The sequence below is a fragment of the Triturus cristatus genome, chromosome 4_1, assembly GCF_964204655.1.
Source record: "Triturus cristatus chromosome 4_1, aTriCri1.1, whole genome shotgun sequence".
NCBI classification, from domain to species: domain Eukaryota; kingdom Metazoa; phylum Chordata; class Amphibia; order Caudata; family Salamandridae; genus Triturus; species Triturus cristatus.
In genome coordinates this window covers 482,684,760-482,973,117 of record NC_140585.1, presented here as the reverse complement: position 1 = coordinate 482,973,117, position 288,358 = coordinate 482,684,760, and positions in this window count along the sequence as shown.

Here is a 288,358-nt window from a genome sequence, read left to right as displayed (position 1 = left end):
CATACGTGTCCTGGATGCATTGCACAGTACAGACTCTGTATGTAGCATATGTGTATTAGCTGTTGAACATGTGCTCAGTTAATTGACAGTGGTGTAGTGCTGTACTCAATCTTCGTTATTCCTTCCAAATTTCTGCAGGGCACCGCCTCTCCCCCGACCAATGCCAGACTTGGCTGCCATGAGGGGACGTGACTGTATACGCCGCTACCGCTTCTCCCAACCGTTGATTGACAACTTGACCACAAGGCTGGAACCACACCTCCAACCGCTACACAGGTATCCTACTGCACTGACAGCCAAGATGAAGGTGATGGCAGCCCTACATTTCTTTGCCACGGGTACGTTTCAATTGACCCTAGCTGATGTAGGTGGCATGTCCCAGACCATGTTCAGCCGTGTCCTGCATGATGTGTTAGAGGCCATGTTGTTACACCTGGATGAATTCATACATTTTCCAACTCGTGAGCAGTTGACAGGTGTCAAGGGTGAGTTCTATGCCCTGTGAGGGATGCCCCATGTCATTGGGGCCATTGATGGGACACATGTGGCTTTGGTACCACCACACGCACAGGAGGTAGCCTTCCGTAACCGCAAACATTACCACTTCATCAATGCCCTAGTGGTATGTCTTGCTAACATGATGATATCCCATGTCTGTGCCCGTTTTCCAGGATCAGCACACGATGCCTACATTATGAGGCATAGCAGGGTGCCTGAAATGATGCTGCAGCTGCACAACGAACGTATATGTCTTGTTGGTGGGTATACTCTGTTAGTCCTGTATTTAGCGGTATCTTAATATCTTACTGCTTCTCCTGACCCACTTCTGTCCATGATGTTTCCATGTAGGGGACGCTGGCTATCCCAACATGCCATGGCTGATGACGCCTCTCTGCAACCCCAGAACAGCCGCTGAACACCGGTACAACGACAACCATGGGCAGACGAGGCGTGTGATTGAGAGGACGTTTGGACTCCTGAAGAGCAGATTCCGGTGCCTCCACAAGTCCGGCGGCGCACTCCCATATGCCCCGGTGAAGGTCTGCAAAATCTTCCTTGTGTGCGGCATGCTGCACAACATGGCAGTGGAGAAGGCCGTGCCACTCATCCTGGATCCAGATGAGCAGGATAATCCACCCGTGGAGGATGAAGGGCTCGGGCATGGGGCAAGTGAGGATGAGGATGAGGAAGAGGATGAGGACATCCGGAGTCAGCTTATCCGCAACTTCTTCTCATGATGATGAGTCCCTGTGTCTGAGTGTGCACGCTTAGAGCCTTGTGTGGCATGTGTTGCAATGTGTGTGTTGAGCTGACTGTGTGCTAAGTGACTTGGAGGTGTGTTCTGATGTGTCATTCAAGTGATGATGTCATTCCCCAAATTTTTGCGGGTACACAAAATTCATTATTAGCATGGTGACAACATCAATCCTGTAGAGTGCATGTACATGTCTGCGGATTACTAGCTCTTCGCTGACTTGTTGTGTGTCTGTCCTCCCCAGGTTCCTGCAGCTGTCGTCTGCTCATGTCATCATTGCAGTCCTGCTATTCCTCATGAGTATTGCAACGTGTGCTGGATCAGAGTTACATGCACAGACATGGTGAAAAGTCATTTTGGGTAAGGAGTGCAGCAAGGCGTTTTGTGGGTGGTACGTGTTTGTGATATGTGGGGACTGCTCCTGTGCATGTTGTGTTACCATGCATACATGTCGACTCACCATGGGCCACGTGACGTGTTGCATGGCTCCCATGAATTGATAGTCACCCTTCCTGACAGTCATCTGTCATGGATTGTGGATTCTGATGAAGGCATCAATGTGTGTATAACGTCCCTCAGGAACATACGGGATGCTAATGGTGGACATGGTGTGGGACATTCCCATATGAGGCTCAATGGGGAATTGTAGACTCTCCGTCTGCAGCAAGGGGTGTGAGGCTCAACCCCTTCACTTTTGTGCCAGCTCAGTAGGATTTACCACATCTGTGTGTTGCAGGGGGTGTCCAGTGTAGGTGACACATGGTCAGCCGAATGACCTGTGATTCTGTTCCAATGGATGCCATTCCATTAGTGTGAGGCTGAGTAATAAAGGTGTTCGTCACACTCCAAGGTGCCTCATCTCTGTCAATGCAGGTCTCTTGCCACTTGGCATGCGGCATCTCTGGCATACTTGCTGTAGATAATGCATAGGAGTCCATGTGTAGTTTAGCGACATGCATGCAGTTGCTCATGGATTAGGCTCTCTATTGGGCATGAAGTACATGGTCGTGTATGTTTTTTAGCAAGGTCGACCACACAATGGGCCATCACCAGCTGCTGAGGGTGTGTCTCCTGTGCGCAGGTCGCCCTTCAGTTTCCTGATCCGGTGTACTGGCTCTTTGGTGATTGTGCATGCATTGTCTCTGGGTGTGCCATGTGACACTGGACACTCCTTACTTTACAGACGTGCCTGTTGCAGTTGTCCTTCTGACATCCTAGTCTTTGTGTGCAAAATGGGGCATTTTTCAGGGAGATGGCGCCTGCTGCTGCGGGCCAAGCACAAGCACCCAGTGGCCACACACACAAGATGGTGTACATCATGTTTGGCTCGCTCACATATGCCATGCTAGTCCACAGCATCTGTACCTCATGCTGCAACGCCCTCTGCATTATGCACATGATCCACAGATAGATCCACTCCAAGTTACGACAGACCATTCCCCAGGTCCATGACAACATCCGTGTCAAATACTGCCCTGCCCTCTACGGAGCAAGTACATCCAAACTCCCAGGAAACTGGTCCACTTCCAGGGGGCATCTGCACACCTCAGCTTCTACACCCTGCGCCCCAGCCACCTCACCGTCCACCATAGATAGCTGCAATGGATCACTGTCTGCTGCAGGATGACCCCCACACTTCCCACCCACACTCAGGAGGCAGTCCACAACCCCGACCCCAAACCAACCTTGTACGTCTGTCATCCTAGATCCCGTTGGTCCATCTCCGTGCATCCAACCTTGCCCTGGGCACCGTTCTTCACATCCACCGTACTCCAGCATACAGGACATTGTTCTCCCACCTGGCCACACATACCTGGGACTCCCTCCCCGGGTACCTCCACATGGGCCATGACCTCTACGCCTTGATGATGATCTCCCAAATAGGTCTGTCCGCACAGTTTAGCAAGCACCCCTCAGCAGCCAGACGCCATCACAGGTGAGTGTTGTGCTCCATGCCTACTTTGAATGATACCTTGTGACCCATGTGTGTCCTGTACCAGACTCTGTTCCCAGGGTATGGATGGCTGGAGTTGCTTCAACACTCAGGCATAGTTAGACATTTCCACACACATATGTTGTTGAATAATGCAAAATGACAGCAACATCTCATGTGCAGAACAATATGAATTTATTTTTGGTGGGGTGAGTCTTTTGGTAGATGTGCTAAGGTGCTCTACCGGGGGAATTGAATCCAAAATTCACACGGGGAGATGGCATCCTTGTCAGTTGGAGTCATCAGAGTCCAGACCACAGTGTTGGTCATCATTGGTCAGACTGTGACCAGCAAGTCCATGTGGCAGAGAATGTCATTGGGTGAGGTGATGCTGTTGCGCCAGAGGGCCAGGTGCCAGGCCAGGTGACCTGGGAGATGGGGATGGTCCGCTGACTCTCAAGGTCTTTTCCGTGGACGACCCAACTTCCTCCGGGGACCCTCAGCTGCAGGCCTTGACGATGCTAGGGACGCTCCGTCAGATGAATCCTCCTCCTCCTCCTCCCTCCCTGTGTCTGGTGCTGGTCTACGCCTGGTGGCACAGGGAGGGTTTGCCAGACTTTTGGCGATCTGACGGAGTGATTGGCTCACGTCCCTGTGCACCGCCAGGAGCTCAGCCAGTCTTGCCTCCATCCGTCCTTGGTGTTATTGATGACTGGCATGATGCTCGACCTGCAAGTTCTTTATCTCATCGAGGGTCCCCTGCATTCCGGAAAGTCTGGACACGACCTGGTCCATGCCTCTGGTGTCACGCCAGTATGAGTCCAGGATGTTGCGAATGTGTGACATACCGGGATCCTGAGCTGGCTGGTCAGGTTCGCGCCTCCGCCTGCCTCCACTCCCACCACCCCTGCCCACACTAGCCTGGCCTGCCATTGTGGGCACATCGGATCTACGGGACCCCTGAGGGATGGCATTTGCAGGGTTGTCTGCCTCCTCCTGGGTGCCCGCAGAACCTTGTCCCTCCTGGTCAGACTGGCTGTGTTGTTCAGTGCGAGCAGGGCTCCTGGGTGTCTCCTGGGATGTGGCAGGAATGGGGGTGGGGATTGGCACAGGTATACCTGATGCAGGTGCTGCAGGGGCCTGAACACCAGAGGGGCCAGGTTGGTCGGGGTCATCCACGGAGTGGTGAGAGTCATCGCTGCCGGTGGGATCGTCTTCACGCGGTGCCTGGGACTGTGATTCTTCCCCCCCAGTGTTGGGGGGAGATCTTCGACGTTGCCCTGTGTGAGAGAGAGACAATGTTAATGCTGTTTCATGCCACATCCATGTTTCATACATATTCAAGTTGACACAGTTCCCCCAGGTAGTTGGATGTCCCTAGCACTCCTCTCAGTGTCCACTTGGGGATGGGTATGTTGCGGGGGACAGATTGGGATGTTCTCCTGAGTGTGTGACCTGTAGATAGTTGGCTCTGATGCTTACTTGGCTCTGGATTGGTCTTGTTGTGTCACATGTCCATTGTGGGAGTGTGTGTATCCGTTGCCTGCCCCAGGGGTGTGTGCTTGTGTTAGGGGGAGGGTGTGACCAGGCGTGCTGTTGTGTGTAGTGTGTAGTGTGAGTTGTAATTGGGTCTCCCAGGTGATGTGTGTGTCCCCTCATGGTGCATGCTGGCATGACAGTGTGTGTGAGTTCCTGTGCTAGATACCTGTGCTTGTGGAGTTGGTGTTTGAGTGTACAGTGGTCCCAGGAGGGCCTTGTGCTGCATACAGCAGGGTCCAGTGTCAGCTACCTTGTCAGTACTTTGCCAGTCCCTGTGCATTGTGCATGGGTATGTACCTATGCCATATGGGCTGAGGACATTGTTGTCTGCGTCTCATTTTCACAATGTGTTGTGTGGGGCCCACCCTCCCAGCCTCCCGGACATCCAGTCTTGTGTTTGTGGTTGATGTAGCCTTGGACATGGCCTTGCCTTGATTTGTGAAGGGTGAATGGTGACGTTAGTGGCATGGGCGTGGTTTTTGAGTGTGGTTGTGTGCGGTGAGTGCTTAGGGGTAGGTGCGTGCATTTGTTGTGGTTTGGGTGTGGATGCCATTCCCCCCATGTTACGTGAGTTGTTTGTGTACTCACCAGGCTCTGCGACTCCTTCGACTCCGTGTAGTCCCACCGGCGGTAGCATGGCCATCACCTTCTCCTCCCAGGGATGGTAGTGTACAGGTCAGCGGGGCGGCCCACCTCCAGTGATGTTGGTCTGGGCATGTTCTTCATTCATCTTCCTCTTGACCGCCCTGCGCAGATCGTACCACCTGGCTTGGCATTCATGCCTGGTCCTTCGGATGGGCGCAATAGCATTCACCTTATCGACAATCCTCTGCCACATGGCAAATTTTTGAGCTATGCTGGTCTGTCTGACCAATGTTCCAAACAGCTGTGGCTCGACTCTGATGACTTTGTTGACAAGGAGATCCAGCTCCGCCGTTGTGAACTTTGGATTCTTGTCTGTGGGCATGGTGTGGGGTGTGGGTGTGGATGGTTGTGGGTGTGTGGGTGTGAATGTGAGTGTGTGTGTGTGAATGTGAAGAGGGGGATGTTTGTGGAGGTGGTTGTGTGAAGGTGTGTGAGTGAAGGTATAGCAAAGGTATGAGCAGCAGTAGGTCTGTTGCAAAGGCTCATGGTTTGTATGTGTGGGCCCTTTTTATTGGTCAATTTTTGGGTGTGGCTGTGTTTGAATTTTGGTGGGTGTGTTATAAGAGGTGGTTGTGTTTGGGGCCTCTATTGGCCTGTTTGGATGTGGCAGGTCAGTCATTGAGATGTATTTTGTCGTGTAGACATGTTTTGTGTTGTTGTGCGAGTCGATTTGACCCTCCTTGTGCTGTTTTACAGTGTCCTGGTTCTGTATGAGTCTTTTTCGCGTAGGTACGATCCGTACATACGCGATGCTGGGTGAGGGTGCTGGGGTACGGTGTTGGTGTGCGGCGCGTACATGCGGTGCAGGGGTACGGTGCGTACATGCGGTGGGGGCTGGGGGTACAGTGTGTACATGCGGTGCTGGGGTACGGTGCGTACATGCGGTGGGGGGCTGGGGGTACTGTGCGTACATGCGGCCCTGGGGAACGGTGCGTACATGCGGTGGTACGGCGCATACATGAGGGGGTGCTGCATGTACATGGGGGGTACGGCGCTTACAGTTGCGGGCCTGGGGTGCAGTGCGGACAGGGTGGTGTACGGTGCTGACATATTTGGGGGTGGGGGGGCTGTACAGCTCGTACACGGGCATGAGTTTACCCGTGTACATGTGTGCGACTGCGTTGCCTCCGTACGGGCCTTTTTACGTGCGATTGTGTATTCGGACGGGCAGTCGGGATCGTACTTGCGCGCTCGGACTTGTGTTTTACGATTTGTAAGTGAAACTGTCCGGCTCACTTTCGTACAATTTTCCCGACGATATTCGGACGTGGACACTTTCCGATGCACTCTCGTAGACTTTTCCCGACACTATTCGTAGTTATTTTTCACGTACGAATCGTACTTTGCAGTTTGTACGGTACTTGTGCGACTCGTACGTAAAAAAATACGGATACGGGTCATACGCAAATTATTTTTACCGGATCAGAATCGCCACCCAAATTTTTTTTCAAAAAATCGCGGGGTGCGCGCATGGTGCGCGCACCCCCCAGCCGCCATTTTGAGTTTTAGAGGCAGAAGAGAGCTAAAAACACAAGTGGAGAACGTGAAAAGGGGGCAGGGTAGAGAGTCCCTGACCCCCTAGGCCTTCTCAGGGGGACCATGAAAGGTCCCAAAAAAAAAAAATTGTAAATATTGCGCGGTGCGCGTACCGTAAAAAACCCTTAAAAAAACCAACATTTTAAACTGTTTGTAAGTTTATAGAAGGTATTAACTATGCTCTTCAACTTTATCCAAATTCCAAAAAAAAGAGCTGAGCCAATCCATATTACAGGATACAGTCAATCTATAACTATATACATTGGTAGTTTATTGTAAAATAAATATATAAAAAATATAATAATACATACATAAATTAGCATTTAAAAAACCTTACAAATTCACTTACAAAACCATAGGTTTCACAGACGTTATAGTTAGAAATTAGCATTTAAAAAACCTTGCAAATTCACTTAAAAAACCATAGGTTTCACACACGTTATAGTTAGGAATTAGCATTTAAAAAACCTTGCAAATTCACTGAAAAAACCATTGGTTTCACACACGTTATAGTTAGGAATTAGCTTTTAAAAAAACCTTGCAAATTCACTGAAAAAAACATAGGTTTCACACACGTTATAGTTAGGAATTAGCATTTAAAAAACCTTGCAAATTCACTGAAAAAACCATAGGTTTCACACATGTTATAGTTAGCTGGACATTTCACTCGTACAAAACTATTGACATTCCCCCATTATAGTTAGTTCAGCTAACTATAACTCGCGCGACCGCAATCCACTGCTGATGACGTCACATATTACATCACTCATGACATGGTCAGTGACATCACTCATGACATCACTGATGACATCTCAAATGACATCACTGATGACATCTTTGATGACATCATCCAGTGAATATGTGTCTTTCTGAAAAATAAATATTTTTTATATATGTATATCTAAAGGTTAATGGAAGAATAAATGGGTAAATAAGTGTCTAAATGGATGTTTTTTTTGTAAAATTAATTGTATAACTGACTTATTAACAGTATCTTAGTGAATACAAGTATTAGTGAGTAATGTTTAAATATTTAAATATCTGTATCAGTGTCTCACTTTGTGTATAAGTGGCTGCATGGGTTGGTGAGTAGCTACATGAGTGTGTATATGGGTTATTAGTTTGTTTTTAGAGTATCAGTATGAGTGTCTGTATGGTTCAGTGGTGGATGTTACTTAGCGTTTAGATGCATGAATGAGTGACTCACTGTTTGTATGTGTTTTGAAGACAGTATGTGAGCAGGACAGTATGGGTGGATGAGTGTGTGTATGGGTGAGTAAGAGAGTGAATGACTGTCTCAATAGTGTCTTTATGAGTAAGTCCATATGTTTTAAACTAGTATATGTGAGTATTGATGTATATAAGTGAGGATAAATGAGAGTGAGAGATTGGAAGAGTTCCTGTATAAATAAGTATGTGTTTCTATAAGTGATTGTTTAAGAGAGTAAGTATGTGTACGTTTCTGTATAAGTAAGTGTAGTGGTGTGTGTATAGCTGTATATGCAAGTAAATGTATGTTTATTTGCATGTGTGAGTATGTGTGTGAGTAACTCTATGTATGAGTGTAGGTGTGTAACAGGATGTATAGGTGTATGAGTACATATGATGACTGAGTACATGTATGAGTGTCTATATAGAAGTGTTGATGAATGAGTGGATGCGTATGTAGATTTTGGAATTACTGCATAGGTTGTTCTAACTGGTATTGGTATCTCTATAGTTTTCAAAACTTTAGTTTGTATTTTTCAATGTGTGTATCAAAGTTTATATTAGGATAAGAGGAGGTCTGCCACTCTTACACAAGGATGATGTCATCAGTGGTGTCATCAGTGATGTCATTTGAGATGTCATCAGTGATGTCATGAGTGATGTCACTGACCATGTCATGAGTGATGTAATATGTGACGTCATCAGCAGTGGATTGCGGTCGCGCGGGTTATAGTTAGCTGAACTAACTATAACTGGGGAATTTCAATGGTTTCGTACGAGTGAAATGTCCAGCTAACTATAACATGTGTGAAACCTATGGTTTTTTCAGTGAATTTGCAAGGTTTTTTAAATGCTAATTCCTAACTATAACGTGTGTGAAACCTATGGTTTTTTCAGTGAATAAATATATATATATGTATATATATGTATATATATATATAGAGAGAGAGAGAGTGTGTGTGTGTGTGTGTGTGTGCGGGGGCGTGTGTGTGTATATATACATACATACATTGCAGTCCTAGTGACTGGCGACATTAGAGATTTGTGGCTCCTTTCGGCATTTGCAGTCACACCAGCCTGCGGACCTGGATGACCTCGCCCTCCCCGGGTTGGCGTGAGAGTCCTGCTTTTTCATAATGGGATAAGGACACCCTGGTAGAAAATACTCGGGCGGTTGTGCTTGGTTGGATGAAGGCCTTGGGGTGGGACCTTGGACCCTTGCTGCGCACTAGCGGGGGCAGATCCTGCAGCCATTGACTATTGCAGGCAGAGGAATGTAACGCACAGGGTTGCTTGCAATGGGAAAAGTAAACAAAATGCAGTCCAAGCTGCAGTTTGAACAACACAAGTCAAGGAACAAGAAGACGAGTGACGCCCGGTCTCCTGAACAACGATCAATGGAAAATCTTATCACATGACTAGCATGTCAGAGCGACTTGACAAGCATGCAGAAAGACTAGATATGGCCGAACGACGCGTGAATGAGATAGAGGCAGCCCAAACGGAAACAGATTCTGTGCAGAAACAATTTGGCAAGCTTCTCACTGCCTTGCAGCATAAGGCTAGGTCCAGGAGAAGTATCATTCGAATAATTAGATTGGCGGAATCCACGGCCACTCTCAATATGGAAACATTAATCGAGAAGCTGCTAGTCACTCTACTGGGCTGCAACACTTTTTCGCCGATGTTTGTGGTTGAGCGGGCACACCGCTCACTTGTCCAAGGCCTCCGCTGGAGGCGCAGTCGTATCCAGTGATCGCAAAGCTTTTGAATTACAGAGACAGGGGCGCTGCCCTAAAGCCAGCCAGAGAAAAGAGGGGTCTGCAGTATGAGGGTTCATTGATTTCTTTATTTCCGGACTTCACTATGAAGGTCCAAGAAGCGCAATGACAGTTTGCTCCCTTGAAACGTAAATTACGTGACTACAATCTAAATTATGTGATACTTTATCCGGCCAGGCTGCGGCTAAACATGAACGGCAAATCAAAGATTTATTTAGACCCCAAGTCTCTACAAAAGGCACTTAAACAATATCAAAGACCGGATGAGCGGAGCAGAGACTCAGAGAAGCAGCCAGAGGCAACAGGCGGGGATCTGGAGGAGTAAGATTTATTAGACAGTCTGGTAACATGTTCACGTAGTTGTGTATGGGTGATCCCTGAAAGGATCCAGCTTTGGAATAATTGCAAAGGCTAAGTAGGGTCACTAGAAGTTAGACATTTGAGGCATTACTGTTGTTCTAATGCTGTTAACTGCAATGGAGGGGGGGATGTTTTATACCTAGTTCGAATACAAGTCCATTCGCCCAATAGAGTGATAAAGTTGCTGTACTTTGAAAAACATGCTGGTAGACTTATCAACGCTTTAGAATCTGGTCTCAAATTCCCAGGAAAAAGTTGTTCACTCAGTTGCTGGATGTACTTTATGGTTAATGGTGGTGGGGACATAGCTCTGCTAGGCGGAGTATAGAATAGTGGAGAGGCAACATCCGCCCCTGTGTGTAGCGCACCACAAGGCAGTATGCCTGCTCATGGTTTATTTGGTGGGGGGTGGGGAATTTATCCATGGCAAGTTGGGGGTGCCAAGGCATGGGAGGTGGGGAAGTAACAACTGATAGTTATTGTGAACACAGTGTACCTAATTTTGACTATTTTGGTGCATGGGTGGAATATATGGCGACAAGGCATTAAGAGATCTGACAGACAGAGATAATTTAGGATCACTTCTGAAAGACAAGGATGGCACAGGTTAAGAGAAATGTGACGCGGTTCCTGACATGGAATGTCAGGGGCCTCAATGATTTCCGTAAGGTGCGTAGAATGCTGGCCTATCTCACGAGACATGGTATTGATATAACCTTTTTACTGAAAACTCATCTTCCCTTGGACAGCAAAATGTTGACACATAAAAGGTTGCACGGCACCTTTCATGCTGCTGGCTTCTCCACACATGCCGGGGGGGTGCTTACTTAGGTCAATCCAAAATCTGGGCTCAACTTCGAAGCGATTGAAACAGACGTGGGGGGGATATACTATTTATAGGTGCAAAGGGAGGGGTCTGGACCTCCTGCTTGTCAAAATATACTGTCCTAATTTTGACAGCCCTCAATTTTATCGTGATCTACAGGATTGACTGAGAGATAACAACCCACTGGTGCAATTATGGGGCGACGACCTCAATTGTGTGCTAGACCTGGCGCTTGAACGCTCTGGGGGACCGAACCGGCGTCCAACCGCTGCAGCCAAAACTATAATAGAATGTATCACACAATTAGACATGATAGATGTCTGGCGCACGTGTTTCCCTGGAAAGGGAGACTTTACCCACTACTCTGCGCCACACAATCTACACACCAGAATAGATTACTGGTTAACATCCAGAGCCCTTTACTCCTAGGTCATGGAATGTTCGATATATCACTGGTCTTTCTCAGACCACTCGCCCATACTACTGGATACAGAAAATTCGCAAAAAAGACCAGCCCCTGTCACTTGGCAATTTCCGCCATACCCGTTACTGGACAATGCCTTTAAACTGATATTTCAGAGGCCATAGAATCATTCTTTTATAAAAATATAGGGTCAGTATCCCGGTTTGTCACAGTTTGGGAGACTTTCAAAATTTTTATCCGAGGAATTGCCATCTCAAAATATTAAGGGGTTCTTGGATCTCTAAGAGGACAGCTTGAGATGCTGGATAAGCAACTGGCTAAACTAGAACCGGCGCCCGGGGGGGAGGGGTGATTATCTTACCACGGAAGAGATTAAAAAGACATTGGAAGAATATCATGAAATAGCAGATACCGAAGTCAAACATGCAGTTGTGAACACGTATGGGGAGGGAGAGCGACCTGGTGCCACCTTAGCTAGGAGGGAAAGGGCTGATATCGCAGAGATACGAACTGAGTCCGGGGCGATATTAAGTAACCCATCTAGTATAGCGGACCGATTCTGTCGGTACACTCAGACCTTTACCAATCTAGAACGACAGTGGAGGAGCCGGAAATTTTTGAATACCTAGAGCACATTAAATTACCTTGGTTGGCAGGCGAACATAGGGAATATCTCATGAGGCCATTAGAATCCTGGGAGATCCACACTGCATTGAAAACCATGCAATCGGGTAGTGCCCCAGGGCAGGATGGCCTCACTGTTACTTTCTACAAAGAGTTTAAAGACCTTTTAGTCCCACATTTAATGACTCTATTCGAGGAGATGAGTGAGAACGGGGAGATGCCCCCTTCCATGAGGGAAGCCATGACAGTCACGCTTTTGAAGCCTGATAAACCCCCAGATGAGTGCTCCTTGTTTAGGCCGTTATAACTACTTAATGTGAACACTAAAATATTCGCCAAGGAACTCGCCAACCGCCTGGCAGCGTTGGTGCGACAGCTGGTCTGCGTGGAGCAGGCGGGATTTGTTCCGGGTCGCAATCTAACCCACAACTTGCGCACAGTGTTTGGTCCTATACACACACTAACCCAGAGATAAGGGCTACTCCGGTTTATCTCGATGCAGAGAAAGCTTTCGATTCGTTGAGTGGTCGTTCATGAACTCCGTACTAAGGAGGATGGGCTTGGGCAGGATATTCCTACAGTTGGTCTCAGTTCTCCACAATTCCCCAACACCTCGGATCAGAGTGGGTAACGCAGTGACAGCTCCGATTAAAATCTCGAGGGGCAAGCAACAGGGGTGCATCATTATTGCCCCTACCATATGCACTTGAGGCAGGGCCACTCGCGTGTGCCCTTAGGGAATATCATGGACAGAGAGGGATTTGATTCCCGGGATACAATTTGTTAATATCCGCCTATGCAGATGACATGCTACTTTACATCAGAAACCCCGAGACCAACCTGTCCCCGGTACTAAGAGAGGTGGTGTGCTTTGGGGAATTCTCTGGCCTTAAAATTAATTGGTCCAAATCTGTAATATTCCTGTTGACCCCTGCCACTAAGCAAACAGAGTGGGACTTTCCCCTCACTCAGTCACAAGATCCAGTACGATACCTGGGAATCAGAGTCCATATGAACGCTGACTTGGTATGCAGCGAGAACAATGGCAGGGCCATTACTAAATTGGAGGAAGGCGTGGAACGGTGGATATAATCTACCGTTGTCTCTTTTGGGATGCATCTCCCTGATGAATATGGTGGTACTACCCAGATTTTTATTCCTATTTCTTAATATACCGATGGTTTTGCCTGCACATTTTTTTTAAGTTATCAGAGCATTACTGGTGAGACTGGCTTGGGCAGGTAAGCAGCCACGTGTTTAATGGAGATGCAATGGTCCCGTGGTCCGGTGCCCACCATGACAGAATGGTCAAAAGATATGATATTTTGTAATACCCAAACCGAATTATACAGTGAACTGCTCTCCCCTCAGAATCGCCCTAAAAGGTTCTGGGGCCTATACCAGAACTACTTAGCTGGAAGGGCGCCAAATGTAAATGAGTGAAATGTGTCTTTTAGATTTAGATTTCATAAGCCCATTGGAGGTTATATGTGCCACATGGAATGCCTATTGTGATGAGGGGCCATTTGTATGTGAAAATTCGTTATTCAATATCTCATAATACTGTCGCAAATCTTGGTCATGTAATATGTGCCGATCTCCCCATAGCTGCCCAGTATTAAGGTTCCACAAAAGAGATCAATGTCTCATTCAGCAGGACATGCAACTATGTTGTCATGATCTGTATGTTGCAATGTGCTCCTAACTATGTACCCAGACAATTACTATGACGCCAAGATGTACACTGTGGTTTATGTCTCGGTATGCTATTATTTGCTACTTATCGTTTACAATTGATTTGCTTTTACTGTGTTGTTTGTTTTGTTATTGTAAGCAGAAAACTAAAAAAAAAAAACTCACTCAAGTTCACTCATTTTGCTGCATTTATTTGCATCACTTGACACCGTACAACATCTTGTCTTGCTTAAAAGGCTGCACCCAGTAGCTGATGTTGGTCACAATTCCATCAAATGTTTTAATTCTGTCCTTCCCACAGAATGATTTCTCAGTGTATTGCAAAAGGGAGACCTGACCAGCCCCATATTGTGGGGCCATAATATGAATGCACTTTACAGGTAACCATTCCAGCTGTCAAGTGCTTTGTACTTTCCAGTGTCTGTTTTGTCCCTTGGGCAACCTGCTGCTTTGCTTACTTACCCATTATGCAACAACAGATGTTATGTTACAAGTATTTATAGAGTGCACATACACCAATTGGTTTATTGGGGCTGGTTACTGGAACATAACTTGCAGTTCGTAATCTTATTTATATGCTTGTGTAAACAACCATGTTTTTAGGAGTTGTCTAAATCTGGAATAGTAGGGCATTGATCTGATATTAGGTGGGAGGGAGTTCCAGAATCGAGGGGCAATACAGATTGCTTATGTTCCTAGTCTGGGTTTCGTAATTGTATATGGCCATTCCGGTCACTTCTGTACGCTGAGAGGAGTTTGAGCGAGTTTGTGGAATTTGAATTGATGTTTGAGCCACTGCTTTAATAGCTGCATGACAAACAAAAAGCAGAAAGAATATTAGAGGGGAGGCTAGCACAGGTCTGAGAGAGCAGGATGTGAGGAAAAATATGTTTTATCTAAAGGAGGGGTGATCTTAAGAAAAGTGATGACTGTTGGGTTGAGAGACGTAGGTAAAGATCTTGAAAAAGGATGTTAAGTTATGTTACAGTATTTGCTGTGTTATGTTATGCGATAGCATGTTATGTTACTGTCGTGGGAGGATAAGTTGTGGTGAAGTAAGGTGTGTTGTTTTATGCTATGCTTTGTTATGCTATGCAATATTAGCCGTTCTTCAAATACCTGAGCCAATCATTTAACACCATGCTCACCTCACTTTAAAAAAACGAATAGATATCCGCTACAATGTGTTCATTACGTCCTTGAACTGCCAAAATTACTCACTGAAGTATCTATGTGGACACCTTTTTGTTTACTGGCCCACAGAGTTGCTTTATCATGATCACATGGAGCACATCCCGGATCTTCACACACAACACACCACTGTCACGTTATGGGCAGGGAACTGAAATTATGCAAATTAGCAGCTGTGGCGTGTTTTGTATATTTGTGAATTTGACACACATTTAGCATAGTTCACTATCTGCTACTTGATTTGCAAATATTTTGTAACAAAAGTTGTTTGTCTCACAAACACATAAAAAGTTATCTAATTAGCACAGTACATGATGTAATTGAGTGGCAAACGTTTTGCCTAAGCTAGCTGGTCATCATTCAGCTATTTATTGCTGCAGTCATTCATTCAGGCGCTAAAGTGATTAAAATGTTGTCCAGAAGGTGCAAATGTCTGCAGCATTCAAAATATCATTTCTTAATAAAAATTTCATTCAAACAGGGTAAGGGGTCTCCAACCTTTTCTGTAATGAGAGCTACTTCTGATCAGTGAAAATTATTGCGAGGCTAAAACACTGGCACAATGTTATCAGCCACCCCCACACCTAATTTCATTAAATCTAAGTCTAATGTCCATAGAGCCAAAGACTAGGTTTTGAACAAAATACTTTTACTAGGGACATTATGACAGGGCTGCCATGTGTGTCAGTGAGAGCATGGTCTTTGGCATATATATGAACATGTGTGTGTATGATTGGGATAGATGTGTATGGGTGAATGAGAGTCTGTGTTGTATGTATTTGTGGCATAGGACATACTTTTCACCATATGTAGCACTGTTACATGTATAACACAAGCATTTAACCATTTTTTTAAATGGGAGAAATTTAAAGTGCCGAAAAATGTTCTGCAAAAAATGTCATTATATGATACATTTGTCTGCACTTCACATTTCTCCCACTTAAAAAATGGCTGTATTTTTCAATTTTAAATATGACACGATGTCTACCAACCATTGGGAGCAAGATGCCTGGTGTGTGTAAATCCAACACTTTGAAATGGGAGAAAATTAAACTAAAGAGTTAACTTTATGTTTATATGGATTCCCTAAAACTCATCATTTAAATTTTCGTCCGTTTCAAAATATTGCATTTACAAACATCAGCCATCTTGCACCCAGTGGCCTGTAGACACAATGCCATATTTATAACAGAAAAATGCAGCCAATTGTTTAAATAGAAGGAATTTAAAGTGAAGGAACATGCATCACAACATATTAAGACATAATTGGCTAAATTGATGGTAGAGAAAAACAGTGACTCAATGTTTCATAGAAATAGTTTTAGCCACTTTAAATTTCTCCCATTTGCAGAATTCTTCAGTTATACATACGCCACAGAGACTACTGTCCACTATGAACAAGAGGCCTGCTGTTTGTAAACACAACACTTTGAGGTGGGACAACATTAAAATAAAGAGTTAACTTCTCCCATTTAGAAGCATTGAGAAACATAATTTTGTTCTAATTCTCCAATATTGAGTTGAAAAGGACTTTTTTTAAAAAAAAAGATTTAAATACCACAGTGCTTCATTTCTTCACCTCTGTACCCTGGGGAGTAAATCTGACTCTATCCAGACTGATTATCAGACCCTGCTATCTGCCGCCTGAGAAAATAAAGTAAAATAAACAGAGCGTTCCCTTAACTTTAAAACGAAAATGTGACCCTGTGGTTATTTAAAAATGTACTCAAGGCTGTGAGCTACTCTGAAGTGTCTTTGAGCTAGTGGTAGCTCGTGATCGAATGGTTGGAGACACTGTGTGTGGTAAATATAATGATTCCTAATTTGTGCACAAAAATGTTTTGCTTTATTATTTCTGCAAACCCTATAACACCACAGACACTGTCCCGAATCAGTCGTTATTTCAAGAGAACTCGAAGAGAATAGAATGATCTGAAAAAGTGTACTTCCCCTTGTAGGGCCTGAGATTGTGAAATACTCTACACCTCTTACTTACATTATACATATATATTTTACAATTCTGTTACTAGACAGAGGTGCTTCTAGAGCCCATGGTGTGGACAGAGATTATGTCCAAAATCATCGATAAGTTTTAAAAGATATCTTGGATGCACAGGATAAAAGACACACCATTTATTTTATCGAGTGTGTACATTAAGGCTTGCTTTCTGGTGAATGTGTCAAAAACGAAAGGTTGTTTCTGTCCTTCATCGAAAGACAATAACATGATTTAATGGTGAATAACATTTTAATAGATTCTGGTAAACATGTGTAATTTTATGTGCAATTGTCTTTCTTACGAAACAGATGTATTTCTGTCTTGTTGGGATATATTTTGCTTCAATATCTGTTAAAATGTCAAAATGTAACGTTGAGGGAACATGGCGGCCAGTTAGTAGCTGGTCGCGAGTCGGCTGTTCTCCCGTCTGTCCGAACGCTAGCTGTTACATCAAAGCCACATTAAGCTGATTAAAACCGACACCGATGCCGATGCCTGCCTGCCTGCAAGGCACCGGGAACCTCCGGGGGAGAAACCTAGGGATTACGCCGGTCTAACACTGGGAAATGTAAAACAAGTTGCATTTCTATTACCGCGTTTGGTGTGCTTGTTTCCCCCGCGGCCGGCGGTGTCTGCAGGAGTTTTTGGCGCTTGCGCTGTCTCCACTGGAGGAGCTGAGTTGTTTGGCCTGGCCCTGCATCACCCTGCGGGAGCTCGGTTGCTTGTCCCCCGTCGGTGTAGTTACGGTGGGGAGACTGGTGATCAGATGATGAGGCGCGGGGGTGAGTTTCCCCTCCCCAGTTGAGGGGACTGATTGGGATTTGTTTGTTTTTTGACCTGGAAGGAACGGGTGGAGGGTTTGTTTTTTTTTGGCTGCCTTTGATTGCCCCCTGTGTTCTTTTTCTTTTTTCTTTTTAGAGCTCTAGTGCGTTCTGCCTCTTCAGTGTTCCCCAGTGTGCTTGTGGGCATTATCAGCCCGAATGTGTGGGGGGGTTGTATTATTCTTCCCAAGGGCAGTAGGGGCACTGTCAGAAAGCAGGCGGGTTCAGAAATTTCAATATCCTCAGAACCTTGGGCATAGGTTGGCATGTCTTAGTGGGCGTTTAACTAGTACGATTACGGATAACCCTATTACTTTCTCACCCTCTAGCCCTACCTGCTTCCGCGAATACAGTATTGAGTCAAAAACAGTTATAACTATCCTGGGCTTATTTAAATCTGGAGGAGAGTCGGCTAAAAGTTGGGATCAGTTGGACACTACAGATAGCCTAGGGAATGACTCTTCCTATTACTATATGGAGGCAGAAAAATCGCTCACAGGGCAACAGTGTGATCAGCCTGGAAGAATAAAAGGGCAGTCAAGGGGAATCATACATAAGGGGCCTCTGTTAGGTATAGACACTACTGATTTGTCTCTAGAAGGGCCTCCCATTGAGTCCGCACAAGGTAGAAGGTACAAACTGAGAGCTAGAACCCTTCTGGGCAAAGAGCTCCCTTTACACCCTTCTGCACAATTAACTCAGTCTGCACAGACCCCCCAGACTGCAGAGCCCGTAGTAAATCTCTATAAAAAACAAAATAAATCAGGGTAAATAACCCCCGTGAAAAGCAGAAAAAGGGACAAAAATCAATCCCTTCCAAAGATAACACCCTCACTGAGGTCTTATTTTTCGGCAAAATCTCTGACAAATAGGGACCAAGACAAACAGGCTATGCCACAGGGTGATAAATTGTTGACCTCAAGACCTGCTGTCCCACTCTCAAATAGATTTTCCATACTAGGTAAAAAGACTTCCGATACCTGCGGGATGGAGGGGGTAGAGGGGTCGCAGAGGAGCAATCAGACCGAGGGGGGAGAGATGAGGGGTGCCTCTCTAGATGGAGGGATGCTCACCTCTGAGGATGTAGAGCAGAGCCCCGCAACGATTCAAGGAATGTTAAAACACCTTTCGGCAGAGATTAGCGTCCGCTTTTCTACCTCAGAGCTTAACCAGAGGAAGATACAAGAGACCTGCTCAAACTTAGAGGAAAATTTGATAGCTCTAACAAACCGGATGGAAATGTTGGAAACAAAGTGGAAGAAATGGACCTGGTGGTTAAGGATACCTCTCAGGAAGTCGTGAGGCTCAGAGAGAGGGAGCGGGACCTCTCCGATAGATTGGAAAGATTGGAAAATACTTCGGGAAGGAACAATATAAGGATTTTGGATCTGAAAGAAGGCCTGGAAGGTGATAATCTCAAAGCCTACGTAATAGACATTCTAATGAAAGCATTCCCTCAGATTGCTTCAGCACCAGTCTGGGAAACTGAAATTCAACGGGTCCACAGAGATCCTTTTAAGTTGAACCCTGCACGAAAGAAACCAAGAAAGATCCTAGTCTTTATTCAAACCTATCTCCTGAAAGAGCAACTTCTAGGGGCTGCCCTTAAACTTAAAACCATACAAGCTGGAGATGCCTCTTTCAGGATTCGGTCCGATATATCAAAGGTAACAGAGGACAGAAGATGGGAATTAGGGAAGCGGATGGAGGCTCTAAGAGAGCAGGGCGCACAGGTGCAGTTGAGGTTCCCTGCTTTCTTGAAAGTTCTCTGGGCTAACAAAATGTACAAGTTTAGGTCTCCAGAGGAAGTAGATGGCTTTTTGACACAAACTAAAAATACTTGCAGCTCCTAGGTGTGGATATAGGCTTAAGAAAGCCTGGCTTTGATGGTATAGATTTTCTTTCTTTATTTTTTTAGGACGGGAGAACTCCGACTCATAAGGCAACAGATGTTGCCAATGGTCAGACAGGGAGGGTTCCCATGGGGAAGTTGGAGGGGGGTAGGTGGGATGACGTTTTTTATTTTACACGTTTGTTGGTGGGGAGCATTGGGAAAAAAAATGAAAAAAATACACAGCTTAACAAAATACTCATGTGACATAACGACCTCCAGTAGCAGTCAGAGCAGTGGGTGGAATCAGGCAGAAAATGGTGGGTAGTCCTCAGTATGGAAGAAAACAGACCTTGGGATTTTTAACCTGGAATGTTAACGGTTTGAGGGTTCGAAGAAGGCAACGTTTAGTTCTTCAGTACCTGAAAAACAGTTCAGCTAGTATCATCCTGATTCAGGAAACCCATTTAATGCTGTCAGAGTGCAAAGCACTATTTGGAAAGCTGGGATGGGAGGATAAGATTATAGCTTCAGATCAGCTATGTTGTTCGAAAGGGGTAGCAATTATACTTAAATCTAACTCAGCGATAGATCTTATTAAGTCTCAAGTGGACGATCGAGGACGCTGGGCTATTGCCGAGATTAAGACGCAGGGTTGCAAATACACCTTAGTATCCTTTTATGGCCCTAATGAGGACGACGTGGGACCTTTAAATAATCTGTGCATTGCGCTGGCAGACTTTGAGTCCCCCCTGATAATGGGAGGAGATTTTAATGTACTGTTAGATAATAATTTAGATAGATCTTCCCCACGGGTACAGGTCTCCGCACCTCGTGTTAAAGCCCACCTTGTGTCTACTCTAAAGAATTTAAATCTGAGTGATGTATGGCGGGTAATAAGGGGCCAGAATAGGGAATATTCTTTTTATAGTAAAAAAAATTCACATTACTCCAGGCTCGACTATATATTCCTGGATCACTCAGAAATCGATAAAGTTACCCTAATAGAATATCAGCCTATCCTTATATCAGACCATGGAGCCATAGCCCTTATTTTAGATCTCCCACAAGAACTCCCTTTGAGGAGGTGGACCCTAAATAGGAGATTTCTTATGCAGTCATCTACTCCAGGTTTTTTGAAGCTTACAACAGCCTGTTTTCTAAAAGATAATGTGGGGTCGACATCTCTGAACAATGTCTGGGATACATTGAAGGCTTGGTTAAGGGGTACATTAAAGGGGGCAATTTCGGGTTGGAGCAAGGCAGAGAGGAAAGATCTGTCGGATTTAGAAGCTCAAATAAAAAAAGCTGAAGCTGATTTAAAGTTTAGCACCCCTCCTGGTATAGTTTATGAAAATTTAGAGAAGAGACTGGAAGATCTGCAGCTACAATTTAGACTTAAGTCGGAGGAGATCCTGATTCAAAAATGGGAGGTTAGCAAGATGAGGGAATTTGAACAAGGGGAGAATTGTGGGAAAATATTAGCCATGAAGACTAGAATTGATAGGTCTCACAATTATATAAAAAAGATCAGAGTAAATGACCAAGTAATTGATGCCAAAGAGAAAATAGAACAGGCTTTTGCGCAGTTCTTCCAAGAGTTATATCAAGAGGAAGAAGCTGCCGCCAAATCAGACATTGATAAATGGCTTATGGCTAAACAACTGCCAAAACTCTGCAAGGAAAATCAAATGTCTTTAAAAGCAGTAATTACAGGGAGTGAGATACTGTCAGTACTGGAAAAAGCTAAGAATGGTAAAGCTCCTGGTCCAGACTCAATTCCGACTGAGGTTTTCTCCCTGCTCAAGGAAGAGCTTGTCCCTGTATGGTTGGAGCTATTCAATGACATTTTGGCAGGGAGGTCTCCCATGCCGCCTTCTTGGAGCGGAGCTGTCATAACCCTGATATTAAAACCCGGGAAAGACCCAATGCAATGCCAATCGTACCGTCCAATCTCGTTATTAAATGCCTATTATAAGATCTTTGCAGGGGTACTAAACACCCGATTGTCCAAGATAGTAGGTACTATCATACACCAAGATCAGAAAGGTTTTCTCCCGAGCAGGCAAATGTCAGAACTAGTTTACACCTTAATAGGGGCAACAGAGTTAGCAGTTTCACACGGCCACCCACTTTCCATAATTACAGTTGATGCTGCCAAAGCCTTTGACCGTGTGAGCTGGGTCTTTCTAGATAGAGCTCTGAAGGTTTTCGGGTTTGATCCAGGTTTCAGAGTAGTTCTTAAAAATATATACAAGTCATCTACTGCTCAGATTTTGGTGAATGGCAGTTTATCTTCCATGGTCAGAATTGGTCGAGGAACTAGGCAGGGCTGCCCACTATCTCCTATTCTTTTTGATTTATATATTGAACCCTTTGCACAAAGCCTTTGGCAGAATATAAAGATAGCCCCTTTTGTAACAAACGGGTTCGAAAGGAAGGTAGCTCTTTATGCAGATGACCTGGTCTTATTTTCTTCAAATGTTGAGGTCACTCTCTCAGAGCTTCTGGTCGAGGCCCAGCTTTTTGGGAATCTCTCAGGATATGAGATTAATGCGGAAAAAAACGAGATTATGGCCTGGAATATCCCTGATCACAGGAACACTTTTGCAAAACAGCTCAGATATCTCGGAGTCATAATTACTCAAAATCCTGATAATATTCCAAAAGTGAACCTAGACAGGGTTTCTAAAGATGTGGACGTCTTATTAAAGAAATGGTAGAGTATTCCACTCTCCCATTTTGGTAGAGTCAATCTTGTTAAAATGTGCATTCTCCCTAAATTTACCTACTTATTTAATAACATACAGCTGGAATTTGCAAGGGCAGACCTGCTTAAAATTCAGGGTAAGATCTCTTCCTTCATTTGGGCAAGTAAGGGAATTCGCCTCTCTTGGAAAAAACTTAGACGAAAACTTCAGAGTGGAGGTATGGGTTTGCCGGATTTACAATAATATTCATGGGCTTATCAACTAAAAAACTGTAGGATGCTCTTGCAAACGCCAGATGACACATTGATTGGGAGTATGTTTAAAGCTATGCTAGTAGGCCTAGCGGAAACTGGGTTTATGTACAAATTTGGGTCCTTCAAATTTTTTAAGAAAGTACGTCTGAAGACTCTGCGTGCGGCGGCCAAGCTCTGGTTGTTTTGTCGAGGATGTTTTGGACTTTCTTACTATAGTGACTGGGCCCCGGTGTGGGATTCCCCTGGTACTCCAGTTTGTCTATTAGATGTCCTAGCTCGTCCTTTGATCGACGCGGGAGTCACGCATTGGAAAGACATTATACAGGCTGATGAATGTCACCCCTGGGAATACTGGAACGCCATCACCGGAGGAGCCCTTTCAAGGTTTACATTTTATCAGATCTCCTCGTGGAGTAAGGCACAAAGCTGGCCCTCTCCGGTTGAACATTCAATAGAAAATGACTTACAAATCCCCACACTGAGGAAAAAAGAAGTGGCATTATGTTACAACTATTTCCTCTCTGCAGCAGATGTTAAAATGAAGAAGCTAAATCATGTCTGGGATAATTACTTGCCGAGCGAGGAGTTGGATGAGATATGGCAATTATCTATTGACACTCTTTACCCACTAGTAAAATCTGCTGCACTCAGGAAGAACCACTTTTTTACAATCCACAGGTTATACTGGTCCCCGCTTAAGATCTCAAGAATAAAAGGTGGTGGAGAAGCAAGATGTCCTAGATGTGGCACTTTGAATGCGGATGACATCCACATATTTGCTACCTGCCCCAGGCTCCATGACTTTTGGGGAAGAGTGGGTAAGACCATCACCAGGGTGCTGGGTCCGGCTGTGGAGGTAAGTCCAACATTAATACTATTCGGGGTAGCACCCAAAGTTGAGGGTCTATATTCCCTAAAGGGGGCACAACAGAAGTTATTATTTTACTTGATACTTTTGGCTAGGAGAGAGATATGTAAGTTGTGGCGCCAGGAGACTCCTCCTTTACGCTGTTAAATACTTTAGAGCTTTAGACCAGAGAGTAAATGCATACAGAGAAAGAATGGATATTGGGTTATTGTGGAATCTGCTAGACACCGCATTCTCTGCTTAGATAGGAGTTATTAAGGATCTCGTTTGATTTGATTCCAATGATTCCAATGATTAAACCTTTGGGTCAGCTCAGGTTGAGTATTTCGGGAGATCCCCGAAAAAGTAAATACCGGCTGAGACTGTAATCCACCAAGCTATTAGTAACTGAGGCGGATCAGGTCGAGAGATTGCTATTGCTATGGAGGTCATACGAGGGGAAAAAAAACAATTTAAAAAAACCAAAAAAACGAAAGGTTGTTTCTGTCTTTCATCGAAAGACAATCACATGATTTAATGGTGAATAACATTTTAATAGATTCTGGTAACCATGTATAATTTTATGTGCAATTGTCTTTCTTAAGAAACAGATATATTTCTGTCTTGTTGGGATATATTTTGCTTCAATATCTGTTAAAATGTCAAAATGTAATGCTGATTGTGCTGCATATTTACTGTACAGTTTGCTTTTCCCTGTTTATATAAGATAGTCACACTGCCACATAATGTGATCCACCATTGCTGCACAATTCTAGTGACCTTGCTTTAAGACACACCCTGCCCATGTTGTGTGCAAACACGTACAAGATCCGGCTTGTTATCTCAAAACAAAAAACACTGCAGCCTTCCTGCAACACACCCTACGTGGTTTAGACTTTGCTATGGGTAAGTGATTCAGCGCCTCACATCAGATTAATATTAGTGTGAACATGATACATTACAATAAAATACAATATTCCAGGTGTTGCAAAAGTGCTACAGAGCCAAATAATCAGCCTCATGCGGTACAAATGACAGTGACAAAGACAACGACTCATAGCAATTAAGTGACAAGTATTTTTGACACACTCATTTAACAGTCACTTCAAAATATTTTTTTCCAATAACTTGTCACTGACTTTCCCATTCTAGCGTCTGCCACATCCTCCTTCTCGTCACATATACCGTTGGTTCATCTGTGGAACCCTGCATAGCTGCAGTTACCAAACTATGTTTATCTGTGTAAACATATGCATTCTTAATATACAGTTTGCACATTTTAGTTTTTCGTACTGCTTTCACTGGTTGATCGTCTGAACGGTTTTAACCCCAGAAACTTACCTCGCAGGAACAGTTTTCCTGCCTTTAATTTATTTTGTATTTGTAATGTGCAACTACAATTGCGGAAGAAAAACAGTGTTAAAAAACGAAAACAAATGAAAAAGAAAACGACATCAGTATAAACTGCTATGAAACAAACACTACTGCTAATCAAAGCATCACACCTATTACAGTAACAGAAAACAGAAGTATTAGAGCAAAAGTTCAACAGAAAGTATAGCAAAACCATTTTGAAGCAGATTTTCTTATGGCCCACGTGGATATGCAACTATTTTCTGGACCTGGGCTGATAAGTAACATTCTGAGACGTTTTGAAGGGAATTCCAGAAATTAGCTCCGGCTATTTTCAGAGTCTTATCACCAGCCTTGTACTATTTAGTCTTAATTTGCTTGTAGGTCTTCATGATTGCATGGGTTAATTGCTCAATAGCTACGTTATTCTATAATTCTGTGCAAAGGCAGGGTAGTGTTCACCCATCCATCCGCCTAAATTGTGCAGCCATGAGAATGTGTTTGGACAATCTATCTGGTTTGGACATTCATTTACTGCGTGGATCGAATTTTCATTTCATTACATAGTTTGCGTTTTTGTGTTCTGGTCCCATTGAGCTAAGCACAGCCTTCCAGTATTTTTTGTGTGTATGTATGTGATAGCTGTACAGCGCCAACATAGCCGAAAGGCAGGAGAGTGTTGTCTTACTCTCCCATCGGTTTTTATCTCCAGCTGCTATAGAATATCTCAGTGGATTTGTGGAGTATCTTTTTCACTTTTTACAGAGGTGGCATGCCAGTTAATTTCGCATTGAACCTTTATGTTTGAACACATGATATTTCTTCAGGTGTCTTCTCAAAGGTCTGTGGTCAATCTCCTCAACTATTGTGTCTTGTCATCCCTGATTGAGTTAGAATTCTACAGAGATATGAGGTAAAATGTTTTGAACCATTGTGATGGCTACTTCTTGGTTCATCATATGCAATGCCTAGTGTCTCAGCAGAAGGCATCTTATTTTTTCTGCATCTTTATTTCCTAAGTTCCATTTGCATCTTTCAAAGGGTTTTATTAGTCATACTGGCCTGTGTGCGACAGTTCCTCTTACTTGATTGCTTGGATGAATTTTAGGTTGAAGTACCTGTTACCCCGTACCTTCTGTAGAGTGCTTAAACAGCAGAGTTTTTCTTCAACTCTGTGGTAGATCTCCATGCTTTGCCAAGCTGTTACAGGGAATTAACATACATTTAGGGCCTTATTTAGAATGTAGTGGACAGGGTACTCCGTCACAAAAGTGACAGAGTACCATGTCTATCAAAATCATGATCCGCCCACCTTATTGTAAGTTGAGCAGACCATCAGCTTGCTGTCAGTGGTACCCCCATGGAGTCTGTCGACAGAAGGCTTACTCTGATGCTGTCAGTTGGAGTAAGGGCATCACACTGTCTGCTCTATTTAGGGCAGGTGATCTATTGTCTTTTTTTGCGTCCGTCACTGCTAGAGAAAACCTGGTAGTGATGACAGAAACATTCTATAAATCTCCCTCGGTGTGGTGGTCATTAATTATTTGTTTGTGAAAAACAAACTCTAATTTTGGGAGTTTGTTTTTAAAAACAAAAACGTTCGGTAGACATCCCTCTAAACCAAAGGTAGATGTCCACCAAGTTTTTGGTACTTTCAGAGGAACCACAGTGGCAGCAATTCATCTGAAGATACAAAGAAAGATCACAGCTGGGCTGAAGGTGATCTCTAAATATGACGTTCCTTTGTCTGTCATGGTAGTGGATGATGTCATCCACTGCCATGACGAACAGAGGTAAAGCCATGAAACTCTAAATCAGGCCCTTAGTATTATCTTCAAAGGTGGTGGAAATTTCTCTTCCAACCTGCTCGTATCTGCTATGACAGAAACACTATGGTAGAAAATCATTTAGTGTTCATTACTGATGACACGTTTCGGCGGAAGCCTTTCTCAAATGCCTCTGGTGCTATGCATTATCCATCATGCAGTTTGTTTGTGGCATTTTGGTGACGTACTATCAGCCTAAATTTTGATTGCTCATAGTTAAGAGGCTGATGTCGAGCGTGGTAGGACTGGAACCGGCACTGTGCTGGACAATGAGCTGTCTTGAAACCCTCACTTCCTACCGCCCGTCTCCCCGTACACAGTGTGCCTGGAGACGTCAATGAAGTAATGGCGTCTCTCCATTGGTATGGGCTGTCATCGGACAGCAGTTCCACTGCTTCCAGGGAAGGGTGGCGGTCCAGGTAAGTGCCAATGGTCCTGTGATTCTTTAAGGAAGGGTCCCCATTGCGTGCCAGTGGCTGCACGCTAAACATTCCCAATAAATCTTCCTCCATAAGGTCGACAAGGGGACATGGCGGGGCTAAAAACACAGTTCATTCAGAGCCTGGCAAGACGCGTTTTGGCGGAAGCCTTTCTCAAATGCCTCTGGCGCTATAGTTCCGTTCAGTTCAGGGGTGTTGGCCCATCCTCCTAAAGAATCGTGGGACCCACCTGACCATATATATAGGAGATGTATAGGAATTGTTCATTTTTGTGTTCCTAATAACTTTGGCACTATTTGATGAATCCCTACAAAATTCCCCAAAAAGTGCTCTTTTTTGCCTAGTTTGTGCACGGTAAGTTTCGAGGTGATCTGTCAAGCAGGGGCAGAGAAAAGAGTAGTGGCCCAAAATGTAAAATCCCCATGCATGGGGGTGTGGCCCAGCGGTCCAACATTGCAGACATGCTTTAGGCGAGCTCCCGTACCTCTAACATTATCCGTCATTATCCGGCCAGCATAACGCCATAAAACAAACCCCAGCATTCGGACAGGTATCCAGTGTACAGAGGCAGCTGTTCGATCCCTGCTGACCATGAGCTGCTGGCCCTGGATGACACCTGTGTAGTCACCAGGATCTCTCCGAACCACGAGGCCTGCATCTTTAGCCGAAGTGATGAGCTGCCGTGGTGCCGGACCAGTGAAGAGCTGCAGCGCCCGTGACCCCCGATCGGTGAAATCTGGCACATAGCCCTAGGTCCGATAGGGATAGTGGACGAAGCGATGCATGCTGAGCTGGCTAGAGTCCATGTGGCCCCAAACGGCCCACGTCTCTCCAGTGGCACCGCGAGGGGTGCAGTGGTGCAAGCCCAGATTCAAGGGCCATCAAGTGAGGAGACCAGGACACAGTTATATGGTGAGAGCCCGCCTACCGCGGGGTTAATCTTCCAGACACCGGGAGATGGCAGAGACCACAGACACCCAGTGCGGCGGAGACCAGAGACCTGTAGCGGCAGATCATTCATCGAGGACACCGCAACAGAGGAGGTGAGGCACCAGACCCTCCTGCTTGTCCTATTCCAGGGACCCATTGCAGGTCTGGCAACGCAGGGGTGGAGCAGACAGGGGCAGGGTGGTGCAGCTCATACTGCACGAGGGAGGGGTGTGACGCCTGTTAAAGGTGGGGGTGCTTCCCCAGCCACGGAGGTGGCCGGGCCAGGTCTGGGTGCGGCCTGTGGCTGGGAGAGGCCCCCTGAGTGCCCAACAAGGCAACACCTAGACCTCGACCCTCGCTGAAAGAGTGAGTATCAAGAACCTAGGCACCCCCCATAACCGCCTTTCCACTGGGAGCAGTATGCTGTGATTTACTGGTGTGAGGGGGTTCTCCTAAAGCCGGATACAACTGCCCATGATGGAAGTCCACCATGTCGAAAGATAAGTCCATGGGCCCCACTCAAAAGCAAAGCACAATGGACAAATACACAGGGTCAGGTGCAGGGACCACAGCAGCAACAAGAGGCCAGAGTAGTATCGCAGATAATGCTGTGCTACTGGCTGCGATAACCCAATCCATGGATAAATTAGATGCCAAAATGAGAGTGGTGGGGTCCGATGTGACGCAACGCTGTGGAGCGGCTCACGCAGGCCGAGAACAGAATATCAGGGGTGGGAGACACAGTCTCTACCTTCCAAGGAAAGGTGGACAACCTAAAAAACTTACACATGGCTAGTTCTCGTGTGGAAGATGCTGAAGGAAGAGCCCGCAGTAACAGCCTTCCCTTTATAGGTTTTCCCGGGGGCTGCGAGGGCACAGATGTCGGTGCATTTCTTGCTCAATGACTCAAATCCTGGATCCCAAAGGAATCTCTTTCCACCTGTTTTATTATAGAACACACCCATGGGACCCTATCTGCAAAACACCCCCCTGGGTGCCAGACCACAGCCAGTTATCACCCGCATACTTAATTTCCATGAAAGAGACACCATTCTCCGACAGGCCAGGATACAAAAGTCCCTTACATTTGACTCCCACCGCATAATGATTTTCCCTGATTGCGCCTACGAGATCTAGAGATTTCTTATATGCTGCTTTGTCTGGCCCATCTGAGAGTCAGCTATTAGGACCGCACCATGTTTTTTGATACACCTGAGGAGGTGTTCACGTGGACTGGCCAGATTCGACAGTTGAAGCCTCATACACTCCCACCTTGGGACTCGGACTCATCATCTGATGACCCTCAACACAGTCAGACCATCAAGAAAGACAAGCGAAGACATCGATCACGGTCATCCTGGTGCTCTAGATCATGCAGCAATGTTCGAAATGAGACCCATGGCAATTGATTACCTATCTTTGAAACCACGGCACCAGTCAAAAAGAATAGAAAGGGGCAGGATGCTCCATACTAGTAGCAGTACTAACTATGCTGGCATGTTCTTGGGCAACTTCACCCAAGCGGACCATTTTGAACTTCAAGGGACACTAGCGAAAGTTGAGGTGTTTGGGGACCCATTGGACGTATCCTATACACAATCCCAATGGGGACGGGTGCAGAATCTCCTACCTGACAGATGCTTCAAAGTTTCTTGAGGTATTGGGGTGGTAATGGGTGGGAGAGTGGCTTGGAGGGGAGGTTTGGTTATTGGTTCTGCTTTACATAATTGTTATGTTAGCGCATTTGGTGCACCGACACAGTGGTCCTCCCATGGGTTACACCCCTGATCATACATGTCCCGTATCCCGATGCCAACTCAGAATGAGTGGACTTCAGCTGAGAAAATCCACATTGTCACATGGAATGCCCAGGGTCTATTAGACAAGGTGAAGTGAGGCGCTGTTCTTAGACAAGCGAAGCACATGGGGCCGATATCTGCTGTTGCAAGAAAACCATTTACTGGGAACCAAAACACTGTGTCTTGCCCGCCACGGCTTCACTCATATATTCCACGCTGGATTTACCAGAGAATCCAGAAGGGGTAGCCATATTGCTTCAACATAAAGTCCCATTTACACACACCGGCACATGGGTAGATACACAAGGCAGATATGTCTTTGTGCAGGGCACAGTGGGCAGTGAATCCATGGTGCTGGGCAGTGTTTATGCCCTCCCATCCATGACCCAAACATTAGTTGAACATTTTACAGACATTTGGGGGATCAATACCTGAAGGCCTTGCGATCATTGGTGGAGAATGGAATGATGTGATACACCCAGAGCGTGACAGATGGAGACAAACGGAATCACATAGGGTACCACGGGAGTCCAGGCTGGGACCAACAGCAGGGCTGTTGGGATGGACAGATACATGCAGGGCCCTACACTCAACAGCTGTGGGATACACGTACTTCTCCACTGTCCACGGTTCATTTTCCAGGCTCAGTTATATTTTTATTGCTAGCAAATGCGCCCACAGAATACCCGAAGTTGGGATTATGCCCAGAGGCCTTTTGGATCATTTCTTGGTGGGATTGCGACTGTTGGTGGGCCCTAGGAAGCCTTCCTTTCGCTGGTGACAATCGCCATGGCAAATGCACAATTTACCCTACAGAACACATATACACAAAGCACTGCTCGATTACTTCTCATTCCATGAGGAGACAACCCTCTCCTCCATAGTCCTTTAGGAAGCTATGACACCAACTATACAGGGGTTCAACATTAGACACTGCACTGCAAAGAGGCGATGGAGACAACAGAAATTATTACTAATGGAAGCAAGGATCTTAGAATAAGAGAGACGGGGTAGGGAGAGAGATGGGGGGGCGCCCGCAGACAATTAGGCTTACTGCAACAACAATATCAAGGGGGAGGAGGCCAGATGTGCTTGGCTGGCCTTGCAAAGCAGGATATAGCAGTGGGGTGACAAATCAGGAAAGCTCCTACATAGGCTGTGCCAATATACCTTGAAACCACTTCAAATACCAGTGATTCGAACCTGTGACGGCAGAACACTCACAGACATGGTAGAGGTTGCCCATCATTTTGCCGACTTCTATCAAACACTGTATACTCAACTCGAAGCCCTGATGGAATCCCAGATTGACGGCTTCTTTTGGGACATACAACTTAAGGCACTATCCATGGATGCACAATAGTCTTTAAAAGCCCCTATCACGTTGAAGGAACTGACTATGACCATATCCAAAATGAAATCCGTAAAGCTCCAGGGCCCAATGATTTTCCCTGCAAATTCTTTAAAGTGTTCTTGCCCCTTCTGGCCCCCATTATTTAGCTACAGAACATCTTGCCCTGGAAGAAAACTGTATGCCTCCTGACTGGAGGCAAGCAGAAATTGTAGTTTTCCTGAAACCAGGTCACCCAACCGAACACTGTACATCATATCGACCAATTTCACTTCTAAACATAGAAGTCAAATTGCTGGCAAAAGTGCTAGGGAATATATTACTACCACACCTGCCTGACCTGATACACACAGATCAGGCAGGCTTTATGCTCCAATGTGCAACACATCATAATATACGCAGGGCCCAGAACGCGATAGCTGAGGTGGATCGCCTAGGCTGTCTTAAGGGATGCTTTTGGCCGATATAAGCAAGGCCTTTGATTCAGTCATTTGGACGTTTATGTTTATATTCTTGAAACATTTGAATAAGGGTGCCCATTTTACAACTTACGAGCGAGTATTGTACACTGCCATTACTGCATCCGTCTGAGTTGCAGGTTCAGTATCTGCCCTGTTTCCGATAGGACGTGGCACCAGACAGGGCTGCCCTATATCCCCTCTCCTATTTGCTCTTGCCATTAAGCCCCTAACCGCGTAGGTGTGACGAAAGGATGCTTTGAGTGGACACCCGAGATCTCATACTGAATCGCATTTTATGCAGATGATGTCCTCTTCTTCTTTACTGACCCCCATTGATCAGGCCCCAGGATCCTTACAATTATGCGTTTCTTTGGGGGAACGTCGGGCCTATATCTGAATATGTGGAAACACACTGTACGGTCGCTGAGGGGGACTCTAGGTGGCGGGCATTGGACAGAAGAACTCACACCAGCAACAAGCTGCCTACACTATATCGGGGTCTTTCTGTCGGGTTCCCAAACCATTTCTAGGGAGCGTAATTTGGGCAACTTGACAGATCGCGTGAAAGTGGAGATTCGGTCTTGGTCAATCCTCCCCCTATCTCTGTACGGTAGAATGGCCGTCTTTAAGATGGTATCCCTACCTCAATTATTTTATCAACTGCAATCCCATCCCAACAAATAAACACAGTGTTGAGTCATTTCCTATGGGGAGGGAGCACCTCGCATGTAGCCCTTCGCACCTCCTTCCAATCCACATACTGTGGTGGCATAGGAGCCACAGATGTACAATCATACCATGCGGCAGCACACTTGCAAGTACTGATTGAACGGTGGTACGGCTCTAGGAGCGTCCCCAGGCGTATAGAGTGGAACAATGAATTATGGGAGACCCGTCTTGATACTTATTTCTCTACAACACATCAGACTCGAGAGATCTACCCCTGGCAACGAGGGTGGTGATCCTAACCTGGTGTCAATCCCTTCGTCGACTGGGATGGTGGGACCGCATCACCTGAGAAGCCACGCTGTGGCAGAACAGACTCCTCCCTCATGGGGCAGACCTTCAGGGAATCACAGGATGGGACCACACTGGGAAATTTTTCATAGGAGATGTAATGCAAAGTCTTGTCCCCAAATCATTTCAAAACTTCCAAAAGGAATGTTCTATGTCCCACAGTCAATTCTATAAATATTTACAACTAAGACGCTTTGCATCCCTACATCCAGGACCTCACCACCCTCCCAGAATTTAGCCCGCTAGATATTAACCTCCTGATGGGCAATCTAGGAGTCTACCAGTCAAGAATTACGAACAGCCCCACTACCTTAGATACCCTGAGGGTGGCCTGGGAGACTGATTTAGGCTCAGTTGATGATGATGATTGGACAGAAGGACTGGAGTCTCCAAGGGGGGCGGCGATATTAGCACTCCTGAGGCTCTTACAATTTAACTATTTTCACAGGGTATATTATACTAGACATCAACTTTGGAGGATGGATCTGATGTCCTCCCCGAGGTGTTTGCGCTGCCAACAGGAAGAGGGTACGTTCATACATACAATTTGTTCTTGCTCTGCCTTAGATGGCTTCTGGCCGGGGGTGGGGAATTGCGTGGTGAAGGTATTGGCATGGGATCTTTCCCGATCTCCGAAGATCCTACTCCTTCAGTGCACGGAGGGAGTGGGATGCAATAGATACAAATGACATTTACTGTTTCTGGGCCTCACCCTTGCCAAACGGGACATTGCCAGACAATGGAAAGCCGAGAACCCAACCTGTCTGAGAGTTTTGAAAAGAGGTATGGATTTCAGTATGAGTTTGGAACTCCCGGTTTTCACGGCAAGGGATGCCCACAAAGATGCTCAAAAATATGGCACAGATGGGCAGAATATAAAGGCCTCTCACTGGAACCACACGCCACAATGGGACAAAAATTAAAGGTTGAGATCATCTAGTTTGGGCAGGAATTGAATAATACTGAGCTATCAAATGTTTTCAACTAAGAGGGGTGTCTGGAGGGGGTACAGACGGGGACCCAATGAGTTGATGGGTATTGTTTTATACTGTTTAGTTGAGTTTTTCCTTTTTTGTTACTGTCATAGATGGTTTGTGATCCGGAATTGTTACTGTATACTACTATATGGAAATATGCACCTTATTCTGTCTTGGTCCTCCCGATTCATATGATATTAAACTCCAATAAAGTATGTTTTGGAAAAAAAATCATCATGCATTTTCCATAGATGTCTTGAAGGAGAACTACTGCAAAAACTGCTTTATTGAATGACATCAAATTTCTCAGGAAGCTAGATCTTAGTCCGCAGCTTGTGATTTAGTGTAAAACCGTTCAGTAGTTTTTGAGAAAATTAGGTTTCAAAATATTTTTATATCTGGACTGTTGGGTCCGCAGAGGCTCCCGGGAGCCACCATTTAAAAAACGTATAGATGGGGAGGGGGAGTCATTTGGCCCATTTAGGGCCATGGGAGCTGAGTAGATTTAAGGGGCCCCCTCCCGAGCCCTAGTTCCCAATATATTTATTAAGGGGAGGGGGTGCGCGGCTCCCCTCCTTGAGCCATTTTCGGTCCCGGGAACCCCATCCCCGTGACCCAATATATTTAATAAAGGGAGGGGGGTCTGCATGGCCCCCTGCCTGACCTTAAGTAGGCCCTGGGGACACCATCTGTCAGGTCTGTCACTTACCTTAAAAGGGAGGAGGGCCACGCGGCTACCCTCCTTGAATGTTTAATGGCCCCAGGGACCACAACCCCTGGGGAAGGCTCACTTGCTGTGTTCTGGGGAGCCCCGCCGGGACATAGTAGTTTCCCTACCTGCACCGACGCAATCAGGCAAACATGTGTTTGCTACTATCTGGTGGGAACATTTTCTCCAGCCAAACGTGAGCAAACACAAAGTCTACTTTAAAGATGCTCCTTCTGGCTGGAGGCAGACCAGTAGTTTTTTTCCCTGCTTGAGAGCAACATATTGCTCCCGCCTGGAGGGAGCAGCATAAAAAGCTGCTCCCTCCGGGTGAGAGCAATGCTGACTCCAGCACCATGCAGGTAGTCGGCTGGGGCCACGGGGGCCCTGGAGATTCCCCCGCAGCCTCTAACATTGTGCTTGGTAGGTGCCCCAGGTGGGCATTGGGGCACCCACTTTTAAATGATGCGGGCCGTGGAGGATGGGGCCAGTGGGGCCAAAATAGGCTTGCGAGGGGGCAGCATGGCCCCTTTTAAAAAAGTTCAGCCCCTGGGGATGGGGTCCCCGATGCCAAAATAAGCTTGGGGAGGGGGGCAGCGCGGCCCTCTCCACTTTTTTGTTATGTTTGGCTCCTCGCGGCTTAATAAGGCTTGGGGAGTAAGGGTCACACGGCCTCTGCCCTTTTATTTAAAATTTGGCCCCAGGGGATGGGGTCCACAGGGCCTCATTAGGTTCATGGTGGGGAGGCATACGCCCCCTCCTTTTATTAATTACTTAGCCCGTGGTGGGGGATCCCCAGGGCTTAACAAGACTTGAGGAGGGGGCCGCATGCTCCCTCACCTTTTTAATTAGCTTTTGTCCCGAGGATGGGGTTCCCGGGGCCCGATAAGGCTTGGGGACGAGGGCAGTACAGCCCCCCTCCCCTTTTAAAGAAAAAATGGCCCAAGGAGATGGGGTCTCTGGGGCCTATGAAGGCTTGAGGAGAGGGGCAACTCAGCCTAATAAGGCTCGGGAGGGGGCTTATGACCCTTCCCCTTAGATTTTGGCCCGGGGATGGGCTCTCTGGGGCCCAAGAAGGCTTGGGGAGGAGGACCACATGGCAGTGGGGGGTTTTCTATATTGAAGGTAATAAAACTTTCATTTACATTAACAGACTAAAAAATTACAGAAAAAAAGGTTAATGTAAAGTTAGGTGTGATGAAAAGATCTGTTTTAGAAATTCACTGAATCATAGGTTAAAGGAACGTTATATTTAGGTCAATATGTCACTGACAACATTTACGTTTTGAATTAAAAAGCACAGGAATTCAGCAGTTATGGTGAATTGTCAGTGATGTCATAAATTATGTCATGGAACATGTCATGAGTGTTGTAATATGTGAGGTCATAAGCAGTGCATGGCTGGGTGCAAGCTATAGTTAGCTCTGCTTAACTCTGAACTCTCCAATACGGCCCAAATGACTAATTCCTCACCCTACAACCTTCCTAAAACAGAAAAGAGGGAAGTTGGGCTGTCTGCTTTTCTTCCTCTTTCTCATGAACAGACTGATCAACTCCTAGGGGAAATTACTTCTGGGTCCCCATTGGAACCCTGCCCCCTGAAGTATATGATACTGGGAAGGGAGATTATTGTGCCCCACTTAACTTTAACTCTCAATTTGGCCATTTCCTAAGGATACTATCCTCTTAGCTGGAAAACAGCGGTTGTCAAGCCCCTACTGAAGAAAAACAACCTGTACCCATCAGAGCCTAAAAACTATCAGCCCATCTACTTGTTACCTGTTCCCGCTAAGATCTTAAAGAAACATATCAATGCCCAATTAAGCACTTACTTGGAGCAACAACACCTTCTTGACTGCTCACAATATGGGTTCAGGAGCGGCCACAGCACTGAGACTGCCTTAATAGATGCAGTAAATAAAATTCTGGCCCAAGCAGATGCCGGGCATACTTCTTTGGTAATACTACTGGACCTATCTGTGGCATTTGATACCATCTCATCAACAAGACTGATCAGCCATCTTCAGGCTTCAGGAAATTGGGGTGTCCGACTCTGCTTTGGAACTTCTGTTCTAATTTCTGACAGATAGGTCACAGAAAGTAAAGATGGACCAATTTTATTCTGACTCTATTCCCATCTTCTGTGGAGTTCCTCAAGGTTCCTGTTGAAGTTAAACAATGGAACAACAGATGCCAAGAGATAAAGATGGTAAGTTTATTTGAGCTCTCCAACAGACAGGGCTCCCAGCCTGCTTGATCCATCAACCGTCTCCGAGATTGTCGTGTCTTATACCATTCCCATGCAAAAAACTCTGCATAGCATGTGAAATAAGTTGCATGCCATTATCAGTCACCAACACACCCGGACACGTTCCCTCTTAAATGTGGCATCTAAGTTCCTGATCAAATTACCAGTGGTGAAGTTTCTCAGAAACTCCACAATGACCCAACGCGAGTAAACATCCACCAATACCAAGCAAATCCCTTGTCTCCGGATAGGAAATTAATGGGCCCAAAGAAATCCAGACACACTTTCTCCCACGCCACTCCACTTTGGCTTCCACCAGTAGAACTCATGCCCTGTGCACTGATCTTGAGCCTTTTCTCACTATCCGTGCACAAACTACAACTTTCTACCCACTATTTGACCTCCTCATCTAACCCTGGCCATGAAAATCTGTCCTTGAGACGTTTCTTAGTAATCGTTTGTCCCAAGTGACCTTTATGTGCCAACAAACACAATTTCTTTCTGAGCCCTCTAGGGGGTACAAATCTCTCACCCCTCAATACTAAATCGTCCGTCACACCGATACTGAACTCCTCCTGCAATTTGACAAAACTTCTCAAGGCTGGCTTGAGATCACCCTCTAGGTTTCCACCCTGACCTGATGAAATTAACTAGTTCTCTATATTCGTCATTATTCCTAACCGCTGCCTGCCACTCATCCTTAATCACCTATTTAAATTCATTTTCGAACACATCCTCTACACTAGCTACGATACACACCACTTCCTCATCATCCTCTTCATCACCTTCCACACCAAGCAGCAATCTTGATAGACATTCTGCCTGAACATTTTTCCAGCCTGCTACATATTCCACTTTATAGATAGATTATTGCAGTCTGGCTGCGAACTGCATTAACCGAGAAGATTCATTACTGGCCCCACCAGGGCTCAACATTCTGACAAGAGGCTTGTAGGCTGTTCTTGGAGTAAAGTGTGCACCCCACAGATAGGTGTGAAACTACTGAACTCCCCATGCAGCAGCTAACGCCTCCTTCTCAATGACAGCGTATTTGCATTCCAATTTATTAAGGGTGTGTGAAACAAACGCCACTGCTTTTTCTACACCCCCTTTGACTCGCGATAAAACAGCACCAATACCATGGGCACTGGCATCAACAGTAATAAGGGTCTCCTTACCAGGTTCAAATGGAGTCAGAGTACCAGCACTCACTATTTCATCCTTAATGTTTTGAAAAGCCTTTCCCTGAGTGACACCCCATTCAAATGGTGCGCCCTTCCTCAATAATTCCCTCAGTGACTCAGTTTTGTGTGTGAAATTGAGAACAACTTTGGAATAGTACTCAATCAATCCCATAAAAGATTTGAGTTGATCTTTGCTAGTAGGACTGGCAGCCAGCTTAATAGCCTTCAGCAAATTAGGTTGTACACCGCTCTCAGAAGTAGTATACCCCAAATAGTCCACTTCCTTCAATAAGAACTTGCGTTTGTCCTTCCTTAAAGTCAGACCTGCTCTGTCTAGTATCTCCAAAACCTTTGCAAATGTTCTGATATGCTCTGGGTCATCTTTCCAAGTAATAAGAATGTAATCCTGAAAATAATGGGTATTCCTTACCCCTTTAAGCAAACTGTGCATCATACGTTGAAAGACACTAGCGGCTGACCCAGGCCAAAAGGAAGCCTCTTGAATTGGAAGGCTCCCTCCATGGTGACAAAAGCTGGTAATTTTCTAGAATCAGGATGCAACATAACCTGATGATATGCTGACCTTAAATCCAAGTTTGTGAAAAACGTAGCTTTGTCCATTAATAACACCATCTCAGATATGTTTGGCAAAGGAAAGCTATCCACAATTATGTTATGTTCTGATTCAACGACCTGAGATCAACACAGAAACAAAGTTTACCATCCTTCTTCTTAGTGACGACCACAGGAGAAAGCCGCTATGACACCTCTACCAGCACAATAACATCTTGCTTCTGCATATCACTCAACATCTCCTTAACTTCATCCCAAATCACAATAGGAATTTTCCTCAACCCATGTCTCACTGGTTGAGCAGCGTCCTTAAGCTTGTTCTCATGCACATACCCGACCAATTTTCCTAAATCCACACGAAAAATCCTTTGTACTTGGTTAGGATAGTTTCAAGCATATCTTCATCACCCACCACCAACACTTGTTCTGCCTATCTGGGATCAATGACCACATGCAAATCATGTCATGGTAGCCAGCCTAGGATAGTAGGGTCATCATTCGACACATACACCCTACCCATTGCACTCTTTCTCTTATGCTTAAACTTAGTTTCCATACAACGTTTGACAGAAATAGCTTCACCCCTTAGGCAAGATGTCACTGTTAATGAGTGACACATTTGGCCAATGCTCATTAAGATACGAAAGGGTAGCATGGCAAACAGGGAACCCGGGTCTACCATCAACTCTACAGCCACCCAATTGACCAAGAAAGTTGCTTTGGGCCTTTGTAATCTGTTTTTGCATTCATCTTCCACACATAGGAAAATGACAGGTACAACAGATCCCTCCTCAACAAAGGCAACTCTATTTCTTGAAAGATCTTTGCAAACTCTACTTAAATTACCTTTTTGTCCATATTTTCTGCGAATTTTGTCTCTAGCGTAACACCACACAAAATCAGCAGCATGACATACTCCCACGCCTATAACAGCAATTAAATTTGCTTCTGTTATCTCCCACAGGTTTTGCTTTATATTTGTTTGAACTAGGTCTACAATCATTCTTTTGCTTTCTTTTGTGATCACTGTTCATTAGATTATCCTTCTTGCTAACAACATTTACTGTATCTTCTTTTTTAATATCTAAATTGGGCATTTCTCTCAAACACTTATGTGATTCCTCCACGATTTTCGCAATAGAAATGGCTTCTTGTAGTGAAGCATGCAAAATCAAGACAATCATCATTTGTTTAATTGCAAATGCAAATCCAGAACCCCATGTGACAGTATTACACCTTCAGGAAAACAGTGCCCATGCATCATCAGCAAAACTGTTTTTTACAATGTAAGACACAAAAGGAGCAATGATATTGCAGCAAAGATCCAAATGCAGGACCATGGTATGTGAATAAACCTGCCACGGTTCCAGCAACAGGTTAGAATATATCTGTAACTTCGACTGATTACCGAAGTGGATGTTTCTTGAAGAGACGAAAGGAAAACAGCTTCTATTTCAGGATCTGTATCAAGTTTGTTTCCAGATAGCACAATTTCTTGCTTCCACATTATATCAATCGATTACATTCTTTAGGAGGTGCAGATAAGATTGTAGTTGTAGAAATCGTTAAAGCTAGTTAGTTTGTTGAAGATGCTGCTTGCACCACATCCTGAAGGAGACTTGATGGTGAGTGTAAAGCTGGAGACACAGAGGCTTGTCAGGTGGCAGAATGAGGCCAATGAGTTCAACTGCAGATACACTGTATCAATCAGTGAGCGGTTGGACTCATACATGTAGAGATATGAACGAGCCACCCCTTTGACTCAATATTATTACACATCATTGTTGGTGATAGTCTGTTCTGGAGACAGGTGCCATTTCCCTCTTGATTATTTTGGCTCAGAAATGAGGTTGACAGACAGATGGCTCGTGTCCTGATGAGACCCACAAATTGACACTACCAGGTCAAAATGTCAACAATATATCTTGGGTTGTTAATTACCCGTCTCCAGCTTTGTCTTCAGTGGTGGAGTCTTTTTAAGGAAGAGAGTTTTAGTGAATCATTGGCTTGCTCGGCCACACTGTTTGATTAGAGACACAATGGAAGAGAGTATAGCAATCATACTGCCAAAGGAGACATACCATTCAAAAACTCCTTAGTGGAGAATGCAGGGCCATTTAATAAAACATATGAACTTCTTCGTTCGATACTAGGCACTGCAGGCATTTTAGGAAGCAGTTGTAGACTTGTTTGGCCACATCCAAAATAATCCATTGCAGGAAGAGACCACAACCAATATATCGGAGGAAAAAGAGGGGAAAACAAGGTCCCAATCCCTAAGTAGCCGTATTATTGAGTCTAATATAGGTAACGTATTTGTCCTTAACAGTGGGGAATCCCCATCCCAGTGGCAATAAGAGAGTTCCAAAGGAGTGTCAGGACAAATCTTGATTTTAGTGACTTTTGCGGAAATAATTCCAGACTGCAGTTTTCTATTGTACAAACGTGTTTAATGCGGTTATTGGGAAACTGCAACCTTTTCTTGGGTGAACAACAGCAAATTACAGCCAACACGTGTTTCGCCCCCTAACATAGCCATCCAGCCTGGGGTTTCCTCAGGGCGTTTAACGAAAGTGCGGGCACACGAAAAATGTCCCGGGTTGTCTGGTTGGAAGTCCTGTTATCTGGTGAAAAGCAATCTAGGGCGCATTGCCCGCGTGCGGAACAGTTTCAGGACTGTTTTAATTAAATATAACCTAGTTCACTCATTACGTATGTGCCTGTCCCCAGTCCCAGGTATTAAAACGATATGTACATTGCCTTTGGTAAGGCCAAAAGAGATATGGAAGGGAAACCATCAGGAGGCTTATCAACTTTCAATGGTGCTTGTATTGCCACCAGTGTGTCTACATGAATCTTTGTCTGAGATTGAGTCCCAGCAGCCACCTTACAGGTTTCCAGCACTGTCTTTGTGGCTAAATCAGTCACACAGTTCCCTTTACCATGAATTCCTTTGCTTTTATGGACCACGTGTGTTGTACATAGATCAAAGGAAGTAGAACAGCTACCTTTAACAAAAACTGCTTTGTGTTTATCAATTTACCTTTTGGATCTCTGAATACACATTGTAACCCTATGAACAGAATGCTGAATCTGGCTGAGTAGTGTGGGAACTGATGGATCAGCCCTCTGAATGGCAAGTGAGAGGGCATTTGTAGGAAATAACAATCTTTTGCCACATGTCCCCCCAATTGTTGCCCTATCTGCTTTGCTGGATTTAGAACTGTGTGCACTTTAACCCTGCTAACCAAGAGTAAAGTGCCTGTGCTCTCCTTTTAAACATGGTTAAATTGGCTTACCCATGATTTACATATTTAACTTTCCTATAAGTTCTTAGTATATTGTGTAGGAAATGCACCCAGGGCCTGGAAGTTTTTTGCCACCAGAATACTGCAGCACCTATTGTGCCACCCACAAAGTGGACCTACAAAACATGGATTTGGGTGTATAATTTTAGCCTGACTGCCACAGTGTGAAACCTATTTAGGCCTTGTAGCCCATCTTGATTTAGGACAGGTTAGAGAAATACTTCAATCACTATTTTTTCATATTAAAAATTCAATTCAGTGGAGAATGTAGATTTTGTAATAAATATTTAGGAACAGTAGCTTTTAGAAAATTACCGTTTTCCTGCTTGAAGCTCCTGGAGACTAATATACATAAGCTCTCCAGCAGCTGTCAATCAAATATTAGACTTTAATGAGGTGTTAAAACTGCTCCCTGAGCAAGGAAAGTTGACTAGGAGTGGAGAAGTGTTTTTTTTTCCCTGGCACGAAGGCTACTTGGGATGGGCAGGTAACATCTGAAAAGGCCTAGCCTTTGCCCCTGCAGTCAGGCGGAAACGGAACCCAGGGGGGAAAAAAGCAACTGCCTGAACCAGTTCTTAATGACCTCAGAGGAGGAGACTGCTGATTATTATGACCACACTTCTGGGTGGTAACACAGGCTCTGCACAAGGGAAGAAGGGTTTTCCCATCTTGGATTTTAGAAATAAGGTGAACTGTGGGATTGTTTGCTAGAGGGCAAACAATAACTGGTACAAAAGTAGGTAGGATTGCCCCAGAGAACTTTTGCTGTTGGTTAAAGAAGCGCCAGGAGTCATCACCACCCTCTAGCTAGTGCCTGGCAAAAATGTGGCACCATCCTCAGAAAACATTCTTTAGCTGCAGAAGATCAGTAGGAGGCAAGTTCTGCTGCCTGTGACCTGAGAGGAACTCTGAAGGACTGGGCTTTCTCCGTCTTGTACCAGGGAAGACAATTGGTCTCAAATGGTCAATTTGCTGACCTGTGTGGCTACAGGCACACAACAAGCTGCAAGAGGCCTTTCTATGAAGTATACAGCTGACCAGTGGCAGCTAGACCTGGACTGGACTTTGATGTTGGCCTCTGCTTGGCACCCTTAGAGTCTCAGAGTACCTTTCTCTGAGGTCCTGGGTGCCTTAGAAGTATACTCCTGTGGTTGTTTGGTCATCAGAAGAATGTTTGGAAACACTTGAAAGCTTTATCTCAGAGCTTCAGCTGGAGCCGTTGGGAAAAGTATCTGACCCAGAGTTCCACAGCATTGAATTCAATTTCAGCTTTGTCTCGCATGGACACCTCTGCCCCTACAAAAGAATGACAAAGTCCTTATCTGCATTGTTAATGGAAAATCTCCAAAGCTCAAGAGCTCCAGTGGGACCTACATTTGTCAGGTATTTGGCCTTTGTTTCCACATCTATATTTTACTCTGTTTTCTAATTTGGATTGGGATTCTCAATGTTTGATGTTGTTGGTGCCCTAAGTTAAGCCTGTCTGCTCTATGCGAAAGCTTTGAGGGGGTTGAGTTCAGGTTAATTTAGTGGCTCTAGGGGTTCACCTACCCCAAATAATAATTTGTTTTCTCATAGAATTAATTTCTGCTACTTGTGCAGTGGAATCACCTAAAACCTTGATGTGTGTACATGTTGCCTTGAAGTTGGTGTGTTCAAAAATTCCCTGCACTATGCTGTGAGAATTGTCATAGTAAAAAAAAAGGCAAGGCACTTTTGCAATCTGAATCTGTAGTTGATCTGAGGTGGCACTTATTTTGTGCTTTGCTTTTGGCTGTTATGGATACTAACAGTGAATAAGTGACACATTCATAAGGAAATCACATGTGGTACAGACTCGTTGTCCCACCCTGCTTGTTTTCTTTACAGTATTGGAGCCTGTTTTAAAGGCCACTCACACATATTTAACCATGCATTTCTTGGGTTCTAAGGAAGAAAATGCCTGCATTATTACTTACTCCCCTTAAGGTGTATCTCTTATAAAGGAAGGACTCAAATTAACTGCTGTGAAAATGTAAGAATGATGTCTGATTAACGTGACCAAATAAGGGTTGTATTTTGCACAATGTATCTCCTTCAATTCGAATTTCTACATCATTAACGCTATCAGTAGAGTTTACATGCTCATTTGGTTTTTAACCTGTATGTATCCCTCAGTTGGAGTTACCACCAGATGCTCTTTGAGATTCTGGTAATTTATAGTTACTGCCGCTGTACTGTTCAGAAGTGTTACTGCCAAGGAACCGTTCTACAGATGTATTTGCAGTTTGTGGGGCATGTTTTTTCTTTGTCAGTCCAATACTTAATTATTCTTAAAATGAGCTTTTGAATGAGAGACCTTTTACTAGACAAGCACCTGAAAAACCTTTCAGGAGAAATGGGGCTCCTGTCTGAAATGAGGGAGTAAAGAAATATTACAACAGTTGTCTCCACTATTATTAATTATTGTTAAAGCCTTCAGTGTGCCGTCCATGGGGCTGTCAAATTTCCACACTACTGCTGTGCTCCATGACACATGTTTTGCAGTTTTGCACAATATGGCCCCAAGTTTGACCCCCTATACTTTCTGGCCAAAACACAGGTCTCAAAGCCAATTTACCAATTCTAGACAGGAATCTGGTGGAAGGTAACTTATGAACAAACTGGCCATTACATGAGGATAGTGTGTTCTTGCCAACAATCAGTCCTGTGAGATTACAAGATTAATTGTTTATAAGTGAGTTATGAAACACCGTTCACCACGTATGAACACACACAAGAAATCCACACTATGTATTTTGAAGACTTTATAACAATCAGTGCCCTAATCTAGTGCAGATAATATGTCTAGACATAGCTATAAAATAGTGGTAAAGAAAACAATTAATAAGCAAAATAGTAAAAGGAATTGCAGCATTATGATGGTTTTTCAGTAATTCATTGCATTGAGTGAATCAGTCTTTGTTAACCAATCCTTTCCTTTTGCTCTTAAATGAGCTTTCTTAGCACTGAAAGGGACTGTCTGAGTTTCCTGAGAGAGCCTCTGACCCATATATCTTAGCTGGACAACAAGCCTGTTCTTCTGTTCTTCAAGAGGGTCACTCTCTGTCTCTCTCTTTTGACATCCCTTGAGCTCATAAGGCCAAGCTGGCTCAGAGGAACCCAAGCTCAGCTAGGCAGCACAAACCAATCTCCCGGAATTTGAAGATTTGTTTGTCTAATACATGTCTAAACCAGGCTTAGATACACTTTGCTGGTTATTTTGAAAAGGGCAAAACTCATAATGAATCATGTAAAATGCAAGAATGTGCATATTGATCATACAGCATCTTTACTAAATTCTATAATACATAATAAATAGCATTAATGCAAATAGATGAATAACTGATGCACTATAAAACTAAAATAAAGCAAATGTTATATGTTGCATATGTGCAATCAATATAAGTGCAGTACGTATTTATAAACCAAGAATGTGCAACAGACACATGACCATACAAATATAAGAATGCAATGGGGGTACAAGAGCATAAAAATGCAAATATTATGTCAGCACCACTTTCATGTGATATCTCTCTTGGCTACGATGAGGCAGATGGAGAGGAGGCATGTGCATATCTGTTTATGTCCATGTCTGTTAAGATGTTGAAAGAGGCCATCTTAGGCATGAGCTCTTTGTGCTACATCAGCATATTTGAGAAAGCCCACTCAACCCCACATAAAACGTCTGTTTCACTTGACATGCCAGGTGGTGTGAATGAAGCCACATTTCATATCTACATATCTCAGACATATTGGGGCAGAGTCCTGCGGATTTTCCACAGCCTTTTATGCATCCAATATTTATGATGGGGATATCTGAAATAAATAATTCAAAATTGGACCAAGACACTTGCGTCTCTCTGAGCCTTCAGGATGTCACTCCATTTGCCTACCTCTAGAAGGCCAAGATCTCTCCCTTGCTCCAGTGTACAGCATGGATGGAGGCTGGAGTATAGATCACCAATGATGGATAAAGAGATGAGATTTTATGTGTACTCAACTCTCCTGTCAGGAGCTTGACTTGGAGTAGAATAAAGTCTGGAATCGCATCCATGTCTTTTGTCTTTCAGATGAGGGGATATGGCATGGCGGAACTGTGAGTTTCTAAAGATTTGGCGACACATTTACAACGTAAGGCAGCAAGCAAAGTTGCTTCTCTGTATTGTGTGAATGGGAAAGGGCAGAAATGCTCCATATTTACAAAGATATGGGGCAATTCTGTTCTCTCCTTCCACTGGCGCACTATGTGCAGTCTAACGCCAACGAAGGCACCCTTGAACTATAGTGAAAGGTGCCTGTGTTACAGGCAGGATTGTTTTCGTGCAGAAAGAGACGCCTTCTGGCTCAAAAACAATGCGTAGAGGCATTTTACTCTTTCTACGTGTACTGCAGAATGCGGCGCACGTGAAAAGAGGAAATAACGTGGAGAAATTTCTCTTCTTTATGCCTCACTCAGGAAGGATGCAGTATTTTGATGGATTCCCAGGTTTACAAGTCTTTGTAAATTTTGGGAATGTGCTAAAATCCATAGGTGGATGCATAGGAACACGCATGCTCCACCCAAGGAATGTCTCCCAAATTAAAATGTAACATAATTCAACATCAGCAGCTGCCTTGCATTACATATCTTTAAAAAGCCACAAAAGGCCACGAAAATCAGGCAGTGCGTGACTTTTTACATATTACTGAAGCCTTTATGCTGTCCTTGCAACGCCTTGCGTGATGTAAGAACAACGCAAAGGCTTCATAAATATGAGTCTTGTTGTTTATGAAGGCTGACTTGCAGCTGGAAGTCTGTGAATGAGCAGATAGTGTTTTGTGTCACCATGTCTCCCAGGATGGAGATCCAATAGAATTCCACCCCTTTCAAGCCTTGGAGGACTTGAACATGTTCTAATTTGCGCCAACCTGTGGTAGAGTCAATTGAGTGAGATTGCTGTGCTGGTTGAAAGCTTTCAGGGTTTTCTTCCATAACCTGATTAATGGGCCCGTAGAGGGGAAAGGTCAATCAGAGTAGCCACACCATATAGAAAATGAAACAGATGTGTACTACGCATGGTACAACTGTCAGCTGCATAAGCGGGCCCATATCAAGTGATGTGATTTCATAGCTGCGAATCAGGTGCTGCGTCAATTCCTCATCCACCAAGCTGGTGCTGCATCCAAGTCAGTGTGGGTGCCATGGATGTCGGTAACAGGGTGTGAAGAACCAGAACCTTTTGGACCTGGCGGCGCAGGGTACGCCCTCCGTCTTCTGGGTTCACCTGCTTCGTTACACAGAGACACGGGACACTCTGTCGGCGTTAGAAGATTGGATTTATTTAGCTGCAGCTAGTATAGTTATCCTAGAAGTACACAAAGTAGGTTCTCAGGAGACTGCCACTTCACTCTGTGGCGCATCAGATTAAATATCATACAATAGAGAATTATTAACAAAATACACGCCCCAAGCAAAGAAGAAAAGAGCCAATAGGGTAAGTGGAAAACAAAGCGGAACCAGTAAGAAGGGTTCGAAAACAGAAAGATCAGATGACTCGAAGAGACCTCTCCTCCAACTGTGTTTGTCATCCCACCCCCGAACTTAATTTATTAACAGATTACAACTGACTTGCAGGTGGTGAGATACGTTTGTGTGTATTGGAGGACAGGCATGACACAAGAGAATGCTGGCAGGAGACAGTGAAGGCCAGTCGATAAGATATGATCGGGGAAGAATAGTGTCAGCCTACAGATAGTTGAAACAGGGATTAGAAAAGCCAGACACGGATTAGTGTACTCGGCTAGTCCAAACATCAGCTTCACAAACAAGGCCGAGGACCTATTACGACACCAAACTACGGGAAAAGCAGAATAGACTTCGTTCGCCGTGCTGCCTGAGTGATGGCAACAGAAAATGGCAGCGGGTTACAAAATGGCGGGTCGATTCGATCGTGATCGAAAATCGAAGTTCCTCAGACCCTCCTTTTGCCAGAACTCAGGCAAGATAGACTCACGTTAATCTGAGTCCACATCAATAGCCATGAGATCCTCAAGCTGTTGTTGTAACATCATCCTTATGTTTTCTGTTACTTGAGGTTTGGGTCTTGAAATGCACATGGTAGCACAAAGATCACAGATAGCGGGACCACAGTGCATACAAAGGCAACAGGAAAATACGATTGTTAAGATTATTCCAAGGAATGTCAATGCTTTCCAACCCCATTTGGACAGTAGTCCCCAAAACCATTCCGTTAAGGACCAATCTCCTTCGTCCTGATGAATAGACTCGGAGATTATATGCAACTTGGAAATAGCTTGGTATACTGTCGGAGCGTCATTAGGAATGAAAATACAACAGCTTGACCCGATCAATTTACATACTCCACCACGATCGGCAAGAATAAAGTCTAAGGCAACTCGGTTTTGCAAGGTCATAAGACGATCCGCCTGTAGTTCCGCCGTGATATTACTCAAGGCTCCTACAGTGATGTCTATTGTAGTTTCTACCACACGGACCAGTTGCCTTATATTTCTGCTATTGGCCATTGGACCCCAGAAGGGAAGAAAACCTTTAAGGAAATCTCCTCCTTCTTGTCCCGCGGTGTCTTTTGAGTCAATAATTCCTCGACTGAGACGGGTTCGGTGATAATTGGCAGAAGCAGTGTAAGTAGGAGGGAGAAGGAAAGCTATGTAGCAGGTACCAGAGAAACCCGTTGGCAACCAGGTATAAGCTCTGTCATGACAAATGAAATAGGTGCCTTGAGACGGTACTAGAGGAGGTGAGTTCAGAGAGGAATAAATGTATGTGTAGGAACAGTTACTCTTTGGTGCAGTGTCAGAAGAGCGATCGTTTATTTTTAAACAGAAGTTACCTTGATGCGGTACAGTCCAGATTGGTGAGGATTTCTCCTTTCCCATTTTATTATTAAGACTCGACATGTATTGGGTGACGTTCTAATTGGTGTATGCTTTTCTTTCATTGATAGAAATCTTGCTATTCTCCATGATTTTAGCCATAACCACCATACCCTTAATCAAAGAACTATGACTAAAATCCGGATAATTTACTTTGATATGCATTTGAGAAAATAACAAAGAATGCCCAAGCAGAACCCTCGTAGGAGAAAGGAAGAACTAGAAATGGTATTCCCTTCTCAGTAGTATGCGGCATAAGACCACATACCCAACAATCAGTTGTGTAAACCACTAATTGATGCTGGTGTAATAGTTGGACAAAGGAATTGTTGTAATACTCGGTTCTTCTGACAAGTTCATGTGAAGGAAAAGTATGAAAGAGGTGTGGAGAGATAGTAGAAGAAGGGAAAGAGGAGGAAGGGGAGGTGTTTCTTGGCTGCAAAACATAAACTATCCAAGCAATAATCGCCAAAGCAATACATAATGATATCAAAACACATAGAGTTACATTGTAACGACTGTACATTATTTTACAAGATGCTTTCTTCATTTCATTTCTTCTCTCTTTATTACTTGGTGTAGTTTCCATTTTTACTAGTGGATGCTCATGGCAATCTTCCTCAATCACTGAAGTCACGATGCTCAACCGTCCTATGACACTGAAAATCCTGCAGACCTATTGTCACTACTCAGGTCGTGACCTAGACTCCTACCGTGACCCTGCAACCTAAACAGAACACTACAGAAGGGAGAAGAAGAAAGTTCAATTGTTCTTTGGTCTGGGCCTGAGGTTATAGTGCTCCTTCCCTAGAACACTCTGATCTTGAAACAATGTTCTTGGTTCAGTCGTATTCAAGCGACGATACAATGGAATTGCTTCTTGTAAAATGTCGTCGTCCTTTTTTTCAGACAATGTCCCATTCAGGTGTGCATCGCTAAAGGGTACAAATCGTGGAACTGTTTCGCCTTCACAGTCACCAACCCCTCTACGAACCCACTGATCAAAAGGCAAGGGCAAAGGTACTTTCTTGCAATGCACACCGTGAATCCAATTTTTCTTTCCTTCAACTTTCACCGATGTCCTTGTCGTTAATAGGACCATTCAGGGCTCCCGCCATCTGGGCTCCAAATTCTTTTTCTTCTGAAAGTTTCGGGTGCAGACCCAGTCACCTGGTCGGATGGAGTGACCTGGATCTGTGGAAGCCTCTGGCAAAGCACTCTGAACCTGTCGATGAAGGACATGCAATTTAGTTGTAAGGTCATGCAAATAGTCAATCAACATTGGGTAGGGCAAATCTGAGAACTTTTTAGGACGAGGTAATCCCCATGCGTTGGCCGGACGGCCAAGCACCACTTCGTAAGGGCTAATTCCCAGACGAGAGTGTACTGCAGTTCTGGTGGATAGCAGAGCTAACGGCAAAGCATCAGGCCAATTAAGTCCCGTACTTGCTTGAATCTTCGCTAATTTTAACTTCAAGGTCCCATTGTAGCATTCTACTAAACCCGCTGATTGGGGATGATTTGCCACATGGAACTTTTGCTTGATTCCAAGACCTGCACAAACTTTCTGCATGACTTGGCCAACAAATTCGCTCCCATTGTCACTCCAGACAATGCGCGGCAATCCAAACCTGGGAAAGAACTCTTTCAGAAGGATTTTGGCTGTGGATAAAGCTGTGTTGTCTTTCAAAGGGTATGCTTCTATCCATCTTGAAAAGGCACATACTACCACCAGAACATATTTGAGGTTGTTGCATCGATCCATGTGAATGTAATCGATTTGCAACACTTCAAATGGGTATGTCGGAGGAGCAAAGGGACCTGCTAGAGTGGGGGTTTCCTTTCCTGGATTATACATCAGACAAACAATACAATGCTTTACTACGTTGTCCGCACATTTCGGGATATTTTCATTCTGCCAAACTGGAGCTAGAAGTTTACAAATGCCTTTTGCACTAAGGTGAGCTGGACCATGAGCCATAGTAACCACTGGGAGTACATAAGCATCTGGTAACAACCAACGTTGATGTTCGGATAATTCTACCCAACAACCCATCTCATCTAACATTCCCGTACTTTCTCTCCACTTGCTTATCTCTCTTTCTGTAGCCTCTTTCTGAATCGTTTTCACGCTTTTCACTGTATTCTCACACATTCCTCTCTCTCTGACCCAATTCGCAGGACCTGCCATATACATTCGACTCGTTGAATCTTTCGCTGTTTTCTTTGCTGTTTCATCAGCAAATGCATTTCCTCATCAAACATCATCCGTAATCCTCTTGTGAGCACTACACTTCACTATCGCTATTTGGACAGGTAAAGCAAGTGACTCAAGGAGATCAGTCACTAACTGACCATGCTGTATCTTAGTGCCATGTGAAGTTAGGAAACCCCTCTCTCTCCAGAGAACGCCCAAAATTGAACGCGACACCAGAGGCATACTGACTGTCAGTGTACACGTTCACTCTTTTCCCTTTTGATAATACACAAGCTCTCGTCAGTGCTATCAACTCTGCTGCTTGCGCTGAATTGTGTCTAACACGTGCAGTTACCACAATCGTATGTAAGGTAGTTACAGCATAGGCTGAAACCGTATCTCCATTAGGCATCTTAAAACAAGAACCATCTACCCATAGAGTCCCATCTGGATTCTCTAACGGTGTGTCTCTCAAATCAATTCTTCCTTTTGTCTCTTCCTCAGTACGGAAGAAACAATCATGCTGATTCTCAACACTCTCCTCATTTAGAAGGGGCAATAAAGGAGCTGGATTCAGAGTATTGCATCGTTTGATGTGTACGTGACTAGCCAATAGCGTCAGCTCATAACCAGTTAAACGTGCCCTCGTGAGATGCTGTGTCTTCGTTCTGTTTAGTAAGGTATCCACTGCATGTGGCACCATGACAATGAGAATGTTATCTAACACTATCCCAGCGGACTGTCGGATAGAAATCGCTGCGGCTGCTGTGGCTTTGAGACAACTAGGCAATGCTTTAGCTACGGGATCTAACGTAGCCAATAAATAAGCACATGGCCGCTGTCTATCTCCAAATTGCTGTGTCAAAACTGATAATGCACAACCTTCTTTCTCGTGAACATACAGCGTAAAAGGCTTAGTGTAATCTGGGGTACCAAGTACAGGAGCAGAACACAGAGCAGTGCGTAAATCAGTGAAACTCTTTTGGCACTCTTCAGTCCAAGGAAGGGACTGAGGCGTATCTTTTAAAGTGAGTGCCAACAAAGGTTTAGCAATCAAAGAGAAGTTAGGGATCCACTGTCTACAATAAGAAGTGATTCCCAGAAAAGCACGTACTTCCCTTTGTGTGGATGGTACAGACATTCGAGCAATCGCCTGAATTCGCTCTGGTGTCAATCGTCGTCCCTCCTTTGATAGGAGATGACCCAAGTAGGTAACCTCTCGACAAACATACTGTAGTTTGGAAGGTGAAACCTTGTGATTCAGCTTAAACAAGTGACGTAACAGTGCAACAGTGACATCCTTACAGATATCTTCTGAATCGGCAGCGACTAGCAAGTTGTCCATGTATTGGATAAGAGCAGCACCAGACGGCAAATGAAAAGTATCAAGATGACATTTCAAAGCTTGGCTGTAAATGGGTTGACTTTCACAGTACCCTTGGGGTGCGCGCTTAAACCGGAAGCTTCGGCCTCCAAGAGAAAAACCAAAAATATCCCTACTCTCTTCTGCAATTGGAATACTGAATAAGGCATTCTTTAGATCAATAACAGAAAACCAAGTCGCTGTGGAAGGTATCATAGTCAACAAGGCAGTGATATCTGGAACAACAGGAAATTGTGGAATCACAATTTTGTTTACTTCTCGTAGATCAATCACAAACCGGTACACAGGAGGCTGAGAAGGATCAGTACGTTTAAGAACAGGAATAATAGGACTATTGCATGTGTTGCCTCTCGTTTCTTCAACCACACCCTTCCGAATGAGATCATGAATGATTTCTAAAAGCGCCTTTTCACCTTCAGCAGAAATTCGATATTGTGGAATACGTGGTATTTCAACATTGGGCTTGAGAGTAACAACATAAGGCGGTATCTCAAGACAACCCACATCGTTCGGACCAGTGGGCCAAAGTGCTGTCAGAAGAGAAAGCAACTCAGGAGGAAACTGATCTTTAGACAGATACATTGGGGAGATCAACTTCTGACCTAGAGTGAGACGTACGCCTGAAGGAGAACAATATATTGTAGCATGCATTCTTTTCAATAGGTCTAGACCCAACAGATTCTCACCACAACCATTCGTTAACAGAAGTGAAGCTTCCAAGTCATAAGGACCAACGGAAATAGGCAAAGGACAAGAAACCGGATTGCGAACAGGGGCGCCAGAGAATCCTACAGAAACATTCGTTAAGCCAGACAAAGGTGCCCCAGGGAGTTTAGAATGAATAACAGAACTTCTCATTACTCCAGTATCTAGAAGAAATGGCTCTGATACACCCATAGTAGTGACGTTGACATAAGGGCCATTTTGATCTACTGGGATTGGCACAACTCCTCTACTTTGTCCATGGCTGTCCTAGTTAGCATGAAGACTCTCATTTTCGCCTTCAACATAATGGTCCTCATTCTAATATTGAGTGGATCTCACATTCTGCTGATCAAAGTAGTTCATGGAATTAGGAGAAGGAAGGGCACGCTGTTCTTGAGTCAACATGCCTCGACCTCTACCTCTGTTTGCTGACTGGAGGCCAGCACAACCTCGTGGAGCAGTTAACGCTCCATTGCGCTGCAATAAAACCGGACAACTATTCTTAAAATGATCTTCCTCTCTACAATAGGCACATTGATTAGGACCTAACAAAGGTCGCGGAATGTATGGCTCAGGTTTCTGATACAATCTCTGAAACTGTGGGGGTTGCTTAATTTGAGGTTGAGCATAACGTGGCGGATAGGCTTGTTGCAAGAGAACCTTCGTTTTTAATTATTTCGTCTTTTTCTCTTGCTTTTCTTTTTCTTCCTTATCTCTATTCTCATAATATTGCGCAGTAGCCAATATCTGGGCCGAAGAAGAAATAGCCCATGAACTTTCTGAATCCTTTAATTTGTGTGACAGCTCGGGAAGCAAATTGAATACAAATTTGTCCACGAATAGTCGCTGTCCACCTTCGGTAGCCATGTCCTGATCACTATGATCAATAAATGTCTCCTCGAAATCAGAGACACTTTCATCTTTCTTTTGTTTACATGCTGCTAGCTTATCCCAATTCACTCTCAATGCAGGCATCATAGTTTTCATTAACGTAATGATTCTACCAGGAAGCTCCGAGATCAAGGCGTCAGGCTTTGCACCACCCACTTGGTCTCTATCTGTATTAGCTATGACATCCCAAGTAGCACCCAGTTCCTGTGCATGATCCTCTCTACGAATCTTAGCCCATATTGTCTGTGGGACTACATTACCCATTAACATATCAATATCTGCCAGATTCCTAATACAAGCATCGATTGTCTGCGATAATTCTTTGTAATAACCTGCAGGGTTCTTACGAGGATCTGGTAGAGTCTGTTTAAGGGCCAAAACTTCAGATCTCTTCCATGGTACATGTACCCATATACGCTGAAAGTGAGCTGGAATAGCTGGATTAGCACCTGCTGCCGCAACCTCTTCCTTCCATACTGGAGGAACCTCTCTCATAGGGTAATTTTTCAATGTCAATTTAACCGACGGATCAGAATCAAGAAAAATCTGAGAGAACAATAAGGTTCTATAAGAGATGAGTGTCCTTACAGCTTCCTCAACTTTGGAACCTACAATGAGTCCTTTTTCAAAATTGGCTTGGACATCTAACAAATCTTGTGAGATCGGACTCGAACTCACATCTTCCCATTCTTTGATGAGAATATCGCACATTATATTAAAAACATACCTTTGCGTAGGTGCATTCCATTGCAAAAAGGTAGGCATAATATCGGACATACTATATTGTGGACCCTTCTTGATCCATCTTCGTGCCAGAGAATCTAGCTTCTCTCGTTCCTCGAAATCTGGGAACTGACTACGAGATTGTCTTCGAACAAAAGCCGGAGACGCATTAAGAGCTCCAAAGAAAGGAGATAAAATACTAGTGACAGAATCTGTGAGACGCTTACGCATAGATGGTGAATTAGACATCAGAACTGGAGACAGAATATTAGGAGAATTATCAAGAGGAGAACTAGAATTCACAGGAGGAGCAGAAGGCAAAGGAGAGCTAAGATCAGGAGATAAAGGCTGAGAAGCTGAATATAATTGTAAAACCGGCAAGGGCGGTAGTACTGGAGGAGGCGCAGGTACTACCAGCAACTGAGCAGGCTGTAACGGCTGAGACACATTAGCATTTTGTGCATAGGGTGGAGGCAACCTCAATAAACGGGACATTAGGGGATCTTCTTCTATATCTTTCTTATTATCAGAAGGAGAAACAGGCAACACCGGATAGCATTTATCTATCGCCATACGATGTTGTCTTTCTGAAATTTCAGTCGCATTGTCAATTTCATCATTCTTGAACTGTTGGGCAGCCTGTATAATCGTCATACCCTGTGCTTTCCGAGCTCGTTTTGCTTGTTTAATTTCTTTCTGTTTGGCTTCCTTACGCCAAAGGCGAAGAGAGTCAAACATTGCCGGCCGGGCTTTTCTTTTGAACAAAACTGTTTCTAAATTATCTAACACATTAGGGTCAAAACTACCGTTTTCTGGCCATTTAAGAACACCATCCTTCTTCGTGTATCGAGTCCATGTCTCGTTAAAGGAAATGGGGCCGATACCATGTTTTGAGTAGAGCTCATATGTGGGAGTTCCAACCGAAGGAATCGGACAAGAGTCCTCAAGTCGGGAGTCCCTATTACAACCAAGACAACAAATTCTTCCAAACTTAGTCAGACCAGGCATTTCACAATGTCTTTGGACTGTTCACAAACTTCAAGGGTGTAAAACTCAGTTTACGCAGCACAAATGCACTTACCCTCGGCTTTAGTCTTTGCAAGGACTAAATCTAAATAACCTAAGGACATCAAACAAAGAACCAAAATTTGTGGGCGCGACCCACGAAGATACTTAACTTAACTAAGGACGTCTTCTTCCACCAACAGAGGCCCGTCTATCGTCTCGCTTTACCATACATCACCAAAGGAATGGGCCAAAGCAGGGCAGCAGTCAGGGCAGCGGTCGCCAGTAGCCGCCAGGAAGGAGTAACCGCGCTGCAAAAGACCTTCGGACCACTTTCAACATACAGGGGCCGCTTAGTGTGGCTCGCGAACCCTCCGGAAATTTCTTGCGAGGTTCCTCACGAACTTCGAGCAGAACCGGTACCACTGAAGCCGCCCCACGCTGGGCGCCAATTGAAGAACCAGAACCTTTTGGACCTGGCGGTGCAGGGTACGCCCTCCGTCTTCTGGGTTCACCTGCTTCGTTACACAGAGACACAGGACACTCTGTCGGCGTTAGAAGATTGGATTTATTTAGCTGCAGCTAGTACAGTTATCCTAGAAGTACACAAAGTAGGTTCTCAGGAGACTGCCACTTCACTCTGTGGTGCATCAGATTAAATATAATACAATACAGAATTATTAACAAAACACACGCCCCAAGCAAAGAAGAAAAGAGCCAATAGGGTAAGTGGAAAACAAAGCGGAACCAGTAAGAAGGGTTCGAAAACAGAAAGATCAGATGACTCGAAGAGACCTCTCCTCCAACTGTGTTTGTCATCCCACCCCCGAACTTAATTTATTAACAGATTACAACTGACTTGCAGGTGGTGAGATACGTTTGTGTGTATTGGAGGACAGGCATGACACAAGAGAATGCTAGCAGGAGACAGTGAAGGCCAGTCGATAAGATATGATCGGGGAAGAATAGTGTGAGCCTACAGATAGTTGAAACAGGGATTAGAAAAGCCAGACACGGATTAGTGTACTCGGCTAGTCCAAACATCAGCTGCACAAACAAGGCCGAGGACGTATTTCGACACCAAACTACGGGAAAAGCAGAATAGACTTCGTTCGCCGTGCTGCCTGAGTGATGGCAACACAAAATGGCGGCGGGTTACAAAATGGCGGGTCGATTCGATCGTGATCGAAAATCGAAGTTCCTCAGGTGCTCGGGACTCAAGCTGTGGTGATTCTTCTGACGCACTGCGAAGGTGAGCTGGGGCCTGTGGTGAAAGCTGTGGTCGATACTTTAAGCAGAAACCACGCTTCAGAACAGGCAGCGAAGATGCATTGATCTTTTGTAGTGGTGCATCGAGAAAACAAGCAGTAGGAGTCAATGCGTGGATTTTCTCCTTAAGATCACCAGATTACACTTGCAAGGGCCCAGGGACTAGATTTGGCACCACTTGGCAAATAAGGACTCTCAGCTTAAGAGTCCAGTCTTAGATGGCTCTGATACTTGGTAACAGGAGGCAAACACACACAAAATCCCTTGGGGGAGCTTAGAACCAGGAAACCAAAAGTAAAGTCCAGTCCTTTCACTCCCAGGACAGAAGCAGCAAGCAGCAGGCCAGTACAACAAGGCAACCAGCAGACTGGCACTCCCTCCTACAGCATCCAGCTCTTTTTCCTGGCAGAATATCCTCAATCCAGAATTGTTCTAAATTTGGTGTATCAGAGGTCCAATACTTATACCCCTTTCTGCCTTTGAAGTAGGCAAACTTCAATGGAGAGTCTTTGTAGTGCACAAGACCCAGCCTTTTCCTGACCTTGCTCCAGACATACTAAGGAGCGGAGACCGCTTTGTGTGAGTACAGGCACAGCCCTATTCAGATCTCAGTGACAACTCCTCCCACCACTTCAGCTCAGGAAGGTTCATCAGCCTGGTGATGGGCCATCAAGATATGCAAGGCACACCTCAGCTCCCTTTATGTGGCTGTCTAGAGTAAATGCACAGGAGACCAACTGTCAGCTAACCCAGATGTGTATTTTACAGACAGGCAGAGACACAGAATGGTTAAGTAAGAAAATGCCCACTTTCTAAAAGTGCAAAAGAAACAATTGATGGACGGAATGCTGGACAATGCAAACATTCACCCCCAGTCACAAGAATCTGGGTTAAATCCATCATTCTTTTGCTCACCATACCACCCCAGTTTGGACCAAGCTATATGCAAATCAGTCTTGACCCTGTTCCTTGTGGGAACAGCCCAGCCAGAACTGCCAAGCCAGGTCCTCCCTGGACCGGAAACAAGAACCTGGGACTGGTTTCAGGGAATCACCTTTCATCAGCCAGGCTAGCTTGAATCCAGTGGTGTAGTGAGCAGGGAACCCACGTCTGGGCATACTCTTCCCACTTAGGGCAACATATGCAAAAGAAACAATTGATGGATGGAATGCTGGACAATGCAAACATTCACCCCCAGTCACAAGGACCTAGGTTAGATCCATCATTCTTTTGCTCACCACACCACCCCAGTTTGGACCCAGCTATATGCAAATCAGTCTTGACCCTGTTCCTTGTGGGAACAGCCCAGCCAGAACTGCCAAGCCAGGTCCTCCCTGGACCGGAAACAAGAACCTGGGACTGGTATCAGGGCATCACCTTTCATCAGCCAGGCTAGCTTGAATCCAGTGGTGTAGTGAACAGGGAATCCACGTCTGGGCATACCCTTCCCACTTAGGGAGACATATGCAAAAGAAACAATTGATGGACAATGCAAACATTCACCCCCGTCATAAGGATCTGGGTTAAATCCATCATTCTTTTGCTCACCACACCACCCCAGTTTGGATCCAGCCATGTGCAAATCAGTCTTGACCCTGATCCTTCTTGCAGAGGAGAGAGAAGGATTAGACGTGTAAGTGTGGAGAACAGAGATTACACTAAAATATTAAATCTCTTACATGTCTGTTCCCCTGTTTACACTTCCACTATTTATTTATTGTATGAAATTAGGCAAAGGAGGATGATCTCCATTGTCACGTTAACTTATAGCAAAAGGAAAAAAGAAATAGATTGTGAAGAACTGCTGCCCTCTTCCCCCCTGTCCCCGGATACTGCCACAGGTAACTACCCCCCTTACCTGACCCTGTGTCCTCTCTGTTCACAGACTGTGACGCCAAGGAACATGGACTATCCCTTTAAGGGAACCGCGTCTGCAGAGTCTTTTCCGGATCCCGTGACTTGGTCAGGTGACCTAGTCACGTACAAAGCGGAAGACGGAGCATTGTGTGGGCGTTCGGATGGAAGAAACCAATCCTGGAAGGAGCTGTGCAGAAAGCAGGAGAGCGTCCAGACCTTTTTCGTCAGACCGGGACTCCTGGAACCAGTGGGAAGAGATCCTGGAGAAGAGACGACGTCGACCCAGGAGCAGCAGAACATCGGACCTGTAGACGACCGTGAACAGGAGCCAGACCCTCTTCGGTGCCGGTCTGAGACCAGTCACGTCCCTGGAAGGGCATGGCTTTACAAGGTATGGGTAAGACTGGAAGCTGTGTGGGGAAGGGGGTCTAGAGCCGAGAAGGATCAGGCGGATGGAGGGAGCTGAGAGTCCTGCCTCGCTCGCTCGGCCTGCGATTGTCGTGTCTCTGCGCTGTGGCTGTTATGCACTGCTTCCCCAGGCCTTATAGCTGAGACCGGCGCTTCTAATACACTGGTGATGGCAATTGGTGACACCTTCCTTCACTCCCTGACCCTAAGCACCTGAAACCATATTAAAAACAAAACCATTTCTCATGAGGTATATTTCTTTCTTTTTTGGGTAACCGGCTGACCTGCCATTGAGACTTCACCTGACAAGCTCAAAGAGAAGCCGAAAGGAGTAAAAACACCACAAGATCCCCCCCTCTTTTGACAGAAGAGTGGAGAAGATGGTGTCTGTCCCTCTGTGACCCTCAAGAGACTTTTCCTTATTTTTGTGTTACTGTGCTCTAAATGGACAATCCAGCCTGACATATTGTTTTGCTTTAATAAAACCCCGCATCACAGTATTTCAGAGTCCTACCTTGCTTCTCCATCACGCCACATAGATGCTCAGAGACCATGCTCCAATAATGATCTCATTCGGAATCCTGGTGATGCGACAAAGTACCTTGTGGACATTACATTCTGATGTATTTTAATAATAATTGAATGTCTCCACAATTAGGATCTGTTTGGCTATACAATAATGCATCCTGCCCAATGTCACTTTTTAAGTCCCTTTGCCTTCATTATGAGGAGCCTTCTACTCGAGTGGGTCCAGTAACAGGAGTTACAATAATTGTAATTATACACTGTGGTGTTTCACAGAGAGATTCAATCTCTGTTTTAAACAATAGGGAAACATGCAGAAATTGGCATGGACGCAACATCCATTTGCTCACATTGTCCCCCCCAATCTTGCAACCCCCATTATTTCTCCACCTCTTGATTTAGTTCCTCATCCCTTTCCCCAGTAATGGTCATTCTAAAAGTGGGGTTTGAGTGGGTAGGGAACTGCAAGAATTATAACAGGCCACTCGTAATGAGCACCTTACCATTTTAAGGTGCTAGGTTAGGCACCATCAGAAAATACAATTATGTTGAGTTATCACTGATGAGGAATGATTTAGGAGTCCAATGTGGCCAACTGTCTCTCACCTCAGGGTGGGATGGAGAAAATTTTAGCAGATCCTAATGTCAATTTCTTAAAATTGATGGAAGTTTGATAGAGAATACTGACATATTTTGAAATGATGTATGGCATATGTCAAACTTTGGAGGTGTGCCATGTTATTGGCATTCGTATTTCCATGCAGCGCTGCCAACAGACCACTGACTTTCCAGTAGGCTACTTAGTTGATGTCAGATTGGGGCCTCTATAGGTGCTTGTGGGGCTTGGGCAAAGTAAGTCACATGTGATGGCTTTTGCCAGATGTGACAAAGTGAGCTCCAGTCTTACTGGCCAGCCTGTTGTGAGAAACCTATGGGTTTCAATTTCAGTTAGACCCTACCTGCTGAAAGTGCTCTATAGAGCACACAGGGCTGGGGCATGATGGATTAGATTAGAATACATTTATAAAGTGCAACTATTGCCCAAAGGGCGCCTTGGCACTAGCAGCAGAACTGCAAGACTCAGCAAAGCAAAACAAAAATAGAAAAGGAAAGAAAAAAAAGATTAGCAAGGATAATATTAGCAACCTTACTCTTGTCCTTTAATTATATTTAATTACACTGCATTTACGCAACGTGGACTAATGGCCTAATTTCAGGAATTTCAAGAAAGAACCCTATAGGAAACAGCTGAAATTATGTGAATTACAACTAAATAATTTAATTTTTCGCCAGGCCTACACAAAACTTTCCCATATTTCTCCCATATACAACTCTCTCCATACCTACAGTTGTAGTCAGCGTATAAAGAGCCTCACGATGTACAGTAAATGCTTCTCCTGCCTTATCCAGCAGACCTTTAGCAAAACAGCATTCCATGCAAGGTACAGCTGTCCCAGCCGTTGACAAAAGAAGGCAGCAGTTGGGGAAAGGGTCATTCCAGCAGGGGACCCAATTTCCTACCTGTAACCCACCACAAGGGCTTTTTTAACACCTTGTCCAATCTGCTCTTCAAAGTCGACATTCCAACTAAATTGTGTCCCCTTCCAAAGTGTCCAACCGGCCACTTCACTTCCACTGCCCCTCATGTAGCCTCCTGGCAGTTTTTTTTTCACAAGTATTTAAATGTCCCTGCAAATACAAAAATTTGGAAAAGTATTTAACGCTGATATATTTTCCCCTTATCAGTAAGTACTTTGAACAGTATATATAAACCTACACAATCCCAATGCGTTAAAAAACTGCTTTAATGATCACTGGTTGACAGTTAAAGAAAACAAAGAGACAAATGTCATGTCAATAATGAAGAAAGGCTCGTTCATATAAAGGCCTGGCCCCACATCTGGTATTGCGGATGCGTCGGGGATGTCACAGGAGTTTCCGCTGGATCTAAGACTCTGAGCCAGGGGCGTAAAACAGGCCCCCGCATCCCCTGCGGTGCGGTGCCCCCCCAGCTCCAGGGGGCCCCCTCAAAACATAACTACGGTCTGAGGCCTCCGGATAAAATGCGGAGTGGGGGCCCCTCTGTGTACATTGCAGGGGGGCCCCTTAAACTTTCGTTACGCCACTGCTCTGAGCAGGGGCATACCACTGCAGTTTGTCCCGCAGATAAAGAGGTCCACTTCAATGAAACGATTTATGGACAAACAGAGGGGTTTAAACACGGAGCGCTTTTTTATAGGCAGACAATGAGGGTTTCGGAGAATGGGTTCGGAGGGCGATCGAGGCGGAAGATGACAAATTACTCGGGCCACGGTATTCTGTACCACCTGGAGTTTGGAGAACAGTCCGTCATTCATGCCGCCCATTAGCACATTGCCATAGTCCAAGCGGCTGATTATGAGGGTCTGGACTAGGGATTTTCTTGACTGAAGTGGTAGCCTCTAAAATGCTTCCCTGAGAACGCTCCTGATTCCAAATCAAGAGCCTGATATGGCATTCATGTGTTAGTTCATGGAGAGGTTGTCATCTACCATGACAGAGACATCTTAAGGATTTTGGGGTCCCCTGTTCAGAACAGATTTGAATTTATGATCAAATTTCAGATCTTTCATGTCCTCTTTGGCTAAGTCACTGACAACAAGCAGGCATATTGGTCCAAATTCTAAATGTGTTTACATCTAGTATTCAGCGATAGTGATGTGTGCTTTTAATATTGTAGCACAGCAGCAACTCACTAATATTATTGCAAATAATCTCTGTGACCCCCTCCCATTTGTCCTATGTGAGGTCCTGTTTTGCTCTAAAAAACCTTTTTCTATGAATGTTGCATGAAACATAAACACTACATTACTCTGTAAAATGTCTGCAATAGACTCTCACACATCACCCACACTGAAAATAAATTAAAGGAAAACAGCATTTAAAACAATTTGTTGAAGAATTATTCAAGGTCATCAGGGAAAGACTGCAGAGCAGAGCTGGCTCTATCAGGGGGCCCCTGAAAGGCTGGGGCCCTGGGCCAGAGACCCCTTTGCCCATGCATTAAAACCTCTCTTTACCATAATTGGCAAGTTTCTCAGTATCGTTTTCAGGATGGGAACTGGACCCAGACTCTGAGGCCACCAGTCCTCAGACCACACAAAGTTGGCCTTCCCAAAAAGCACAAGCTCTGTATTGCTTGTATTCAGATGAAGACAGTTAAGCCATATCACGAAGCAATTTTTCTCATTCAGTCATGAAATCTTTCTTTAGTAGAGTCCGGGTTAGGAACCATAGTGATGACAAGTTGAGGATCTGCATAAGAGACAACCTCGAAACCAAAGGATTTTGTCACTTGCGCCAGTGGGGCCTCATAGCTATTAAAAAGAGTGGGGCTTAATGAGGATCCCTGTGGCACTCCCCTGTCCAAGGCTATGGTTCGAGAGCAGAAGGACTCTAACTGCACCGTCTGAGTGTGCTCCCTCAGAAAGTTCTTGAGCCAACCCAGAGCTTTCCCACTGGCACCTATCTCCCCAAGTCTTTTAATTAAGACTGAGTGGGAGATGGTGTTGAATGCTGCTGAGAAATTTAGTAGTACTAGCATTGCTGGGTGCCCATCATCCAAAGAAAGCCTAATGTTGTCTAAGACCTCACCAATGCTGTTTCCGTGCCAAAAGAAATCCAAAAACGTGACTGGTAGGGGTCTAGCAAAGACTGGCCTACCAGAAAAGCTGTTAGTTGGGTATTTACCAGGGTCTCCATACATTTCCCAAGGAAATGGGGTAGTGAGATAGGTTTAAAGTTTGCCAAATTTATGGGATCTGCTGTGGGCTTTTTAAGAATGGGTTTGACCCTGCTGATTGCCACTTGACCGGGAATGTTTCCAGGCTCAGGAAAAGATTGAATAACATAGTGAGAGAAGGGAGAAGTACTGGGGCCAGAGTTGCCATGATGTACGGTGGTGCAGGGTAGTCTGGGAATGTAGACTTAACTTGATTTATCTGTGAATTGTCTTGGTCCAGAGTCATCCTATTAAACTCCTTCAGAAGAAGAGGGCAGGCAGTTTCCAAAGGGATGAATACTTTTGCGAAAGTATTATAAATTCTGATTATTTTTCCCCCAAAATAGTTGGCAATATTATTTGCCAAGGCATGGGAAGCTAAGACGAGTTGCGCGTAAGCCATGGGATTAGTGAAGTCCTTGAAAATCTTATACAGTTCTTTTGCAGAGTTGCCCACATTGTTGATTCTATATACAATATGGAAGTTCCTTGCTGCTTCAAGATTGTTATGATAGGTTCTTAAATCCCTTTTATAGGTTGATCTATCTTCAAGGGTTTTTAAAGTCCTCCATTTGCTTTCCAATTTTCTACATGCAGTTTTTTCCTTCTTTAAGAAATCCGTTAACCATGGGCCAAAGTTGTCTTTGGTTTAGGATAGCTTAATTTAGCAGGGGAGATCTTATCCAGTGTTTGCATGAGAGACAAATTCCTTGATGGGGACACAGGAAACAACCTCCCTGTCAATAATAAGTCTTACAGGTTGTCTGATAAGGTGAGTGCCAGCATTAATAGTGGATCCCTCCAGTAGCCCCATGTCCAATCCTGTGGTTCTCGTACCAAAGCTGCCCCACCGAGCACCACACCTGACCTCAGATTCTGTGTGGATTAATGAGGGCTCAACTCAGTCACAAAGACAGATGCTCATCCCATCCCCGGGCTGATGAGCTGATTGGCTGGTTAGGGGCTGCCCAGTACTTAAGTACCTTTGACCTTACGCCAGGATAATAGCAGATCAACCTAACAGAAGAAGCCAAGGAGAGGTCAGCCTTCTCCACTCCAGAAGGCCACTACCAGTAGGGTGATGCCCTTTGGACTCAAAAATGCCCCTGCTACTTCTCAGAAGTTGGTGAACCAGGTCCTTGCTGGTATAGAGATCTTCTCAGCTGCCTATCTGGATTACATAGTTGTCTACAGCAGCAGCTGGAAGGACCACCTTTTTCACCTCCAGGATCATGCATGTCGCCAACTTTTTCAAGTTATGCAGAATCATTTTCATGTCTGCCATTTGACGCAGATGTCATCTGACTGTATCTTTCTTAAGAATTATGAAAGTGTCAGTTCGTTCAACTGATGACATAGATATAACACCTGATGCAGCCTGTATCAAGTGTCTACTTATCACCGTGTCTCGGTCAAATAAGAAGAACAGACATACTGTCAAAAGAGTCTAATCTGCATTGACTTTCTCTTATGTCAGAAATATCAATTCTTGATAAGATTTATTATATAAGGACTGACATCTGACCACTTAATTGAGAGGTCCTTCATCAAGATTATTGCCAGAGACTCTGCTAGAAGACAGTCTCATCTACTGCTGGAGCACTGCTAATGTTCTACATCTAGCTCAGTGCTGATAAAGCTGAGTCCCAGAGGAGGGCTGCTATTTCAGCACGTGTATGCCCTTCGCAGGTATGCAGTGTGTCATTTTCCCTAAGAAACTCTAGACTGCAATTTGCTCTGCTTTCCATGCTCTCTCAGTGTAGTGTATAGAAGTTGGTTTTAGGGTGTTTTATTTTAGATGACATGTTAACCTTGTTTGAAATGTTCATTTTCTGCTCGTGGCTCACAATCTGCCTTCTTGTTGTTTTTATGATACCCTATGTAGTTTTTTTATAGATGTACTGAGAAGCTGGTTATTCCGGTCATAATACATTTCTTTTTATTTATTAAGTGTTGCGTGCGTGATACTGTGAATACCGAAAGAGATTTATTGCTATTACCACGGGGCCCCTGATCCCTTTATAGGGATTGTTAGTAACCTAAAAACAGTAACTCTATTACAACTATGTATTGGATAGGGTTCTGCAGGGCTATTGTAAACTGTCTTTCACATTCAGCACTGGTGCACTGAATTGAGTTCACTTGTGTCACCTGTGTGTGGAAAAACAAACCGTGTAAAAGTATGTCAAAATTGTAGTTTACACAACAAAGCAAGCCAATTCCACCCTGGTGAAAGTACTGCCCCAGATAAGCAATATAGCATTCAACCAGATAAATGAACTCTTGTCAAATAATCTGCAGATTTTCAGCACGTTGTGGGCTGCCATTCAAATAACTGCAAGGGAATCATCATTCTGTAAATCATATTTGCACCCTCAATACAGTGCAGCAGGTCTTCTCCTATTCTCAGAACATCTGTGTTTTCACTGTCATATTGGTACACTTGTGAAAAGTAATGAAAGTTGATGAGTGTTCAATTATAAATCCAGGCAGTGCAAGTGGAGTCACCATGTCATTATCACGTGTAATTTAGAAGTTTTCAAGTAAGGTTTATTCTCAGTCTAAACTAACTGCTTTGCTTTACCCAACTGTCAATTTTCATCATAATGGAGCAGGAGACACTAAGGGGTAACATTCCAATAGCATGATCAAACCCATGTGCAATAGCCACTTTGAAAGTCTGAATCATGCCCCTTAGTGTCAATTTAACTTTAGACAATTGTAGGAAGTCAGCAGCCAACTTCTCTAATAGTTGGTTAATATTGTCTCAGTCCATATGGATTAATAGGAATACTCAGATGTTTAAGATTCCTGAAGACCAATGTAGATGTTTGCTAGCCCACAAGAATTCCTTGTAGTTATGTTATGTTATAAATATTTCTAAAGAGCAACGGTTACCCAAGGGTGTCCTGTTACTAGTTACTTGTCCTTTGAGCAATGAACGTTAAGGATACATTTTACTTGTCAAAAAAACAGGTTTTTAGTCCCTTCCTGAATGCCAAGAGGTCGGTGCCATTTCTAAAGTGGAAGGGGAGGTCATTCCATGCTTTTGCCGCACAGGCAACAAAGCTTCTCCCACCCCACCTAGCTTTGTTTGTGGGTGGTACTGACACCAATTTGGCTCCAAGAGAGCGAAGAGTTCTTTTGGGTGTATGCCATTTATTTATTTATTTATAAAGTTTTATATAGCGCGAACGTGACCCATGAGGGTATCAGAGCTCTTTACAGTCACAAACATAAATGGATGAGGTGGTATGCACACATTCAAAAGTGTCAATTCGTACATAAGAAATATAAAAATATATGAATAACAAACATAGAGGACCGTGAAACTGCAGGATGTTGTACAATAGAGAGTTAGTGAACATTAGGTGATTGTGCTAGCAAACATACATATTAAGACCTCAATCGATTCACAATAGATATAAAGTATATAGAAAAAAACCAAGAGGGACCCACCGCCGGCTAAGCGTTACATTACAAACAGTTGATGAGCAGTAAGAGCTGTTATAGTAGTCTTACAAAGAAAATAGACTTGTCCATTCCACCTGAGAGAGGTAGAGGCATTCGGGTCATAAAGATGACTCAGTGACATCCTAGCGTTGAAAGTTAAGGCATGTATTTGTTCATTAGATGTATTTTTACTTCTTTTTTAAAGGCGGTAAGGGAAGTGATTCCACACACTACTGGAGGTAAGGAGTTCCAAATCTTAGATGCAATCCCTGAGAAGGCTCTACAACCGGTTATCTTCTTGTGGAAGGATTGAGGTTTCAGAAGGAAAGTGCTCGCACTTCTCAGTTGTCTACAGCCTCCAGACCTTTCTAACTTTAGAGCCAAGTAGCTGGGTGTATTGTTGTGAACTGCTTAGTGTGTCATGCAGACCACTTTAAGGTGTATTCTTGCCTCGTAAGGTAACCAATTCAGGGCTTTCAAGGTTGGCAAGATGTGAGTATTTCTTTTTGTTCCTGATACCAGTCTGGCTGCGGCATTGAGTGCTGCTCTCAGCAGAGCCAGCTTGTATTTAGGGAGGCCACAGAGGGTGGTGCTTCCGTAATCTAATCTTGGTAACACTAAGGCTTGAACTGCCATTTTTAGATCAGCCTGGGGGAGGAAGGGTTTGAGTTTCCTTAATATACTCAACTTGTGATTAGCACCCTTGGTGGCGATAGAGATGTGCGACTGCATATTCAGATGTTTGTCTATAGTGATTCCAAGTGATTTTGCTGAGTCAGTGATGAGGGGGACACAATCAAAGGAGGTTAGGTGTTTTAGCCATAGGTCTAGCTTTGGAGTGTGGCTCGGTGGCGAGATGAGAATTAATTCCGTTTAGTATTCAGCATGAGGTGGTTGTTTGTGAGCCAGTTTTGCGTGTTCAGTAGAGTAGTGTTGAGGGCAATGAAATCTTCTGGAGAGGTGATTTTCAGATACAGCTGGGTGTCATCCGCGTACAGGTGATATAGGATGTTCGCTGATTTCAGAGCGTTCGCCAAAGGCACCATTAAGAGGTTGAAAAGAATGGGTGATAGGGCAGATCCTTGAGGAACACCAAGGGTGACCATAGAGGGTTGCGAGACTGAATTCTTCATCTTGATTCTTTGAGTTCTGTTATTCAAGAAGGAGGAGAACCATTGCAACGCTGTGCCTGAGAGACACATCCTTTGTTCCAATAGGGACAGAAGGTTGTCATGCTTGACTGTATCGAAGGCGGAGGATAGATCAAGAAGTATCAATAAGCATGATTCATTGCGGTCAAGCATTTTTAGTATGTCATCCATAATATGTGTGAGAGCAGATTCTGTGCTGTGCCCTTGGCGGAAGCCCGATTGGTGACTGTCTAAGAGGTTGTAATGCTCAATGTGGTTGCAAAGTTGAATTTGTACACATTTCTCCAAAAGTTTCACCAAGTGGGGATGTTGGTTATTGGGCGGTAGTTGTTTAGATCAGATGGAGTGGCGTCTGCTTTCTTTAGGATGGGTGTGACCTGCCCTATTTTAAGGCAGTCCGGAATGACACCTTGACTCAGGGAAGTATTTACAATTTTAGCCCATAGTGGTAGGATAGATGTTTTTAAAGTTTTGAACAGAGAAGGAGGCAGGGGGTCAGAGAAATGATTGGAAGGGTTGATTGCTTGAAGCGTGTTGTCGATGCTTTGTTGAGAGATTGGCGAAAAGGTGGGCCACGAGGCATTGTTTTTAGTGACTTCCCCTGGATTATTAAATTGAGTTTTGAATAGATCGCCACAGTTAGGATCTTGGACCATAGTTTGCGGTAGCGCCATCCTCGAATGTAAGTCAAGCTCGATGTTCTTAGTCTTTTTGTGGAAGAAATGGGCAAGCACGTCACAGGTAGGTGTGGCCAGGTCATTTAATTCCCTAGAGTTAGTTGTATTGCATGACTGAAGCTTGACGATTTCAAAGAGTTTTTTGGGACGGTTGATAGCTTGATTCAGCTGAGTTCTGAAAAAGTCTGCCTTTGCCTTAAGAATCTTTCTATTGTAAGACTTCCTTAGCTTTCTAAGGTGCTCAAGGTTGTCAGTGGTAGGAGCCGATTTCCAAAGACGCTCTGCAACTCTTAGATGTCTACGCTCCGAGTTCAGGCCCTCGTTGAACCAAGGTTTGGAAATCTTAGAGGAGATGTTTTTTTCCTGGAGTGGTGCTGTAGAGCCCAGGATTTCGAGTAATGAAGAATTGTAGAAGGTTGTGAGGTCATGTACATCAGTCATGTCCCCCATGCGGGTCAGAGCGGAGTTACAGCGGTTTACCAAGGTGATGGGGTTGATATTTTGTAAGTTCCTTTTCCATTGCCTAATTTTTGAGAGTTGGCCACTTTTTTGAGTAGCTTCGCTGTTGATGTAGAAGAGGATGCAATAGTGATCAGACCAATCGCATGGGGTGATGGATTCAAGTAGGACGATGTTTGATTTTGCAATAATGAGGTCCAAAGTCTCTCCCTTGATATGAGTTGGGCTGTCACAGAATTGATATAGCTCCTGTTCTGACAGAAACTCTTTAAGACAGCCTACAATATGATCGTTTGCGTTGGTCCAGTGGAGGTTAAAGTCACCCAAGAAAATATGAGGAACTTGTGAATTGACATTGGATGCAATGATCTCCATTATCTCATCAATGCAGGTCAAGTTATCGCCTGGGGGGTGGTAGAATATGTGTAGCTTGCTGGTGATGCGCTTAGCATCAGCGATATTAATGCAAAGGTAATCACAAGAGGATAGCCAGATTGTGTCCGCTTGCTTGACTGAAATTGAGTTCCGATAAATGCAGGCTACCCCTCCCCCTAGTTTCCCAATTCTATCTAGTCGGATTAGGTCAGGGGAAGGAGGAACCAGTAAGTCGAGGATGGGTGAGGAGGAGCAATTTAACCAAGTTTCTGTGAGGATCACAATGTCTAAATCATTCTCTAATATGAGATTGAATATATCAGTAGCATGTTTGCTAGCAGATCTGCAGTTAATAAGCCCACACTTCAACTTGTTAATAGAGTGGTTTAGGGCAATCTGTTCTACGTTGATATTTGTGAGGTTATCTCTATTTACAGATCTGTTGTTGCTAGTTGGTTCTCTGAGGGGATTGGTTACAATGGTTTGAATAGTGTCATATTGGGACTTACAATTGTCAGTTTCCCGGTCATAAGATGTAAGGAGGTCGTCAACGTCTCTGTCAGATAGTTCATCACATGACCTCCTAGGCCACAAAGGTGAAGGTAAACAACCCGAGTTAGTGTTTTTGGGGAGTGTGAACTTGGATATGTGTCTAGTGGGTTGGACATTGATTTGGTTATACTGAGTAGAGTTCTCAGTGTGAGCCTTCGTGTGGATGGAGTTACTCATTTGGAGACTGATTTGATTCACGGTGTCATTGGTGGCTCTGTGTAAGATAAGAAGTTTTTTAGTGATAGTGGAAAGGTTATGCATTTTGTCCTTGAGATGGGATAGGCCATTGGTTAACTCCTTAAGTTGCGTGTTCCAGGCTGAATTGGAAAAGTAGGTAGTAGGTGTGGATGAGTGATCACTTATGGAGGGTGAACCACCCGTGTAGTCATAGTGCATGGACTTCAAATGCTTGGGTATAGCTATATTAGGTAAATGTGTATGATCTGTTATAGAGGGCGATCTGTCCGTATGTTCTGAATGCAAAGCCACTTTCTCCATTTGCTTTGGGAAAGCATCAATAGGGGTCAATGCGGGCGGTTGAACCAGGAAGTTTAATGTGGGATCCACATCCGCGAGAGGAGTAGTATAAGGGCTAGACAGCCGGCTGGGGGCTTCCTCATGAAGTTGGGGAGAAGTCACTGTGTTCTGTGAATGGATGGGTGGGGTGAGAGTAGCAGATGTAAGTGTTCCCTCAGATATCGAAGAGGACAGTGGGTGAAGGGGGTCTAAGCGATCTGCATTGAATGGGGGGGAAAGGGGAGCGATGTTGGTGGCATCCCGTTTGGTGCCATCCCGCGAGGAAGGCAGGGATGGCAGTGGTGCGTCAGATATGATGGGATCGGTAGCACAGCCTAACCTTGTCTCTTCTGGTCTGAGGGATCCAGGAGTGGACTCGCCCAAACGGACTAGGTGGTATGGATTACTGGTGGTTTCTGCAGTGTTGAGGATAGAGGCTAAGTGCAGCACAGTCGCACCTGGGCAAGGGGGCCCAGGCATATTTGGATCGGGCATGTCTGGATGGCTGGACATAATGACAGGGACAACATATGTCAGATTGTGCGAGTTTGATGTGGAGTTTTGGAGAGGAGTAAGGGAGGCCTCTAAATCCTGAGGATGCGAGGATGCAGTAACTGTGCTATTCTTATTATTTACGGATTTCTTGATGGCAGGGAAGAGCCTGTCAATGATATCCAGATTATCTTTAGAGGCTTGTATGAGAATATTACCATTGTTGTAGATAGTAATGGTGGCATTCGCTGGGAAAAGGTCCGAGGCAGTAACCATCAATTTGAGGGCATACTGGGATTTCTTCGTTGTGGAAATTCGGAGCATAGCGTAGAAGGTATTTCTCCATCGGGCATGTTTTTTCGTGCGGAAGATAAGGTCGTTGGAAATAATGCCTTTGTTAGTGCAGAAGTATGTGTCTAACACAAGAGTCTCAGGATGATTTAACAAAAGCCTGTGCTTGAACTTCTTTGTAGCGTTTTTAGAGAGGTTGGGTGGGTAGATAATAGTGTAGGCATTGTGGCCAGCAGGTTCAAGATCTATGGCCATATTAATTTTTGTAAAAAATTTTTATTTACTTTATTTCCTTTTTCCCTTACTCTCCCTTTCTATAAGTCTCACACTCAATCACACTAGCCCCCGACTGTTGGGGGTAGATTTAAGCTAACATATGATCAAAAACACTGAGCTACATAGGAATCCCTCACTCAAGCTCTGCAGTGTAGTCCCCCTTATTACCTTTCGCTTAAGATATCATTGTCCTAGACCAGAATCATTGACTTATACCAGGCATTCCAATTGTAAGTCACATTTTTACAAACTCGGTAGCTTGTACCTCCTTGAGTGTAGACCTGCTTTAGGAATAATAGCATTGTGGATGAGAGACCCAGTTTATAAAATGTCTCAAGCAGGCGCCATATTAGAGACAGTCAGGTTGAGTGTAGTCCTGTTTCACTGTTTACTAACAGTGTGGACGAGGGGCACGTTTTTTTCCCCAAACTAAATGTGTCACAGGCAGGCGCCCGAAGATCACGATATATAAAGTCTACACAATGTCACGAAGGAGGGGCAGGCAAGAGGAGAGATGTGCTAGATGGAAAAATGGAGCTCAGACCATAAAACCACAGGAGGAGATCCCCTCTGCCGCACACATGATGCACCAACTCCGCAGTCTGCCGTCTGATAATGGAAGAGCGATATGCGTGATCCGCCCTCCAGTTGCACCCGCCTCCTGCAAGATCCCAGGGCAAACTCGATGAAGTGCGCAGTGTCCCCCGGCACCCCTCAGTCACGTGTGGAGTGCGACAGATAGCGGGTGGAGAATCGTCCAAGCAACGGCCGGCTGAGAGATAGGTGGTAACTGCCCACCGTTCCACTCTCAGAGAACTGCAAGTGTTGAATGCCTGAAGCGCAGACTGTCGGCCGCCATTTTTGTTGGTCCGAGACTGACCCTCTCACCATGGCAGCAATCAAACCGATGTCACGGGACCCGCTTTCAATCTCGCACCCACTTTCGGTCTCCATGTAGAAGCGCATTAAGATCCAGCGTTGCACCAACACTGTTGAAGCCGGCTCTCAAGATTCCACTGCACCGTGATGAGCAGTCTTCAAACAGCGCTGACCAGGTCAAGTGGATGTAGGTCAGGATCGCCACAGGGGTCAGTTCAGCAGATCAGGTAAGGTGCCGTCCAAACCTTCTTTGTTGTACATCCGTGGTGTTGCCAATAACATACCCGACGTGTAGGGAGTTGGCAGGCCAGTGTCGATGAGGTTTATGTAGGGATATCAGCCTCAAGGTGTTCCCAGAAACCTGGAGCTCCTGCCGGAGGCTCCTACACGGCTAACTTAAACTGTTGCTTCAAATGGTCAGGTCCTGTACCTTGAAGGGCTTTGTAAATGGTGCAGAGGGATTTAAAATGCACCCGCTTCCTCACAGTGAGCCAGTGCAGTCTTTTGATTTCTCAGGAAATTGAAGAAAACATAGGCGTGCCAGTAAGCAATCTGGCGGCCGCATATTGTAACATTTGGAGTTTGTTCATGAAACGATCTTGAATGTTTAAATAAAGACTATTACAGTAATCCAGCTTTGACAGGATAAGTGCTGTAACCACTGTTTGTTGACTATCAGGTGGTAGAAACTGCAGTATTTTCTTGTTCGTTCTGAGAACGAACGCAGTGGATGATGCCACTGGATTTACTTGGTCACCAAGGTTAAGTTTATCATCCACTATTACTCCTAAGTTTTTTACTTTTTTGGTGGGTGTAGAAGGAGAAATTAGGATCGTTTCCAGATAGGATGACCTCCATTTTGCCTGAATTGAGCTTTAGGCAATTTTCCGATATCCACCTCCCGACTGCTTCAATACAATCTTGGAAGCTTTTGTCTATTCTCACTTCCTGTCCTGGTAGCAGAGACACTGAAATTTGTGTATCATCTGCATATGAGGTGAGACCAAAACCAAAGGAGCTAATGAGGGGGGCCAACGATGAAACATACACATTAAAAAGTGTAGGGCTTAGAGATGACCCCTGTGGGACTCCACTGGGCAGAACAAAAGGTTTAGAATCATATTCGCCCAGAGACACAATTTGTAATCTGTCTGTTCAGAAGGATTTCAAAATCTACCATGCTTTAGCCTGGATCCCGCATGCCTTCAAACGATCCATCAACAGGTCATGATGGACTGTATCAAAGGCCGCAGACAGATCCAGTAGGATTAGGGCAACCTTGCCACCCCGATCTGCCGAATCCCCAATCTCTTCTGTGGCTTTATGAGAGCGGACTCTGTACTATATCCTTCTCTGAAGCTATATTAGGTAGGATCCAAGGCTTGAGTTTCGCATAGTAAGGCACTAAATTGTAGATTCAATGTTTTCTCACTAAGTTTAGCTGGGAGAGGAAGGCGTGAAATTGGGCGAAAATTATTAGGGTCCTTAGGGTCCAAGCTGGGCTTCTTAAGTAGTTGCAGTATCGAGGCAACCTTCCAGAGTTTAGGAAACTGCCCTGTTTCAAACATAGCATTATAGATGGATGTAAGTGAAAGAGCAACCGGGCCTGGGGCCAGTTTGGCCACGGCGACTGGAAAGGGACATATGAAGAGCCTGATTTCGCTGCCATGAGGTGCCTATAAGTCTCGCTCGTAGCTAATGGCGCAAACTTGTCAAAGGTATGGGGAGAACCCTCAACTGACTTATGTTCCTCCGTTGCGATGGCCATCCCTGCTGCACTTTGGCCGAGAAGATGATCTCCACTTTATTCAGAAAGAACTTGGCGATATCTTCGCATAGTTCCTGGCTCGACTGAATTTTAGCTAGGCATGGGGAGGCCAGGCTATATACCGTTCTAAAAAGTTCGGATTGCGAAGAACTTTTGTTTTGTAGTAAAAAGGAGTTGTTTATAGATCCAGAAATTGTTTTTGTATAACTTTTTCTCTGTTTCTTTGTAGTCTTTACTCCAACTCTGTTCAATGTGCTTACATATAAGTTTTTGCTTCCTGAGTTCCTCCGTAAACCATGGGGCGGAGGGTTGTGATCTTTTAGGAAAGATAGTTTTTACTGGGACTAGTTTGTTACAGGCTATCTCCACCCAGTTTGTGTATGCAGTGGTAGTCTCCTCCCCTCCAGATGGCCTTTGGCCCACCGTTATGGTGAGGAGTTCTTCTAAAGCTGTGCCCTCAACTTTGTTCCAGGCTCTAATTTCTGTCTGCCTCTTAGGGTGTTCTCCACCCGCGTAATGGTCCGTAAGTGCCCACTCGAATTGAACAGCAACATGGTCTGTCCAAATGAGAGGCAGTAGACCAGTGAACAGGAGGCAGGGGTGGTTAGAAAAAATACCATCCAGGGTAAACCCTGCCACGTGGGTAGGGCCTATTACTTGCTGCCTGAGTTGGCACAATTCATCATGTCAATGAGGGATGCTGTATCTGGTTCGGTAAGTGCCTCCAGATAGTAGTTGAAATCTTCCATAATTGTATAGGCATCAGTGCAGAGACCTTCTTCCAGCAAGTTTCCAATAGATGCTAAGAAGGGGCTCCTGGATCCCGGCGGTCTACACAATAGGATGCCTTTAGAAGTGTGATGATAGGATAGGCTAAGGTTAAAAGACAGCGCTTCACAGGCTAAGTTGGAGGCTGAGAGAAAGACTGCCTTGATTGAGTTATGGTAAATAACTGCCAGCCACCCCCCCTTTCCTGTTAGGCCTATTTAAACTATGGCATAGGAACCCTGGTGGGGTAGCTTTCACTAAGTCAGGGCCTTATGCTTCATCAGTCCATGCTTCTGTGATAAATGCCATCTTTATATCCCTTTCCTCAATTAGCATCGCACACTCAGTACTATGCTTAACCAAAGATCTTGCATTAAGCAGTATGCATTTGAACACTGTTTTTTCATGTTCAGCTATGACTATCCTTTTGCTATAGGCTTGATGGTCCGGTATAGGATATTGGGCAGTGTCATATTGCAATTGAGACAGGCTATGAAAAGAGGTGAGGGTCTTGAATTGAAAGTGAGACACAGACAGCCAGCGACCTTGCCAGCTGTGTTTAGTACCAACAAGGATATTCTGGAATACTTTTGGATCGTGGGCTTACCTGATATAAAAAGGCCAGGGGTGCTGGCACTGAGCGCGAGCTGGGCATAGACGGGCTTGCCTTTGGCACACCTTCGGCACGCCAGCGGCGTGATGGCTGCGCGCTTGGGCCAGCTTCTCTAATTATAGAGTCAGGGAATAGCTTGGTCCGCTGACCACAATACCCCCAAAAGGGTGGCCCGCCTAAATAACTGCAGTCCCCCAGTGTGTGCTCGCCTTCTAGAAGCAATTTTCGGCAACACAAAATCAATTAGCAGTGACAAGCATAAAAACACGAGGTAAAGTAAAAACTGCTGATTTTAAAAGACATTAGCTTCCAAGTGCCATAAAATATGAGTTGTGCAAGTAAAGCAAAGTGCATAAATGTCTCCCGGCTCAAGCCTCAGGATAAGTAGTGAACCTTTTCTTGGGCAGGAGTTCACTCTTCACCCAGTGGATTTCATTGCTTAAAATGGAACTAAACCCAGATATCAATTCATGCAGGTTGAGAATTGTAGTGTCTGAAAGTGATAATGTTAGCAATACATCATCTGTGTGGAGCAGTAATTTCAGTCCCCTTCCACCATAGTGGGCCCTCCCATTCTTGGGCACTGTCCCATGTCTGTAACCATCTTTTCCAGCACCATTATAAAAAGTAGAGGGGACAATAGGCAACCTTGATTAATGCCCCTCTTGTTCGAAAAAGGTCTTCAGGGAAGCTACTTAAATTCACCAGAGCAGAATGTTTTGTGGACAGTTGTTTTACTTCCCCAGCATTCTGAATAAGTAACCAGACTCCATACAAGCATCCAGGGATCAACAGTTTCTTCATGATGGTTGCTATCCTGCCAAACGAAGTGGAGTAGAGTGCGTGTGCTATTCCTAGAGGAGCATCTTGGTGCAAAGCCAACCAGGTTACTATGTATGAGAAATTGGATAAATGCAAATAGCCTTTAAGCAAGCATTTTGTCCAGAAACGTAACCTTAGAGTTGATCAAAGTAATTGATGAGTAGATCCAGCATTTTCAAAGGGTTTTCGCTATATCTGGAGAGGAGGGAAATGGCTTCTGTACTAAAATCAGGACAGAGTTATTCAGCATCTAGGAGGAGAGCCTGTATGGATCTGATGATGTTCTGATGGGATGCTATTTTCTCTGGGGGCCTTTCCAGATGAAATGCCTTATGTTACTCAATCAATTTCATTGGAGGGAATGCAGATTTCCAAGAATTGACTAGTCTGAGGTAATAAGCAAGGCAAGGAAATGCCAGCTAGGAATCTGGGTTCTGATTCAGATGTCTCGGCATGAGCTGCATTGGGAGTGTCATAGGCAAAGAGCATCCTTTCGATCCAGTCGCTCCTGAACTTCCCAATTCAATCAGAGAAAAGTGAATTTCACATGAGGACAATATCTGGTTATTTGGTGGCTATGCATGGCAAGGCTTTTATGTATTTATTGTTGTGGGGGGTCGACATTAACATTCTGTGAGATGTTCAAGAATGATTTGGATCTGAGCGTTTGTTTCAGCATAGCACCACTGAGGTAGGGGGGGATCAGACATCAGGCAGCACGTTGCTCTGCACATCAAAGTTTAGTTGTTAATCCAATTGTTATTGCTTGTTGTTGTTTATTGGGATTAGCCTAGTGCTCTCAAGGAAACCATTCTATGCATTTGCTCCAGTTTCTTTCTGTAGTTTGTATTAACCTTTTGCTCACTGCATTAATTAGTATGAAAACCGGGGTCCCAACATGGCCCTTAGATGCTAGAGACAGTTTGGTGTAGCAATTGCATGAGTCAGCTAAACTATCATGCAGCCATGCATGCAGCTTTTGGCTGAGGGATTTCTTTAACAAAATAGGATGGAGAGAGCAACAGTGGAGCTGCAATGGTTAACCTGACAACAGTCAACAATCTTAACCCCGGGGAGAGAGTCCAACGATTCTATAACAAAGAAAACAAGAAAGGATCACATAAGGTATACTGCGATGTTTTGGGTGTGATATGAAACAGTGTTAACCATTGGGAAGAGCGAACTTTGCAGCGCTAACATGCTGCTACCCAGTGAGAAAGGAAGGATGGGCATAGAGAAGATGAAAGGAGAGAAAAAAAGAAGCTAACAGGCTGACCCTTCTCTTCTGGACTCTATATGTGAGAGAAACACACGCAGCAGTTTTAGAAAAAATCATTCTCAGGATCCCATCGCCTGTTACTCAACTCTGCCGCTTGCCTACACCTTGTAATTGAGGGCAAATCACTAAATTATTTCTCATTTATGGCACGTGGGAGAATTTTCTGTTGTCAAACGTTCAGCGAATTAAGCCATCATTTTGGTTATGTAGCGAAGTAAAAGTTGCCCATAGCAATCACTGGAGTGGCGGTATTAACACCAGGCCCCCCCTATGCCCCCAATATTGTCTGAATGCGTCTTATTCTTTCTACCCCATCAAAATGTACGATGCATGGTTTCAGGGAGGTATCACGCCCTTGATCACCCCTAGTCTTCACTCAGAAGAGTAGATTGGTCGGTGAGATTCGGGGTGTGTGAACCTCATATTTCCCAACTAAAAAAGCATTGGAGTGCAGGATGGAGGGATGAGATGACCAAGGTTCAGGATGGACTGTTTATACAAGGAACAAGGTCAGTATTGATTTGCATTTGGTGAGCTTCTGTCTTGAGTGGTGCCGGGGGTGAGAAACGATGGGTTGGAAAGCTACCCTCAGCGACTACCACTGGTTAAACTATTTTCAAGCATTCTTGCCATCACCTTTTGGTTGTTTGATTGCCAGTAGTATGCCTGGACACCTGAGACTGACACAGCTTTCCAAGCCTACTCCTGCCAATGTTTGTGAATTCCAAAAAGGAATACTTTGATGGGTGCAGATTTGCAACTTTTCTGGTATACTAGTCACTATGTAATTTAAATTTCCGCTCCCAAAAATTAACAATTTGAAAGCTTTTAGTAAAATGAGAATGACAAGAAATACCGACACAGACATAGCATACCTGAGTCATAGCTCACATACACAACTAACAAGCAAAAAATGCATTTGGGGGGTTTTACATCCCAAACACACCCCTAAAGCTATACCTCTGTTCGTCCCACCTAGGCCTAGTAGTTCTCCCTGAGAACCCATGACTATGGTCACATACAACACAACGGCCTGGCTGGCTCACCATGTACTAAGCCTGAGTTGCAGATAGAGATGGGGACACCAGCAAATTAATACGAGGAACCAAGCCAGAGCTGAGCCTAGGGGTCGGTTGGGCTGTAAGAGTCCATGCACGAGCAAAGCAATGAAAACCTTTGGCATTTATATTGTGAAATAAATATTGCTTAAAAATATGATACGTTCTCTGCAAAATTAAAAAAGTCTATTTCTTTAACATGCGCAAGTGTTTTACCTTAGTACACCTTAGTACATCAGATTATATCACTGCATAGATAAACATTTTATAAAAGTGCTAAGGTTTTAAACGTGAACTTAGAAACATTACTCGCTCCCCTCCCAATGACAATGCTATTAGTGAACTATGAGGCAAGTCAGTAGTCATGTAAACAGCAAACGTGGACTAGATTCTTACCACATATGGAGCAATGTCACAGTGTAGAGGTGCATCCTTAACTCAGATAATACAGTAACAAACAAAAAAGAGGTTCTGTGAGATAAAATGCCTAGGATTACACAATTTGGACAAGCAGGGAAGCTGGTATTGAGTCCAGGTTATGTGTTTTCACATTTTGAAATTGAGCCATCAGTGTATTTCTCCATCTTTCACTCTCTCCTGTTGTACATCAAAGGTCACTGTTTTGTCTTTCATTCTTGTCAGAAAAACCGTCACAGACATAGCAGACTCGACTCAGGGCCCCCAAACCCAACTACCAAGCCAAGAATACGTTTATTGGGGGGGGGGGGCGGGGGCGGGGGGGGGGTTGAGGGGGGTCACACGCAAACACTCCCACGAAGCTACCTACGCCCCCGTCTTCACTCTCGGATTCCTCCTTCATTCGAACTTTGCCGCGTCGAGGACTCCTGTCGATGACACTCGGCCGTCTGTTTTCATGTTCCTCATCCTCTGAAGGTACTGATAAAGCATTTCATGTGAGGATTGAAAGGAATCCCCGGGCTTCTGAGGGAAAATGAAGTTATTAAGCAGCGCACAGCACTGAGTGATCTTCCGAGGGGAAGGAAAGAAGGGAGGCTTTGGGGACAAGGACAGCTCAAACGTACTTTCCGTATGTCTGAGTTTAATGCGTCAGACTGATGGAATCTTTGTCTGGGATGAAAAATGAAAAAAAGCAAAATAACCGCGGAATCTGCTTCATTGTGGGCCCTAATCTTCAGGGTTGCTTAAAACAACGACGCTGTAAAGCCTTTGCATGGCTCACTTTTATTCTGCAGAACTGTTGCCTTGGTTGCAAATGGCAGCAAAGTCTTTCATCTCCAAGCTATTTTTAGAAGTCTTCGGGTTACATAAAGGTCTGTTCTTTCACATAATATATTATCTTCAGCACATAAGAGCAGGGCCAGCGTAACATCATGTGAGTATGCAATAATTATGTATCACAGAAATGCTGAGATCTTTAAAGAGGGGATGAAACCTCATGTCGCTGTGCTGGATGTGACACGACAAACAACTGAAAAGAAGGAAAGAATGTGCAGAAAATGGCTTATTTTATGTAAATCATGAAAATAGGGGTATGGTACTCAGTACATTAATTACATTGACTCCTATACGTAATGTAGTAAGTAAATTATTCATGGGGTAAAATATTTCATTTACTTACCAAAAATCTCCATCATGCTTCATCCTCATAGATCTTTACTTCTTTCAGGCATTCTTGCACCTTAAAGACAGGGGCACTGCTTGCTTCTCATAAGTATGCCTTTTTCTAAGTACTTCTCCTGCTAGTTTGTTCTACAAAGAGAGCATCTCTTCACCACTACCGTATTTTATGCCAGGCAGTATCCATCAAGAAAGTTGAATGACTGAGCTGCTGAGCAGAAGGAGATGTGTAAAGACTGAGGATGCAGAGTAGGAGTAGGAGTGGAAGCAATGGAGCCTGTTTGCAGGTACCCGGAGCAGTGTACCTGTATCCCGTTCCTTCTTCACAGACCTCCACATATTGGAGAAGTTCCTATATCCCTGATAGGCTGGGCGCATTGGAATAACATACACTATAGATTTGACATAGGACTAAGGTCAGTATGTGTCTATTGAGTATATTAAACTTAATTACTTGGTGTTCCAGCTAACTCGGAGGTCACTAGAAACTTATCGAATATACAAGAAGGGATTAGTCTCTGACAACCGCATAAACATGACAACTTTGTTTCCCTTTAGAATCGGAACAGTCTCAGAATCGTGGAAACAATAGATAACAGTTTCACTCAGTCAATCGTGCATGCTTCGTTTCTGCAGAGTTTGCACAGAAATAGAGAGACAGGCGTTTCAATAAAAGGGTTTATTGAACAGTCTTATTTCTCATGCAAGAGATATATGAATTGCTACAAGACAGACTGCGAAGTACAATATGTACGAGGTTAGCAGTAAGATAAAATAATACTGCAATAGCTGTGGAGAAGTGTGGCTCAATGGTTAGAGCGGCAGACCCTGATGCAGAGGTCTGGCCTGGGACCAGGGTTCAATTCCCACCTCGGCGGCTCTTGGATTCAATTTCCCTGTACCTGATATTTCTTGCCGTGGTGCCTATTCTAATCATTGGTCCCACTCTGCAACTCTGGGCAATAGCTTGCTTAATCTCCACAACAGCCCCCACAGTGCTAGGATGCCTGGCTTCACCTTGGGGGTGCCCAGAAGTGGACATCTCACAGGAAAACCAGGAAGGGTTCCCCAGCGGTATGAATACAGCGCTACGAGACCCCTGGGTAGAAGTGCGCTATATAAGTATAAACACATTTACATGGTTTGTATTTATGACATACATTAATCAGAATACATACATAAATAACATAAGGTAAAATGTGATACTCATCTGATGCTTCTAAATTGTTCGACCCCAGTGTACCTAACCTAAGTGCAGTACGAGGTTTGAAGTAGGTGCTGTTTCTAAAGTGTAACTAGCTATATTTTAGTTTAGCCAAGAGTTGCCAAAAGTTTCTCTAAGTTCTAGTCAGCTCCATACCTTTGAATGAGAGAGGTTGGAATCTCTTTTCTGGACTCGATAGTCTAACCCCCGCAAGGGAAGTCAGAGAGCACTGGAGCTGGATTCTCTGCGAGGAGGATGACAGCGTCAGTGCATCAGGCTGGAACTCGATCTCCTTCCGAACTTGCCGTGGCGAACCGCGTAGTCTATGTTGGATCAAATCCTCCGGGAACCGCAATTTGCCAGGGCAAGTGCTGGTATATTTATACATTGAAGGTGTCTAGAAATGCCAGTATTGACGTAAAAGTCGGGCAGAGGAACGTCATGAATTAACCCCTAAGGAATAGATTCCTATGCATACTGAATGAGTTCTTGGAGAAATCAATATTCAAGCTGAGGGAAATTCCTAAAGGCTTAAGGGTCTGGTTTTCCAAGAATTCATTTTGACGTGGATGGATGGATGTAAGTGGCCATGCCTGTATTTGGTTTGTACGGACAATGTCTAATTAAGGGCCGGATTTCTATGTCCAAATAAGGGCAATGGGAATTGTACCTATATGAGGGCATAAATTGGGAAACCTATATACGGAATCTAAATCTGCACACACCACCCACTCTAGTTTCAGATGAACGACGTTACTAAATCCTAAACGTTCTAAACATATCTTAAAACAGAGTATCGCATGGTTTTGTTAAAATAAGCTAACAACATATCTAAAACATATGTCCCTAAAAATACATTACAACACCATTGCTATGCATAAAGTGTTGTACATATTATAGACAATGTTCCATTCTAAGCATAGGATCACATTGGAAAGCTAAATGAATGAAACAAAATATATACATGTGATGAAATGGTTCGTAAATACAGAAGAAAAAAGGGGCCGAAACCATTTCATATCAGGTTACACAAGTCAAATTTGTATTCATGACAAGGTGGCATACTGTCCCTGGAAGTGATATCAAAGAATTCTGTTCTATATGAATAGGTCTACTATAAGCAGATTACTGTGCCAAAAAATGAAAAATACAATTTTAGGACGGGAAGAGAAAAAAATATATAAAGTTCCAAAGTCAGTATTACGTTTAAAAAAGAATGAAGTCCAAATTCAGAGTCTCTTCGGAACACTGTGTGCTCGAATCAAAAGTCCGTGTGTGGGGATGGAGAAAACATAAAATGTTCTAATCCTGTAGACAACAAGTCGTCTACCGTTGTGATTGAGAGTTGGAATACCTCGTGTAGAAGATCAACAGCACATAGATGCAAACAATCGCCTTCAGCATGGGAAGCATCAGCAATGTCCGGATTGGATGTTACCTGCGCGCCTGGTGTTTCCTCTTGTACCTCAGCAGTAGCATGTTGCGTCTGTGAGATCTCAATGAATTCCGCCATCAGGATTAGTAGCCGCTGGGGACAACACATAGCATGGGCCGTTATCGGGTCCAGCAGAGTATCGATATCCGTAGGCATGACTGATGGGAGTGTCAGACAAATGTCCAGCACGCATTCTTCACCGCATAGCAGGCAGCGTAGAACAGGTAAGATGCAATCTTGCCAGATTGGTCTGGATGACAGAAACCAAGTGCTGTTTAATTCTCGTAGACGAGGTAAACCCAGAATTTGGACGATGTGCTCTAGACACTTCAGCTCCAATAGAGTTCTATGCATGGTGAACTGGGTGTCGCTGGTGATTAGGCTTGCCATATCGTAGCAGTAGGAGTAAAAATAGTATCCCTGCAACGAGTGCTAAAAGGAGCGGCAGTCCGCCAAATACAGAGTGCACGAAGTTTGGAAAAATTCCGAGGACTGCTTGAAAAGGTGCTAACAGTCCTGCACACACGATCTTAAATACATGTATCAGACATGTTTAAGATACGACCTAACATTTCTGAGAAATGCACAGGGCAGTTTGTATACAAAAGCGTATGTATCTCTGCAGAAGTCCTTGCGACTTGGAGATCATAGGTTTCTTTGGCAGAGGTCAAAGGCACAGTTTTTTGTAAAAGAATGGCTTTCATCCTGCTTAGAGTATCAACTCATATCGAAGAGATATTCAGTGAAGACCATAAAGGCAACTCCCTGACTATGTCTATTTGTGGAAACAAGACTTGCATACAGCAAGTGACCCTGGATGTAACCGTTACTAGATATGGGATACCTGGCAGCATGCCGCAGCAGCTGTGATCTTTCAACATAATGTAACTCCCATTTGAAAGTTGACCAAAGATTGGATGAATCACTACTGCCAGTGAACCGTGCAGGTGGCAGGATAAGTTTGTAGTGGAACCGTCACAGGCCCCGTGTAAGTTAATACCCTGACAAAGGAAAGAACCGCTTAGTGCGTGTTCACAGTTTTCACCGCTAATAAACACTTCACGTCCCCCACTCCAACATCTGTGTGTGTAAGGTAAATCCCAGGATGTCTTGATGTATTCTTTACCCAACCTTTCATATTTGCCTGCTGGTATATTTTTTAGGCAATACTGAAAAATGGAAAGTCGTAACAGGCAGAGTAATCTTACCATGTATGATCCACTCAGTAGCTGGTTTTTCTGCCACTGTCAATGGTAATTTCTCCAGTTTTTCAATGCTCAGCACCATATAGTCTGCTCACCTTTGTGCCAGTTTGATCTGTCTATCAGTGAGATTGAATTCTGCAAACAGTTACGTAGTATTGATTAAACGCCAAGGCACATAGCCAGAACGCAGGTTTTGAAGCCTCCAGCCTAATAGCATGATAGAACGTAGCTGTGACTGACCATGTTGCAACATGACCAAGTCTTGTTCCATGATGTCTATGACAGAGGATACAATGCTGTCCAAAGAATATATCCCGGTCGACAGAGTCGTTAACCCTTTGTCTAATACAAAGAGAGATTTTTCTAAATTAATATGATCAATTTCTCATGTTCGTTCTGCAGTCTCTGCTTGGGTGACTTTCCATGCTTCATTATAAGCAGCGTAGATACCGGCATATATGAAACGTTTCTGACGTGGTTTTCTTGGTCCTAGCGAGAATTCCCTAAGGTCTGCGCCTTCTTGAAGTAAAGTTAAGTGTTGTTTTACATCCTCTAGTGTAGCTTTCTGTAGCCAATCAAGGCAAAGTTTCCCTACACTGTAAGTTGTTACTACCCCCGGATGCTGTCTTTGGACATAACGTGGGTCTGGCCTATGAAAGGTAAAACCTTGTTTTGTTCAGGAATCTATCTTGACAATTGTTTGTGTCTAAGGGCCAGAGCAACCATTTTTTCCATTCAGGATCTGATCTGTTATTATTCAAAATAGTATGTACGTCGACCTCTCCCTGTGTAGTGCTTTCACTTGTAGGTGCAGGTATGGACGGAGTGTTCATATCTTTTATCTTGGCTATTCCAAGGCATGATGTTTGTTGGACAGTGTCGTTCAAAAACATAATTTGCTCAGGGATGATATAGGTTCTAAACAAAGCTTCTATTCCCTTTACTTGCCACTCTTTAGTACCCCAGACAGTTTTCGTCTCAATTTTGTCGTTCCAAAAGTCGTAACCCTGTCTAGACAGTTGGGCAATAAAGGCTGTAGAATAAATCTGTTTGGTATTCGTTAACATATTTCTCATTCCTGTCTTGTTGACATTCTTAAAGTAAAATGTCTCTGCATTCGAGATATTAAACACTGAAAAATATGGAAATTTCATTGCAAATGTTTTCGAGCAACCCTTTGGTGGCGTAGTACAATGTTCCCATTGGTTATACATAAATACATTTCTAGGTGTTGCAGTTCTATGCAAGAAATGATGACCATAGTGGTTATAACATTACAGTTGTTCATAGTCTTATGAACCTTGTAAATATTCATTATTAGTAAATGCAGTTGACATCTCTAGATCAGACATCATATTATTAACAGTCACGAAATCCCAATCATCAGAAAAGGTACTGGAGGTAATAAAGTCACTTAATGACATTTTAAATAAATGTGGAACCTTCAAAAGCTCCGATGGGCCAAAAATGTCATATTTGGTTTTGTCCCAAACTATACCATCAGGTATAGGAATCGCTGTGATGTTCACTGCTGACAAGTCTCTTGCTTCACGATGGAATGATTTGTGTGGCTGGAGAAGTAAGTTCACTCTTTTACTTGCTGTGTCCATTTGAATATATCTTCCATTAATCAGCATACCCAGAGTTATTACCAGAGCTAACCAAAGTAGAATATTCCCAAAACAATCCATACTTCAATCCATGGTGAAACCAGATAAGTTTTTTCCAGTAGATGAAAAAAGTCTGTTGCTTGTGCTCGCTGGGATCCTCAGAAAACATATCAAAGTTCATGAAATAGCCAGAAGCAGTTCTGTCAATGGTTGGAATTGCATCCGTATTTGATGAAATTGCTGGAACCAGTTGATCACTTGTTACTTTGTTGTAAACAGGTGTATCTGGACGAACTGTTATTTGGGTCTCAAGAGGTACAAGGTCCATAGCATTGTTGCTTAGTCCTCTATTGCGTACTGTCGAATCTTCAAAGGTGATGAGTCTTTCAGTTTGAACCTCTTGGATTGTAGCTAGAGGAGTGCGTCTGCTACATTGGCGGAGTCCACTAGACCTTCTGTTCAGTATCCGCCACATAGTGTGGTTTGATCAGGTCGATGGACACAAATCTTTTCTCCTTTTTACCAGCAAGGGGCGGCAAAGGTACTGTTCTTGATCCGTGGATTGCTAGGACAGGTACTGGTTGTCTGTATGAAGGCCCAAATTCCTTCTTATCTGCGATCTTTTCTCTGACTAGATCCCCAAGCTTTGGGATCCAGACAGGCCTTGCTGGGACGGCTGTATTTTTCTCAGTGGTGGTTGGTTTGAGGAGCACGTTGCTTTGTTGCTTTCTTAGTTCATTTAAGTCCTGTAAAACAGCCAAACGATCTTTGATATCAAATTGTTTGTTTTCCACCAATGTGCCTTTCATATCTAAGTCCGGAACCAAAATTCTAGTCCCAAACAGGACCTCATATGGAGTGACACCCCCTAAAGAACTTCTTGGCAAGTTGTTTATTGCGCGCTGGACCCCATATAAATGTTTGACCCACCCATCACCCGAACCTAATACCCTAGCTGTTATAGACTGCTTTATGTCCCGGTTTTTTCTTTTCACAACAGAATTTCCCTCAGGATGGAATGGAGAAGAATACCGCAATGCTATGCCCAGACTGGCAATGGCTTCTTTGTAAGCCCTAGAGCAAAACGCAGGACCCTGGTCAGAATGTAGTGTGCCTATTGAGTATGTGCCGATAAAGACTCGTAAATCTTTTATAACCGTTCGAGCGTCAGCCGAGCGCTGAGGCCACATCCATAGGAACCTAGAGCATGAATCCACTGCGACCATGATATATTTATAGTTCCCATCACTTTGTAATGGACCACAGTGGTCCAGATAAACACAAGCTAATGGTTTATCTGAAATTAACAGGGGCGTCTACGCAGGACGTTTCACAGTAGAGACTTTCATCTTTTGGCATATCTCACAGTCCAAAACATAATATCTAGTCTGTTTCCTAATGCTGGGCCAGCAGTACCTTTGTTTTAACAAATCCACTGTGGCTGAAACACCTGCATGGGCAGTGGCGAGCCCTTCATGTGCTGCTAGGATTATCCCTAGTCTATGTTCCATGTTTGGAATTACTCTATCCCCCACTCCAGGGAGTCGAGCAAATGGAACGCCATTCGCATCAATTATATATGAGTATTTGAGTTGAAACCTTTTAGGTAATGCTGCACCGCTGCCTTTGCTTGATGCATTGACAGCCAGCATTATTTTGCTGTCACTTTTCGTTTTTGAACGAGTGATTGCAGCTACGAAAGCCGTTTGCACAGCTCCTTTTGCGGCTTCATCAGCCAATGAATTCCCTTCAACGTGAACACCATCACGTTGGTGACTCAGTGTGTGTATCACGTGAGTGTTCTGTAGTCCGTTTCGCACCTGAACTACTTGTTCCCAAAGCAATTTGTGTTTGATTGTGCCACCTTTTGCATCTTTGAAACCATTTTGAATCCAATTCTGTAAATATTCATTGTAAGATTGAACACAGTAAAAAGAATCGCACACTATCAGTGTGGGGAATTCGCGATCTGTATTTTCAAGTGCCATCTTAAATGCTTGTAGTTCAGCTCGTTGAGCTGTACAATATCCTAGAGATTGGGTTTTTGTGACCATTGGTCTGAATTTGCCATCTCGCATGCGACCTTTAACGATAGCAAACACGCTGCACTGTATGCTTGTTTACTCCCCATAGCGGGCTGTGCAGATCCGTCAGTATAAATTTTAAATTCGTACTAGTCAAGAGGGAGAATTTCAGTAAGCAGAGGACATTCGTGTACATATTTCAGGAATGCTTGTGTTTTTAAATATGGATCAAAAACGTATTCAACATCAGTTGCAGCAAGAGAATTATACCATTGTATCCATCTCGGATGTAAAGCTTTTGCATTTGGAATGCTATCCTTTGTAACTGCCTCTAGGGCTGGTACAGGAGTCACAACCATAATGCGTTTCCCCTGTGCTAGGGCTCTTTCTTTTGCTACAGCGATTTGAACTGCTGTCAGAATTTTTTCGGTAGAAGTGAATTTCATTTCTGCTTGAGTATACAAGTGGGATTTGTATGCAATTGGTACTTTTTCACCTTCGTTAAAAGTTAAGTAGGTGAATCCACATTGACTCGGAATTATTCGGATCACTAAGTTGTGTACATTTACGCGTGTTTGCAAGTGTTTAGTTGCTAACATGTCTGTTTGCAGTGAACGCAAAACTTCTGTGCGTTTTTGTGTCCAATGTGTGATTTTAAAATCAGGTTTGATAAATTCGTAGAGAGGTTTAACCCTTTCTGCGTAATTTAAAATGTAAGTTCTTTCAGAATTCAGGAAACATAGAATCAACTGTAAATTTCTCAGCGTTTTTGGCGGTTGGAGTAACTCTGTTACCCTTGCTGAGAACAACCCCGGGCTGTTTTTGAATCCCTGGGGCAGGCGACAAAATTGACGCTGGGTCCCCATTATTGAGAAAGCAGTCAATATTTTGACAAAAGAAACCATTTGAAATGTCTAATGTGGTTTTATATTTTTTACGCACAATGTTATTCATTAATGCTGTACTGTGTGCATTTTGCACTGCAAATGTTTTGCAACATGAATTTAAGTGTCTGTAATCCAAAACTAGACGATATGTATTGTCTGGTTTGGAAACAGGAAACAAAGGATTGTTCATTGATGAGGTGCATGTTTCAATCACCCCCTTATATTCAAGTTGATCTAAAATCTCCCTTACCTGTTTTTTAGCTTCTTGCTTAACTGGGTACTGCCTTTGTGCAGTCGGCAAGGCACTGTTCAAATCTGACAGTACATACATACAGTACATTTCAAATAATAAACATTCCTGCGACATTTTGCCTATTGACATTATTGATGCCATAACAGTTGACAAATGCAAAAACAGTTGACAGCATTCCACATATTAATCTTACGTTACCCCACCATTCTCTTCCTCCGAGACCTCCTCCGATTGAATCCTGGGTGGCTCATAGATGTATCCCCTGAATTTATTCCAGTCCCTCCATACTTTATTCCACTTTCGTGGACAGCCTCGGTTAATGTAAACTGCTTTTTTGGTCACCATTGCTGTGTCCATGTCTTTACACCATGCTTTGAGTGTCGGTATCTCCTCCAAACCCCACTTTTGTGCGATATTACGCTTCGCAACCATTATTCCCAGTGTAGCCCAGTCCTGTGCTGGATGTGTAAGGTCATTTGGTTCCCAAACATTTAACAAACAAAGCTTGGGTTCCGGCACCAGTGATACTTCCTCTACTTGTGATATTGTCCTCATTACCTTAACCCAATATTCTGCGATCCTCGAACATTGCCATATGGTATGATAAAATGTACCCTCTTCCCCACAACGCCTCAAGCAGTACGGGTGTGATGCTTTCCCTATCCTACAGAGGGTAAGTCTGGTATAATAGGTACGGTGTAACATTTTGAGATGCACCAACCTGAGCCTTGAAGGTATTCCCACCTCCCGCGGGGATGCCGTTGCTTCCTGCCACTCGGTGTCATCAAGTTCCCCCACATTTCGGGAAAATTTTTCCCTGAGTGCCTTAGTAGGGTCCGGCAAGTTGTTAACTAACTTTCGATAGGTGAGCGAAGTGGCTCGCTTATGCATATAGTCTGTCCGTAATCTATCGTCTGGGGGGTGGCTTCCGGAGCCTCGGTACCAGATGGTAAGGCTGCTTGTAGTGCATGTTTTACCTGCATATAGCGAAATATTTCCGAGGGTGACAGCTCATATTGTTCCTTAAGACGATCAAACGTGATTATCTTCCCTTTGCGCCACATGTCACCCACCGTGGAGATGCCGATTGCGTCCCATTGGGCAAACCCCTTACTATTCTTGAGTCGTCCTTACCTTTGGGTATCCCAGAGTGGAGTAAGTTGGGTTATAACTCCCTGCCAGCCCAATTTAGCGTGTGACTTATGCCATATGATGATTGTGTGTTTTGTGGGCCCAAGTAATGAGGTGGGTCGCTTCTTGTTCTAAAGCGCTGACATCATGCCTTCTGCCCCCAACCTATGTCTATCTGCCTTAAGTGCGGGGTCCGTTTGTGGGGCGTGTATCCACTGATTAATTATTTTTAATTGAGCTGCCCAATAATATAACTGTATGTTTGGAAGCGCTATTCCTCCGTCATACCATCCTCTAACCAATTTGCCCTGCGAAATACGTGCTGGTTTATTCCCCCATAACAGACTGGAAGCACGAGAGCAAATAGCAGCGGTGACAGCAGGCAGCCTTGGCGCATGCCACGTGTTAGTGGAAAGTCTTTGGATATGTGACCGTTGGCCGTAACATGTGCCACTGGGTTAGTATACAGTAGACGTATCCATGCGCAAAATTTAGGACCAAAGCCCAAGTGAGTAAGCACAGCGAATAGGAAGGGCCATTCAACCATAACGAACACCATTCGAGCGTCCAAGGAAAGTATAACAGCTGGTTCTTGCATCTATGGTATACGGGCCATCACACCATGCAAGCGTCTTAAATTTAAGGCTGTGTTTCTGCCCGGCATGAAACCGGACTGGTCCGGGTGTATCAGGGTCACCAGGTGTGGTGTCAGTCTGAGCGCTAGGAGTTTCGCAAGGATTTTTGCCTCTGCATTGATTAAAGATATGGGGCGATATGAGGTACACTCCTCGGGGGGCTTTCCAGGTTTTGGGATCGTCACTATGGTGACCAATCGCTGATCCAGTGGGAGTTCACCAGCCTGTAGACTATCACATTACATATGTAGCAGGTGCGGGGCAATTGTTCCAGCTGTCTTTTTATAAAGTTCAACGGGTATACCATTAGGTCCCACCGCCTTCCCAGATTGCAGTGAACCGATCGCCACTTGCAGCTCTTCGATCGTAAGATCGGCCTCGAGCGTAAGGACCGCCTCCGGTGTGAGTTTGGGCATAGCATTATCTTTAATATAGGACTGCGCCTCCTCTATGGTCATGGTGGATGGTGACGTGTAGACCTGTTGAAAGTGTTGCGCTAATGTGTGCACTATTGTACGTGGGTCAGCTACCACTTGACCATCATGTGTTCGGAGCCGTGCTATTCATTTCTTCCCTTGCTCCCGTTTATCGAGCGATGCCAGGAGCTTCCCGGCCTTATCGCCGGTTTCGTAAATCTTATGCTGTGTGGCCGTCATGCGCGACCTAACCACTTCTCTGAGATATTCCCTGTGCTCTTGCTGTTTATGGCGCAGGCATTGGGCTGTAGCTGAAGATGGGTTGCGAGTGCATTGGGCTTCGACCTCGTGTAACTCTGATTCTATATTATTTAGCTCCTGCTGTTTTTCGTGCTTATGACCTGTGATAGAGGCAATAGCCTGTCCTCTGAGTACAGTTTTGTAGGCTTCCCGTACAGTGGTCGGAGAGCGTACCGATGAGACATTTTCCTTAAAGTAGTGTTGTGTTGTAGTGGTGATAGCTTTCATGATCTTGGGGACATGTAAGTATCCAGGGTATATAGGGTAGATACGCTGCCGTATCTTGTGGTGGCATGTGTATGTTTAAAGCACTGGGGAGTGGTCAGAGATGCCTCTTGGTTTGATTTCAACGTTCGCTACATTTCTAAAACAATCAGCTGAGGTAAAGAAATAGTCTATCCTGGAGAGACTATTATGAACCCCTGAATGAAAAGTTAATTGATGTACTTCGGGGTGATGGTACCTCCATGTGTCAGTGAGCCCTAATGCGTCCACAAAGCTCCCAAGATGAGAGACGCCAGTTGCGTGTAGCCTGGCAGGGTATCGGTCTAGGGCCCCATTGATAGTGTCATTAAAGTCTCCCCCAATCAATAGTTCTCCCTCTGGAAGATCAATTAAAAAGTCACTAAGTGCTGGGAGCGTTATCGCATGAAGGGCTGGAGGAATGTAAACCGACACTATATTGATAGGTCTTCCCTCCCCTTGACCAGCCATAGCCACGAAGCGGCCGTAGTTGTCTGTCTTCGTTTGATGTATTATTAGCGGTGACTGTTTTCTAACTAAGATTCCGACACCTCTTGAGCCCGAGGTAAACTCAGAGTGTGCAATCATTTTAAACCCCCATCTATCTAACGCTTTGCAAGTGGTACCGGTTAGATGCGTCTCCTGTAGTAGAGCCACCGTCAGAGAGCACCGCTTTAAACATTGCAGGACTAAGCCTCGTTTTATTTTGTCCCCCAGGCTGTGCACATTCCATGTGACCAACGTTAAGGGAGCCACTTGTGACATAGGGTGCGTCTGCGGCTCAGGTTCGGGTGGGTCTTGTGTTATTGTTACTGGCATAATATATAAGCATTGTCATGGTGTCATATCTGCAATGCGCTTTGCGGCTAATGTCTAAGAACGTTTCAGATGTAAGTGCCTTTCTGGGAACTGCAAACAAGAAAAAACATAACCATATGAACAATCCTACTCCCTCCACCCCCTCCCTGCCTCCCTGCTAGACGGAATCAAAACTGTCCGCCACCCCAACTGTGCAGAGCGTTTATTACCCTTCCCTGTTACCATAACTTAGGGGTGTGAGAGGGCTTCCGTCGTCCAATAGAAGCCCACCACAGCGTCTTTAGTAAGTGCGGCACCTCCTGTCTGTCTGTTGCACAGAGTAGATCACAATGTCAAGGAGGGTGTGGTGTTACAGTGACTTCCAATAGATTTTGCAATATCGACATAGTCCTTCTGCGGTGTATGATTAGTACATGGGTTCATAACAAAGTTCCAGTCAGTAGACACCAGGGCGGCCTTCAATTGTGAAGGGTCAATAGGGTCCGTTTAGGTGTCTGTCTTGAAAGCACCGCGTCGCTGCTTCACTGCAATGCCAGACTCAGTCCAACAGGGTCTCTCACTCTTGTTCTTCTCTCCTCATTTGTTCTCAACGGTGCGCGTCATGTCCTCCTGATCTTCCGGACCGTGTGGCCTTGCGCCATCCTTCCAGCCATTCCTGCACGTTGTCTGGCGACTGAAGAAAACACGTTTTCCCTTCTGCTTCCACCCATAATCTTGCCAGAAACATCATGGAGTATTTGATTCCACAATCACGTAGGGTTGTCTTCGAGTCGAGAAATCCGCAACGCTGCTTTGCTACTGCCGCCGTGTAATCCGGGAAAATGGTGATGGTAGCATTTTCGATTCATATCGGGGGAGCAGCACGTGCAGTCTGCAGTATGACGTCCCTGTCTCTAAAGTTAAATATGCGGGCTAGAATGGGGGGCGGGGGTGCTCCCGGTTTCGGTCTGCCTCCAGGGACACGGTGTGCTCTCTCAACTCAGAAGTCGTTGGAGAGACCTCGTGGTTGAAGGTGAGTGCTGATGAGATCCTCAACAAAGAGAAGGAGGGATGGGCCACCCGTTCGTTCCGGCACACCAATAAGGCGTATATTATTCCTCCGCAAACGCCCTTCTTGATCTTCCAGCTTCGCTGCCATCTGCTTATTGTCTGCCATGAGTTGACTTACTTGTTTTTTAAGAGCGGTCATGTCGCTCACCAAAGTTGTTGTAGTTCTTTCCACCTACATTATTCTGGTAGTCAGTTTATTAAAATTAGCTCGGATCAGGGAGACCTCCACCGACATTGCCCCGATGCGTGTGTGCACCTTTGTCAGTGCTGCCATAATGTCTTTTAGGGTTATTTCTTGCGGTGCTGCATTTTGCTCACTTGACGCCGGCTGTGCCACCTTCTCTTCAGGGTCTGTCGGTAGTTTAGTTTATGCGCACTTGTCCAGCTTCGCCTGGTTCATGCCTTTTGGATTCCTGTTACTCATACTGACTGTTTGAGTGGGTGCGTATCCGCCGTGGGATCAGGGGCAGTAATTGCCGCTGCCAGCCAGAGGAATAGCTAGATTCTCGCGGCCTGTCGACTGTCCCACCCTTTCTCCGCTCCGCCAGGGACCGCACAACCACTCCTGGAGTGCTGGTAACCGTGCAGATGTAGCCCCGAAGCAGGTTTGGCACGATTTTGAGAAGAACAAGCACTGTGATGGAGGAGCTCCCCTCTTCTTTACCGGATGGCTATGATCCAGGCACTTTCTCCCCACCGCCTTCTACATTTGGTGCCTCAATATTGGGATTGCGTTGCGGTGGTACCTATGCCACTACTGGTCCCTACGCACAATACCACCATTACCACTGTTCTGGGCGGTGATGGGAGATCCTGTTAGGCGGATTCCCTCTAAGCACTGTGTAGAGATAGCCGATCGTGGCTGCTCAAGAGCACTGTGTTACACTTCAAAATGGCACCCGCCAGAGTGATTTACTTCTAGATCGTGCTGGGCCAAAGCTGACACCAGAAAATTTCACGGTGCCCGTGTAGCCGCTGTTCCTTTATGCCGCATGCTCCGCCATACTGAGCGGAGGGGGGGGGCGAATCCTTATACCCGTGCCCCCGTCCACCCGCAACTATGAATGGGATTGGGCCCCAGCCTCGCTCCAGCCCAGAGTGGTATGCGCTTTATAACGAGCTGCGTTTGCCGGATTCCTGCAGCTATGCGGGCTATGTAGCGTTGCTGACCTTGCTATATTAGGGCAGTGTGCACTTGTCCGAGTGTTGGCGTTCGCAGCTGCTGCGGTGCCTCAACCGTCACTCTCGCCGATTCCCGTCTGTTCCGGAGCTCCAAAGCGGTTGGTTGCTCTTTCACTGTGGCCCCCGGCTTGACACGCCAGTGTAGACCGCCGGCGAGGTGTCTGCCGTTGCCGCCGCGGGGAACCAGATCGGCACCTCAGAAGTGGATCGCTTGGTAGCCTGGATATGCTGCTACCTCATCCTCCAGCCTGGAGCACTTTTGCCGCTGGATAATTAGACAGATTGACGGGGTCAGTTTCGGGACCCTCGGAGCCTCTCTAGGCTGCGGCCATTTTCATCGGCAGCTAGCCACGCCCCTCAGTTGATTTTGTAACTGGATTTTATGGTGAGGTGAGTCCTCTTCCCATCCTACATGATTTTTATACAGTGCTGGGGCATGGGCATCTGCCCATTTCCTGGCTAATGTATATTTTAATTGAATTGGAACATGGTTGGAGAAGGCAGGCATAATGTTGGCCTCGCCATGTGGGCACTCCCTGACAAATTCTGGTGGCCTATCCTGTTCTGCCAGAAGTATATCATAACCCCTTGAAAGATGCTCTAAAAGAGTGATTTCACTTTTCTTGGTATGTCTCCCTCCATCCGGAGTGTTATTTCATATAACCTATGTGGAGAACTAACCCTGATGTCTACAGTCTTAACTTGTATGTCTTCATTTAAGTCCACTGTCTCCAGAAGTCCCTTCAGGTTCTGGTGAGCTATTGTAACTTCTGCTGCACTGTCCAGCATGGTCTGGGTCCATTCTCCATTCCTGAGTTGGGTTCCCAGTATTCTCGGCATTCTGACCTGCTACCTTTTTCTTGGAGTATTGAGGTTTTGCTTTATTTTTCTGAACGTGTTGATCGTCTTTGGACTTCACGTGTTCTTCCTTGTTTTCTGACCGTCCTCTTCTTTCGGATGTCTGTGACAATATCTGAAAGGTACGAGAGGAACGTGTATCATTATCTTGATATCTGTCAGGTTTTCTCAAATTATCCCTATTCCTGAGGTTGTACCTCCTTTCAGAGGGCTCCTTCTGTGGAGGAGACCTGCCTCGGGAATGAGAATGCTTCTCTTTGGAATCCTGTTTACTATTTTCCCACATCTTTTTAGAAGAGGTAGGAGTGTTTTTAGGAAAGACCTTATCAGGACTTTCAGACAGTTGTGGTTTAACTGTATATTTCTATTAGCTTTTGTATGTTATTAAGTAATTCCTCGTCCGACATTGATTCAATGTCAGGGTCAGGTGTGTAGCCGGCTAAAATTGTCCATGTTGCTCCTGGTCTACCTAGTGGACCGAGCCTGGTAATGTGATTGTAATCTGTTATGGCGCCTTTAAACCAGAGCTCATGCTCCTGGTATGTGAGTGGTATTTCAATATCCTTGAAAGGAATATATTCCTCAGGTGGTTCATCTTCTTTGTAGAAGTGAAACATATGTGTTACTGGATTTGATTCTGGGAATACTATCCATGAATAGAATACCTCTGTCTGGTGAGATTCATGTGCCTCTATCACAAAAACTGCTCTACCACCTCTTGGTGTCAGACCATGTTTTATATGTTTTAGAGTGATGGCTCTTCTTAAATTTAGTGGGATGTATATAACACCCACCTCGTCTTCATTAAGACCTGTAAGGCCAGCCGCAGCTGTACTGTTGTCGACGACAACATCTCCGTTGTCGGACATTGTTTAATGAAAAATTGCAGAGCAAGTTTCAAGGAAACAAAGATAAGGTGCACAATATTTAGCAACACTGTATCCTTCAACGTTGAACAAAACCAAACAGCTAATAAATAGGACTTTCGTCCTACTCAGCTATGGCGGATATTATCCCTACCAACTCCAGACGTCTTATGGAGTATTATGAGTAGGGGTCTCTGAGAAAAGCACGACTGAGTTACTCCAGTATCTAGCGTTAAATTAGTGCCTTACCAAACCGTTGGGCGCCATGTAGTGTAGTTCCTATATCCCTGATAGGCTCTGTGCATTAGAATAACATACACTATAGATTTGACATAGAACTAAGGTCAGTATGTCTCTATCGAGTATATTAAACTTAATTACTTGTGTGTACCAGCTAACTCAGAGGTCACTAGAAACTTCTCGAATATACAAGAAGGGATTAGTCTCTGACAACCACATAAACATGACAACTTTGTTTCCCTTTAGAATTGGAACAGTCTCAGAATCGTGGAAACAATAGATAACAGTTCCACTCAGTCAATCGTGCATGCTTCGTTTCTACAGAGTTTGCACAGAAATAGAGAGACAGGCGTTTCAATAAAAGGGTTTATTGAACAGTCTTATTTCTCATGCAAGAGATATGAATTGCTACAATCGTAAGACAGACTGCGAAGTACAATATGTAGGAGGTTAGCAGTAAGAGAAAATAATACTGCAATAGCATGGTTTGTAGCTATGACATATATTAATCAAAATACATACATAAATTTGATACTCATCTGATGCTTCTAAATTGTTCTACCCCAGTGTACCTAACCTAAGTGCAGTACGAGGTTTATTAGGTGCTATTTCTAAAGTATAGCTAGCTATATTTTACTTTAGCCAAGAGTTGCCAAACGTTTCTCTAAGTTCTAGTCAGCTCCATCCCTTAGAACAGAGGTCTTCAAACTGTGGGGCGCGCTCCCCTGGGGGGGCGTGGAAGTGTTCGCAAGGGGGCGCAAATGGGTCTGCTATTACATCTAAATCAAGACAGCTTGAAAGCGCAAAAGGCTCTTTCTAGGTTGTCTTTATTCACATGCAGTAGATAAAGCCCATAAAAACGGGCCAGGACAGTAATTCTGACAGTAATTCTGAGTGACATGGAGCAGGGTCAGTGAGTGGGAATTCGGCGTCCAAGCCAGGCGCCAACCGACCATTGTGCTGAGAGGGATTTAGCTCCCCCTCCCTTGTCAAGTTCTGTGGCGTGGGCTGGCAGGGCTGAGGGCTTGACCTTCAATTACATCTAAAGTGTTCCCTACAATGATGGTTTAGAGTCCAGACAAGCCACTAGGTGTTTTTATTACTTTTCAAAAACGCAGCAGCCTTCCTGTCTCATATTGTATACATGAGTGTTTCAATGCCATAACAAACAAGCATTTGCAATGCAATAGGTCTTGTATTTGCGAGAGTTTAAGCTATTGGCATTGTAAATGACAATGCCTTTTATTTACCTGTTTTGATAATTAACACATAAATAAAAGGCATTGTCATTTACAATGTCAATCGCTCAAACCCTTGTAAATACGAGACCTATTGCTTAGAAAGTGAAAGCGTGCATGGTGCCCTGAATGTTACAGGAAACTATGTCGTGCCTGCAGTCGTAGAAACTCATTAAAGAAAATAGTGCTTACAGACCAGGTGCTTTTACATTTCTTTGTTAAGATAAAGCTATATAAAGGTTTATATGATCAGCCACAGATCAGGTAAGTATGAGTCATTACCAGCCTGTGTTCAGTTTTGTGTTAAATGCCAGGTGGGTTATTGGTGACTGAGGGCCAGACAGAAAAGTGGGGAGAACTCCACCCTCAAATGCATGCGTGAGTAAATTCAACGTAAATGGGTTGGACGTTGGTCCAGGGTTAGAGGGTATACATGAAGAGTTCCAATTTGAGGACGTCTGCCACCTAAAAGCCTTTCCAGAGGGAGCATTTTGAGCAAGAACCAGATAAGGGTGGGGTGAATGAGTGTGTGGCCGTGGAGTGAGGTGCACACTGGAACCAAGTGGACTGGATGGTTGTGCATGTCAGGCAGGGCTTTAAGTGGGACAGGTCCTACTGGTGCTCAGCACTGCCAGTTCTAAAAAGTAGGTGCTGAGATGGGTCTCCATCGGACTTTCCGTTTTTGCCCCCTCTCTCAGGGTGAAAAACAAATCTGAATTCTGCAACAGTACCACCCTTCCCTTCCTTTGATGTAACTTCAACAGGACTTTTTCTAGTTCTTTCACAGTCTCTCCATTTCAGAACTGAAGTATTTTCAATAATATATACAAGGAAGCTATAGTTCTTGCTTATTTATCTTATGCAACCGACAACTACTGACAAAACCAATAGTCCTGGCTTGTTAAAGGTGTAATGTTACTTGTATCTTAGATCTGGATGCAATGACAGAAGCATCAAAATACCATTTGGGAGGCACACTATGCTCAGTACAGGTTTTTAGCATAGGTGTTTTTAAGCCACACCCTTAATTACATCAGACACGCCCCTTTGAAAGATCCTGCAGTTTTAACATCCCACTTAAAGCTCTGATGTCAGAAGTGTAGCAGTCCCCAGCTGACCGCAACCCCTCCACAAACTGTTTGTCAGAAAAGACTGAAACCGGTCTTGTTGAGAGAACAAAAAACACACCTTGCCTCTATTAAGGCGGATGCCTGCCATTTGTGAGAGAGCCCCAAGCCTGAGGGTGGTGATTGCTAACGTTTTGTGTAGCCCTCAAGCCAGGTGAGCATTCACTCCTGATGTTGAAGATAGCAGCCACTGTGGTGAGAGTGGTGGTCGGAGGTAGATGCTGCCTCCAAGTAGGTTCACTACTGAGGCCACATGGGGATTACAAATGATAGTGTGTAAAGTTGCTAGCGGCCACCGGTGACGTGTTGGAGTCTCCAGAAAAAGGCAGTAGGTGCTAGCCAGAGGTGGATGCCACGTCCAAGCAGAGAGGCTGGTAAGCCCACACAAGCTTTACAAATAGTCTTGCGTTAGGGTGCCAGTGCCCAACTGTGATGTGTGGGAGTTGCCACACAAGGCGGAAGGTGCTGGTCGCAAATGGGTGCTAGCCTCAGTTTGGGTGCTGGCTGGGACTGCTTGACCAGGGTGATGATTGCAGGTAGGCTGGCTGTTACCTCTAGCTGGGTACTGGTCCCTGGTGAGATGGTTTCACTGGTCACAGGTGGGCGCTGTTCTCTGGTTGGGTGGTGCTGATTCAAACGTAGATTGCTGCTGGTCTCACGTGGGGTGGGTGCTGATGACTAATATGTTCCTAGATGGAGTGGATGTTGTTCTTTTGTGGGTGATAGCACCAAGGAGTGGGGTGACAGACCCAGGTGAGTGCTGTGCAAGGATAAGCTGCCCGCTGGACATGAGAGCTGGCCTCACGTGAGGTGGATGGAATGAAGCGAATATGGAACCAGATATGTCTGGGTAAAGGTAGCCTGTCCGCTGGTCCAGTCCTATGCTGTGAGGTGTGCTGGTACCACATGAAGTGGTGGATGCTACTCAAAGATGAGCATCGGGACAATATGAGGTGATTGTCCCAGGTGGCTGGAGGAGAGGTGATTGCCCCAGGTGGTTGGGTGTGAGGTGATTGTCTCAGGCGGTTGAGTGTCAGTCTCTGGTGAGGTGCGTGCTCTGTAGGGGTGAATGTCTCAGTAGGTTGTATTTGAGGTGATTGTCTCAGGGGCTGGCTGTGAGGTGATTTTCTTAGGGGTTGGGTGTGAGGGGTTGGATGTGAGGTGATGGAGTTGGGTGTAAGGCGATTGTGGTCAGGTGTCAGTCTCAGGTGAGGTGTGGAACCTGTGAGCCTCATGTCAGGTGGGTTTTAGTTTCAGGTGGCGCTGGCCCTAGTAGGGGAAGGTGTCTGATGGAAGTGGTCAGTACCTGGCACAGGTGCGTCTCCTTAGGTCTCCAGGTGCACAGATGCCGCTCGGGCTCAGCACTCCTCCACACTTCCAGATCCTGCCGCACCGTGCCAGACACGCGCTCCTGCCTCCCGGAGCCGGCGACGCATTGACTGATCTGCTCCCCTGGGAACCGGGCAGAAGTTATCGGCAGCCACGTGACTTCCTGGAACGTCACCGCCAGTCCCAGTGCTGTCCTGTCACTCCCTCAGAGACTACTTGTCTTAAAGGGTGATATACCCAAGGGAATGAGGTGTCAGGAGAGCGAGCACTGGGCAAAGGGATAGCACCCGTACGAGTCTGTAGAGACGAGAAACGGGCTCCTCTCCTTACTTTGTATACGTGGTGTTGTCCTTTAAGATGTGGATCCTCTTTCCACACAACTTGCCCTTTTCGGCTCGTGCCCCTTTAAGCGCTGGAGGCATAGCTGCCAAGTATCTCCATGTCCTCAGTGACATTTAGCGACTCCTGGTGCTTAGCCAACCACCAGTTGCATTTTGGGAGTTGTGGTTTTGCTATTATCGCTATATTAGCAAAGAAGTGTGTGTCTGCCTTGTATAGTTGCAGCGCGCAGTGGGAGCGTGTGAGCACGCGGTGAGAGCGTGTGAGCGCACGGTGGGAGCATGTGAGGCAGAGAGGAGATGCTATGCACGTTCACTTCGCCTGTCCGTGCGCGCAAATGGTTTCTCTTCCTTCGCGGACCAAACCGACAACAATAGTCTCGCCAAGGCGAAGCAGCGCATGCGCTGCGTTCACTAGGCGAGACCTAAAAACAATGACCTACCACATCTAATGTTGATTGGTGGAAATCTGCAGGGGTAAAAAATGCCATTATCACACCCCACACCCATCAACATATGGTTAGGAGGAGTATCCAGCAACACTTCCACTTCAACATGTAAGCCACAATAAATACCCATCACATGGCGGTTAAAAGGCTGTGCTATACCAAAAGAATTTCGCTTTCTACAGAAAAGTCCAAACATTTAGACCAGTGTTGAATTATAACATACATCTTAATAGAGTTTTATTCATTTCTTGGTGCTGTTAAGCCAGTGATATCGGGCAGCACTATTAGAAGTAAAATGCACAAAAGAAAGATTACGTTTTGACATCAAATAAAAAAATGAACCTTCATTATATAAACCTGCTTACTGCTCATTATATACAGCTGGGTGTATGTAGGTAGGTATATATGCCATGTTGTGCTATCTACAGATATCTACGAGCAACCTGAAGAGATTAGGGATTCAAGCAGGGCTGCCCAACATTTCACCTTTCACAGGCTGTGGGATACCACTGAGTTAAAGTTAGAACATGTTATTCACAATGATGAAAAATTGGAGCATGGTTGGATCCTGTCAGAGATGGCATGGTGAGCAAAAAAAATATGGACTGGAATGCAGCCTCAAGCAGTTACCAGTGGTAGAGAGAAATTCAAGGTTTTCACCCATTCCTTTTGTGCTTTCTTCAGCTCCACGCTGTAAGAGCCTAGACCTGGGTCCTGTGCTCACTCCATCATAGGACTCAATCAACCCGACTGACCAAGGCAAATGGCCCAAAACAGGTTAGGGCTGCTTGTGCTCTTGTTCTGAGGGGCTCTGGCTCTCAGTCTCAGCAAGACTATTCCTACTGAAGCAGGGCCGAGGTTAATTTGCTCGTTTCTGTCTGGGGTGGTATGGTGGACAAAACAATCATGCACTGGAATGGGGTCCTGAATAATTACCACTGGTTGAGATTAACTCAAACATTCCGCGCAGTACTTTTCTACTTTTTGATAAATCTGCTGTAGCACTCACTACGTAGAACACAACATTTTAAATGTGCTAAATGACAAAAAAGGGTTCCATGGATTATGCTGGAGTTTGTACCCTGGCCTTCCAGGTGCATGTGGGACCATCATGACATCCTGGCCTTTTACATGTTTTGGCCTTTTCTTCAATCCTAACACACAGTGAGAAATTTGTGCTGATGGTAGAGTATTTACCATCTGCTATAGGCTGAGTGTTTTAGCTCCTACCTTGTTGCTTTCTCTGGGCCTTGTAACCTTCACACCTTGACTGCCTTTACCAGCTTCTAGAGCCTCCTTTTGTTTTCCGCTGATGGGATTTACCACCACACCTCCCAGGTGGCTGATGGTCTCCTAGTGTCCCGAAAAAAATGTTTGGGCTGGGTGGTTTGCAGATCAGCACTGAGGGAAGACAGGAGTTCTGGGGATGACAGAGGCATCAGCAGTTGCGTTAGAGAGCCAGGGCATACTTGCTGTGCCAGTGCTTCTTTGAAACCTTGGCACAATGACCTAAGGGAGAGGAAAAGTGAGTGCAGAGGAGACACCTTGATTTGGACATCAGAGAGATGAGAGGGATGCAGAGAGACGGGAGGGAGAGAGAGATGATGAGAGATGGGATTGAGAGGGATGGTGTGAGATGAGAGCCTATGTTGTTAAAAAACGTCTATACCTATTATTCGTGAAATAGGTGCAGTGACACATCTGTCCAGAGGTCTACTGCATCACAAGTTTGAATGTTTTACAATTAAAAGGGTGCATGGGGGCTCATTTTCCTTGCTAGCATTAGGACAGGTGGTGCCCTTGGCGCAAAAAAGGTGGGCAGCATGCAGAAGCTCATTTTCTTTAAGAAAGAGACCGGGCTTGTTGCGAGATTGAAGTGATGGTCAGAATTTGTGGGGAAGGAGTGAAAGAAGAGGAGATAGACTGCTTCTAAGGGCTACAGCCATCATTAATGTGGCAGATGGAATGCATTGAGGCTCACAGCACCCCAATTATGGGCAGTAGTGTTTTGGATCAATTCTATTCTTGTTTGATGCTGTTGCATTTTTATACGTCCCACATTCAGTGTGGATTATGAGCTACAGAAAAGCAATCCTGAAATGATAACAGGATCCCCACCCCCATTGATCATCCCTCCCCCTCCGCAAATTTTTGCCATATAGTTTTGGAGGGGGGCCCAACTTCAAAACATTGTGCTTAGAGGAGGCCCAGAGCAAAAACGTTTGAAGACCTCTGCCTTAGAATGAGAGAGGTTGGAATCTCTTTTCTGGACTCAATAGTCTAACCCCCCGCAAGGGAAGTCAGAGAGCACTGGAGCTGGATTCTTTGCGAGGAGGATGGCAGCGTCAGTGCATCAGGCTGGAACTCGATGTCCTTCCGAACTTGCCGTGGCGAACCGCGTAGTCTAGGTTGGATCGAATTAGCCGGGAACGGCAATTTGCCAGGGCAAGTGCTGGTATATTTATACCTTAAAGGTGTCTAGGAATGCCAGTATTGACGTAAAAGTCTGGCAGAGGAACGTCATGAACGAACCCCTAAGGCATAGATGTTCATGCATACTTCATGAGTTCTTGGAGAAATCAATATTCAAGCTGAGGGAAATTCCTAAAGGCTTAAGGGTCTTCAAGAATTTGTTGTGACGTGGATGGACGGATGTAGGTGGCCATGCCTGTATTTGGTTTGTACGGACAATGTCTAATTAAGGGCCGGATTTCTATGTCTAAATAAGGGCAAAGAGAATTGTACCTATATAAGGGCATAAATCGGGAAACCTATATACGGAATCTAAATCTGCACACAAAACTGTCATGCTCTCGAAAGTGACTGCAAAATATCAACCAAAAAGTAAGTGATGTGACTTTTTAGTGTATTGAAGCTGAAGAACAGCTCATGCAGCACATTCAACTGAAAAGAGTAATGATCTTAAGTCACTGGAGGCCCTTCTATTCAATCACTCTGACAACTATATGTAAAAATTATGGACATAGAGGAGCCTAAATGGTACACACACCAAATATTGTCATGTTGGTACGAAGTCATCAACTGAGAATGTTCACGTAACAGAAACACTCCTCTCCACTTCAGTGATCTATCAAGAGGGATAGAGGGAGCATTCTGAGGGGTGATAGAAATTGCTTTAATGCGTATCTCTAGTCCTGAGCCCTGTCTTTGATCCAGCAAAATCCTTGATCTTGAAGGTCCAACACTGTTTTGTGGTTGTGGTGATTAGGGGTCGGCGGAATTTGCGAAATTCACTTTCGCAAATTATCGCGAAAATTTTAAAAATCTCCGCAAACACGCAGAAATATCGCGAAGATGCGGAAGTTTTTTTCCCGCCCGTTCGCGGTATTTTCTGCATGGTCGCGGCTCGCCAACTTACCCATCTTGTTTTCACTTGTCTCGCGGTGCATGATCGCGAGAAGAAAGACGTGATCGCGCGACGAATGATGTTACTGCGGGCGCGAACTGTCGCGAGACAGGGCAAAAGGCTACCAACAATCCAACATCTCGTGGAGAACGCGACCGGATCGGGAAAACTTGTCGGCGAACGCGGGGATTCAGGTAAGGCGATCGTGCGCACGCGAGAATGTATTATTTTACAGCGCGAGCAAGCAAAAAATTTCCGGTAAAATGCGGATTGCGGAAATTTTGACATTTTAGCGCTCTTCGCGAAACGCGAAAATGTCAAATTATCGTAATTTACTCAAGCGGAACGGAATTTTAGCCCAGGCCTAGTGATGATGCAGTGTCACTATTTTTCATTTGCATTTAATGACACTCTAATACAGTGATACTCAAAGTACGGCCCGGGGGACGCTTGCACACCTCATGACCTTTGCATGTCGCCCCCCTGGTGAGCAGGAGCTGCTGTTTACTTGCTGAACACTAATTTTCAGAAAGAAGTGTTAAATAAACAGGCAAGCATTTATATTCAGGTCAATTGAAGTAACTACTGTGGTGTCTTGCACCACTTAACTTTAGTTAATCTGCAAATAAATACTTGCCAGTTTATTTAACATGGGTAGGCCTTACACAATCCCTGGCCTACCCAGGACGCCTTACAGCGACAGTGCGGCCCTCAGTCACACCACAGACGATATGGTGTGTCCCCTCGGGAAATGTTTAGGAGTACCCATGCTCTAATACATAAAACGTATAATCATTGCTTACACATATTCACGTGTAATTTCTTATTTAGATTGATCATGATGAGTGATTTTGACATTAACATTTAACTTTAGTTTCCTACTCCTGAGACATGATGCTCCTTTATTTTCTTCTCATAGAGTTAATCTTTCGAGCAAGCACGTTTCTACTTTTCCTAATCAGAACCTTCATTTTTATTTCAGATACAATATTTGCTGACACCTATGTATTTTCCATACTTCACCAGCAACTTTAGTTTAGCATTAGGGAGCTTGCAGTCAGAGGAACTTGGTTCTTAATGATTTGCCTACTTTACCCTTAAATAAATTGACTTCACACTTGCTGTTTGGCTTCTTTGGATTATATTACTTCATGATGTAATCAGGTGATTATTGATTTATGACTAAACTGATCGATTTGAGGTGTAACTTCACTAAATTGTTAATGAAACTTTCATGGTTTGCAAATTCACTACTCTCTTTAGTTACTGTGGGGCAAAATAAGCTTTATTGTCTTTGATACGTCATTAACTTGATGATGAAAAACAGTGGCTCAGCGAGAAGTGAAATAAAAAAAAAATGATAATAACAAGAGTTATCATCATTTTACTTTTCTTTGCAGGACTCGGAGCCAGGTCGGGTGGGGCGGGCCTGAGCTCGCTGCCGTCAGAGAAGAGTGAGGAATGGTTTGCCCTCACTAACTGCGCATGACGGTTTGCCAAACCGTCATGCACACTTAGCATGTTCTTCACTGGTCTCTGTAGCACAGCCCGGTGGAGAACATGCCCAGCCTCCCAGGCACTGCCTGAGCGGCCAGTTTGGCCACTCAGATCAATCACAACGCTGCTGATGACGCGTTGTGATTGGCTGGGAGAGGCAGGAAGACTGGATGCTTCCGGTTCTATAGACGGAGGAGAGTCAGCGGCGGCTGCGACGGCGACAGGCAAGTTTATTTTTTATTACTTTTTCAGCAGAGGAGCCACCACTGAACCAAAGTCCATTCGCTCCAAAAATGCCTGTAGGTATGGCCACTCTACTGAGCCGAATGTTTTTTCAGCATACAGTGCCAAAAGCACAGCCGGTTCTCTCAGTGGTCCCTCATTGCTCAACGTCTGAACAAATATTGACGGTTGTATCTAGTGGACCTGTAGGGCATAAAACCCAACTGTTGCAGGGTTATCACCTGATGCATTACCTTTATTAGGCAGTTCGCCAGAAACTTCACTAGTAGTTTCCCTTCTACATTAAGGAAGGAGATCGAGCGGTATGAGGAGTACTAATTTGGGGCTTTCCCTTCCTTGTGGATGAGGACTATTGTCACCTGTCGCATATGCCACTGCAGTTCCCCCGACTGTTTGGACTCATAGCGCATGGCTCGGATCAGCTTCACTACCTGACTTTTAATGCATTAAATAAATTCCTGAGGCAAGCCATTGGATCCAGGTGCCATCTTACTTTTCATTTGGGTAAGTGTCTTCACTACCTCTCCCTCCTGAATCTCCATCTCCAGATGTTTCACCACCTCCTCTCCCAGTGCTGGTATTGGAATGCTCATAAGCAAGCCACCCTTTACCTGCCAGCACTGCTACTTCTCCTGTGATACAACCTATGAAAGAGACCTCACCACACCCAACCACAAGACCAAGAACACCCCGCAACTGCTCCATTGTATCCTGCTAAATTCCCGCTTACTCAGGAAACACGCCATGGAACTCTCGGACACCATCACCACCCTCTCCACAGAGGTTGCTTTCATCACCGAAATGTGGCTCAACTCCTCCTCGAAACCTGACATCACCACTGCCACTCCTGAAGGCTACAAGATGAGACACCGAGACAGCACCAACAAACGAGTCGGATGCATGGCCATCATCTTCAAGGAAACCTTCAGATGCACCATTGCCAATGATGACCTCAGGCCTCTCATGGAACACCTCAACTTACTACTTCAAACTGACGTGAAGACCACGATAAGAGGGACCGTCGCCTACAGACCCCCTCAGACCACCCAGACCCCTAGCAACATTCTATGATGCCATCCCCAACCATATCGCCCCCCAGCAATCGCTCCCAACACTGCATCCTACTTGACGACCTAAACTTTCAAAACTACAAACCCAACTATGCCAATTTTATCGTCCTACTGGATAACATGCACATCATTGGTCCCACCCAAGTAGTCACCGAACCCACGCACAAAGCCGGACACAAATTTGACCCCATTTTCACCTCCTGCGACAGAATCAAATTCAGCCACACCACAGACCTTACCTGGACTGTCCACACTATTGTGCACTTCACCATCATCGATACCCAGCACACCATCACCAGGCGTCAGATCTCACTAAAACCACGATACTCACCACATATACAAGCTACAATATAATAGGGTGCTTATCAAAAGGTTGGCCTATTGACTTTGTCAGAGTGTCACTAAATTAATAACATCATAAATATGTCATAATAAACCAATGGGGCACCATTACAAACCACTGAGCATGACGCTAATTATTAATACCTATAATGATTCACTATACGGGAAAAGTTGCGCTTTACTGGCCTCTGAATTTTGTAATTCTTGGGGCGTTAGCCTGATTTTTACTGTTCTCCCCTCTCGCAATGAACCTGGAAGTTCTCCTGGGCCCAGGGCCTTCCTCAGCAGCACTAACAGGCCCCCAAGCCAGAGTGCCCTCCCTGCCTGCACCCTTCAGGTCACCGGGTCAATGGACATCAGTGTCCCCCTCTCTTTGGAGGTCACACTCTTGCAAGACCAGTCCACAGAAGTTTCAAGTAAACCTTTCAGGGTCTACTACTGTCCCTCAGAGGGTGTACGGGTGCCTGTCAGCTGGATTCCAAAAGTCCTGGAGTCTGTCTCTGCAGGAATAAAGGGCCAATCGTAGGGTGACACATCATAACCTCTCCCATCTGCCAAATCGTAGGGTGACACAACACCATTCCACTCTTCCTCAAGCCTCTAGCACAGCATTTTGGGAATTTCTAAGATGGTGCTGTCAATTAGTGTGTTGAAAGACTTTCTTTGAGAGCTTAAACCCTGCCCTCCCAAACTTCAAAGGGTAGCCTTCAGAGGTCTGGATAAACTGCTTCATTTTTGTGGGGGTTGAGCCTTTCCAGGGGGCGTGCAATGTGAAAAGTACCATGATATAGGTTCATCAAATGAGTCTCTAGGCCTAGCCATGGCAAAACGGTAGTTTTGTGCATAAATCACCCATAGTGTATAACACAGAAAAGTACCCTACATAATTCAGTGAATTACTACAGATGTACATACTCACACAATAATACCCACTCATTTAATAAAGCCGACACTAATCTATGAAAGGCCCCCTCTGTGATACGTTACTTGTGAAGATGGGATGAGTTAGACGGTAGTCTCACATAATAAGCCCATACAAGTGTGCACACACTTGTGTGTACATGTTCATGTGGAACCAACGTACAGCCACTTGGGAGAAGCAATTGACATTATCATAAATGGCAGACACTGTTGGGTAGCACTCTCATCCCATTTCAACAGGACCTAAAATTAGCGAGACTCAGGTAGTAAGATTCACTCACAGCATAAATCAGGTAGAGATGCCTAGCCCCATCCATCTATATGTCATATGCTCTGCCATCACGGCGCTCTGTCAATGTTTCTTGAGGGCCCCCTGAGCCTTTTACCGCAAACTAGCCCCCAGGGGCGCGGTATTCTGTCTGACCATGTCAAGCCCAGGTTCAACAAGTTTTGTTGGGGATCTTGCCAGGCCATGCTCCCATGTGAAGTCTTTTTTAAATTATTTCTTATTTAGTAAAGTATTTTTATCTCTCACCTCTCCACTTAGACACATTGCTCACCAGTGGCAGAGTCTGAGTTTCTTGTGCCCTAATACAAGCAAAGAAAATTGGCCCTCTTCCCCCCCATCTTCTCCTCGGGGTTGGTATTAAAATACAGAGACATTCGTAGTGCAATGCCTCATGCATCTGGACCCTAGAGTCACTGGACCTGCTGTACTGATACTAGCTGGACCCTCATTATACCTGTCTGTACTCCCAATCCCTTTTCCTATGTCCACTCATCTAATACTTCTACCCCCCATTCCCTTTCCTAAGTCTATCCCCTTCCTCTGACTCGTTATTCCTCTTTTCTGCCACTCACGTGTCCTTATCTGCTTTCCCGCTTCTCTCCCTGACATCCTATTTTGGCCCCTTTCTCTTCCTCTTTCCTTACCTCTTTTGGTCGGTTTTATCTCCATTATCTTTTAGTCAGATCTTCCCCCATTCTGTAATTTTTACATCTCCTTTCCCCTTTCCTCTAACATTTCCTTCTGATTTAGAGCCACATAAACAACACGTTTAGCAGTTGCAAACGGAGAATTGGTCCGTTTGCATCTGCTAAAGAGCCATTTGGCATGTACTAACCCTATTTTGCTAGTTGGTAACTTATTACCGACAAAATAGGGTTTGTGAGTCAGTATTAGGAAGGGGCATGTCAAGGGTGTCCTTCCTAATGGTGAGTTACAGGGGAACGTAAGAATGTTTTGCGACCAGAATGCGGTCGCAAAACATTAGCAGTTTACTGCCTACTTCAAGTAGGTGGTAAGCCAGTCACAAACAGGAAGGGTCCCTATTCCACCGCTTTACCTTTGTGAATGGCAGCGAAAACGTTTTTTTAAGAGCAGACAATGTTCCCATGGACCACTGCCTAACCTTAAAAAATGGAACTGAACCGCTTCATTTTTCTTTTTGAAACGCATCCCGTTTTCCTCTAAGGAAAATGAGCTGCATTTAAAAAAAAGAAAATTGTTTTGTTTAAAAGCAAACACAGACATGGTGGTCTGCTGTCCCTAGCAGGCCACCATCCCTGTGTGTTTCATGATTCCCTATTGGCCTCATGAATATTGATGAGGTAGGTCAACTGTTACCCCTTCAGGAATCTCTAAATTTGTCTGAGACATATTTATACATCACATTTTTTGCGAGTTCCTTATTGCAAGGCGCAAACATTTGCAATTAGTGACTCGCAAAATGATTTGTTTCTACATGTGCCCTGTAGTCATTTCTTCACTCCTTTCTATTTCCCCCTCAGTCTCTATGCCATTATTATTTTCCACTGAAGAGTACATACATAACCAGGCCCATTCAAGCTTTAAAGGAGCGGACCCAAAAATAACCGAATAAATGAGAATTGGAAGACAGACGAAACTGTTCTTTGCCAAGGAATTGTAAGTGAATATTTATTTATTTTGTTTCCTAATATTTTATACGTGGCAATCCTGATAACAAAGAACAGCATCAAATTAAATACCACCCATAAAAAATAAAATTAATTTACAATTTTAAAAAGCAATTGCATCACTTAATAACAACTGATTAACTAAACAGCCAAGATAAAGTACACATCTGTAAATTAGAGTTAAGTGGGGGAGACAAATTGATGACATGCTTCTGAAGCTTTAAAAAGGTTTATGAAAAAGAGATGGATTCAAAAGGCAGGAATTTCTAGGCTGTGAGCAATGAGCTGGATATAGCCATGTCAACACGACTGGATGTCGGAATCAACAGGAAGCGTCAATCTGCGCACATTCAGCAGAGGTGACCTTTGACATCCTGCGATCCATAGCTTTCTATGTGGGTGCAATGGTTGTCCAAGGCAAGCACCTTGTAGCTGCTGCGGTGAATCTTCAACAGAATGCGAAGGTATGAATACAAATAGGGCAAATGGGGCCATATTACACATAACTGCGCTGGCGCTGGTTGTCGCTGTGCGCCAGAATATGTTTGTGTTTATGTGCGTTTGCGAATGTGATCTAATACAATATGCTCACAGACGCTAACGCACATAAACACAGAGCTCAAAGACTGTGCCAACATCACAGCACATTACAAACCAATTCTCTGTAATGCCATCGGGTGCATAATCTGGCGCACAGCGACAACAAGAGCCGGTGCAGTCATGTGTAATATGGCCCCTGATGCGCTAACATTTTGAGTGCCAGCAGTAAGTTGTCCTTGTGTTGTTATAAGGGAGCATTGCAATACAGTAGCCTAGATCTAGTTATACTTTGCAGAAAACTGCCGCTAAAGCGGCGATAATGAGCTTGATAATATGCCCTTGAGAATTCCCATAGAAGCCCATGTTCTGGTGTCAACATGGGCTTCTATTGGAATTCTCTGCGGCATATTATCAAGCCCATTATCGCCGCTTTAGCGGCAGTTTTCTGCCGCTAAAGCGGCGATAATTTTAACGCCGTGCTCGATAATATGCCACTTTATTGGCAACGTTTAATTCCAATGCATGATATTCATCCGTAACTCTTTGCACGTCTCTTGAGGATACTAGCGATTAGGTAATCGCTATTCCCAATATACATCTGGCCCCAAGGTCTTAGGGCAGATTACTCAGGGCCTTGTCTGGTTCACATTGTCATAAAATGAAGCCAGTATTCATTATGTTTTCAGAACTCTTTTGGCTGTCGGGCTCTTCAGATGACCCGTATCACATAAACCACATAAACCATCTGATAATATGGCCTTTATGTGGCATAGAGGAAGGTTAGGTGAAATAGACAGGACCACATAAAGATTGCAGTCTAGCAGATAAAGTTAAAGTCTCTATACCTCTACAGAAAAGACATTAGGTCTTTTTTATTAGGACTCTCACCTGCAGTCACTTTGTGGATTGCTTCGTCATTGAGTTCCCTCCTGGAATGTAAATATTTCCATACACATCATGAACAGCCACGGCCGCTGCAGGTAATAGTGGTGGAGCATGGTGGGGAGGATTTCGACGAACGATGTTGAGGGAAAATTAAATTTATAATTCATTTTCCGTCGTCCTCTTCCATCGAAATTCCCCCCACTGGGCCCCACCGCTCTTACCTGCAGTGGCCGCGCCTGATCATAAATACCCTCAGACCCAGTCATCTTACAACTGAGAATGCTCATTACCAAACATACAAAGGATGTAACATCATAGTTCTACATCAGTTATATGTCAAAATATCATTTTCCAAATATCCTCTAACATAATTTTTGTTTCCTAATTATCAATTACAAAAATATTGTTCCATTTGTTGTAATTTTTTTATTATTAACTCCAAAGGGATGATATTTTTGTAAATAAAGTTTAGGACACTGTATTGCTGTCAACCGATATAATCATTCTACGTAATTTGGTACCATCCCTCCACATCTGAGCATTACGTTGTGTGCGGTAGTTATGGAATGGCTCATACGGAGTGGTAAGACAATAGATCCTAGTTTATGATTCGTGTGATGATAGCTGTGGTTTAATATAAGGCCAATTCAAGCTCAGAATGCAATTTGTTTATAAATTCTATCTCCCACTTGGTGAACATTCCTATGTAAGTTGGTCTATTTGAGGGCATTAAATTTGAAAGGCGAAACAAAGGTTTGTTCTATTGAGTACTAGTGACTTGCTATAGACCTGACTCTAGTGACAATGCCAGTAGCGGCTCGCACAGATCGGCGGTGGCGAGTCGGGGGGAGATTAAAAAAGAAAACTTACCTCCTCGTGTTTCTCTGTGTCGTCCATAGTTGTCCTCCCTCTGCTCCAGCCCGAAGAGGAAGCAGACATGCTCCCCTGACCAATCACAATGCTGCAGTGCAGCGTTGTGATTGGTCTGAGTGCCGTGGTTCGGCGCTCAGATGGGGAATGGGGGCCTGGGCTTGTTCTCCATGCAGGCTGTAATGCAGCCTGCATGGAGAACATGCAAAGTGCTCATGAGTGTTTGGCCGGCCCGAGAGGGACGGTCAAACATTCATGCACACATTACAGAATGCCACCACTCCTTCCCCTGCTCTGAGGGCAGTGCAGCCCCACCCCACAAAGACACAGGAACAAATAAAATGATGATAATGTTCGGTTATTATTATTTTATTTTTCCTTCATTTCCATTGCTAAAAGCAGTAGGGCGACATTCCTCCTCCTCCGCAGAGGAGCCGCCACTGAACAACGCTCATTGTCATGAAAGAAATAGAGGGCTCTAAAGTCAGTGCTCTGAGGACAGTATGACTTAGCTTGAGAGACTCACGGTAGAGAATATAGAGCCCCGAACCGCCTCACATTACGAGCAAACACAATGGAGTGTTAGCATCAAATATAACAGGAATTGCAAAGTCATTTCATCCACCCAGGTACTAATCTAGAATTGGGATTCCTACTCTTGAACAACTCGAAGGGAGTCCTACCTGTAGATTGATGAGAAGGTAAGCAAAAACCTCTATTCGCCTCTACATCTCCTCTTTCCAGATCAACCCATTAGCTCTAGCCAGCCGAATGCCTTCATTATGTGTTTTGTTAAATCTTTCTATTGCCCCGTTGATTTGTGGGTGACACAGGGGACTACGTTTGTGTTTTATTCCATCACATTCCGTATATACCTTAATTTCTCAGGAGCAAAACTGAACACCATGGCCAGTTAAAAGGGTGTTGGGTAGTCCCTCTTATAAGACGAAACCTACCAGGAAGTTTATAACTGAGGTCAAGCTGACATCATAGACAAATGAGATTTCTGGCCACCTTGAATACAAGTTGACTAAAACTAGAATGGTTGGGGAATTCCTCATTCATTTCAGTGGCCCAATGATATCCATTGCTACATCTGTCTAAGGACCTGCAGGTACGGTGCGACAATGCATGGGTGGAGTGTGCAAGTTTGCTACCTTATCACTGATGGAGCAGGATTTGAAATTCCTTATCTCTCTTTGCACCAGTACATCCATCCCAGGCCACCAAAAGTCTAACCTCAAACTTTGCTTAGTTTTGGTGCTCACCACATGGCGTTCATTTGCTATGACAATCAGTTTTCTCCTGAGGGTTTCAGGAGTTATCAATTTTGGGTCTCTGAAGATGCATCCATCTACCTCTGATAATTCTTCTCTGACCATTTGTTGGACCTGGCCCTTTCTGCAGGGTTATCTCCAAATTGTTTTCTTTCTTAATCCCTTTTTTCTGACCATCTTTTTGTTGGCATTATGACTCTGCCCACTTTACCACTGCTAACTTGTGTTAACGTGCATGTGCTATCTTCCCTAAACATGGTATATTTGGTTTACACCTATTTGGCATATTTTATTTAGTTGTAAGTCCCTTGTAAAGTGGTATACAATATACCCAGGGCCTTAAATTCATTGCTACTTAGTGGGACTGCAGCACTGATTGTGCCACACACAGAAGAAGTCTTTCAAACCTGTCTCAGGCCTGCCACTGCAGGGCATGTGGGTAAAGTTTACTGCTGCTTCGACTTGACATTCAAAACTACTTGCCAAGCCTTAAACTCCCCTTTTAATACACATAGGCCAGTCATACGGTAGGCCATAGGTAGCTCTATGGGCAGGGTGCTGTGTAAGTAAAGGGTAGGACATGTACTTTTATATTTTGCATGTCCTGGTAGTGACAAACAGCCTATTTCGTTTTTCACTGATGTGAGGCCTACTTTTCTCATAGGCTAGCAATGGGAATTCCCTTATATATTTTTAAGTGGTAATTCCTGATCAGAAAATAGTAGCTTTGCCATGTTTGGTATGTTTCGAATGGTAGTGATAAATAGTCCTTATTGGTGAAGTTGGTTTTCACATTACTATTTTAGAAATCCCTCTTTCAGAAAGTAGGCACTTCTCTGTGCTTATAACTCTTTGTGCATGACAGCTTGTTTCCAATACACGTCTGGGCTTAGTGACTGCTAGACTTTGTGCATTCCCTCTAGACACCCACAACATTCGAAGTGCATTGTGTGACAGGGAATACATGTGCATTCATCTGCATACTGATAGTCTTACTGGTCAGGAAGAGGTAGAGGTGGTTCACACTAACATCTGAATATGTTGTGTCTTGCCGTCATGCAAAGGGCTGATCTACCCCCTACTTGTAGTCTGGAGCCAGGGCTCGTCTGAAAGGGACCTTTGTAAACTTCAGAAGGATCCTTTGAAGTCACCCTCTACATCAAAGGCACTTTTGGGGTACAAGTACAGGGGCTCTGACTTCATCTATCCAGACACTGCGTGGGACTTGTAACCACACGCTCTACATCTGCACATTGCCAGGAGGACTGATGTGCTGCCAGGAGGGACTGCCACTTTGCCAACTGCTTTGCTGTGTTGGCCTGCTGAGTGTTGAGCTGCAGGTGGGACTGCCACTCTGCAACTTGCCTTGATGTGCTTGCCTGCTGTCTGCTACCTTCTCCTGTGCCCCTAAAAGTGTTCTCCAAAGGCTTGTTGGATTGCCCCCTGTTCTTTGGGATCTGAGGGCCATCAAAGATCCCCCAGATCATTTATTGCAGAAAATGGTGCCCCAATTGGGTAAGCGAAGTAAGTGGACATGTGGAACTCATGCACAGAAATAACCACGGTCTCACAAGGACATCAAACAGTGACATGTGTGTGCTAAAAAACACCCAGGTCAAATACGTGAAAAACTGTTAGCTAGCAGTATATCTGGCGATCAATAAAGGTCCATGAGAGACGTAAGTACGCGGGAGTCCAGAGTAGTGGCCACACCTACTCTGATAGCAATAGGGCAAAAGAATCAAAATCGCAAAACCTTTTGCGGAAAGGATACAGAAAGGCAGATGATAGTAACGGCATCTGTATCCAATCGTGTAATCCCCGAACTGTGAAAAAGCCACAGTGGCCCAAATCAAGAATATCAGAAAAACTTTTTTCCCCAACAAAGAGAAATGGAGAAAATAGGGGAACAAGCAGTGCTTGAAATGGAAAAATAGAAGTGCAGGTACTCTGTCACAGAGTACCTGCTTGTTTCTGAGAAGTGCCGGTACTCTCCAATTAAAAGTATCACCTCACGCTTGAGAAGTGCAGGTACTCTCCCTCTCAAAATAAACAAGCCTTGGCATAGCCAATAGGTCTCGCTTTTGGGGCCTTCTAAGTATTTAGTTATGCAGCACAATATCCTTGGTGCAACCACATCAACTGTTGCGTGGCTAAACACTTATAAGGTCCCAAAGGCGAGACCTATTGGCTATGCCAATGCTTGGTGTGGTTGTGTGTGTAGTTGGGTGTGGTTGTGTGTGTGTGTGGTTGTGTGTGTGGTTGTGTGTGTGTATGTGGTTGTGTGTGTGGTTGTGTATGTGTGTGGTTGTGTGTGTGGTTGTGTGTGTGTGGTTGTGTGGTTGTGTGTGTGTGTAGTTGTGTGTGTGTGGTTGTGTGTGTGTGGTTGTGTGTGTGGTTGTGTGTGTGTGGTTGTGTGTGTGTCGTTGCGTGTGTGGTTGTGTAGGTGTGGTTGTGGGTGTGGTTGTGGTTGTGGTTGTGGGTGTGGGTGTGGTTGTGGGTGTGGGTGGGTGGTTGTGTGGGTGTTTGTGTGTGTGGTTGTGTGTGTGGTTGTATGTGTGTGGTTGTGTGTGTGTGCTTGTATGTGTGGTTTTGTGTGTGGTTGTGTGTGTGGTTGTGTGTGTAGTTGTGTGTGGTTGTGTGTGTGGTTGTGTGTGTGTGATTGTGTGTGTGGTTGTGTGTGGTTGTGTGTGGTTGTGGTTGTGTGTGGTTGTGGTTGTGTGTGTGGTTGTGTGTGTGTGGTTGTGGTTGTGTGTGTGTGGTTATGTGTGAGTTTGTGGTTGTGCGTGTTTGTGGTTGTGGGTGTGGTTGGGTGTGATTGTGGTAGTGTGTGTGTGGTTGTGGGTGTGGTTGTGTGTGTGGTTGTTTGTATGGTTGTGTGTGTGTGGTTGTGTGTGTGGTTGTGTGTGTGTGTGTGTGGTTGTGTGTGCTTGTGTGTGTTTGTGTGTGTGGTTGTGTGTGTGGTTGTGTGTGTGTGTGGTTGTGTGTGGTTGTGGTTGTGTGTGTGGTTGGGGTTGTGTGTATGTGCAGTTGTGGGTGTGGTTGTGTGGTTGTATGTGTGTGTGTGGTTGTGTGTGTGTAGTTGTGTGTGTGGTTGTGTGTGTGGTTGTTGCCATCAAAGATCCCCCTGCTTGGCCCTGCTGCAGCTGGTGAATCCATCAGTGGGGCTTTGGCATGATCAGTACGTGGCTGGTCCACTGTTCACCTAAGGGTTACTGCAGCGCTGGTGTTTTCATCAGGATCAAGAATCCTGGGTTGCCAAACTGATGCCACAGCACCAAAGAGTGACTTTTGCCTGATCCCCCATGCATTTGGGAGGATCACTGAAGTGTTGGTGTCTCTTTTCTTGCACATGCCACACAGGCAGAGCATGCCGTGCCAACAGCACTTCCCTTCTGTCTTGGGCTGCACCCCTGACGCACGCTGCATGTGCGGTGTGAGCCACCGCAGGTGTGAAGAGAAATCGCTGCCGTGAGTGACAGCCACTGCAGCACCTCTCAGTGCGGGTCCTCTATGACGCATTGGCCAGCAGTCAGAGGCGGACCAGCCACACGAGGTCCCCCAGCCCGGCTCCGCCCCTGGAGCTGCTCTATGTGTAACCAGCCAGGGATGGCTGGAATTTGACGATGTGGGCCCTGTTTCCGAGGCATGCTGATACTCCTGCAGCAGTCCTCCCCCAGAACCATTCGAGGGTGCCCTCTGGCCAGTGAATCCCTTAGGGCTAGCCTGTCCCAAAAGAAGTACTGTTGGTGAGTAGGGCCCAGGGGAGCAGTAAAGCCATCCCTCGCTCCTTCGTGGGCAGCTCCATGTTGTTGTCAAAGAAGTTGCATCCCGAGTGGCCCTGAAGGGCTCAGGATTCTCCAGAACTTGGGGGCGTTATTCATAGTCTGCATTCTGGAGTGTGACCTCCGTGGAGGACCCTGAGAAACCGCCTCCAGAGACTGGAACTATTTAAGAGAAACCAATGCCTTTTGGTGATCATGATGTTTCTGTTTTTCATTATATGTGATAACTGACAAAGTACTTACGTAAGATTTCATACTGTAAAGTATCTAATAGGAGCGCAGAAGTTTTGGTGCCCAATGTTTCCATGATGCAATCATTGTGATTTTTCTTCTAAACCTACATTACTTGCAAAGTACTTTTTGATTCATGTTGTTTTGGTCTTGTTTTGGTAATGATGTAGCTATCTATTTTTATAACCCTGTGTGGAGTCCTTTTTTGTGGTGGATTCATTGTGTTACTGTGTCTGTATGTTGCACAAATGCTTTACACATTGCCTCTTTAGCTAATCCTGCCTGCTCTGCGCCAAGCTACCTGAGGGTGAGCACAGGTTATCGTTGGTGTGTATCTAGCTTAATAACACACTAAAGAGAGCCTGAGGAGATTTAAAGACCAGCAGGGCCACCTCCCCAAAACTAGAAATGAAACACAACAAGGCCCCTGGGTCTGCACAGAAAATGAAGTAAAAAAGTTGGATAGTGCTGGAGTATTCCTTTTATAGGATGGTTCTCCTCACCCACCTATTGGTGGCATGCTTCATCATCGGGAAACCTCCTCGCATTGCAAACCTAGTTGCAATGCGGGATACAACCGCCTCTCTGAGAGGGGGTAGCTCAGGGGTGTTTTCAGTGCAGCAGAAGGGATCTCCTAAAACCTGTGAGAGAAAAGGGTGTGGTGAGGGATATCAAACAAGATGAGTAGTGTTAGAGACATAAAATTAACTCTATGTTTCTGCCTCATACCCTCAGTAGAGGTATGGTGGCTTTCATCAGGACCAAGAAAAAAGATAGTTGAAAAGTAAAAGTCCAAAGGTTGCTATGTGTATGTCTCAAACAGCTTAATCAACCCCATAAATAAATTGAATGCTAAACCAAAGGTTGGAGTGATTTCGACTCAGATTGATGTGCACTGGTAGTGATGTTTTCCTTGTAAAGAGATAAGAAAATGGGAAACATACATCACTTAATGCATTTCCGCACTGAAAAGGGTAAATAAATAAATGAACACAAGTGTGATTGATAGCTCATCTTCATAATAGACTACTTCGATTACCACGTAGACTCGAGGGAGCATATTTGTCCTGTAATGAAGGAAGCACATGGGCAATCTATTTTGAGAGCTCAATATCTCAGTGAGCAAACAAACAAATAAACACAGTGCAGACCAGTTGACTCCTAAATTATGTGGACAATTGTTGACTCCAAGTTAAAAAGTAAGCTATAAGGCATATTATTGGTAAACTCTCAAGGGAAATGTGATAGGATGTAAACAGTAATACCTAGTGGTATAAGGTAAGCCTCAAGTAAATATTATATACAAAATTCTGACACTAATTAGTGATAGATCGACAATACCGCCAGATGACAGCCAGGATCACATATTGAAAATAGATACAACAGATCATTTATTGAAGAAAATGGTGCCCCATTTGGGTAAGCGAAGTAAGTGGCCATGTGGAACTCATGCACAGAAATAACCACGGTCTCACAAGGACATCAAACAGTGACGTGTGTGTGCTAAAAAACACCCAGGTCAAATACGTGAAAAACTGTTAGCTAGCACTATATCTGGCGATCAATAAAGGTCCATGAGAGACGTAAGGACGCGGGAGTCCAGAGTAATGGCCACACCTACTCTGATAGCAATAGGGCAAAAGAATCAAAATCGCAAAACCTTTTGCGGAAAGGATACAGAAAGGCAGATGATAGTAACGGCATCTGTATTCAATCGTGTAATCTCCGAACTGTGAAAAAGCCACAGTGGCCCAAATCAAGAATATCAGAAAAACTTTTTTCACCAACAAAGAGAAATGGAGAAAATAGGGGACCAAGCAGTGCTTGAAATGGAAAAATAGAAGTGCAGGTACTCTGTCACAGAGTACCTGCTTGTTTCTGAGAAGTGCCGGTACTCTCCAATTAAAAGTATCACCTCACGCTTGAGAAGTGCAGGTACTCTCCCTCTCAAAATAAACAAGCCTTGGCATAGCCAATAGGTCTCGCTTTTGGGGCCTTCTAAGTATTTAGTTATGCAGCACAATATCCTTGGTGCAACCACATCAACTGTTGCGTGGCTAAACACTTATAAGGTCCCAAAGGCGAGACCTATTGGCTATGCCAATGCTTGGTGTGGTTGTGTGTGTAGTTGGGTGTGGTTGTGTGTGTGTGTGGTTGTGTGTGTGTGGTTGTGTGTGTGTATGTGGTTGTGTGTGTGGTTGTGTGTGTGTGGTTGTGTGTGTGGTTGTGTGTGTGTGGTTGTGTGGTTGTGTGTGTGTGTGTAGTTGTGTGTGTGTGGTTGTGTGTGTGTGGTTGTGTGTGTGGTTGTGTGTGTGTGGTTGCGTGTGTGGTTGTGTGGGTGTGGTTGTGGGTGTGGTTGTGGTTGTGGTTGTGGGTGTGGGTGTGGGTGTGGTTGTGGGTGTGGGTGGGTGGTTGTGTGGGTGTTTGTGTGTGTGGTTGTGTGTGTGGTTGTATGTGTGTGGTTGTGTGTGTGTGCTTGTATGTGTGGTTTTGTGTGTGGTTGTGTGTGTGGTTGTGTGTGTAGTTGTGTGTGGTTGTGTGTGTGGTTGTGTGTGTGTGATTGTGTGTGTGATTGTGTGTGTGGTTGTGTGTGTGGTTGTGTGTGGTTGTGGTTGTGTGTGTGTGGTTGTGCATGTGGTTGTGTGTGTGGTTGTGTGTGGTTGTGGTTGTGTGTGTGGTTGTGTGTGTGTGGTTGTGGTTGTGTGTGTGTGGTTATGTGTGAGTTTGTGGTTGTGTGTGTGTGTGGTTGTGGGTGTGGTTGGGTGTGATTGTGGTAGTGTGTGTGTGGTTGTGGGTGTGGTTGTGTGTGTGTGGTTGTTTGTATGGTTGTGTGTGTGTGGTTGTGTGTGTGGTTGTGTGTGTGTGTGTGTGGTTGTGTGTGGTTGTGTGTGTTTGTGTGTGTGTGTGGTTGTGTGTGTGTGTGGTTGTGTGTGGTTGTGGTTGTCTGTGTGGTTGGGGTTGTGTGTATGTGCAGTTGTGGGTGTGGTTGTGTGGTTGTATGTGTGTGTGTGGTTGTGTGTGTGTGGTTGTGTGTCTGGTTGTGTGTGTGGTTGTTGTGTGTGTGTGGTTGTGTGTGTGTGTGTTTGTGTGTGTGTGTGTGTGTGTGTGTGTGTGTTTGTATGTATGTGTGTGGTTGTGTGTGTGTGGTTGTGGTTGTGTGTGTGGTTGTGTGTGTGGTTGGGGTTGTGTGTATGTGTGGTTGTGGGTGTGGTTGTGTGGTTGTATGTGTGTGTGTGTGGTTGTGTGTGGTTGTGTGTGTGTGGTTGTGTGTGTGGTTGTGTGTGTGGTTGTATGTGTGGTTGTGTGTGTTGTGTGTGTGTGGTTGTGGTTGTGTGTGTGTGTGGTTTTGTGGTTGTGTGTGTGGTTGTGCGTGTGGTTGTGGTTGTGTGTGTGGTTGTGTGTGTGACAGTAATACTAAAAGCATCTCAAAATACAAAAATCGAGTTTGTGGAATGAGAAAGCACGTTGTAAGTCAAACGGGAGCAGCAAAGCATTAACACAACAACGAAAGCAAACAAGATCACTTAGGGAAGACTGAGTGCTGATAATGGATACACACAGCCCATCTTCTTAAGAGTTCGATTGCAGCCAATGTGCACTCAAACCTGCCCCCTCCTTGTGAGTTGCACCCCATATGTCATGAGTTGTAACTGCTACACCCACCATAGCGCTTTGAGATCTAAAGCACTACATAGGTCTAATCGATTAACCAGTCGCCAAAATGCTGTGCTTTAAAGAGAATGTGCCAAAAGTTTCCAGCTTCCTCATCATGTCCTCATGAAAGCGCCAATGAAAGGACTCCCTGAATGGTGCAACGGACAAGATGCAGCCGCTGCGATCAGAAATAAACACTGTGAACGTTGTCCAGTTTCACAGTAACATTTCCTTAATGTTCTTTAAGTCACAAAACAGTAATACTAAAAGCATCTTAAAATAAAGGAACACAAACATCGAGTTTGTGGAAAGAGAAAGCACATTGTAAGTCAAATGGGCGCAGCAAAGCATTAACACTACATGTTCTTTGATGTTCTTTGAACGAGAACATCAAAGGGGCGCCGCGAAAGTGATCGCGGGCGAAAGTGAAAGTGATCACTGGCGCTTAATGAGCATGACGAGGTTTGCCAGCCTCTGCTCCTAAGCGCGCGCCCGCGCACATGCACTGTATCTCTAGGCTGGCCATGGTAGCATTTTTTTTTAGCCCTCACAAAAAGTCTCGTCAGACCAGCGCATGCGCTGGGTCAGGCGAGACCTAAAAAGTGCTGGTACTGAGTGCCGGACAGTACCGGCCCATTTAAAGCACTGGGAGCAAGTAAATACAAACAGCGAGGGAGGTGCCTCGGGAGGTTGTTTACGCTTAGGGATTACAGGGACGAAGTCTGTATTCCGGTCTTATAACGACCGGAATCACTCCATTAACCTGATGCACCCCCTCTCCTCAGCCAATAATATTACGGAGGGTGAAATAACTACTCTGGTAGATGGACTTTGTAGTTCTTTCATACCACTCCACCAGCGTAATCAAGTCAAAACGTGGCTTGGTAAAAATCCATCCCCAGATCACAGTTTTTTGACCTGCCCATTCTCGGTTATGGGGCGTACTTTAGTATGGGAAGAAAGACAAAAAGTAAGAGAGTCAAAAAAGAGAAAATACCAAAATACGCATAAATAAAGGGGCCTAATGATTTTTACATTAATAATGCCATGTATATATCAATAAAATGAAATGATCAGAAAATGTGTGAGGAAATGTTTGAATTTAAGATTACAAATTTATAAATTCTAAACTGCTAACGGACCACTGAATACTGACAGTCATTGTGCGCTTGTGATTCTGTGTTAGGTTGTGTCCTTGTGTGACTGAAGTTACACAGCATTCCAGAATCAATGCCAATACATTTGTCAAAGTAGAGAAGGCAATGATGAATGTTCCACACAAAATCCTTGCCAAGAGCGATGTGATAGACATGTCTCCTGAGAACCCTCAGGGAAAGAAGAGAGAAAAACGTGGGAATGATGTGATCATGAAAACGTACAAAAAATTCTTGTAACCTGATAGAGGGATCATATGAGACCTAGGGAGGTGTCAGACTAAACCAAGGAATGCCGTTATTAAGACCTTGCTTGCACTACGTAATCTGAAAGCCCAATGTTGTTCTATTTAAAGAGATACTGAGTTATATTCACAGTTTGTGGGCTTACTGGTTTGTCTAAGACCACCCAATGCAGTCCCTCTGCAGCATGACCCATTTCAAGAGAATGTGCAGTTAGCTTAGTAGCTTGTTTTTTTTTAACGTTGCATGGTACTTTTATGTTCCATGATCTGAGTTTTGGTTTTTCGAGTAGTCATGCTCACATATTTCAGATCCCGCGGGCATGTGATTAGGTAGAACAAACGATCTGAGTTGCAGTTCGTATGGTGTCTTAATTTCAATGGTGTTCCTGTGCCTATATCAAATCAAAAGTAGGAGCGAATGTACACTCCAACCGGACGCACAGCTGACTCTATGCATCTTGCCACAAAATCTTCAACATATTGGGTTGACCCGGAGGGTGGAGCCATAAATTCATTTTTGAAGAGGGAAACAGTGGGAACGAGTGAGATATTGTTTGGTGGAAGGAGGAACACATCGGAGAGGAGATTCCGATGTTAGTTGGATGGAGTGAACCCCTGAGGAAGGGCGATTAAATGCCCGAAATGCATTGGGTTAAAGAGTTCTATCATTGAGGATGATTTATGTACATATCATGCTACAAAGACAGGCCTGGATTGGCAGATTTGCAGCAGAAGAAACGTCTGTATATATTAAGTGCTCTACATGTGACGGAAAAAAGGTTTTGAAGAACAAAAAGGAGTACAAGGAATAAAAATGTGAAAAAAATGGATAATGTGTTGAAGATTTTGTGGCAAGATGCATAGAGTCAGCTGTGCGTCCGGCTGGAGTGTATATTTGCTCCTACTTTCGATTTGTTTAAATTCTATGTGGCATTTGGGCAAACCACATAACCGGGCTGCACGCTAAGGAAATAAGAACGGATAAACTTTGATAAAGAAACAAGTGGAATGGAAACAGGTGTGCACTTGGGCTTTTCAATGAATGCATTCCTGTGCCTATGTCGGCATAAGAAGTCTGGATGTTTGGGGGCACATGTTACACGATCCACATGGGAACTGACCCTTGATGGGTGGGAGATTCCAGACAGTGTCTTATATGCTTTTATCTGTGGACTTGATCCTAGTGTGTACCAATGTCTCACAGAGATTTGTACTTCGTTTAAAAGCAAACATGGGTTTCGGCAAAGTCAAAGTACTTTTGTTCAGAATGTCCCAGTTTTTGTTGATGCATTTCTGAATGAGGTACGACTTGTTGCTGAAGGTGTTTATGCAATCCAATCTGCCATTGGGTGCTTTAACTGGTGTAGTTTCTAAAAGAGCCTCACAATGATTATTTGTGGCTCTCTTAGCTGCTTTCCGAACCAGCGATACTGGCGATCAAGCAGTTGTTTTCTAAGTTCAGATGCATGGCTCTGATATTTCTTAATATCAAAACAATTCCGCCGCAACCTCAGATATTGTCCGAATGGGAGATTATCTCTAAGAAATTTGGGATGATAGTTAGAGTAGCCTAGTAATACATTTGTAACCATGGGTTTTCTGTATAGCTCTGTTGGTACTGTACCAGCCGACATATATATCATAAGATCCAGAAATGGAAGGCGCTCCTGACTAAATTGAGTATTTGAGGAAAGCGTTACAGGTGTTCAGCCATGGATGGAAAAGGCCTATGGTTTTGGCCAGACCTCTCCAAATCACAAGAATGTCGTCAATGTAATGCTTCCAGAGGAGAATATGACCGATGAAAGGGTAGACAAAGGTCAGGATACTTGTAGACTCAACCGAGTGCATGTACAAATTTGTCCAACTATGAGCAAGTGTACTGCCCATCGAAGTCCCAGAAATCTGTAGGTACAAAGATTCATCAAATTGAAGAGGTTATCTTTCATCGCAAGTCTGACACACCACATGATGAAATGTATCATGATGGTGTCAAGTTCTTGCGACCTGAGTAGCATTTCTACAGTCGAGAGGGTTTTATCTTGTGGAATACAGGTGTACAAAGACTCCACATTACACTAAGAAATCTGTTTCAGTATTGAATTCCAAATTTGCCAGGATGCGGAGAACATCTCTGGTGTTCTGCAAATAGGAAAGCATTTCTTGTACCAAGGGTCTTAGAAAAAAGTCAACAAATTGTGAGAGTGGTACCAACAGTTAGCCTATTCCAGAGATGATAGGCCGGCCAGGTGGCGGCCTTTGTATCTTGTGAATCTTTGGTAGTATGTAAAAATGTGGTATTGTTGGTTCCGTAGTGACCAGGAAGTCAACCTCCTTGGTAGTTATCCAATCATTTAACCTCTTCTGTGCCCATGACGAGATAGTCTCGTCATGGAGCACGGTCGCGCTGTGCCCATGACGAGACTATCTCGTCATGATCCCCACCCACTAATGAAATGCCCGGCACAGGAGGGGGAAAGGGCGTGGCACTGAAGGGGTTAATTTTTGCCTCATCTACCTGCATGGTAATCAGGCCCAAAAGCCTCTTCGTGGGTCCATTTTGAGTGGTTGATATGCTGTAGACACCACCAGATGGAATGGAATGGAATGGAATGAGATTTTTAAAGCGCATGGCTGCCTGAGAGCGTCCCAGCGCTGACAGAAAGTCTGGATAGATCAGGCGGAAGCGTGAAGGTGGTTAAGGGAACAGCCAAGTCTTTAAAGACTTTCGAAAGGGCAGAAGGTTAGGTTGGGCACGGAGGTCCAGTGGAAGGGCATTCCACATCTTGGACGCCTGATAGGAAAACCGCTGGCCTCCGGAGCGTGCTTTCTTAATCCTGGGTATTTGGGTAAGGTGGGCATTAGAGGATCGGAGGGATCTAGTCGTGGTATGAGGGACCACGAGGTCTTTAAGGATGGGCGGGGCTTTTCCATGAAGGATTTTATGGGTTAGGCACAGGGCCTTGAACTGCACCCTTTGCTCCACGGGCAGCCAGTGGAGTGCTCTGATTGCCGGTTTGGCAGAGCAGCGGTTTTTTGTGCCCGTGAGAATCCGAGCGGCAGCATTTTGCACCACCTGCAGCCTGGCTGTGACTTTTTTTGGTGCACCGAGATATAGGGCATTTCCGTAGTCCAGTCTGGACAGGATGAGGCCCTGTAGGAGTAGCTTTCTTGACTGGAAAGGAAGCAGGTGGAGGATCTTGCGGGTGGTACGTAGTAAGCCAAAGCAGGTTCCAGCCGTTTTCCTTGCCTGGGTGTTTAGGGTCAGGTTATGGTCCAACCAAATCCCCAAGCTTTTGATGTCAGTTTTGGGGGTTGGGGGAGGACCCATGCACGGGGGCCATAGAGACTCCGGTCGGAAGTGGGACTGATTGCCCATCACCATTATCTCCGTTTTATCCCCATTGAGTTTTAGATGGGAGGCGTTCATCCAGCTGACTATGTTCCCCAGGCAGGAGTGCAGGTCGATGGTGAGATTATCTGGCCGACTGAGGGAGACAACCAGCTGAGTGTCGTCCGCGTAGGTCAGGGGTTTAATACCATACGGGACGACAATTTTTTCCAGGGGCGACATATACCCGTTGAAGAGCGTCGGGCTCAATGACAAGCCCTGAGGCACTCCGCAACGTATAGGGGTCTCCCTGGAGATAAAGTCGCCTTCCGCCACCTGGAAAGAGCGATTGTGGAGATAAGATTTGAGCCAAGAGAGGGCCGGCCCTGAAATACCAAGGTTTTCAAGCCGCTTTGCCAGGATGATGTGGTTGACGGTGTCGAATGCCGCGCTGAGATCCAGAAGGATCACTGCCACTGATCCTCCTGCATCAATGATCTTCCTAGCCTCTTCGACAACCGCCACCATCGCTGTTTCCGTGCCCTGGCCCGGGCGGAAGCCAGTCTGTGATGTTTTTAGCAAATCGTTGGATTCCAAATAGTTTGATAGCTGACCATTGATGAATTTTTCAGCCATCTTGCTAATGCCAGGGAGAAGAGAAATCGGCCTGAAGTTGGCCAGATTGCCAGGGTCAAGGTTGGGTTTTTTGATTAAGGCTTTTACCACAGCCTTCTTCCAGCTTGCGGGAACCGTTCCACTTTCTATAGAAGAGTTTATCAGGTTCACCATTGGTGCTAGGATGGTAGGGGCGACCTGTTTTAGATGTCTGACTGGCGCTGGGTCATGCGGGGACCCGCTTTTGAGGGATTGAAGGATGGGCCCTAAGGTTGCCTCACTGATGGAAAAAAACCTAATTAGTTCTGTATCCCTGTTCTGGCACTGCGGCGAGTGAAGAGGAGGGGGGTCCACAGGGAGAAGAGGGGGGAGGTGTTGAAGGATATTTTGTATTTTCAGGTCAAAGAACGTGGCTAACTCATTACAATGATTGTCCGAGAGATTATACTGATGGTACTGGGGTCTTTAAAAGTTTTTTCACAATTTGGAACGTTTCTCTGGACGAACAGGATGCCTCACTAATTTTTTCATCAAAAAAGGATATTTGAGCGTTTTTTAGAGCCTTTTTGTAGTTGAGGACAGTCCGTTTGTAGTCATTTTTAGGTCTCGCGAGCCAAAGGCTCGAAGAGACATTTTATATGTGGGATTTTCAAAGTGCTACCCAGTCTTTTGGCTGGCCTAAACCTTGAGTGCACGATCATCACATGCACGTGCACAGCTGCTCCTCTGCTCATTGCATTCCCCCCTCCCTTCTCACCCAGCCCTTTGATGCTCTGCTCGATTACTTTCACTTTCGCCGCTTTGACCCTTGCATTCCCCCCTCCCTTCTCACCCAGCCCTTTGATGCTCTGCTCGCATCTCCCTCCTCCCTGGGCGTGAAGGGAGACAGAGCCATCCTGATGGCTTTTTAGGACGAGGACCACCGGTCTGCCGAAGGCAGAACCGGAAGTCGGAGATTTAATGACTTGGAGAAGAGGGGCTTGAACCCGCCCCTCTTCTCCCCCGTTCTCCATTGGCTGGCCTCTTCAATGCTGGCCAGCCATTGGAGAAGAGGTCCCGTCACTCCGATCAGGCCCCGTCCTTTTCGGATCCGGGGGCGTGTTTTTTGCAGAAAGTCTAATTATCTCCTCCAGCCAATGGCTGGAGTAGATAACAGCAAAACACGCCCCCGAATCCGAAAACGACGCTGCGTTTCTCCGAGGCATTTCTGCTTTGCCTCGGAGAAAGGCGGTGGTGTCCCGGCGTCTGACGCATTTTTTAATACACAATGTACACCCCTCACAGACCTGTGTGTGCTGTGTTTTCTCCATGCACACAATGTGTGCCCATCACAGTCCTGCCTGTGTGCTGTGTTTTCTCCATGCACACAATGTTTGCCCCTCATAGACCTGTGTGTGTGCTGTGTTCCCTCCTCATACACACTCTGTGTGCCCCTCACAGTCCTTGCTGTGTCCTCTCCATGCACAGTCCTGCCTGTGTGCACTGCTCTTCCGTGCACACTGTGTGCCCCTCACAAGTCTGCCTGTGTGCTATCTCCACGCACACACTGTGTGTCCCTCACAGTCCTGCCTGAATGCTGTGCTCCCTCCTCATGCACTCACGGTGTGCCCCTCACGGACCTGCCTGCGTGCTGTGTTCCCTCCTCATGCACACAGTGTGCCCCTCACAGTCCTGCCAGTGTGCACTGCTCTTCCATGCACACTGTGTGCCCCTCACAAGTCTGCCTGTGTGCTGTGTTCTCTCTCCATGGGGGGGGGGGGCTGGTGTCTGGCTGCATCCAATGCCTCTCTCCGTGCATTGACACACACTGTGCCATGTAGATGAGAGGGCACTGCTACATATGTGCCCCTTGGGCGCTCAGTACATGCACACTCTGCCCCCCCCCCCCCTCCCCGGTTTATAAATAAGCCAGGCTCCCCGTTTTGACATCCTTCGAATCCTTAGATTGCATTTTCCTCCTCTGCCTTTTTGTGAAGACATGTAATGTTGTAATGATTGGGGGGGGGGGCTCCGATTAGAGAACTGTGAGCAGCGGGGACAGAGATCCGTGCCTTGTGCAGTCTGCAGGTTACAACACGTGTGAGTGTCGCGGGACATGCAGAGCTGGTGGGGGTGCTGCAATGGGTTATGGTTGGGGTGCCCCCTCCCCCTTAGAATCCGTGGACAGCGGGGGGTGGGAGGGGTTGAATCGTTTGAAGGAAGGTTTTCATTTTCGTCGGTTTCTTTGGCGCAGGCTCTGGAGGGAGATTGCATTCAGCCTGTCTTCGGGACATATTCCCTCAGGAGGATGATGGATGACACAGCCCTGCAGCCCCCTCCTCCCCCCGCCCCCACCCCTGCTCTCTCAGAGCGACTTTACAGGCAGAGCCGGGAGGAGCAGAGTGTGTGTGTGTGTGTGTGTGTGGGGGTGGGTTTAAAATAAACACACCAAACGACGGCCCCTGAGCCCCGGACATCGACTGAGCCGCTATCAGAAATTAACCAGCATATCAATGTATCCAATATCGCCTAAAAACAATATCTGTGGGCTGGTGGGCGCTAAACTGCTCACTTCCTACAAACATGAATTAAAAATCCCCACCACCCGTTTTCCAAGTGGTGCTTGTTTAAATAAACAACACACAAACACTTCATCTGCTCTTCAAGTATTGTGTAAGTACAAGAGCAGCGTGAAGTGACGCAGAAAAAACTGTTTCATACAGCGCTTAAGAAAGGCACTGTGAGATGATTTGATGCTATGTTGCTATGGATTCATAAGCACACGGTCACCCTTTGGCCTCCAGGCGCTACTGTTGTTGACATCTGAACTTCTCCTACTCAGGAACAGCACATCCACGACTGCTTGAAAAGCGCTTCAGCGCTGGAAACAGCGCTATCCTCAGACACGGGCTGCCGGCCGGGTCCACGACATATTTAGATCGCTCTAAAGGACCATATGTAACAAGGCCATAGCGCTATCTTAACAACGGAGTGCAGCAGCGACCATTCGGCGCTGTAACCTTCGCATTGCTAGCGCAGGCCCCGGTTTAGAAAAATCGCTTTCTGAGAAGTTCTGTTATGAAAGCAAAATTATTTCAGTGCTCGTGCGAACGCCAAGAACGGAACTGCTTTTCGGCTCGACTGTTACACCACCTATAATACTATATTTATAATTCGTATTTCGTGTTTTACAGCACCTAAGCCTCGAGAGCAGGCGCTGAACTGCCGAATGTCATTTATACGTGTTTCACATATTTTATTTTGATTGAGTTTGGGTAGGAGTTTGTCTGCTGCCTCTGGGGACAAAACTCGCCCTGTACCCCGTTTATTGCCCACTTTTTGCGAGAATTTCAACATGGTGTGGTAAACACCAGCACGTGTCCTGGGTCCCCACTGCGGAGTCCGTCCCCCAATAATGGAACCGTCTATGATGGGCCGGATTCAGCGCTGAGCGGTTTGTGTGAGACGACGCGCGAGTCATTACTCGCGAACCTGCGGACCCCGCGGGGGTTCATAAATAAAAGCTTTGGAGCCTTGGAACCCCGATATTCCATGTGGTACTGGTGCCTTTCGATCACAAATACTGATTTTACAACGTGCAACTATAAAGTTCGCATTTGTGAGGGAACCCGGACGCGTTACTATTGTTTTTTTTAAAATGAGAAATATTATTTATTGCCAAATATTGAAATCATTGTTATAATCGTAACTATCCCGAGTCTTCGCCCTCTCTTTGTTCTAGTGCCATTTGAGTAATATCTAATATAAACTAAAAATTACATTTTTTGTATTTTATTTTTGTTCACATGACAGCTGTTATTTTTTTGTACATGTATTAGTAGTTCTTTTTCTCGTTGATTTATTATTATCATTATCATGTTATTAAAAACCCATAATAATAGCACTAATAGTAAAGCAATTATTTCTAGCCAGGTACGGTCTGTTTCTAGACCGATGTCGTCACGTCCGGTGTTTACATGGGTAAACTTTGCCTGCTAGCCTGGATTCGGCTGCTCCATTTTCTGAATGTGTCCTGGGGTGCAGGGACCGGGTGCCTGGGAGACCAGCCCCTCCCGCACCCCTCTTTCTGCAGCAGTGTTGAAGGGTCCGGAGGTGTTTCTATGGCTACCTCCCGGGCTGGGGGTCAGACGGGGGCCCTCTGCGCAGCTCGTTTATCACTGTCACCCTCTAATGACGCCCTCGGCAGAGCTCTATTGGCGACAATAATTACATTACTGCAGGACCGGGCGCTCAATGCAAGAGCTAAGCACAAAACTTCTCCCCGGCCGGGCTGGCCACAAAAAGGGCGGAGGGGGGCACATGCCCAGCAGCTAAAGAAGAGCTTGATTTTTAGGTCTCGGCTCGAAGGCTGCGCTTGCGCAGTCTCGATCCGAGATTTAATGACTTGGAGAAGAGGGGCTTGAACCCGCCCATCTTCTCCCCTGTTCTTCATTGGCTGGCCTCTTCAATGCTGGCCGGCCATTGGAGAAGAGGTCCCGTCACTCCGATCAGGCCCCGTCCTTTTCGGATCGGGGGCGTGTTTTTTGCAGAAAGTCTAATTATCTCCTCCAGCCAATGGCAAGAGGAGATAACAGCAAAACACGCCCCCGAATCCGAAACAGCCGCTGCCTTTCTCCGAGGCATTTCTGCTTTGCCTCGGAGAAAGGCGGTGGTGTCCCGGCGTCTGACGCATTTTTTAATAATCTTTCTGTACACACGCGCAAACACAGGCACTCTTGTTAGACCAGAGACAGTTAATTCGTTTTCGAAACGCCATTCGGGTAAGTGTCGGTACCACTATTGTATTTTCTACTTCAATTGTCGGTTTTCGCGAGTGTAATACACCGTTGTATTTTTCAGTATTACCGTCTTTTATCTCCAATGAGCGTCCGGTTCACCTAAAACTCATTGCCTCGTGAGTTTCTTCACTGTTAGCTCCTTTTAACCTCTACTCCTTCCGCCTCCAAGTCCCAGTTCACTATCTACACTCAGCCCGCCCCCGACCCCCGCGTCCTCCGCCACCAGCTTCCCCAGAATGTCTTCTTCCCGGCGCGCGCACACTACATATATATTGCTCCAGGAACTGACGTAGCGCAGCTCCGCATCTTGAGCGTCCGGTTCACCTAAAACTCATTGCCTCGTGAGTTTCTTCACTGTTAGCTCCTTTTAACCTCTACTCCTTCCGCCTCCAAGTCCCAGTTCACTATCTACACTCAGCCCGCCCCCGACCCCCGCGTCCTCCGCCACCAGCTTCCCCAGAATGTCTTCTTCCCGGCGCACGCACACTACATATATATTGCTCCAGGAACTGACGTAGCGCAGCTCCGCATCTTCAACCCAAACAGGGGACGGTGGGGGCGGTCTGTGTGTTTTATTTTTCAGGGCTCAATGTCGCTGCCTGTAGCACCTAAGACGTCGACATTGCGCGGTAGCATTTTAGCGCTATTAAATTGCCGACAATAGATGGGCTAATTGAAGCTGGTGCCAAAGGGACATCGCGGAGCTAGTAACAGCGCCTCCCTAGCTAAGGTTACATTGTCCTGTGACATCATTTAAACCTATGTATTAGTGCTGGAAGCACAAACCTCTTTGTGCAAATAACATTTGTGACAAGCAGCTTTGTTGTTGTGTTAGATTAAAACGCTTGAGTTAAACAATAGTGAATGTTGCCCGTTTTGCATGCATTATTGCTCCATTGGTAACATACTGCAACGCCTAGTTATTTCAAGATAAAAGCTAGTGTTTTGTGCCTGGGCTAAGAGGAGTAAGTCTCTAACGAGGGTCCAGATGAATGTTTTCTATCGGTTTCACTTTCTTTCTAACGCTCTTCTCCGAGCACCCCTAGGAGACTCTCTCTGACGTCATTCTCCTGCCATCTAGTTGACCTTCAACCGCACACTTCCAAAACCTCATTAAGGCTCTGAGCAGCAACCAATAGGAAAAGTCATGGTTAATTTTTAGTGATAAATGCAAAGATCTAGAAACAACGGTGCCACTTCTGCTTTGGCTCCCAAGATTAATGTGTATGTGTCTATATCTATGTGTGTGTGTGGTTCTGTATGTGTGTGCGTGTGGCTGTGTGTGTATGTGTATGCGGCTCTGTGTATGTATGTGTGGCTCTGTGTGTGTGTGGGAGGCTCTATGTGTGTGTGTGTGTATGTGTGTGCCTCTGTGTGTTGCTCTGTGTGGGTGGCTTTTTTTTAAGGTGGCTCTATGCGTGGGTGGCTCTGTTTGTGTGTGGGTGGCTCTGTGTGGGTGGCTCTATTTGTGTGTGGGTTGCTCTATGTGAATAGCTCTGTGTAGGTGGCTCTGTGTGGGTGGCTCTGTGTTTGTGGGTGGCTTTGTGTGTGTGGCTCTGTGTGTGGGTGCAAATGCAATAGGTCTCGCATTTGAGATAGATTAAGCTATTGACATTGTAAATAACAATGGCGTTTCTTTAAATGTTTACAAAACAAAAACATTAACAAAAAAAATGTCATGAGCAGTGACAATAGCTCTAACTTTAACAATGCCGAGACCATTGCATTGTAAATGCTTGTTGCTATTGGGATCGAAATCTTTCCTCCATACTCTTTCCGCTCTCTTGCAAATTTTCTTTAAGAGGCGTACCTCATGGGTGAACCACGGGGAGGTGGCTTTTTTCCTAAGTTTCCGATGTGGTTTTTTGGAAAGGACTGTATCTAAAGATTTAGCAATCCAGGACGTGAACTCCACGTCTGCTAAGTAAGGGTTCATTTCGGGATGTGGCCTGGTGTCCTCTAGTGCTTGTTTCCATTTGTCGATGTCAAGTTTCGCCCATGGACGGGAAGGTCTGCTAGGTGCTTGGGTGGAAGGAGGAGTGGACTGAATTCGCCAACTAAAAGGGATGAGCAGATGGTCGGACCATGGTACAGGGATCGGTGTTCCCACCACAAGGTCAGGAAATTTGCAAAAGATGGGATCAAGCAGGTGTCCACGATTATGTGTGGGAAGATCGTTTTGTAAGTAGAGTTGATGGGCTGCCAGGTCTAAAATCAGTTCTGTGGCTATTTCGTCTTTACTATTGTCAAAGTGGACATTGAGGTCCCCTAAAATTAGGAGATTGGGCCGTGTACTGGCCATGGCCAAGGAGCATTCCAGAAGTGAATTGTGGAATTGCCCCATGGCTCCTGGTGGACGGTAAATGAGGACTCCTGAGAGGGAGATACAGGGGGACATTTGGATAGTGAAGTGTGTATTTTCACAGTCCGTCAGGGGGCTGTCAAGGATTCTGCAAGAGAAAGACTCTTTAAAGATAACGGCAATTCCTCCTCCCCTGCCCTTGGGACGGTTCAGGTGTTGAATCAGGAATCCGTGGGGTAGTGCTTGTACTATATCGGCGTCTGAATCAGGCGCAAGCCATGTTTCTGTAAGAAACAGGATCTCTAGATGGTGTTCCTCGATAAGTAAGTGTATTTCATGGGCGTGTTTGGGCAGAGACCTGCAGTTGATCAGAGCCATATTAATGATCGTCTGAGGGTGGTGCTTGTTTATAGAGGGAGTGCGTTTGAAAGGACAGTGGGGACAGTGGGTGAAGCATGAATCTCCTCTCAGTGAACGGGAACATGGCGGTAGAACAGGCAGATTGAGGTGGCATAAGGAATCTCTGGAGTATGGAATCCTCGCTCGAGCCCCCGTGCCTGGCTCCTGGCTCGTTCTGGCGTGGACGGGCGCAGACGGGCTTGCCTTAGGCGCGCCATCGTCGCGCCCCTGCGCTCGTCCGCTGCGCGTCCTTGGAATGCACATGTTTTATAGAAGGGAACTTCTGGCGGGGGGCGTGGCCTCACGGTAGTGGGCGTGTCCTGGTATGCTCAGCAATGGCGGCAATCTTTTCACGGAGCGCGTGACAGCGCTAATATCCGCTGTTTGGGGTGCTCGAGTGAGTCTAAGTTCCAATGGTATTATGCTCAGGGGGAGAACGTGCCAATAAAAACACAGTAAGTTACTTCAGTTTGAAAAAGTTGTGGCGAGTGGTCTCCCGGCTTCCGCCTCAGGAGATGGTGGAGATTTTCAAGGTTGCGCTTGTATTCAGCGCCCTTTATTTATACTTCTGGCGGGGGGCATGGCCTCACGGTAGTGGGCGTGTCCTGGTATGCTCGGCAATGGCGGCAATCTTTTCACGGAGCCCGTGACAGCGCTAATATCCACTGTTTGGGGTGCTCGAGTGAGTCTAAGTTCCAATGGTATTATGCTCAGGGGGAGAACGTGCCAATAAAAACACAGTAAGTTACTACAATTTTAAAAAGTTGTGGCGAGTGGTCTCCCGGCATCCGCCTCAGGAAATGGTGGAGATTTTCAAGGAAAAGATGTCGTAAGCATTCACTCCTATATGAGGTAGTATCTAAAATAACAATAGCACCACCTTTATCAGCTGGTTTAATAGTGATACGGTCATCATTCTTTAGGGCTGCCAGTGCTTTATATTCCTCATTAGAGAGATTTTGAAAAGTAGATTGTTCGGTCTCCATCCCAGTGTTAGTGTCCTTTAACACCGCCTTCTCGAAAGTGAGCCCTTCTGGAGGGTTCATATGTGGAGGTGGCAACAATGTAGATTTTCTACATAGATACATGTTTGTATTCATAGTTTGATCCATCGTATCAAATGCATCTCTAGAGAAGAAGAAAAAGCGTAAACTTTTTTTTCATAAGAATTGGGAAAGTTCTTGATTGATTTAGAATAGGTCGCCTAGGTCGTATCTAGCTTACCCTGACTATGGTGGTGGGGTCTGACTAGCTTGGGTGCATACCTTATCCAACCAGAAACCCCATTTCTAACACCATTCAATATGGCATCAGCCGCTATTTATTCTTTTCTACACCATCCCACCCTTGGATTAACAAATCTTGTACTTTACTTAGGGCCCGATTCTGATGCGGTTAGGAATGGCTCCGACCCTTGGTCTCAGCCATCCTAACTGCATCGAACCTGCCCGTTCAGATTCCTTTCCGACCGAGCCATTCCGATGTATTAGTATTTGAATAGATATTTAATTATGTAAAATGTGTAAATATTATAAATTTAAATATACATTTTAGATATGTGGTGTGTAGCTTGTAGAGGTATAGGGTAGAATGGTATGTAAATAATAACAAAATTAAAATTTGTATTTTTAAATGTAAAATCATTATTGTATGTGTTAATTATGTTCTGCTTTTTAATTGTAAATAATATTGTATTTATTAGTTGTTATTATTTTGACAATATTTTTTGATATTTTTATAAAAATAATATTGTATTAATTTATAATATGTATTAACCCCTTCCCCGCTCATGACAGAACCACTCCGTCATGAGGCACGGGTGCGCTGTGCTCATGACGGAGTGGTTCCGTCATGCTGCGGCCGTTGGCGGCCGCTCCGCCCACGCGGCGCTAATTCCCCGCCTGTGCGGGCGATTAGCGCAGTGGGCAGAGACGTGACGGAACCACTCCGTCATGAGCACAGCTCACCCGTGACTCGTGACGGAGTGGTTCCGTCACAAGCACAGCGCCACCGCAACTGCCCCCAAACCCCCCCAGCGCCGCGGCGGAATTCCTGCCGCGGCGAAGGGGTTAAACATTGTAATAAATCTGTATATTGTTGATTAAAAAATAGTTATTTTTCTTTTTTGTTTTTTACTATAGTTTTGAAATTATTTATTTTATTTGAAGAGAAATAGTCTGTTTCTAATGCCGCATAGAGCACAGTGAGAGTAGTGAATTTTACCCCTCTGCCATTCAACATTTTCCCTACTGTTATACTGACTGAAGTGGGAATAGTAAATATCACCCCTCCGCAATCCAACACTTTCCCTACTGTTTCACTAATTGGAGTGGGAACAGTACATGTTACCCCTCTGTAATCCAACTCTTTCCCTACTGTAGTACTGACTGGAATGGGAATGATCAATTTTACCCCTCCAACATCCAACACTTTCCTTACTGTTGCACTGACTGGAGTGGGAATAGTAAATTTTAGCCCTCCACAATCCAATACTTTCCCTAATGTTGCATTCATTGGCATGAGAATAGGAAATTTTACCCCTCCGCAATCCAACACTTTCCCTTCTGCAGTACTGACTGGAGTAGAAATAGTAATTTTTACCCCTCCAACATCCAACACTTTCCCGACTGTTATATTGAATGGAGTGGGAATAGTACATTTTACCCCTCCAACATCCAACACTTCCCTACTGTTGAATTGACTGTAGTGGGACTTGTAAATTTTACACCTCCTGGGCTTCATTACGATTTTGCACTGACTCATATCCGCCCAACATCGTTGCTGAATCAGGGCCGACCAACCTTCGGTCGGCGGTCCTGAACGCAGTATCGGAAAACGTTTGCAGCACTTGCTCCCATAGAGAAATGGGAGTTTTTGTTAATCCCCAAACTGTGTGGCAGGCATCACACGGTGCTTGCCACTCAGTGCTGGGATTGACAGGGGTGCACCATATGTGCTCCCCAGGTCCCCAACCGGAGTGCGCTGTTGCAAGGGGGCCCTGCTCGGGTCCCCCAAAGTCGCTTCCCAACAGGCTTTTCATGTTGGAAAGACCGACATGAAAAGCCTGTGGGGAACCAACATTGTAATCTTGATGGCGGGAACGCCGTCCTTAAGGGATTACATGCCGGTACCGACTGGCGGAAGCCAGTCAGAATGACTGGCCGGTTTCAATTTTGACAGCTGTATTCGTAATATGGCGGTCAGAATTAAAACCGAAGATGGCGGTCGTAAAGCATCCGACCACAGGTTTGATGCTTTTTGACCGACATAAAAATCAAGGCCTTTGTGTACTATTTATAAGTTGTAGTGGGAACAGTATGTGTATGTATTTGAAAATGTTGTTGTTTACTTTATATTCTTTACATTTATATTCATATGTTTCTGGTTGTTTAAAATTATAATACTTATAATTATTAATGTTTTTAATATTTTATTTATTTGTAGTAAATTCTAAATTGTTATTTTGTTTGAGTTTTCATTTGTAATTAAAATGGTTGGTTTTTTAAATATTTTATGTCATTGGATATATGTACATATATTTATTTTCTATATTATTACATTAAAAAAGTATTACAAAATAATATAAATTAAAAATATACATTTTATATTTTTAAATTAGATATATGTAAATAAATATAGATATCTATTAATATACATGTTTATTTAAATTTTTTAATCAATAATAGTTGTTATATTTTTCAAAAAAGTATTAAATATGTTTCATTTGGAATATATTAGTATTGATATTTAATTTAATTAATGTTTAATATTTAAATTTATACATATTTAAAAATTGACATTTTAGACAACTATATTAATGAAAACTATATTTCCCCCCGATTTTTTTGTATTTTTAATTATAAGTTTAGGGAGTCATATTTGTTAAATCAATATTTTCGACTTGATATTCTTGTTAGTAGATATTTTGTACTCAATATTTTGTCAGTAAACCTTCGTGACCGCAAGGTTCCGCTGCTCTAGTCTATTCTTCAATGTTGTGGTATTTTCAACAGTGCAAGTGACATGGGTGACGGATAGACACCACACATTGCTTTATGATAGATGTTCCTTGATCAGCTCACAGCATTCTTTGTCAGCATTGTTTGTGTCCTGTGCACATAAAAGTCATATTGTTAAGTGCAACCCAATTTTATTCAATCTATTCTGTTTATTTGCTTGTAAAAATGTTCACAATAATAAAAGGGTGAATATGTTTTTATCTATTTTCACTAGTGGACGATGGTGCATTAGTTAAAAACATGGTTTAAATACGAATGTAGAAGCTGTGCAACAACATATCTAGAGTTCCTTCTCACTAGCTTTGTGCCCCAACAAAGGCTTTGATTAAATCAGATGAAATCCTTTTGGTAATTCTAGCGTATTCATGAGTTTATGCTCTAGCTAAGGGTCCTATGATGACAACATAGCAATACCAGCCATTATTAGACCTCTGCCAGACCAATTGTCTTCAATGGCAATTTCAGCATTTCAGTTTTTAATAGAGCTAACAAAAATCTTTCATCGAGCTCAGTAAGATGTGCTGATGGCCCCTTTCTCTCACCTCTTGTTCAGCTGTAAAGAGGACGAATGAATACGAATTAGCGGAAGAAAACGGTGTTATTCACCTGGCCGTGTTTAGGCAAACAAAAATCATATCTGTTTAAATACACATGGATCTTTCATGTTACAAGGTTGGGTGTTGTGAGTTATATATATGGAGTTCTCGTGTGCTCTGCATGCTGACAATTCTAATGTTGAGGGTGCTGCCAGCCATGGGGATCCTGCACTGGGCAGTTATCCTGAGGCTGGTGTGGGAGCTCTGTGTTAAGCTGTGCTTTGTTCCTGAATAAAACCATATCTTCATACTTGAAAGTGGCAGAATCTTCATTACAAAATTGGGGATGATCACCATCACTCGATGAGTAGAACCCAGTGGCGTAACGAGACTTGAGAGGGCCCCCTGCAAAGTACATGGATGGGCCCCCCTGCGGAGTCAGTCAGGAGCTCTCAGGCCAAGATATGTGCTGAGGGGGTTCCCTAGAGCTCTGCCCCCTTCCACCGTGGGGGCTGCGGGGTCCTATGTTACGCCACTGGTAGAACCCAGCATGATAAACAGTCCAGGGAAAGTTTCTATTGGAGGGGAAAAAAACTCTCCAAAGCTGTTGGAGGAGTGGCTGTTTCACCGACTAATGAAAAGCGAGGACATAATTGGAAAGCGCCAGTAAGCCAAACTTACGGCACACAAATCACTCCGGGCAATGTTTATTATAAAATTGGCAGTTGAAACAGTGCTGCACAGGACGTTAGCATATGCCTCCAACCTCTCGTGCATGACCTTCATGTGCTCAAACCCAAGCTGTGGTTTATACGGCCGCCTCACCATTTAAGCCGACACTCTCAGGCCAGCGCTCACATTTTGCACTTTACGGCTGCTGCCTCCCATGCCATATAATAAATAAACATAAAGGGCACTACATAGGGCCACTCACGGTCTGCATGACTCGCGGCTTCGTGCGGGTGGTGGGGGGGTCGCATGGGGAGGGGGTTGCGCGGGGAGGGTTAATTTAAATAAATGTTTTTTTAAACTTAAACTTACCTTTGCCTCCGGTCCCGCGTTGCGTCTCCTTCTCTCTGCTCGGACTGCTCCTCGCAGGAAGCAGGCAGCAGACAACCTCCCTCTCCTCCTCTAAGCCCATTGCAATGTTGCAATGACAGCGTTGTGATTGGTTGGGATGCCGGCCCCACAGGCGTCTATGGGGAGGCTGTTTTCTCCATGCAGGCTGCATGCAGCCTGCATGGAGAAAATGGAGAGTGTGCATGACTGGTTTGGTCGGCCCTGGGGCCGACCAAACAGTCAGCGCCCACAACAGTGGGCAAGCCACTCCTCCCCTGCCTGGAGCAGGACCAAACACCCGCCCGCCCCCAACCAAACCCTGCCTTCTGCTTTCATAATACCATTTTATGTTTCTGCCTCTCGCACTGCGAAAAAGCAGTGGGGCGACGCTCCTCCGCTCACGTGGAGGAGCCGTCCCTGCATAGGCACTTACTGTGATAATCAAATGCTACATTTTCTCTACCACTGCCTTCAACACGCTTCCTGGCGCCAAATGTGGGTTGAAAGTTTTAGCTTTTTGGTCTGTAGTGCATGCAAATGCAGATAAACTTTATCCTAATGTTATATTACTTTAAAGGTGTTTTCAATAGCACATTACTACCAAAAACCTGCTGAAGAATGCAGAAAATATTGTTCTCCCGTTCAGGATATTGGCAAGAAGCAGCTTTGGAGTTGACATATTGGATTTGTGAGATACCAGAATGCTACCAAAGGTGACTTTATGGTACAGTTGGGGAGAACAGCTGTGGAAGAGAAACAGAAGGTTATTTGAGTGAAGGTTATAGGAGTTTCCAATACTTTCTGTTACTATTTCCAATATTTGTACAGCTCTGTTATTAATGAGCAGCATCATTCTCTGAAAATGTACCATTATGAATATAAGAAGTAACAGTGCAAGATTTCCATGTCGCACATTGTGTTAGTGCCATTACTTCACCTTCCTCTGAGGTGCCTGCATTGCTTTACTTAGTCGACCACTCTAAGCCAGTGGTTAATAGCAATTTGACTTCTGAAGATCCTCACTGGATCAGTACTGGAACCCAGTACTATCATTGTTGGAATCCAGTGACCCCCACTGAGTCATTACTGGAAGCCAGGGATCCAGGCTTAAGCATTTTTGAACAGCAAAACAATACACAAAAAATGCCGTAACAAGCATTCATCAAATACACAAACAATGAAATATTATATTTAATACACTAACAAATATTAAAAAATAATCTTAATAGGACGGTTGGAGTGTTTCTAAATTCGGATGAGGCCACTCATCGTCCACCCTATGTTCTGTTTTTTGCACTGCACTGCTCCCATGAATCAATCTGAGGATACTAAATACATTTTTAGCCTCCAATTTCAAATGTCTTTGTCAGAACCCCTCTCACAGGGCCACAGGGCATGTAGGTGCAACTGAGCCAAACCATGGTGGTTGAGGCCTTTTACTCCTGATGTCCCGGGGCCTGATATAATATGAATCCTGAACAACTGGGCCAAGTACCCCTTCTGCACTTAACTCTCAGTGGCAGCTGTAGTCGAGCAGTCAAGGCTTCCTCGTGAGGAGATGTAGTTACAGGTCAGTGAACAAGACTCATAACTTAAAAGTGTAAATAGTACGAACAGTAAATCAATGTCCAGTCAAATACTTGCCTTTATAAGAAAAAGCAGCATTTTTTTTAAAGATGTTTTTATTTCAAGTTTTCAAAATAAAGACATATACAACATTAATATGTAGCATTTTATTTCCAACTCTACACATACAAAGGATATGACATTCAGAAGCAACAACCCAACAGCCCAATCACCTTGAGGTCAGAGATCTAGTAGTTGTCAGGCAAATCACTGTACCACCCTTCTTCGTGTAACCTGTTTGTGGTTTTTCCCCATTCACTGGTGACCGCATCCAAGGAATGCTCACTATAGGCTGTACTAACGAGTTCCCCTCTGACTCTTCAGGTTTTAGTCAAAAGTGTCTTTGGTGCCATAGCAACGAGTCCCCCAGGGCTCACCCAGCCAAGTTCAAGTCTTATCTGATCTCTTAGCACGGAAGAGTTCAGTGGTGCAGTGGGTTCCCTCAGCACAAGAACCTGTGAGTCCTGCTCTGAAAAGCTGGGCTGCCCACAGCCTATGCAACAGCACCCGGCAGTGCAGGTTCTCTCTTCTGAGCTGTATTGCCGGAGTATTCTCAGTTGTTGAAAGCTCCCAGCTCACAAAGACGTGGTAATTTGGCTTTATCCAGCGTGTTTAGGGGAATCCTTTCTTCAGATCCCAACTGTAGCCTGTGAGGGTGCAACATCATCCACGCAGTCCTCGGCAGTCCCCTCCCCCCGTTTAGTCAGCGGCAGTTCCCTATCAGTGCGGGCCGTCCAACCCGCTTAAAGTTGCCTCAATCTCTCCTTTGGGCGGCGGCCTGAATCTATCTGCAACATTGGTACCGCAGCACCTCATTCCAGGGTATGGGATAATATGGGTGCAAGCTACTCCAGCACAGACGCTCTCGCCAAGATGATTGCATGTCTGGCCACTCCCCAAAGTAGCGACTTTACCAATGGCCCCCTCTGGCACACGGGGTCACTGCAGCCAGGTCGATATGGGCTTAGCAAGAACCGCATGGCGCTCAACACACAGCTCAGTCCACGATGGCCCTCTCCTGCCATTTGGGGCTTGCTGAGCCAACACTGCACACAGGCATTGACCTGATCAGTGCACAGCCGAATCCTCACACCTTGCACAGGGAGACCTCACAGTGGGGCTTCTCACTGGACCTCACTGTCTCCAAGACTCTCCTCTTCCTCATAGAGCACAAAGGTTGTGGCTAGCAGGCAGGCACTAGTTCTCCAGGGCAGGTGGTATTGGTTTTCCTGTGTGATGTCCTCTCACACAGTAGCCAAACTAGCAGGCTTTTGCCCCAACTCCTGGTCACAAGCAGAAGTCTTGCAGAGTTTCCCCTTCTGACCCAGCCCGCTTGACTGCTTGGCAGATGACAGCATTTCGGGTCTCAACCTCTCCTTCTTATAGTCCATTTACAGAAACAAAAATGTAATTCAGAGTCTGAGTCTTTTATGTTTTATGATGGGGTTCTACTACTATTGAAGTGGACATTTCTCTTTTTCTTCCATTCTCATGAAAAACGATCTGTCACAGCGGAGCCAGTCCGTCTGCCATCATAATAAGCTCGCTAGTGTCCTCCATGTAATGTACCATTGCATGCACACCTAGGGCCTCATTACGATGTTGGTCGGAAAGAAATCCGACTGACTCCTGGTCAGAATCTTTTCTGACCGACTCTGGTTCGGCGATGTTTCTGGACACCTCTCGGTCGGACTTCCATAGACTTCTATGGGAGCCTGTGTTACGTCCGATAACACAGGCTCTCATTTAAAAAAATGGTTGCTGCGGAAAACGTTACGCCCTGTAGTGGGCACCCCATGGTGTCTGCCACACTGTGCATGGTTGTAAAGAGGGGTCCTATGGGTACCCCCAAGGGCCTCAACCGGAGGCATTTGGGTGAAGGGGGGCCGGCTACGGGCCCCCAAAGACAGTTAACGACAGCCGTTCTGTGTCGGACAGACCGATTCCGAAAGGCAGTGCAAATCCGACATAGTAATAAGTCGGTCGGAAAAGCGGTCCGTAGAGCTGTACGATTCGGCTCTGACCAACTCAGAGTCTCTAAATACTGGTCGGAACCGGGTCAGAAAGACCGAACTTCTATTGTAATCGGTAAGAAATGTTTCTCGAGTCGGTCGGAAACATGGGTTCTGACACAGGTTGGGAAAATCCAAATGCTGTTCGGAGCCTTTCCGACCCACATTGTAATGAAGCCCATGGTGTACATTCACAGCACACTTACTGTTCAGCATTGGTACCTCCATGCATTGTACCATTACAAGTACACATCCATTCAGCACATGCACTGTTTGCTTGCACTGTTAAGCACTGAAGCTTTCTATATTTAACCAGGGTGTGCTATTTACAAACACACACACTGCCAGCACACACACTCACCATGTGCAGGCTGCATACCACTTAACCTTTCATGTATTGTACTTCACACAAGAACACAAACACCGAGCACATGCTTTCATTGCGCACTCACTGTACACCATTACATCTTTCATGTAATGTATTTCTTACAGGCTTACATACACCAAGTACATGCACTAACCACACACGCACTGTATAGTACTGGTCTTTCACTGTACTCTACCCTTCACAGGAACACATATATCCAGCAGAGAGTCACTACTCCTGCACTACACAGCACTCCACATCTACCTGATGTAGGCCAGGGGGTGAATTAAGCACACAGCAGTGGACCTTTTAAAAAGGTCTGTGAGCCTGTAGGCCTCACAGCAGTACACAGAGTAAAAAGGTCGTGTTCACTGTTACTGGTTACTACACGGTAGGCTGCCAGCACCGTGCTCATACCGCTTAACTTCTGGTGAAGGTGGGGGCCTTTCACCCCTAGGAGGATAGTGCTTTGGGCACCCCTCCTTGTCCACCAAGAAAGCAATCCATGAGAGAGTCCTATGTCACAGCACGCACATGGCTCGCGTTTGTCTATGACAAAAAAATGCTTTAGGCATCCAGACAACAGTACAGTTGTGCACTCTGTCCTGGGATACATGACCCTTACCATGCAGAGAGCTTTTTCATCCCAACATCCTTCAAATGTACTGAATGTTTTCAAATTTTAATTTGTAAATTTTGCTTTATTATTTATATACACTGTATTCATCTTTTAATATTATTTAACTTTCTGAGTAGTCCCCTGAGTAGGCTTTGTAAATGCCCCTCAGGCGACCCTGGACCACACGTTGAGAACCCTGCACTAATCCATAACAGAGAGGTACTTTTGGGGTCATGAACGCCCCCGCAGGATAAACAGGCGAGTTCCCCTGTCTTGAATTCCTGACTGCATGTATCTTCCATCCTGACCTTTTATTTTTTGCTCAGATTTCACTCTAATCTAGTGTGTGCACAAAGGCCTACGCCTGTCCCTGACTATGAGCAGTCCTAGACTTGTCCTATGAAATAGAGGGGACATCAATTATGCTCTCATTTATGGGAGAGGCCTACTCTACCTGTCATTGAGTGTAGCATATAGAGCAGTGGTGGCAGTGGTGCAGCATACCGTGTTTTAAGGGTCGGTAGTGTGTTTAGACCTTTTTATCTGCATCAATGGACTGGAGGCCTACTGAGCTATTCATGTAAAGTTCCACTTCTATGCCCTTCCTTGCACTAACAGCTGGGGCTCATGTTTTGTGTGTTGGTATGTGTGGCCTATGTGGCACATGCATATTATATGTGAGTTAACCAGAATAATTGAGGCCAGTAGCATCCATTTTGGATGTCCTGGTGAGTCAACTGGAGTGATGGACACCAGTGGTATCTATGCCCTTTTTCTGACCTTGCACAAGATGTAGTGTGAGTACTGTGCTCAGTGAAAGTGTATTGCTCACATTTCGGTAGTTAGAGAGGCGACACCGAGACAGAGCAATGGAAATAGAGATGGAGCCCTTTTAGATGTTGTATAAGTCCTTTTGGTTAGCAAGGTGATACTAATTTGTCTTCTTAAACACTGCCATTTGGTAGATGGTAGTGGTGAGGGGGTGGGACTGCAGTCTCTGTTGTGAAAGAGGGAGAAGCTTTTAGGTGAGGCCTGCCCTTTTATCTTTCCCATCCAGGTGCAAAATCTAATGCCAATTTATGCCTCTGTTATTGAGATGGAGCTGACGCTGCTGTGAGAAACAGTTTGAGACAGTGGATCCACATCTTCGGTCTGCCAGTTGTGTATAAATGTGGAACCACAACTACTCCACTTTGTTTGATTTCCAAATCGTCTATGACTACAGGAGGGAGAACTCTACCAAGTACTCGGAAGGTGGTTGTGCAACCAGTTCTGGTATTTGCCTGGCAGCATATCGGCCAAAAGTGCGGGGACATCCCCTGAAGCATGAATCTCTTGCTGGGGATACTGTGTACCTGTTCTGAAGTGCTTGTCTGCCTGCAGAGAGAGTGTGAGGGAACCTACCCATCAGGCAGGAGGAGAGACTGTTCAGGAAAGAGTTAGGTTTTGTAAGTCCCAAGTAACTGAAGGGCTTTTGAAAATGCAGACTGCTAGAGATTGATCCTGGAGGACCTGGGTGTCAGAAGCCCCCTCCCCTCCCCTCTCCCCCAGATTCCCCCAATGACTCGGAAAACAACATGGTGGTAATCCTGGTGGGGACTGTGATTGTATGTTGCTAATAGGCCTGTGCAGGCCTGTCCAGGACTGCATCTACTGAGTTTCTGATGGGCCGGTGTGTGGCTGCACCATCAAAATCCACTGCTGGCTCATGTGGACTTCATCTGCCAAATTTGTTACTGGCCCATGCAGGGCAGCAACTATCCAAGTGTCAAAGACCCTGCTGGGGGCTACACCTTTGGCCCACCTTGCCCCGTCGTGGCCCAAAACAGTTGACTGTGACAACCCTAAGGAACTGCACTTCCAAATCGTCAAGGCAGGACCGCAACATCTCAGGTCTGCTGATCTTCAGGGGACAATGAAGAAGAAGCTGAGCAGATGCACCACTGAACATGGCCTTGTCTCCTCGTCAAAGAAAGTACCCAAAAGCCTGCTTGTGAGCCGCTGCTCTCATGAGGGTGTGGGCACACCTTCTGGGCACTGGGTGGCCTGACAGGGACCCTTATAGTACTGACTGTTCTCATGAAGAGGTAAGGGACTTGAGATTGAGTGCCCATAAACATTGAGGATGATTGAACTACTGTGCTAAGTTCACGTTACTCCTGTTTAAACCTGGGGAGCATAGGAACCCAGAACCTGGGGACAGTGGTGACAGGGAGGGAGCAGGGTGGGTGCAGCACCTGCCAACGTAGTGCCCAGAGACACTAAATTGTTTTAATAATTGTTAGAGTGTAGTATTGATTGCAATGGTGTAATTAAAGTACTTTCTTGCAAGATAAGCACTTGCCTAGACTTTCACATTATTAAGCCTGTTGATTGATGGTTGATCTCTGAGTCAAGCTCCTTACACTACCTTCGTGGGAAGCCGGTGACTGCTTGCCCTCACTACCCTAAGAGAGAAGTACCGCAGGGATTGAACTCGGACCAGTTTGCATTGCTGGAGTCAGATGGGCCAAAGTACATCAGCGGCAAACAACCTCAGTACCAATCGTGGGGTCCAGGTGCCCCTGCTTTTCCCATGCCCCCATCCCCGAATGTGGTATGACAAGTACTGAATGCTTTTGGTAGAGTGGACACACCTACTTCATTTTCATCCAGCTATACCAATGACTAGTTCTTGTTATAAGGAAGAGGGTTGTGATATGGATTGAAAGAAACCAGCTGCATTTTGTGTGTACCGTATTTGACATTAGTAAACGTTTAAAAGACTTGTGTCATAATGCTAATATAAAGGATGTATCCTCAGGTCATGAGGCCATCAGGCACTTATAGTTGGCTGTTGCCCTTAAATATCACATGATTCCCAGTGCCATAGATCTTTAACTGTATTGTGATGATAGGGTGCTGTCGGAGATTGGTTATATCATTCAAATAAAAAGGTAGTGCTGAAAACAACAGGAATGAATACAAATGATTTTGTCAAAAAGATGAAGTAGAAACTGCAATCACAATGGTGTGAACATTTAACAACAGACACATATTCAACAAAACCTCAGCCATACTTGAGATAAAGAAATGTATCGAGTGTTGGGGTCCTAAATGTTTACCTTGGTAGTTCAAATAGAATCGATTAAAAGGATTATGTTTAATATCTTCACTATTGGCATATATTTAGATCAGATGCTAACTATTTGAATATTGGAACCTTTATTTTAACTCAGAGGAAAAGTTATTTCTGAGTTAATATACTGTTTTAAAACACTGTGATTGCCTGGAAAGAAAGTGCTGCTATTTAAATTATCTAGTGGAATTAGCTTATGACCACCATAAATATCAAACTGCCTTTCCTGACGTGGTTGGGGGTCATACTGGTTTCTCTATCAGACTTTTCAGAACTCTTACTTACCCTGATTAGATCTATGTTGGACTTTGCCTTCTCTGTCAGGTCCTCCCCAAACTTTTTGCCTTTATCTTCCAGTTTTCTGAACCCGTTTTTCTTGGCTTTTAGCATTGCACACATTACTATTGAACCAGTGCTTGTCCTATAATGCTGAAATTGTCTTACACCCAGTTAGCACATTTAATTTACTTTTAAGTCCCTAGTAAAGTGGTACTACATGTATGCAGAGCCTGTAAATTAAATGGTACTAGTGGGTCTGCAGCACCGATTGTATCACCCACTTAGGTAGCCTTTAAACATGTTCCAAGCCGTTGAAGCCTGTGTGTGCAGTTTTGAACTGCCATTTTGGCCTTGCAAAATAAACCTTTCGCCAGGCCTAAATCTTCATTTTTAATACATACAAGCCACCCCTAGGGTGGGCGTTAAACTACCCATTTGGCAGGGTATTTAAAAAGCTGGCATGTACTTTTAACTTTTACATATCCTAGCAGTGAAAAACTCTTAAATTAATGTTTCACTACTGTAAGCCCTACCTCTCCTACTGGACAACATTGGATTACCTTATTACATTTAATAAGTGACAACATTTAATTGGAAGGAGGAAGGACTGTCAAGTTTGGTGTCTAAAGAATTGTAATTTAAAACCCCTTTTAACTGTAAAGTCGGATTTTAAGTGCAGTTCTGAAAATGTCTCTTTCAAAAAGTTGTTATCTTCCTGTCCCAACCATTTGGTGCCTGCATCCTGTGGTACATGGCCAGGTGTAGCTGGCAGTTGGACTTTGCGTATTACTCCCAAACAGTGAGACAAAGAAGGAATAGGTGTTGGCAGTATGGACCATCTCTGACTTGATAAGGTGACTAAGCCGTTACCTACTACACTTGTACATCACAAAGACTCTGCCTCAGCACAGTTACAAGGGTTTCAGATTAGTCTTTTGTGTCCCCAGGCAAGCTGGGACCAAGGCAGGGTGGAAAGAAATTCCAAACACCTCTGGGGTGGAACCCTGCAGAAACTTCTCCTACTTCAAAGCTGGCACCAAGTATAAATAATGGCCACTCAGACCCAACTCTTCAGTACATCTCTTGACCTGTAGTAGACTCTTAAGGACTGATGTGCTGCTGTGCTGCAAGAAGGACTGCTAGTATATGCTGCCCTACTACTCTGCAGCCCTGCTGCCTGCCTGAAACGGACTGGACCTGCATCTTGAGTCCAGCACCTCCAGAGAGATTCCAAGGACTTGTTGACTGGACTCCTGATCAGAGCATCAGGAACAGAGAACACTTTAGTCACCTTGAACGCAGCACCTGGATTCCGTTTGCTTTGAGTCTTGCTCCCCAAATGGTGCTACCCAAGTCCTGGGCCTTTGGAAGTGGGCCTGAAAGTGCTCTGCCAGCCCAGCTGTGGTCCAAGCATAACCGACGCAGCATGACGGTTTGTCTCAGAACAACCGCTGCGTGACACACCCCCGAAGCAGGACCTCACAGCTGCTCAGAACCATCGCTGTGGTAGGCATCCTTAACGAAGGACCTCACATCGCAGCCCCGAAGCTCCTTGCAATAGCCACTGTGCGATGCATCCTTGACGCATGACCTGCCATCGCAGCCCCAAAGCACCCCTGTGCTAATTTTATTTATATTATTTCTTTTTGACATCTTTCAAGTTTTATGGATGATAGAAAAGTTGTTACTTAAACATATTACTTATCCTAGATACATTGCATTATATCAACATTAAAGATTAAAAAGGAATGGTAAGAATATTCTACAGAAAAATTGGATCTGCATCCTGATTAAAGACACTTATTATGGTCACTATCCATTATAATTTGTCCTAATTCATTTTAAAGATAAATTGGATATTTACAGATTTTTATGGCTTTAGGTAGTCATTAAAAATAGGGAATTATTCCAGAGATCCTGTATACGGGACCGTCTTTTGTTAGACTTTGGTAAAGAGATCACTTGTTTTCTAAGTGGTATAAATGTCTACAACCTTTCAAGAAATATGATGGAGCTTGGACAACAGACTTTAAAATAAATTCTTCTGTTCCACTTACTGGACAAAGATATGGCCTTTCTCTTTCCTTTCAACCCAAAAATCATGCAGGCAGTAGCCCAATCCATATGTATGATTCAACGAAGAAAGAATAGAAATCGAGCTAAAATTCACTCACTGGACCTACTCCCTTTCACTAAGGAGAACCCGCTGTACAAAATGGCTAGGACATATTTAACATCCATATCATAATATTTCACAGCGGTCTCTTGCCTATTATTTGGATGACCACTCAAATTATAGTTTAGAGGTCTCTTTTGTTATAGAGAAAATTTTGGCTGTGGCTAATACATCAGTACTTGCTCACTGGAAGAAAGCTAAAAGAATATCAATTCATACTTGTGGCTATGTGCAATTATATTCTTAGATATGAGAATTTAAGTGATAGTAACAAGGTTCATATCATTGTTAATCAAATGTTTTGGAAAACAACTGTTAACCTATTTATCGAACATACAACCTCCTGAAGTTTACACTTCCTCAATATATATTACTGTCCAATTTTATGTCACTTGCGGACCAATGTACTCATAAACAGGTCACAAAAAGTGCTTGCTAATTGTGCACTGACATTTTGTGACCCTTCTCTGATTTTGCGGTGAAACCTATGTCCTGTTAGGTCGTACAGCAAAATCTGTTGCAGGGAGTTGCAGAAGGACCCACCCAATGAATATTAATTTGGCAGCTCACTGTTTGCAACCCCCTGTGATTGACTACAAACACTGGGATAGTGGCCAGTGAGGAACAGCAGATCACCATCCCAGTGTCTACACTCCCAAATTGGAACTTTTTTTAAAGCAGTCCTTGTTCCTTAAAGGAAGCAGTGTCATCTTTAAAACCATTCTTTCCTGTTTGGCACTACATCGGGAAGAGAAGGCAGTGTTCTGCTAATCCCTCCAAGGTTGCCCAACACAATTCACATAGAAGAAAGTGTCCCATTGGTACCCCGTTCTCTTTGTGAATCAGTTACCGTCTCCTTTGAGGTGTCACTGACCGATCAATGAGGCGACCTTCGATGCATACCACTGGGACTCATAACGAGGCAGGTGTTAGCCGTTCACGCCCCCCTCGTAACTGCAATTTGGAATGGCTAGCAAAACCCATTTTGCATGCCGGAAAGGCTTTTCCGACTCGCATATTGGTTTCAGTACATTGCACATAAGTCTTTTGTGTTTCCTAACTCTGCGATTGTGGTAATCGCAGGGTGTGCCAACTCAAATGTTTCCAGTATATCAGGCACAAACTCTGTACCTTGAAAGGCCTTATTTTGCCATTTTCTGTGTGTATGTGTTGCTTATAATTCCTACTGTACATTAAGACTCCACTACTCACTCCCTCTTTTACTGTGGAGTACAATTTATTTTCACTCACTCCTCTATCGGACTTTTGTGGAAAGAATATTACTCTTTTCATTGCCATTTGCTGACTTCAACATCTCTGATTATTTAAATTGACATAAATAAAATAAATCCATTTGAAAATTACCTATAGTTTTGAGTAACTATTTTGGCACTTGGGAATGAGGAATAATGTGCACTGTTGTGTATTAACCACCATTTGGAGGGGCTCAATGCGAAAGTCATAAACATACTAAAAAATAACCCTGAACCTGAAAAATGTAATTCTATTTTGTGAAAAACGTAGTGTTACTTGTTGTAATTCGAACAAAACAAAGTATAACATTAATTCAGCTTCCCATAATACATATTTTGTTTAATGATGAGAGACTTGATTGTAGTTTATTTTTTGTTCGTCCTTTATTATATATCAATTACTTCCTTAAAAACATTCTACAATTGCTCTGCCGCCAACGCGTTTCATCCCTCTTGGACTTCTTCAGGGCTTATCAACGTACTATTTCTGTATTTGGAAAATATATTGCAACAGGCGACTCCCTAATCGTAATATGGACAGATCCCTGTGTATTAGTAAAATCGAACGCACTTCGTATCTTACTATTTCCGTGCTATTATTTGAAAAAAAAAAAATTTCAGTGTAGATTCAAAATTCTCCCCCAGTGTCAATATTGCAATGTTGCCATCCTCATGCACATGCCGCACGTCCGTATCTCTATCACACGAAGATATTTTGAATCCTCACGAATTAGAGTGGAATCTACACTGAAAAAAACCCGGAAATAGTAAGATACGAAGTGCGTTCGATTTTACTAATACACAGGGATCTGTCCATATTACGATTAGAGAGTCGCCTGTTGCAATATATTTTCCAAATACAGAAACAGTACGTTGATAAGCCCTGAAGAAGTCCCAAGAGGGATGAAACGCGTTGGTGGCAGAGCAATTTTAGAATGTTTTTAAGGAAGTAATTGTTATATAATAAAGGACGAATAAAAAATAAACTACAATCAAGTCTCTCATCATTAAACGAAATATGTATTATGGGAAGCTTAATTAATATCATACTTTGTTTTGTTCGAATTATAACAAGTAACACTACGTTTTTCACAAAATAGAATTACATTTATCGGGTGCGGGGTTATTTTTTAGTATGTTTATGATGGTTCTGTAACTGTCTTTGAGATGCATATGGGTCACATCCCAGACCTGCTGCACCGAGGGTTATTTTGAATATAAGAGGCAAAATAATTAGTGACGTCTGGTGCTATTTCTGTCAGAAGCTCTGACCCTGATTGTTGTTTAAGTCAATGCGAAAGTAACCAACCCGTAATGATCAAACCCTGTAGAATCGGAATTTAAGGGGTGTCAAACTCGTGGGCCTCCTATTCCCCCGTCCAAAGTCTAATGTTCCATATTCACACAACAATGAGCCGTCTTTGTATACTGTTTACTTTTACATTATATGTTGTCGATTTCAAGTAAGAAGAGTGGAAAATAAAAAAGAGACGTGTTTTCTGCAATATGTGTACCTATAAAATATGGATGGTATAGATTTACCCTTTACGCCTCTTTGCTTTTTTTCATTCGATAGTTTCACGAAAAAAACGCGCAAGTTGTTGCACCGCGACCCAAGACGTTTGTTTCGCCCCTTTTGTCGACCAGCAAAACACCTCTATTTTTCGAACTGCAGGTGCGACAAATGTGAAGCCTTTCTGGGAGCAGCCCGGGGAGTAACCCCCCTGGGCGCACACGCGCTTTAGCGTGAAAGCAGGAACCATAATCTAGCGGTAGGAAACTCACACATTCATTATTCGAGGGTCTCTTTCCCTATGCTGCCAGGTTAATAACATGTATCTGTTTGCTGTCTTTGACTGTATCATTTCTTGCCAGTAAATATATTAATAAGCTGTTTGTTATTCACCTGTTGGATACATAGCTTTTGCCAGCGAATACACTTGTGCTGAAAAACAGATTCATTCATGCAGCAGCAGCAGTAAAATTGCTTCGGAAACAAAGAGAAAGCAAATCTGTTCTCTGTCTGTGTACCACAAAATATATACTTTCAGCAGTCTCTTCACGAGATACTTTAGTAACGCTGCAATTCTCTTCTGATCAGTTATCTCTGGAAATGGTGATGTGTTTTTTATTACCTTGGCAAAATATTTTTTCTGAGAGATTGTTTTAGATCAAAGGAACTTCTTTTTTCTTTTTAGAAGCTGCTTTTTACAAACTGCTCTCAAAAGAAGCATATTAAGATGTAAGTGTACCTATGCATACCCAGCTTTTTGAAGGTGTAATATGTGTTTTACCTATTATGAAGATGTTTAAAAGGATTAGGTAAACAATGTATTGTAACAACTCCTTCAAGTAGTGTGCCATGTGCAGCATACAGCACAACAGGACACACTAATGGCAAAAGGTCACACTGTACTGTGCGGCAGATTTCCTTTCACTTTTCGGACACCCTACTTTCGAAACAGAATATTCTATCCAGAGTAGAACTTTGCTACGGAATACTTAGAAAATATAGAAGCGTGAAGCAGGAATAGAACTAATGAGGGACTACATTGGCATGTTTACATTTCTAAAATCTTGCAAACTGAAAGTAATGCACAAACTTCATGGGACCAAGTGGCCAGAAGACACAAGGCTAACCCCAGACAATGCGACCTGGCCTAAAGTGGCGGGGAGTAGGTTGATACTTTCCTGGTTAGTGAGGCTCGACGTGACTTCTGCTTCCAATGCTGACGCAGGCATATTACTGGTAATATCGTCACAATGGGAAGGCAGTTTGGGGCCAAGTGCTCAGGAATCAGCAAAGCTAGCATGAGACATGGTGACCAGCCTTAAAGTAGTAAGAGATAGTTTGATTATCCAATGTGCCTTAAGGGCCTTACTCCAGAGTTCTTGGATGAATAAGAAAGGCAAAGTTACTGATGTTAGAGGGAAGATTTGAGCTGCAGTATTCTACTGACTCAATCAACACACTCTGCTGGCTGCAGCCGGCATTCAAAGACCTTAAACAAGAAGTTCTCTAGGATAGGAAATGATACCTCTCGGCCACTATTGTTTTCGAACAAAGGCCTCTTGCTGGTGATGAGAGCAGAGTTAATACAGTGGGGGTGTGCAGGGGGGTGGAGAGTGGGGAAAGACCATACAGTGGAGATGTTATGTTACTTATATTTAATATAGTGCAATATAATACAAATCACCCGGGGGCATCTCGGCGCTGTCATGGAAACAAGTATCAGTGGAAGGGGAGAGGATTCAGAATAGATCAGATTTGAGTACTTTTCTGAATTTGCAGTAGCTAGAACAAGAACGAACGTGAAGTGGAAGCTTATTCCAGTAAAAGGGAGCGAGGTAATAAAAAGCCTTTCCACCGCTGCGAGTCAGGCGAATGCGAGCAATGCACAATAAGGCTTTATCGCAAGATCTTAGGTTTCGACCAGGTGTGTATGATTTTATTTATTTTTTGGCAGATATAGTGGGCCTTTCCCTTTTAGGGCATTATAGGTAAGGCAGTAGATCTTAAAACAAGATCGTTTCTTCACTGGCAGCCAATTCAGTTCCTTCAGCAGAGGGGCCGAAACAGTACCAGAAGGGCAATTGAGAACGATCCTGGCTGCAGTATTTTGAAAAACCTGGAGTTTGGCAACTAAAGTCTCATTAGCATCAGCCAAAAGGGTGTTGCCATAGTCTAGCCTGCCTTTACTAAGGCTTGGACAAGAATTCTTCAGGCAGAGGTTGGAAAGTAGGGGAATATTCTGTGCAGAAGGCGCATGTTATGGTAGCATATTCCAATGTTAGACAAGATGTGCTCTTTCATCGTTAAGGCTTGGTCTATTTTCATACCAAGATTCTTTACAGCTTGTTTGGGCACAGGAGTGGAACACAGTTGGTGAGGCCACCAATCGTCAGTCCAGATAGAGAAGGCTTTTCCAAACAGCATGATCTCTGTCTTATCTGCGTTCAATTGGAGACAGTTCTTATTCATCCAATCGGAGATTGCTAACATGCCTAGGGCAAAACGCTTTTTTGTCGTTGTCAGATCAGGGCCAAAAGTAAACATCAACTGGGGGTCATCTGCGTATGAGATTATTTCAAAGCCAAAGCAATCTGCGATCCTGGCAAGGGGAGCCATGTAAATATTAAACAAAGTGGGGCTCAGACAAGAGCCCTGCGGAACACCCTTGTCTAGGATTGTGTTGCGAGAGGAGTGTGGGCCCAGGATAACAGTTTGATGTCTATCTGTCAAAAAATGGTGGAGCCATTTGAGTGCAGGGCCTTGTAAGCCGATCTCTTGCAGCCTTTCCAGCATACTTGTGTGAGAGATTGTATCAAAGGCTGCAGAGAGGTCTAATAGCATAAGAATGACTGGGTTACCTGCATCCAACCCCAGGCACAGGGAGTCTGTCACGGCCAGGAGTGCCGTTTCCCTGCTATGGCCAGGGCGAAAGCCAGATTGAGAGGAATCAAGAATTTGGTTGTATTCGAGGTAGGCAACTAGTTGTTTATAAATCAGACTTTCTAGCTGTTTGCCCAGGAGAGGTAGCAAAGGTATAGGGTGATAATTGGCCAGAGATTTGTGGTCCAGGGTAGGATTTTTAAAAATAGGACGTACACATGCCGCCTTCCACTCAGGCGAGATGGTGCCTGTTTTGACCGAGCAGTTAAAAATCTCTAGAATCGCCGGGGCACAGTAGTTGGCCATCAACAACATTGTTTTGGGAGGGCAGATGTCCAAAGGGGAACCTGACTTAGCTGTCGCCAGGGACCTACGGATTTTCCTCCAAAGTGAAGGGCGCAAAGCTATCTAAGGCATAAGGAATATCCTTTAACTGATCTATATTGAAAGTAGTAATCCCTGCTCCAGGAGAGGGGGGGATGTTAAATTTTGTGTAGATGTGGGAGATTATCTCCTGAAACAAACTGGCCAGTGAATCTCAGAGTTTCTGGTATTGAGAGGGAAACTGAGTACATGCCTGAGGGGTGGTAAAGTCATGGTCTATATTAAAGAGAGCTTTTGGGGAGTTGGCAGCTAGTTCAATTTGATTGATAATAAAGCTACACCCGGCAATTTTGATATTATGATGGTGGCAGGATAAGGCTTGTTTGTACAGATCCTTATCTTGAGACTCTTTGCTTCTGCACCAGCACCTCTCTAGGTTCTTGCACCTTGATTTTTCTAGTTTTAGCTTGGAAGAGAACCAGAGGTCCGAAGGTCGGAGTTTAGTGGAACTGTAGTTTTTATAGGGGACTGTTGCTTCCAACGCTACAGTTAGGGCAGTGTTAAAGGACTCCAGAAGGTCGAAGACCTCAGGATTACTTTGTGACAAGCTGAAGTGAAAAGCTTCACTATAAACTTTCGGAGTAAGTCTATGCCAAGGTCTATAGATGTTTAGTGGCGGTCTGCTATTCCTTTTTGTGGTGGAAGGATGGAGAGACTCAACGTGAAAAGTAATTAAGAAATGGTCTGTCCATGTGAGGGGAATTGGTGCCTCACATTCAAGAAGTTCTGTGTTAGAGAACAGCAGGTCAAGTGAGTGTCCTACTATATGCGTGGGGCCTCTGACTCGTTGGGAGAGTCCTAGTGTTTCCAGGTCCGTTAATAGCTTCATCACTTCGGAATTAGTGTGATCTTCCCCGTAGTAGTTAAAGTCACCTAGGAGAAGAAATTGGTCATAGATCCTGGGGGGCGATAGATTAGGGCTCAGTTCCAACTGTTGGTCACGGAGAGATTTATCTTAAAGATACCTAACTCCATTGAGTCAGAAATGGTGGTCGTGATCCATGTTATATTGATTGTATTTTTAAGAAACTATGGCGATGCCTCCGCCTATTTTTAATCCTCTGTCAAGTTTAATTAATTTATAGTTGTCCGTAATGGCTAGCTTAATGGCTAGAAGGTTGGAGGGATTCAGTCATGTTTCCGTCAGGAAACAAATATCCGGTGACTGATAGGAGATTAAATCTCATATCTCAGTTGCATGCTTAGCTAGTGACCTTACATTGCAGAAGAGGCTTTTTAGGTCGTTCTTAATGAGTATGGGGCTGGAGTCGTTCCCCGTAAGGTTCCCTGATACAATGTTGTTTTGAAGATGGCAATTATACCATGCCACCAGGCCCTTTAGGGTGTGGGAGAAACTATTTGTGCATAGGAGTTGTTGTGGGGCACTAGCGTTATTTGATACAAGGTAGCCGATGAGTAATAATAACGGTGGGGACTGTTATTTCTTACCCTAGAAGAGCTAGGGGTCCTGGCGACGTCCAGGCATGGACGAGCTTGCCTTTGGCACGCCTTTGGTGCTCTAGCAGCACGCCCACTGTGCGCGTCCGGCCCGGCATCGGTTTTTATGGACAAGTGCACTAGATCGCTACTCGCTGCCCCGCCGGAAGTGGGTCCAAAAGCTTTCTCCGCAGAAACAGCTACAGAGCTGCGGCAGACTGGAAAGTGATGGCTCCATGGGTACAGCAAGGCAAGAAGGAGTCGCTGAGCGGTTTTAAAAACAGTAAGTGCAAGAAATAAAATCAGTAAATGTAAAACGTTTTTAAAAGCAGGGAGTGTCAGCGCGTAATAGGGCAAATAATTAAAAGGAGATTTTCAGATTGGCCTGGATTTCGTGCACATCATAGACAGGTAAAAGCATCCAGCAGCTAAGTGTGACCTGGAAAATGGCAGCATTTACACATGTGCGAATCCTGATCTTGAGATAAGAAGTAACGTTTTAGGAGACATATATAAAAGTAGTTTTTTGCAAGGCTCACAGGTCAGAGGGAAACTGAGCTAAGAGTGAACAAAGTAAGTGCTGCTAGATCTATGGCATGATGATGTAATAGCTGAAACAATGAATGCAGGGTAAGTCTACTTTCAACACATCGTCTCTTTTTTACCTCAAAATGTCTTTCACTACTACTAGTGAAAGTAGAAGTTGTGTGAGAGGGAGCTGTGGCCCGTGCAGGTAAGAGCGGTGAAGCATGGGGGATTTCGACAGACGATGATGAGGGAAAATTAAATAAATAATTAATTTCCCCTCATCTGTCGAAATCCTCACCACTGGGCCCCACCGCTCTTACCTGCATGGGCCGCGGCTGCTGAGAGGAAATTCCAAAAGGTCAGGATGGTGGGAGAGGATGTGGCATTACGGCCAGAGCTACCAACTTTGAAGTTTGGGAACCAGGTTTGAGTCCTGGCGTCAACTCAGCATCCTGTAATTCTAGGCAAAGCGCTTATCATTCATGGCATATTTATTTATCAGCACTAGGCAGCATCCTTCCATTGAAAATAGATACATAGGTGCTCATGTTACTAATTCACATTCTTGCCTTTTTAGCATCTTTTTACTGATTCAACAACATCTCGGCTGGAGCATGATGCCATATGGAATATTGGGCCTTCTTTGATTACCCCCATTTTAGGTATACACACACACCAACACACAGCATCCCACTACTTCTATTACAAGACTGATGCATTGTACCTGCCTACCTGTTTTAGTCTTTCTTACAATTAGAAATGTGCATGTCTATCTCTCACATACCATCAACTATTACACTTCAAGGCGCTGCGTCCCACATCATGATAACTGCACCTCATTTGTCATCACACATAACACCAAAACACTTCCCATGCAGGGGTAAAACAAAAACAACACCCTTCTAATGACACACCCTACATAATGTAGCTTGCTATCCTTGTGACAGTGCCTAATTTGTAAACAAATAAATTCTTGTACCCAAAGCTCTGCTCCGAAGACCACAGATGGTGCAATTAAATGTTGATGCACTGAATACCAGGGCTACATAGTCTTGAATCACCTCATGCCTCTTTAATCCACTACCAAACACTCCCAGCCACTTTATCTCACGCTTGCTGGTTTCTTCTTTTTCCCATTGTGAAGTTTTTTTCAGTCTTTCTATATCTCCATCTTTACTCATTGTCGGCCTCATTATCAAGAACTGATGCAGTGTCGCATTGTGTCAGCCATGAGTCACAATCACTTACGATTCGCTACATCAGTTTTAAATTTCATGGATGCGTCATATTTACAGTATGGCACACCATGGCATAAGTATAAGATAGTGCAAAAAAAAAACATTATTCTGCCTCAGGCGTATTGCTGCAGCGGAAACTGACGCATCAGAAGAAAAACTGATGTAAGGCTGTTTTGGCACACGTAACATGATGATGAACACCGAGCGCCTTTTTTCATTAATGTGAAACGTCAATATAAAAACTGAAAATTCCGCGGTGTGAAAAAATAACTTTAGCACACTTCAAAAGAGGTAACCATACAGCAGGGAGAAGAGAGCAGCAGCCAGGACAACAACCCCAACAACTCCACCACTAGCGAGGATGACCAGACAGACTCCCAGGGGAAATGGAAGAGGAAGTCCAACTTCAGTGAGGAGGAGAATTAAATCTTGATCACTGAGGTGACACAGCACCAACAGCAGCATTTTGTCACCTCAAAATTGCCATTAGAGAAGAACGAGACCATTTAGCAGTCCACAGTGGAGAAGAAAAAATAGTGTGGGACAAGCCAGGAGGACAGTGACTGTAAACATTGCTGGCATTACTGTAAGTGCAGGACGAAGGCAAAACTGGCCAACAAGCTGAAGGCAGCTATGCAGACTGGAGATGGTAGTCTGGCACCACAAGAGGAGCTGGAATCCTTGAAGGAGCTCATGGCAGCTGTCATCTCAGAGACGTTGCTGGCAGGAGTTTCAGGACAAGACAGTGCAGCCCATAAGAAACAACAAGACCTACAGGGTAAGTCGCTACAAGGGCAATGTGGGCAAAAATAACATGTTGTGCAGCGCAGTGAGCTAGGTACCAGCGCTCCACCACGCTGTGTATAGGTCAAAGGGCAGGAATCTGGGTCATGTATTGTTAAACATCAAATAAGTGCAAGTCACACTGCCCAGTTACACGTGGCACAGCTCAGTCCAGCTCCCTCACATTTATCCCTGTCATGTGTCAAGTGCAGCATCAGTCCAGTTTCAACTTTATATACTGGCACTTGTAGTGGTATGTATAACATGAGTTGCCAGAACTACAATTCCCAGAATACAAAGCTAAAAATATGGAGCATTATTTACAACTTTGTGGCATTGCGTAGTGCTGCAAGCTTTCATGCTGTACTGAACTGCGTCAAATGGAAAGGGCAGAAATGTGCCGTATTAAAGAAATAAGGTGCATTCCTGTCCATTCTGCCTGTACTGCCACACTAATTTGTGCCTAGTGCCAACGTAGGCACCCTTGCACCATGGTGCAAGGGCGTCTGTATTGTTGGCATGATTGATTTTGTGCAGGAAGGGATACCTTCCTGTGCAAAAACAATCAATGGAGGTGTTTTCCTCTTTCTATGTGTGCTGCAGAATGCAAAACTCATAGAAAGATGAGAAAATGAGGAGAAATAAACATATTTTCCATGTTAAGCCTTCCTTGTAAATCTGGCGATGTGTCAAAACCCATGGGTGTTGCGTGGGAAATCCCACAGCACTACCCATGTAGCGCCTCCTGGATGTAGAGTAAAGCAACACAGTGCCTTGCGCTGCCTTGCCTTACTCCATATTTATGAGGCCATGCAAAGCCATGCAGGTTAGCTTTGTGTTGCCTCATATATATGATTGAGGGGCCTGTGCCAAGGGATCTGCATAAAAAGTGACACTACGGTGGCGCACACCTTATGTAAATGAGGACAACTGTGTTGAACTTGGGACCCTGCCCACAAATCTGGATTCAAAGAAATGAAATGGAGTGAGGTAAAAATGCACACCTGTGTGTGGGGGTGGTAAAGTGTGGGACATGTGAAGGATTAACACATATGAAACTGCCCAGAGTCGTGTGTATAGTAATCTGCATGAAACTACATTGCACGCAGCTTGCCCTGATGTGAGTGATGAGAGCACACAGGTGTCAGCTCCCATGGTGGGGACCAGCTAAACTCCTGTCATGATCCAAATCAGACTGGGCGTGGGGGTAAATGCAAGTGATGCACACCAGAGGACCATGTGTATTGAAACAAAAGATGGTGTGTGGGCCTTGTGGGACCCCCTAGAGCAGTGCATTGTAAGCACTGGCTCAGCATGTTCAACTACCACTGTGTTTGGATGGGGAGACATAGCATAGCAAGGAGGTGAGAAGGGATATGTGTACTGCTGTTCACTGACAAAACATCGATGTAAAAATATCGCTGTTAATATTGAGTAAAAAATATAGACAACAAAAATACTTAAACAGGTCAGTACAAAAATATTGACAAAAAAAAATTGATGTAAACAATATGGATTTATAAAATATCAACTTTTATACAAATATAAAATAAAATAATCTATATTAATTATATTAAATATGAAATATAATTTTAACATAATAAAATACATTTAATATGCATTTTAATAAAACATACCCAAAAACGTCATAAAAAAGATAAACACACAAACATAATAATTTCTACACATATATGTACTTTAAAGCAATTAATAAACCATTATTTTTAATTTATGTTAAAAGTTTAAAGTAATATAAAAAAATCTATATATTAATGATTTAAAATATTAAAAACAAAAGTCGATAATAAATTAAAACATTAAACTATTAAAAAATATTTAAACTTAAATGTCAAAATACAATCAATGCAACAGTAGGGAAAATGTTGGATAGCAAAAGGGTAAAGAAAAAAACCCAGCAGATTTGAATCTACTGGAGCACTTGCGCCCTATCTCACTCCTACCTTATTTCTCCAAAATAGCAGAAAAGGTAGTGAATACACAAATGGTTGCACATATTAATCAGCACAATCTACTTCACCCTACGCAATCAGGCTTCAGAGCTACGTATCCTACGGAGTCAGGATTGCTGCTTGCCATGGAGACAATACATAGGCGTGTGGACGAAGGCCTGACGGTTGCACTGGTCCTGATGGACCTCAGTGCAGCCTTTGATACGGTATCCAACAAACTACTCCTACAACGCGTTAGATTAGGTGGACTGGATTGAGTCGCTTTAAAATGGATGACCGCCTTCCTGCAGGATCGTAGCTTCCAAGTTACACAACATCCACATATCTCAAAAAACATTGCACTGCCACAGGGGGTTCCACAGGGCTCAACCTTGAGTACAACTCTTTTTAATCTTTACATCGCACCCTTGGCGGAGATTGTGAAAAAGCATGGTGTCACCATTGTGTCCTATGCGGACAACATGCAGCTTGTTATCACCCTGTCCCAGAACTCAGTGGAAGCAGCCAGTAAGTTTCGTCCTGGCTGAAGGACCTGGCTTTTTGGATGGCAAATAACTGCATCAAACTGTATGGCAGTCAAACAAAGATCCTGGTGGTGGGGAAATCCCCAACCATCTGGTCCTCAGCATGGTGGCCACAGAACTTGGTTCCTGCTCCTAACCCAAAAAAGGAGGTTAAAAACTTAGGAGTGTGGCTGGATCCCACTCTCTCCTTTGAGGCACACACCAGGAAGGTTGCAAGAAAGTGTTTTGGAACTCTTAAAATGTTAAGGAAAACTTTGGATATCCTCCCTACTTCAGCCAGGAAAATCCTGGTCTACGCCCTTGTAACATCCCAATTGGACTACGGAAATGTCCTATATCTAGGAGCAACGAAAACATTTCTTCATTGGCTGCAATGTATCCAGAATGCGGCAGCCCGCTTAGTTCTGAATGTACCCAGGAATGCTTCCTCCAGGAAAGCTCTTGATTTCTTACATTGGCTGCCTATGAACAAAAGGATTAATTTAAGGCCCTGTGCATCTGCTACCATAGCCTGCTGTGCAAAGGTCCTACTTACCTCCGGGATTTACTTGTCCCTTATAACCCAGTACGATATCTCAGATCGACCGGAACTTACCTGGTAAAAATTCCCAAAGTCCAAAAAGCAAGAATGGGTGTGCGCTCATTCTGCTATTTGGCAGCTAAAAACTGGAATGCACTGCCTCTTTTTCTCCACACTGAGTAATCGGAGAACCTTTTCCGGATAAGATTAAAAACCTGGCTTTTCCAGCTTTGAGTTTATCTGTTGCTCCTTCTTCCCTTGTATCCCAGGCCCAGCACCTTATCCCTTTTCGGACCAGTGATCTCAGCGCGGGTACACATCAGTTGGTGTAACCAGGCGCTTTATAAGTGATATTATTAATATTCAAAATAACTATTCCTACTCCAGTGAGTGCAACAGTGAGTGCAACAGTAGGGTAAGGGTTGGATAGCGGAGGAATTAAATTTACTATTCCAACTCCAGTGAGGGCAACAGTAAGGAAATTGTTGGATTGGGGCAATAATTACTGGGGCTGATTCACAGAACTAATCTGAGACAACACCCTAAACATACTACTTCTGGTATTCACAGAAGGAACTTACAATTTTTGGTATTCACAGAAATCACTTACGACTCCTAACTTTACGTCCGCAGTCGGATTTGAATCTCCACACCCTGGCCGTGCTCTTCGCACCCGGACCGTACTCTTCAGCTAGGGCCGTACTCTCCGGCTTGAGCCGGAATCTCCTGCTCGGGCCGGATAAAGTGTAATCAATGGGCTGGAATGCAATTTTTATAAAAGGAACATTAGGAATGTGAGATAAGTGGTAGAGGAGGTCATGAAAAATAATCTGTGCAGGGAAAAGGGTATGGTCAGACAGTACATCATAACACAGAAAAGTTTGTTCCTTTGTATCATGGTACAATTTGCTCTCCCTGCAGTGTTGACTGTAGTGCCAACATCACAGTCAACACTAAGGGTGCTCCCCTTAGTGTTGACTGTAGTGTTGACACCGCAGTCAACACTGAGAGGAGCGCAAATTGTGCGCTGCATTTACCATGATACAAAGGAGCAAACTTTTCTGGGTTATGATGTAGTGTCTGGCCATACCCTTTTCCCTGCCCAGACTATTTTTCATGACCTCCTCTGTCAGAAACGAATAGAAAGAGGCAAGATAAAGGTTAGAAATGAGCAGAAAGAGTCAGAATAAAGGTCAGCAATAGCAGAAAGAGGCAAGATAATTGTGAGCAATGAGCAGAAAGAGGCAGAAGAGGCAAAACAGAGGCCAAAAATGAGCAGCAAGAGGAAGAATAAAGGTGAGAAAAGAGCAGCTTAGTGCCACTGAGATGATATATATTATCACTCATTAGTAGTACAAAAATAATAGTAATTTAACTTATGCAATACCTTAGTATATATCTTTAACTCTCAGAAACATTTCCGAAACACTTACACTTACTGGGTGATTTCATCAGTGATGTCTTTTGAGATGTCACCAATGATTTCATCAGTGATGTCATTGCGGGGGAGTGAAATGTGATCCTAACTATAATGTCCCTGTAACCTTTGTTTTTTTCAGTGAATTTCTAAAGTTTTTTTTAATTCTATATCCTAACTATACCATCCCTGTAACCTTTGGCTTTTTCTGTGAATTTCAAAGTTTTTTTAAACTCTATTTCCTAACTATAAAGTCCCTGTATACTTTGGTTGTTTTAGTGAGTTTTTAAGATTTTTTAAATTCTATTTCCTAATTATAACATTCCTATAACCTCTGTTTTTTCCAGTGAATTTAAATTGTATTTTCAAATTCTATTTCTAAAGTATTATGTCCCAGTAATGTTTTGTTTTTTTAGTTAATTTCTAGGGTTTATTTTTAATACTAAGGTGCCGATTCCGATACGGGAAAAAAAATTTGCGTACGACTCGTATCCGTATATTTTCACGTACGAATCATACAAGTATTGTAAAAACTGCGAAGTACGATTCGTATGTGAAAAATACATACGAATTACGTCGGGAAAATGGTCCGAGAGGGAGCCGGAAATTTTTACGTCCGAATAGCGTCGGGAAAAGTGTACGATAGGGAGCTGGACATTTTTACGTGCAAATCGTAAAACAGAAGTCCGAGCGCGAAAGTACAATCCGTACCGCCCGTCGGAATACACAACCGCATGTAAAAGGCCCCGTACGGAGCGAACGCTGTAGCACACAGTTACACGGTGTTCTTTTACACAAACAGTTGTGAATGCCCTCCAGTACCCTTTGCATCATTTCTTGGAAGACAGCAGCCGCCGATGCAAGGCCAAACGGCATCCTGCGAAACATATATGTGCCAAAGGGTGTAGAAAATGCTGTCAGAGGTCTAGAATCCGGGTGGAGATCTACTTGGTAATATGCCATTGAAAGATCTATGACAGAAAAAAACTTGGCCTTACCCATGGTGCTCAGCATTTCATTGATGTTAGGAAGAGGAAAACGTTCAACCCAAATATTTTCATTAAGGCTGCGTAAATCAATACAAAGGCGAATACCCTGCCCATTGGCTTTGGACGCAATAACGATGGGAGACACCCACTCCGAAGCGTCAATAGGGAGGATAACACCTAACTGGCAAAGTTTGTCAAGTTCCTCTTTGAGAGGCTGTCTTAACAGTAATGGAACTTGGCGAGTCTTATGTACAACAGGTTTTGCCCCTTGTCTGATCTTTATCTTATGCTGATAGTGTTTTAACATCCCCAGATCATTAGAGAAAAGGTGAGGGAATGCGTCACATAGGGGTGACTCCCCCTCGTTTTCTTTTACCAAATTGACCTGTTCCTTGCCATTGGGATCAAGAATTATGCCCAGCTCTCTCTGGTGGCGCCACCCTAGGAGGTTAGAACCCGAGCTGACAATATAAACTTTACCCACCGTGGATCTCCCCTTGAAATTAATTTCTGTCTCCACCATGCCCACCAACGGAATGGGGTCTTTGGTATACCCATGGGGTGTGATGTCAGGTTTAAAGATCATCATACCTGGATCCCCTACAATTCTCTTGTAATCCTCCATGTTTAACAAGGTGAAAGGAGAGCAGGAATCCGCAAACATTTCAATACATTTGTTGTTGATAGAAATACTGCATTTAGGGTATTCATAAGACTCGCTGCCACATGAACTTTTTACTTGAAACACATATCTAATTTGCTCATCGCTATTTTCATTGATGACTTTAACCTGGCTGCTCTCGCTGTCCCTGCACACTCTAGCTAGATGTCCTCTTCTGTTACACTTCTTACAGTGAGCATTGCGAGCTGTGCAGATAGGATTGTTGGCTAAGTGGTTGCTGCTCCCACATCTATAGCACTTGAGGTCAGAGTGTTCTCTTGGAAACTTACTGGACTCCCCCTTGCTTCTGATTTTAGAGACAATCCTATTAGGAGCATCTACCTGAACTGCTGCAACCACTTCTTCCGACACTTTTATTTCCTTCATACACTTTGCCGTATGTTCAATAGACTGAGCAATAGAAACAGCTTCTTCCAGCGAGGGTTTTTTTGACAGTAACTTCTCTTGGATCTTGCTATTGCTTGTGCATCTGACCAATTGGTCACGAATTAAGGAGTCATTGAGATCCCCAAAATCGCACCTTTGAGTAAGTCCTCTCAAATTAGCAATGTAGTTTTTTACTGATTCATTCTTCCCTTGTGATCTACTGAAAAACTTATGTCGTTCCAAAACTACATTTATCTTATCCCCAAAGTGATTACCTAACTTTAGCATAGTAATCTCATACACATCCAGGTCATCTTCCTCATCCAACTCAGGTTCTGGGAGAGTCTCATGTACCTTGCGACCATGTACCCCAATGTTGTGTAAAAGAATATGCTGCTTCCTTAAGGCGGAAAATCTCTCTCCGCCCATGGCTATCAAATAGGACTCAAAAAGCTTTGTCCATTCCTTCCAATGGATATCTGGATCGCCACATTCATTTAGGAACGAAGGAGGTTGACATATTCCCGGAGTACCCATAGTGGAGAATTAAGAAAATGCAGATCTCGCAGCAAGGTATAGAAGAAGGAGAAGTAATGACTTGTAAAACTGGTAACTGATGCTTGGGGCGGAATATACCTTGGAAGATAGAACAGTGGCAAGATAGGTGAAGAAGAAAACAATATTCCCTCAATACAAAATTTGAGGTAAATAGGAACTGTGGCCAGATGCAGACACAATTCAGTTTTAAAAAAGAAAAAACTACCAGGATCTTGCCCTCACACTCCTGGGATGTCTTTCTATAATGTACTGACCTAAAGTCCAGTTCCAAAGACTCTGTAGTGCCCAACTAGTACTGTAGGCAAGGTAATGTATATACCCGTAGTAAATAAGTACAGCGTGGCAAAGCAGATCAACTGTACCTAATTCTGTCACTTCCTGACTGGAACCATGCCACAAACGAAGGAGACTTGGACGAAACCAACAGCTGGACGTACCTCACAAAACCAGGTCAGGTAACGGACAGGTTTCCCCACTGCCGCTAACAGGTTTCCCAAGACTGTTGCCGTAGCGCTGCTCCGATGATGGCAAAGGCCGACGTCTGCAACAAAGCTGATAGAAAATGCCTCACCGAACTATGCAAAAGGCCGCAGGACCTTGCGGAGCACAGCACCAGCTCTCCAGCCGCTTGTGGGCGGTGTTACATGGACAGAACGTCGTCAGATGAGGGCTGTCAGCCGGAACCACACAGAGGGCATCAGGACCCCGCAATGCACTCCACAAGCTTCCCGCCCGCCAGTGGAGGTACCAGTCATTCGCTGGACTAAACTGGCCATGGACATAATTGGTCCCATGGATGCCTTAGGTCCACAGAAAAGGTTCATGTTTGTGCTGGTGGACTACACCTCCCATTGGGTTAATGTCAAATTCACCCCTTCCACTACGACCAAGAACCTCATTGGTTTTCTGAAATCTGTATTCTCATTCGAAGGAATTCCATCTATTTTAGTAACTGACAATGGGGTGCAGTTCACATCTGATGAAATGATAACTTTCTTAAAGAACCATAACATCAAACACGAGAAAACGGCTCTTTACTGCCCCAAAGCAAACGGGTTAGTAGAGAGGATGAACCGCATGATTAAGGAACATATTCAACTGGCAATGTCTAATGGGTTCAATTTAGACGAATCACTGAAAGACTGTCTGTGGGCTTACCACACCGCACCCAACCTTGTAACTGGTATCTCTCCTTTTGTAATTTTAAGAGGGAGGGAACCGGGCACCAAGATGTACCCTCCCTGGCTAGAAGGGGGTAAGACTGTAGTCTATGACAGGTCAGAACATCAGATTAATGTGCAGCAACATCAACACCGCTACAAGGGCTGGTACGATAAGAGACATGGTGTGAAGGATTTAAACCCTATGGTTAATGATACTGTAGGGTAAAAGTGGGACAGAGTAAATTTTTCCTTCCTCAGAAAGTCAAAAGTATGGGGAAAAATGTGGTGGAGTTAGAGGATGGTCAAGTTTGGAGTGGGGACAGAGTAGCTAGATAATGCTCCTTCTGTTCTTCGCATTTTGTTAGGTTGGGTAAGGAGATGTGTTGTATTCTTCCCTTTTCTCTCACCTTGGTACCTTCCGTCCACCCCCACCTTCCCTCTTACCTTGGTAGCTTCCGGAGCTCACCTGTAGAATGTTGACAACCTGCTCGCCAGAGAGCGGATGAATTTGAATAAAGTGACAGTTGGATTATTACACAAGGGTAAACTTGTGCCCGGATACGAGTCGTACAGCCCCCCCCTCACCCCGCATATGTCAGAACCATACCCCCGTATGTCAGCCCCGTACCCCCCCTCCGCACCGTACCCCAGGACCGTACCCCAGCCCGCACCTGTACGCGCCGCACCCCAGGACCGTCTCCCAGCCCCGCTCCTGTATGCACCGTACCCCAGGACTGTACCCCAGCCCCCCACCTGTACGCGCTGCACCCCAGGCCCGTCTCCCAGCCCCGTACCTGTACGCACCGTACCCCAATACTGTAGCCCAGCCCCGTACCTGTACGCACCGTACCCCAACAACGTAGCCCAGACCCGTACCTGTACGCACCGTACCCCAACACTGTAGCACAGCCCCGCACCTGTACGCACCGTACCCCAACACCGTAGCACAGCCCCGCACCTGTACACACCGTACCCCAACGCCGTAGCACAGCCCCGCACCTGTACACACCATAGCACAGCCCCCCACCTGTACGCGCCGCACCCCAGGCTCGTACCCCAGCCCCGTCCCTGTACGCACCATACCCCAACAACGTACTCCAGCACCCTCACCCAGCATCGCGTATGTACGGACCTTACCTACGCAAAAAATACTCGTACAGAACCAGGACACTGTAAAACAGCACAAGGAGGGTCAATTCGACTCGCACAACACCACAAAACACGTCTATATGACAAAATACATCTCTATGACTGACCTGGCACATCCAAACAGGCAAACAGAGGACCTAAATCACAACCACCTCTTATAACACACCCACCACAAATTCAAACCCAGCCACACCCACAAATTGACCAATAAAAAGGGCCCACACACACAACCCATGAGCCTTTGCAACAGACCCACTGCTGACAGACCCCACAGACAAACAACTGCACCTTACTTACACCTTAACTACACCTTAACTTACACACCTTCACACAACCTCCTTCACAAACACCCCCTCTTCACATTCCCACACACACCGTCACATTCACACCCACACACCCACAACCATCCACACCCACACCCCACACCATGCCCACAGACAAGAATCCAAAGTTCACAAGGGCGGAGCTGGACCTCCTTGTCAATGAAGTCATCAGAGTCGAGCCACAGCTGTTTGGAACATTTGTCAGACAGACCAGCATAGCCCAAAAAACCAGCCTGTGGCAGAGGATCGTCGATAAGGTGAATGCTGTTGCGCCCATCCGAAGGACCAGGCATCAATGCCAAGCCAGGTGGTACGATCTGCGCAGGGCAGTCAAGAGGAAAATGAATGAGGAATACGCCCAGAGTAACATCACTGGAGGTGGGCTGCCCCGCAGACCCGTACATTACCATCCCTGGGAGGAGAAGGTGATGGCCATGCTTCCGCCGGTGGGAGTACACGGAGTCGAAAGAGTCGCAGAGCCTGGTGAGTACACAAACAACTCACGTAGCATGGGGGGAATGGCATCCACACCCCAACTACGACAAATGCACTCACCTACCCCCAAGCCCTCACCGCCCACAACCACACTCAAAAACCACGCTCATGCCACTAACGTCGCCATGCCCCATTCACAAATAAAGGCAATGCCATGTCCCAGGCCACACCAACCACAAACCCAAGACTGGATGTCCGGGATGCTGGGAGGGTGGGGCTCACACAACACATTGTGCAACGCAGAAGCAGACACCAATGCCCTCAGCCCATATGGCCTAGGTACATCCCCATGCACCATGCCCAATGCACAGGGACTGGCAAAGTACTGACAAGGTATCTGACACTTGGCCCTGCTGTATGCAGCACAAGGCCCTCCTGTGACCACTGTACACTCAAACACCAACTCCACAAGCTCAGATATCTAGCATAGGAACTCAAACTCACTGTCATGCCAGCATGCACCATGAGGGGACAGACACATCACCTGGGAGACCCAATGACAAATCACACTACACCCAACAGCAGGCCCGGTCACACACCCCCTCACACAAGCACACCCCCCGGGGCAGGCAACGGATTTATCCACTCTCACAATGGACATGTGACACAACAAGACCAATCCATCGCCAAATAAGCATCCGACCCAAAATTCTACTGGTCAAACACTCAGGAGAACATACCAATTTGTCCCCCGCAACATACCCATCCCCAAGTGTACATTGAGAGGAATGCTAGGTACATCCAACTACCTGGAGGAACTGTGACAACTTGAATATGTATGAAACATGGATGTGGCATGAAACAGCATTAACAATCAATCAATCAGCTTTATTCGGCAATTAAGTCATAAAAGCACATTTACAAACATTACATAATTTTTTTTTATAAATTACCTAAAAAAGGATAAAATTGCAATTAAATTTACAAACAACCGTCAAGCTAAGTGTTTATAAAAGGATAAAAGTCAGAGGCATACGAGTGAGTCCAGAAACAGCATTAACATTGTCTCTCTCTCACACACAGGGCAATGTCATCGACCTCCCCCCAACAATGGGGGGGAACAATCACAGTCCCAGGCTCAGCGTGAAGATGATCCCACCGGCAGCGACGACTCTCACCACTCCGTGGATGACCCCGACCAACCTGGCCCCTCTGGTGCCCAAGCCCCTGCAGCACCTGCGTCAGGTACATCTGTGCCAACCACCACCCCCATTCCTGCCACATCCCAGGAGACACCCATGAGCCCTGCTCGCACTGAACAACACAGCCAGTCTGACCAGGAGGGACAAGGTTCTCCGGGCACCCAGGAGGAGGCAGACAACCCCGATAATGCCATCCCTCAGGGGTCTCGTAGACCCGATGTGCTCACAACGGTAGGCCAGGCTCGTGTTGACAGGGGTGGTGGGAGTGGAGGCAGGCGGAGGCAAGAACCTGACCAGCCAGCTGAGGGAACCGGTATGTCACACATATGCCACATCCTGGACACATACCGGCGTGACACCAGGGGCATCAGCCAGGTAGTATCGAGCCTTACAGAGATGAAGGGGACCCTCGACGAGATGAAGAACCTGCAGGCCGAGCAACATGCCAGTCAACAACAACACCAAGGACGGATGGAGGCAAGACTGGCTGAGCTCCTGGCGGTGCAAACGGACAAAAGCCGTTCACTCCGTTGGATCACCGACAACATGGGCAACCCTCCCTGTGCCACCAGGCGAAGACCACCACCAGCCACAGGGAGGGAGGAGGAGGAGGATTCGTCCGACGGAGCATCACAGACATCGTCAAGGCCTGCATCTGAGGGTCCCCCCAGGAAGGTGGGTCGTCCACAGAAAAGACCGTGAGAGTCAGCGGACCATCCACATCTCCCAGGTCACCTGGCCTGGCACCTGGCCCACTGGCGCAACAGCAGCACCTCACCCAATGACATTCTCTGCCACATGGACTTGCTGGTCACAGTCTGACCAATGATGACCAACACTGTGGTCTGGACTCTGATGACTCCAACTGACAAGGATGCCATCTCCCCCTGTGAACTTTGGATTCTATGCACCCGGTAGAGCACCTTAGTACATCTACCAAAAGACTTACTCCACCAAAAATAAAATCTGTTTTTTGTCATGAGATGTTGCTGTCATTTGGCAATGGTCCACAACATATGAGTGTGTAAATGTCAAACTGTTCCTGAGTGTTGAACTAGCTCCAGCCATCCATACCCTGGGATCTGAGTCTGGAACAGGACACACATGGGTCCCAATTTATCAGTCAATGCAGACATGGAGCACAATACTCACCTGTGATGGCCTCAAGCTGCTGAGGGGGTGCTTGCAATACTGTGCGGACAGACCTATTTTGAAGAGTATCATCAAGGCATAGAGATCATGCCTCATTTGGAGGTTCCCGGGGAGGGAGTCCCAGGTATGTGTTCCCAGGTGGAAGAACTATGTCCTGCATGCTGGAGTACGGTGGATCTGAAGAATGGTGGCCAGGTCAAGGTTGGATACATGGAGATGGCATTACGGGGTCTCGGATGACAGTGGTGCAAGGTTGGTTTTGGGTCGGGGTTGTGGCCTGCCTCCTGAGTGTGTGTGGGGAGTCTGAAGGTCATCCTGCAGCACACAGTGATCTATTGCAGCTATCTCTGCTGGACAGTGATGTGGCTGGGGCGCGGGATGTTGCAGCTGAGGTGTGCAGATGCAGCCTGGATGTGGACAAGTGTCCCGGGAGTTTGGATGTGGCTGCCCCGTAGAGGGCAGGGCAGTATTTGACACGGATGTTGTCGTGGACCTGGGGATGGTCCGTCTTTCCTTGGAGTGGATCTATCTGGAGATCATGTGCATAATGCAGAGGGTGTTGCAGTCTGAGGTACAGATGCTGGTGATTACCATGGCAAATGTGAGCAAGCAATCCATGATGCACACCATCTTGTGTGCGTGGACACTGGGTGCTTGTGCGGGGCTTCTGCGGGTGGGACACAAGCAGTTGACCCAGCTGTAAGGGGACAATCCTCAGATGTTGACCTCAGTTCTGTACAAGTCCAGCCTCAGGTGGCTGCTGTTCTGCCATTCATCAATGGATCTCATGCAATCTTGAATACTGGAACTGGCAATGTCTGCGTCCTTGGTGAGGGTGAGGAGCCCCTGGCTGTCAATGGCATATGAGTTGATGATGAGGTTGTGTGCGTATGTGATGGTGGAGAGGGGGGTCCTGGACACATTGTAGATTGACACGCTGAGAGATGATACCTGTGCCATGTGCCTCACGACGACAGTATACTACATGCAGAAGCCTTGAGTCCCACTCCCATGGCCTTGCCGGGGTACAGAGCCGGTGGGGAGTAGGAGGGACATGACCTGGTGGGTGTGACAGGGCCTGGAAGGCGTGGCAGCACTGTGTAGGCAGTCGGAGTTGCACACTCATCATACAAAGGTGTTGTGTGTGCGCTTAGTGTATGCCTGAGAGCAGGCGGGAGATGTGTGGATGGACATTGCTTGGAGGGTGGCTGCAACATCAGACTGTAGTGTGATGTGGGTCATGCAAGGACCTGAGGGTCGTGCAATGTGCACGTTGCATGTGCAGACGGTCCAGCCTTTGGCACCACGTGGCCGCAACTGTGGCACAGACAAGCTGATGACAGCCAAATGAATGGGTCGAGGGAGGAAGGGAGGAGCATCTTTGATGTGTGTGTGTTGCCAAATCAGGAAACTTCGTGTGCCCTTGCTGCAGTGGCTGCAACAGCAGGCGGCATGTCCTGGGAACTATGCCACAATTGCCACACAAAGACTAGGATGTCAGAAAGGACTACTGCAACAGGTGTATGTCAAGGAAGGAGTGACCGGTTTTCAATGGCACACCCAGAGAAAAGGGATGCACAATCACCAAAGATGACTGACACCGGATCATGAAACTGAAGGCCGAGCTGCGCACAGGAAACACACCCCAGAAGGTGTTGATGGCCCGTTGTGGGGACCAACATACCAAAACACATACACAGCCATGGACTTCATGCACAATAGAGAATCAAATACATGAAGAACAGCATGCAGGTTGCTAATCTACACAGAGACTCATATGCACAATCCTTGACAACCATGCCAGAGATGGCGCATGCACAGTGGCAAGAGACCTGCATTGACAGAGATGAGGCACCTTGGAGGCTGAGGAACACCTTTATTACTCAGGCTTACACCTATGGAAATGCATCAATATTAACAGACTCACAGGTCTTTTGGATTAACATGTGGGACCTACACTGGACACCCCCTTCGCACCACAGATGCTGTAAATCCATTGGAGTGGCACACAAGTGAAGGGGGTGAGCCAAACATCCCCTGCTGCACACAGAGAGGCTGCAATTCCCCATTGAGCCTCTTATGGGGATGTCCCGCAATATGTCCACCCGTAGCCTCCCGTATGTTTCCGAGGAAAGTTGTACACACATTGATGCCTTCATCAAAATCCACAATCCCATAACAGATGACTGTCACGAAGTGTGACTATCAAGTCATGTGAGTCATGCTACATGTCATGTGCCCCATGGTGAGTCGACATGTATGCATAGTAACAAAACCTGCACAGGAGCAGTGCCCACACATTACAAACAACTACCACACCCAAAATGCCTTGCTGCAATCCTTACCCAAAGGAGACTTTTCACCATGTGCGTGCATGTAACGCTGATTCAGCACACATTGCATTACTCATGAGGAATAGCATGAGCACAACGATGCCACGAGCAGACAGCATGCACAACTACCTGGGGATGAGAGACACACAAGAAGTCAGGAAAAACATAGTCATCCGCATGCATGGTCATGTACTCTACATGACTAAGGTTGATACCATGCTAGTTGTCAATTGAGTGTGTCAGCTAAAATGTGGGCATCAGGGGACAGTTGCGGGTGTTGGTGACTGTGCCATGCCAGTGATGCAGTGCTTGACAAGTTTGTCCTACATGCACACATGTAAAAGGTGTGAAGGGGAAGTGTGCCACATAGTGCCCCATCACACATGACATGTGTACACAGGTCATCACACAACTATTGGGTTAAAACATGAGGAGACATGTGCCACATCACTGCCTGACACACCTAGGCCCTACACATGAAGGACTGCACTGACAATGACTTGATGTCCAATCCTGTGCAAGTCTGACACCTCCATTTCTTTCCTGTGCGCCGCCTATCACCAGTGTAAGCTGTGAAACGCACCGTACACACGCTCTCAGGGCGTGTGTATGTTCGTATCACTATATAGGGGTTGGGCAGGAGTACGCGTGTGTGTACGGACCGTAAACACGTACGTGTACGCACTGGTCCTATCCCTATGGTAGTGTTGCCGTAGGCGTACGCCATAGAGATATGGCCCGTACACGCGTGTGTAGGGGTCGTATCCCTATGGTAGTGTTGCCGTAGGCGTACGCCATAGAGATTAGGCCTGGGCGAAAATTTCGTTCCGTTCGCGGAAATTGCGATAATTTGACATTTTCGCGTTCCGCGGAGAGCGTGAAAATGTAAAAATTTCCGGTTTCCGCTGCTTGGCGATAATTTGTTTCTTGCTCGCGCTGTAAAATAATACATTCTCGCGCGCGCGCGATCGCCTTACCTGAATCCCTGCGTTCGCCGACAAGTTTTCTTGATCCGGTCGCGTTCTCCATGAGATGTTGTATTGTTTTTAGCCATTTGCGCTGTCTCGCGACAGTTCGCGCCCGCAGTGACGTCATGCGCCGCGCGATCACGTCTTTCTTCTCGCGATCATGCACCGCGAGACAACTCAAAACAAGATGGCCGCGCCCGCAAGCAACCACATGGGTAAGTTGGCGACCCGCAACCATGCAGAAAATCTCGCGAACATGCGGGAAAAAAACTTCTGCATCTTCGCGATATTTCCGCTTGTTTGCGATAATTTTAAACATTTTCGCGATAATTTGTGAAAGTTAATTTCGCAAATTCCGCCCACCCCTAATAGAGATACGGCCCGTACACAAGCGTGTACGGGCCATATCTCTATGGCGTATGCCTACGGCAACACTACCATAGGGATACGACCCCTACACACGCGTGTACGGGCCGTATCTCTATGGCGTACACCTACGGCAACACTACCATAGGGATACGACCCCTACACACGCGTGTACGGCCTGTATCACTAGAGTAGTGGTGCCCTAGGGGTACGTGTGAAACGCACCGTACCGGTGTGGGTATTTGAAAATCACAATGGGGACACATAAGGGACAAGTATTAGGGCCTAAATGCATGCTGGTTGTCATGGATACCCAGTTTCAAGATCAAATTTTTCCATCATGTGGCCTGGAAAAAGCAGTTGGCCAGCTTATACATTGTTGCAAAGTGGTTGTTGACTTGACATGATGCATCAAATTTGAAAAAATGCTAATGCTGTCACTAGTGTATATTCAAAGGGATTGGAGGAAATGTAGGATGCTAATGAGTCTGACCAATCACTCGGTACTCCTGTAAAGGAAATAGCCCAGCAAGGCAGATATAAGTCAGCCAGAACCCATGATAGGGCACTTGCCTGCACAACCTTTCATCGACACCACTGCTGCTGTTTGGCTTCCCCTGGCACCATGTCAAGGACTGTGGAGAGGGCCCAGCCTTTCACCCAGGAGGAGAATGAGGCGTTGCTGGACGTCATCCTCCCACAGTTCCCCAGCCTATATGGTAGACCAGGGCAGCAGGTGAGTGCTACTCCGCTCCCTTTGACTGTGACCCTTCTTTTTGTGACTGGCACTTCTGGCATTGTGTTCAGGTGTGACAGACATGCAATGTTGTTTAGAGTGGGTCCCGGGGGGGTGGGGGGGAATGGCTTAGGTGCATCATGCAGAGCATGATGTGGTTCATGTGTGCACTCCTCACTTGCATTGTGCTTACTGTGACATTCACTGCATGGTGCATGGCACATTCTGCATGGCTAATCCACTTGGCCATTCTTGTTCTATAGTCCTGAGGAGATTCAGTGTTCCCCCTGGTGTGACAGGTGACTGTACCCACAGATGTGTGTGAGTTTAGTGGAACTGTGGTGAGAGTGACCAAATGATGTGTACGCCCCCTGGACATTGATGTGTGTGAATGTTCCTTGTCATGTGGGTGAGTGTCTATGTGGAGTGTTGCACCACAGCTGCATGGAGGAGGCAACTGCTCAACCCATCTGATGTAAGTAGTAAGCCGTGCTGTGTGTCTGACTAGCTGGGCTAGCCCCACGCCTGTGACACCTCCCAGGCAAGTGCCACATGTGCAGAGTGAGGTTTGTATCCGCTGTTGCCACTGGCAGGTGATTTATCTGTGCCTGTGTGTGTCTGTGTACTCTGCTGAGGTTGGGTGAGTGGCCTGGGGCATGTGACTGCTTGGAGGTGCTGTCCATCAGCCTTGTGTTGCTTGTGATGTACAGTGTGTGCCATGATCACGGAGTGTGTTGCACCCCTCATGCTACCTGTGTACTTTCAATGCCATGTAGTGCATTGGGGCTTACACAGAGGTGAAATTCAATATGACGAAGGTGCTATTAGTTTGCAGCATGCTATGCCCTGTTCAACAAATCAAAGATGTTCTAATGTGTGTCTCTGTGACATGGAGCAGGTGTAGTGATCTATTCTCACTTTTTCATCTTCACAGGTAACCGCCTACGAGAAGGGGAAGATATGGAAGTGGGCCATGATCTCCGTGGAGGGTCGCAGTCTGCGCCTGGCCCAGGTGAGGAAACGCTGGCAGGACATCCGGTGCTGGACCGGGAGGATCGCCCGGGTCCTGCTGGGGGACTCACCAGCACGAAAACACGGCGGGCGCCGGCGCCTGACCCATCAAATGAAGCGTGTCCTGGCGGTGGTCTTCCCTGACATGGATAGGCGGTTACTGGAGAAGCAGCAGCAGCAAGGGGGTAGGTACATGTGTATCTGTTGTGTGTCACAAGCTTTTGGAAGTGCTCAGTTGCATGGATACACTGCCAGGGTTTATATGTGCAGTGCATCTCCTGTTCCCCCTAGTCAACCGCTGCTGTTCTTCCTCCCTTCCCCTCCTTGACATGTGTTCCCTGGTCTGTGTGTAATCACTATTGCACATGGTCATCTAGGCTGCAAGTTCATCATGGTGCACAATGCTTTCTGCATCATGTGTGGGGGTGGTCTGTGACATGTGTTGGTACCTTGCCTGTGCCCTGTCCTGTCCACTCATTTGGGGGTCCATAATTGTTGGCACTGTCCTGAGGCTCCACATAGGAGTGTGTGGTTTTAAATACACACCCTTGCAGCATGCATGACCAATGTAGTGGCCTCAGACATGATGTGCATGAGTGGGAGATATGCATAGGGCCGGGACGGTTGCTCCAGTTACAGTCAGATCATTGTGAAGGGCAATAATGTGCCTGCATGACAGATGTCTCCCAAGGAAGTGCACAAGAAACCACCTTTACACTTTGGGGGAACAAGCTGGCACATTTCATACAAAGGCACAGTTCTGTCCTAATTTTGTTCTGGAATTATACATGTCCATGTTCCCACAGTGTGTTTGCATTAGGGTTAGTCCTTGATTGTTGCCAACTTACCGGTGTCCAGTCATCCGGACCACCGTGGTGCCATGTATATGAACTTCCTGATACCACATTTCTTCTTAACAATGGCTTCTTGGCATTAGGCTGGCAGCTCATACAATGACTGTGTAAATGTAGTTTTGTGTGCACCTCCTTGTGTGACTTCTGATATTCATGCACATGTGTGTTCAGTTCCACAAGTGGAACATTCACACATTCCAAACTTGTCAATTGTGTGAAGTTTTGTGATTCCCAATGAATGAGAATGTATTTCTTTGGATTTTCTAAAGTACTCACAGGTCTATGAGTGTTGGTACACCTTCAGCATTGGCGAATGTAATTTGGCATTGGGTGCACCAATACTGTTTCGTTCACAGTGAGCAAGGGTTGGCATGCCTTCATAGTCTGGCTGTGCCCCACTGTTCACAGACACTAGCTTCTCTGTATAATTTGATCTCCAGTTATTTGCTGTTGTGTCCTGATTTTCATTATTTAAGGTGGCATGGTGGGTGAACCAACTGGGGAGTGCAGGGCTTACATATGTGCAGAGTCATCTAGATGTTACTCATGATGCATTTCATGATATGCACTGTGACCTATTATGTTTGGACTCATGTGTCAATTGTACACAGGTTACTGATTATTTCCTGTCTCTTCACCGTGCCCACAGCATCATCGGGGGACACCGAGGGAGACACCTGCACGGACGTGGAGGAGGGATCCAGCACCAGTGCCACCACTCCTGGCGAGTCGGCAGCATCAAGTCGCAGGGAGGGCGAGGGGCGTGCGGCGGAGGACCTGGGTAGTACCAACACAGACTACGACGCTGACGGGTCCGAGGCTGAACTCCCTGAGGGGGCGGAGGCAGCTCCAACAGCTGGCAGCAGCACTACAACTGTCACCGCCCCCTCCATTCCCATCACCGCCCTCCCAGTTGCTCCGGTCCCTTCTGTCCGTGTACGGCAACAACGTGTCTCCTTCGTGCCAGGCACCGCACCCCCTGCCCCTGTCTCCCCTGCTGCCCTCACTTCCGAGTCTGTGGACATTCAGCGGCAGTTGCAGGTTTGGCAGACATCGATCCTGACTGTCCTCCATGGCCACACCACACTGCTGACACAGATGGTGTCGTACATGGAGGGCATGTCATCAGTGATGTCTGACCAACGGATGTTGCTGAGGTCCATGGACTCGTCACTGACGGCAGCAGTGGGTCTCCTGCAGCGCTTGGTCCCCCCACCTACCCCTGCACCATCCACACTTCCCACTCCCATGCCTGTCCCAAGCACACACACACATTCCCAGGCAGGCACCACACCAGACACAGCCAGCACACCAAAAGGGAAGGGCAAGCGCACACCTCCAGTCACGCACACTCAGGGGGTAGAAGGCACACCCACTGGGTCTAGGGAACACAGGCAGACACGCAGCCACAGTCGGAGTCCGCATGCCTCACTCCCCAGTCCCTCCAATGTCACTCCCCTTGGCTCCCCTGCCCCACAGTCTGAGAAGGAGGCCTACTTGGCAGTGCTGGGCCTCAGTCCCACAGCTTCACAATCGCGCAAACGGGCACGGCACTCCACGGGTAGGGGAGTTGAGTCCCCCCCCTGTCCACCACCTCCCCCAGTAGCGCTGCAACCCATCCCTCCGCCCACCCCTCCTTGGGGCCTGTGGTTCATTCGGGTGCAGGGGAGATGCTGGCAGAGCTTGTGGACGTGTGCAGCGCCATACTAACCTCCACCTTTGCCGCTGCCCCACCCCCTGTGGTGGAGTCGTCCGTCCCTGCACCCACAACACCTACCCTTCCCCCTCCTGTCCCTGCGGTGCCTGGTCCTTCCCCACATGATGCCCCCACCCCAGTCGATGAACCAGAGGTTTCAAATGTGCAGGCAAGCTAGGGGAGATGTATGGACATGTGTCCCCCCCAGGACATCACATCTGGACTGGCCTGTGGCCTTTGTACATAGTGTCCTTTCATACATTTTATTTTACTGCTGAATAAAGCAATTTTTTTTCCCCTTTGAACACGATTTCAGGTATTGATGTTGGTGCTGATGCTCCATGAGTTGAGGTGGTGATCATCTGTTAGGTGTCTGGGAAATGTTGTAGTATGGTGCTCATGGGGTGGACCCTGGTATCTGCGTGTCATCACAATGTCTCTGCAAAGATTCTTTGCTCGTGTATGCTCTTTGTGATTGGAGACATTGTCCCAAGGAGTGTTCCTTCCTCTGTGGCACCTGACATCTTCCCTGCAGGGAGTTGCACAATTGTTGTGCTGACCTGTGTCTACATTTCCTTGGTGGCAGACGGATCACTTCAACTAGGCCCATGCCTGCTCAGCAATGTCTCCGGCTGCATCGTCTGTGCCATCCTTGGTAGTCACTGTACTTGTGTATAGAGTATGTTGCCATGCCTCCATGTGGAAATTGTCACTTTTCCGCACTATGCATGTGTGTACTCCCAGCCTAGCACACAATTGGTACTTGTTCTGCAGGGTATTTGGTCACCTGACTGACAATTGTGGTCATTGTATCTGTGGGAAGTCCACCCTATTCCTTCCATGGGAGACAACTACTTGGTGGCTGTGCCAGCACCTGTACATTCCTATCAGTCCTGGAATGTGCGTGACAGTGTGTATTCCCTTTGGCTCTCTTAGTTTAGTAGGCTTTCACATAACTATGCAGTCTTGTGACATGTTCTCAGTGTGTGTATTGTGCTGCATCCGCCAGGGGTGGGTATGCATGTGTCATTTGTCCTCACACCCACATGTGGTGTGTCATGCCGTGGGGGAAAGACGTCCATCCTCATGGGAGTGGGACAGTGCTGTCAGTGATGTGTTGATATGGCACTCTCAACATTTTCACACATTGGGGATGCGTTAATGAACCCATGGAGGTGTGGTCATCTGAGGATGATGCACCCACCACTCATATGTCAGGGCTATGCTGGGAATCCTCTGCACCCACCCCCATGTCTCTGTCCACTACTGGTGTTCCTCTGCACCCACCCCTCATATGTCTGGGCACTGCTGGGAGTGATAGGCACCCACCCCTCACATGTCTCTGTCCACTACTGGGTGTTCCTCTGCACCCACCCCCATATGTCTGGGCACTGCTGGGAGTAATAGGCACCCACCCCTCACATGTCTCTGTCCACTGCAGGGAGTCCTGAGCACCCACCCCTCATATGTCTGGGCACTGCTGGGAGTGATAGGCACCCACCCCTCACATGTCTCTGTCCACTACTGGGTGTTCCTCTGCACCCACCCCTCATATGTCTGGGCACTGCTGGGAGTGATAGGCACCCACCCCTCACATGGCTCTGTCCACTGCTGGGAGTCCTGGGCACCCACCCCTCATATGTCTGGGCACTGCTGGGAGTGATAGGCACCCACCCCTCACATGTCTCTGTCCACTACTGGGTGTTCCTCTGCACCCACCCCTCATATGTCTGGGCACTGCTGGGAGTGATAGGCACCCACCCCTCACATGTCTCTGTCCACTACTGGGTGTTCCTCTGCACCCACCCCTCATATGTCTGGGCACTGCTGGGAGTGATAGGCACCCACCCCTCACATGTCTCTGTCCACTGCTGGGAGTCCTGGGCACCCACCACCATGTCTCTGTCCACTGCTGGGAGTGATAGGCACCCACCCCTCACATGTCTCTGTCCACTACTGGGTGTTCCCCTGCACCCACCCCTCATATGTCTGGGCACTGCTGGGAGTGATAGGCACCCACCCCTCACATGGCTCTGTCCACTGCTCGGAGTCCTGGGCACCCACCCCATGTCTCTGTCCAGTGCTGGGAGTGATTGGCACCCACCCCTCACATGTCTCTGTCCACTGCTGGGAGTCCTCTGCAGCCACCCAGCCACCCACCCACCCACCCGCCCCCTTGGTGCAGTACACTGCTGTCCTGTGCATACACACACACCAATATACTGCTTATATGCTGCACCAGGCCCTAAGCCAACATTCGTGGCGTGTGTACGCTTTGTATCCATACTGTACTAGTGCCGTAGGGGTATGGGTGGGACAGACCGTACCCCCACATTCATGGTGTGTACGAGCCGTACCCACGCTCTGGGGGCGTGTGTACGGTCCGTACCACGCGTACCCCTACATCCCCACTCCAATGGTGGTACGGGCCGTACCCACGCTCCTGGGGCGTGGGTACGACGCGTACCCCTACATCGCCACTTCAATGGTGGTACGGACCGTACCCACGCCCCCAGAGCCGGCCCTCTTGCGGTCTGTAGGTACGGCATGGGAGTGGAGGCGTTGCGGTATCCCTTGCTTGCAGGTCCGGGTCTACGTGGGCAGAGTCAGCACCTGTGACTTTGTTTCTTTGAAGAACGGGGACTGGATCCTGGAAAGTGGGGTAGGACGTCGGAGTGAGGTAGCACGTTCTACCCTTTCCCCCTTTGAATACTCCTTTGCCACTCGTGACGAAGGTAGGACATTTGATCATTGTTACACTGAGGACCCTGTGAATTCATTTTTAACCACAAATGTGTTTAGTGGGGTTTCTTGTGAGCAGGCGGGCCCAGCAGGGTCTGCGCAGCAGGTGGGGCCTCAGTATTGTGTGGAGAGCGGCGATGTTCAGGACCTTCGTAATGACAATATAATTCCTAATGTTTGTAGATACACTTTGCGCACTAGAGCCCTTCAGCTAGAATTAAGCACAGATACTGTAATACCGACTCGTGTTTCTCCCCCGGTTGCGGAGGCCAGGGCTACTGCCAGGCAGGGCAAGGGGAAAGCTACTACGGAGTCCGCCCCTGCAGTAATTAGAAAAGGGAGAGGTAGGGTGAAGAAAGTCCTCTCCTCCAAAGTGAAAATCACACCCTCCCTAAAGACGTTTTATAAGGTATTGTCTACCCCTGCGAATAGGGGGTCTAATAAAAGCAACTCCTCAGTGTCTAACAGTCCACAGCCTGCCTCGCTATCAAATTCTCTTCCGTCTAAAAACAGTATGCAGTCTCCTGTTCCATCTAGATCAACGAATAAAGCTGCAGGAGTGGTGGCTGAAACAGCTGAAACAACTGAAACAACTGAAGAATCCGAAGAGCAGTGTTTGGTTATTCATTCCTCTGTTGGAACCTCAAACAGATTTTCGACTTTGGAGGTTCAAGAGGATCCATTGGGCTCCCCCCGCATCTGAGAAGGTAGATGTAACATCTCTAACACCTGTAACATTCCCAGTGGTAGTCTCTGCTGGCTCTGGGACTGGGATTGGGTCATTAGCAGATATCCTACTGGCCCTAAAGGAGGATATAGGAAAAAGATTCTATGTCTCAGAGTCTAATCAAGCAGCAATTCAAGCATCCTGTGAGGTATTAGCCCAGAAACTAGAAGCAGTTTCCCAGAGAACAGATGTTCTAGAATCTGAAATTCCTAAAATCAAGGAAACACTACATTCATCTTCAATGGAAATGGATAAACTAGCCCTTCAAAACAGAGAACTAAAAGATGATGTGGAGCGTCTTGAGAATAATGTGAGAAAAACAATCTAAGACTGCTAAATGTACCTGGAGATTTGGAAGGAGCAGATGTCAAAAGTTTTGTGATTTCTCTTTTAAAAGATACTATACTGAAAGACTTTCCGGAGTTAGACCTGGCTCATGATATCCAACGGGTCCATCGGGATCCGTTTAAGAGAAATCTTGCAAAACAGAAGCCAAGGAAAATCTTAGTAAACTTTCTTACGTATACTATAAAAGAAAAGATTTTATCCTTGGCTCTGAAAGAAGGTCTGATAAAAAGTAACTCCCCCTCCAATCCTTTTTCATTTATCATCAGATCGGACATCTCTCATATTACAGCAGCAAAACAATGGGAGCTTGGTAAAAGAATGGTAATCTTAAACTCATTGGGGGCTAAGGCACAACTGAGATTTCTAGCATCTCTGCGTATCACGTGGAACAACCACATGTACAACCTACACCTAATTGAGGATGTAGATGCCCTTATTGGCAAAATAAGGAATGGGAGTGGGGTGTAGGCTGCGGGGGGGGGGGGTATTCAATGTTATGAGGGGCTTCCCGGGGTGGGGGGTTGGCCTAAATCACAAAACAAAATGTTCCTAATGTCACGCCGAAGGGACTGAGACCATAAGGGCTCATGCCCAGAGAAGGGGGGTTCCCCAGGGGGATGTGGGGGTTGAGGGGGTCACGAGGGCAGGGTGGGAGAGGTATGGGGGGAGCACGGGTGGGCCTGCAGCGGGAAAAAAACAAAAAAATATCCTCAATCTCAACTTTATTCATAATTTTAACTCACTATTAAAACGTCTGTGTAAAGTTTTGACATCAGGTGGACGTAGTAGTGAAATAAAGTTTATCTCGTGGAATATCAATGGGTTGAGATGTCCACGTAGACAAAGATTGGTCATGAAATACCTTGAACAATCACCTGCTTAAGTCTGTCTCCTACAGGAAACACATTTAAGCAACTCAGAATGTCGGGCCATCTTTGCTAAGTATCATTGGATGGAATATTTCTGTTCCTCTGAACAGGTGGCGCATAATAAAGGGGTGGCTATTTTAATGAAATCAGGAGCTAGATGTAACATAAAATCAACATCAACAGATCAGACAGGGAGATGGATCATTGCACGGTTGGAGATAAGAGGGATCGAGCTAACTGTAGCCTCATTCTATGGCCCCAATGTTGATGATCCGACACATATTTGTAAAATGCAGTCTAAACTAATAGAAGCCACTTCCCCTATATTAATTGCTGGCAATTTCAACGTCCTTTTCGACCCATTAAGGGATAGATCAAACCAGAGCCATCATGTCGGAGCCCCATGTATCCGTCGGGCAATGACTAATTTGATCCATGACCTAGGGCTTGCCGATGTTTGGAGGGCAAAGATGGGAGATAAATCAGGTTTCACCTTTTTCAGCGAAAAACATGGTCATTCATCTAGAATTGACTATGTTTTAGCTGATAGGTTGAGTTTAGAAAACCTACCCGATATTTCTATTTTGTCTAGCCTTTTATCAGACCATGCCCCTATCTCTTTTATCTATCTTGGGTGGAGGCATAGCCTTAGGCCTAGATGGACGTTGAAAAGGGTAATGTTGTCAAATGTGGAAATAATCAGGGTAATTAAATCCTCTACCTTAGATTATTTTTCCCTTAATATAGGTTCAACATCTTTAGACCATGTCAGGGCCGCCTTTAAAGCTCATATGCGAGGCCAGCTACATAGTCTGATCTGTTCTAAAAATAGGGAGAAGGCTTAAGAACTCCAGAACTTGGAAGGAGAAATTCTTAAGTTAGAAGATGACAGGACAAGATGCTCTCAGGAGCACCCTGAAAGACTGACACAAGTTCTTAGTGCTTTGGATCGTCTTCATCAGGAATATAGGGGCAAATTAGATCAAAAGGTGAAGGCCCAGTGGGCATCACATAACATGCAAAATTATGAATACGGAGAAAAGGCTGGTGCCCTCCTGGCCTGGAAGGCAAGAGTAGATTGAGTTAAAAATAATATTAATGAATTAATAATAGATGAGAGTGGGGCTAATTCCTGCAAATTAGAGGACATGCAAACTCGCCTCCTCTCCCTGTTTTCAGAACTGTATAGAGAGGAGATCATACCTAGTTCAGAAAGTATTCAAAAATGGTTGCGGAATAAAGATCTACCTGAATTAACAGAGGGCAGCCGAGATAGTCTTGATGCTCCTATAACAGAGAGAGAGATAAGACTATATATAAATAAAACCAAGAAGAATAAAGCTGCAGGAACTGATGCGCTTCCTAGTGAGGTTTACAAACTCCTCCAAGATGAGCTAGTTCCAAGACTGTGTGAACTATTTAATTATATCTACAGTCTGGAAGGCAAAGTTCCCAAGTCCTGGAAGGAGGCTACGATCGTACTTATTTTGAAGCCAGGGAAAGACCCTCTTAAAGCAGATCCGTATAGACCAGTCTCCCTGCTAAATGCCGATTATAAGATCTTCATGAGTGTTTTGGCAGGGAGATTGGTCAAGTTAGTACAGCAGTTGATCAATATGAACCAAAAGGGCTTCATCCCAGGAAGGTATATTCAGGAGCAGACGCTCCAATTAATTGGTAGTATAGACCTGGCATAGGCCCGGTCGAGACCCTTGGCTGTAGCGGCATTTGACGCAGCCAAGGCTTTCAACAGGGTATGCTGGGTTTTCCTCTGGGAAGTACTAAAGATAATGGGCTTCGGGCCTATTTTTATTCAGACCTTGACCGATTGTTACCAGGGAGGTTCTGCAGTAATTCTGTCAAATGGTATGTTAACAGCAAGTTTTAGCATATACAGGGGAACAAGGCAGGGCTGTCCCATCTCGCCCTTGCTGTTCGATCTATATATAGAGCCCCTTGCCCAAGCGCTAAGATTGGATGAACTAATCACCCCTTTTAGCTCCCAAAAATATAGCAGTAAATTAGCTCTATATGCAGATGGTCTGCTATTATATACCAACAATCCGGTGGAGGTAATACTAAGGGCGGAAGCCCTTTTTAGAGGAATTTGGTTCGTATTCCGGATATTTAGCTAACCCCTGTAAAACAGAGGTGATGTGCTGGAACATCAACAATTGGGAGGGCAGACTGAGCAAAGAATTTAGATATCTGGGAATCATTATAGTTAATGACTTAGATAATATACCTCTGATCAATCTAAAAAAGGTGTCTAAAGAGGTAGACCACTGTCGGAGGGACGGTCGGAAACAGAAGCGAGGAGGCCGTAGGGGTTGAATGATGTGATATTTATTTGGATGGGCAAAGTAACGTACAGAAAGTAATGACGGTCTTCAAAGGGGTGAAAACAAAGAAATTTGAAACAACTGTTCCAGCACAGGGTGACAGCATATTTCTTCTCAGGGCGTCCGGTCCTTATTCGAGGTCCAGGGGTCAGATAGTTCGGTGGCACGTAGACAGGGTCCCAGAGTAAACTCGAGAGAAAGTGAGAGAGCAGCGGTCAGTATGATACTCTAGGTTGTTTATAAGCCGTCACCGAACCACGTGTGGTCAGGAAAAGAAAATAAAGTAAGCAGGCTCTAATAAAGGGTGAGAACAGACGTAACTGTGGTGGTGACACTTTTCTGTTTACATGCTATGTTCTTAATACTAGGGACTTGGAATGAGGAAAGGGGTAGAGAGGCCGTGGTCAGGAGTTGTGGTCGTGAAACAAAGGCGAAAACAATCAAGAAACAAAACAACCATCACCAAAAAGTTTTCCTCCGCTTTCCCCCCCTCACCCCCCCTTTGTCCCATCACGTACCGCTAAAAGCCACAACTCTCCATAGTTGTGGCGGCTCGTACGTCCTCCGGGATCCACCAGTCTTCCGTCCACACTTCAGGAGCCTCGCAGTCCTCTGTGTTTCCGACTTCGGTGTCTTGGGCCATGATAGGCGGTGTCTCGGCGTCTCTCCAGTCATCCACGTCTTCTTCTTCCGGATGCCTCTTCCTGGTTGCTCTCTCGAAGGTGTCCACACGTCCGCTTTTCTGCCACCCGTGACCTGGGTGCCAGGCTGTTGATTGGTCGAGCGGAATATCCGGTCCGCCTCCTCTGGGGAATCCCTTTTCCGCTTCCGGGTTGCTGATCTCATCCTGCGGAAGGGAGAAGTGTTTATTTAGTTCTGGCAGAGACTCGTCAGCTTCGGGACGGTAAGGTATCCATACTGCTCCGGATGGGGGTTGGGGAATATGCGGGGGTTCAATCGCGGGACCTTCCTCACATCCCCCTTCCCTAACTTTCTTGTTTACAAGAAAAGGGGCTCTAGGATACCTAGATAAAAAGTCTACATTAGCTTGTTCTTTCCCTTTCCTGTGGTGTACTGTATAACGAAACGGTTGACGGGCGAGGAACCAACGTAAGATCCTAGGGTTATGTCCTTTGTTCCGGGTCAGCCACTCAAGTGGAGCGTGATCAGTATAGAGTAGGAATACCCTCCCCTCAAGGTAATACTGCAGGGCTTCGACAGCCCATTTGATGGCTAGGGCTTCTTTTTCAATGACTACGTACCGGGTTTCTCGGGGGAACAGTTTGCGGCTGATATAGAGAATAGGTTGTTCTTGTTGGTTCTCGTCTAGTTGGGATAGTACTGCTCCTAGACCTTGGTCGGAGGCATCCGTTTGTAGTATGATGGGTTTTTCGTAATTGGGATTGGTGAGAAGAGGTTTGGACGTGATGATTCGTTTTAGTTTTTGGAACGCTTGTAGGGCCGAAGGAGTGGGATTTCTTAAACAGTTGTCTGTGTGAACAGGTTTCTTTAGAAGATCTGTGAAAGGGGTGGCTATGTGGGAAAAACAAGGGATGAAGCGTCTATAGTATTCCAGCAACCCCAAAAAGGCTCTGAGGTCTTTCTTGGTTATTGGGAAAGGTACCTGTGCGATTGCTGCAACCTTCTCCTCTTGTGGCCTGATACACCCATTTCCCAACAGAAATCCCAAATATTTTACTGACCTAGCAGCTAAGTGGCTTTTTGCTGGATTGATGGTCAGACCAGCTTTTTGTAAGGCTTGGATTACTTGGGTTAGGTGATGGAGATGTTCTTCCCAGGAATTGCTGTGTATGATTATATCATCTAAGTAGGCTGCTGCATAACTGTGGTGCGGTTGCAATACAATATTCATGAGCCTTTGAAATGTTGCAGGTGCCCCGTGTAATCCAAAGGGTAAGACCTTAAAGTGGAACAGACCCTTGGGTGTACAGAAAGCAGTTTTTTCTCGGTCTTGGGGTCTTAGCGGTACCTGCCAATAGCCTGTGCATAAGTCAAGTGTGCTAATGTACTGTGCCTTCCTGAGTCTTTCTACCATTTCGTCGACTCTAGGGAGGGGATAAGCGTTGAATTGTGATATCTTATTCACCTCCCTAAAGTCGATACAGAAACGTATGGACCCGTCAGGTTTAGGCACGAGGACAATAGGAAAACACCACTCACTTTTAGAGGGTTCAATGATGTCCAATTTCAACATTTGTAATATTTCTTGGTCTATGGCTTCCCTTCGTGCTTCAGGGATCCGGTAAGGTCTTAACCGGACGGTTTTCCCTGGCCGGGTATGTATCTCATGTTCTATTAATGGGGTTTTTCCTGGAGTCAAAGAGAACACTTTCTGGAGCGGAGCCAAGGTACCTCGTAGCTCTTGTTTGAGGGGTTCTAGTAATTGTCTATGCTTTGCTCAACCACGGGAGTCTGGGAAGCTGAGAGCAAGGCAGGAGTGGGGCCTACCCATTTCTTTAGTAGATTGATATGGAAAATTTGGGTGGAAGTGCTTGTGGGATCCATTTCTAGTTTATAGGTGACTGGTGTTACTCTTTCAACTACTTTAAAGGGACTTTGCCATTGACTTAGAAGTTTGTGTTCTGAGGTTGGGCGTAAGAGGAGAACCTGGTCACCTGGTTGCAAGGATCGTTCTTTAGTAGCCTTATCGTATTGTCTCTTTTGTGCTACCTGGGAATGTTATAGATTGTTTCGCACTATTTCTCTTATCTGATTCAAATGGGATTTTAATCCGGACACATAATCCAGTAGAGGCTTTGTGGTATTAGCTTCCTCTTCCCACTCTTCTCTGGCCATGTCCATAAGGGTACGTGGAGGTCTCCCATGGAGTAATTCAAAGGGGGAGTATCCCAAACTTTTCTGTTGTGTACACCTTATGGCGAAGAGAGCCAAGGGAAGCATGTCTTCCCACTTCCGGGACTCTAAGTTTAAAAGCTTACGTAAGGTGTTCTTTAGGGTGGCATTATACCGCTCCACCAGACCGTCTGTCTGAGGGTGGTAGGCGGCGGTACGTATCTGTTTAATGTGTAACTGCTGACACACTTGTTTCATCAGCCGGGAAGTGAAGGGAGTGCCCTGATCTGTAAGTATCTCTTTTGGAAAACCTACGCGTGTGAATACATTAATCATGGCTTTAGCCACTTGAGAGGTATTGGGTTGTCTCAGAGCCACAGCTTCGGGGAATCTGATAGCATAGTCTACTAGGACTAGAACATAACGATACCCGTTCCGGGAGGGTAAAAGGGGACCTATAAGAGCTTGAAAAAGGGACAACAATTATAGGCAACGGTCTCAGGGGAGCTCTAGGGGGAATATAGTGGGTGGTTTTTTGACAGATGGCACACTCTCTACAGTATTTCCTAACTTGCTGGAAAATGCCGGGCCAGTAAAATCTTTCCAGTATGGATTTCTCGGTTTTCTCCCCACTAAAGTGACCTCCCAACAAATGACTATGGGCCAGATATAAGACTTTCTCTCTAAAAGGAATGGGTACTAAAAGCTGGGTAGGTAGATTATTACCCCCTTTTCTGTATAGTAAACCCTTATGGGTAAAGAACTGGGGACCTACTTGTAGAGGATCTTCTTCTTCCTTTGCTTGTTTCCAGGCCTCTTGGATTGTGCTGTCTTCCCTCTGAGCAGTACGAAAGTTCACATTGTGATCCTAAAGAGGAGTAGCGGTCAGAAAGGCAGGAGTTCCGTTTCTCTTTTCCCGCCTTTTCTGTTGTCTGCTCTTCCTATCCTTCCCAGGGACCCACCCGGGATCTAACTCATTAAAGAAGGGTGCTTCTTCTCTCCACTCCACCTCTTCATTTTCCTTTTTATTCAGTAGGGTATGAATATGAGGATAATCAGTACCGAGGACTACTGGTTCCGGTAGGTGAGGGAGAAGTCCAACTTTCATATTTACAGGGGGTTGGGTTGGTTGGTGTTGTATCTCTACATTAGTCATGGGATACATCTGGCTATCACCATGAATACACTGAATATTCACTACCCCTGTGGGGATTGGGGACCCGCCTGGGATAACCTGTGGTCTCATAAGGGTTTGACGGCTTCCTGTATCTATAAGGGCTTCTCGGTGTTCTCCATTTATGGCTATTTGGTGGTGGAAGGGATGGGGATCCCCTTCCAGGGAACACAACAGTGCACGAGAGTAGCCGACTTCCATAGGTTCCTCTTTTTGTGGGCAGGAATGAGCGATGTGACCGAATGTTCCACAATGGAAACATTGTGGTCCTGCAGGGATGGGCGGTCTTGGAACCGGGGTTAGAGGACTAGGTACTATAGTTACAGTTTCAGGTTTGTGGAGATTGTGGACTGGTCGGGGAACCCTCACAGGAAGGCTACTGGGTTGTTTCCATGTTAATTCCTCTTTACCCTTCTGTAACTCTTGTGCTCTAAAATAGGCTGCTGCAATCTCTACTGCTTTGTCCAGGGACAGATCCGTATGTTGACGAACCCACCTCTGTATAGGGGGGTGTAAAGAGGAGAGGAATTGTTCTAATTTTTTCCAATATGGCTTCCTTAGAGGCAGTAAGAGGTTTCATCCAACGATCTGCCATATAGCGTATACGGTAACACAGTGCTCTGGGATTTTCTTGGGGTCCTTCACGTATGTTACGGAGGCGCATTTGGTATGTTTCCTCGTCAACACCCATGCGCTCCACGATACACCGTTTGATATCTAGATAAGGAGTGGTTCCAAGGGGATTGGCGGTTTGGTAGGCTGCTTGGAGATCCCCACTGAGAAAAGGACCGAGATATTGGCCCCATCGATCTTTTGGCCATTGGGCAGCCCTTGCCATCCTTTCAAAGTTAGCCAGGAAGAAATCTGGATCTTCTCCCTAAACGTACTTTTTTACTACTACTGAGGGAGGGGCAGCGTACCCCCGAGGCTGTCCCAGTTCTTCCGCTAGTTTCCCCATAGCGCTCTCTTGACTTTGTCCCTGACTTGCAAGAGTCTTGTGGAGAGCCTCCCTTTCTCCCTACGCTGTCTCTAGGAAGCGCTCCATGATTTTTTCAAGACGGTCCTGTCCTTCTGCCATCTTTTTTACTACGGCCTCCATTTCCTCCGATCCCACTTCTGACACCAAAGGTCAGAGGGACGGTCGGAAACAGAAGCGAGGAGTCCGTAGGGGTTGAATGATGTGATATTTATTTGGATGGGCAAAGTAACGTACAGAAAGTAATGACGGTCTTCAAAGGGGTCAAAACAAAGAAATTTGAAACGTCTGTTCCAGCACAGGGTGACAGCGTATTTCTTCTCAGGGCGTCCGGTCCTTATTCGAGGTCCAGGGGTCAGATAGTTCGGTGGCACGTAGACAGGGTCCTGGAGTAAACTCGAGAGAAAGTGAGAGAGCAGCAGTCAGTATGATACTCTAGGTTGTTTATAAGCCGTCACCGAACCACGTGTGGTCAGGAAAATAAAATAAAGTAAGCAGGCTCTAATAAAGGGTGAGAACAGACGTAACTGTGGTGGTGACACTTTTCTGTTTACATGCTACGTTCTTAATACTAGGGACTTGGAATGAGGAAAGGGGTAGAGAGGCCGTGGTCAGGAGGTGTGGTCGTGAAACAAAGGCAAAAACAACCAAGAAACAAAACAACCATCACCAAAAAGTCTTCCTCCGCTTTTTCCCCCAAACCCCTTTGTCCCGTCACGTACTGCTAAAAGCCACAACTCTCCAGGGTTGTGGCGGCTCGTACGTCTTCCGGGATCCACCAGTCTTCCATCCACACTTCAGGAGCCTCGCAGTCCTCGGCGTTTCCGACTTCGGTGTCTTGGGCGATGATAGGCGGTATCTCAGCATCTCTCCAGTCGTCCCCGTCTTCTTCTTCTGGATGCCTCTTACTGGTTGCTCTCTCGAAGGTGTCCACACGTCCGCTTTTCTGCTGCCCGTGACCTGGGTGCCAGGCTGTTGATTGGTCGAGCGGAATATCCGGTCTGCCTCCTCTGGGGAATCCCTTTTCCGCATCCGGGTTGCTGATCTCGTCCTGCGGAAGGGAGAAGTGTTTATTTAGTTCTGGCAGAGACTCATCAGCTTCGGGACGGTAAGGTATCCATACTGCTCCGGATGTGGGTTGGGGTATATGCGGGGGTTCAATCGCGGGACCTTCCTCACAACCACCTTTTGACAAGATGGAAAAACCTCCCCCTGACTATCTATGGTAGGGTCAACCTAGTTAGGATGCTTATCCTACCTAAGCTGACATACTTGTTCAGTACTATTCCCCTCGACTTTCCTAGTAAGGATATCAGTAAAATCCAGAGCAAAATAGGTAGCTTTATTTGGTCCTATAAGAGTGCTAGACTCGCTTGGAAGAAGTTAAGACGTAAACTATTGAAAGGGGGTCTCGCTCTTCCGGACATAGCCTGGTACTCTTTCGCCTTTCAATTTAAAAACATACGGATGCTCTTGACCACAACTGAGGAAACTAACTGGAGAAAGATATTGAGAGAAATGGCCATAGTCGAGGGTGGGGGAGAATGTTTTCTATATAAATTTGGGGCACCAAGGTTTTTCAGAAAAGTTCGCTTTAAAGTTCTAAGAGCAGCCCTCAATGTGTGGTACAGGGTCAGATGCAGATGAGGGATTGGTTACCGTTCCAATTTTGCCCGCATTTGGGATTCCCCTGGGATGCCTGCCTGCTTAGATGATAGTCTTGCGTTACCAATTAAAAGGGCTGGTATCTCAATATGGTCGGACCTTGCATCTTCAGATGGAGTTCATCCGTGGGAACTATTAAGATCTAAAATAGGAAGCTCTTTTTCTAAATTTAAATACCTACAATTGGTTTCTTGGTATACAGCAGAAAAAGAGTCCATTTGTGGTGATTGGGAAACCGAGTTTATTCTTCAAAATTCAAATCCCAAAAAGAAGGAGGTTGCATATTGGTATAAGAAACTCCTTGATGCAGATGACGCAGAACACGCCCCACAGTATGAGGCCTGGAACCAGTCACTCTTGCACTCTAAAGCTGAAGATCTATTTGATTTATCACTGCAAACCCTATACAAGTTTGTTAAACCGGCATCTTTAAAAAAGAATCATTTTTACGTTATTAATAGATTATACTATACCCCCGTGAAAATAGCTAGATTTGCTCCTCAAGTCTCTTCTAAATGTCCAAGATGTGACTTTTCTGAAGCAGATGACATTCACATATTTAATGAGTGCTCTAAACTAAGTGTGTTCTGGTTGAGTGTGGAGCGTGTTCTAGGTGCCATCTTTAAAGTCAAGATTAATCTGAACCTTTCTATAGTGATTTTTGGTATGGATTTTGACTTGATGAATCTTCTGTGGCCAATACAAAGAGGTTTGTTACTATATTTAATTCTTATTGCCCGAATGGAGATATGTAAACTCTGGAAAAACCCACGGCCCCCACTCCATGAAGATTGGTTGAAAGCTGCATTTGCTCTGGCACGTTTAGATCAGGGGAATTTAAATGATAACAACTCTAATATTTGGTCACATTTTGTATCATGGGGTAGAGAGATGAGACTGGTTGAATGTCCCCGGGTCCTACGATTACACCAAGCTTTATACGAAGAAGCTGGCCTGGTAAGGCCTAAAGCTAATGCAGTTGCAGAAGCCTCAGGTGCCCAGGTTGGAAGGAAGGTTTCTTGTCAGATTTGCAGACGCTGAATTGTGAGACGAGGACTAAAAAAGAAAAAAAAGAAAAAAACATATAAACAGCACATAACTTATTTAACTATTATAAATACAGAAACACACCCAACCCTGAACTACACTAGGCCCCACCCATGTACTTGCAGTGCTGTTGTCTATTTACTTTACCTCTCCAAATTTGTTAAATTTGATGGTATGCCAACGTGGGACCAATGAGTACTGGAATCCCTTACCTGGATCTCACTGGAGAGCAAGAATTGTGCATGGATTGTTTGTTATGATGGCGGAACCCACCGAAGGGAATAATTTGAGAATGGGAAAACTACGAGTCCCAGAATTCTGTTGTTACTGAATATATCCACCAGAGGGTGATAAAAGAACCAATTAAGAGACTCGTTTCCCACTCTTTCCTCTGCCTAATGACATTGCATGGAGCCCGTGAACAAGGAGCAGGAGCTCCGAAACGCGTAGGGCTTGAAACAAAATTGGGCAAGTGATGTCCGGTTTTTCTTAATAAAGAATGCTGCTTCAAATCGCAGGATTCGCCTGTTTTTGAGTGCGTCCTTGCAGGGGGACACCTTGTTTGATGAATATATACATGTATATGTACATAAATATGTGTATAGATATTCACAGAAAAAAACATAGGTTTTAAGGGTGTTATCGTTAGCTGAACATTTCACTCGTACAAAACCATTGAAATTCCTCCGATACAGTTAGTTGTACTAACTACATCTCACACGCCTGCAATCCACTGCTGATGATGTCACATATTACATCATTCATGACATGGTCAGTGACATCACTGATGACATCTCAAATGACATCACTGATGACATCACAGATGACATCATCCAGTGAATGTGGTTGGGTTCATTATTTAAATATGTATTATATATATAGCAATTTGCATTGAAGAATGAGTGGATATATCAATATAAATATCTGGATGGATGATTTAGTAGCAGTGTGATTGACTGTTTACTTGACTAATTTATAGTGTCTCACTAAATATATTGGATAGTGACTAAACTGTGTGAATATCTGTATCACTTTGTCAGTTGTTGTGTTAACTGCTTCTCCAGTTGGTTACTAGCTATGTGAAAGTCTACATTAGTTATTGATTAGTTAACTGAGTATTTGTATGGGAGAGTGACTGTGTGTGTGGTTTGGTGGGGGTGGTGTGACAGCCCAAAGATGAGTGAATAGTTGATTCAGTAGGTATATGAAGTTAAAACTACATGTTATAACAGTTGTTTGGGTGAGTAAATATCTTTATGGGTGTGGTGATGAGCAAATATATGTCTCAATGGTACATGTCCAACAAACTAGAAAAATAAAAGACAGTGTATGTGTCAGTTGTTGTATATAAATAAGTATGCATAAGACTCAGTGATTGTATGAGTGACTGTATGGATAACTGTATAAGCTGAAGATCTATTTGATTTATCACTGCAAACCCTATATAAGTTTGTTAAACCGGCATCTTTAAAAAAGAATCATTTTTACGTTATTAATAGATTATACTATACCCCCGTGAAAATAGCTAGATTTGCTCCTCAAGTCTCTTCTAAATGTCCAAGATGTGACTTTTCTGAAGCAGATGACATTCACATATTTTATGAGTGCTCTAAACTAAGTGTGTTCTGGTTGAGTGTGGAGCATGTTCTAGGTGCCATCTTTAAAGTCAAGATTAATCTGAACCTTTCTATAGTGATTTTTGGTATGGATTTTGACTTGATGAATCTTCTGTGGCCAATACAAAGAGGTTTGTTACTATATTTAATTCTTATTGCCCGAATGGAGATATGTAAACTCTGGAAAAACCCACGGCCCCCACTCCATGAAGATTGGTTGAAAGCTGCATTTGCTCTGGCACGTTTAGATCAGGGGAATTTAAATGATAACAACTCTAATATTTGGTCACATTTTGTATCATGGGGTAGAGAGATGAGACTGGTTGAATGTCCCCGGGTCCTACGATTACACCAAGCTTTATACGAAGAAGCTGGCCTGGTAAGGCCTAAAGCTAATGCAGTTGCAGAAGCCTCGGGTGCCCAGGTTGGAAGGAAGGTTTCTTGTCAGATTTGCAGACGCTGAATTGTGAGACGAGGACTAAAAAAGAAAAAAAACAAAAAAACATATAAACTGCACATAACTTATTTAACTATTATAAATACAGAAACACACCCAACCCTGAACTACACTAGGCCCCACCCATGTACTTGCAGTGCTGTTGTCTATTTACTTTACCTCTCCAAATTTGTTACATTTGATGGTATGCCAACGTGGGACCAATGAGTACTGGAATCCCTTACCTGGATCTCACTGGAGAGCAAGAATTGTGCATGGATTGTTTTTTATGATGGCGGAACCCACCGAAGGGAATAATTTGAGAATGGGAAAACTACGAGTTCCAGAATTCTGTTGTTACTGAATATATCCACCAGAGGGTGATAAAAGAACCAATTAAGAGACTCGTTTCCCACTTTTTCCTCTGCCTAATGACATTGCATGGAGCCCGTGAACAAGAAGCAGGAGCTCTGAAACGCGTAGGGCTTGAAACAAAATTGGGCAAGTGATGTCCGGTTTTTCTTAATAAAGAGTGCGTCCTTGCAGGGGGACACCTTGTTTGATGAATATATACATGTATATGTACATAAATATGTGTATATATATTCACAGAAAAAAACATAGGTTTTAGGGGTGTTATCGTTAGCTGGACATTTCACTCGTACAAAACCATTGAAATTCCTCCGATATAGTTAGTTGTACTAACTACATCTCACACGCCCGCAATCCACTGCTGATGATGTCACATATTACATCATTCATGACATGGTCAGTGACATCACTGATGACATCTCAAATGACATCACTGATGACATCACAGATGACATCATCCAGTGAATGTGGTTGGGTCATTATTTAAATATGTATTATATAAATAGCAATTTGCATTGAAGAATGAGTGGATATATAAATATAAATATCTGGATGGATGATTTAGTAGCAGTGTGATTGACTGTTTACTTGACTAATTTATAATGTCTCACTAAATATATTGGATAGTGACTAAACTGTGTGAATATCTGTATCACTTTGTCAGTTGTTGTGTTAACTGCTTCTCCAGTTGGTCACTAGCTATGTGAAAGTCTACATTAGTTATTGATTAGTTAACTGAGTATTTGTATGGGAGAGTGACTGTGTGTGTGGTTTGGTGGGGGGGGGGGTGACAGCCCAAAGATGTGTGAATAGTTGATTCAGTAGGTATATGAAGTTAAAACTACATGTTATAACAGTTGTTTGGGTGAGTAAATATCTTTATGGGTGTGGTGATGAGCAAATATATGTCTCAATGGTACATGTCCAACAAAGTAGAAAAATAAAAGACAGTGTATGTGTCAGTTGTTGTATATAAATAAGTATGCATAAGACTCAGTGATTGTATGAGTGACTGTATGGATAACTGTATACTTGTAATAGTGATTTTATAACACGCTAAGTATGAGTTGCTATCTGTATGAATAGATGAAGTGGTGTTTGTATAAGTGTGTAGCTAAGTAAAAGTAAGTATGATCCATTGTTTGCATAAGTGAGTAGGATGACTTCATAAGTGATTAGGATCTGTGCTGGTGTGTAATGTCGATATAGGTGTTTAAGTATATTTGATAGTGTTCTATTGATCATTGACAGCATGTATGAGTGAATATATAGATAAGTGATTAGATGTGTGTAGAGATTCAGGAATCACTGAGTGGGTGTTTAGAAACTTGTATTGTGTGTCAATGGTTTCAAATATGGCACTCTGTATTTTATAGTGAGTGATGAAAGGTTATACTAGTGTATGATGAGGTGCATCTGATTGTCACATGGATGATGTCATCAGTGATGTCATTTGAGATGTCATCAGTGATGTCATGAATGATGTAATATGTGACATCATCAGCAGTGGATTGCGGGCGCGCCAGATGTAGTTAGTACAACTAACTATATGGGAGGAGTTTCAATGGTTTTGTATGAGTGAAATGTCCAGCTAACTATAACACCCCTAAAACCTATGTTTTTTTTCAGTAAATGTCTAAGGTGTTTTAAATGCTAATTCCTAACTATATCAGGCCTGAAACCTATGTTTTTTTCAGTGAATTTCAAAGGCTTTTTAAATGCTAATTCCTAACTATATCAGGCCTGAAACCTATGGTTTTTTCAGTGAATTTCAAAGGTTTTTTAAATGCTAATTCCTAACTATAACATGTCTTAAACCTATGTTTTATTCAGTGAATTTCAAATGTTTTATAAATGACAATTTTGAATGTATTAATTGTTATACTGATTTTTTTTATACCGATTTACTACATTTTTTAAACTATTTATTTTTAGATATTTAATTTGTTTTAATTACATTGTAATTACATTATACATTACAATACAAAATACACTTTCTCAGAATGAATTACTTTAGTTTAAATACTTTGCAAATAGGCAATAGACTTTTAAATACAGTAGTTACAGTTGTTGCAATGGGCAACACAATTTCAACACAATGCAACATTGAGCTCAATGTGAATTTCTAGTCAAATGCAATTAGTTACTTTATGGATTACTTTTCTAACCACAGGACTGGATCCTAGATTCAGTCCTTGGACATCTCCTGTAAACAGTTGAGTAAAAGCGTTTTGATTACAGTAGTTATTTTTAAGGAATATTATTGTATTTTAAAAGTAGACACTTTTTTTTTTCACATAGAATCACCAATGTTATCCTATGGCAGAAAATTCACTTAGCAGGTAAGTAGTGTTATTGTCACTTTTTCTTACTCAGTGGTGTATCCTGGATCCAGCACTGGTGCATCTGCTGTAAACAGTTGAAAGAATGTGTTTAAGTCATATAGACAATTTTTGGGGAATATTTTTCGTTTGTGAAAATAGACACTTAAAAACTTTTCTGCTGAAAACCCCACAATGGATTCCTATGGAAGGAAATACAAGTTACTGGTAAGTACGGTTAGAATTACTTTTCAGGATCAGTACTGGGCTCAAAGAAGCAGCACTGAGGTCTCTCCTGATAACAGGTGAGTAAGTTGGAATTCGTAGTTCGGCTGATTTTAGAGGAATATTTGTAAATTCCAAAACTCCACACTTGGAAGAATTTCCAAGTGAAAGCAGTCAATGTTAGCCTGTGTAAGGAAATTCAAGTAACTGGTAAGTACGGTTAAAATTACTTTTCAGGATCAGTACTGGGCTCAAAGTTGCAGCACTGAGGTCACTCCTGATAACAGGTGAGTAAATCGGAATTCGTAGTTCGGATGATTTTAGAGGAATATTTTTACGTTTCAAAAATCGACACTTAGAAACTTTTTCCACAAAAAGCAGCCAATGATATCCTATGGAAGAAAATTCAAGTTACTGGTAAGTACGGTTAGAATTACTTTTAAGGATCAGTACTAGGCTCAAATATGCAGCACTGAGGTCTCTCGTGATAACAGGTGAGTAAATCGGAATTCGTAGTTCGGCTGATTTTAGAGGAATATTTGCACAATGGTGAAGGAAGGGGGCGGGGCCGGAGGTGAAGTGTGCAAACACGCCCTGTGGCGCGTTTTAAGTTGGGGAATTAATTCCTCTTCAATCCTGAGGTCCCCTGGGGGCCAACTAGTCCACGAGGTACCTCCAGTATGCGCCAGGGAGCTGCGTTGCAGAGAAGTGTTCAGAGGCCACGCCCCCTTTTTACAACATTCTGCAACGCAGCTCCGTGGTGCTTACTGGAGGTATCTGGTGGGCTAGTTGGCCCCCAGGGGACCTCAGGATTGAAGAGGAATTAATTCACTAACGCGCCACAGGGTGTGTTTGCACACATATCACCTCAGGCCCTGCCCCCTACCTTCACCACTGTGCAAACGCGCCGCGTGGCGGATTTTAAGTTGGGGGATTTTTGAATCCAGAGGGTCCCTGGGGTCCAACTAGCCCACCAGGTACCTCCAGTAAGTGCCACAAGGCTGCGTTGCAGATAGGTGTAAAAAGGGGTGTGGCCTGGAGCACCTCTCTGCAACACAGCCCTGTGGCGCTTACTGGAGGTACCTGGTGGGCTAGTTGGCCCCCAGGTACCCCCAGTATTGAAGGGGAATTAATTCCCTAATTTAAAACGCGCCACAGGGCGTGTTTGCAGAGTGTGCTTGTGAGGGGGTGGGGCCTTGGGACGATTGCTTCTTTTTTGACATTTTATTTTTTGAAAGGGGGGCTGTGTGGCCCCCCTTCCTTTTACTCTTTGTGGCCCTGGGGACCCCATCCCCAGGGCCTCACCCCCAAATTAAAATTTTAAAAAACAATTTACAGGAAGGGGGCCGCGTGGCCCCCCTCCCATGGCCAATTTCATGGCCTGGGGACCCCATCCCCCGGGGCATGGCCAACTTTTAAAATATTTTTATGGAGGGGGCTGCGTAGCCCCCCTTCTCTGGCCACTTAAGGCCCCAGGGACCCCATCCCCTGGGGCCGGCCATTGATTTTTTTTTCTTAATGGGGTGGGGGGGCTGCGTGGCCCCCGTCCCGGGCACTTATGGCCCCGGGGACCCCATCCCCCGGGGCCTGGCTTCTCGTTGGGGACCGTGGGGGGGTCCCCAATCTCCCCACAGTCCCAGCTGGCTCCCGGCATCCTGCGGGAGCCAGCATTGCTCTTCCACATGGGGAGCAGCTAACATGCTGCTCCCCATATGGAAAAGCAATCTGCTTTGCTTCAATGAAGTGAGTGCAGGTTTCCCTGCTCTTGCTTCAATGAAGCAAAGCAGTTTGCAATGGCAGGGTGGGAGCCGCCATTGCAAACAGTAGTGTCCCGGGGTGAGCACCCCGGGACACTGCAGTAGGGTGGTGGTCCCCAAGGCCTGTACAGGGCTCCAGGAGGGGGGCCGCGTGGCCCACCTCCCAGATCTGTTAAAAGCCCCGGGGGGAGGTGCTCCCTGGGGCTTGCGGGGCCTCAGAGCCCCCCACCCAATTTGTAATAAGCCCCCGGGGGGTGTCGGTCCCCGGGGCTGGGGGGGCCTGAGAGCCCCCCGTACATAATTTAATAAAGCCCCGGGGGCTGGGGGCCCCTCTGGACCCCCCTGTACATATAATCCATTGCCCCCGGGGGCCAAATACCAATTAAGCGTGGGAGGCCGCGCTTAACTTTTTTTTTATCAGCAGGATGCGTGCATCCTGCGCGCATCCTCCCTTTTAAAAAAAAAAAAAATTACAAAAAAATTTGGCCTTGGGGGTCCTATGAAAATCATTAAAAATCATAGGTTAAAGATAAGTTATAGATAGGAATTAGCATTTAAAAAACCTTTGAAATTCACAGAAAAAACCATAGGTTTTAGGCACGTTATAGTTAGGAATTAGCATTTAAAAAACCTTTGAAATTCACTAAAAAACCATAGGTTTCAGGGACGTTATAGTTAGTTGGACATTTGACTCATATAAAACCATAGAAATTCCCCCGTTATAGTTAGTCACATATTACATCACTGATGACATGGTCAGTGACATCACTGATGACATCACTGATGACATCTCAAATGACATCACTGATGACATCACTGATGACATCATCCACGTGATAATCTGATGCACATACTGATGCCCTAATATAAACTTTGAAACACCCACTCTAAAATACAGACTACTATTTTTGAAACCATACACACAACAATGTCAGATACTACATACCACCGACTATTTCCTATGTCTACACACACACATCCAGTCACTTATACATGCAGTTACTCATCAATACAGTACTATAATATGCACTCATACACCAATACATACAGTCACACTCTGCCACTCATCCATAGAGTTACTCACACACCTAGTCAGTCATGCAAAGAATCAATCACATACTCATTTACTTATGTATACAGTTATACACACCAACTCCGTTATTTATACACACACCACATCACTTATTTATGCAGATACTAACACATACTTACTGTCTTATACAATCACTGATACAAGCAGACACTCATTTATACACCCACTCTTCAAATAACTTACTCTCACGTATAGTCATTTATATACTCCAACACTCACATATACTGCCTTAAAACATATGTAGTTAGTGACACATATACCACTGAGACATTCATTCACTCGCCAACACACCCATACACATACTAACTCACCCATACAGCCCTTCCCAGATGCACTTTTGAATCCATACAACCAATGAATCACCCACTCAGACATCTATGCACAGTCACACCCCCCCACCCAACCACACAGATACTCAGGCACCCATACAGATACTCAGGCAACAAATCAATAACCCATATAGACACTCATGTAGCTACTCACCAAACCATGCAGTTGCTTACACACCAACTGAGAGACTAATACAAACTTTCACACAGTTTAGTCACTAACCCATGCATTCAGGAACACACGTTCAATCACTCACTTATACAGTCAGTCACACACCTACTAAATAATCCCTTCAGGCACTTGTCAATCCATTCATTCTTCAATACACCTTGGCATAGATATAAATGAAAAATATTTAAACTTTACAGTAACACACATTCACTGGATGATGTCATCAGTGATGTCATTTGAGATGTCATTTGAGATGTCATCAGTGATGTCACTGACCATGTCATGAGTGATGTAATATGTGACGTCATCAGCAGTGCATTGCGGGCGCGCGAGTTATAGTTAGCTCAACTAACTATAATGGGGGAATTTCTATGGTTTTATGAGTCAAATGTCCAACTAACTATAACGTCTCCATTATTACTATCCGGATCCACTTTATTGAAGCGATACGAGGTTTTAAATGCAGACTATAACGTCTGTAAAACCTATGGTTTTTTCAGTGAATTTTGAAGGTTTTTTAAATGTTAACTTCATATTTTAATATTTATAAAACCTATATTTTTTCTATATTTTGGAACTCTATTATACTTTTTTTTTACTTTAAAAATTATGTAATGTTTTATATCTTCAAAAAAAACCTTATATATATATTTTTTTTTTAGACAAGTGGAGTCCCATACCGGTAGTGTACCAAGCTCCATCAGCACGCGTATCTTATCCGTCATATTGCTAAACTCGTAAATGATGGGCATTTCGTATCCGACGGGTTCGTGGCACTGCATACCGCGTAACATCATATACTACTTTGGTATGCGACGGGTACACAGTGCCAAGCCGCACGTTACGTCATGTACGTACGGGGTCGCGCCCGCTGCGCGTTGCGTATGTGACGAGTGCACACTGCCAGGCCCTGTGTTACGTCATAGACGTATGGTGTCGCGCCGGGTACGCCATTCCCTCATTTTTTTTATGTCTCAAAACTATATCTAAATAATTTTAAAGTGTATATGAGAGCAAGCGACAATCTAAAATATTTTAAACATTTATATATTTCTAACTGTAATAAACTTATATTATGGTAAATATATTTTCTCAAAATCGCTTCGGGCGCGGCCTCCTTGCGCGCTTGGTGCGCGATTGCCATGTGACCTTAAAAAAAGCATTTGATTGGTTCATAACATTTCCCATTGTAACAGTTGGAGGACCCCACCCATTTTAGTCATTCTCTCCACAGCGTTTGATGAGCGACACCTCTTCTGCTTAGAGATCTTTTTTGAAAAGTTTTTTGCTGTGTACACATATCTTATACTACACACAACATGCAACGATCATCTTGATCTATATTCATGGTCTGTACAGTAGCCTTCCAAGTGTGATGGCCATGCATCTGTAACATTACATCAAAAAACAAATGTGTGTTACATGATGCCCTGGTGTGTCTGTGTGTGCGCATTATTGTGCTGCCTTTCGGCCTGGGTATTGGTGGCTCGAAGGGATATCATCAGCTACGGCCAGAGTGCACATCCTAGATCACATGTGACAAACAGTAAAGAGTAATGTGTAGATTTGTGTTGCAGTATGCTCTGTTGTCAGGCTGTACCAGTATAGTAGTGTGTCATATTTGAGACTTTCAGATTCACGTTTGACATGCATTGCTTGACTGTAATGAGCCTTATCACTGTGTATGACGTAGCCTCACTGCTGATCCTCCCTCCATCCGAGCACATTCACATGTGTGCGCTTCGCGATAGCAACACTTTCAATAATGCCGCACACCACAAGCTTGACAACGACATGTGATGTTGGCCATTCAATGTTATCGGACAGCATCTCATTAGCGATAGTTGCAGCCCTCCCGGTACATGTTACATTAATGTAAATTGCGGATTGTGCGATGTCAAAACTGCAACAGGGACACACATAAGTACACTTCCTGGCCATGCAGGAACTGAACAATGCCCAGGTCCCCGGAATAATTATTCACACCCCTACGCTGGCCTGGCGTACAAAAGCCCAGCCCACTTTGCGTACGTATAAATAGGATAATGATGACACCACATGTCCCAGTTCTTCCACTCTGCCTCAGGTGATATGGCCACATCCACGTCGCATATCACAATGCGCAATAAAAAAAAGGGATCCATGAGGTGTACACCATCCTCGCAATCGAAACTCTATCTGAATTGTGAACCCTGCTGGCCGTCGTGTTTGGACACACAACAATGACAGCAGGTGAGCAGTGGGGCCTGGGTGCACAGGGTCTGCAATTGAGCGCGGTGGGGTGGGGTGCATCAGCCTGGGTGTGCAGGTGCGAACAAGCGATTTTGCAGTGCGTAATGATGTGATCTCTGACCTCATTCAGTCACATCTCTGTCTCATTTTAAGGACCTGCTGGACTGTACTGTAGGCCTGAGCCAGCGGGCAGTGCTGCCCTACAGACATTTGGCGTTGGCTTTTGGGGCACTGTACTGAGCTGCTTACTAAGTGTACATGCACACAGGCTTGCGCCACTGCATTACACGCGCACATTATGCTTCTAGCATGCGCTCTGTTCCTTTGTATGTGAACATTGGCATAACATATTATTATTTAACCTTGTGTATTCTTGTACACTCCAACTCCTCTTTGAACCACGATTACCACTAACAGTTGGCAGCTCATTCTTCAAGAAGGAAGGATGCACTCAACTGGTGTTCTCTATTAAGCTTGAAATAAACCTTAATTTACTGCAAGACATTTCCAGCATTATATTATTTCTCCCTTTTCAGACACTGAGTTAGTTGCACCAAAATCGGCGGAGCAGGTACTCAGCCCGCGATGATGCCCTGGGCATTCTGATGTCTTCCATCGTGGTATCAAGACACCGTCCCTGACCAGAGACCTGCTGTGCCACCCAGACAGAGGCACCCCGAAGTCGGAGCTCGCACCAGCACATCGTTGGACACACCGGTGGTGGCAGGTGAGCAGTGAAGCCTCGGTGCGCAGGAGTTGCAATTGAGCACAGTGCGGGGGAAGGGGCCGGGGTGCAGCAGCCTGGGTGCACAGGTGCAGGCAAGCGATGTTGCTGTAGATAACAATGTAATCTCTGGCCTCATTCATATCTCGGTTTCATTTTAAGGACTTGCTGGACCGCACTCTTTCTCACGGACCCCAGCGTCCCAGACACACGGGTGACAGGAGGTGAACAGTGAGGGCTGGGTGCAGTAGGCCAACGATCTTTCTCCTCTTCCCCCTATTTTCTTTTGACTCTCCCTCCCCTTCTCCCTTCCACCCACTCGCTCTCTGTCCCATTCTCACTTTCTTCCTTTCATTCTGACTACCTTTACTTTTTCTCTTGGACATGGCACACATACTTATGTTTCTTTTTTGTCTTGCAGGTTTTGTACGCTGCTTCCGGAGGAGTCCCACCCACTTTTTTTTTTACCAATAAATAAGTCAAGTCAAGTCAGAGAATTTATATAGCGCACTACATACCCAGAGGGTCTCAGGCGCTAAGGGGGGGGAGGAGGATTACTTGTCAAATATCCACGTTTTAAGTTGCTTTCTGAAAGCTAGGTGGTTCTGGGTAAGGCGAAGGTGGGTTGGGAGTGAGTTCCATGTTTTAGCAGCCAGGTAAGAGAAGGATCTACCTCCCATTGTGGTCTTGTTGATGCGAGGTACAGTGGCGAGGGCTTGGCTGGAGGAGCGTAGCTGGCGGGAGGGGGTGTAGAAGGACAGTCTTGAATTGAGGCATTCTGGTCCGATGTCGTAGAGTGATTTGTGTGCGTGGGTTAGCAGTCGGAAAGTGATTCTCTTATTGACGGGTAGCCAGTGGAGGTCTTTCAGGTGACCAGAGATGTGTTCGTTGCGTGGGATGTCTAATATGATTCTGGCTGAGGCGTTTTGGATTCGTTGGAGTTTCTTTTGGAGTTTAGCGGTAGTGCCTGCGTAGAGGGTGTTTCCGTAGTCCAGTCGGCTCGTGACCAGAGCATGGGTGACTGTTTTCCTGGTTTCGGTGGGGATCCAGCGGAAAGTTTTTTTGAGCATGCGAAGAATGTTGAAGCAGGATGAGGATACGGCGCTGACTTGTCTGTTCATTGAAAGTGAAGAATCCAGGATAACGCCTAGATTCCGTGCGTGGTCTGTCGGGATGGGTGCTTTTCCAAGGGCTTCCGGCCACCAAGAGTCGTCCCATGCAGAGGGGGATGTACCTAGGATGAGGACTTCTGTTTTATCTGAGTTCAGTTTCAGACGGCTGAGTTTCATCCATTCAGCAACTTCTTTCATTCCTTCATGTAGGTTAGATTTGGCGGTGCTGGGGTCCTTGGTAAGGTTTAGTTTAGTTTAGTTTAGTTTAAAGGAGTTTGTAGAGCGCTTGGTAACACCTCCCGGTGTGTCCCCGCGCTATGGAGAGAGAATGCAGCAGTAGAGGAAAAAAGAAGAAGGAACCAGTTCACACAGCAAAGAGGCAAGTTTTCAGTCTCTTCCTGAATACGATTTCATTACTCTCCAGCCTGATATCTAGAGGCAGGAGGTTCCATTGCTTGGCAGCTAAGGTGCGGAATGATCTGCCACCCATTTTAGCTTTTTTGGGGCAGGTAGTTTTGAGTAGACCCATTCCTTTGGATCTAAGAGATCTGTTAGGTTCGTACACAGACACCAAATCAGACATATATGCCGGAGCTCTGTGATGAATTATTTTATGGCACCAGAGCATAGCTTTAAAAACAATCCTCTTACTGATCGGTAGCCAGTGGAGGGCTGCTAGAGTGGGACGTGAAGGAGCTCGACGGGGAAGCCTAAGCACCAGGCGAGCTGCCGAGTTTTGTAGAACCTGTAGCTTTTTTATGTTTTTCACTGATGTCCCCATGAGTAGTACATTGCCGTAATCAATACGGGACGTTATTAATGCCTGCGTCATGGTACGCCTGGAGTTAATGGGTAACAGGTCGAGGGTGCGGTTGAGGGTTTTCATCACCCCAAAACACTTGCCAACAGTCTTCTTTACGTGGCTGTCAAAGGACAGTTTATTGTCCACCCATACACCTAAGTTCTTCGCCTCTCGTGTAGGCGAGGGCAGAGGACCCAGACAGCTGGGCCACCACTCTGTCGTCCATTTAACCTCATTGCCTCCCATAATGAGGACCTCTGTTTTTGTCCCATTAAGTTTCAGACAGTGTTCATTCATCCACATAGCCAGTTTGGACATACAGGCGTTGAAGTTATCAGCTTCCTTAGAAGGAGCATGGGTCAGCGATATGAGGAGTTGCGTGTCGTCGGCGTAGGAGACAAGCTCCACGCCGAACGACTGCACCACTTCTGCCAGAGGGGCCATGTAGAGATTGAACAGGGTGGGACTCAGGGCGGAGCCCTGAGGAACCCCCTGTTCCAGCATCACCCTGTCAGAGAGGAAAGTTCCTCTTTGGACTTGGAAGGTCCTGTTAATCAAGAAAGACCTCAGCCACCCCAGTGCCTTGTTGGTAACTCCCGCTTTATTTAGACACTGTAGCAGGATGGAGTGTGCTACAGTGTCAAAAGCGGCACTGAGATCAAGCATGATGAGGGCCATTGTCTTTCCCTTATCTGCTCCCTTACGTAAGGTTTCAGTGGCCCTCAGGAGAGCTGTCTCCGTAGAGAAGCCAGTTCTAAAACCCGACTGAGATTTATGGAGAACATTATGGGTCTCAAGATGTTCCATGAGTTGACTGTTAGCGATTTTCTCTGCTAACTTGGCCACATAAGGTAGCAGGGATATAGGTCGCAGGTTGTCCATTATGTCCATGCTGATGTTTGATGTTTGATTTTTTCTTAATGGGTAATACTATTGCCTGTTTCCATTCCTCCGGAAGGCAGGAGGTAGTAAAAGAGGTGTGTAATAAGTGCCTAAAATGAGGTTCTAATACAGGGAAGGCTTCAGCTAAAATTTTCGGGGAAAGGATCAGTTGAGTGTCATCCGCGTAAGAGATGATGTTGAGGTTGTGTTGGCGGGCGATGGTCACGAGGGGGCTCATGTATACGTTGAAGAGGGTGGGGCTGAGAGAGGAACCTTGTGGTACGCCACAGATGACTTCGGTGGCCTCGGACTTGAATGGTGGGAGGCGGACTCTCTGGGTTCTTCCGGTGAGGAACGAGGTGATCCATCCAAGTGCTTTTCCATGTATTCCGATGTTGCTGAGGCGTTGTAAAAGGGTGCTGTGGCAGACTGTGTCGAATGCTGCAGAGAGGTCGAGGAGGATGAGGGCGACTGTGTCTCCATTGTCCAGTAGAGTTCGAATGTCGTCTGTTGCTGCGATGAGGGCGGTCTCAGTGCTGTGTTTTGCTCGGAAGCCTGATTGTGAGGAGTCGAGGGATTTGTTGGTTTCGAGGAAAGCGGCGAGCTGGATGTTGACAGCTTTCTCGATGACTTTGGCCGGGAATGGAAGGAGCGAGATGGGGCGGTAATTTTTGAGTTCGGTGGGGTCCGCTGTTGGTTTTTTCAGAAGGGCGGTGAGTTCAGCGTGTTTCCAGTTTTCCGGAAAGGTGGCGGAGTTGAAGGAGCAGTTGATGACGTCTCGGAGGTGCGGTGCTATGACGGAGTCTGCTTTGTTGAAGATGTGGTGAGGACATGGGTCTGTGGGGGATCCTGAGTGGATGGAGTTCATCAAGCGGATGGTGTCCTCAGTGGAGATTGGGTTCCAGTCGTTAAGGGTGTTCACGGGGGTGGAGTGTTCAGCATGTGGTTGGGTGGGTTGGGCTCCGGGTTGGTTGTCGAAGCTGTTGTGGATGTCTGCAATCTTGTTGTGGAAGAATGAGGCTAGGGAGTCGCAGAGGGCTTGAGAGGGGGTGATGTCGTTGGAGCTGGCCGAGGGATTGGAAAACTCCTTGACGATGTTGAAAAGTTCCTTGCTGTTGTGGGCGTTGTTGTCAAGTCAATCCTTGAATGCTGTTTTCTTGGCCTTTCGGATTAGTTGGTGGTGAGTGCGGGTGGCGTTTTTGAAGGCGTCCTTGGTGCTGGTGGTTGGGTCTTTTTTCCACGCTTTTTCAAGGGTGCGGCAGAGTTTCTTGGACTTCTTAAGGTCATCGTTGAACCATGAGGCCTTCTTGTTGCCAGGTTTGCTGTGACGTTTTTTCAGTGGTGCTAAGGTGTCGGCGGTGTTGGCTAACCATTGGGTGAAGTTGGCGACGGCTAGGTTTGGGTCCCAGGAGTGGGTTGGGTGTTTAGAAGGAGCGAAGAGGAGATCTGGTCGGTGGTGATTTTGTTCCAGTTTCTTTGCAGAGTTGGTTGGAGGTGGTTGGTGGGTTTGGGCTTGTTGTAGGTGAAGTGAACGCAGCTGTGGTCAGTCCAGAGGAGATCCGCAGTGTGGCTGAAGGAGACATGATTGCTGGAGGGGAAGATGGGGTCGAGTGTGTGACCTGCGATGTGGGTGGGGGAAGTGACCAGTTGTTTAAGTCCGAGGTTGGCGAGGTTGTCCAGGAGGGTGGTGGTGTTGCGGTCGTTGCTCTTTTCAAGGTGAAAGTTGAGGTCTCCCAGAAGGATGTATTCTTTGGAAGGGAGCGCGTGTGGAGTGATGAAGTCCGTGATGTCTTCACTGAATTTCGCACGGGGTCCTGGTGGTCTGTAGAGGAGGGTGCCTCTAAGTGTGGTTTTGGGGTCGATGTGGATTTGGAAGTGAAGGTTTTCGGAATTGGCGAGGTTGGCGTCAGAGCTGGTTGAGATGCGGATTGATTTCTTATGGACGATAGCGATTCCTCCACCTGTGTGGCTGGTACGGACTTTGCGAGTGATCTTATAGTCTTCCGGGATGGCAATGGTGATGTCTGGTGCGGAGGAAGCATTCATCCATGTTTCTGTAAGGAAGGCGACGTCTGGAGAAATGGTGTCTAGTAGATTCCATAGGTCAATGGCGTGCCTGTGGACTGATCGGGTGTTGAGAAGGATGCATTGTAGGTGGTTGGGTTCGGGAGTCAGTGGTGTGGTCGTGACGGAGATGTTGTTGGTGCCGCTGAATTTGCAGGAGTAGCAGGAGAAAGGTCCATGGGATTGTCCAGGGGCGGCTTGGACGCAGTTGGGGGCGCGACCGGGGTTGAGGGCTAGGAGGGTGGTGGCATCGTAGGTGATGCGGGAGGGTTGGGCAGCGCGAGGGGCAGGGGGTCTGGCGCTGGGCGCGGTCCAGGCGCGGACGGGCGTAGACGGGCTTACCTTTGGCGCACCTTCGGCGCGGGTTGGGCGCGATCGCTGCGCGTGAACGCTGCGCGCGGGAACTCCTGTCATATATGGATAGTGGAGGGGGAGGGGCGAGGGCGTCTCAGCTGGGAGGCGGGGCGGGCTACGGAGGACAACAATCAACAAAATGGAGGCGGAGGGGTCTGAACGCCGAGAACGCTTGGGGGAGAATGCAAAAACAGGAATAAAGTTGGCAAATATAAGACAATGCAACTAACGCTGGCAATTAAACATATAATTGGGCAGTGCGGCGGTAAGAGCACACAGCTGGCAGTCGGTAAAGGCAAAGCGCTGCAAGTAATGGAATAAAGTTGGCAAATATAAGACAATGCAACTAGCGCTGGCAATTAAATATGTAATTGGGCAAAGCGGCGGTCAGAGCACACAGCTGGCAGTCGGTAGAGGCAAAGCGTTGCAAGTACGATACCACAGTCACAGGGGGAGCGACCACTCTGCTGGGAAGCAGAGATCGAGTCACGGCGCTTCCAGGTACTGGAGCGCTGTTTGTTGTCTGTGGGAGGGCGTCTCAGCTGGGAGGCGGGGCGGGCTACGGAGGACAACAATCAACAAAATGGAGGCGGAGGGGTCTGAACGCCGAGAACGCTTGGGGGAGAATGCAAAAACAGGAATAAAGTTGGCAAATATAAGACAATGCAACTAACGCTGGCAATTAAACATATAATTGGGCAGAGCGGCGGTCAGAGCACACAGCTGGCAGTCGGTAAAGGCAAAGCGCTGCAAGTAATGGAATAAAGTTGGCAAATATAAGACAATGCAACTAGCGCTGGCAATTAAATATGTAATTGGGCAAAGCGGTGGTCAGAGCACACAGCTGGCAGTCGGTAGAGGCAAAGCGCTGCAAGTACGATACCACAGTCACAGGGGGAGCGACCACTCTGCTGGGAAGCGGAGATCGAGTCACGGCGCTTCCAGGTACTGGAGCGCTGTTTGTTGTCTGTGGGAGGGCGTCTCAGCTGGGAGGCGGGGCGGGCTACGGAGGACAACAATCAACAAAATGGAGGCGGAGGGGTCTGAACGCCGAGAACGCTTGGGGGAGAATGCAAAAACAGGAATAAAGTTGGCAAATATAAGACAATGCAACTAACGCTGGCAATTAAACATATAATTGGGCAGAGCGGCGGTCAGAGCACACAGCTGGCAGTCGGTAAAGGCAAAGCGCTGCAAGTAATGGAATAAAGTTGGCAAATATAAGACAATGCAACTAGCGCTGGCAATTAAATATGTAATTGGGCAAAGCGGCGGTCAGAGCACACAGCTGGCAGTCGGTAGAGGCAAAGCGCTGCAAGTACGATACCACAGTCACAGGGGGAGCGACCACTTGTCTGTAGTTTATTGTGAAAATCGGCAGTTGATAGGAGGTTATGAGGGAAAACATTTGTAATTTTGCGGTGCACCTACCAAATATAAACCAACAGACTATTACATAAATAAAGCCTGGGTAATTCTACAACTGCAAGGGTTCTATGAGTGTATCACTTTATAACATCATGAGTACTGCCCGTGTGATTACAGAACCAATAAGGCACTGCCTATGGCCACCGAGGCTTCAGGGACTGGCGAGGCCCACCCTTTATATTTAAGTAAAGCCCCAGAGGGTGGCGATCCCCGGACTTGAGTTGGCCTTGAAGCCCCCGAACAATTATTAAAAAATTCCCGGGGAGGTGGCAATCCCCTAGGCTGTGAAACGTCACTGTGCCCTCCCGTGCCTAATTTACATGTGAGATTAAGGCCCCAGTGCTGCAGAGACCCCGCAATATGATAATAGGATTGGCCCCGGAACATTACCCACCAGGGGGCTCATTTAAATTAAAGGGTGAGACCACGCTTCATTTTTTTTTCTCCATTTTTACCACCCGGATCCACTTTATTGAAGCGATACAAGGTTTTCCTCCTCTCGCTTTAACGAGGCAAACAACGATTTGCTATCACAGGGTGGAAGACATGCTCCTGCCCTGTAATAGCAAACATAAATGTCCCGCGGAGGCACACCCCGGGACATTGTATGAGATGCGCCTGGGAGGTGGCGCTCCATAGGGCCATGATGCATTGGTTACTGCATAACTACAGAATTAGTATAAACGCATACTAACACTACTTGCACACGTATAGTACAGCGACCAGAGTGTAGTGAAGAGGTAGAGAAAGCCCAAAATCAAAAAATATAAATCCTACTAGAGGTCGGATGACATAGTTCAATGAGCCGACGACCCTGGGATGAGTAGAAACAGCTTCACGAAGAATGCAAGGAAGCTTGAAATATTGGTGAGTGCTGCCTTTTTTTTACCTTCTCCCGCTCGTCACCAGATTTATGTAGTGAAGAGGCAGACAGCAGTGGATCCGATAAGTAGATTTATTGCAGGAAAAGTAGACAGCTTAAACAGCCACCAACAGGAGCAGACAGCAAGGCAACCGTCTTCTCCAGCACCATGTAAAAACTCCACAAGATTCCCCTCATGACAGCCCTACATTCTAACATTACATACTTACATTCTAGTAGCATTACATACTAACATTCTACTATGACTTACATTGTAATACTACACAGAGCACATGACTTTACAGCAATGAGCTCATGGTTTCATCCACAAGTCTTGAGACCGGTAGGGGTGAGCAGTTCGCTTCCCACTCCCTCTGTTGTATAAACACAAACTAACACTACTTCCACAGGTATGCCACAGCACCCAGAGCACATCACTTTCAGCAATGAGCTCACGGTTTAGGCTCACGGTTTAATCCCTGAGTCTTCAGACCAGTAGGGGTGAGTAGTTTGCTTCCTACTCCCTGTATAGTATAAACACATACTAACACTACTTACACAGTTATACTACAGCGGCCAGTATGCTACAGAGCCCAGAGCCCATCACTTTACAGCAATCAGCTCGATTTGATCCCTGAGTCCTCGCACCGGTAGGCGTGAGTACTTCGCTTCCCACTTCCGGTATAGTATAAATGCACAGTAGGGGTCAGTAGTTTGCTTCCCACTCCCTGTATGGTATAAACGCCTACTAACACTACTTGCACAGGTATGCTACAAAGACAAGAGCACATCAATTTACAGCAATGAGCTCACGGTTTAGGCTCTCGGTTTCATACCTGAGTGTAGCAGCATGAATTACCTGAATTTCTCTGGTTTTGTACGAGTGAAACTTGAGCCTAACTATAACTTCTCTGTAACATTTTTTTTTCTGTGAATATATATATATATATATTCACTGAAAAAACCATAGGTTTCAGGGGTGTTATAGTTAGCTGGACATTTCCCTCGTACAAAACCCTAGAAATTCCCCTGTTATAGTTAGTTCAGCTAACTATAACTCGCGCCCCCGCAATGCACTGCTGATGACGTCACATATTACATCACTCATGACATGGTCAGTGACATCACTGATGACATCACTGATGACATCTCAAATGACATCACTGATGACATCACTGATGACGTCATCCAGTGACTGTGTGCTTCTGTAAAGATAGTGAAAGGCCCGTTGAAGAATGAGTGGGTGTACAAGTGTGTGAATGGATGATTTTGTAGGTGTGTAACTGACTCTATAAGTGAGTCATTAAATGTATCTTACTGCAGACTAGTGACTAAACTGTGTGAATGTCTGTATGTGTCTGTGTGTTTATGTATAAGTGGCTGCATGGTTTTGTGAATAGCTATATGAGTGTCTATATGGGTTATTGATTGGTTGCCTGAGTATCTGTATGGGTGCCTGAGTGTTTGTGTGCGTAGGCTGTGTGTGACTCTGTGCATAGATGTGTGAGTGGGTGATTCTATGGGTGCATGGTTTTAAGAGTGCATCTGTGATGAACTGTATGGTTGAGTGAGTGTATGTATGGGTGTGTTAGAGATTGAATGTATATCTCAGTGGTACATTTGTGACTAACTACATATGTGAAAGGCAGTATATATGCGTGTAAGAGTATATAAGTGGGTATATGTGAGAGTGTGTGATTGTGAGAGTGGCTGTATGGATGAGTGTGTGCTTGTATCAATGATTGTATAAGAGAATAAGAATGTGGTACTATTTTTATGAGTAAGTGAACTTGAGTGTGTATAACTGCATAGGTGAGTAAATAGGAGTGTAATTAATTATTTGCATGACTGACTAGGTGTGAGAGTACCTCTATGGATGATTGGTGGTGTGTAAGTGTCTATGTAGGTGTATAAATGCATATGATAGTCTTGTACGGAGTGACTGTAAGTATGAGTGACTGTACAGGTGAATGAGTGGGGGTGTATGTAGACCTAAGAGTTAATAAGTGGGTATGTAGTTATTGGTATTGGAGTATCTATGGTTTTGAGAATGGACGTCTGAAATTTTGAGTTGGTGTATCAACGGTTAAATTAGGGTGTGAGAAGATGCAGTAATTTATCACATGGATGACGTCATCAGTGATGTCATCAGTGATGTCATTTGAGATGTCATCAGTGATGTCATGAGTGATGTCACTGACCATGTCATGAGTGATGTAATATGCGATGTCATCAGCAGTGCATTGCGGGGGTGCGAGTTATAGTTAGCTGAACTAACTATAACAGGGGAATTTCTAGGGTTTTGTACGAGGGAAACGTCCAGCTAACAATAACACCCCTGAAACCTATGGTTTTTTCAGTGAATATATATATATATATATATATATGTGATCAAGACAGCGTTCTGCTGTCGAAACGCGTCATGCCGGGCACTTGCTGTATGATTTTAGCTGAATAAGGATGCAATAAACCTGCACTGAAAAACGCACGCTGTGGTCCGTACCTGTTTTCTCTGCTGATAAGGAGCGAGCCAGGAACGCTTATCTTCATATATATATATATATATATATATTCACTGAAAAAACCATAGGTTTCACACATGTTATAGTTAGCTGGACATTTTACTGATAAAAAAACCAATGAAATTCCCCCGTTATAGTTACTGTAGGCAACTATAACTCACGCGACCGTAATCCTCTGCTGATGCTAATACTGTATTTAGACACTTATTTGCCCATGTCTTCTTCCATTAAATTTTAGCTATACATATATTACAAATATTTTTTTTTCATAAAGACACATATGTCATCAGCAGAGGATTACGGTCGCGTGAGTTATAGTTGCCTACAGTAACTATAACGGGGGAATTTCATTGGTTTTTTATCAGTAAAATGTCCAGCTAACTATAACATGTGTGAAACCTATGGTTTTTTCAGTGAATTTGCAAGGTTTTTTAAATGCTAATTCCTAACTATAACGTGTGTGAAACCTATGGTTTTTTCAGTGAATTTGTACGGTTTTTTAAATGCTAAGTTACTTTACGCCATTTGTGGCGTGCGCGCCCACTTAACGCAGTTCGTTCCGTGCGCGCACCGCGTGTCCACGTTATGCTAGATGGGCCATGAACTCACGATGCGCTTTGCGCACCGTGCGCACATGAGGAAACATATGATGAGCATTGTTGTGACTGGTAAAATATATGTTTTGTTTGGAATATATATATATACCAAGCACAAATGGTGCCCTACGGGCACCATTTGCACACGGGGTGGGGAGAATTTGGATATTTTTCATTTTTTTTATTATTTGCTACCGTACGCGTACGGTAAGCGTAATCGGCGAAATTTACAAAAAAATAAAAATTGCCTTTTTTCACTTGGGGGATCGTTGGGGACACCCCCAACATGGCTAGGTGCTTGGGAGCTGTCTAAACAGCCCCTTTACATGTTTTTACACTTTGTTTATCCTCCCCCCCTCAGAGTGCGAGAGAGAAAATGGCGGCCGCCGCTTCCTGGTTTCGACCGATTCGAATGTTTACTAAGATCTAACGGCCAATCAGAATCGCGCTCGCGCACGTCACCGTACGCGTACGGTAAGCGCACCGTAAGCGCACCGTAAGCTGGCTCAGATATATATATTGATTTAAAGGCTATTTTCTCAGAATCTACTGAACAGATTTACACCAAACCTACAAAAGGCACTTCCTTGACCTGGGGACTACCTCTCTGCCAAATTTCATTAAATTCTGTTCAGCCGTTCGGGCTGTAGCCCTGTCTAAAGGTCCTATGGAAAAATGCATGGGAAAAACGCGTTTTGGGACCCCCCTTTTATCTCAGCCCCCGCTTGACGAATCCCCCCGAGACTTTAAGGGTAGGAGCGGAGCGTAGCGCCCCACCTATTTTGAAAAATTCGCGAGGATTCGTCGACCGGCGCCAAAGTTATTCAAAATAGAATGTTGCGGATTTCCTATGGAAAAGTGGTCCTAACTATAACTACCTACTGGCGACCGCCAGTAGGTAATATATATATATATATATAATATATATATATATATATATATATATATATATATATATATATATATATACATATATATATATTTATATATATATATATATTCACTGAAAAAACCATAGGTTTCAGGGGCGTTATAGTTAGCTGGACATTTCCCTCGTACAGAACCATTGAAATTCCCCCGTTATAGTTAGTTCAGCTAACTATAACTCGCGCCCCCGCAATGCACTGCTGATGACGTCCCATATTACATCACTCATAACATGGTCAATGACATCACTGCTTACATCACTGATGACATCTCAAATGACATCACTGATGACATCACTGATGACATCATCCAGTAACTGTGTGTTTCTGTAAAGTTTAATTTTGTTTTATATATATGCCAAGCTGTATTGGGGAATGAGTGGGTGTATAAGTGTCTGTATGGAGGATTTAGTAGGTGCGTGACTAACTGTATAAGTGAGTGATTAAACGTATCTTACTGAATGCATGGGTTAGTGACTAAACTGTGTGAATGTCTGTATGCGTCTGTCTGTTGCTGTGTGAGCAGATGCATGGTTTTGTGAATAGGTACATGAGTGTCTATATAAGTTATTGATTGGTTGTCTGAGTATCTGTATGGGTGCCTGAGTGTTTGTGTGGGTGGGATGTGTGCATATATGTGTCTGTGGGTGATTCACTGGGTGCATGGTTTCAAGACTAGGTCTGTGATGTACTGTATGTGTGGGTGAATATGTGTATGGTTGTGTTAGTGAGTGAATATATATTTCATTAGTACATGTGTAATTTAGTATGTATGTGAACGGCAGTATATATGTATGTTGGAGTACAGAAATGACTATAAGTGAGAGTGTGTGATAGTTTTAGTGGCTGTATGGATGAGTGTGTGCTTGTATCATTGATTCTATATGAGCATACGAATGTGCTAGTATTTGTATGAGTAATTGAGCCAGTGTGTGTATAACTGTATAGGTGAGTAAATGGCAGTGTGATTAATTATTTGCATGACTGAGTATGTGTGTGAGTACCTCTATGGATGATTAGCGGTGTGTGAGTGTCTATATAGGTGTATGAGTGCATATGATAGTCCTGTACTGAGTGACCATAAGTATGAGTGACTGTACGGGTGAGTGAGTGGATGGGTGTGTAGACCTAAGACTCTGTGATGGGGTATGTACTTATTGGTGTTGAAGTGTCTATGGTTTTGAGAGTGGCAGTATGTAATTTAGAGTGGGTGTATCAAAGGTTATAATAGATTGTGAGAAGATGCATCAAATGATCACGTGGATGACGTCATCAGTGATGTCATCATGGATGTCATTTGAGATGTCATCAGTGATGTCACTGACCATGTCATGAGTGATGTAATATGTGACGTCATCAGCAGTACATTGCGGGGGCGCGAGTTATAGTTAGCCGAACTAACTATAATGGGGGAATTTCAATGGTTTTGTATGAGGGAAATGTCCAGCTAACTGTAACGCCCCTGAAACCTATGGTTTTTTCAGTGAATTTCAAAGGTTTTTTAAATGCTAATTCCTAACTATAACGTGCCTGAAACCTATGTTTTTTTCAGTGAATTTCAAAGGTTTTTTAAATGCTAATTCCTATCTATAACTTATCTCTAACCTATGATTTTTAATGATTTTCATAGGATTTCTAAATCTTTCTTTTTCAGTGTATCAGTTCCTTTATTTATGTTTTATATTGTTTTTTTTTTTTTTAATTATTTCTTAAAAAAATTAATAAATATTTGTTTTTAATGAATTTTTGTAAACAAATATTTGTAAAAAAAATGTAACTCTATTTTTTATATTTATTTTTTAATATATGTGTAACTATATTTTTAATACTTTGTTATTTTTTTTTTCCAATTATTTTTGGGATTCGCGCACCCTATGGGCACCTTTCTCGATCCCTGTGCGGAACATAGTCGCCATTTTAGTGTAGGATCTGCATATGGTGTGCGTTGGGTACGTATTTTCGTGCGCGACTGCTATGCGACTGGTACGCGACTCCAGGCACATACGCAACAAATACGTAATACGTTATGCGATGCTCTCGCGCTTCCACGAAACGTCATATACGTGATCGACGCGGTAGGTGCACGACTCCCACAAAAAATTTTAATGTCAAAAAAGATATATATATGTATTCAATATAAATATTAAGGCAAGACATTATCTGACCTAATCATAAAAATAATATACTTTTACTTTTAATAAACCTGTATTCGTTTTTAATGCGATTTCGCGAAGTCATGCTGGGTGTGTGCTGCCTATGCGCAGGGTGCACGGACCCCATGTGACCTGAAAAAAAGAGATTTGATTGGTTCATTACATTTCCCATTGTAACTATTGAAGGACCCCACCCATTTCCATCATTCTTCTTTGAGCTTCTTTGGAGGAACATCTCACACCTCAGAAGAACTTTTATGGGAGATTTCCACAGCTGCTATTCATTTAAATCTGAAGAAAATGGCTTCTGGACAGCAGCCACCATCTGATTCAAAACATTCTTCAGATGATGGGTTTCTTCCTGAACCTCCACGCCCTGAACGATACACTTCAGTGGTTTGGCATTGTTTTTCCTTTCCTGAAGGACAAACTAAAACCAATGCAACTAAGGTCACGTGCAAAATTTGCCAGAGGGTCCTGTCAAGAGGTGATCCCACCAAAAAATACTCTTGCGGGACCGCAAGTATGATGAAGCATCTCAGGACTCTCCACCCCGTCAACCTGGCAAGGGAAGAGTGCAGAAGAATGCGTCACAACCCTCCGCCAGCAATGGCAAGTACATCTGCGGCATCGCCATCTGTCGTTCACCCGGACATGCGTCCCGAATTCGGACAACTTAAAATTAGTTGCATTAAATGCAACCCTCTGCTCTGTTATGGAGAGCAGTCCATTGACCTTATCTGCAGAGCGCAGAGAAACCACCAGTGTTAATTTTTTTTTTCTTTCTAAAGTTCACTATTTTGTTCATCCTGTTCCCTTTTTTTGTTTAAAAAAAAAAATCACAAAATCGTTGAAAAAAGCACACAAAAAAAACAAAACAAAAAAGAAGAAAAAAAAAGTTCTTGGCAGAACTAACTTCTCTGTTTAAAAAAGAGCTATATTTGTATGATAGTGTGTGAAAGTTTAGGTGAATGTATATTTAGTGCATAATTGACTGAACAAATGCATTAGTAGTGTATGGTGAATGTATAAGTGCAGAACTATGAGGAAGTGCTGCAGCATCACACAGTAACCTCTTTAACTGCAGTGTGCTGTATTACTTCCGAAGCACAGGGATGCATCATATGTACATAAATATGTTGCAAATCTATGCTTCTCTCTGCACGGCTGCTTAAACTGCAGCCATATGGTGACACAGGCACCCTTGCACCATGGTGCAAGGATATCTATGTCATGTGGTGTTTGTTTTTGTGCAGGAAGACACACCTTCCTGCACAAAAACAATCAGTAAAGGCATTTTTCTCCTTCAATGTATGCTGAGCATTTTAGCATGTATCGAAGGTTAACAAATGAGGAGAAATGAAAACAATTCTCCTTGTTGTGCTTTGCTACACCAATTGGAGAACATGTCCAGATTTATTATTTTTGATAAATCTGGAGATGTGTCTTGTTCTATGAGTATTCTGTGCAATCACGCACAGCAACACTTATAGAACACCCTTTCAACGCAAAGTGGTGTGTATGATGAGGTCGTATTTACATTGAGAAAAAAAGGTACACAGAGTGCCTTTTCCTCTATTTGTAAATATAAAAGAGTGTCTTGTGCTATAACTATGTTACAGAAAGTAACATATTTCTGTTTGGAAAATTGCTTGTGAACGATAGGAGGTAAGCACCAATGTTAATCTGCAAAGATGCTCAAAGAAGAATGATTGAAATGATTGCAGTCCATCAATACGTAGAATGGGAAATATTATGAACCACTCAAATCTGTTTTTTTGGAGGTCATATAATATCCTATGACAGAGAGATTCCAAAACTACATAGGTATAAACAGGGTGTTTTCAGTTGTTTTTTGTAATGTTAATTGTGGCAAATTGCTTATTTTAGAATTAGGATCTGTGAAATAAAAGAAAAAATAGTTATAACATGTAATAATAAATTTTTAACAACACAGCATAATTTAAACAAAGTAATTTGTTTGCCTTTTTTGCTGTTCTCAGAATATATTGAATTTCACTAGAAATAGTGATTTCAATCGTACTCATCACATAACAAGGGGCAAAAAAAAACAATCAAAAAGATTGTTTAAAAAAAACAACATGCTATTCTCAGTAAAATACCAGAAAATACAAATCACACATATATAAAATGCTTATTGCTAACAAAATTGTATAACTTCAATTTATAAAAACTGTAAATGTTGTCGCTTTCAAATATTCACCGAGTCAATGAGTAAGAAAAAGTCCATAATTCAAACATATACCTTTCCTTGAGGCCAAATGGTATTTTTGCACTGTTTTTTATGTAAATTGTCCTATGGTAATCCTAATAAATTATAATAATAAATTCCTCAGAGAGTGAATTATCTTCCTAAAACTTTGGCTTTAAAAATATTAGGTAGGAATTTGGTAATTCACTAGGCAAACGTTGTTTGAAAACCAACTGAGCATGATTACAAAGTGTCCAGCCTTTGTCACATTTTAGATAGGCAGTGTAATGTCCAGATATTGTGGAAGGACCATCATGGAAAATTATTGCAATTGCTACAAAAGTCCTTCCTGATGTTGATAGTTGTGTTGCTACAAATTGCTTTATTAAAGTATCCAATTTCCTTCCATCAGCTGTACAACGTTGCATCATTAAAATTATATATTGTCCATATTTAAAAAAAAATAATGTGGATAACATTTCTGATTTGCATTGGCTACACTCCATGTTTTGATTTACAGCTTTAACTAATTTATTGAAAGACACTGATTTACAGTCCGGTAATGTTAAATATAGAAATCTTTCAGTGTCTACATTAGTGCTAGATGTATACATACAATTTTCACAATGATGTTCCCATTTGTATCAAAGGCAACAAATATTTTCTAATTCTACACCTTCATTTTTTACAAAAATGGTAAGCATATACATTAAAAATTCCTGAGCATCTTGTTGGATATTTTGTGTAAATTGTGTAGAAGCAGAACACACATCCAAAAGATTACGAACATCTGAAACTGTTTGTATTTTACTTGTATCTGTTCTCAATTTTTCATAAACAGAATGCAACAAGGAACAAAATCTTTTTTCCCGAATCTGCATAATTTGTTCTTGCAAACCTTCAAGATAAAAAATAATATTGACCACTACATTAGCATAGCAGTTGACACCTGAACTATTTTCAAACTGATAACCAACAATCTCTTCAATAGTGTCCTTTTTCTTTTTACTTGCAATCACAACATTATCTTGTTCTTTTTCCTTCTCTACACCTTCAGTACAGATATTCTCATACCTTCTTTTTTGACCAACCACATGCTTTTCAAATACAGGATATTGACCTAAATTGGGAGCATACGCCCTTCTTAACATATTATACTCTTTTACACGTTTGCATCTGCAGTAACCTTTGTGTCATCAAAATCAATCAAAAACAAACCAGATAATGTTCTGACTCGCGACAAAGCAACATATGCCATACCCTCTTTAAACACGGTAGATCCAATGTTCACCAATGCACTGTCTACACTTAATTCTTGAGATTTATGAATAGTCACTGCATATGCCAGAGAAAATGGAAATTGTTTCCTACGGACATATAAATCTTTAACAAGCAAAAACCGAACTGAACAACGAACAATTTCTTTAACTTCTTCAATCTGATCAAATTTAATTTTTAAAAATTCAATTCCATCTTTTTTCTGATAAATAATAAAATCCACCACTTTACCCATTGCTCCATTAACTAAACCTTTTTCAACATCCAAAATACACCTTAAAATTACCCGACAGTTTATACATGCATATAGAGTCTTTTCTAAACCAGCCATTTTAGATATCTTTTTTCTAAAGAATCCAGTTTTGTTTTCAATTTTCCCATCAAAATAATAGTGATTCCTTCATGCTCTATTTTATCAATGGCTTCCATTTTTATAATTTCTTCATTTTCCAGTTTCAATAGTTCTTCGTTAAATATGAAACACTCGCGCAGTGTTGGCATCAAGCAGATCACTGATTTATTTTCTGCAATTTTCATGTATACTTTCTCAGGAACTACATTTTCATTTGGAAACAAATTGGAAAGTAATCAACTCTGAAAAGCTTGTTTGCCATGTTCTGTCAGAAGTCCAATTCTTATATCTTGAAGAATACTTCCATATTCAGCATCATTTGCCTGTCGCTTATTTTTCGTCAGCTCTTTGTATTCAAAATATGTCCAAATGTTCACGTTTCCAACCCTACCCAGAGACTTTCTGGTACCTTCATGCGCAAGTGTTTTAAATACTGGTTGTCCTTTTACCGTAGTCAGTTGCAGTAGATCTCCAAAAACTATGACGTGTTTTCCTCCAAATAACACGTCATACTCTGTTTTAAGAATTTGATGCATTCCTAAATGCACAAAGGCAAGCATCAAGTTTGAGACCATGCTTACCTCATCAATAATGAGAAGTTTCATTTTTTTCAGGACTTTTGAAACATCACAACAAGCTTCTCCAGATATCTTGTGGTATTCCAATTTGTTCTCATTCTCTACTGGTAGCATTAGTAAACGATGTAAAGTAATTCCTTTAATGTTAAGTGCTGCCAACCCAGTTGGAGCAGTGACAACACAAGACAAATGCGACTCAGTTGTTTTCTGCAGATAACTTGTAATTACTTTAATTAAGAAACTTTTTCCTGTTCCAGCTTGACCACTCACAAAAATTCAGATAGCTTGAAATGATGTACATGAGCACTCTTTCTTTTCACTAAGTAATCCATGGTCAATCTGTTCTTTCACTTGCTGATATATTTGTTTCTGTTCAACATTTAGTTGTTCTTCCAAGTTTCCTAACTGCATTACATCTTCTTGAGCTTGATGCATTGCTGTTTCCACCTCATTGATGGCAATTGCTGCTTCATTTTCAACAATTGGTTGTCCTAGTGGATCTTGACTCAGTGCAGCAGAACTTTGACTGTCTTCAGAACTGTCTCTAGCAATCTCAGCTGCAATTGTAGCTTCTTGATCAATTTCATCATTCAACGTTTTCACATAATTTGCAAAATCACTGCATTGTATGCTATCTTTACAAGCATTAAATGAATCTTCATAGCTCTGAAAATCTCCAAGTAATTCCAGTTCTGAACGCCATGGTTTGAACATTTGCAAAAGTGTTAAATAGTGAAATTCCGTTTTATCAGCAGTGTCGCAACTCAGTTTCCTGTGATTAATTAAATTTCCTTTCCTTTGTTTCACTAAACATCCTTCGGAACCAATCACTGCATATTTTCCATAATTGATGTTCTCTGTAGTACTCCGTTTAAAAGTGTAGTTTTGCAGTACTTCATAGAGACACATGTTCTCAAGATGATGACTTCTGTTTGGGTAATATGTGTCCAACATATTCGTTTTCAAAATATCTGTACTTTCTGGTTCTTTTTCTGCTAAATATTCAATTTCTTGAACAGATTTCAGTACCCGATTTCGCATTGCTGCAAGACCTAGACTCACCCAAATGATTCTTCTACTTTTGGAGTATAGACTTGCAGATGATAACCGATCTGAGCATCCATATGCTCCAATTTCACGATGCGATAACATCTTCAAACTGAAACTGTATAATTTCTTACTTAGAGTCTTCTCGTGAGAAATCTCTTCCCACATTTTTTTCAATTCCGTCATTTATGATTTAGTAATGTAGGACGTTACATATCGAGCAACAGTAATGGAATTGTCCGCAACATACTGAATATCCATGTTAGCGTTCCCCATGGATAAAATAACTGGATTGTAGTCATTTATGTATTTTGACTCTTCGCTTCTTCTTAAGTTGTATGTATTTTTCAGAGACTTTCTTGTGATGGTATGTCGCATAGCTGACATAAAGCTGTTCACTCTTCCTTTGGATAATACAGGACGTGGAAATCCAAAACGACATTTGGTATAGAACTTATCCTTAGACTTGTACTTTCGTCGACAGTATTTTCCACATCTATGGCTTTGGAATCGTAAGACTTGTTGTTTTAAGTTTTTATCTTCTATGCTATTGGGTACAGCACATGTGGCATAATCTTTAATGAAAGACAAAACAGTATCATCTGAATCTGTTCCAAATTTGGGGGCGTCCTTGATCCATAACAACATATGTTTAAGAGGAGCACCTCCTGCTTGATAATCCTTTCTCCAAAAGAAATCCACAACTTCTCCAAGAGGAGGATTCTTTTTATTGCAGATGAAAGACATCATAGCTTCAAATCTATGATTGAAATATCTGCATACATTAACAGGATCCAAAGAGCACAATTCTCCAGGTGTCTTGTATTCAATATTTTTTATATTGGAATTTGCCTCTCGAAGAAATTCAAGTAAATCATCCCAAGCATACTTAGCACAGCTTAGTGTAACGAACCATGTAGGAGTTCTTAAGTTCCGTAACATACATTTCAGTTCTCTATGACGACGGTACCAATATTCATTAGTCCCATGCCATCAGATTAATCAACTGAGATTCTAAATGATCATCTCTCTGATGTACTTTATCCATAAAATCCTTTGCAGTTAAATTTTGCAGATGCATTCCAGTTTTTAAAATGTGATTTACTGCATATGAAAGTCCAGACAAGTCACTTTCAAACAGAAGATGAAACATATAAGGGATACATTGTCAAAATCTTGGATCTTCTGCATAAAATCTTGTTGTCTGATGTTCAGATGCAGGAATCTGTACAGGACGTTCATCATATCGTCCACCTTTTCCTGTTGAAAACAACTGCGGGAAACAACGAGCTTCCAAGCTTTCTTCCCATACACTCATGGGACTTCCTCTTGCTTTTTTCATTTGGAACAACTCAATCATATTCCCCATCACTGCTTTGGAATGAAGTGGATGTACACTGTAATGTTCATAGATTTCTTCACATCTGGACATGTCCACTTTTTCAATTTGTCCACTTAATGTTTCAGTATCTTCTGCTAAATCTATTTCTTCTTCTCCTACAAACACATTTCTATAGTACTCATTATTTTTTATCAGATACAATGTTGCCTTTTGCCCTTTTCTAACATCCACTAACTCTTGCCAGATTTTCTTATTCTTAGTAGGAACACCATTGATTAGAATGACCAGTGGTTCATTTTCTGCATGGTCTACACCAATAGTTTTAATGTTTTTCTTTAAATCTAACGGTAAATACACAACTCTTCCTTTCAATCCTCTTTGTAAGTCTGATGGAGGCAATTTACCTGTTTTAGGCTACATACGAACAATAGGCTGAAACGGGTGCACACATTGAATGAGAATAGACTCATAGGTATTTAAATCTATCAGCTCTGGAGGAATAGCAACCAACTCTAGATTATTATGAACAGCTCTAGCAGGCATTTTATTCTCATCTAATTTGTTCTAACAATATTTGCAAATACGCTGCTCAGATACCAAATCAAAACAATCCTCTACAAACAAATAAGTTGCAAATTCCTTCCACTTATCATTATTTTCTGTTTCACTTTTTAAATACAGATTGACACTCCTAGTCAGATTTTTATAGTTAGTTCGCCGACAACAAATACAAGAAACATTTGGTCTTTCCCCTGAAATTACCTTAAACTTTGTGATTTGATCTTGAAAATCTTTTGTAATCATGGGTTCTACATTGTCTTCAACATTTTGTTCTACTAATGTGTCAGTTTCTGCACTCTCTTGCTGAGGACCAAAGTAACAAAACTCAATATCATCACAAACCTTCTTCACATCTGATACTGACCCACGCAAAAGAACACTGTTCAACTCATTTAACTTTAGTGCTGGACTTTTTGCATAATACAATCTTCTCACTAACTTCCGCATTTGAGTATGATGTACTGCCAACATCCTGAAATGGTGAAAAACGCTTTGACAAACTTTCCTAGAAAGACAAGCCAGAGAATGACCTTGCAATCCAGTATTTTTTCTGACTCTGCAAGGGTCTAGTCCTTGCAACACCTTAATCTTTGTTTAACACTTTTTTTACTATATGCTCGTAAGAAACTACATAATTTATCAATAGATTCTTGTCATACACAACAAATACTACTGCAATCCCAAGTGTACACAGGGTGTTTAGGACGTCTCCCTAGAACTTCATCAGCTATCACTTCTTCTGCATTTCTTTCAACCATTTTCTTTTTTGTCAATTGGACAACCTTTTCCAACCTCATAACCTCGACCACTGGTGTCAACTGCATGCAATAAATTATTGCTCTGTAAACAACTCTCTTTATTAAAGAAAGGTTCTGAACTTGAACTGTGTTTCCATTCTCCCCAAAAAAATCGCAAAAATGTGTTCTGTTAATTACTCTTTTCCTCCTACTTTTGGCCTTCATTAAATGGATTGGTTTATCTAGTGATCAAATTCTGTTTAATACTAAAATGAATAATTTCCTTTTTACTTCAAAAGCCTTTTCAACAATGGTTTCAATATGCTTCTTCTTTTTATAAAATAGAGCTTTCTTTTTATATTTCTTCACATCTTTCAGCAAATGATGTACTACTCTCCTGTAAAATATTTTTTTGCATATTTCTTTATACTGATTTTGCCTTCTTTTACCATACTTCGTATCCTTTGACTGTCCATTTGCTTTTTTGCTTTTCCTATTATTTTGAATATTTTTTCTAGTTGAAGCATTCTCAGAGGTTTCAGCATTCTGTACATTCTGTCTGGTCCTACAAATATTTTTAATAAATTGCTTTGTGATCTTACCAGAAGATTTTTTCTTTTTAGCCACATTATGTTGTTCATTCAATACTTGTGGTTGATGTTTCTTCAAGTAACTGTCCTTTTTCTGTTCTTTTCTTTTTCTTACTTTGTCCGGCATGATTTCTCTATTTTAATGGTGATAAACAATATCTGTAATTACACTTTTCTATTACTATACAAACACATTTTATATAAATACTGACTAAGAAATTATAGGCCTGAAGCACAAGTGTGACGGTGGTTAAACCACTACATGCATAGTGCATACTACTTTGAAGCAGTTAATGCCCTAAAGCCTGCCTCACTGAAAGACTACATGCGTACTGACTGAATGATTACAGTACTATAAGGAGAGACACTGGGTGAATTCACAGTTGTTTGAATTTAACTTTATTGAATAGATCACTACATGCTACTGAAAGACTCACTATGGGTTTGCAACAGCAGTCACAGTGTGTTTGCTGGACTGTATGCATAGTGACTGTGGAAATGTAGGTCTGATGCACAAGTGTGAAACTGGTTGACCACTACATACATAGTGGATAGTTATTTCAAACAGTCCTTGTGAAAAGGCATGCTTCACTGCATGAGTACCTGGATGCTGACTGAAACATTAGAGTAATGCAAGGAGAGCACCTGAATTAATCTTTTAAGGGCTTGGGTTTTTGTGCAGTGAAGATTAGCACACGGTGCCGGATGAGTCACTAGAGGAGAGCAAGGGGACTGATAGGGTGTTTGCTGGAAGTGTATGGATACTGACTGGTGAACTGAAGGTGTGAAAGACAAGTTTGAATTAATCCATGTGCTAAAGCCTGCTTCACTCCATTAGTACTTGGGTACTGACTGAATGTTTAGAGTATTGCAAGGAGAGTGCCTGCATGAATTTATAAGTGTTTGTTTTTTGGCACAGTTGATGGATTACTTCGTGGTACTGAATAAATCACTGGAGAAATGCAAAGGGAGTGACAGGGTGTTTGCAAGAACTGTATGGATACTGACTGGGATATTGATGTTGTGAACGACAAGTGTGTAGGTGCCTAGACGCCTGCATGCATAGTGGATAGATGTTTAAAACAGTCCATGGGCTAAGGCCTGGGTCACTGAATGAGTACCTGGGTACCGACTGAATCATTAGAGTACTACAAGGAGAGTGCCTGGGTGAATCTTTTTAAGTTTTTGGGTTTTGGCGCAGATTAGTACATAGTGCCGAATGAGTCAGTGGAAGTGTACAAGTGGTGTGACGGGGTGTTTATTGGAGTTTATAGATACTGACTGGGAAATTGAAGGTCTGAAAGAAAGTTGTGTAGGTGGTTAGAGGCCTCCATGCATAGTGGATACACGTGCTAAGGCCTGCCTCACTCCATTAGTACTTGGATACTAACTGAATGTTTACAGTATTGCAAGAAGAGTGCCTGGGTGGATTTATAAGTGTTTGGGTTTTGGCGCAGTAAATGGATTACTATATGGTGCTGAATAAGTAACTGAAAGAGTGTATGGGGAGTGACAGGGTGTTTGCGGGAACTGCATGAATACTACCTGAGGTATTGAAGGTGTGAAAGACAAGTGTGTAGGTGGTTAGAGGCCTGCATGCATAGTGGATAGGCGTTTGAATCAATCCATGTGGTAAAGGCCTGCCTCACTCCATTAGTACTTGGATAGTAACTGAATGTTTAGAGTATTGCAAGGAGAGTGCAAAGGTGAATGTATAAGTGTTTGGGTTTTAGCACAGTAAATGGATTTCTACATGGTGCTGAATGAGTCACTGAAGGAGTGTATGAGGAGTGACAGGGGGTTTGCAGGAACTGTATGAATACTGTCTGGGGTATTGAAGGTGTGAAAGACAAGTGTGTAGGTGATTAGAGGCCTGCATGCATAGTGGATAGACGTTTGAAACAGTCCATGAGCTAAGGCCTCGGTCACTGTATGATTACCTGGTTACTGACGGAATCATTAGAGTACTGCAAGGAGAGTGCCTGGGTTAATATTTTTACATTTTTGGGATTTGGCGCAGTGCATAGATTAGTACATAGTGCCGGATGAGTCACTAGAGGTGTGCAAGTGGACTGAAAGAGTGTTTATTGGAGTTTATAGATACTGACTGGGAAACTGAAGGTCTGAAAGACAATTGTGTAGGTGGTTAGAGGCCTCCATGCATAGTGGATAGGCGTTTGAATCAATCCATGTGCTAAGGCCTGCCTCACTTCATTACTACTTGGATATTAACTGAATGTTTACAGTATTGGAAGGAGAGTGCAAGGGTGAATTTATAAGTGTTTGAGTTTTGGCGCAGTGAATGGATTACTACATGGTGCTGAATGAGTCACTGGAGGAGTGCAAGGGGAGTGACAGGGTGTTTGCTGGAAGTATATGGATACTGACTGGGAAATTGAAGGTGTGAAAGACAAGTGTGTAGTAGGTTAGAAGCCTGCATGCATAGTGAATAGACATTTGAAGCAGTCCATGTGGTAATGCATGGTTCACTGCATGAGTACCTGGGTACTGACTGAATCATTAGACTACTGCTAGGAGAGTGCCTGGGTGAAACTTTTAATTTTTTCGGTTTTGGCGCAGTGAATAGATTAGTACATGGTACTGGATCAGTCACTGGAGGTGTGCAAGATGAGTGACAGGGTGTTTATTGAAGTATGTAGATACTGACTAGTTAATTGAAGGAGTGAAAGACAAGTGTGTAGTTGGTTAGAGGCCTGCATGCATAGTGGATAGGCGTTTGAAACAGTCCATGAGCTAAGGCCTGGCACTGTGTAGGAGTACTTTGGTACTGACTAAATGATTAGAATTTTTTAAGTACTTATATGTATGCAAATACATAAATTACCCAAAACCTTCTCTCTAAATGGTTCTTAAATGCATACAGACTCTCAGTGTGATTCTATACAACAAACACTATCCCATACATATTACCATATCACATTTTCTTTTCCGAAATAGGTAAACAGAGTACACACAATCCACATATTGTACTACTGCACATAATTGTAGAACCCTGACTCCTTTACAAATACCTAACCAATGACTGGTTTCTTATTCTACCAAAGTATGAAAATAGGATAGGTGTTTAACCAGTTATATATCTGCAAACACATAAAATACCCAAATCCTTCTCTTACTACAGTTTCTAAATGCACACAGACTCACAGTGTGATTCTAGAAAACAAACAAAATCCCTTGAATTTTACAAAAACACATTTACCATTCTTGAAGAGGTAATTTGAGTGCACACATTCCCCATATTTTACTACTGTTCATTAATGTATAAACCTGACTCATTTTACAAACACATAAACAATAAATGGATTCTATTTCTACAAAAATATAACAACAGGATAGGTTTTAAGCAATTATGTGTCTGCAAAAACATGAAACCCTCAAATGCTTCTATCACATTAGTTCCCAAATGTACAGAGACTCACAGTGTGATTCTAGACAAACAACACTATTCCTTCTATTTTACCAAAACACATTCACTAGTGTGGAAGGGCTGAAGTGACTGCAGAGATTCTACATATTTCCATACTGCACACTTCTATGAAAGCCTGACTCATTTTGTGAATGCATAAGCAATGACTGGTTTCTACTACTACTAAAACTTGACAACATGACAGGTTTTTAAGCTGTTCTCTATCAGCAAATACATGATGTAACCAAATGCTTCTCTCACATTAGTTCCCAAATGCACACATACTCACAGTGTGATTCTAGACAAACAACACTATTCCTTCTATTTTACCAAAACACATTCACTAGTGTGGAAGTGCTGAAGTGACTGCAGAGATTCTACATATTTCCATATTGCACACTACTATGAAAGCCTGACTCGTTTTGTGAATGCATAAGCAATGACTGGCTTCTAATAATACTAAAACTTGACAACATGACAGGTTTTTAAGCTGTTCTCTATCAGCAAATACATGATGTAACCAAATGTTTCTCTCACAATGGTTGCCCAAATGCACACAGACTCACAGTGTGATTCTAGACAAGCAACACTATCCCTTGGAATTTACCAAAACACATTCACTACTCTGTAAGGAGTAAGGGGACTACACACTATCTACATATTTCAGTACTGCACTTTAGTTCCAAAGCCTGACTCATTTTATGAAAGCATAAGCAATGACTGGCTTCTAATGCTACTAAAACTTGACAACATGACAGGTTTTAAAACAGTTATCTGTCAGCAAATACACGATGTTACCAAATGCTTCTCTGACAATGGTTACCCAAATGCACACAGACTCACAGTGTGATTCTAGACAAGCAACACTCTTCCTTGTACTTTACCAAGACACAATCACTAGAGTAGAAGGGTTAAGGTGACTGCTCACATTCTACATATTTCAATACTGCACACTACTGTGAAAGCCTGACTCATTTTGCAATTGCATAAGCAATGACTGGCCTCTAATGCTACTAAAACTTGACAACAAAACAGGGTTTAAAGCAGTTATCTGCCGGCAAATACATGATGTTACCAAATGCTTTTCTCACAATAGTTGCCCAAATGCACATAGACTCACAGTGTAATTGTAGACAACCAACTATCCCTTGTAAAAAATACATTTACTAGTTTACAAGATGTAAGGTGACTGCACACATTGCAGAAAACTTTCTACTACACATTAGTACCAAAATGTTTCTCTCAAAATGATTCCTAAATGCACACAGACTCACTGTGTGATTCTAGACAAACAACAGTATCCCTTGCACCATACCAAAACACATTTCTTAATCTAGAAGAAGTACTACATTTTAGTGTAGAAACATGACTCATTTTGCAAATACATAAACAATGACTGGTTTCTAATTCTACCAAAACATGAAAATAGCACAGTTATCTGTCTGTAAACACATGAAAAACACAAATGCTTATCACAGAATGGTTTCTACATGCACACACACTGTCAATAAGATTGTAGACAAAAAAAGTACTCCCTTCACTTTAGCAGGAGAAATACATTAGTCTGATTAAAATCAAAATAGACCACATACACCCCCTCACAATTAAATAACTCACCTTTCAAGTTGTTTTGTAGATTAAGAAGTATATCAGTCACACATCAGATATCAGTCACACACCAGATTTTCTTATACAGAATCTCTGCACTGTGCACCTGTCAGCAAAACCAAAGAATGGCAAAGTTTCCCTCTCATTTTGCACACATATACATGTAAACATCAAATCACATTCCTTCCCACATTAATTCAAAAGCTAACACACATTTCTATTAGTTAAACATTTCAACCCTTTCCAAATGACATAAATTTGAACCCTACCCCCAATCTGCCTTCTGCCTGTTACCATAGAAACAGGTCATGGAACACTTAACTGAGCACACATGTCACAAGTTCAGCACACAATGTTTCTAATCAAAACAGCAAGTGTGCTTGACTTTTCAACATATCAGCTTATCATATATAATGTTCCTTTCAATCAGTTTTCGTTAACCAATAAGAATCATGCGTTTAAAAAACAGAAACATGCACCCTAGTTTTCAGTGTAGAAGGTTGTCAAACAACCAATCATTTATTTTCTTTTTTCAAAACTGCATCTTATCCACCATTATAGAAAAACCTTAATTTTCAAACTGCCATTTCATTTACAGAAACCATCTGAGTGCATCCAGACCTCCCTTCAAGATGCTTAGAGTGTGGATTGTGGGACACAGCTAAATTTTCTGGAGCCAAAGGTATGCAGAAAACAAAGGCCTTCACAAAGACCTAGGTTTGCCAAATGTAGACATTAACTGGATTGGACAGAGAGGGTTAAAGTGGCACCAATTGATGCCATTGGTAAAATCCTTTATGCATCTCCAACACCCTGACCTCATAATAGTGCACTGTGGTGGCAATGACCTAGGCACTTTGAATGGGGTAGGTCTGGAAATGCTTATCAAGGACACCTTTGCAGAATTTATTTCACTTTTTCCCCAAACTGCCTTTGTCTATTCTAAAATATGCCAAAGGCAGAAATGGAACTGGTCCAATCATTTTTTTCCACAGATTGAGAAAGCTAGGAAACATGTGAATAAATCTGTTTCTGCTTTTCTCCGAGACTATAGAATGGGGTCCATTTACAATAACAATCTGTGTTTTCATATGCAAGAGATGTATAGGAGAGATGGTGTACACTTTACTGAACAAGGAAACAGAGTCTTCCTCAACAACTTTAGTCTCTGTATAGGTACTTACTTATAAGTACCAAAAACTCTCAATGAACACAACGGCTCTTTTTAGAGCCACTCAAGAACGAAACACATAAGCTTGATGTTTATCTCCCAAAAATGTCAGGTTTTTTTTGCTTGGAGTCGCACACCCAACGCGTTAGGAACCGCGCACCCTACACGAGAGAAATCATGCACCCAACGCGATAGGATGCGCGACTCCTAATTTTACCGTAAAAAAAATAAATAGCCCCTATCACTAATTTTTATTATCCCCGGAGACCCCATCCCCCGGGGCTTATAAAAAACATTGGGGACCGTGGGGATAGCCTCAACGTCCCCACGGTCCCAGCCAGCTCCCCGCGTCCTTTGGGAGCCGGCATTGCTTTTCCACATGGGGAGCTGCTGACATGCCGCTCCCCGTGTGGAAAAGCAATATGGTTTGGATTTTGGTTTTCCTGCTCTCTATTTCCAAATGCAAACAAAGTTTGCTATGGGAGGTCGGGAGACTCCTGGTGGGCACCCCAGGACACTGCAGGAGCCGGCCCTGGGGGGTGGCGGTCCCCAGGGCCCTCGAAGGCTCCAGGAGGGGAGCCACGCAGCCCCCCGTCCCTCAATAAATAAAGCCCCGGGGGGTGGTGGTCCCCGGGGTTTGGGGGGGCCATTCAGCCCCCCCACCCTATTTATTTTCTAGCCCCGGGGCTGGGGGGCTCCCCAATAAATGGTACAGTGCTTGCCCCCAGGCTAATTATTAAAGAAGCGCGTTTTTTTTTTTTACGGCCGGATCCGCGCACCCTGCGCGCATTTTGCCGTCTTTATATGTTTTACACACTTAGTTCCTTTACTTCTTCAGCCTCGCTTCTACCGAGGCACACAATGGCTGCCAACAGTTCTTGGTTTCGAATGTTGACAACCACTTGACAGCCAATAAGCGTTCAGCGTGTGATCAGGAGGGTGCGCGCACGGTGCGCAGAGGCTCAGGGTGCGCGGATCCTCCGAGGCCATAGATATATATGTACTTTTAACTGTAATTTTCTCAGAAACTACTCAACAGATTAACACCAGCAAAAGGCAAGAGTCTGAACTGAGGACTACCTCTTTGCCAAATTTGGTGTAATTCCGTTTAGCAGTTCGGGCTGTAGCTGTGGCTAAAGGTCCTATGGGACAATGCATGGGGAAAACGCGTTTTGGGACCCCCTTTTTCTCAGCCCTCACTTGACGAATCACCCCGAGGCTTTCAGGCTAGGAGCAGACCGTAGCTGGCCAAAAGTTTGGTAAATTTCACGAAGATTCATCAACCGGCGCCAGATTTATTGGGAATAGAATGTTGCGGATTTCTTATGGAAAATAGGTCCTAACTATAACTACCTACTGGTGACCGCCAGTAGGTAATATATATATATATATATATATACATATATATATATATATATATATATATATATATATATATATATGCTCCACACTTACTCTGGATAGTGAGCAAGCCTGCTGGGCAGGCGAAACGCGTCTAACATTACCAGCTGACATTAAAGAGACTTTGCGAAAAGACACGGCGTCGACTTTCCTATTTTGGAAGTGTGGAATATATATATATATATATATATATATATATATATATATATATATATATATATATATATATATATATATATATATTCTTCACCAAACGCCCGAAAGCATTGAGGATGCACTCGACAGTAAACCACCATCCGGTTTATTCTTGCAACAACGCACTACAGCACTCCAGAAGTTACTTTCTTTATTTGCCTGACGTGTTCCGAGGCCAACGCCTCATACTCATAGGCTGCTTCAGTCACAAATGAATTATGGAGGGCTGTTTTTTATCTATTTCCAGCATGCCGACCCCCAGTGGGTCTCGCTTCGTACTTGTTAGTCCTTCTCTGCATGCTGGGACTTGTATTCCTGAAAGAGCAAGAAATCAAACCTTTAGTAGATTCCATGGAAACATTCTCATATATTAAGACATTGTTGCTCCCTTGGTAGGGTCCAGAGTGCTGAGGCGGGCAGACTAATGCTGCTTACTGTGCTGCATATATATATATATATATATTTATATATATGTTAGCCCTAGAGTAGGACCCGGACAGGGCAGGGTGTGTTTAAAAAGTGGGACATGACTCTTAAACTCATTTTTCACTACTGCAAGGCCTGCCTATCACATAGTATAACATTGAAGTTACCTTATTACATTTAAAAAGCTGTAATTTTGAATGTGTGGTGTCTTTGGAATTGTAATGACAAATCCTAACTCGGAAGTCGGATTTTAAATTACAATTTTGAAAATGCCACTTTTAGAAAGTTGGCATTTTCTTGACTTAGCCATTTGGTGCCTGTCTCTGGGTCACATGTTGTGGAGTTGACAGTTGGGCTTTGTGTATTTCCCCTAGACAGCCACACACAATGGGAAGCTTAGGTGTGCTAGGATGGGCCATTACTGGCAGTATGGAAGAGAGGAGCTGGGCTCAGCTCCCCTTACACTTGAATGGGCTATGCCTTGCCTCCACACAAAGGGCTGCATACCCCTTTAGTTAGTCTGGGACCAGGAAGGCAGGGCCCCTGTACACTACAAAGTCATGCCTCTAAAAGATTCTCACCACTTTAAAGGCACAACTGAGTATAAATACTGGACCTCAGACACCAACTCTTCAATACACTTCTGGACCTGTGGATACTCTTCCAGGAAGAAATACTACTGTGCTGCTGAAAGGACTGCCACTCTTCTGGACTGCTGACCTGAAGGAACTTATGCCCTGCTGTGCTGACCTGTTGCCTGCTGCCCTCTTGCCTGATTGACAGGACTGGACCTGCACCTTTTGAACTCAGAACCCCCAAGTGACTCCGAAGGCTAGTTGGCTGGCCTCCTGATCTGAAGACTCAGGGACATAGCAGGCTTCCAACAACCCTGCACCTGGACTCTGCCATCTGCGAGTCTACTCTGCCCAGTATTGCTATCCCGATCCCGTACCCTTGGCAGAGGGCCTAAGGTGCTCTGCCAGCCTCTGTGGACCCAGCAGAACTGATGCATTTTCTCCGCTGCATAGATTAGACCCATCACAAAGACCCGCATCACCGCCGCAGCCCGCAACCTCTTTGAAGCTGCAGCTGCACAATGCATCCTAGGTACAGGCCCTCACTTCACGCTGAACTCCGCATTGCAGCCCCACAGCCCCTCGGAACTGATGCATCTCCCCGACTGTGCCACGTATCCTCAACTGCAGACTTCTCTTTAAAAGACGTCATCATTGGGATACTCGATGATGACGGAGGACCTTGCATTGCAGCCCTGTCGCACCTCGGGACCGACGCATCACATCGGCTGCGTGATGCATCTTTGATGTGAATCCTCGCAATGCTCCGCAAACCAGGATTTTAGGTTCTTTGCTCAGTGGGCCTAACTGGGTCCCTGTGGGTGGCCCGCACTCCACCGCGGTTGGGCTGAACTAATGACTTTGTCCCAGTCAGCGCGACCAGATTTTCACCATTGGCCCTTTGTGTATTTTGGTACTATTTTCACCAAAATCTTTCAAATTGCATATCTCCGGTTCTACTGATTGAATATTTTTCATTTTGGTCTATTTTTCTAACTTGATGTGAGATTATTTTTGTGTGGTGTTTTTCACATTATTACTGTTTTAAGTGTTGCACAAATGCTTTACTCATTGCCTCTAAATTGAGCATGACTGCTCTGTGCCAAGCTACCAGAGGGTTGAGCACAGGTTAATTAGGGTTGGCTTGTGTCTCACCCTGACAAGGATTGTGGCTACTGGTTGCCAGCACTCACACTCCAGTCAACCAACACCCCAATTTCCAGCAGCAAGCTTTTCTCAGTTCTGTGCAGCACTTGGCCAAGCTGCACATATGTTGGACAATGTTTATGTTGGGACTAGGTTGCATTCTTTTGTTGAACAGTTAGCACATGTAGTGCTTCTGTGACTGAGGTGAGACTCCATTCTTTGGTTTACTGGACATTGATCACATTTGTGGTATTTGTCACTATATTAAAGGAAATTTCAATTTCCAATGTCTAGTACTACAAACCTTTGGGCTGTAGTCCAGGTTGTGTGGATTAAATATCAACATTAAGGGCCCTTATTTACAGTTTGGCAGATGGAGTACTCCATCAAAACATCAAGCTTATTTCACGCACCAGAGTACAAATGCCAGGAGCTAAAATGATTTTTATATGGCAGGCGAACCCATTGATCAAGGTTTTGGCAGACTTTCCTATCCACCACACTCTAAATGAGGCCCTAAATCTTAATTGTATTGTGTTCTACCCCATTTATGATAGCCATACGTAACATGGGACGTCCTTTCATGTTCATTTGCATGAAAACTACCAAAAGAGCTTTTTCATGCAGCAACTCCTATAGATTGTGATATTATTTGCAATGGGCGTACTATGGGGCATATCAACAACAACCGGCGATAATTATCTCTAAGCGCACTTAGCGCTAGGATAATTATCGCCGGCTAGCGTGAATTTTTATCGCTGAGATAGCGTGCTATTAGCAACGCTTATCTTAATAGCGATAAAAATCCTCACGCCAACAGGCTAACGTGAGATTATCGCTGGAAACCCAGCGATAATCTCACGTTACCTTGTTGATAGGCACAGGCAAACTTAGCCATGATATCCTCCTTCCATAGGATATCATGGCTAAGTCAGAAAAATACCAGATGTAAAAAAGCAGCGTTAACCGCGGTTAGCGCTGCTTTTTTTGTCTCTAACAGTGTTAGCGACATTCTTGATAATAGGAGAAATGTCGCTTAGCGACATTTCTCCTATTATTTTACTCTGGAACGCCCCCTTTGCATCTCATTAGAGATGCAAGGGGAAGCGTAGAGTAAAAGGGTGCTAACATGCAAATTTGCATGTTAGCACCCTGTTGTTGATAGGGCACTAGTTTTATCTCTCCTTTTTTGGCTTTTAAAGCCAAAAAAGCAGAGATAAAGCCCTTGTTGATATGCCCCTATGTGTTTTCACAATTCTCGTCAGGGTTTGTGCAGGGTTTTTCGTGGATGCTCCAACCCAACGTTTAGGCCCCGTATGATAGTCTGGTATGAAGCTGGCCATATGGCATGAGGTTACCCAGAGTAGTACTTTTGGTTGGGGCCTAAGTAAAGCATATCTGATTTCTGCGTGTGTGCTCCGTTTGGGTGGACTTTGTCATTGTTCCTTGTTAGGAGCATTGTAGCGGATTTCTTAGTACAAATCAGTATTGTATAGTCTCATGTAAGCCTACAGGTTCGAAAACAATTAGGGATACAATTTTACCATTCTTAATCAACAGCTACTCCATATTCCGTTGGAATGTCTGTGTTCTATTTTAGGACAGATCAAATTGAATTCGATTTCCGAACGACTTGTGTCTCTTTCATTACAATTCACAGTTTGTTAAAATGCCCTCTGCAGGTTGGTGTCTGAGAAAGAGGGAGGTTTATTAAAAGTGCAGGCCCTGCTTTAATTTTTCGAAGGACTTGCTGAGTAAGTGAACACGTTTCTGGTTACTTAGATGTATTCTAGGGCATGTCCGAAGGGAACAGTAAGTGAATGCCTGGTAGTTAGACGTTTTAAATCTCATGTAAGTCAGACAATTGGTATATTTCACTAAATGTTTTGAGGTGTTTTTAGAGTGACATTGTCGTAGGCAGAAAGTAGACAGGTATTTGTAGCGGCCAATTACAGGATACCAATACGCTTGACATTTATGTAATTTACCATTTTATAATAATGATCCTTGTATTGATAGCCTGTTGAAGCAACTGAAAACATATATCTTTCTGGTGCAAAATTTGTGCTGTTTTTTTTTATCACAAGTGGGACTCAATGTAATAACTCAAATTATGCAAGCTGTAGCATATGGACTGGAACTGAAGGCTTCATTTCCAGGACTGCAGGTCTGCTTCCACTCAACAAAAATTCACTCTTTCGTCTCATGACACAAATTGTCCTCTATTTAAATCGCCTACAGCAATACCAACCTGAAAGCACCTGATCGCTATTAAATCAAGAAAACATCCCCAATCTGCAGGCTGGTTTACTGTTATTTTAAATGAAATGAAAAGGCTAACCAAAGGCCATGGCTTGTTGGAAGAAACTTGTTTTGCCAGAAAATAAATCGGCCAGCCTTCCCAAAGTCTCCTTGTTTGTCTCACATTTACAATTTGTTCACTTATTATGTCCCAGCTAACTTCCCCACAGAACTTCACAATCGTCTTTCTGGTCATGTTACATCCATTACCGAACTTAGTAATCACCCTGCACCCTTTCAATTGATTTCAATGGTCACAAACCCCTCCTTTTGGGACTTTGCCCTCTCTACAGGGTCGCCCACACACATTATTCTGTCATCCTGTTTTCTGATTTTCGTTTTAGGACTCTGTGCACTTTACCATTGCTAACCAGCGCTAAAGTGCTTGTGGTATCTCCTTTAAACATGGCAAAAATGACTTCCACCCTATTGGCACATTTAATTTACTTATAGGTCTCTATTAAAGTGAGAAAACATGCACCCAGGGCCAATAAATTACACGCTACCAGTGGGCCTGCTGCACTTATTGTGCCACCCACTTAAGAACCATTTTAAAATTATAATTGTAATTGTAGTATTTCTAGAGCACGTATAACCAGAAGGCATCCAAGCACTGAGCTGAATGAGACTGTGTGACGGGTGAGAACCCAGAGCAGAGAGAACCAAAACAAAACGCCCAGATCTAAGGGAGGACTAGTTTGAGAATAACCAAGTTTTCACCTGCCTACAGAATATCAGGTACGTACTTAAACTCCTGATGCATTCTGGGAGGGAATTCCACAGCCTGGCGGCCACCACTGTGAAAAACTGTTCCCCCCACTTAGCTTTCCTGCATCTAGGAGCAACCCCCTTCCATCGACCATCAGATCTCAGGGACCTCATAGGTGCATACCAATTGAAGGCCGTCCTGAGGTAAGATAACCCCTGCAAGTGGAGAGTCTTGACAACCAAGTAAAGAGCTTTACAAACCAAGCTCTTCTGAACTGGAAGCTAGTGTAGGGACCTCAATCCCTCCCTGACTGAATAGTGTTTAGGTACTCCCAGGATCACCTGAGCAGACGCATTCTGGATGGTTTAAAGTTTGAAACGGCTGAATTTTCTTCAAGATCATAATGATCCAGAAGCAGGAGCTCACAGTTATATTCATCTGGGTGTCAAAAGCTAAGGTGTTATCAAAAATCACACCCAGGTTTTGGGCCGCAGTCACCAGCGTACCACTCATTTCTAGCCACCAGCGTTTTTTCCAAATAGAGCTATCCCTTCCGAAGTCTAAGATCTGTTTTCTCCTCCTTCATTTAGAGCCAGTTCTCCCCCACATCCACCTGATGATCTCCATCATGCAAGTCCTGAACCTGTCAGCCAACTCTTCCCAGTCATTGAAGATCTGAACAAAGACCTGAGTGTCATCCACATAGGACAACACCTGCAAACCAAAAGAGTGCACCAGCTGCGCCAAGGGTTCGGCATATAAATTAAGGGCCCTAGTTACAAGAAACTAACGCAGTGCGGTGCCACAAGTCATTTTGCTGTGCCGCGCTGTGTTAGTTTAGAAGCATAGGGATGCAACATATTTACAACAACATGTCGCATCTCTGTGCTTTTACCTGCACTGGCGCGCAAACTGATGCCATGCGCCGGTGCAGGCACGCTTGCACCATGGTGCAAGGATGCTTGCGACATGGGGAGATTGTTTTTGTGCAGGAAGGTGATTTCCTCTTCCAATGTGTGCTGTAGAATGCAGCACGTATTGACAGAGGAAAAAAACTAGGAAAAATGAAAACATTTCTCCTTGCTGCGCCTCGCTTCGCCACCCCTGGGGTGGCGTGGTATTTTGACGCATTTCCAGGTTTACGATTGCTCGTAAATCTGGAAATGAATCAGTGGACCTGGGTGTTGCATGGGAACACCCATGGCAACACCCATGTCATGTCATTAACACACAAAATGTTGCATGAAAAGGGGCGATTTTTACAAACACACCACTTGGTGGCTTTATGTGTGCTTGTAAATATCACGCAGCAGGTTGTGACACCTGTGCTTCATGCAACGTGACGCACCGGTGTTGCAAGGGGCTTGTAAATAAACCCTGAAATAGGGCTGGGCTTAAGGAGGGGCCTTGTGAAACCCCACAGGGGAGCTGGAAAGAAGTTCCAACAGCTAACCAAAAGCGTCCTATCCAACAGGAAGAACTCCAGAAATTTGAGTGCCATGTCCTTCAGCCCAGCCTGAAGCAGCCTGAAGCAGCCTTTGCATCAACGGAGATGGAGATATGGTGTCAAAGGCTGCAGACAGGTCCAGCAGCACCAGGGTAGCCGCAACAAACCTGATTGACTTGCCTGCGAATGGTTACAGCATGCTTTCTGACAAATGTTGAACTTCCAACTATTTCAACCGCCAAAGACTTGGCAGCTCCGATTACTGCTGCGGAGATTCGTACGGCGATTAAGGCATTAGCCCATAACAAAATGCCAGGCTCGGATGGCCTCCCTGTTGAGGTTCACTCAACTTTTGCAGCTACGTTGATTCCTAAACTGTTGCAACTTTATACCTACTCACTGGAGGAGGGAACTTTGCCTCCCACTGCCAGAGAGGCCTTGCTCACGTCCTTGTTGAAACCGGACAAGGATCCTACCGAACTTACGTCCTATAGACCTCTCTCGATTCTTAACACAGAGTACAAGATACTCAGTAAGGTTTTGGCATCGCAACTTCTCCCTTTACTTCCCCAGTTAGTCCATACAGATCAATGCGGGTTTATACCCAAATGCTGCACCTCACTAAATATTTGCCGGCTTCATGCCTTGCTACATGTGGCTTCAGCAACTGCACCGTTTGCTGTCTGTTTATCATTGGATGTGAGGCAAGCTTTTGATACCTTGAGTAGGCCCTATATGTTAGCCGTTTTGTCCTATTGCAATTGGATCAAACTACTCTACACTAACCCTACAGCCCGTGCTAAGACCAGGTCGACTATCTCTCCCTCTTATTCTGTTTATCGTGGGACACGCCAGGGCTGCCCCCTATCGCCCTTATTATTTGTATTGGCTCTCGAACCTCTTGCACAGTACCTTCGCCAGATTATGGTCCCCTACGGTATTCCATTACGCGGTACAATCCATTCTGTATCGCACTATGCCGATGAAATGCTGTTGTATTTCCGTGATTTGAACGAAAGTACACACACGATAGCGGCCGTGTTCTCACATTTTGGGGAAGTGTCCGGTTTATGTCTTAACGCCTCCAAATCCCTCGCATACTCTTTTTATGATACATGTGACTCTCATTATTTTCAAATAGGCCAGATGCCATTTAGAGTAGAGCTCATAACGTTTAAATACTTGGGTATTCACATCTATAGAATCAGTGCAGATACCATTGATGGCAATTTGGTGTAAGCTATTAATTCCCTTCGCTCCCAGATTTCCTTTTGGAATACGTTGCCATTGACAGTGACAGGCCGCTTGGCTGTCTCTAAAATGGTTATGCTACCCAGACTCCTTTACCATTTTGAGAATCTCCCGGTCATTCTCCCGGCCTGGATTTTTCAAACGTTGGACACCCTTTTATCCTCCTTGATTTGGGGATCGGGTAGACATAGATTGGCACTGGCTAAATTACAGCTTCCATATGCTGCGGGCGGGATGGGAGCACCTAATTTTAAGACATACTGTATAGTCGGTCAACTGCAGTTGTTAGCATATTGGTTGGTAGGCCATAATTTATTTGAAATTCGACATTCCCCTGTCCGTTTAAAACATGGAACTCTTCAGGCATTATTATGTACGGGAGCTGATATGATGCAAAATCCTCCTTATCTCCTACATTTACCTATGCATTATCGGAAACAAGCTCATAAGGTCGCAAAGCTACCCTTCCCATACGCCCCAAATATCCAGCTCTGTGGCTTACCCACTAGATGAGGAATAGTATCCATGGCTCGGATGATTGTTTCTTGGATGGTAACCTGATGCCCCACGAGGAATTTGTATGCACTCATTCAGTACCAGACACCTTGTTTCTTACACATGCAGCAATAGTGCACTTTATTCGGAAATATTGGCTCGTGGACCAGAAGGAACCCCCCACCTTCCAATTATTTAAATCTCTTCACATAATGGGGCATGGCCGCCACCTGGTTCGTTGGCTCCACCGGGGATTGAGGAAGCATCTAAATACCCCACTACAGCATCTTAGACAGAAATGGGAAACAATACTTGTGCGTCAATTAGAGAAAAGAGAATGGGCCTTAATGTTAGAATACCCCTGGCGAGTTTCCTGTAATTGCTGATTAAAAACTATACAATTATTCATATTACATAAGGCATATCTAGCCCCGACGACACTACGGAAGATGTACCCCACTGCATCCGTGGGATGTCCGAGATGTGCGGCTCAGGATACTGATTTCATTCATATGTTATGGTCTTGTCCAGTGTTGGGTGGGTTTTGGTCAGAGGTTACTCAGAGTCTAATGTCACTGACAGAACACACACCCTGGGACACGATAGAGGCCTGTCTCCTACGACTTTTCCCGCTCCCTAAGAAGGCAAAACTACTACACCGTTTTGCAGGATTAGCCCTGATGCTTGCCAAAAGATTGAGTACATAGTGCTGGAAATCCTGAGTAGCGCCTCGTGAAGGCAAGTGGAGGGATGAAGTTATTAGGTGGGCGGTGGCTGTGAGGGAAGCGTTTCAGCGTAAAGAATATAGAAGACTAAGGAAACGACCGATATCCCTGGACTGGGCACACTTGATAGAACTTTTTAAAGCGAGCACAGGGGATGGGTCGGAGGACTTGCATGCTACAAGTATAGACTGTGGCGAGGACGCTTGATTACTACCTGTGCATTGACTAGATTTCTGGGGAATGTCCCGAGTTTTCCTCCTACCCCCCTTTTTTCCCCATTTACCCTCCCCCCCTTCCCCGTTCCTTTCCTTCCTCTTCCCAGGTGATCTTGGACGTGACTACCACCCGATATGAAACATCTGGTAAGGTGTAAGGTCACTGTAGTGGCAACAGTTTTCTTTGTTTAGACTTAGTTTAGTTTGGGGTGGGTATTTTCCTGGGAGGGGGGTAACAGGTACTGATAACTATGACACTAAATATATTATCACAGATTCCTTACTTATATTGCTAACATATTACCGACGCTGTACTGTTTGCACAATCAATATGTTGCTCAGTATACATGTCTGTTGACATCTTGTCATAAAAAAAAAGTAACCAAAAGTATATTCGTTGACATAAAAGTGTTTGTGACTTCATCGGTACTCAATAAAGTTTGTGTTAAAAAAAAAAAGACGTGCCTGCGAATGGAGTCAGCAGTTGCTATAAGTGCCAATTGGGTGGTATGATTCTTCCTGATTCCTCCGGTTTAGAGAGGGGTCCAGGAATTCTTGATCCAGGAGAACCTGGGCTAGTTCATGTTTTATATGTTTCTCCAAGATTTTAGCTGGAGTGGGCACCAACAAAATAGGTCAAATGTTTTTTAAATTGCTGGATTCACCCTCAGAGAAATGAGAACTGCCTACTTTCAACCCTCCGGGTAAACTCTGGACTCCAGAACCTGAAAATAGAGCTTCTCCAGGGCCTCCACAATCAGGTCAGGGACCAGCTGCAGGACCCAAGGCGGGCAGGGATTGTCCGGTGAGCCCGAAGTAGTTCCTCCCAACAGAGCCTTGATTTTGGACACAGGCAGCAGGGAGAATCTGGCTAAACATCTGTGGTTAAGCAGTTCGGGGGGGGGGGGCACACCTTCCTAATAGAGAACCACAGCCCTCTCCTCACCTTCTGCAATCCTGAAATTACTGGGACTATCCATAGGCACAGGAAAATCTGCAAAGATCTTCAAGATCTTTAAACATGTCTCAGGCCTTCCATTGCCACCCATATGCAGCTTTAAACTGGCAAGTCGACCTTGCAGAGTAACGCTTTGTCAGGCCTAAACCTCCCTTTTTAATACGTAGAAGTCACCCCTAAGAAAATCCCTAAGCAATCCATTGGGCAAGGTGCATTGCATTTAAAAGGTTGGACATGTACTTTTAAGTTTACATGTCCTAGTAGTGAAAAACTCCTAAATACTGTGAGGGCTACCTCTCCCAAAGGATAACATTGGGTTACCCTATTACATTTGTCAAGTAATAACCTTTGTTTGGGAACAGGTAGAAATATCATGTTTGGTCTCTAAAGAATCGTACTTTAAAATCGTTTTTAATAGTAAAGTTAAGTTTTGAATCACAATTCTGAAAATGGCACTTTTAGAAAATTAGCATTTTCTTGTCCTTACCATTTGGTGCCTGCAGCCTGTTTCCTGGGTCACTTGATTGTGATTAGAGTGGCAGTTGGCCTTTGTATATTCCTCCCAGACAGTGAGACAAAGGGGAACTAGATGTTGACAGGATGGGTCATCCTGCCAGAATGGGAGGGGGTGGAGCTGTTCCCTGCTCCATTTACGTTTCGAAGGATCTACCTCAGCACACTCCCAAAGAACTTCACACCAGTATTTTGTCATCCCAGGCTTTTGGAGTCTGGGCTGGGTGGATGGGAATACCAGAACCATGTGTAACAGGAAAACTCTAGAAGTTTTTTCCACTTCAAGCTGGTGCCTGGTATAAAAATAGGACCCTCAGACACACTCTTCAGTTCACTCCTGGGTCTATGGAGAACACTCAGAAGGCCTGCCCTGTACGTCAGACGACTGCCGTGCTGCTGGCAGCCTACATTGTACTTCAGAGGACTGGTCTTAGAGGACTGCCCTGCTGCTTAAAGCCTGCCTTGAACTCTCACATGTCTGCCCTACTGCTTGAGGACTGCCTCGCTGCTTGAATCCAGGACTACCAGAGAGACACCAAGACTAGTTGGCTGGCCTCCTGTTCTGAGCTACAGGGATCAAAAAAGCTCCAACAACGTAACCCTGCCTGAAGTGTGACCTGCCCTCAAAGTGGGCCCACCCAGTTCTGATCCCTTGGAAGTAGTGTTAAAGGTGCCCAAACAGCCTAAAACTACTTAGGACTTATAAATATCAGCCAAAAAGTGCTTGGAGTACCATGACGAGCCCGGGACCTACCTGTTCGCCAATCCGTCCAAGGTGCATCGCTGGTCAGACTGACGATGTGGTAGCCCTTGCTAAATTCTTCTCCACAGCAGCAAATCCTGTTCAGCGGCTCCTTGCGAAGAAGTATCCGACCTCGTGGAGCCCTGATCGACTACAGCCTGCATCTTTGTGCCGCTGGAGGTTTTCGACTTCCAAAAAAGTGACAAAGTTCAAATGTAGAAACCTTCACCACGATTTTGTCCATCGGCTCCCCAACGGTGACTACACCTCTTCTGACACCACCAGCTGCCTTGTCCTGCTGAATTTTAGCTTCTCACACATATTTCCTCAACATTTCTTCTAAAGCCTAAGGTAAGCTGAGACCAGGCCCACTCCATTTTGTGTATCTGAACCACAGTCTTTTGTGGATGGCCATGCCTTTTGACTATACCCGTTCTCGTGCGACTGGATATGTGTGGTTGGCACTTTGATCTTTCAGGTACTAGTTTTTACTAAAAACTTCAAAAAATTATAACTGTGGTTCTACTGATTTGAATTTTGTATTTTTGGTGTCAAATAATTTATTAAATTTACTGTATTTTTCTAAATTGGTGTAGTATTTTTCTTGTGCCGTGTTTTTACTTTGTTACTTTTTGAGGGCTGCATGCATACTTTACACATTGCCTCCAAGTTAAGCCTGACTGCTTTTGTACCAAGCTACCAGAAGGTTAAGCAGCGATTAATTTAGGGACTTTGTGGTTCACCCTGACAAAGTCTGTGGTTGTTGCTTGAGAAGGGTTTTCAGCCCCCTCAATCAAAAACCAAATCTCTAATACCTCCTTACTATCTGGCTTTCCTGGCCTGATCTCAACATCTTAAACTGAGGATGTGTCCTCTTAAAATCTTTTCAGGTGCCTTTCATGCATTGCAGCCCTCTTTGGCACCGATGGTGCAGTAAATGAAGACAGCTGGCCAAGACATGGGCTGCAGCGCTAGGCCATGTATCCGGCCGGGAGAACTGTACTATTATAAGGCCCCCAGCATAACGAGGAGATGCGTTGTGCCCTTTTTCAGCCCTCCAAGTGTTTTTAAGGCACCAATGGGGCACTCAGTTAGTGCTGCATGGTTTTGAAGCCTAGCCGGGTGGTAGCGCACACTCTGCAAACCTCCCTGCGTAGCAAATGCTCTCCAGCAGGCATCTGGAAGAGCTGGGGAGGCGATTTGCCTACCACAGTTGCAGGGAGACAAGGGACCCAAGCAGCCCACGCAGCCCCCGGACCACCGCGGCATTCCAGGCGTGCCCGATGGGCCGAGCATCCCCAGGCTGCAGATGTTCCAGCCCAGACTGGGCTGAGTAAGATGCAGTATTTTCTGGGGCTAGGATTCTAGGATAGAGTTGGGTGGCCCAATGAGGCCCGGAGGCCTCTTTACCTCAGGCTCACCTGCGGCCCCATGTCACTGCGGGGCCTTAGAAGATTTAGGCCTGGCCTCCTGTTACTCCACTGAGCTTGTCATTCCCCGATACCTTCTCCAATTTGTGGCTGCTATGTGTCACCAAATATGAGGGAGCCAGTTAACACTCTAGAGGGCGGTGAAAGTGAGGAAGAGCCCATTCCAGTGGAGGATTGTGGTCAATTCTGCCAGAGCTTCAGTGCCGCATTCTGTTCTTTGACCTACCACTGTACTGTACACGTGCCATGGAATTACCTAGCATTGTTAGCCCTCCTACCCGTCTCTGCTATCTTCATGACTGTTCCACGTTACAGATCAAGTTTGGATGGTACTTGGCACCAGCATGCCTTTGGCTAGTTTGTCAGTGGGAAAATCTATCACCTAAAACAAGTGTATTTTTATCATTAAGACCTTCCTTATCATGGCTCCTGATAATTCGACTGCTGTATCCATTGAACGATTGCACCATTGCTAAATTAATACATTTCAAACCATTTGCGATCTACACAACCTCACAACCGCCGCCTAAACACTCTTCAGCACAAGCCTGAAGAGGCACACACGGACACACACACATGCACACACACACATGCACACACACATACACAATAAAAAAACAAAGGTTAAATAGTTAGGAAAACACACACACACACATATATTAACTACTGGCGGTCGCCAGTAGATAGTTATAGTTAGGACCGAGTTCTCATAGGAAATCTGAAAATTCTATTTTGAATAACTTTGGCGCCGGTTGACTTATCTTCGTGAAATTTTCAAAACTAATGGGGCGCTCCGCTCAGCTCCTACCCTAAAAGTCTCGGGGTGATTCGTCAAGCGGGGGCTGAGAAAAAAGGGGGATCCCAATACGCTTTTTCCCCATGCATTTTCCCATAGGACCTTTAGTCAAAGGTACAGCCCGTACGGCTGAACAGAATTACTTGAAATTTGGCAAAGAGGTAGTCCTCAGGTCAGGCATGTGCCTTTTGCTTAAATGGTGTAAATCCGTTCAGTAGTTCCTGAGAAAATCAAAAGTAAAATCACATAAATATCTGGGCTTAGCCTAACCACACATCTCATCGTGAGATCTGATTGGCTGTCAGCACTTCATCCAAGAAGTGTTGGCAGCCATCTTGGGACCAATATACATGATAGCACCTCATTAAAAAGCATTGCAGTTAATAGAAGGTTTTAAGACTTTAGTTACATTATAAATCATTTGTTGATGGTATCATACTCATTTTAGGAATTGTGGTGTGTTCTAAGGTGATTTTACCATGTGAAAAAGCCTTCTGCTGTGATATCATGAATCATGTTTGAGAGAAAACTATTTTCTCATGCTTTTCCCACAGAGGTTTGGAAGGTGATCTATAAGCTAACTGAGAGCATATTTTCTGTAAATTCACATTATCTTTCTCAGTCATGTGAGAATGAAGTCTGACATTCTCAGTAAAACATGTACATCCAACAAGGGCAGAGGCTGTCAGTTGATTCCTTTGTGTTCTACTGCAGCTTCCCAGAGTGTTCTAAAGAACAACTAGAGCGCTAACAGTCCTACTTATGACAAACGTATGGCACACCTGAAGCCATCTTGGTTGGAATAAAGTGGTAATTCTTAAAACATTTAATTTAAAAAGGAACAAAATGAGGGGGTTCATTTTGCCATAGAAAGTATGATTAGTGCTGCAGAAAGAAAAATTAGGGCACATTTTGACTTCTCAAATCCTCTTCTATTTCATAAACAAATTCTGACATGCAGACTGAAACATGCACTTTGAATACCAGCAGCAGACTTCCCTGGTGAGCAGTAGTTTTACTACAGTGATCTAATGAGCAACTAGAGTGCTAACATTCAGAATTTATGGCAAATGTGTGACTCATCTGAATGCCTTCTTGATGGAACCAAAATAAAAAACTGAAAGTATTCCCACTGAGGAGACTGCAGTAAATGAGGAAATTAGGAAACTTCATAACAAATACATCTCCCAAGATGGCCACCAGAGACAAAAGAGCCCAAATGTAGCCCAAATATCACCCAGATGTAGCCCAAGTATAGCCTAATGACAGAATGTCCCAGAGTGTTCTTAAGAACAACTAGAGCGCTTACTGTCTTACTTATGACAAAAGTATGGCACACCTGAAGCCATCATGATTGGAATAAACTGGTAACACTTAAAACATTTAATTTAAAAAGGAACACAATGAGGGGGTTCATTTTGCCATAGAAATTATGATTAGTGCTGAAGAAAGAAAAATGAGGGCACATTTTGAGTGACTTCTCAAATCCTCTTCTATTTCATTAACAAATTTTGATATGCAGACTGAAACATGTACTTTTAATACCAGCAGCAGACTTCCGTGGTGAGCAGTAGCTTTACTACAGTGATCTAATGAGCAACTAGAGTGCTAACATTCAGAATTTATGGCAAATGTGTGACATATCTGAATACCTTCTTGATGGAATCAAAGTAAAAAACTGAAAGCATTTCCTACTGAGGAGACTGCAGTGAATGAGGAAATTAGGAAACTTCATAACAAATAAATCTCCCAAGATGGCCACCAGACACAAAAGAGCCTAAATGCAGCACAAATATCACCCAGATATAGCCCACATGTAGCCCAATGACAGAAGTGTGCAAAACACTTATTTTTTTTGTGTATTTGCAGTTTTATATAGTGCAGACTTGTCAGGTATTGAAATGCTTTACATGAGCATTGGTTACATCACACAAGATCAAATTCATTTTGGTTGTAGACATGGGGAGATTAAGTGATTTGACCACAATCACAGAATGTTGAGCTGAAGCAGAAACTCCAACCTGGTTCCCCAGTTGCAAAGTCTGCAGCTCTGGAAATAACACCACATCCTCTCGCCAAGGTGCAACATTTAATCAAGTGGTCAACTGGATAAAAAAACATAAAGATTACAAATAATTTAAAAGTTCTTTGTCGCTATTTGAAAAATATGTCCTCATTTTAGTTTTTTAGAGCACTAACCATAATTTTGATGCAAATAAGACCCTCTCATATATGTAATTTCTAAAGGAAATACTCTAGGTATTACAGTTTTGATTACATCAAGATGACGTCAGGATACTGTTGAGAGGCAGAGGCCAGGGGCACGGACTCTGAAAATTGAAGGCAAGTAGGAGAGTGCAGAGGCAACAATTTGACCACACTGGGCAGGCAGGAAGGGCAGTGGCAGCACAACAGACTATGGAGGGCAGTGGAAAGGGGGGCAGGGGCAACAAACCAACAATACAGGACTGGCAAGAGAGGCTGTGGCAATATAATAGACCATTGTGGGCAGAAGGAAGAGGCAGTGGTAGTACAACCATACATGCCAACAGACCCGTTTCAGCCAGGAAACGTCCAATGTTTTTAAGCTCAAATGGGCTTTATTTGATCTGTCTCCTGTCTACAATCTCCTCTTTTTCAATGTAACTCAAAGGGGAAAATCAAAACCCCAGTTTTTTTTCAAAATCTCCCTCTTACCAAGTTCAAAATGTTCGCAAGTATGGTACATTGAATCATGGTAGGCAGGAGGAATTGGGGTAGGGACATGGACTCGGATAACAGAGGACAGAAGGGACATGGAGAGGTGCACCAAACTGACCCTACAGGGCAGGCATCTGGGCATGCAGCAGCACAATACACCACACAGCGCATGCGGGACGGGAGTGCAGCACAACAATCCATAGAAAGCAATAGGGAGGGGACAGAACCATGCACATGGACAACAGAGAACAGATGGGAAAGAGGCAATGGTAGCTAGCTGACCATAATGGACAGACAAGAGAGAAAGCTGCAGCATAACATACCATAAAGGGCAGGAGGGACGGATCAGGGGCATTACAATGGAACAGACAGGAGGGAGGGAATAGGGGGTCTGCACATGGAAACAGAGGGCTGGGGGCAAGGTGGCAGGGCAGGAGCAGCAAGATGACCATGGAGGTCAGGCAGGATGGGCACTAGAAACGAGACACACCATGGAGAGCAACAATGAGACTATGGTGGCATACAACCAGACCATGGAGGGAAGGTGGAGGGGGTCAGGGGCAGCTAGCTGACCACACAGGGAAGGTGGGAGGGGCCATGGCAGCACAGAAGACAACGCATGGCAAGCGGGAGGGTTAGTGGCAGCACAATGGCTATGATGGGCAAGAAGGAGGGTGCAGGGGCATGCACAAAGGACCATGGAGGATAGAAGGGAGGGTCAGGACCTGGGCACAGACAAGTGAGTTCAGGGGAAGGGGCCTCACAACAGACCGTGCGGGGCAGGCTGCAGGAGCAGTTGCAGCACAACAGATCAGGGAGGGCAGAAGGGTGTGGCAGTAAAATGGACCATGGGGGACAGGAGGAAGGGGATAGGGGCATGGCATGTGGACAGGCAGGGTGGAGGTGGCAGGGACAGGTTACAGTCATCTGACAATGCTAGGCAGGTGGGAGGGGAGTGGCAGCTCAACAGAACACTCAGAGTAGATAGGAGTGGCAGGTCCATGGAACATAGTGGGCAAAAAGGATGGAGCAGGGGCATGCACAAAGACATCAGAGGCCAGGGGGAAGGAGAATAGGGGCAGCAAGCTAAGCACAGAGGCTAAGCAGGAAGTCAATGATGGGCCATAGAATTGGGCAATGGAGGGCAGGAGGAGTGGACTGGTACATCATGCTAAATGGAGGGCAGTGGCAGCACATCAGACCATGCATGGCAGGAGGGAGGAGGCTAGTCCATGGATTCTGACAACAGAGGATAGGGAGGAGGTGGATGGGACAGCAAGCTAACTGTTCAGAGAAGGTGGGTATTAGGAACTTTATTGTTTTTAAAATGTGTGTCTGTGCGAACTACTTAAAATATGAACAAGTATGCAGCATAATCTCAATTTTATTCAGGAAGAAGAGGACGTTTGTGACTGTGACTCCGGGCTCACTTGGCAGAAACACCCCCTGACCCTCCACCCCCATCGCAAAATGTAATGCCTGTGAAAAGGGTAGGTGGACGCAGTGTTATATAGAACATAGTCCTGAGAGCACGATTGAAAATGAAAAATAGATGTAGTATATGGTATAAACTATGCACCAAAAAGTGTGATATAAGATGAACTGGGGCGTGAAATATAATATGCAATACATTGTGCGCAATGACAGATTCATTGGAGAGCGCGAGATAGCACAGGCACTAGCGCATGCTATGCGATATGCGCTTTGGAGTGTAATATGCACAGGGCAGTGTTGTGTAACATAACTTGTCTCTAAAGTTGTAATATAAAATATGTGCTGGGGAGTGTAACGTTGCATATGCACTGTGACAAAGATATGGATCCCAGAGTGCAATATGTATGGCATAGCGCTGTGCGTTATAACATACACATCGAGGAAGGCACGTTAGATGGGGCAATATAACCCGTGCGAAGGCAAGTGTGGCATGACATACTCACGGGGTGGTGTTACAGTGCACATGGGCTAGAGAGTGTCATAGCATACGCACTAGCTGGTGGAATACAACACAGAGGTGTGAGGCAATCGGCGAGCACTGGTGGGTGTAACACAGCATTGGGCTCAGCCAGGAGCACGCTGTGACTCTCAAGTGAGGTTTGTCTCCTTTCTCGAGAGTAAAATAAAAAGTATTACACATCCGGCAGTGGATGTGTTTTTTATTAACCGTGAGGGGGGTTTCTTGCATAGTTTGGTCGAATTTTTGCAAAATCCCCTTTGAATGGCTGGGTGTGCGTGTATATTAAATGTGCCCCTTAATAAATAGCTACCCATGTTTGTATAAATAAACGACAAGGGTGTCTACTTGGAGAGTACCCACCGGCAGGGCCGCCGGGATTAGGCACGGTAGGGCATCAGACACGTCAGAGCTTCACTAGCGGTGTAAATACATTCCATGTGGATTCATTCTATGCATAGTCGCCTTTTAATGAATATCACGCAAATCGTCATGGTGATAGGTACATACGGTTTGTCCAGCATGTCCTAGGTGTTTCTATAAATATATATATTTTTAAAATAATAAAAAACAAAGGCCGGCCCCGGGGGATGGGGTCCCCGGAGCCATAAGTGGCCTGAGGAGGGGGGCAACGCAGCCCCCTCCTAAAGAATTTAAATTAAAAAAAGGCCATGACCCGGGGGTTGAGGTCCCCGGGGCCGATTAAGGCCTTGGGAAGGCCAAATTTATTTTTTTCAACAAAAAAAATTAGGGTGCAGGCCCTGGGGGATGGGGTCCCCAGGGCCAGTAAATTAGAAAAAGAAGGGGGGCCACACAGCCCTCCTTCTTAAAAAAATAAAATAAATAAAAGACCGGCATCGCGCTGGAGGCCACGCCCCCTCCTTGCAGCCCTCTGCAAACGCGCCCCCTGGCCAGTTGTAAGTTGGGGAATTAATTCCCCTTCAATACTGAGGGTCCCTGAGGGCCAACTAGCCCAACAGGTATCTCCAGTGTGCGCCAGGGAGCTGCGTTGCAGACAGGTGTTCTGAGGCCATGCCCCTTTTTACACCTCTATGCAACGCAGCTCTGTGGCGCTTACTGGAGGTACCTAGTGGGCTAGTTTGACCCTAGGGACCCTTAGGATTCAAGGGGACTTACTCTCTCAACTTAGAATGGCCACAGGGCACGTTTACACAGTGGTGAAGGGAGGGGACGGGGCCTGAGGTGACGTGTGCAAACACGCCCTGTGGCGCGTTTTAAGTTGGGGAAATAATTCCCTTTCAATCCTGAGGGACCCTGGGAGCCAACTAGCCCACCAGGTGCTTCCAGTAAGTGCCACTGCTCTGCGTTGCAGAGAGGTGGTGCAGGGTGTGCCCCTTTTTACACCTCTCTGCAATGGCGCTTACTGGACGTACCTAGTGGGCTATTTTGCCCCTAGGGATCCTCAGGATTCAAGGGGACTTAATCTCCCAACTTAAAAAAACAGCCACAGGGCATGTTTACACAGTGGGGAAGGAAGGGGACGGGGCCTGAGGTGACGTGTGCAAACACGCCCTATGGCGCGTTTTAAGTTGGGGAAATAATTCCCCTTCAATCCTGAGGGCCCCTGGGGGCTAACTAGCCCACCAGGTGCTTCCAGTAAGCACCAATGAGCTGCGTTGCAGAGAGGTGGTCCAGGCCGTGCCACTTTTTACACCTCTCTGCAACGCAGCTCTGTGGCGCATACTGGAGGTACCTAGTGGGCTAGTGGGACCCTAGGGACCCTCAGGATTCAAATGAAATTAATCTCCCAACTAGAAACGGCCACAGGGCGTGTTTACACAGTGGTGAAGGGAGGGGACGGGGCCTGAGTTAACGTGTGCAAACAAGCCCTGTGGCGCGTTTTAAGTTGGGGAAATAATTCCCCTTAAATCCTGAGGGACCCTGGGGGCCAACTAGCCCACCAGGTGCTTCCAGCAAGCACCACTCCGCTGCGTTGCAGAGAGGTGGTCTAGGCCGTGCCCCTTTTGACATTTTTCTGCAACGCAGCTCTGTGGCGCTTACTGGAGGTACCTAGTGGTCTAGTTGGACCCTAGGGACCCTCAGGATTCAAGGGGACTTAATCTCCCAACTTAAAACGGCCACAGGGTGTATTTACACAGTGGGGAAGTGAGGGGACGGGGCCTGAGGTGACGTGTGCAAACACGCCCTGTGGCACGTTTTAAGAGGTAGTTTTAATCCCCTGCCCTATTATATACTAGGGGCTTACAGAGGAGGTCATGCTGATCACAGGGGGACCCCAACGCATAGTGTTCCCTAGTGTATGTAGGTGTTTTCACTGTATTCTGAGTGTCTTTTAACATAGCACTGGCTCTAGGACTGGTTAGTCAGACTCAGTTACCACCAGTATCCGTCTGAAAAAGTTGAGGGTACAGGATGATTTTGCAACAAGGCTTCTTTCTGCTCTTCTGTTTGTTCTTTCTGCATGTTATCCTTCTTCCTGCACTTTTCTTCGTCTTTGAGGACTTCTGTTGCTTCTTTCTGCATTTCTTTTTTTTCTTTCTGTGCGTTTTTTCTTCTTTCTTCACATGTCCTATCTCTGTAGGCATAGTTAGAAATTAGCATTTAAAAAACCTTTGAAATTCACTGAAAAAAACATAGGTTTCAGGCACGTTAGAGTTAGGAATTAGCATTTAAAAATCCTTAGAAATTCACTGAAAAAACCATAGGTTTCAGGGGCGTTATAGTTAGCTGGACTTTTCACTCGTACAAAACCATTGAAATTCCCCCGTTATAGTTAGTTCAGCTAACTATAACTCGCGCGCCCGCAATGCACTGCTGATGACGTCACATATTACATCACTCATGACATGGTCAGTGACATCACTCATGACATCACTGATGACATCTCAAATGACATCACTAATGACATCACTGATGACATCATCCTTGTGATAGAGTGGCAGACCTCCTCCTCCCCTAATATAACCTTTGATACACACATTCAAAAATATAAACTACAATGTTCAAAACAATGGATATACCAATACCAGTTACAACAACCTATTCAGTAATTCTAAGATCCACATACACATCCACTCATTCACCAACAGTCCTATACAGTAAGCCTGGGCGAAGCACTACGCTACGCTCGCGTAGTTTGCGAAGTTCGCGCTACTTCGCACTACGCGAACTGCACGTAGCACAGTGCGAACACGCGTAGCGTAGTGTTGCGTAGTGCTGCGGTCATTTTTCGCTTGCTCGCGGTCCTCAACGTCAAGTTGGCGACCGCGAGCAAGCAAATTGACATCCCGGCGAGACTTTTTCCTTGTTCGCGATCAGCAACATCAAGTTGGCGATCGCGAGCATGGAAAATAAACCTCCTGGCGAGATTCCCAACGCGAGGAGGTCAGGTTTCTCATTGCGAGCGGTCGCGTATGCTCGCGACCGCTCGCGATGAGAAACTACCAGTTCGCGTTGAAAAAGCTGCCGCTCGAGTAAAAATCTACTCGAGCAGCAGAAAACTACAGCTCGCACTGTGCAAGATGCCATTTTCAATGATTGCACATTGCCGGATGCTTGTCCGCACTGTGCAATCATTGAAAACAACATCTTGCACAGTGCGAACATGTTACTACGCAGTTCGCGAAGTGCTACGCGTAGCTCGCGTAGTGCGAACTTCACTTTGCGTAGCTTCGCGAAGTGCTACTTCGCGAACTACGCCCACTCTTACTATACAGTCACTCATACATGTACTCACTCATCATATGTACTCACACACCTATACATACTGTTACACAACGCCACTCATCCATAGAGTTACTCACACACATAGTCACTCATGCTAATAAAGAATCAAACATCCATTTACTTGCATATACAGTTATACACACACCACCACACTTACTTCTACAGAAACTTACACATACTTAGTCTTTTAAACAATCACTTATAGAAACACATACTTATTCATACAGGAACTCTTTCAATCTCTCACTCTCACATATACTCACTTATATACACCAATAGTCACATATACTAGTTGAAAACATATGTAGTTACTCATAAATACACTATTGAGACAGTCTATCACTCTCTAACACACCCATGCACACACTCATCCACCCATACAGTCCTGCACACATGCTGTCTTCAACACATACAAACAGTGAGTCACTCATTCATGCACCTATGCACTACGTAATACCCCCCACCGAACCATACAGACACTCAGACACTCATACTGGTACTCAAAAAATCAACTAATAACCTATATAGACACTCATGTAGCTACTCACCAACCCATGCAGCCACTTATACACAAAGTGAGAGACTGATACAGATATTTACATATTTAAACATTACTCACTAAGCCATGTATTCGTTAAGATACACTTAATCAGTCAGTTATACAATCAATTTTTCAAAAACAAATCATCCATTTAGACACTTATATACCCATTTATTCTTCCATCGACCTTGAGATATACATATATAAAACATTTGTAATTTTCAGAAAAACACACATTCACTGGATGATGTCATCAGTGATGTCATTTGAGATGTCATGAGTGATGTCATGAGTGATGTCACTGACCATGTCATGAGTGATGTAATATGTGACGTCATCAGCAGTGCATTGCGGGCGCGCGAGTTATAGTTATCTGAACTAACTATAACGGGGGAATTTCAATGGTTTTGTACGAGTGAAAAGTCCAGCTAACTATAACGCCCTTGAAACCTATGGTACTACTCACTCTCTACTACTCTCTACTACTCACTCTACTACTCACTCTCTACTACTCTCTACTACTCACTCTCCACTACTCCACTACTCTCTACTCCTCACTCTCCACTACTCACTCTCTACTACATACTCTCTACTACTTGCTCTCTACTACTCGCTCTCTACTACTCACTCTATTACTCACTCTCTACTACTCGCTCTCAACTACTCTCTACTACTCACTCTACTACTCACTCTCTACTACTCTACTAGTCTCTACTACTCTCTATATTACTCACTCTCTACTACTCTCTACTACTCACTCTCTACTACACACTCTCTACTACTTGCTCTCTACTATTCGCTCTACTACTCACTCTACTACTCACTCTCTACTACTCTCTACTACTCTCTACTACTCTCTCTCTGCTGCTCACTCTCTGCTACTCACTCTCTACTACTCTCTCTCTGCTGCTCACTCTCTGCTATTCCCTCTCTACTACTCTCTACTACTCACTCTCTACTAATCTCTACTACTCACTTTCTACTACTCACTCTCTACTACTCACTCTCTACTACTCACTCTACTACTCACCTCTACCTCTCTACCTCTCTCCTTCTCTCTACCTCTCTCTACTCGCACACATATGCACATATATATATATGCATATGCATTTATATATATGTATGTGTATATTATCTACTGGCGGTCGCCAGTAGATAGTTATAGTTAGGACCGTGTTTCCATAGGAAATCTCAAAATTCTATTTTGAATAACTTTGGCGCCGGTTGACGAATCCTCGCGCAATTTTCAAAACTAATGGGGCGCTCCGTTCAGCTCCTACCCTGAAAGTCTCGGGGTGATTCGTCAAGCAGGGGCTGAGAAAAAAGGGGGGTCCCAAAACACGTTTTCCCCATGCATTTTTCCATAGGACCTTTAGACACAGCTACAGCCCGAACGGCTGAACAGAATTACTTGAAATTTGGCAAAGAGGTAGCCATAAGGTCAAGGAAGTGCCTTTTGCAGGTCTGGTGTAAATCTGTTCAGTATTTCCTGAAAAAATAGCATTTGAAAGCATATCAATATCTATACGCGCGCAGCGTGCATGCACTGAGCAAGCCCTGTGCGCGCACCCTGCCGTGCGCGAGCGTAATTGTGATTCGTTGTTACATGTTAGTAAACATTCGAATCGGTCGAAATCAGGAAGTGTCGGCCGCCATTTTGTCAGTCGCACTAAAAAGGAAAGGTGGAGACCGTGAAAAGGGGGCAGGGTAGGGAGTTCTAGACCCCCTAGCCATTGTCAGGGGGGCACAGTAGGACCACGAAGGGCAAAAAAAAAGATTTTAATTTTTTTTTTTTAAAACGCGAAGTGCGCGCACTCTACGCGTACCCGAAAAAACCTTAAAAACATCACGAGGTGCGCGCACTGAGCGCGCACCCAAAAAAAAGCCTTAAAAAAAAATAGAAATAAAAATCACTTTTAAGTGTTTAGATATTAGGTGGCTCTAAAAAGAGCCCTTGTGTTCATTGAGTGTTTTTTGGAACCTACAAGTAAGTACCGATGCAGAGTCTAAAGTTCAAGAGGAAGACTCTGTTCCCTTCATCATTGAAATGTACACCGTCTCCTCTATAAATGTCTTGCATGTTGTAACGCAAGTTGTTGTGGTATATAGAACCCATACCATAGTCTCTGAGGAAAGCAGAAACAGACTTATTGACGTGCTTTCTTGCTTTGTCAATCTGCGGACAAAATTGGTTGGACCAGTTCCACTTTTGCCTTTGGCATATGTTAGAATATACAAAGGCAGATTGAGGAAAAAGCGACATCAATTGCACAAAGGTGTCCTTAATAAGCATTTCCAGACCTACCCCAGTTAAAGTGCCTAGGTCATTTCCACCACAGTGCACAATAATAAGGTTAGGCTGTGGGAGATGTAGAAAGGTTTTCACCAAAGGCATTACTTGGTGCCACTTTAACCCTCTCTGACCAATCCATTTAATGTCTACATTTGGCAAAGCAAGGTCTCTCACCATACCTCTTTTTTCTGCAAATTTTTCACTCCAGAAGACATAGCTATGACCTACAATCCACACTGTGAACATCTTTGAAGGAGAACAGGATGCACTCAGGAGGTGTCTTTCAGTAGAATGGCAATATGAAAAGAAAGACGGTTGAAAAATGGAGGCATACATAATTTTTTTTAATAGAAAGAACTCATTGGCTGTTTCAAACCATTCTACACTACAAACTAGGCTGTATGTTTACATTTATAAAAGTATGTTTTGGATTGGTTCAGAAAAATGTGTTCCCACTGAACAGTACTTTGGATTTGCTGTTAGGTTTGAAAAGTCAAGCAGTCTTGCTCTTTGGATTTGAAACATTGTCTGCTGAACTTCTGACCTCTCTGCTCACACCTGTGTTCCATGAGCTGTTGCTATGGTAGCAGGCAGAAGTCATGTTGGGGGAAGGGATGATTTGCAAAGGGGTTGAAAGTTGCAACCAATAGAAATATGTGATTCCATTTGAAAAAATGTGGGAAGGACTGTGATTTTACATTAACATGTATATGTGGGAAAAAAGAGAGGGAAATATTGCCATTTACTGGTTGTGGAGAGAGGAGAGAGGTGTACAGCTCTGAGATTCTGGCTCTGATAATCTGCTGTTTGAGTGCCACATTTCTTACTCAACTAATTAATTTAAAAGGTGAGTTATGAGTTTGAGAGGGGAAGTATGTGGTGTATTTTGATATAAATAATAGAATTGTCATTCTTGTTTTAAAGTTGTGTTTTACATTTTGTGGTTTAGAAGATATTTAACTATCTTGAACTTGTAAGATATTATGGAGTATGTCTTCACTGTAAGTTAAGGTGTAGTGGTATCAGTGAGGAATATTGTTTTGTGCCTAGAATCACATCATGAGTCTGTCTGCACACAGGATTTGTTGACAGAGATTAAATTCGTGTTTCTTTTGTTCTGTTAGCCTTGCACTCGCAGAAAAGGGGTAGTTTGTTATCTTAAAGTGTGATGGTTAGCATTCAGCAGAAATGATTTACTGACCAATGAGAGGCAAATGCAAACACATTTGAAAATAGTATGTTACATTTTCCTACCACTTTAAAAGTTGTGTTTTACATTTTATGTTAAGGAAGATATTTAAGTGGCTTGAACATGTTATATATTATGGAGTATGTCTTCATTATAAGTTAATGTGTACTGGTATCACCCAGGAATACTGTTTTCTACCTAGAATCATACCATGAGACAGTGAGCACACAGGAAATGTAAACAGAGATTTGATTCGGGTTGGTCTTGCTCTATTACTCTTGCACTCGCAGGAAAGGGGCAGCTTGTTTTTTGTAACACATGGTGATGGCCTCAAGGAGCTGTTAGGACATGTGCTCCTTTCTGCCTGTCTAAACTAGAAGGAAAATGTGTCAGGCTGTTACAGTAATGATCACTTGCTCTACCCCAGTAGTAAATGTGCTTTCAAATTGCCAAAGGAAATATCGCTTTCTGCCTAGAATCAGACCATGAGTCTGTGTGCACACAGGAATTGTTGTCAGCGTTTTAATTTGTGTTGCTGTTGTTCTGTAAAACTTGCACATTTAGGAAAGGCCCATCTTGTTTTCTTCCAATGTGTTGGTTAGCACTCAGCAGAAATCAGTATCTCAAAAATGTGAGGCAAATGCAAACACATTTGAAAATAGCATGGTAGATTTTTCATCAATTCTTCCAATGGCTGAGGTGGTTCCTACATGTTGAAAACTCCAATTAACCCTTACCACACAAGTACTCTTACACACATGTCTGTACTCTTCATGCAGTTGTGGGAGTCTCCATGCAGATCTCTCTTGCAGCTGACAATACACAGTCTCCAGAAACACACTCTTTGCACACACGTAGCAGCTTCTCCTACACTCCCATGCGTAATAGTCAGCTCTGTGTGGTGTTTCAGAAAGCAGTGTGTAACGCAAACAGATTCAACGTCACCAAGGCTCATTTCCTTTGCTCTAGTCTAATCATTCACCCTCTAACACATGATCATGGTCTCAAGGAGCTGTTAGGACATGTGCTCCTTTCTGCCTGTCTAAACTAGAAGGAACATGTGTCAGGCTGTTACAGTAATGAACACTTGCTCTACCCCAGTAGTAAATGTGCTTTCAAATTGCCAAAGGAAATATCGCTTTCTGCCTAGAATCAGACCATGAGTCTGTGTGCACACAGGAATTGTTGTCAGCGTTTTAATTTGTGTTGCTGTTGTTCTGTAAAACTTGCATATTTAGGAAAGGCCCATCTTGTTTTCTTCCAATGTGTTGGTTAGCACTCAGCAGAAATCAGTATCTCAAAAATGCGAGGCACATGCAACCACATTTGAAAATAGCATGGTAGATTTTTCATCAATTCTTCCAATGGCTGAGGTGGTTTCTACATGTTGAAAACTCCAATTAACCCTTACCACACATGTACTCTTACACACATGTCTGTACTCTTCATGCAGTTGTGGGAGTCTCCATGCAGATCTCTCTTGCAGCTGACAATACACAGTCTCCAGAAACACACTCTTTGCACACACGCAGCAGCTTCTCCTACACTCCCATGCGTAATAGTCAGCTCTGTGTGGTGTTTCAGATAGCAGTGTGTAACGCAAACAGATTCAACGTCACCAAGGCTCATTTCCTTTGCTCTTGTCTAATCACTCACCCTCTAACACATGGTCATGGTCTCAAGGAGCTGTTAGGACATGTGCTCCTTTCTGCCTGTCTAAACTAGAAGGAACATGTGTCAGGCTGTTACAGTAATTATCACTTGCTCCTCAACAGAAGTAATTGTGTATTCAAATTGCCAACTAAATATCTTTTTCTGTCTAGAATCACACCATTAGTCTGTGTGCACACAGGAATTGTTGTCAGAGATTTAATTCATGTTTCTTCTATTTTGTAAGAGTTTGACTCGTAGGAAAGGATCAGCTCGTGTGATAGGATTTGAAAAGTTTAAAAAAAAAAATTGTAATGAATTTAAATTACATAAAAGAAAAGAAACAACAACTATATTTGAAGACGACTGATAAAAAAAAAATAGGAGGCGAAGCATGTGTTGGAAAACAGAAAAAGTCTTCTGGTAAGCAAACTAAAGAATTTTTTAAAAATATCTTCCAAAAAAAAAAGAATTATCGAAAGATACATTCAAACAGTGTTTCAAGTACAAAACAACAACAGAGTCGACAGCAAAAACAAAATGCTAATATAGACTCAGAAGTTAGGAAGAGTGACTTAACACGGAAAATAGATTTTAAAAACATTCGTCGAAAAATGTTTCAGAGAAGAGTGATGTTAAATTTGCTGAAGGATATGAAAAAATATAAGAAAAAAACTAAATTTTATAAGAAAAAGAAATTAATTGAAAATATTGTTACCAAGGCATTAGAAATAAAAAAAAAACTATTCATTTTAATTTTGAACAGGATGCGTAGATTAGATAAATTAGTGAATGCAATGAAGTCAGAAAGCAAAAGGAAAAGAGAAGTAAAAAAAAAAACTTTTGTATACTGTTCTTAGGAGAATGGAAGCATAGTTCAAGTACTGAACCATTTTTTAATGAAGAGAGTTATCTTCAAAGTAATAGTTTGTTGCATGCAGTTGACACCAATGGTAGAGCTTATGAAGTTAAGGATGGTTGTGTAATGGAAAAGGAGAAAATGGTTCCAAGAAATGAGGAACAAGTGATGGCTGATGAGGTTATGGGAAGACGTCCTAAAGCCCCAGTGTACACTTGGAATTGTAGTAGTATTTGTACTGTGCGTCAGGAATCTATAGATAAATTACGTGACTTTCTAAGAGAATATAGTAAAAAGAGTGTTAAACAGAAAATTAAGGTGCTTCAAAGACTAGATCCATGCAGAGTGAGAGAGAATACTGGTTTGCAAGGACATTCTCTTGCTTGTCTATCTAGGAAAGTGTGTCAAAGTGTTTTTCACCATTTTAGGATGCTGGCTGTTCATCATACTGAAATGAGAAAGTTTGTGAGAACAAGGGGCCCGATTCACAGAACTAACTTAAGACAAAATCCTAAACTTACTACCATTTTGGTATTCACAGAAGGCACTTACTCATTTTGGTATTCACAGAAGGCACTTACTCATTTCGGTATTCACAGAAGTTAGGAGTCCTAACTTTAGGACTCCTAAATGCCTTCTGTGAATACCGAAAGCCTTAAAATTAGGATTTTTCTCAGTTTAGTAGTAGTATAGTTAGGACTCCTAACTTTAGGACTCCTAAATGCCTTCTGTGAATACCGAAAGTCTTAAAATTAGGATTTTTCTCAATTTAGTAGTCCTAAATTTAGACTTAGGACTACTAAATTGAGAAAACTCCTAATTTTAAGACTTTCGGTATTCACAGAAGGCATTTAGGAGTCCTAAAGTTAGGAGTCCTAACTATACTACTACTAAACTGAGAAAAATCCTAATTTTAAGGCTTTCGGTAGTCACAGAAGGCATTTAGGAGTCCTAAAGTTAGGAGTCCTAAACTTAGGACTACTAAATTGAGAAAAATCCTGAGTTTAAGAATTTCGGTATTCACAGAAGGCATTTAGGAGTCCTAAAGTTAGGAGTCCTAACTATACTACTACTAAACTGAGAAAAATCCTAATTTTAAGACTTTCGGTATTCACAGAAGGCATTTAGGAGTCCTAAAGTTAGGACTCCTAACTTCTGTGAATACCGAAATGAGTAAGTGCCTTCTGTGAATACCAAAATGAGTAAGTGCCTTCTGTGAATACCAAAATGGTAGTAAGTTTAGGATTTTGTCTTAAGTTAGTTCTGTGAATCGGGCCCATTGTATTTTGCTAAAAGTCCAGCACTAAAGTTAAATGACTTGAATAATGCTCTGTTCCATGGATCTGTATCAGATGTAGTGAAGGTTACTGATGAGATTCAGTTTTGTTACTTTGGTCCAGAGCAAGAAAGTGTAGAAAATGACACAGTGATTGATGAAAATGTGGAAGAGAATGTAGAACTCACTGTTAGTAAAAAGTTTGAGGATGAAATGACAAAATTTACTATCATCTCTAATGAAAGACCAAATATTACTTGTATTTGTTGCCGGAGAAGCCATTACAAAAATCAAACAAGGAATGTTGATCTGTATAAAAAAAAGTGAAAATGAAGATAATTATAAGTGGAAAGATTTTGCAACATATATATTTCTGGAAAATTGTTTTGATTTGGGTGAAGATCAGTGTATTTGTAAATACTGTTTTAACAAGTTAGAAGAAAATAGAATGCCAGCTAGAGCTGTACATAATAATTTAGAATTGATTGATATTCCTCCAGAACTTTCTGATTTAAATACGTATGAGTCTATACTCATTCAATGTGTCCATCCGTTTCAGACCATAGTGCGTATGGAGCCAAAAACTGGTAAATTACCTCCTTCGGATTTACATAGAGGTTTAAAAGGAAGAGTTGTCTATTTGCCATTGGATTTGAAAAAAAATATGGAAACAATTGATGCATATACTTTGGAAACTGAACCATTGGTTATTCTGGTTAATGGTGTAACTACAAAGAATAAGAACATTTGGCAGGAGCTGGTGGATGTACGAAAAGTACAAAGAGCAAATTTGTATTTGAAAAAAAATAATAAATGGTATGAAGCCATTTATATGGATGAAGATGAAGAAGAAATACTAGAAGACACAGGAATACCAACTGGGCAACTTGAAAAAGTGGATAAGTCAAAAGAAGAAGAAATTTATGAACATTTCAGCATACATCCTCTACATTCTAAAGAAGTTATGGGAAACGCTATTGACATGTTTCAGATGAAGAAAGCACAAGGAACTCCCGTGAGTGTATGGGAGGAGAGCTTGGAAGCTCTTTGTTTTCCCCAGCTGTTTCCTACAGGAGAAGGAGGACGATATGATGAACGTCCAGTACAGATTCCTGCTTCTGAGTATCGGACTACAAGACTATATGCAGAAGATCTGAGATTTCGTCAAAGTATTCCTTATTTGTTCCATCTTTTATTTGAAAGTGACTTGTCTGCACTATCTTATGCAGTAAATCACATTTTGAAAACTGGAGTACATCTACGTAATGTGACTGCAAAGGATTTTATGAACAAAGTGCAACAGCGAGATGATCATTTGGAATCTCAATTGATCAATTTGATGGCTTGTCAGCGTGGGACGAATGAATATTGGTACCAATGCCATGGAGAATTGAAATGTATGTTACGGAATTTAGGAACTCCTACATGGTTCCTTACCCTAAGCTGTGCTGAGTACGCTTGGGATGATCTTCTGGATTTTCTTCGAGAGGCAAATTCAAATATTGAAAACATCCAATACAAGACAGCAGGAGAATTGTGCTCATTGGATCCGGTTAATGTTTGCAGATATTTCAATCATAGATTTGAGGCTATGATGTCCTTCATCTGCAATAAAAAAAATCCACCTCTTGGAGAAGTTGTGGATTTCTTTTGGAGAAAAGAGTACCAAGCCAGAGGTGCTCCTCATATTCATATGCTGTTGTGGATCAAGGATGCTCCAAAATTTGGAACAGATTCTGATGATGCAGTTTCAAGTTTCATCGAAGGATATGCAACATGTGCTATACCTAAAAGCACAGAAGAGAAAAATTTAAAAGAGCAAGTTTTACGTTTCCAAAGTCATCGGTGTGGAAAATACTGTCGACGAAAGTACAAGAGTAAAGATAAATTCTACACAAAATGTCGATTTGGATTTCCACGACCTGTTCTTTCAAAAGGAAGAGTCAACAGTTTTATGTCAGCTGTGCGACATACTATTACAAGAAAATCGCCTAAAAATACCTACAATCTAAGAAGAAAAGAAGAGTCAAAGTATATAAATGACTACAACCCAGTCATTTTATCCATGTGGAATGCTAACATGGATATACAGTATGTGGCTGACAATTCTATTGCTGTTGCTCGCTATGTGACATCTTACATCACTAAATCTGAGAAAACGGAATTGAAAGAAATGTGGGAAGAGATTTCTCACGAGAAGACTGTCAGTAAGAAGCTATACAGTTTCAGTTTAAAGATGTTATCGCATTGAGAAATTGGATCCTACGAATGCTCAGATAGGTTATCATCTGCAAGTCTGTACTCCAAATCCAGAAGAATAATTTGGGCAAGTTTAGGTCTTGCAGGAATGCGAAATCGGGTACTGAAATCTATTCGAGAAATTGAGTATTTAGCAGAGTTCGAACCAGAAAGTACAGACATTTTAAGAACAAACATGTTGGACACATATTACCCACAAAGAAGTCATCACCTTGAGAACATGTGTCTCTATGAAGTGCTGCAGAACTTTATTTTTAAACGGAATGTCACAGAAGATATCAACAATGGAAAATATAAAGTCATTGGTGAGGAAGGATGTTTGGTGAAGCAAACAAAAGGAAGTTTGATAAATCACCGGAAGCTGAGTTGCGACACTCCTGACAAAAAGGAATTTAACTACTTGGCACTTTTGCAGCTGTTTAAACCATGGCGTTCAGAGGACGAACTACTTGGAGAATTTCAGAGCTATGAAGATTCCTTCAATGCTAGCAAAGACAGCATAGAATGCAGTACTTTCACAACTTATGTTCAAATGTTAAATGAAGAAATTGAACAAGAAGCAACAATTGCAGCTGAAGTAGCTAGAGACAGTTCTCAAGACAGTCAAAGTTCTGGGACATTCAGTCAAGATCCTCTAGGACAACCGATCATCGAAAATGAAGCAGCAATAGCTATGAACGAAGTGGAAACAGCTATGAATCAAGCTCAGGAAGATTTAGTAGACTTAACATATTTGGAGGAGCAACTGAATGAAGAACAAAAACAAATTTATGAAGAAGTCAGAGAAAAAATTGATCACGGATTACTACATGAAAATAAAGAGTGCTCATGCACATCTTTTGAACCAATGAGAATGTACGTAAGTGGATAAGCAGGAACTGGAAAACATTTCTTAATTAATGTAATTAGAAGCTACCTACAGAAGAAAATGGATTCCATTTTGTCTTGTGTTATTACTGCTCCAACTGGGTTAGCAGCATATAACATCAAAGGAGTTACCTTACATTGTTTGCTAATGTTACCAGTAGAGCATGAGAACAAAATACAGTACCACAAACTAGCAGGAGAAGCATGCTTGGAAGTTTGAAGAGTATTGAAGAAAATGAAAGTACTCATTATTGATGAGGTTAGCATGGTATCAAACTTAATGCTTGCCTTAGTGCATTTAAGAATGCAGCAAATTCTGAAGACAGACTTTGACGTCCTATTTGGAGGAAAACACGTCATAGTTTTTGGGGATCTTTTGCAACTTACTCCAGTTAAAGGACAACCGGTATTCCATACACTTACACATGAAGACACAAAAAAGTCATTAGGAAGTATAGGCAATGTAAATATTTGGACATATTTTGAGTATAAGGAACTCATTACCAATATGAGACAAGCCAATGATGAGGACTATGCAAGTATTCTGAAAGATATATGAATTGGACTACTAACAGAACATGGCAGAAAAGCATTACAGAGTCGATTGCTGAGTAATTTGTTTCCAACAGAAGAAATAGTTCCAGAGAAAATATACAAGGAAATTGCAGAAAAAAATACTGTAATCTGCTTAATGCCAACACTACATGAATGCTCTGTATTCAATCAAGAACTTTTGAAATTGGAAAATGAAGAGATCATAAAACTGGAAGCTGTGGATAAAATAGAACATGAACGAATAACTGTTATATTGACAGGCAAATTGGGTACTAAATTGGATTCTCTGGAGAAAAACATTTCAAAAACAGCAGGTTTGGAAAAGAATCTTTATGTGTGTATGAACTGTAGAGTAATTTTAAGACGGAATTTGGATGTAGAGAAAGGTTTAGTGAATGGAGCTATGGAAGAGTTGTGGGTTTTATTAATTACCAGAAAAAAGTTGGAATTGAATGTTTAAAAATAAAATTTGATCAGATACAAGAGGTTAAAGACATTTGTCGTTGTTCAGTTCGTTTCTTGCTTGTGAAAGACTTATATGTGCGTAGGAAGCAGTTTCCGTTTTCTCTAGCATATGCTGTAACTATTCACAAATCTCAAGGATTAACTGTTGATAGTGCTTTTGTAAACATTGGATCTACTGTGCTTAACCCCTTCCATGCTCATGACGGAACGGTTCCGTCATGAGCATCGGTTGAGCTGTGCTCATGACGGAACCGTTCCGTCATGGCCCCGCCCGCGCTCGAACCCTTCAGCACCGCGGGGGAATCCGCGCAGCGCTGAAGGGGTTAAAGAAGGTATGGCATATGTTGCTTTGTCACGCGTGAAAAAATTATCTGGTTTATTCATGATAGACTTGGATGATTCAAAAGTAAGTGCTGATGCAAACTGTGTAAAGGAGTATAATAGATTAAGAAGAAGCTATGCTCCTCATTTAGGTCAGTATCCTGTGTTTGAAAAACGTGTTGTTTGTCGGAAAAGGAGATTTGAGAATATCTGTAATGAGGGTGTACAGAAGAGAAAACAAAAAGATAGTGATGTGACTGCAAGCAAAAAGAAAAAGGACAGTGTGGAAGAGGTTGTTGGTTGTCATTTTGAAAATAGCTCTGGTGTCAACTGCTACGCAAATGTAGTGCTGAATGTTGTATTTTATCTTGATTTTTTGCAAGAGCAGATAACACTAAATCACGAAAAAAGATTCTGTTCTTTGCCGAGTCTCCTCTATGAGAAGCTGAGTAATGATAAAACTAAAATAGAAAGTGCTTCTGATGTTAGAAATCTTTTAGATGTATGTTCTGGACGTACACAGTTTACACAAAATGTCCAGCAAGATGCACAGGAATTCTTGATGTATATCCTGATGGTACTGGAAGATGAAGGGGTAGAAGTAGAACATTTATTTGGTGTCTCTTATAAATGGGAACATTGTTGTGATAACTGTATGAACACAAGCAGTAGTAATGTTGATTCAGAAAGGTTCATATATTTACCATTACCAGAGAGTAAAACAGTGACTTTTAGTAAATTAGTTAAAGATGCTAATCACAACATGGAATGCTCTCAATGTAAATCAGACATATTGTCAACATTATTTTTAAAGAAATATGGACAGTATGTAATTTTAATGATGCAACGTTGTAGAGCTGATGGTTCAAAATTGGACACTTTAATAAAGAAGTTTACAGGACAACAATTATCAATATCTGGAAAAACGTTTGTTGCAGTTGCAATAATTTTTCATGATGGACCTTCTATAACTTCTGGTCATTACACAGTTCATCTTAAATGTGTAAAAGGATGGACACTGTGTAATGATTCTCAATTGATTTTCAAGCAACGTTTGCCTTATGATGTACCCAATTGTTACCTAATTTTTCTGAAACCAAAATTTTAAATAGTAACATCATCATTGGAAGAAAGCATTATTAAAATTTAAAAGGATTTAAATTGGATATTTCGCTCAAAAGAGATTTTAAACTTACCATTTGGTCGTAAGGAAAGGTAAAACAAACAATTGTGGACTTCTTTGACAGATATTATTTTGGAAAATGTTCTTTTGTAACAAGGTTTACAGACGTTATTTTTTGGAAATTGTTATTGTTCTTAAAAGGTATTTTTGACATTTCTATTAAGGTATGTTTTAGTGAGGATACATTTGGGGCTTTTTTAAACAATCTTTCAGATTGTTTTTTTTTTGCCCGCTGTTAAATGATGAATACAATTGATTTCACTATTTTCAGTGAAAATCAAAACATTCTGAAAACAGCAAAAAAAGGGCAAAAAATTGCTTTGGTAAATATGAAAAAACATGTACTGTTTAATAAAGTGTATTGTTGAATATTAATACTTTTTTTCTTTTTTTCAGAACTAGAAAGAAAATTTAGAAGATGTTATTCAGTTATCTTTGCAATTAAATAAAAACATTTAATTCTAAATTATTTATTTTGATGGTCAGGTAAGTTTAACATATCTGTATGTGTCACTGGTTTCGTTTCATGTTTCTTTTTCTTCACCTCTCCTTACTCTACTTTTCTCATTTCTCTTCTCACTCTCTCTTCCTGCTTTACTACTCTTTTGTAACTTCCTCACTCCTTCTATACTACTCCCCTACCTTTACTACCTCCATCACTAATTTTTCATCCATGTTTCTTTTTCTGTATCCATATGTCTTAGTCTTTTTAACTGTCTTACTCCTTGTCAGTTGTTTGCTCTCTGTGTCTGTATCTGTCACTCTTGGTTTGTCTGTTTTACCCTTAATTTCCTTAACATCTCTGGGGCACATTTACAAGCCACCTGTGCCACCACTACGTCAATTTTCTTGACGAACTAGTTGCGCAGGGTGCTTTTCCATATTTACAAGGAGAGGATAAGCCTCTTTGTGTGTCTTTTCCTCTCCTTGTAAATACAGGCAATTCTAATGCAGCACTAAAATGAGCTATTATCTTTTTTGGGTACCTATACATAAATACTGATGCAGAGTTTAAAGTTTAATAGGAAGACTCTCTTCCCTTCATCTGTGAAATGTACACCATCTCTTTTTTAATTACTTTGCCATTCCCCTCCCTTTCTCAGGGAGTCCCTGAAGGTTTACTAAAGGTGAAACAAAATGTGTTTTTTTTTTTAAAAAAAAACCATTGGGTGCGCGCACTCTAAAAAAAAAAAAAGAAATAGATTCTAAAAAACAAGTTTTTGTGTTTTGATTTTAGGTGGCTCTAAAAAGAGCCCTTGAGTTAATGTAGGGACAGAGGAAGCGAAAAACGAAAAAAAACTATGGCCTAGTGCAAGGGTGCTCCTCAAATTTCCTCTGAATGAGATCAATACTGGTCTCACCCATAGAAATAAGAAAACCACAATTCATGCACCGTGTACTCATCCTCCCAAAACAAGGACGAATATCCAAAGGTGTGGAAGAAGGTGAAGGCACCACTGCAGAAGAAGTGCTCGCCTGAGCTGCCGAAGATGTGCTCGGCTGAGCTGCTGCAGATGTCGTCGGCTGAGCAGGTGGAGGGTTTGCTCCAGAAGCTCGACGAAAAGTCACTGGATGCATTGCCTCAACGTGCCTCGTCATAGTATGAATACTAAAAGAATACTTCTTGTTAGGATTCCCACGTGACAAGACGCGCTGACACAGTTTGCAGGTGACCTTTGGTGCATTCACCTTCTTTTGTCCCTCTGGAAAAGTGAAAAACTGCCATATGAAGGAGTCTTTCTGCTTCCTCTGCCTCTGTCTCTCAAGAGTGTCCTGTTCACTCTCAGAAGATGGCTGCTGCTCTGCCATTGTATCTCAACACACAGATTAGCTCCGTCTCCTAGGGAATCAGAACTAACAATGAGGGGGGTGGGTGTGGTTTTGGAAGAATCTGGAACTGAAAGTACTTTGAACCAATGAAAAGTGATGTTTCTGGATCACATGACTTGCCATGAAGGGATTGGGTATGGTGTTGAAACAATCTGAAACTGAAAGTAATGAAAACCAATTAAAAGTGTTGTTTTATTCATCACATACCCCGAGGTGCGCGCACCGAGCAAGCTCCCAGCGCGCACGGTGCAATTACGCATGCGCAAACGCGTATGCGCGCATGCGCTTACGTACTATGCGCGTATGTAGCGCGCATATGCAGCACGCGCGTATGCGTAAACGTCAGCCCGCGTACTCTACGCGTATGCGGAAGTGTACCGCGTGGAGTACGTACGATGCACGTAAGCATGCGTACGTACGCATGCGTATTAGGTGCGCGCTCCGAGCGTGCAGTAAAACGTATGTATGCGTACGTAAATAACGAACGCCGGAATTCATAAAAAATGTACGCAAACGTACTAGGTTCGCGCTCTGAGCGCGCACCCTAAGAATTTATATTAAAAAAAAAAGTGGACATAACTTAACCCCTTCAGTGCCCGCCCCTTTCCCTGCCCAGTGCCGGCCGTTGCATTAGCGGGCGGGGTCTATGACGAGCTGGACTCGTCATGGGCACAGCGCCACCGCGGCCCATGACGAGTCCAGCTCGTCATGGGCACTGAAGGGGTTAATAGAAGATATTAACTATGCTGTTCAACTTTATCATAATTAAAACTTTAAAAATAATGAGCCACACCAAATTAAAGGATACAGATAATATATAAATGTATACGTAGGTAAATTTTTGAAAAAGAAATATTTAATAAATATAATTAAAAAATACAAAAATTTGCATTTAAAAAACCTTGCAAATTCACTGAAAAAACCATAGGTTTCACACACGTTATAGTTAGGAATTAGCATTTAAAAAACCTTGCAAATTCACTGAAAAAACCATAGGTTTCACACACGTTATAGTTAGCTGGACATTTTACTCGTAAAAAACCAATGAAATTCCCCCGTTATAGTTAGTTCACCTAACTATAACTCGCGCGCCCGCAATCCACTGCTGATGACGTCACATATTACATCACTCATGACATGGTCAGTGACATCACTGATGACATCACTGATGACATCTCAAATGACATCACTGATGACATCACTGATGACATCATCCAGTGAGTATGTGTTTTTGAAAAATTTCAATATGTTTAATATATATAGGGAAAGGCCTGTTTAAGAATGAGTGGGTGTACAAGTGTGTAAATGGATGATTTTCTGTGGTGCATAACAGATTCTTTAAGTTAGTCATTAAATGTATCTTACTGCAGACTAGTGAGTAAACTGTGTAAATGTGTGTATGTGTCTGTATGTTGGTGTATAAGTGGCTGCATGGTTTTGAGAACAGCTATATGAGTCTCTATATGGGTAATTGATTGGTTGTCTAAGTATCTGTATGGGTTCATGAGTGTTTGTGTGGGTAGGGTGTGTGTCACTCTATGCATAGATGTGTGAGTGGGTGATTCTATTGGTGCATGGTTTAAAGACTGCATCTGTGATGGACTGTATGGTTGAGTGAGTGAATGTATGGGTGCGTTAGGGATTGAATGTATATGTCAGTGGTACATTTGTGACTAACTACATATGTGAAAGGCAGTATATATGTGTGTAAGAGTATATAAGTGGGTAGATGTGAGAGTGTGTGATTGTGAAAGTGACTGTATGGATGAGTGTGTGCTTGTATCAATGATTCTATAAGAGCGTAAGAATGTGATACTATTTTTATGAGTAAGTGAACTTGAGTGTGTTTCACTGCCTAGGTGAGTAAATTGGAGTGTAATTATTTGCGTGACTGACTAGGTGTGAGAGTACCTCTATGGATGATTGGTGGTGTGTGAGTGTCTATATAGGTGTATAAATGCATATGATAGTTTTGTATGGAGTGACTGTAAGTATGAGTGACTGTACAGGTGAATGAGTGGAGGTGTATGTAGACCTAAGAGTTAATAATTGGGTATGTAGTTATTGGTATTGGAGTATGTATGGTTTTGAGAATGGAACTCTTAAATTTGTAGTCGGTGTATCAAAGGTTATATTAGAGTGTGAGAAGATGTGCTACTCTATCACAAGGATGATGTCATCAGTGATGTCATCAGTGATGTCATTTGAGATGTCATCAGTGATGTCATCAGTGATGTCACTGACCATGTCATGAGTGATGTAATATGTGACGTCATCAGCAGTGGATTGCGGGCGCGCGAGTTATGGTTAGGTGAACTAACTATAACGGGGGAATTTCATTGGTTTTTTACGAGTAAAATGTCCAGCTAACTATAACGTGTGTGAAACCTATGGTTTTTTCAGTGAATTTGCAAGGTTTTTTAAATGCTAATTCCTAACTATAACGTGTGTGAAACCTATGGTTTTTTCAGTGAATATATACATATATAAACATATATAATCTGCATATCTATATAAATACAAATATAAATGCATGCATACATATACATATATGCATACATATGCATGTTATGTACATGAAAGTTTGAAAAACACTAATACAAGCAAAGCTAAAAAGCCACCTAATTACAAACAGAATTGCTTTAACTTAAACAAGGGCGAGACCTATTGCATTTTCAATGCTTGTTTACTTTGGTTCCATCAAGAAGGCATTCAGATATGTCACACATTTGCCATAAATTCTGAATGTTAGCACTCTACTTGCTCATTAGATCACTGTAGTAAAGCTACTGCTCACCAGGGAAGTCTGCTGCTGGTATTCAAAGTGCATGTTTCAGTCTGCATGTCAGAATTTTTTAATGAAATAGAACAGGATTTGAGAAGCCAAATGTGCCCTAATTTTTCTTTCTGCAGCACTAATCATAATTTCTATGGCAAAATGAACTCCCTCATTGTGTTCCTTTGCAAATTAAATGTTTTAAGTGTTACCACTTTATTCCAATCAAGATGGCTTGAGGTGTGCCATACTTTTCTCATAAGTAAGACTGTTAGCGCTCTAGTTCTTCTTTAGAACACTCTGGGACATTCTGTCATTGGGCTACACTTGGGCTACATCTGGGTGATATTTGTGCTACATTTGGGCTCTTTTGTCTCTGGTGGCCATCTTGGGAGACTTATTTGTTAGGAAGTTTCCTAATTTCCTCATTTACTACAGTCTCCTCAGTAGGAAATACTTTCAGGGTTTTACTTTGATTCGATAAAGAAGGCGTTCAGATATGTCGCACATTTGCCATAAATTCGGAATGTTAGCACTCTAGTGCTTTATTAGATCATTGTAGTAAAGCTACTGCTCACCAGGGAAGTCTGCTGCTGGTATTGAAAGTGCATGTTTCAGTCTGCATGTCAGAATATTTTATTGAAATACAAGAGGATTTGAGAAGTCACTCAAAATGTGCCCTAATTTTTCTTTTTTCAGCACTAATCATAATTTCTATGGCAAAATGAACCCCCTCATTGTGTTCCTTTTAAATTAAACTACTCTCAACTACTCACTCTGAAGAAATATGATTTCCTTCTCAGGGGTCTCACTGATACTTAGTCCATTCAAACCAATAATAAAGAATTTGGCACAGAAGCTGAAATATAAAAGAACATTTTTTATTAAACTTAAATGAGTGTGACTACGTCACACAGAAGCCGTAGCAACTGAATGAGGTAGCCCATAGAATGGTCTTACTTCACGTCTTATATACTCTTTATCCTGCCCCAGGCATGTAAGGGAGTTGTACCAATTCCATTCCTAAACAAATGGAAAATCTGGAGGGTCAGCAGGTGAGTAGCCTTTGGGGTTTTAGCAGGATATGGGCAAAACATTATAATTACATAGTTCACAAAGGTTAATCTGATTTAGATGGCACTGCAGGGCTTGGCATGATTACATGTACTGTATCTTGATTGGCAATCTCAGGCAAAGATTGATCAGGGAAATTGGCTTTGCGAGGTCAGTTTCAGGTGAAGAGGTCAGTTTCTTACAGTTTATTCCAGAGTCAGAAAGAAACCTAGTTAATGTATACATGGACTAAGAAGGCCAGGCCACTTTGTTCGCCAGGCTACCTTCACAGGCCTACGTGAGGGCAACACAAAATGGTGGCACAATAAAATGGAGTTAGTCTCGAGAATTACAGAACCTCAGACCCTCCTTTTGCCATTACGTAGGCAATAACCTAAGACTCATGTTAATCTGAATCTAGGTCTATATCGATATTCATTAGGTCGTCAAGGTGTTGCTGTAACATCATCTTATTATTCTCTACTTCTCTCGGGACAGGTCTCCAGACACACATAGTAGCACAAAGACTCACTTCTGGTGGACCAGTTTTGGATGCTAGAGGCGGAGCCACTTCCTCTTCCATGGCAATTCAGTCAAATGAGAACTTAATTAACATTTACTTTATACAATTGCACTGGAAACGCTTGTGCAACTGTGCCCAAAGTCCGTTCCAAGCCTCTCTGGCAGGCTTCTATCGTCCATCAAATCTGCTTCCATTGTCTTCTTCCGCATTGGGCCTCTCGATTCAGGCCTCTTCATGAAAATAGTACTGCTTAGTTGGAGTGCCCTCCTGGCAAACACTCACAGCTCACTCGAAAGTCTCAATGTCTCAAGGCAGTGCACCAGTGTCTATCCACTGCGGCAGACACTACAAATAATGTGCTCTTCATTGGTCATGGGCACAGATCATCTTGTGCAGACCCGGGTCTACATTCTCAGGCTCCAACACTCATTATTCAGTGTCAAAGGACGCTCAGGCTGCTCTTTCATGGGCACCATAATGTAGTGCCTTTTGTCAATCTTAGATCCTCCGGTGCACTGTCATTCCATTGGAGCAAAGAAAAAGGGGGGGGGGGTGTGGCCAAAACTCAGGACAAAGGGGTTCAAGGGACTGCACACTGTCAGAGGTTACCAGCACATGACGGGTAGAAAACTGAAGCCTCAAACCAGCCCTGCTATCAACAACAGGGATCCTTCTCTTTCGCTCTTTTACACTGAAACTCTGGTTTTGTGATGTCCAATGCCGTCTGATGGAGCAAGTACGATACCATTGATGGCGCGCTGGCGATCGCTGTCCAGCCTTGCTACTTTCTGGGTGCTGGGACTGTAGGGCCAAGACGTCCGCCTTTCATCTGTAGCTGTCACTGATGGGAATTAGGCTTAAATCGATGTTCTGCAGGTTATTATGACTTAATTCCCGCAGAATCTAGTGACGTAGGAAATGTGACACAGTTGTTAGTTTCCTTCAGTTTAGTATAAAAACAGTTCATTGTATTTAACAATAGGACTGCAGGCAGGTGGCCTGCAATCTTCAAGGGAGTGGCCAGAAGCCATGGGACAACTCTGGTTTGGAATGCACTGTCACTCTCATAAGATGCAAAAGCAAAGGCAGTACTTCTAGTCCAGGGGTCTCCAACGAGTAGCTCGGGAGCCACTGGTAGCTCGCCAGTACCTTCAAAGTAGCTCTCTGAGGTGAAGTTAAGCCCAGAATCAATTTCAGAGTAGGTGCCTATTAAAGAAGGCAGCACTGATCATCTCAAGACCCTAAGAGTGACAGCCAGCCAAACGTATCACAGTAATTCATACCAACACTCAAACACACAGTCTCTGCCAGCCTATACGATCTGCTACATGACAGTCTGTATCCAATCTCAATATAATTAAGCCACAAGGAGATTGACCATGTTGCAGTCTCTCCTTTATCAGTCACAACATGTGTGTGAACAGTGCACCATCAAAAAGGTATGGCAGCAGTAGCCTGAGCTGTAATCAGTGCTGACTCACCAAAATGCGGGACTGCAGGAGTCAGAGTGAAAATGTGTCAGTTTAGATGCATGATCAGCTCAAAACCTGAGGAGAACAGGGTATGATACAGACCAGAGAAAACTAAGAGACTTTTAGAACAGATCACCATATTAAACACTCCTAATAGAGAAAGAGGTTGCTCCAAGGGGAGTGTGAAAAAAAGAGAAAGTGCTCATGAGGTAGGACAGATATAAAGGAGGGGAATCCAAAAGGCCAATTCAATAACCAATCAATTAAACATTCTGGTATCATTAGTAAAACTGGACGTGGTTCATAGTGGCACCAGTTTTACAGATAGGCCAGTCCCTTATGGAGTTACAAATATTCATTTCATGATTTTCTAATGGGATAAACATCTCTTAAATTACTACATCTGTGTGTTCCTACATTCCTTATCTAGAACACCTCAAAAGGGGAAACGCATGATACAAATTATCAGGGGAATGCAGATACCTCCCTTTAATAATTGTGCAGCAAGTGCACCATGCAATACACAGGCTAAACAATATCTCCTCATGATCACTGAGAATACCTGTCACCCTAGTCTAATAATTCTCAGGTCTCTGGTGTCTGATCTACAATTTTTCCTTTCCCTAGTCACCTGTCCGGAGGGGGCACTATACCCACTTAAAATCACAATCCTGCTACTCAGGACAGCAAATAAGAAACTCTTGGTGTCTCTTATGACTACATGTAGAAGTGCAATATCATAAGGAAAGTTAGGTCACCTTTAGCAAGAGCCACAGATTTATAGTTCATCCTTAGGGTCTAATCAGGGAACATCAATCTAGGCTGCTCGTCCCTTAAAGGAAGGAGCAGTAACATGACTAACTGCAGGTGACACACTTTTAATCCTGTATATCTCTTTTGTTTATTTATTTATTTTTTCAATACCATTATAGCCAAATAAACATGCACTGGTGAAGTGTTGTCTGTCATATTCACAGCATGAAATATCATATCTGTGAAATTTAGTAACCAGAACAAGTCCAACCAACTGTTGCGTAGCGATGGGCATCGTCATGACCATCCCCTCACAACACAGGGGAGCCTGTAACAGTATTAAAAGCAAAAGCGTAAACACAACGCAGAAACAAAAAAAAGTGCATAAAATAAAAACACACATGCCAAGCCATCAGGTATACTTGCTGTATACCAAGCACAGAAAGCATAGACAAATTACAATAGCACATATAAATGAGCGGTGACGCACGCACTTCATGCAGCCCAAAACCCAATATTCGGGCCTGCTTAATTTGTCAGGCTTGAAGAACCAGAACCTTTTGGGCTTGGCGGCGCAGGGTACGCCTTAATCTCCTGGATTCACCTGCTCAGCTACACAGAGACACGGGAAACTCTGTCGGCGTTAGAAGATCAGATTTATTAGCTGCAGCTAGTACAGTTATCCCAGAAGTACACAAGGTAGGTTCTCAGGAGACTGCCACTTCACTTTGTGGCGCACAATCTTTTATACCATATATATAACATATACATTAACCAAATATACACCCAGAACATACAAGAAAGAGCCAATAAGGAAAGTTGGAAAACAGGACAGAACCAATAGGAGAGGTTTGAAAACGAAAGTGTCAGATGACTCGAAGAAACCTCTCCTCCAACTATGTTTGTCACCCCTCCCTCAAACTAATTTATTAACGGATTCGTAACCAACTTGCAGGTGGCGAGATATGTTTGTGTGTGTTGGAGGACAGTTGTGAAACGAGAGAATGCTAGCAGAAGACAGTGAAGGCCAGACGATAAGATAAAGTCAGAAAAGAATAGTGTGAATCAACAGATAGTTGAGACGGGGATTAGAAAAACCAGACAGGGATTAGTGTACTCGGCCAGTCCTAACATCAGCTTTGCAAACAGAGGAAGAAGGCGTATTTCGACACCAGGCTGCAGAAAAAGCAGAATAGACTTTGTTCGCCATGCTGCCTGAGTGATGGCAACACAAAATGGCGGCGGAGCACAAAATGGCGGGTCGATTGGATCGCGATCAGAAATCGAAGTTCCTCAGACCCTCCTTTTGCCAGAACTCAGGCAAGATAGACTCATGTTAATCTGAGTCAATGTCGATAGCCATGAGGTCATTGAGCTGTTGCTGTAACATCATTCTTACGTTTTCTGTTACTTGTGGTTTGGGTTTAGGGATGCACATAGTAGCACACAGGTCACAGATGGCGGGACCACAGTGCATACAGAGGCAACAAGAGAAAATAATGGTCAAAATTATTCCAAGGAATGTCAATACTTTCCATCCCCTTTTGGACAGTAGTCCCCAAAACCACTCCGTAAATGACCAATCTCCTTCGTCTTGGTGAATCGAGATTATGTGCAACTTGGAGATAGCTTGGTATACTGTCGGAGCGTCATTAGGTATGAAAATACAGCAACTTGACCCGATCAATTTGCACACTCCACCACGATCTGCAAGAACAAAATCCAAGACAACTCGATTTTGTAATGTCATAAGACGGTCCGCCTGTAGTTCTGCCGTGATGTTACTTAAGGCTCCTACAGTGATGTCTATTGTGGTCTCTATGACACGGACCAGTTGCCTTATATTTCTGCTGTTGGCCATTGGACCCCAGAAGTGAAGAAATCCTTTGAGGAAATCTCCTCCCTCTTGTCCTGCTGTATCTTTCGAATCAATAATCCCTCTGCCGTATCTGTTTCGATGATGATTTGCGGAAGCGGTGTATGTAGGGGGAAGAGGAAAAGCTATATAACAAGTACCGGAGAAACCCGTTGGTAACCATGTGTAAGCTCTGTTGTAACAAATGAAATATGTGCCTTGAGACGGCACTAGAGGAGGCGAGTTTTGAGAGGAATAAATGTACGTGTGGGAGCAGTTATTTCTTTGTATGGTGTCAGAAGAGCGATCGTTTATCTGTAAGCAGAAATTGCCCTGATGTGGTGTAGTCCAAATCGGTGAAGACTTTCCTTTCTTAACTTTGTCACTAAGGCTAGTGATATATTGGGTGACGTTCCAGTTAGTGTACGCCTTTCTTTCGTCAATGGAGATCTTACTATTTTCCATGATTTTAGCCATAGCTACCATTCCCTTAATCAACGAACTATGACTAAAATCTGGATCACTAACACGTGAACTAACGGATCGTCTGAGTTTGCTTTGATAGGCATTGGAGAAGATGACAAAATAAGCCCAAGCAGAACCCTCATAAGAAAACGGGAGAACTAAATATGGCATTCCTTTCTCTGTGGTATGTGGCATAAGTCCACACACCCAACTGTCAGTCGTATTGACCACTAACTGGTGTTGATCTAACAACTGGACAAAGAAATTGTTATAATATTCAGTTCTTCTAATGAGTTCATGTTGAGGAAGGGTATGAAAGTGATGTGGAGAGACAGTAGAAGAAGACGAAGATGAGGAAGGAGAGACAACTTTTTGCTGCAGAGCATAAATAATCCAACCTATAAACGCCAAAAGGATACACAATAATATAATGATACATAAAGTTATACTGAAACGACTGTACATTATTTTACAGGATTCTTTCTTCATTTCATCCTTTCTCTCTCTTTTTCCTAGTGTAGTTTCCATCTTTCTAATGGATGCTCACTGCAATTTTCCTCGATCACTCAATCACGATTGTCTGCCGTCCTATGACACTGCAAGTCCTGCAGGCCTATTGCCACTACTCAAGTCGCAATTAAGACTCCTACCGTGACCCTGCAACCGGGACAGAATACTACACAAGAGAGAAAAATCTTAAGTGGTCTTTGGTCTACGTCTCAAATTATATTGTTCTTTTCCAGGTGTGGTTTGATCTTGGAACAATGTTCGTGGATTAGTCGTATTCAAGCGACGATGTGATGGTATTGCTTCCTGCAGAATGTCGTCGTCCTCTTTCTCAGACAGTGTCCCATTTAGGTGTGCATCACTAAAGGGCACGAATCAAGGAACCTTCTCACTTTCTGCGTCACCAACACCTCTACGAACCCACTGATCGAAAGGTAAAGGCAAAGGCACTTTCTTACAATGCACACCGTGAATCCAATTTTTCTTTCCTTCGACTTTAACTGCTGTTCTTGTGGTCAATAGAACCAACCGAGGCTTCCTCCACCTGGGCTCCAAATTTTTCGTCCTTTGGAAATTCTTGGTGCAGACCCAGTCACCTGGTCGGATGGAATGACCTGGGTCTGTGGAGGCCTCCGGCAGAGCACTCTGAACCTGTTGATGGAGAACATGCAGTTTAGTCGTAAGATCATGCAGGTAGTCAATCAACATTGGATATGGCAAGTCTGAGTATTTCTTAGGGCGCGGGACTCCCCATACATTAGCCGGGCATCCAAAAACCACTTCATAAGGGCTAAGTCCCAAACGAGAGTGTACTGCAGTTCTGGTGGACAGCAGAGCTAATGGCAAAGCATCGGGCCAATTGAGTCCTGTACTAGCCTGAACCTTTGCTAGTTTCAACTTTAAGGTTCTGTTGCAGCATTCTACTAAACCCGCTGACTGTGGATGATTTGCCGCATGGAGCTTTTGCTTGATACCAAGACCCGCACAAACTTTTTGCATGACTTGGCCAACAAATTCGCTCCCATTGTCACTCCAGACAATGCGCGGCAAACCAAACCTGGGGAAAAATTCTTTTAGTAGAACTTTAGCTGTTGATAAGGCTGTGTTGTCCTTTAGAGGGTATGCTTCTATCCACCTTGAAAAGGCGCATACTACCACCAGAACGTACTTAAGGTTATTGCATCGCTCCATATGAATATAATCGATTTGCAACACCTCAAATGGATATGTTGGAGGAGCAAAGTGACCTGCTGGAGTTGGGGTTCCCTTTCCCAGGTTGTACGTTAAACAAACAATACAATGTTTCACTATATTGTCTGCACATTTTGGGATTTGTTCATTTTGCCACACTGGAGCCAGAAGTTTACATATACCTTTTGCACTTAAGTGGGCTGGACCATGTGCCATAGTAACCACTGGGAATACATAGGCATCTGGTAACAGCCAATGTTGATGTTCAGATAATTCCACCCAACAATCCATCTCATCCAACATTCCTGTACTTTCTTTCCACTTGCTCAACTCTTTCTCTGAAGCCTCCTTCTGAATCGCTTTTACACTTTCCACTGTATCTTCATACATTCCTCTCTCTTTGACCCAATTCGCAGGACCCGCCACATACATTCGACTTGTAACATCTCTCGCTGTCTTTTTCGCTATTTCATCTGCAAATGCATTTCCTCGACCAACATCATCTGTAATCTTTTTGTGTGCACTACACTTTCCAATCGCTACTTGGGTGGGTAAGGCAAGTGATTCAAGAAGATCAGTCACTAGCTGACCATGTTGTATTTTGGTGCCATGTGAAGTGAGAAATCCCCTTTCCTTCCAGAGACGCCCAAAGTTAAACGCTACACCAAAGGCATATTGGCTGTCGGTGTACACGTTCACTCTCTTCCCTTTTGACAATACACATGCTCTCGTTAATGCTATCAATTCTGCTGCTTGCGCTGAATTGTGTCTGATACGTGCAGTTTCCACAATTGTATGTAAAGTAGTTATAGCATAGGCTGAAACTGTATCTCCATTAGGCATTTTAAAGCAAGAACCATCTACCCATAGAGTTCCATCCGGATTCTCTAGCGGTGTGTCTTTCAAGTCAATTCTTCCTTTTGTCTCTTCCTCAGTACGAAAGAAACAATCCTGTTGCTCCTCAACACTTTTCTCATCTGGAAGGGGCAACAGAGTGGCTGGATTTAGGGTATTGCATCATTTGATGTGTATGTGACTAGACAAAAGCGTCAGCTCGTATCCAGTTAGACGAGCACTCGTAAGATGCTGCGTTTTCGTTCTGTTTAGTAAGGTACCCACTGCATGTGGTACCATGACAATGAGAGTGTTATCCAACACTACTCCAGCAGACTGTCGAATAGAAATTGCTGCTGCTGCTGTCGCTTTGAGACAACTGGGCAATGCTTTAGCTGCAGGATCTAACGTAGCCGAAAAATAGGCACATGGCCGCTGTTTGTCTCCAAATTGCTGTGTTAAAACTGACAACGCACAACCTTCTCTCTCGTGAACATAGAGCGTAAAAGGCTTACTGTAATCAGGGGTGCCTAGTACAGGAGCAGAACACAGAGCAGTACGTAAGTCAGTGAAACTCTTTTGGCACTCATCAGTCCCAGGAAGGGGCTGAGGCGTATCTTTTAAAGTGAGTGCCAACAAAGGTTTGGCTATTAGAGAGAAGTTAGGGATCCACTGTCTACAATAAGAGGTGATACCCAGAAAGGCACGTACCTCCCTTTGTGGGGATGGCACAGCCATTTGCGTAATCGCCTGAATTCGTTCTGGTGTCAATCTTCGTCCCTCCTTTGATACGAGATGACCCAAGTAAGTAACCTCTCTACGAACGTATTGTAATTTGGAGGGTGAAACCTTATGATTCAGATTAAACAAATGGCGTAACAATGCAACAGTGACATTTTTGCAAATATCTTCTGAATCAGCAGCGACTAACAAGTCGTCCATGTACTGGATAAGAGCAGCACCAGACGGCAAATGAAAAGTATCAAGATGACATTTTAAAGCTTGGCTGTAAATAGAGGGACTTTCACAATAGCCCTGAGGTGCGCGCTTAAACCGGAAGCTTCGGCCTCCAAGAGAGAAGCCAAAAAATGTCTCTACTCTCTTCTGCAATGGGAATACTAAAGAAGGCATTCTTTAGATCGATAACAGAGAACAAAGTCGCTGTGGAAGGTATCATTGTCAACAGAGCAGTGATATCTGGAACAACAGGAAATTGTGGTACAACAATTTTGTTTACTTCCCGCAGATCAATTACGAAACGATATACAGGTGGCTGAGAAGGATCAGTGCGTTTAAGAACAGGAAGAATAGGACTATTGCATATGTTTCCTCTTGTTTCTTCAACCACACCCTTCTGAATTAAATCATGAATGATTTCCAGAAGCGCTTTCTCACCTTCAGTAGAAATTCTATACTGCGGGATGCGTGGTAATTCAACATTGGGCTTGAGAGTGACAACATAAGGTAGAATCTCAAGACAACCCACATAGTTCGGACCCGTGGCCCAAAGCATTGCTGGAAGAGAAAGCAATTTAGGTGGGAACTGATCTTTGGACAAATACATTGGAAAAATCAATTTCTGTCCTAAAGTAAGATGTACACCAGAAGGAGAACAATGTATCGTAGCATGCATTCTTTTCAATAGGTCCAAACCCAACAGATTCTCACCACAACCATTCATCAACAGAAGTGGAGCTTCCAAATCATAAGGGCCAATTGAAATAGGCAAAGGGCAAGAAACTGGATTGCGAACAGGGGCGCCAGAAAATCCTACAGAAACATTCGTTAAGCCAGACAAAGGTGCCCCAGGGAGTTTAGAATGAATGATAGAACTTCTCATCGCCCCAGTATCTAGAAGAAATGGCTCTAAAACACCCATTGTAGTGACGTTAACATAAGGTCCATTCTGATCCACTGGAATCGACACAACTCCCTTACTTTGTCCATGGCTGTCCTAGTTGGCATGAAGACTTTCATTTCCGTTTTCAATATAACAATCCTCATTGTAATACTGTGTAGATCAAACGTTCTGCTGATCAAAGTAGTTCACGGAATTAGTAGGAGGAGGAAGGGCACGCTGTTCTTGAGTCAACACACCCCGACCTCTACCTCTGTTTGCTGACTGGAGGCCAGCACGACCTCGTGGAGCAGATAATGCTCCATTGCGCTGCAATAAAACCGGACAACTATTCTTAAAATGACCTTCCTCTCTACAATAGGCACATTGATTAGGTCCTAACAAAGGTCGCGGAATATATGGTTCAGGCTTTTGATACAACCTCTGAAACTGCGGAGGCTGTTGAAATTGAGGCTGAGCATATCGAGGAGGATAGGCTTGTTGCAAGAGAACCTTCGTTTTTAATTCTTTCGTCTTTTTCTCTTGCTTTTCTTTTTCCTCCTTATCTCTGTTTTTATAATATTGCACAGTAGCCAATATCTGGGCAGAAGAAGAAACAGCCCATGAACTTTCTGAATCTTTCAATTTGTGTGACAGCTCGGGAAGCAAATTAAATACAAATTTGTCCAC